Source organism: Lepisosteus platostomus, chromosome 8 (genome assembly GCF_059453375.1).
Source record: "Lepisosteus platostomus isolate fLepPlt1 chromosome 8, fLepPlt1.hap1, whole genome shotgun sequence".
Lineage (NCBI taxonomy): Eukaryota > Metazoa > Chordata > Actinopteri > Semionotiformes > Lepisosteidae > Lepisosteus > Lepisosteus platostomus.
In genome coordinates, this window is record NC_142618.1 from 17,767,106 (window position 1) to 17,979,562 (window position 212,457).

The window sequence follows — 212,457 nt, forward strand, 5'->3', positions numbered from 1 at the left end:
GCTCCAGGAGGGGCGATGGCATTGCGACACGGTCCCTACCTCGACGGTCCAGGTGTCGGCCGGGGATTTAGCGGCGCAGGTGTGTCGCTCGGAGGGAGCGGGCTGATTCTCTAACTGATCCCCTAAATTCAAGAGCAGTTCGCCTTCACGCCTTGATCATAGCCCCGGGGCAGCAGGGGGTATTCACAAGCAGCGCTCTCCTTTTTCCATCTCTGTCTCGCAAAGAAAACCAGTCCTGGGAAAGCACGCAGTTCCAACAGAAAAGTTTATTTTTTTCTTTTAAAGCGTTCCGACAATATAAATACTGCAGTAAAATAAATAACACTGTACAGAAATAAATATTATTAACACTGCTACAGGAAGGCACACGGAAAACCGCCTGGACTGGGGCACTGTCAACATTAGGAGCAGGGCTCTGACAATAGATATTTCACAACTATACACAGAGAGATCGAGGGGAAACCGCTGGTCTAATAGTGAGTCAGTGAGTTTGTATTGTACCCTGTGCCAGCTACTGCCCAGCTCTCAGTCAGTGAGTCAGTGTGTCTGTACTGTATTAACCCCTCTCTCTCAGTGCAGTGTTAATGTCCTGGAGTGTCCAGTCAGTGTGTCTGGACTGTATTAACCCCTCTCTCTCAGTGCAGTGTTAATGTCCTGTAGTGTCCAGTCAGTGTGTCTGTACTGTATTAACCCCTCTCTCTCAGTGCAGTGTTAATGTCCTGTAGTGTCCAGTCAGTGTGTCTGGACTGTATTAACCCCTCTCTCTCAGTGCAGTGTTAATGTCCTGTAGTGTCCAGTCAGTGTGTCTGGACTGTATTAACCCCTCTCTCTCAGTGCAGTGTTAATGTACTGGAGTGTCCAGTCAGTGTGTCTGTACTGTATTAACCCCTCTCTCTCAGTGCAGTGTTAATGTCCTGTAGTGTCCAGTCAGTGTGTCTGGACTGTATTAACCCCTCTCTCTCAGTGCAGTGTTAATGTACTGGAGTGTCCAGTCAGTGTGTCTGTACTGTATTAACCCCTCTCTCTCAGTGCAGTGTTAATGTCCTGTAGTGTCCAGTCAGTGTGTCTGGACTGTATTAACCCCTCTCTCTCAGTGCAGTGTTAATGTACTGTAGTGTCCAGTCAGTGTGTCTGTACTGTATTAACCCCTCTCTCTCAGTGCAGTGTTAATGTCCTGTAGTGTCCAGTCTCTCACGCTCTCAGTCTCTTCTTCAGCCGGTTGAAGTCCTTGGCTGACCTCCACAGCCAGCTCTGCAGCTCCCTCAGGACCCAGAAGCTCTCCACCTTGCGGGAGAAGTCATTGAGCCCGAGTGGTGGGGAGGCCAGCGGGGACGACAGCGGGGGTCCTGCGCGCAGAGAGAGGGGTCCCCCGGGGTCCAGGCGCTCCAGCCCAGACAGCACGGTGTGGCCCCCCCTCACCCCGAAGCCGTAGTAGAGGGGCAGCGGGGACAGCGGGGGGTGCAGGGTGGGGGCGTAGGGGTCCGGGGGCGAGGGGGGCAGGCTGCGGGGCCGGCGGCGGCCGTCCGAGAGGGGGGCAGTCTGCGCGCGGCCCTGCCGCAGATCCCCCTCCTCCTGCTGCGCTGGGACCCCCTCTCCCTGCCCGCCCGGAGCGAGCTCCCGCTTGACCTCTGACCTCTCCGGCCGCTGTGCGGGCGGGCGCCTGCTCCTCGCGCTCCCCTGGGGCTCGGCGGCCAGGCCCAGCGGCCTCCGTCTCGGCCACCACCCCTCCCCCTCGCCCAGCTCCCCCAGCAGGGCCGGGGCGCGGGACACGTTCTGGGGGGTCTGGTACAGGGGCGCGCCCCACATCCGGTCCGCGCTGAGCCCTCGCTCCCGCCTGCCCCCCCAGGCCAGCGGCCCCGCCCCCTCCTCGCTGTCACCCCCCTCCGGGTCCGGCGCCCCAGGGGCGGGGGGCTCGGTGGGGGGCAGAGGGTACCCCAGGGCCGTCAGGAGCCCCGAGATGCTGCCCAGCAGCCCGTCCAGGCCGGTGCAGAAATGCAGCAGGGACCTCTGCAGGTACGGACACACGGTGGACTGGGCCAGCTCCCGGACCGCACCCAGCAGCAGGCTGTAGGCCCGGTGGTTCTGCAGGAGCCGGGCCCGGTTCTCCAGCCCCTTCCACAGCTCGAAGCGGGTGGCGGCGCTGGGCAGGGCCAGAGCACTGGAGTTTGGGCGAGGGGGAGCGAAATCAGGGTCACTGAATGGAGGACCAAGGTAACTCAACTAGAAAACAGGGAGAGAAGAAGAGAGAGAGGAGAGTTAATACACTGACTGGACACTGACTGAACACTACAGGACATTAACACTGCACTGAGAGAGAGGGGTCAATACAGTCCAGACACACTGACTGGACACTACAGGACATTAACACTGCCCTGAGAGAGAGGGGTTAATACAGTCCAGACACACTGACTGGACACTCCAGTACATTAACACTGCACTGAGAGAGAGGGGTTAATACAGTCCAGACACACTGACTGGACACTACAGGACATTAACACTGCACTGAGAGAGAGGGGTTAATACAGTACAGACACACTGACTGGACACTACAGTGCATTAACACTGCACTGAGAGAGAGGGGTTAATACAGTCCAGACACACTGATTGACTGGTGAACATACAGGAAGGTACAGATGATAAGCTCCAGGTAGAGCAGTGTCACACAGAAACCCCGCCCTGTGTGGACAGGCAGAGGACAGTGCGAGAGTCGGCACATCAGACCGCCGCGCAGACTCACGTAGGTGTGCTTGATGTCTCTCAGCTGGTGCTCCAGGTACTTGGTCAGCTCGTACGTCCTCTCGATGGACGAGCGGTGCCCCGCGGAGCCCAGGGCGGAGACGTGCGCTGTGCTGACCGCGGCCGCCAGCAGCAGAGCCAGGGAGCCGTGCCGGGCTGGGAAGAGAGCCAGGGGCTGATTAGAACCGCGCTCCCCCTCCCGCCGCGCAGCGGCCTGCTCCAGGCCCGGAGGACTGCTGGGATAATGGAGTAAAAGCCTCACTTCTCTCCTGGCCATTACAGGTACTACCTGTCCCAGCGCTCCGTGGGATCCCTGTCGCTGTCATTATCCATTGTGGAGACGCAGGCGGAGCGCCGCGGTGTCGCATTAACACGCCGCGGCTGGTGCCTTCACACTGCCCTCATCTCTAGCTTTCTTCCCTGCCAGCGCCGTGTGACCGATTCAGGTTCAAGATCAAAGCTCTTTATTGTAATGAATGACAGTGTTTTCAAAGCAGGTACAATTAACGCACCATGTTCATGTCCTGGAGTGTCCATTCAGTGTGTCTGGACTGTATTAACCCCTCTCTCTCAGTGCAGTGTTAATGTCCTGTAGTGTCCAGTCAGTGTGTCTGGACTGTATTAACCCCTCTCTCTCAGTGCAGTGTTAATGTCCTGTAGTGTCCAGTCAGTGTGTCTGGACTGTATTAACCCCTCTCTCTCAGTGCAGTGTTAATGTCCTGTAGTGTCCAGTCAGTGTGTCTGTACTGTATTAACCCCTCTCTCTCAGTGCAGTGTTAATGTACTGTAGTGTCCAGTCAGTGTGTCTGGACTGTATTAACCCCTCTCTCTCAGTGCAGTGTTAATGTCCTGTAGTGTCCAGGCAGTGTGTTAATGCTGTACTGTTTTTAGTCCTGTTCTGTCTCCAAGTAAAACTCTGCCTACCTCATTGAATTGAGTTAATCACTGTGTTAAATATTTTGAGCCACACCCAGACACACTCTCTTTCATGACAGACTAATGGAAGACAGGTTGATGTGTAATTACTTGTCTGTAGCGTTATGTCTCTTTTAACAAGCGTGAAATATGACAATATCATTAGAGACTTTCTCTCACTTATATCATAACCCTGCTTTCAGCACTGCACCCTCTTTAATACTAATGTGCTACAGGGTCCGGTCAGTGTGTCTGGACTGTATTAACCCCTCTATCTCAGTGCAGTGTTAATGTCCTGTAGTGTCCAGTCAGTGTGTCTGGACTGTATTAACCCCTCTCTCTCAGTGCAGTGTTAATGTACTGTAGTGTCCAGTCAGTGTGTCTGGACTGTATTAACCCCTCTCTCTCAGTGCAGTGTTAATGTCCTGTAGTGTCCAGACAGTGTGTCTGTACTGTATTAACCCCTCTCTCTCAGTGCAGTGTTAATGTACTGTAGTGTCCAGTCAGTGTGTCTGGACTGTATTAACCCCTCTCTCTCAGTGCAGTGTTAATGTACTGGAGTGTCCAGTCAGTGTGTCTGGACTGTATTAACCCCTCTCTCTCAGTGCAGTGTTAATGTCCTGTAGTGTCCAGTCAGTGTGTCTGGACTGTATTGACCCCTCTCTCTCAGTGCAGTGTTAATGTCCTGTAGTGTCCAGTCAGTGTGTCTGGACTGTATTGACCCCTCTCTCTCAGTGCAGTGTTAATGTCCTGGAGTGTCCAGTCAGTGTGTCTGGACTGTATTAACCCCTCTCTCTCAGTGCAGTGTTAATGTCCTGTAGTGTCCAGTCAGTGTGTCTGGACTGTATTGACCCCTCTCTCTCAGTGCAGTGTTAATGTCCTGTAGTGTCCAGTCAGTGTGTCTGGACTGTATTGACCCCTCTCTCTCAGTGCAGTGTTAATGTCCTGTAGTGTCCAGTCAGTGTGTCTGTACTGTATTAACCCCTCTCTCTGTATTACAGCATTCTGTCACTCCACGGTTATTCAGTCATTGCATTGAGATTCCTCTGTGCTTCAGCACTTCACAGTATTTGTCTGTGCTCTGTGATCAGACATACTCATTTTAAAAGTTGCTGTTTCAGTTTTAACTGCTAGACAGGGAGTCCGTGCTTCAGTCTTGCACATTCAGTCTTGCTCATCCCGTTCTGACCTGTCCTGACTGATCTTTCTGACAAGGAAACATACTGGCTGAGAGCAGCTGATCATTTCTCTTCTTTAGACTCAGACTGGCCCTTAGGTGACCAGTCCTGTCCAGGACACACAGGCTGGCCAATAGCTGACCAGTCCCTATCCAGGACTAACAGACTAGCCAGTAGCAGACCAGTTTCTCTCCAGGTGACATGGAGTGGCTGATAGCTGAGGAGTTGCTCTAGTGGGGAGATGGTCTCACCCATAGCTGACCAGTCCCTCTTGTAGGTAAACGGACTGACCGATAGCCTACCAGTTGCTCTACAGGAGACATGGAGAGGTCGATAGCTGACCAACCCCTCTCCAGGTGACACAGACTGGCTGATAGTTGGCCAGCGGTTCTGCTGGGGAGATAGACTGACGCTGAGCTGACTAGTCCCCGTGACGAAGACATGGACTGACCTGTGGTTCCACCAGGGGACATTGAGTGCCCAATAGCACTCCTAGCATGATCCCCAGTATTTATTCACACGTGAAAGTGGGAAGAAAGGGACTTCACACCCAGAGTGTTGCACTTTTAGATGAGTCTGAAGCCTGCTGTCACCGCAGGCATGTCTGTGCCCAGGGGGCGCCGGCGAGCTGGCGGTGAGGCGCACTGTTAGAGGAGGAGTGGGCCAGCGCAGTGCAGCGCTAATGAGAACTGGAGTCAGAGACACACTGCTGGACAACAAACAGCTCTCCCTGCTGTATTCAATAAATTCTGCATTCCTGCACAGACTCTCTCTCTCTCTCACACACACACACACCTACACTCACAGATTCACACACACACTGACTCACACACCTACACACAAAGATTCACACACACAATGACTCACACACACACAGATTCACACACACACCTACACACACACTGGCTCACACACACACCTACAGTACACACTCACACACACACCTACACTCACAGATTCACACACACTGACTCTCTCACACACCCACACTCACAGATTCACACTTACACACACACTGACTCACACACACCTACACACACACTGACTCACACACACCTACACACACACTGACTCACACACAAACCTACACTCACAGATTCACACACACCTACACTGACTCACACACACATGTACACACACACTGACTCACACACATACCTACACTCACAGATTCACACACACACTGACTCACACACACACCCACAATCACAGATTCACGCACACACCTACACACACACTGACTCACACACACCTGCACACACAGATTCACATAGACACCTACACTCACACACAGATTCCCACACACTGATTCACACAGATTTACACACACTGATTTACACAGATTTACACACACACTGATTCACACAGAGTTACACACACTGATTCACACAGCTTTACACACACTAATTCACACAAATGTATAATTCACATAAACACACAGATTCGCACTCACACATTCATATACAGACTGATTCATATTCAGAAATGCACGTACTGATTAACACACAGACTCACACTCACACACTGATTTTCACAAGATCATGCACAATGACACATTCTCACACATGCTGACTCTCACAAAACAGAACGTCAGACACACAGCCAGACACCCACAGGCAAACAGACAGTCAGACAGACACAATCAGACAGAAACACAGGCAGTCAGACAGTCAGGCAGGCACACAAGCAGTCAGACAGACAGTCAGACTCACGGTCAGAAAGATATACAGTCAGACAGGCACACAGGCAGTTAGACAGACAGTCAGACACACAGTCAGAAAGATACACAGGCAGTCAGAGAGACACACAGGAAGTCAGTCAGACAGACACACAGGCAGTCAGACAGTCAGACACACAGGCAGTCAGAGTACACACAGGCAATCAGACAGGCACACAAACAGACAGACAGTCAGACACACAGACAGTCAGACAGGCACACAGGCAGTCAGTCTGACACACAGTTTGACAGACAGACAGCACAGAGAGTGAGAAGAAGGGAGAGGACAGCAGAGGAAGACTCTGAACTGAGACTTTGTTTATGCCTGTGACTGTGGATTCGACGACCTCTCGCTACCTCTCTCCTCTCTCAGGAACGGCTCTCGTGAAACACAGACACACAGCTCTCCAGATTTTAATTCAATCCAAGAAATGCTAAAAAAAACAAGAGCCCTCAATTCGTTCAATCTGTCGCTGCTTTTGAAAATGAACGAGGGATCGGAAAAAGAGCAGAGGGGAAGGAGAGCGATTGCCTGGCTGTGGGGCCGCGCTAATTTAGCAGAAATGTAAACAGCATGTGTAAGTGCTCAGACCGTGACCGACTGATTTTGTATCATCCCCTCTCTCTCCCCCACTCGCTCTCTCCTCCTCTCCCTCTCCCTCTCCCCCACTCGCTATCCCTCCCTCTCTCTCCTCTCTCTCCTCCTCTCCCTCTCTCCCCCACTCACTCCCTCACTCTCTCCTCCTATCCCTCTCACTCTCTACCTCACTCTCTCACTCCTCTCTCCTTCTCCTTCCTCTCTTCATCCCTCCTTTCCTCTTCCTCCTCTCTCCCTCCTCTCACCCCCTCTCTCGGCCCCAATATCCCACCCCATCACCCTCCTGTCTCCCCCTCTCTGCTTCCCTCTATCCCTCCTCTGAGCCCCTCTCTCCTTCCCTCTCTCCCTTCTCTCTCCTCTCTCTCGCTCCCCTCTCCTTCTTCCTCAGCCCCGCTCACCTGTCTCTCTCTCTCTGTCTGTCTCCCATGGGGTGTCTGACAGTCTGTCTCTCTCTTTCTGTTTCACATTAGAAGATACTTTATTGGCATGACTATTCAAAAAGGATTGCCAAGACCATTACAACATACAGCCATTGTACAGTCATACAGTACAAATACTGCAAACATTATAATTACAGAATAATCAGACTTAATACAGCTTGTAATCACAGCACTATCAATGTACTGGAGTGTCCAGTCAGTGTGTCTGGACTGTCTTAACCCCTCTCTCTCAGTGCAGTGTTAATGTCCTGTAGTGTCCAGTCAGTGTGTCTGGACTGTATTAACCCCTCTCTCTCAGTGCAGTGTTAATGTCCTGTAGTGTCCAGTCAGTGTGTCTGGACTGTATTAACCCCTCTCTCTCAGTGCAGTGTTAATGTACTGGAGTGTCCAGTCAGTGTGTCTGGACTGTATTAACCCCTCTCTCTCAGTGCAGTGTTAATGTCCTGTAGTGTCCAGTCAGTGTGTCTAGACTGTATTAACCCCTCTCTCTCAGTGCAGTGTTAATGTACTGCAGTGTCCAGTCAGTGTCTGTACTGTATTAACCCCTCTCTCTCAGTCCAGTGTTAATGTACTGTAGTGTCCAGTCAGTGTGTCTCTCTCTTAGTGCAGTGTTAATGTAATAAATAATAATTCTTATATAGCACTTTTCTGGACACTCCACTCAAAGAAATTTACAGGTAATGAGGACTCCCCTCCACCAACACCAGTGTGCAGCCCCACCTGGATGATGCACCAGTACGCTCACCACACACCAGCTCTCAGTGGGGAGGACAACAGAGTGATGAAGTGATGGGGATTATTAGGAGGCCATGATTGGTAAAGACCAGGGAGAAATATGACCAGGAGCCCTGGGTTACACCCCTACTCTTTACGAGAAACGCCCTGGGATTTTTAATGACCACAGAGAGTCAGGACCTCAGTTTTAAGTCTCATCCGAAGGACAGCACCTTTTTACAGTGTAGTGTCCCCGTCACTATACTGGGGCATTAGGACCCACACAGACCACAGGGTGAGCGCCCCCTACTGGTACCCTATCCAGGTAATGGCCAGGCTCACGTCTGCATATCTTCAGTGGGTTGCCTGTTGTGAGATCCAGGGTGATATAACTGCAGGCAACTGTACAAATGTTAAATGGTAAATGCTGGCAAATGTATCATACTTTTCCAGTCAGTGTGTCTGGACTGTATTAACCCCTCTCTCTCAGTGCAGTGTTAATGTCCTGTAGTGTCCAGTCAGTGTGTCTGGACTGTATTAACCCCTCTCTCTCAGTGCAGTGTTAATGTCCTGTAGTGTCCAGTCAGTGTGTACTATTTATACACACAAACTCAAATTCAAATTCAACAGCTTTTATTGGCATGACCAATTAATTATAGTGTTGCCAAAGCAATAACAATAAGAATACATTAACAAATATTTACAACAAATACAATCTAAAAAAATGGCACAAAATGAAGATGATGATGACTGGGATTTGAATTGTTATTTTACAGATGTTTCATGTCTAATCCTTGAATATTTATGTAGTTTAACTGGATAACACACTGGCTGACTGCATCACTGATTAACACACAGGCATCACTGACTAACACACTGCATCACTGACAGTCTTACAGACAGACTGATACACTATATCACTGAAACACTGTCTTACTGACAGACTGATACACTGTATCACTGACATGCTGTCTTACTGACAGACTGATACACTGCATCACTGACATGCTGTCTTACTGACAGACTGATACACTGTATCACTGACCTGCTGCATCACTGACAGACTGATACACTGTTTCACTGACCTGCTGCATCACTGACAGACTGATACACTGTATCACTGACCTGCTGCATCACTGACAGACTGATACACTGTATCACTGACACAGTCTTACTGACAGACTGATACACTGTATCACTGACCTGCTGCATTACTGACAGACTGATACACAGTATCACTGACACAGTCTTACTGACAGACTGATGCACTGTATCACTGACCTACTGCATCACTGACAGACTGATGCACTATATCACTGACCTGCTGCATCACTGACAGACTGATACACTGTATCACTGACCTGCTGCATCACTGACAGACTGATACACCATATCACTGACAGTCTTACTGACAGACTGATATACTGCATCACTGACAGACTGATACACTGTATCACTGACCTGCTGCATCATTGACAGACTGATACACTATCACTAACAGTCTTACTGACAGACTGATACACTGTATTGGCAACACATTATCTTATTGACAGACTGATACACTGTATCACTGACCTGCTGCATCACTGATAGACTGATACAATGTTTCACTGACACACAGCATCACTGACAGACTGATACTGTACACTGTTTACTGACAGACTGATTCACTGTATCACTGACCTACTGCATCACTGACAGACTGATACACTGCATCACTGACAGACTGACACACTGTATCACTGATCTGATGCATCACTGACAGACTGACAGACTGTATCACTGACCTGCTGCATCACTGACAGACTGACACACTGTATCACTGACCTGATGCATCACTGACAGACTGATACACTGTTTACTGACAGACTGACACACTGTATCACTGACCTGCTGCATCACTGATAGACTGATACAATGTTTCACTGACACACAGCATCACTGACAGACTGATACTGTACACTGTTTACTGACAGACTGATACACTGCATCACTGACAGACTGACACACTGTATCACTGATCTGATGCCTCACTGACTGACTGATACACTGTTTACTGACAGACTGACACACTGTATCACTGACCTGCTGCATCACTGACAGACTGACACACTGTTTACTGACAGACTGATACATGTGGAGTGACAGTGAGACACTCAGAAACTGACAGACTGTCACAGTGGCACGCTGACAGCATGACAGACGGACGGCATGGCACAATGTCAGACTGACATAGGAATTGGCAAGTTTTCCTTGAAAGAAATGCAGGACTGTCGGACTAAGTGGGTTCTCTGTCAATTCCCAAACACCAGACGAGAGCAGCACGCACGTTTTCTCACAGACACGCTACAGCGCGATTAACGACAGGAACTGGATGAAACACTTTCACTTGTTGCAGCGCTGTAACTATACGAGCACCTTTAACGAGTAACTCACCTCCAGAAATTCTCATCTCGCACTCCGTCGCAAACAGCGGCTTTTCGCAGGTCCGCCGGAGTTTTATTCTTATTACAGAATTCGAGAAAACTCGGGCCCGCTCGTGCCGCTGTCTCCGGGACGGGTCGCGCTGAGGTCCCGGTGCGGCGCGCGGGGGGTCGCGTGCGCTTGTTCCCGGTGAGGGGGGTGGGGGGGGGGGGGCTGGACAGCGGTGAGTGCGGCTCGCTCAGCCTCTCGCGCCTCCTCGCTCCGTCTCTCTCTGCCTCTCAGGACCCGAGAGTCGGACTTGATGAGTTCAACTGCGCTCCGCGCTTTATAATCTAACACACGGGGGAGAGAGGGAGGGAGAGGGAGAGGGAGGGAGAGGGGAGAAAGTTTTATTCCTCTCTCTCTCTTTCTCTGTCAGTGATTCAGTCTGTCAAATATCTTACAGATGGTTGACGCATTGAAACGAAAAACCGCATAATTCCGATGACGAGTAAGCACCCACCTCTCTCCCTCCCTCCCTCTTTCCCAATCCCTCTCTCTCCCTCTCCCTCTCCCTCGCTCCGTCTCGGCGGCGGGTCACCGGGTCGCTCCTGTGACCCACGGGAAACCCGGGCGGCTGGGCCATGCTGTCGGGCCGCTGGGCGGCTGCGGCAGAAGGTTCCCCAGCTCTGCGGGATGCTGCCGGCAGGTATTATTGGGGTAGACAGCCTCGTTACCAATTCAGTGGCAAAGCATTTTATCTCCAGTCGCAGTTTGCTATGGACTCCGTACAGACCAGTGTTTAAAACAAACAGATACGGCTGTTATCGCTATATGTGACTTTCATACTGGACAGGCGATGCGCTTCCTCCAAGAGCCGATAAAGTGCTCACTATCCGTGAAGCTCGACTCTCAACCCCCAGCGCTCGAGTGCCGGGACAGACCCCCGTCCCGGGACAGACCCGGCGCTGCGAGGCGTGTGCCGGAGGTCCGGCCGCTCCTCGCCGGCCGTTGGCCTGTGACCCTCGGCTGAGTCCTGGCTCGGAACAGCCACACGCACGGGCCCACACAGCTCCTGGTCGGGGCAGAAAGCGACACCGGCCTCCCCGAAGACTGAACACACACTGGAAGGGCAGACGGTGGGCGCCGACTGGGAAAGCCCAGATTCCGCCGAGTCTAAAACCAACAGCAGCGCTGTTTGCCCACCCCGGGCGCCGGCCGCCCCGCGGTACATGAGCGCCGGTCATCGGCAATGTGCGCGCGTGAGGCAGAGCGTGGCCCTCGAGCACTGGGGGCTTGAGCGCCCACACTGAGGGTGAGGAGTGGCGGGGGGGGGGGGTACCCCAGCTCGTGTCGGCCCTCAAGCGCGCGTGCCCGGCGGGGCGCAGAGCCCCTCGGACCAGAGCCCGCGGGAGAGCAGCAAGCGGCCCCCGCTGCGCGCTGTGGAAACATTTTCGGGAGAAACTGAGAGCAGGAGACCAGGACCAGGGCTGGAGACCCCCGGTCCAGGCCGGCAGGCGCGCGCACCTCTCGCGGCAGGGCTCCAGGTGAGGTGAGGCGGGGTGAGCGCGCTGTCCGCCAGCAGCGCTCGGGTCCAAACGCTCCGGTTCGGACCTGTGGCGCCCCGGTTCGCCTCGGTTACCTGCCAACGCCCTGCAGTTCGTGCCACTTCCTGCGAGGAATAGCCTGTCCACGAGCCGTGGGTCCCTGTCCACAGAGAGCGGAGCGCGGGGCTGCAGTCGTCAGGCTGGGCGACAAGGAGGCCCCCAGGAGCGCGCTGTCGGTCCCGGGCCAGCTGCTCATGTAGCCCCGCTCCCGGGCTGAAGCGGTCCAGGGACTCAGGGGCCAGTCCAGGACCCTGCTTTCAGCTCCGCCACTGCCTCAGCGTGTGTGTCTGTGTGTGTGTGTCTGCGTGTGTGTCTGTGTCAGTCTCTGTGTGTGTGTCCTTTGTGTGAGTGTGTCAGTGCAGGGGTGGGGCTGTGTGTGTCAGTGTGTCAGTGTGTGTGTGTGTGTGTCTGCGTGTGTGTCTGTCTGTGTTTGTGTGTGTCTGTGTCAGTCTCTGTGTGTATGTCCTTTATGTGAGTGTGTCAGTGCAGGGGTGGGGCTGTGTGTGTCAGTGTGTGTGTGTGTCCCTGACCTTGAACCTGACCCCTACCATGACCCTGACCCCCTACCCTCACAGTGACCCCCTACCCTCACAGTGACCCCGACCCCTACCTGACCCTAACAGTGACCCCGACCCTGCAGCCAGGGAGCCGCGGGCCGGGACCTGGCTGTGCTGGGTGCTCTGGAGACGCGTCCGCGGAGCTCTGGGGCTGACCGGCGGGGCTCCTGCGTGCACACTGTTCACACCAGGGTGAGACGGGGGGGTGGGCAGGCAGGTGAGTCTGAGGGATGAACGCGAGGAATGCTTTTGTCCTGGCTGTCCGTCAGACTCACTCCAGTGCAGCCACACACCGACACGCGCGCAGAGGGAAGGAGAGACGCGCGCGTGGACTCGCAGCGCGCCTCGGACTGCGGGAGGACCGAAAAAAAACGGTGTGGTGTCTCCCTCTGGTGGCCAGTAGCGGAAGGACAGGCTGAGTGACGGATTGTGGCCTCATCGACACGTTTTTATTAAATAAAATAATTTTATTAAAGGGCTCTCGAAGTCCGCTCGCCCAGGGCGTCAGTCCAGCCGGGTTTGTGGGTTTGATGAAGTAAGGCTTCTGACCGAACCGACAGAGTGTTGCTCTGGAGGAGTGGACTGGCAGAAGAATATAAAGTTTGCACATGAGAGGAGGCTGTTCGGTCCGTCCAGCGCTTTTGGTTGTTAGTAACTGCTTGATCTCAGGATCTCATCCAGATGTTTCTTGAAAGAAGCCTGGGTTTTTGCATCTACATCATGGTTAGTTAGTGTGCTGCACTCTTTCACCACCCTTTGTGTAAAGAAGTGCCTCCCGTTCTCAATTTTACATGCACTTGCAAATAGTGCACATCACATTGTGTCCTCTGAATACTTGTCTAAGGTTACCTTATAGTCTTCTGTTTTATAGACTAAAGAGACTCAGTTCCTTCAGCCTGTCAGTGTGGGACACTCCCTTCAGACTAAAGAGATTCAATTCCTTTAGCCTGTCAGTGTGGGACACTCCCTTCAAACTAAAGAGACTCAGCTCCTTCAGTCTGTCAGTGTGGGACACTCCCTTCAGACTGAAGAGATTCAGTTCCTTCAGCCTGTCAGCGTGGGACACTCTCTTCAGACTAGAGAGTGCTAGAAAGTAACCTGATTCACAAGAAAAGGTCTCAGCTGAAGGTCCAGGTGATATCTCAGAACTCAATTAAACACTAAAGGCTGGTTTCAGCTGATCCAAAGATCATAACTGAATGATCTGCAGATCATGAGCTCTGTGTATTTGTAGGAGGTCAATGTCACAGAGCCATGTGATTGCTAGAAAAAGAAGGTGCTTTGTCTCTGGAACAAAAGCAGCACAGATACTACTTTCAACAGCACAGCCGAGCACAAACGAATGTGGTGAGTTTCAGTGTTTGTAGGAGGGCAACTTCACAGAGCAGCAATGTCTTCTCTGTAAGGTGGTGACCAGTGCAGTCTACAACAATCTAAATGAGGCCATACTAGTGCGTTATACAATTTTAATACAACATTGATTTATATTCTACACTTTTCACTCTGTATCCCAGCATTTTGTTTGCCTTCAGTTCCTTCTCCACATCATCAAGAAGATGTAAATAAAGATGCAAATGATGTCTCCACATAAACACCTCAGTCTTTCTCACATGTAACCCCTTCTGTCTCAGTGTTTCTCATTTTATAATAAATAATGGCTTACTTATATAGCCCTTTTCTGGACACTCCACTCAAAGCTCTATACAGGTAATGGGGATCCCCTCCACCACCACCAGTGTGCAGCTCCACCTGGATGATGCGCCAGTCCATTCACCACACACCAGCTCTCAGTGGGGAGGAGGAGAGGGATGCAGGGGGTGCCCATTTGTGAAAGTTAATCTACATCCTTCAGTTGTAGTGTCTACAGTGCTTGCTACCCCTGTTACCTCTGAATTGCAGTGAATGTAGCGAACACACACGAGGTCTGCAGTAGTTTACTAACTACACCACTGTCCACAGTCACTACAAACGCCCCTTAGGTGACAGTGAAGGGTGCAATGATAGGTGCCATCATACAGAAAAATCAAGCAGCAAAGATTTTTTTCTGCTGAATCTCAGAGAAGCGATCTGATCGGAGAGTCTGTGCTGATCCTGGCCAAAGCTGCTCTGCTCAGGCATCAGCGGACGGAGGCGATGGGCAGACCCTGATTGTGGAGGCAGACAGGAGTAAATGATTATTCAGAGAGGGATACCCTGGGATGTTATGTCAGTCACGGACGTGGTGATCAGCTCTGTATTCTTCAGCAAATAAGGTGTCTGTGTGAACTGGGGTTTGTACACTGAGCACCAGGAGGAACTTCACACTCGGTGCTTGTAGGTGTGTAGAAGATGAAAGAGCCCAGAGCACTGTGGGATGTTGGCCGAAGTTTTTGCTCAATGGGTGGATGGTGAGAGGCAGCGGATCGCTGGAGAGACTGGCCGTCTCGGGGGCGAGGGAGCCGACGGGACACAGCTCAGACAGGATGAGGTGGTGTGACCTGTTATCGGAGAGCCAGGCCAGGCCAGGCCAGGCCAGGCCAGGCGTGATGTCTTTGTTCCAGCTCTCTCGCTCGCTCGCGGTCTCACCTGGCACGGCCAGAGCTCCGCCTGCAGTGACCGCAGGGCGCTACATCGATCCCGTCCTGGGACTCACCCGCTGCCCTGCCTGCAGGCTCATCCTGACGGGACACTGTTCTAGCAGGACAGGACAGCACCCAGTCCTTCCTGCAGGAGGAGAAACTCCGGGGCTGGTACACGAGGGTGGCAGAGATGCTGTACAGCTTGTTTTGCTTCTTATAGTGGCCACACACACTACCAGCCTTTCTGACTTTCATAACAGTGTCACACCCCCACAGTGAGAGTGACAGTGTATTAGACACACCCACAACTGGAGTGACACTGTATCAGATACACCCACAGTGGGAATGACACTGTATCAGACACACCCACAGTGGGAATGACAGTGTATTAGACACACCCACAGTGGAAATTACAGTGTATTAGACACACCCACAACTGGAGTGACACTGTATCAGATACACCCACAGTGGAAATGACAGTGTATTAGACACACCCACAGTGGGAATGACACTGTATCAGACACACCCACAACTGGAGTGACACTGTATCAAACACACCCACAGTGGGAATGACAGTGTATTAGACACACCCACAACTGGAGTGACACTGTATCAGACACACCCACAGTGGGAGTGACACTGTATCAGACATGCCCACAATGGGAGTGACACTGTATCAGACACACCCACAGTGGGAGTGACACTGTATCAGACACACCCACAATGGGAGTGACACTGTATCAGACACACCCACAATGGGAGTGACACTGTATCAGACACACCCACAATGGGAGTGACACTGTATCAGACACGCCCACCGCGATAAGTGTTTTTCCTTCTGCAGATCTAGTTGGTCCCAGTTGCACACTGCACACCTGAGTGAGAAAGACAGGGCCTGGTAAGTGTGTGGCAGTGATGCTGGGTCCTGGAGCCCCAGTGGAGGTCAGGGTGATGATCATCTGGGGCTCAGAGACCAGAGGAGAGTCAGGCTGCCCAGACCTGTCTTATCCAGAGATCAGGCACAGTCAATCTCCCAGCCCTCTCCCAGTGTGAAGCAGGAGCCCTGATTCCAGCAGAGACCCACCACTGCCCGACTGTGACTGCTGATGACAAAATAACCAGCAGAGAGAAGGTACCTGTCAGGCCTGTTTGATAGCCTGTCAGTGCACCTGCTGCAGAACGCCTGCAGTCGCCTGGCGGTAACCTCACGACATTGTTGCTGTTACAAGTAATACAAATATTTTGATATCTCTATCAACCAGAAGACGAAAAACTATAGACGAGAGCTGAAAAAACAAAAATCCTTTGTTTCCATCCCTTCAGACTCTTTGATACTGCATCTCTCGTGTTTCAGTCATGGACGCTCTGTGCTAATTAAACCTTAAGGGAACCGACCTAATTAGCGCAATTAAAAGAGCTAATTATGGAAAGAGCACTGGGAAACTCGCAGTGCCTGGAAACATCGACAGTATACGGAGACAGTGAGTCATCGGTCAATATCACAATTTCAAAACAGATGAACAGAAGATAATTGGTATTTCTTTAACTGGGGCAATTCTCCCTCTATCCCACTGGAATCGGACGAGTGTAGTTGGAATTTACTACCGTCTTGGCCCTGGTCTGTGTAACTGGCGGACACACGGCGATTAGACCATTTTTCTCAGGGCACGGCTCTGCAGTTGTTACAGAGAGACGTCGCTCCTCTGATTGATCCTGCCCCCTGAGCTCGGTCTGCTGTCCGATTGGCGGAGAATAGAAGAAATCTCCGCATTCCAATTCCCACTGCAATCCCGCCTTGTTCAGACGTCTCCTGAACACAATAGGTTAGTTCAACGTCACTCACAGCATGTCTGTGCGCTCTTTGGTGATTGGAGCTGTCCATCACCGCCTTTTTTTAATTAGGCGCTTGGATTGGCTGCGATGGCCAGAAGGGGTGAAGCTCCCCCCTTCCTGAGCTCAAGTAAAGAGTGGGAGGGGGGGACAATAACGGGTAGAGGTGGACCTTTATGTCAAAGTGGAAATCCGATTCGTTCGCTTCCGTGTCCGTCAGTTTTCCTGAGCTATGATTGGCTGTGACGCGCCCCCTCGAGGTCAGCAATGGCCTAGAAACAATTGGGCTCGAGCTGTCAGTGTACATAACGGCAGTCCGGGGATTAGTACTGTAGTGAAACCGCAAATAGAAAAACAAAGTCAGACATTTGACCAATTACTTAATTCATCTCGTCGCGTTTCGTTGTAGTTACTGACGCGATTAAGTGCACTTCGACAGGGTGTCATTGTTTTAGGAATAGCGTTATGTAAAATTTCGCCAAGCGTCGCAGAGGTAAAAGAATGAAAATCCCGTGTTAACGTCACGGTGCTTCATCAATACCGCGAGCCGCTCGGTGACGCCGGTGCTCTCGCTGCCGTCAGGACCGCGATTTCTAGCCGGACCGGTAAGTATACAGCACAGCAGTGATCGTGCCCGCGGTAGCGGTCCTGTCCTCCGGGAGGGCGGCCGCCACGGACCCGGAGCCCGGCGTTTCAGGCGAGCGGGCCGCGGCCGTCAGCCACCCGGCGGGCGGTCAGGTGGGCGCTGCCGGCCTGCGGCAGGAAGAGGAGGCTGAGGGCCAGAGAGAGTGTGCGGGGCCCCAGGATAGCCATATTGACCCCCTGTCCTCTCTCTCTCTCTCGGGGGGCCAGCGGGGAGGGTGGCGTCATCATGCCAGTGCCGGGGGGTCCGGCATTGCAGAGCAGTCACTGTCGCCCCCCGCCTTTCCAGGGTCTGTACGGCGAGTTACTGAAGACACGGTCACTGGTCACTGGTCACTGGTCACTGGTCACTGGTGCTGTGTAGAGCTCTCCCCTGACAGAGGACTGGGACTGAGCCAGCACAGGGCTAGGGAGAGCTGCACTGGTCACTGGTCACTGTTCAGTAGTTACTGGTGCCGTCTCTCTGCTTCAGGTGGGCCAGTGCAGCCGAGATGGGGTCAGCCCCAGGCTGCACTCCCTGGAGAGCCGTGTGTCCAGAGTGCACTGGCTCTGGGCTCCCAGTCCTGCGCAAGACTGTGGGGCTCAGGGAAGCAGGAGCAGCCACGTTCTTTGGCCTGACAGGGGTCTTCCCATGAACACTGGGGCCTGATGACCAGTGGGCAGCTCGCTGCCACAACCTGAGTTCTCTACTGTGCCAGGGAACTTCCTGGGTAGGATGATGGAGGCTGTAGAACAGGTGTTGATCAGGATGTGCCCTGTACCCCTTTAAAGAAGAGAATAGGGGCAGTGCTACCCATACTGATAGGGCTGCCATCTGTGATCTCGCCTTCTTCAGCAGGGACGCCAGGACAGCTGTGAGACAACAGGACTCCTTCTTTGCCATCACCATCATTTCATACCCATCAGTCCTGCTCAGAGGCATTGTGAGCTGGGGCCTACCCTGGCAGACAGTGTACAAGGTAGGATACACCCTGGACATGATCCACCACAGAGCGAGCACCCACACACTTACACACAGACCTACACACTCGCACACCCCTGCACACTTACACACAGACCTACACACTCACACTCGCACACCCCTGCACACTTACACACAGACCTACACACTCACACTCTCACACACACATTCACACTCACAAACCCCTGCACACTTACACACAGACCTACACACCCACATTCTCACACACACACGCTCACACTCACAAACCCCTGCACACTTCCACACAGACCTACACACCCACATTCTCACACACACACGCTCACACTCACAAACCCCTGCACACTTCCACACAGACCTACACACCCACATTCTCACACACACATGCTCACACTCACAAACCCCTGCACACTTACACACAGACCTACACACCCACATTCTCACACACACACGCTCACGCTCACAAACCCCTGCACACTTACACACAGGCTCACACACCCTTATACTCGCATTCACACTAACTTACACACCCACACTCTCGCACAAGCATGATCACACTTACACACAGATCCACACACTCACTTGCTCACACACACACACCCACAAACTCAGACACTCACACATTCACACGCACCATAAAGTCACGCACACACATTCACGCGACTCTCACACACTCATACGCATCACACACATCCACAGACTCGCACACTTTCACACACAGTCACACACTTTCACATGCATACATTCACACACTCGCACACATTCACACGCACCCACACACTCACACATGCACCCTCACATTCACCCAAACACTCTCACACATGCATACACACACCCACACACAACTGCACATTCCCATGCATCCACACACTCACACATATACCTGCACGCTCATCCAACCACACAAACGCATGCGCACCTGCACACACATAACAAGCACCCAGACATACACACCCGCCCACTTATAAACACCCACACATTCATACACACACACACACACACACCTGCATAGCCACACGTGCACTCAGAAACTCACACACACATACATACACCCACACTCGTACACGCACTCGTGCATGCAACCCCCCCACACTCACACATGCCCCAGAATACACACACATGTATTAAACCTCCTCTCTCTCACTACTGGTGTAGCGTCCCACTAGCCAGCAAGCGCCTGTGTCTGTATTTCAGGAGAGATGAACAATGCACATACGAAGACCGTGGAGGAGGTACTGTGCTATTTTGGAGTGAATGAGTCAACAGGCCTCAGCTGTGAGCAAGTCAAGAAGGCCAAAGAACAATGGGGCACCAACGGTAATCACACTCTGTAACAGCCCTCCGATTGTTTTTAGTGCTGAAATTGAAGAGGACCAGCTTGTTGTCCTAGTTATTATTATTAGTAGTGGCAGGTGGGGCCACTGGTGCAGGAGGGGGCTGTGTGTCTCCCAGGTGGGGCCACTGGTGCAGGAGGAGGCTGTGAGTCTCCCAGGTGGGGCCACTGGTGCAGGAGGGGGCTGTGTGTCTCCCAGGTGGGGCCACTGGTGCAGGAGGGGGCTGTGTGTCTCCCAGGTGGGGCCACTGGTGCAGGAGGGGGCTGTGTGTCTCCCAGGTGGGGCCACTGGTGCAGGAGAGGGCTGTGTGTCTCCCAGGTGGGGCCGCTGGTGCAGGAGGGGGCTGTGTGTCCCAGGTGGGGCTGCACTTCAGCAGGGGAGGGAATGGGTCTCCTACTGTATGTAGAGGGGATGAGCACCAATAAGAGGACAGATCTGTCCCTCACTGGCAGCACCGCCTGCCTGTAGGTGCCCAGGAGGGGGCGCTGTGTTGTCCACAGCTGAGAGATTGCTGTCGGATGAATCCCCTCCTACCCCCTGCAGCACTCATGTGTGCACTGACGCTGAGGGAATCCAGTCACAGTCAGATGGAGATACAGCCCGGACTCGAACCCACGACCACAGATCTCACCCGCCTTGGCTAGCTGAGTGACGCAGGAGGCCCAGTGCTTAAAGATTTGTCTCGGGATGCCAGCCACAGCTGTAGCAGTGTTGATAGCTCCTGGTTTTTGCCCCTGCTCTGTACGGCGCTGGGCTGCTAACACAGTCTTTCTGAGCTGACCTGTCTGTTTCCCTCTCTTTTCCTGCGGACCTGTGCCTCTGGAAACAAAGAGCTGCCTGCTGAAGAAGGTGAGAGATCTAACAGTCACTGTGGGGTGTAACGGGTACACTGTGGGTGTCCGGTCCAGTGTGTGCAGGAGGCCCAGGGGGATAGAGGAGACAGAGAAGGATGAGGTCACTCCATCTTTAGGAGATCTAGAGCCGAGGGCTTGCCGTCAGAGGCTAAACGGCAACATTTTCTGGTGCAGTGACTCTCCATCTGTGCTCAATTGTGGCTTATTGTTTACTAATTTACATTAAAAACATTCACAGTTTTCTCACAGTAAAGTGTTAATAAACTGCACTGTAGTGTCCAGTCAGTGTGTCTGGACTGTATTAACCCCTCTCTCTCAGAGCAGTGTTAATGTCCTGTAGTGTCCAGTCAGTGTGTCTGGACTGTATTAACCCCTCTCTCTCAGTGCAGTGTTAATGTCCTGTAGCGTCCAGTCAGTGTGTCTGGACTGTATTAACCCCTCTCTCTCAGTGCAGTGTTAATGTCCTGTAGTGTCCAGTCAGTGTGTCTGGACTGTATTAACCCCTCTCTCTCAGTGCAGTGTTAATGTCCTGTAGTGTCCAGTCAGTGTGTCTGGACTGTATTAACCCCTCTCTCTCAGTGCAGTGTTAATGTCCTGTCGTGTCCAGTCAGTGTGTCTGGACTGTATTAACCCCTCTCTCTCAGTGCAGTGTTAGTGTACTGTAGTAACCTCTCTCTCTTGTTCTCTTTATCAGTGAAGTCTCTATGGGAATTGGTGTTGGAGCAGTTTGAAGATCTCCTGGTCAGGATATTACTGCTGGCTGCCTGCATTTCCTTCGTAAGGTTCTTCTCTGTCTTTGTGTCTGTGTCTTGTGACATTCTCTTTGTATACGTCTTCTATATTTGTGCCTCTTCGTTTTCATGTATTGAGAACAGGTGTGTCAATACGTGAGTCTGCCAGTCTTGTCTGATTTTAACTCCTCTTTCTCTTGCAGGCGCTGGCCTGGTTTGAGGAAGGGGATGACACAATTACAGCTTTCGTCGAGCCTTTTGTCATTCTGCTAATCCTCATTGCAAATGCCATCGTGGGAGTATGGCAGGTACACGGACACAGAGCGAGACTGAGGGAGACAGGGGAGGGAGGGAGGGAGTGAAGGGAGGAAAGAGAGAGGGAGGCGGTGAGGGGAGGGTGGAGGAGGGGGGGAGGGGAGGGTGGAGGGTGGAGAGAGGGAGGTGGTGAGGGGAGGAGGGAGGGAGGGAGAGAGGGAGGCAGTGGGGGGAGAGGGGAGAAGGGAGAGAGGGAGGCAGTGAAGGGAAGATGGAGGGAGAGAGGGGAGGAGGGAGAGAGGGAGGCAGTGAAGGGAGGATGGAGGGAGAGCGGGGAGGGGGGAGGAGGGAGAGAGGGAGGCAGTGAAGGGAGGATGGAGGGAGAGCGGGGAGGGGGGAGGAGGGAGAGAGGGAGGCAGTGAAGGGAAGATGGAGGGAGAGAGGGGAGGAGGGAGAGAGGGAGGCGGTGAAGGGAAGATGGAGGGAGAGAGGGGAGGATGGAGAGAGGGAGGCGGTGAAGGGAAGATGGAGGGAGAGAGGGGAGGATGGAGAGAGGGAGGCAGTGAAGGGAGGATGGAGGGAGAGAGGGGAGGAGGGAGAGGGAGGCAGTGAAGGGAGGATGGAGGGAGAGAGGGGAGGATGGAGAGAGGGCGGCAGTGAAGGGAGGATGGAGGGAGAGAGGGGAGGAGGGAGAGAGGGAGGCAGTGAAGGGAGGATGGAGGGAGAGAGGGGAGGAGGGAGAGAGGGAGGCAGTGAAGGGAAGATGGAGGGAGAGAGGGGAGGGGGGAGGAGGGAGAGAGAGAGGCAGTGAAGGGAGGATGGAGGGAGAGAGGAGAGGATGGAGGGAGAGAGGGAGGCAGTGAAGGGAGGATGGAGGGAGAGAGGGGAGGGGGGAGGAGGGAGAGAGGGAGGCAGTGAAGGGAAGATGGAGGGAGAGAGGGGAGGGGGGAGGAGGGAGAGAGAGAGGCAGTGAAGGGAGGATGGAGGGAGAGAGGGGAGGATGGAGGGAGAGAGGGAGGCAGTGAAGGGAGGATGGAGGGAGAGAGGGGAGGGGGGAGGAGGGAGAGAGGGAGGCAGTGAAGGGAAGATGGAGGGAGAGAGGGGAGGGGGGAGGAGGGAGAGAGAGAGGCAGTGAAGGGAAGATGGAGGGAGAGAGGGGAGGAGGGAGAGAGAGAGGCAGTGAAGGGAAGATGGAGGGAGAGAGGGGAGGAGGGAGAGAGGGAGGCAGTGAAGGGAAGATGGAGGGAGAGAGGGGAGGGGGGAGGAGGGAGAGAGGGAGGCGGTGAAGGGAAGATGGAGGGAGAGAGGGGAGGGGGGAGGAGGGAGAGAGGGAGGCGGTGAAGGGAAGATGGAGGGAGAGAGGGGAGGGGGGAGGAGGGAGAGAGGGAGGCGGTGAAGGGAAGATGGAGGGAGAGAGGGGAGGGGGGAGGAGGGAGAGAGGGAGGCGGTGAAGGGAAGATGGAGGGAGAGAGGGGAGGAGGGAGAGAGGGAGGCGGTGAAGGGAAGATGGAGGGAGAGAGGGGAGGAGGGAGAGAGGGAGGCAGTGAAGGGAGGATGGAGGGAGAGCGGGGAGGGGGGAGGAGGGAGAGAGGGAGGCGGTGAGGGGAGGAGGAGAGGGTGCAGGATGGAAAGGGAGAGAGATTTAGTGTGAGCTCGGGCAAAGGAATGGGAGGGCCAGGCAGTAATTAAATGATCTCTGTGATAAAGTAGACTGCTGTGTCTCATGTTCATCTAATCCTGAGAGCCATCGTGTGCTGACGATGTATAATTCTGTGTTGTGCAGGAGTGCACTACAGAGAACTCCATTTTGTGCCAAGGGACTGATGTATTGTGTAATGTTGTGAACAGATTTGTACTCTATTGTGTGTTCCAGGAGCGCAATGCAGAAAATGCCATCTCTGCCCTTAAGGAGTATGAGCCGGAGATGGGAAAGGTTTACCGACAGGACAGGAAGAGTATCCAGAGGATTAAGGCTACCGACATTGTCCCTGGAGACATAGTGGAAGTGGCTGGTAATGAAACGGAGAGACATTAACACTCCACTGAGAAAGAGAGGTGTTAACACAGTACAGACACACTGACTGGACACTCCAGTACATTAACACTCCACTGAGAAAGAGAGGTGTTAACACAGTACAGACACACTGACTGGACACTCCAGTACATTAACACTGCACCAAGTGATTTTAATGCAGTACAGACACACTCAATGATTGGAGACTGCAGTTTATTTATTACCGTATATGATTGGGGTAAATGTTTTACGGATTGAGCATTTTTTTAAGGCGAGGTGAAGAATTGCAGTTGACAGTAAACAAGCACACTTACACAGGAGCTTCTGCATGGCTTGAGCTTCTGACTACTGATGCAAGAGAGACACGTTTTTGCTCTCTGTGAGCATCGGCTCATGAGAGACCTGTTCCCTTGTGTTCTTCTCCCCACACCTGTATGTGTGTTTAATTTCACGATTGCCATGGGATCTCAGTGCTGCAGTATTCAGAAATAGCTGGTGGCATAGTCACTTCTTGAGAAACCGCTGTTGTATACTGTTTCTACACTGGAACAGCCTGGGGCAGGAGTCAAACTGAGTAAGCACCGCTCTCTTCCTCTCTCTGACACCTCAGTGGGTGATAAGGTGCCGGCCGACATCCGCATCACCTCCATCAGATCCACCACACTGAGGGTGGACCAGTCCATCCTCACTGGGGAGTCCGTCTCTGTCATCAAACACACCGACCCTGTTCCTGACCCCAGGGCGGTCAACCAGGACAAGAAGAACATGCTCTTCTCTGTGAGTGTGTGTGTGTGAGCACTCCTGCCTGCCTGTCTGAGTGTGTGTGTGTGTGTGAGAGCACTCCTGCCTGCCTGTCTGAGTGTGTGTGTGTGTGTGAGAGCACTCCTGCCTGCCTGTCTGAGTGTGTGTGTGTGTGAGAGCACTCCTGCCTGCCTGTCTGAGTGTGTGTGTGTGTGAGAGCACTCCTGCCTGCCTGTCTGAGTGTGTGTGTGTGAGTGAGTGCTCCTGCCTGCCTGCCTGTCTGAGTGTGTGTGTGTGTGAGCCTGCCTGCCTGCCTGCCTGCCTGCCTGTCTGTGTGTGTGTGTGTGTGTGTGTGTGTGTGTGTGTGTGTGTGTGTGTGAGCACTCCTGCCTGCCTGCCTGTCTGAGTGTGTGTGAGCACTCCTGCCTGCCTGTCTGAGTGTGCGCGCGCACTCCTGCCTGTCTGAGTGTGTGTGTGTGCGCGCGCACTCCTGCCTGTCTGAGTGTGTGTGTGCGCGCGCACTCCTGCCTGTCTGAGTGTGTGTGTGCGCGCGCACTCCTGCCTGTCTGAGTGTGTGTGTGCGCGCGCACTCCTGCCTGTCTGAGTGTGTGTGTGCGCGCGCACTCCTGCCTGTCTGAGTGTGTGTGTGCGCGCGCACTCCTGCCTGTCTGAGTGTGTGTGTGCGCGCGCACTCCTGCCTGTCTGAGTGTGTGTGTGCGCGCGCACTCCTGCCTGTCTGAGTGTGTGTGTGCGCGCGCACTCCTGCCTGTCTGAGTGTGTGTGTGCGCGCGCACTCCTGCCTGTCTGAGTGTGTGTGCGCGCGCGCGCACTCCTGCCTGTCTGAGTGTGTGTGCGCGCGCGCGCACTCCTGCCTGTCTGAGTGTGTGTGCGCGCGCGCGCACTCCTGCCTGTCTGAGTGTGTGTGCGCGCGCGCGCACTCCTGCCTGTCTGAGTGTGTGTGCGCGCGCGCGCACTCCTGCCTGTCTGAGTGTGTGTGCGCGCGCGCGCACTCCTGCCTGTCTGAGTGTGTGTGCGCGCGCGCGCACTCCTGCCTGTCTGAGTGTGTGTGCGCGCGCGCGCACTCCTGCCTGTCTGAGTGTGTGTGCGCGCGCGCGCACTCCTGCCTGTCTGAGTGTGTGTGTGTGCGCGCGCGCGCACTCCTGCCTGTCTGAGTGTGTGTGTGTGCGCGCGCGCGCACTCCTGCCTGTCTGAGTGTGTGTGTGTGCGCGCGCGCGCACTCCTGCCTGTCTGAGTGTGTGTGTGTGCGCGCGCGCGCACTCCTGCCTGTCTGAGTGTGTGTGTGTGCGCGCGCGCGCACTCCTGCCTGTCTGAGTGTGTGTGTGTGTGCGCGCGCGCACTCCTGCCTGTCTGAGTGTGTGTGTGTGCGCGCACTCCTGCCTGTCTGAGTGAGTGTGTGTGCGTGCGCGCTCCTGCCTGCCTGTCTGAGTGTGTGTGTGCGTGTGCGCGCGCACTCCTGCCTGTCTGAGTGTGTGTGTGTCTGAATGTGTACGTACGTTATACTGTAAGAACACCTGATTGCATGTGCATGGCTGCCCTAGCGTCAATACATGTCTGTGTGTTCACATGTCTGACAGTTATGAGTGACTCTCTTGTATCAGTGATGAGTTGAGTATATTCTCCTTTTCTTCCCCCCTCCCCACCTCAGGGAACAAATATCTCTGCAGGGAAGGCGATTGGTATAGTAGTGGCCACGGGAGTCCATACGGAGATTGGGAAGATTCGGGATGAGATGGCCTCCACCGACCCTGAGAGAACACCACTGCAGCAGAAACTGGACCAGTTTGGAGAGCAGCTCTCGAAGGTCAGCCACCTCTCAAATTTAAACTCAGCCAACTTTATTGGCATCAGCAGTGAATTAACGTCTTGCCTAATTAGTAAGTAATTTCGAAGACTTTCACAGATATTTACGATCAATAAAACTTTCTTCTCGCATCTCTGTCTCTGCTTCTCCCTGCTGGCAGTGGGAGCACAGCCTGTTCTCTCTGGGCGGCCAGCTCTTTTTGTCTGACCTGTAGTGTACATACATACCGACCTCTTATCTCACTTCTTCTTTTATTAACTCTGTCTCTCAGGTGATCAGTGTGATCTGTGTGGCCGTGTGGGGGATCAATGTCGGTCACTTCAGTGATCCAGTCCATGGGGGATCGTGGTTCAGGGGAGCAGTGTACTACTTCAAGATTGCTGTGGCACTGGCTGTAGCTGCTATACCAGAGGGTACTGTACTGTATTATCTGTTTTCCTGTTATACATTCAAGCCACTCTCTGAGCTTCTGTACTGTGTTAACGCTCCCTCCCTGTAACTGCAGTCACCTGCAGTGTTAATGTCCTGTAGTGTCCAGTCAGTGTGTCTGGACTGTATTAACCCCTCTCTCTCAGTGCAGTGTTAATGTCCTGTAGTGTCCAGTCAGTGTGTCTGGACTGTATTAACCCCTCTCTCTCAGTGCAGTGTTAATGTCCTGTAGTGTCCAGTCAGTGTGTCTGGACTGTATTAACCCCTCTCTCTCAGTGCAGTGTTAATGTACTGGAGTGTCCAGTCAGTGTGTCTGGACTGTATTAACCCCTCTCTCTCAGTGCAGTGTTAATGTACTGGAGTGTCCAGTCAGTGTGTCTGGACTGTATTAACCCCTCTCTCTCAGTGCAGTGTTAATGTCCTGTAGTGTCCAGTCAGTGTGTCTGGACTGTATTAACCCCTCTCTCTCAGTGCAGTGTTAATGTCCTGGAGTGTCCAGTCAGTGTGTCTGGACTGTATTAACCCCTCTCTCTCAGTGCAGTGTTAATGTCCTGGACTGTCCAGTCTGTACTGTATTAACCTCTCTTTTCTCCAGGTCTCCCAGCAGTCATCACGACCTGTCTAGCTCTGGGTACTCGGCGAATGGCCCGGAAAAATGCCATTGTCAGGAGCTTGCCCTCTGTCGAAACCCTGGGCTGCACCTCTGTCATCTGCTCTGACAAGACTGGCACGCTGACCACCAACCAGATGTCCGTGTGCCGGGTAAGACCCAGCTGGTCCTCCCAGCTCGGCCCAGGGGGGCTCGGGTCCAGTCTTGGCCAAGGAGCCACATGGACTCGCTGGCTGCACCGTTTCGTTTCCTCGTCTGGACAGCGGGCGCAGGTCCAGCAAGTGCATGTGTGCTCTCATCCTTCATGCTGCTAACATACATCATTAACTGGGAGTAGGATCTGCTGGACGAGGTGAAATGCGGTGTAACCACTTGGAGTTTTCAGTTTTGTTTTTTTAAAATGTAACCTTTCCCATTGCATATGAAACTATTGTGCCTAATAACAAAACATGAAACCCCTATGTTTATGTCTTTTTACACATGTATGCAAAAAGGATGCAGAGTGAGGGTCAGGACTCAGATTTTAAGCCGTTTTTGAAATCTGCACAAGCTTGGTCATGCCAGGGCCCCCATCTGAACAGTAGACCCCAGCAGAGCTGTGTGAAATGGACAGGGATTGAGCACCTGTGTCTCACTGTGTCCCCAGCAGAGCTGTGTGAAATGACAGGGTGTGAGCACCTGTGTCTCACTGTGTCCCCAGCAGAGCTGTGTGAAATGGACAGGGAGTGAGCAGCTGTGTCTCACTGTGTCCCCAGCAGAGCTGTCTGAAATGACAGGGTGTGAGCACCTGTGTCTCACTGTGTCCCCAGCAGAGCTGTGTGAAATGGACAGGGTGTGAGCACCTGTGTCTCACTGTGTCCCCAGCAGAGCTGTGTGAAATGGACAGGGAGTGAGCGTCAGTCCCTGTGTCTCACTGTGTCCCCAGCCAAGCTACATGAAATGAACAGGTATTGGACAGTGGTGTTCTGTGAAATCTGTCCCCCTTGTACAGGCCTGTGATGAACTCTGACCCTTGGTATAGCTCTGTTCTGGCCTGTGACCCTCTGTATAAGCTAGTCATGGCCCCTGACCTCTGACCCTCAGTGTAGGACAAAGGTGTCTGTAGGATGGAAGTGTGGGGTGTTAATGTTTTGTTATGCGGCTCCTCCGGGACCCCTAACCCTTGTGCATGTGCGGTGTGGTTTTGGTAAGCGATGCTGTTTCTCTGTGCATAGATGTTTGTGGTGGAGAGTTTGGCGGGGCAGCACTGTACCCTGAGCGAGTTCACAGTGACTGGATCAACTTACGCACCTGAGGGAGAAGTGTGAGTCTCATTTTACTAATTACCTGCTTCTTTTACCTCTTTCCGATTAACCTGATTAACACTTTTACCATGGGCGGCCACAGCCTCTCAGCCTGTAAAGCAAGAGTGACTGACCGACGTGAGAAACCTCTTGCCTGACACTGCAGTGGGTTAGTGACACTGTCTCTGCTGACCCTCCCATTCCCTTCCTGCTAGGCTGAAGGACGGAGTTCCAGTGATGTGCTCCCAGTATGATGGACTGGTGGAATTGGCCTCCATCTGCTCTCTGTGCAACGACTCCTCTCTGTACTTCAATGAGGTAATAATCTCACTTCATAGCAAGGTCACAAACACACTGGTCACATATTGTGTTTATAGAATAACATAAATCAGTGTGTCTGGACTGTATTAACCCCTCTCTCTCAGTGCAGTGTTAATGTCCTGTAGTGTTCAGTCAGTGTGTCTGTACTGTATTAACCCCTCTCTCTCAGTGCAGTGTTAATGTACTGTAGTGTTCAGTCAGTGTGTCTGGACTGTATTAACCCCTCTCTGTCTCAGTGCAGTGTTAATGTACTGGAGTGTTCAGTCAGTGTCTGGACTGTATTAACCCCTCTCTGTCTCAGTGCAGTGTTAATGTACTGGAGTGTTCAGTCAGTGTGTCTGGACTGTATTAACCCCTCTCTGTCTCAGTGCAGTGTTAATGTCCTGTAGTGTCCAGTCAGTGTGTCTGGACTGTATTAACCCCTCTCTCTCAGTGCAGTGTTAATGTCCTGTAGTGTCCAGTCAGTGTGTCTGGACTGTATTAACCCCTCTCTCTCAGTGCAGTGTTAATGTCCTGTAGTGTCCAGTCAGTGTGTCTGGACTGTATTAACCCCTGTCTCTCTCCAGTCTAAGGGAGTGTTTGAGAAGGTGGGGGAGGCTACAGAGGCAGCACTGTGCTGTCTGGTGGAGAAGATGAATGTGTTCAACACTGACCTCAGTGGGCTGAGCCCACCCGAGAGAGCTACCGCCTGCAGCTCAGTGAGTACCTGTCTGTCTCTGGATTTCTCAGACGCTTTACTTGCATGACCATTCTGACATTCTTACACAGCTCCTTCTGCCCCTGTCTCTCTCCCACTCTCTTTATGTCTCTCTTCATCCTCTCTCACCATCTTGCTGTCTGTTCCTCCTCCTCTCCTCTCCCTGTGTCTGTCTGTCTCCCAGGTGATCAGACAGCTGATGAAGAAGGAGATGACCCTGGAGTTCTCCCGGGACAGGAAGTCCATGTCGGTCTTCTGCTCTCCCGTGAAGCCCACACACAGCACCTCAGGGGCCAAGATGTTTGTCAAGGTGAGCCGCCCGCTGTTCTTGATGGCAGTAAGGCGCTTTTCACACTCAATGGCATCTCGCAGCAGCTCCAAGATGACTGAACCTCCTTGAGGAGTGACTGCTGGCTTCAGTAACTGATCAACACGAATCATGTGATCATTTTAAATTGTACTAACTGCTTGGTTCATTAAGAGACGTTACATGAACAGTTCTTAAATGGCAAGTAATTTCCCATTAATTCAAGTCAGTAATTAGATTTACATGACCTGAAATAACACACGTTAATAACAGTAAAGAAAGATAAATGTGTAATACACATGTAAGTATTTTATATTAGCCAGTACAAATTAAAACAATCATGCAGTATAAAGGAGAAAAGGAACACAATTTAATGAAGAAGCTATGTTGTTGGATATTTGTGGATAGTGATGCATTCACTGAAAGAAGCTTATTCCAGTCTGCAGGGATGAGATCTGTGTCTGTGATTCTCTGGAGTGTGCACTGTCAGAGCCCCCTGACTCCAGTCTGCAGGGATGAGATCTGTGTCTGATTCTCTGGAGTGTGCACTGTCGGAGCCCCCTGACTCCAGTCTGCAGGGATGAGATCTGTGTCTGTGATCCTCTGGGGTGTGCACTGTCAGAGCCCCCTGACTCCAGTCTGCAGGGATGAGATCTGTCTGATCCTCTGGGGTGTGCACTGTCAGAGCCCCCTGACTCCAGTCTGCAGGGATGAGATCTGTCTGTGATCCTCTGGGGTGTGCACTGTCAGAGCCCCCTGACTCCAGTCTGCAGGGATGAGATCTGTGTCTGTGATCCTCTGGAGTGTGCACTGTCAGAGCCCCCTGACTCCAGTCTGCAGGGATGAGATCTGTGTCTGATCCTCTGGAGTGTGCACTGTCAGAGCCCCCTGACTCCAGTCTGCAGGGATGAGATCTGTGTCTGATCCTCTGGGGTGTGCACTGTCAGAGCCCCCTGACTCCAGTCTGCAGGGATGAGATCTGTGTCTGATTCTCTGGGGTGTGCACTGTCAGAGGTCTGTGTGTCCAGCACTGCCTGCACATCACAATTAGTCTCGAGCAGAGGAGAGATGCTCTCTCTGACAGTGCTTCAAAAACCCAGGTGCTCGGTAAATCGCAGCGATGGCTGTTAATGAGGCAAGCCTGGGGGACACGCGGCCAGTGGACACCGGTGATACTGCTTGTCCTATACTAACCCTCTCCCCCCCCCCCCATCAGGGAGCTCCGGAGGGGATACTGGAGCGCTGTAACTGGCTGAGGATCAACTCGCTGCGGGTGCCCCTCACACCTAGTCTCCGGGAGCAACTGCTGGGTGTAGTGAGGAGCTGGGGCTCAGGCCGGGACACCCTCCGCTGCCTCGCCATGGCGACCAGAGACAGCCCACTGCGAAGAGAGCAGCTCAGCTTGGAAGACACAACCAAGTTCTCACTATATGAGGTGAGGACAACTGATGCAGTCACCTCTTACCCACTGAGGGGCTGAGATGCTCCCTGAGCTGTGCTCAAGGTTACAGAAGAAGTGCCAGCATGACCAGGGTCGTTGATCGTGTCTCTCTCTGTCTCAGTCGGACCTGACGTTTGTGGGCTGCGTGGGCATGCTTGACCCCCCCAGGAAGGAGGTCGTGGGCGCCGTGCGGATGTGCCGCCAGGCGGGAATCCGGGTCATCATGATCACGGGCGACAATAAGGGCACAGCGCTGGCCATCTGCCGGAGAGTGGGTATCATCACGGCCGAGGAAGACATGGAGCGGGGGGACAGCGGAGGGCTGACCGGCCGCGAGTTTGACGAGCTGCCCCCCGCCATGCAGCGGGAGGCCTGCCGCACCGTGCGCTGCTTCGCCAGGGTGGAGCCGGCGCACAAGAGCCGCATCGTGGAGTACCTGCAGAGCCTGAGCGACATCACTGCCATGGTGAGCTGCCACAGAAACAGCATTATTCAACTCTCGCGTTAGCCTCAGTGAGCCTGTCTCTCTCAGTGCAGTGTTAATGTACTGGAGTGTCCAGTCAGTATGTCTGGACTGTATTAACCCCTCTATCTCAGTGCAGTGTTAATGTCCTGTAGTGTCCAGTCAGTGTGTCTGGACTGTATTAACCCCTCTCTCTCAGTGCAGTGTTAATGTACTGGAGTGTCCAGTCAGTATGTCTGGACTGTATTAACCCCTCTATCTCAGTGCAGTGTTAATGTCCTGTAGTGTCCAGTCAGTGTGTCTGGACTGTATTAACCCCTCTCTCTCAGTGCAGTGTTAATGTCCTGGAGTGTCCAGTCAGTGTGTCTGGACTGTATTAACCCCTCTCTCTCAGTGCAGTGTTAATGTACTGTAGTGTCCAGTCAGTGTGTCTGGACTGTATTAACCCCTCTCTCTCAGTGCAGTGTTAATGTCCTGTAGTGTCCAGTCAGTGTGTCTGGACTGTATTAACCCCTCTCTCTCAGTGCAGTGTTAATAATAATAATAATAATAATAATAATTGCTTACACTTATATAGCGCTTTTCTGGACACTCCACTCAAAGCGCTTTACAGGTAATGGGGACTCCCCTCCACCACCACCAATGTGCAGCCCCACCTGGATGATGCGACGGCAGCCATAGTGCGCCAGAACGCTCACCACACATCAGCTATCAGTGGGGAGGAGAGCAGAGTAATGTAGCCAATTCATAGAGGGGGATTATTAGGAGGCCATGATTAGTAAGGGCCAATTGGAAATTTGGCCAGGACACCGGGGTTACACCCCTACTCTTTTCGAGAAGCGCCCTGGGATTTTTAATGACCACAGAGAGTCAGGACCTCGGTTTTACGTCTCATCCGAAGGACGGATGTACTGTAGTGTCCAGTCAGTGTGTCTGGACTGTATTAACCCCTCTCTCTCAGACAGGGGATGGAGTGAATGATGCTCCTGCCCTGAAGAAAGCAGAAATTGGAATTGCAATGGGTTCAGGAACTGCAGTGGCTAAGTCTGCATCTGAGATGATCCTTGCTGATGACAACTTCTCCACCATCGTGGCTGCAGTGGAGGAGGGCAGGGCTATCTACAACAACATGAAGCAGTTCATTAGATACCTCATCTCCTCGAACATTGGAGAGGTTGTCTGGTGAGTTTATATACTTCTTTGTGTGTTGGAGAGGAGTAATCTGTGATACAGTCTGCTCACTCTGATGAAGACCAGACTCCTGGCAGCGGGGTGATACAGTCCGCTCACTCTGATGAAGACCAGACTCCTGGCAGCGGGGTGATACAGTCCGCTCACTCTGATGAAGACCAGGCTCCACACAGTGGGGTGACACTGTCTGCTCACTCTGATGAAGACCAGGCTCCACACAGTGGGGTGATACAGTCCGCTCATTCTGATGAAGACCAGGCTCCACACAGTGGGGTGACACTGTCTGCTCACTCTGATGAAGACCAGGCTCCACACAGTGGGGTGATACAGTCCGCTCACTCTGATGAAGACCAGGCTCCACACAGTGGGGTGATACAGTCCGCTCACTCTGATGAAGACCAGGCTCCACACAGTGGGGTGACACTGTCTCCTCACTCTGATGAAGACTAGACTCCTGATAGCGGGGTGACACTGTCTCCTCACTCTGATGAAGACCAGACTCCTGACAGCGGGGTGACACTGTCTGCTCACTCTGATGAAGACCAGGCTCCACACAGGGGGGTGACACTGTCTGTTCACTCTGATGAAGACCAGGCTCCACACAGTGGGGTGACACAGTCTCCTCACTCTGATGAAGACCAGGCTCCACACAGTGGGGTGATACAGTCTCCTCACTTTGATGAAGACCAGACTCCTCACTCTGATGAAGACCAGGCTCCACACAGTGGGGTGACACAGTCTCCTCACTCTGATGAAGACCAGGCTCCACACAGGGGGGTGACACTGTCTGCTCACTCTGATGAAGACCAGGCTCCACACAGGGGGGTGACACTGTCTGCTCACTCTGATGAAGACCAGGCTCCACACAGTGGGGTGATACAGACTCCTCACTCCGATGAAGACACTATGCCTGTTAATATGTAATCTAATTTTCCTCTTGGTTGACTATGTTGGAATTGGGTGTCTGGAAAACACTTATAATATATATCTATAATTATAAGAGTTATCCCATGGTCAGTTAATCACAGCCCTGTGTCTGTCTCTGCCTCTCAGTATCTTTCTCACTGCTGCACTGGGGATGCCCGAGGCTCTCATCCCAGTCCAGTTGCTGTGGGTGAACCTGGTTACAGATGGCTTTCCAGCCACTGCCCTCGGCTTCAACCCCCCGGACCTGGACATCATGATCAAGCCTCCCCGCTCGCCCAAGGAGCCCCTCATCTCAGGCTGGCTGTTCTTCCGATATCTCATCATCGGCTGTGAGTGTCTGTCCCTCTGTCCCCTTTTCTCATCTCAGGCTGGGGCTGGCTGTTCTTCAGACATCTCATCATAGGCTGCGAGTGTCTGTCTTTGCACACAAGTGCTGAGCCTAGAGTCCGTGTCTTTTCCCATCTTGTGTTTCTGTGGACTATTTATATATATCTCTCTCAGTATTACCTGAGGATGACTTGTGTTAAGGGGTGATACTAGGGTCTTCTTTTGCAGTGTTTCTCAACTGGTGTGCTACAGCACAATGGTAGGCCCTCAGAGGCTAACAGGTGTGTCCTCAGAGGTTACCAGGTGTTCCTTCAGGCAATAACAAGTGTGCCCTGAAACAGTACGGTGTCTTAAGATGTTGTTGGGTCTGTCCTCTGACAATAACAGTTGTGTCGCAGAAGTTTGGAAAAGTCACCCATGAGACAAACAAAATGTGAAGAATTGTTTATTTGTATTAGTGTTGTGGAGTGCTGCACGGTCACGACACTGGGGCTCCACTGCAAGACGCATGGGAATGGCATTCAGTTCCTCCAGCCTGATGGACCAGAGTACAGGAGCTCTGTGTGTCCCTGTCCTCAGTTCCTCCAGCCTGACAGACCAGAGGACAGGAGCTCTGTGTGTCCCTGTCCTCAGTTCCTCCAGCCTGACGGACCAGAGGACAGGAGCTCTGTGTGTCCCTGTCCTCAGTTCCTCCAGCCTGATGGACCAGAGTACAGGAACTCTGTGTGTCCCTGTCCTCAGTTCCTCCAGCCTGACGGACCAGAGGACAGGAGCTCTGTGTGTCCCTGTCCTCAGTTCCTCCAGCCTGACGGACCAGAGGACAGGAGCTCTGTGTGTCCCTGTCCTCAGTTCTTCCAGCCTGACAGACCAGAGGACAAGAGCTCTGTGTGTCCATGTCCTCAGTTCCTCCAGCCTGAGGGACATGAGAATCGAGCCCAGAGAAAAGGAGCTCTGTGAGTCTCGGTCCTCAGTTCATGACCAACAGAAATCAAACTGTTTGAGTAGCAGTGCACCATAGTGTCTGTATTTATGTATAGATGCTAGGGGGTGAAAAGCTTGAAAAACATGGGCATATAAGGGTCTTAAGTGATGTATTGGGATGTGTGTTACTGTGTCTGTTTCCTCTGTCCCTGGTGTGATGTACTTTCCTGTTTCTCCAGGTTATGTTGGTGCTGCCACAGTAGGAGCTGCTGCCTGGTGGTTTATGGCTGCTCATGATGGACCGAAAGTCAGCTTTTACCAGCTGGTGAGGACAAGACTGCATCTCTCAGTGCAGTCAGTGTGTCTGTACTGTGTTAACCCCTCTCTCTCAGTGCAGTGTTCATGTACTGGAGTGTCCAGGCAGTGTGTCTGACCCCCTCTCTCTCTCTGTCAGAGTCACTATCTGCAGTGCAGTGAGGAACACAAGGAGTTTGAAGGAGTGGACTGCTCAGTGTTTGAGTCTCCCTACCCGATGACGATGGCACTGTCGGTGCTAGTCACCATTGAAATGTGCAACGCCCTCAACAGGTATGAATTAAATCACAATGCAACAGCTTTGTTCATATGTACCTCTTGAGCAAGAGTGATGCTGATGGATCACAGAGATAATAGAGTTCTTAATCTACAATTGGCAAATATGGGATAGGAGACCTTTGAGGAAAACCTGGTTGATGATGATTCTGGTAGACAATTAGGCACCGATCTGTCCTCTGGACCATAATTTCCAATCCAATGACAGGGGACACTGTGCTATAGGCATCACTGTCCTTCGGATGTGATGTCAAATTAAAGGCGTGACTGCTTTCTCATTATGGACCCAGAACAGAACAGGCCAGAGTGCCTGACCACTGGTCATTACAGACCCAGGACACTGTCAGTGAGAGTAGGGGTGTTGACCCCAGTGTCCCGACTGCAGGTCATTACAGATCCAGGACACTGTCAGTAGTTTCCCCTGCTGGTATAGGAGGGGGCTGTGTGTCTCCCAGGTGGGGCCGCTGGTGCAGGAGGGGGCTGTGTGTCTCCCAGGTGGAGCTGCTGGTGCAGGAGGGGGCTGTGTGTCTCCCAGGTGGGGCCGCTGGTGCAGGAGGGGCTGTGTGTCTCCCAGGTGGGGCCGCTGGTGCAGGAGGGGCTGTGTGTCTCCCAGGTGGGGCCGCTGGTGCAGGAGGGGGCTGTGTGTCTCCCAGGTGGAGCTGCTGGTGCAGGAGGGGGCTGTGTGTCTCCCAGGTGGGGCCGCTGGTGCAGGAGGGGGCTGTGTGTCTCCCAGGTGGGGCCGCTGGTGCAGGAGGGGCTGTGTGTCTCCCAGGTGGGGCCGCTGGTGCAGGAGGGGGCTGTGTGTCTCCCAGGTGGAGCTGCTGGTGCAGGAGGGGGCTGTGTGTCTCCCAGGTGGGGCCGCTGGTGCAGGAGGGGGCTGTGTGTCTCCCAGGTGGGGCCGCTGGTGCAGGAGGGGGCTATGTGTCTCCCAGGTGGGGCCGCTGGTGCAGGAGGGGGCTGTGTGTCTCCCAGGTGGGGCCGCTGGTGCAGGAGGGGGCTGTGTGTCTCCCAGGTGGGGCTGCTGGTGCAGGAGGGGCTGTGTGTCTCCCAGGTGGGGTCACACATCAACAGGGCACTAAGTGGGTTTCCTCCTGTAGGTAGAGAGCTTTAGGGTTCCCTGGGATGAGGAGCTCTATGTAAGTGCACAGAATGAAGTAATCGCTTCATTTCTGTTTCTGATGCCCTGTCACTGATTAACATTGTTCTCTCACACAGTCTGTCAGAGAACCAGTCCCTGTTGAAGATGCCGCCCTGGTCAAACCCGTGGCTGGTGGGAGCAATCTGTCTGTCCATGGCTCTCCACTTCCTCATCCTCTACGTCGACCCGCTGCCGGTGAGCCTCTCCCTGTCTCCTCTGTCTGCAGTCAGAATGTCCTGTGTCCCCACGCTCGTAGGGACCCACGTTCCACCCCCGAGTCCCTGGGGGTGTCGGACTGGCAGGAGCGCCGTCCGGCTGAACGCACGAATTTCCAACGGGATTTGTGTGCTAACAGGCAGGACAGCTGTGCAGAGCCGTCGATCGAGTCGGACACAGCTGGGTGCACCCCTACCCACCCCAGCCACACAGAGCGCGGGCGCTCATTAACCTAGCTAATCCCTCGTACCAGCTGGAAACACTGGGGGTCAAGGCACTTCTAGACAGTCATTCATTTCCCTTGACTCTATCCATCTCTGACTGAGGACAGTATTGATCTCTAAGTGAGGACTGTCGAGAGTGCATATTAGTGCCCGTATCCATCTCCGTCTTCATACCTCTGTGCTCACATGTCTCCCTTTCCTTCTTTTGCGCTCGCAGATCATATTTCAGATCCACCCGCTGTCCTGGCCTCAGTGGGTGACGGTCCTCAAGATGTCTCTTCCTGTCATTCTGCTGGACGAGCTCCTCAAGTTCCTGGCCCGCAATTACATTGACCCGGGGCTGGAGCTCATCCCGAACGAGGAGGACGAGAACCAGAGGGAGGCAGGGGGGCAGTGGTGGGGGATGGCCACGCTAGCCCGTGCTCTGACAGGGGTGTCTTGGGTTTTTGTCCTGGTGTCCGCCCCACTCTTGTTGTGGATCTACAGCCTGGACTCTGACATCACCAATATCTTCTGGACATAGAGAGATTTGGGTGTGCAGAGAGACAGAGGAAGACAGGAAAAGCTAGAGGTAGAGTACACCAAGTTCATAGGGATGACAACTGTTAGTGTTGGTGCTGAAAACCCTGAGATAAACTGACTGGACACTACAGGACATTAACACAGTACTGAGAGAGAGGGGTTAATACAGACACACTGACTGGACACTACAGTACATTAACACTACACTGAGAGAGGGGTTAATACAGTCCAGACACACTGACTGGACACTACAGTACATTAACACTGCACTGAGAGAGAGGGCTTAATACAGTCCAGACACACTGACTGGACACTACAGGACATTAACACTACACTGAGAGAGGGCTTAATACAGTACAGACACACTGACTGGACACTACAGGACATTAACACTGCACTGAGAGAGAGGGGTTAATACAGTACAGTCATACTGACGGGACACTAGAGTACATTAACACTGCGCTGAGAGAGGGGTTCATACAGACACACTGACTGGACACTCCAGTACATTAACACTACACTGAGAGAGGGGTTAATACAGTAAAGACATACTGACTGGACACTACAGGACATTAACACTGCACTGAGAGAGAGGGCTTAATACAGTACAGACATTCTCTACCATCTCATCTCTCACTGTGCCTCCTGGGAAAATTGTCCCTAATGCAACTGTTTGCATGTTTGTGTCTGTGTTTCCTGCATCCCATCCAGGGTGTACCCTGCCTTGCACTCGTTACTTACCTCGATAGTCTCCTGCTCCCCTTTAACCCTGAATTGGATCAAGTGTTTAGAAAATGTACAGATGGGTGGATTCTCTTTCATCACCTTTCTCTCTCAGTGTCTCCTGTCCTGTTGTGTGTTTATTATTAAGTGATTCTCTGTTATCTCCTCTCTCTCACTGTGGCTCCTTTCCTGCGGTGTGTGTTTATTTCTGTGGGATTCTGTCATATCCTCCCACTGCAGGATTGGAAAGGGTTAGAAAGATAGATTAGCTACAATGAAATTGGATAAACGTCACCATCGATAAGTTATGTCTGTGCACTATATGCCACTTATTTATTATAAATTTGATTTTAGTTTTTTTTCTTGATTTTAAACACTGAATATATTTTATATTTCATTTTTTTCATTGCAAGAACACAAGCTTGATGTAAAATAATATCTTCATTGTTATTACTATTAATGGATAAGTATAAGGGAGGAGTAAATATAACCTCAAAATCAGGCTTTGAAAAAAGAGATCAGAAGACTCTAACCCAACTCACAATAACCATACTGACCCTGTTGCTGTCTCCGTGGGTCCATGTTAACACTGATCTACAGTCCCAGCTGAAGGACTGCGGATCTCAGGGACTGAACTGACCCAGTTACTGTCTCCGTGGGTCCATGTTAACACTGATCTACAGTCCCAGCTGAAGGACTGGGGCTCTCAGAGACTGAACTGACGCAGTTACTGTCTCCTTGGGTCCATATTTACACTGATCTACAGTCCCGACTGAAGGACTGGGGCTCTCAGAGACTGAATTGACTCAGTTACTGTCTCTGTGGGTCCATATTTACACTGATCTACAGTCCCGACTGAAGGACTGCGGATCTCAGGGACTGAACTGACCCAGTTACTGTCTCCGTGGGTCCATATTAACACTGATTGATAGTCCCAACTAAAAGACTGAGACTCTCGGAGACTAAATTGACCCAGTCACTGTCTCAGTGAATCAGATGAACACTAACCTACAGTCCCGACAGAGTCTCTCAGAGACTGAGCTGACCCAGTTACTGTCTTAGTGAGTCAGTTGAACACTGATCTAAAGTCCTGACGGAAGTTGTATAGGACACCTGGAGCACTGGAGCTACAGGGAACAGTGTGTGGGGCTGGAATCTCTTTTCTTTCTTGTCTTATATCATGTCCTCATGTCTTATAAATCTTTAGTTTTTCATTGAAACTGAGAAGCAAAAAATTCTTTTTCTTATTGTACAATGAAGGGAAGACAACTTTTGTAGCATTATTATTTTTTTCAAACGGATGAAATGTTACAAAAACTGAATACTATGACCTTTGGAAAGTAAGTCAAATAAAAAAGTTCATTATAAGTGTTTGAAGTATCTTTTTTTTAAGTTTTATTAGATATTGTAACTGTTAAATTATTAATCGATTACTAATTTTGTATTAGTGTTTGACTTTATGGAAGATATACACTATGTTTCTTTACATAGTTCTCTGATGTTTTAAGTAAACAGAAATCCATTCAGAGAAACTCGATTAATTAAGTCCCTCAGTTCAAAACATTTCTCAATGTTTCAATACAGTCCCAGTGCAGTAGAACAGTCCTGTTACAATAGGAGCTACAGTCCCAATACAGTAGAACAGTCCTGTTACAATAGGAGCTACAGTCCCAGTACAGTAGAACAGTCTGCTACAATAGGAGCTACAGTCCCAGTACAGTAGAACAGTCCAGTTACAATAGGAGCTACAGTCCCAGTGCAGTAGAACAGTCTGTTACAATAGGAGCTACAGTCCCAGTGCAGTAGAACAGTCTGTTACAATAGGAGCTACAGTCCCAGTACAGTAGAGCAGTCCTGTTACAATAGGAGCTACAGTCCCAGTGCAGTAGAACAGTCCTGTTACAACAGTGAAAGTACCTTGTCCAGGGTCTTTTTATTTCCAGGGGATCTGGGCGCTATATTGTTCCCAGCTTCCCAGTTTACAGGAGGAACAGAAGAAATGTTTAATGCAGTTCAATGTTTGGGAAACGTTCTTAAGGCCGCAGAGCATTTAAAACAGCCCTTCGCCCCGACGCTCAGAGACGTGGCCAGGGACCGTGCGCGACTGTGTCACTCCGCAGACCACCGTGCCCCCTGGGCTCGGAAACGGGGACTGTCGAGCTCGCAGGACAAGATCGAGAAAGAAAGCTGCCGTGTTAACTATCACTGTAGTGTTTCAGATGTGGATCAGGTTTACTTTCTCATTAACAGCGGGACAGATTCCACTTGGCTGTAACCTTTCAGCAGGTAGGTCAGGCCCGTTGCTGGTGTTCATGTCAGCTGGAGTGAGAGGTGTTGTAAGAGCGTTCAGCTACACTATTAATCCATCAGCTCAACACTGACAGCCAAACCATCACAAATGTGGTTTAATTAATTGTATTACCAGCGTTCACATCTGTGGGGGTTAAAATGTATTTGTATAGACCCTTTGTTTGCCTAGAGCCACCAACAGGTTCATCTGGCCCTGGCACAGTGTTGACTTTGTCGATGACTTCAACACTTCTGAACACTAGGCTCAGATCCCTCATAGTCTTGTCGGTTCCAGATTAAAGAGACTCAGCTGCTTCTCCCTATCAGTGTGGGACACTCCCTTCAGACTAAAGAGACTCAGTTTCTTCAGCCTGTCAGTTTGGGACACTCCCTTGAGACTAAAGAGACCCAGTTCCTTCAGTCTGTTAGTGTGGAACTTTAATATGAGAATGACCCTGAGTGCTCTTCCCTTGACTGTTTCTAGAGGCATCTCTATAACATGTTGACCAATATTCCATCTCTGCTCTTAATGTACATCAGATTTACTTGCAGCTTGTTACTGGCTTGGATAGTCCAATTTAGGTTTCAAAGGAACAAGTAAATGGTGAAAAGAAAAGAGATACGTTTTGGCTGTGGAACCTTCTTCAGGTGTGCCTGAAGACAGCTCCACAGCCGAAACATTGTGTCTTTTCTTTTCAATATGAAAAAATCATTTATTTCTTGCAGCCTACATTTGCTGATGCAGCTACCTACTTAAATTTAGGCTTCTCCTTTCAGAAAGCACTGACCTACAGGGTCCACTCAGTGATATCTGGGGTACTGTATTGAAATGATTCCATTTTATTCCATGTTTATTCCAAACATTAGTCCATTTTAAAACAATTGCCTGCTGGGAGATCCCTTTCTGGAAGTATTCTGAACTACAGTTTCAAAACATGGACAAACTTTTCTACAACCTAGACACAAAACTCATCCATGCTGGGAGAGAATTCCCAAGGCGTTTTAAAGTTTGGTCTTGCTCACAGTCTTTCAGTAACTTAATGCAGCAATATAAACAGAAGGAGATCACTGCAGACCAGGTGGTGCTCCTTGCTCTGTGTCATATCTGAAAATGTCCTGTCTGTGTTATTAAATAAAAGCATTATTTCTTCTACGGTTTCCTTTTCCTCTTCTGTTTTTGCACTTGGATCCATTTGGGACAATGGGAGCTGGATCTGAAAACACAGGCAGGGAAGGGGTCAGGGGTCAGGGGTCAGCTGTGTGCTTTCAGCCTATTTCTGAGAGCCAGGTCCCAGGCTTGTCTCCGAGAGTCTGCCTATGAGCTCGTCCTGCAAGCCTGTCTATCTGTTCATGAGTCTGTATGTACGTCTGTGAGTCTGTATGTCTTTGAAGCTGTCTGCAGGTTTGTGTGAGTCTCTGGTTATTTACAAGTCTATGTGTGTATTATTCTGTGTGCAAAGCGGCCTGTGAGGCCATTTATGTGAGTCTGTGGAACTTTTAGTCTATGGTGTTCTTTGACTCTGAGTCAATTTTTCCAGGATTTAGTATCAAACACTGCGTTTATAACTGAGATGTTTCATAAACAATTTAGACACATCACACCTAAAGCAACATATGCTGTTTTGTAAGAAAATTCCAACATTGTCAAAATCTCTCACCCCTTCTCCCTCCTTGACAGCAAAGCTGACTTCACTGGTGATCGTGATGTCTGAATGGGATTCATAATTTTCCTCTGAGAAAGAGAGAGGAGTTAACACAGTACAGACACACTGACTGGACACTCCAGGACATTAACACTGCACTGAGAGAGGGGTTAATACAGTACAGACACACTGACTGGACACTCCAGGACATTAACACTGCACTGAGAGAGAGGGGTTAATACAGTCCAGACACACTGACTGGACACCAGGGGTGTAGCCACGGTAGCCATTGATCTTAGGGCTACGCAATCAGTCCAAAGTAATTTAAGATGTTTCCGTTACACGATTTGCTTTTTAACGTTACGTGTTAGACTTTTTTCAATGTATGTGGTTTTCTATTGGTTCGCTGTATTGTTGACAGATGCGAATGTGCATTTTACAGTTCAAGTTGAACTAATCGCCTCTAATTACCCTGCAGTATTTATAAGCGAACGACGTTTACAGAGCTAAAATACATCCCAAGTATGTACTTGACGCTTTTGTTAGCAAACCATTCTTGCAATTAAAGGTACGATGAATTGGTTAGCGCTGTAGTGCGACTATACCAATTCAGTGTTAAGTCTTGTGGGAAGTTACGATTTTCCAAATTAGGTGTCTTTTGGCATCGAAAATAGAATACTAATTTCGTGGGCTTCATACAAGTTTAAAACCAAACCGGTCTCATTTGTTACTGTACAGTGCTACAGCCTTGTTTTTCCGGCGATCACGTGACCATGCACGGCGACTTTGACCTCCAGTGACCCCGTCTGCCGAGTTCAAGCGCTCTGTTACAGTTTCGCTCGTACCCTTAACATTTTAAAAGACAATCAATATCCATAAACATATCAGCCTCCTTAGATACTAAGACATGACGGATGCCGACAAGTTAACTATCTATGACATAAACCTGTGGTTGTAATGTATGTAAAATCACTGTGATTGTCAGATCTATGGTTTTTAGTTTCTAAGGCACGTTTTCCTTTCTTTCCCTACCGTGACACGCTGTTGCCAAACGCATAACTGTGCATACCATCGGGACAAGAGCTCCGCAGCATGTCATGATAGGGACCCCATGTACAGTATATCGCGGCAATGTATATCACAACTGGCGCCTTGTTTCCATGCCACCCTGGCACCGCTGTCGCAACAAAGATCTCATATCAGGATATGATATACCCAGATAAGACGTGTCGCAATGTCCTATCGCAACATATGGATTCCATGTCGTGACATGGGGGTGGGGCATTTTGTCGGGGTATTTCATATCGCGATATATGGGCTTCATGTCGTGACATGAGGGCGGGGCATTTTGTCGGGGTATTTCATATCGCGATATAGGGCTTCATGTCGTGACATGGGGGCGGGGCATTTTGTCGGCGTATTTCATATCGCGATATATGGGCTTCATGTCGCGACATAGGGGCGGGGCATTTTTTCGGGGTATTTCATATCGCGATATAGGGACTTCATGTCGCGACATGGGGGCGGGGCATTTTGTCGGGGTATTTCATATCGCGATATACGGGCTTCATGTCGTGACATGGGGGTGGGGCATTTTTGTTGGGGTATTTCATATCGCGATATAGGGACTTCGTGTCGCGACATGGGGGCGGGGCATTTTGTCGGGGTATTTCATATCGCGATAAACGGGCTTCATGTCGCGACATGGGGGAGGGGCATTTTTTCGGGGTATTTCATATCGCGATATATGGGATTCATGTCGCGACATGGGCGCGGGGGTGTCTGTTATATCGCGATATGTGGACTCAGTGTCGTGACATGGGGGTGGGGGCTTTTGTCAGGGTATGTCATATTGCGATATATGGACAGTGATGCGCCAGTCGCAGTGGGTATCGCGATGTGCTGGTGATGCGCGCACTCCTATCGTGACATGCTATCGGAGTCGTGAACGCGCTGTGGATGCCATGACATTCTTTGTCTGCTATTCAGTTTTGACCTCAGTGCCACTTCTCTTAGTTTGATCAGTAATTGGAAACCAATGCGTGTGTTACTGTATATCCAGCGTGCTCATACAGCACACACGGTACACACAGAACTTCCGCTGTGGCGCTTTACCCAATCAGAGTGTCGATTCTCACTCTTCACCCAAACTGTTCGGGGGTTTAGCCAATCACGGGTCTGAGAGCTGAGAGCTAGCTGCGCCAGGTGGATGGGCTTGTTTACTGTGTCAGTGAGAATCTAGTTTTAAAATGCTTTACTAATTTGCAAAATAACTACATCGGCTTATTTTTTAACGTCTTTTTAACGTTTTATTGATTCGCAATGTCCCGTGCTCTTCGAAATAAATACATTTTTATTTGCAATATAACTGTCTCCGCTGCTTTCTGTAATGAATACACGGTATTTGGACAATTTTAATCGTATATTTTAGGTAGGGGAAACACTTTCTGCTTTGTACTTGTCCAAAAATGAATAGAAATGTAAAGTCTATGATCGTTATATTATTATGCTCGTGCTTTCAATTTTGTTTTTTATTCTTAAATTATAGCGATCTTGAAACCAATACCTTAAAATGTGAATATGGTCTCTCGTGTTGTACCAGCGGTAATTTGGAAACTGGTGTCTCTTCACCAATGAAAGGAGTACACAAACTACAAAAGGAATAACTGCATTTTGTAATATAATGGATAAGAATCATTTACAAAGTTTTCAGTATTTGAAGGAGAGACATAATTTGGAGAATTCAGATTTTTATAGATATCTTCAAATGCGCCACTATTTATAAAGGAGATTATAAGGGGAGACTTAGATATTGTTAATGATGGGGTAGTGAAAATAGTAACAGAAGCCTACAAACCAGAATTAGGTGAAGGTATTATATCTAGATTATATAAAAGTTTCATGGAAAAGAAATCATATTCTACAGAGTATATAAAAGATAATGGGTGAAAGAAAGTGAAGTTCGAATTTCGAATGAAGAGTGGCTTAAAATTGTGAATTTCAATGGAGATGTACTAACTCGTTTATGGAGAGAGTTTTGCTGAAAAAACATTGTTCGATTTTTCATTACTCCGAGTCAGAAGGCGCACCATACGGAGGAAATCTCGAAGTGTTGGAGAGAGTGTGGAGACCAAGGTGATCATCGGCATATATTCTGGAACTGCCCTAAAATAAAGCTTTTCTGGAAGGAGTTACATGAGGCCCTGGAAACTATATTTGAAAGGAATGTACCCTTTACATTTGAGGCTTTATATTTCGGTAAACTGGATTTTGTTTGGAAGGGAAGTGACGAATATTTGTTTGGAATTCTTATATCAGCAGGGAAGAAAGCTGTAACAAGAAAGTGGCTTCTCACAGATCTACCAGCAATGAATGATTGGATTGAATTAATAAAGGAAATATATATAATGGACCATCCACCCCACAACAGTGGTCTTTTTGTTCTAAAGTTGCAGATTCAAGACTTTTTGAACTCGTGGCTCGACAGACGAGTCGAATCTTTACACGTCCCTTGGTGCGCGTGTTTATTTAAGAAGGAGACAGTGAGAAACTGCTCACTTCTTCAGGGTTTTAAAAAAGCAGACCGCTACGAAGCATTAAGACGTGCTTGTTAAAGCCTCTTGGTAAGAACATGCAACTGTTTGCTAGTGTTCGCTTTTTGAGACTACACCCGCAACTCTGGGTGTACGGTATGATTACGGTATGTGATATTCGTGACAAATTTAATTTTCCTGCTCACACAAACGCACAGAAGACACTGATATTAAATGCAAAATCTACCGCCGTACCCCCACCCGGGCACACAGAGGAACAAAGTTCAGAACTGTTACTCTCGCACCGGTAACAGACGCTTGAACTCGGCAGACGGGGTCACTGGAGGTCAAAGGCACCCGCATAGTCACGTGATCACCGGAAAAACAAGGCGCTATATCTCGGGAACGAAAGCAGCACCAACGGTACTTTCACCGGCACAAACGAATGAGGTGGGTTTCATCGTTTGTGCTGTCTGTAGGGGGGCCAACTTCACGAAGCTCAAGGGAAACCCTGCATGGTATTTTAAATACAATATTTCGGACGGATTTTGAATCTTGCGTTTTGCACTGTCTTCATTGCGTTTTGCAATAAAATATTAACTTCAGAGTAACTCGTAAAACTACTGAACAATCTTAAAGCAGGCATACGAAATCCTTAGAACTGTTACAAGCAACAAGTGAAAATGAGCTCTTGCAGTTTTCTTTAGCTTCCTTATATGCAAGACCTTTGCAAACTAGCTGTCATTTGAACGGGAATTTGCCGACTCTTCGACAGTGACGAGATTATCGCCATATTCAATTCCAAGCCCCGATGCCTGCGTCTGGTCTAGAAGACCGAAACCTCACAACAGAGGTAGGCACTGGTTGTTTTTGTGTGTGTGTCCGCAGTGGCACAATAGCGTGAGAGAGACAGTATGTATATACAGTATGAGTTTCCACTAATTCTGCTGTTTGATTATACACCTTGAGGATTGCATTGTAAATAGGAGGGGTGCCCCTATGCTAGCAGGACGGTCAGTTAGAGCCCAGCCACCCACTTTTGGAAAGCCACACCCAAAATCAATTCCTGGCTATGCCCCTGCTGGACACTACAGTACATTAACACTGCACTGAGAGAGAGGGGTTAATACAGTCCAGACACACTGACTGGACACTACAGGACATTAACACTGCACTGAGAGAGAGGGGTTAATACAGTACAGACACACTGACTGGACACTACAGTACATTAACACTGCACTGAGAGAGAGGGGTTAATACAGTCCAGACACACTGACTGGACACTACAGGACATTAACACTGCACTGAGAGAGAGGGGTTAATACAGTCCAAACCCACTGACTGGACACTACAGGACATTAACACTGCACCGAGAGAGAGGGGTTTATACAGTCCAGACACACTGACTGGACACTACAGGACATTAACACTGCACTGAGAGAGAGGGGTTAATACAGTCCAGACACACTGACTGGACACTACAGGACATTAACACTGCACTGAGAGAGAGGGGTTAATACAGTCCAGACACACTGACTGGACACTACAGTACATTAACACTGCACTGAGAGAGAGGGGTTAATACAGTCCAGACACACTGACTGGACACTACAGGACATTAACACTGCACTGAGAGAGAGGGGTTAATACAGTCCAGACACACTGACTGGACACTACAGGACATTAACACTGCACTGAGAGAGAGAGGGGTTAATACAGTCCAGACACACTGACTGGACACTACAGGACATTAACACTGCACTGAGAGAGAGGGGTTAATACAGTCCAGACACACCGACTGGACACTCCAGGACATTAACACTGCACTGAGAGAGAGGGGTTAATACAGTCCAGACACACTGACTGGACACTACAGGACATTAACACTGCACTGAGAGAGAGAGGGGTTAATACAGTACAGACACACTGACTGGACACTACAGGACATTAACACTGCACTGAGAGAGAGAGGGGTTAATACAGTACAGACACGCTTAATTCACAGGTATTTTACCTTCTTTGGAAGAATATCAGTGTGTCCAGCTCTAGCTGTGTCCTGCTGCAGTGTGGAAGAGGAGCTGGAGGTGTCAGTAGGAATGTGAGCCAGGAGCCGTGAACGACGGATTTTATACAATATCCCCTTCCTCCACTGTGTCATTTTATCCTCATCCTCTGACATTTCTTCATCTGATGTCTCTATCTCAAAAACTGGTGCTGGAAGACAAAGAGAGACACCCACTGAACAAATCATTACATTAACACTACTCTGACACACTAACACATGAAAACATCATCTCATATCCTGATATACTGACACCCTGTCTTATGCCCTCACCAACACCCAGACCAATACCTGACCAATATGCCGAACTACACCCTAACCAATACCCTCAACCAATACACTCACCCATACCCTGACCAATACACTCACCCATACCCTGACCAATACACTCACCCATACCCTGACCAATACACTCACCCATACCCTGACCAATACACTCACCCATACCCTGACCAATACACTCACCCATACCCTGATCAATACACTCAGATACCCTGACCAATACACTCACCCATACCCTGACCAATACACTCACCCATACCCTGACCAATACACTCACCCATACCCTGACCAATACACTCACCCATACCCTGACCAATACACTCACCGATACCCTGACCAATACACTCACCGATACCCTGACCAATACACTCACCCATACCCTGACCAATACACTCAGATACCCTGACCAATACACTCACCCATACCCTGATCAATACACTCACCGATACCCTGACCAATACACTCACCGATACCCTGACCAATACACTCACCGATACCCTGACCAATACACTCAGATACCCTGACCAATACACTCACCGATACCCTGACCAATACACTCACCCATACCCTGACCAATACACTCACCCATACCCTGATCAATACACTCACCCATACCCTGACCAATACACTCACCCATACCCTGACCAATACACTCACCCATACCCTGATCAATACACTCAGATACCCTGACCAATACACTCACCGATACCCTGACCAATACACTCAGATACCCTGACCAATACACTCACCCATACCCTGACCAATACACTCACCCATACCCTGACCAATACACTCACCCATACCCTGACCAATACACTCACCCATACCCTGACCAATACACTCACCCATACCCTGACCAATACACTCAGATACCCTGACCAATACACTCAGATACCCTGACCAATACACTCACCGATACCCTGACCAATACACTCACCCATACCCTGACCAATACACTCACCCATACCCTGACCAATACACTCACCCATACCCTGATCAATACACTCAGATACCCTGACCAATACACTCACCCATACCCTGACCAATACACTCACCCATACCCTGATCAATACACTCAGATACCCTGACCAATACACTCACCCATACCCTGACCAATACACTCACCGATATCTTGATCATACACTCACCGATACCCTGACCAATACACTCACCCATACCCTGATCAATACACTCAGATACCCTGACCAATACACTCACCCATACCCTGATCAATACACTCACCGATATCTTGATCATACACTCACCGATACCCTGATCAATACACTCAGATACCCTGACCAATACACTCACCCATACCCTGACCAATACACTCACCGATATCTTGATCATACACTCACCGATACCCTGATCAATACACTCACTGATACCCTGATCAATACACTCACCGATACCCTGACCAATACACTCACCCATACCCTGATCAATACACTCAGATACCCTGACCAATACACTCACCTATACCCTGACCAATACACTCACCCATACCCTGATCAATACACTCACCGATATCTTGATCATACACTCACCGATACCCTGATCAATACACACACAGATAGCCAGACTTTCCCCCTGACCAGCACTCTGACCACGGCCCCAGCCCGTACCCTGACTGACCGACACCCTGCCCAGCAGTGCTGTCTGGTACCTGTGGTGTCTCTGTACATCCAGTATGCGTCATCGTCCTTCTCTCTGAAACCGGCTGGACGGTGCGCTCTCCTTCGGTTCAGACGAGCCCTTTCCACCCAGGGACTGCTGTTCAGAACCTCCGCAGACTGCAGCAGAGAGAGCGCGGGGGTGAGAGAAGACATCAACATCCATTCACATTTAACCTCTGGAAACGTGGACCAAGATATTAGGGCAAATCAAATCAACGAGAGACATACAGTCATTAAGCTGAACTAGAATATAACAACACAAATTAAATAGAGGGGTTAATACAGTCCAGACACACTGACTGGACACTACAGGACATTAACACTGCACTGAGAGAGAGGGGTTAATACAGTCCAGACACACTGACTGGACACTACAGGACATTAACACTGCACTGAGAGAGAGGGGTTAATACAGTCCAGACACACTGACTGGACACTACAGGACATTAACACTGCACTGAGAGAGAGGGGTTAATACAGTTCAGACACACTGACTGGACACTACAGGACATTAACACTGCACTGAGAGAGAAGGGTTAATACAGTCCAGACACACTGACTGGACACTACAGGACATTAACACTGCACTGAGAGAGAGGGGTTAATACAGTCCAGACACACTGACTGGACACTACAGGACATTAACACTGCACTGAGAGAGAAGGGTTAATACAGTCCAGACACACTGACTGGACACTCCAGTACATTAACGCTGCACTGAGAGAGAGGGGTTAATAAAGTCCAGACACACTGACTGGACACTACAGGACATTAACGCTGCACTGAGAGAGAGGGGTTAATACAGTCCAGACACACTGACTGGACACTACAGGACATTAACGCTGCACTGAGAGAGAGGGGTTAATACAGTCCAGACACACTGACTGGACACTCCAGTACATTAACACTGCACTGAGAGAGAGGGGTTAATACAGTCCAGACAAACTGACTGGACACTACAGGACATTAACACTGCACTGAGAGAGAGAGAGGGGTTAATACAGTCCAGACACACTGACTGGACACTCCAGTACATTAACACTGCACTGAGAGAGAGGGGTTAATACAGTCCAGACACACTGAATGGACACTACAGGACATTAACACTGCACTGAGAGAGAGGGGTTAACAGCAGTGTTTAGGTGACCTGAATGCAGGAGAAGTCGAGGGGCTGCAGTTCCTCCTTGGGGATGTTGGACTGCTCAGTCTCTGTCGCCCAGTAGGCCTCCACTGGCTCACAGATACTCCTCTCCTGAAAGCTCTCCCCACTACTGGTGTTCAGAATGTCGCACTGCCCCTCTGGACGGTCCCGTGGACTGCTCATTATTAACACCTCATGCAACACACCGTCCTGAGATTGACTGCTCTCCAGGGCCTCAGGTCCAAACCCGGATACCCCAGTGGGGCAGCTTTGAGATCCCGAACAGAGCCTGGTGTTTTCAGATCCAGTAAAAATCTTAGCATGAAAGTCAAGGCCGGGGACAAGAGTTTCAAAACTGCTGCTGTCCCTGTAAAATATAATAAATAAGTGACTGAGACAGGGTTCTAGACTCTTATAGTCCTGTGAGTGTACTGACACAGTCCAGTCACAGGGCTCTAGACTCTTATAGTCCTGTGAGTGTACTGACACAGCCCAGTCACAGGCTCTAGACTCTTATAGTCCTGTGAGTGTACTGACACAGCCCAGTCACAGGCTCTAGACTCTTATAGTCCTGTGAGTGTACTGACACAGCCCAGTCACAGGCTCTAGACTCTTATAGTCCTGTGAGTGTACTGACACAGCCCAGTCACAGGCTCTAGACTCTTATAGTCCTGTGAGTGTACTGACACAGCCCAGTCACAGGGCTCTAGACTCTTATAGTCCTGTGAGTGTACTGACACAGCCCAGTCACAGGCTCTAGACTCTTATAGTCCTGTGAGTGTACTGACACAGCCCAGTCACAGGCTCTAGACTCTTATAGTCCTGTGAGTGTACTGACACAGCCCAGTCACAGGCTGTAGACTCTTACAGTCCTGTGGGTGTACTGACACAGCCCAGTCACAGGCTCTAGACTCTTACAGTCCTGTGGGTGTACTGACACAGCCCAGTCACAAGCTCTAGACTCTTACAGTCCTGTGAGTGTACTGACACAGTCCAGTCACAGGGCTCTAGACTCTTACAGTCCTGTGAGTGTACTGACACAGCCCAGTCACAGGCTCTAGACTCTTACAGCCCTGTGAGTGTACTGACACAGCCCAGTCACAGGCTCTAGACTCTTACAGTCCTGTGAGTGTACTGACACAGCCCAGTCACAGGCTCTAGACTCTTATAGACCTGTGAGTGTACTGACACAGCCCAGTCACAGGCTCTAGACTCTTATAGTCCTGTGAGTGTACTGACACAGCCCAGTCACGGGGCTCTAGACTCTTACAGTCCTGTGAGTGTACTGACACAGCCCAGTCACAGGCTCTAGACTCTTACAGCCCTGTGAGTGTACTGACACAGCCCAGTCACAGGCTCTAGACTCTTATAGACCTGTGAGTGTACTGACACAGCCCAGTCACAGGCTCTAGACTCTTACAGTCCTGTGAGTGTACTGACACAGCCCAGTCACAGCCTCTAGACTCTTACAGTCCTGTGAGTGTACTGACACAGCCCAGTCACAGGCTCTAGACTCTTATAGACCTGTGAGTGTACTGACACAGTCCACTCACAGGCTCTAGACTCTTACAGTCCTGTGAGTGTGCTGACACAGCCCAGTCACAGGCTCTAGACTCTTATAGACCTGTGAGTGTACTGACACAGCCCAGTCACAGGCTCTAGACTCTTACAGTCCTGTGAGTGTACTGACACAGCCCAGTCACAGGCTCTAGACTCTTATAGTCCTGTGAGTGTACTGACACAGCCCAGTCACAGGCTCTAGACTCTTATAGACCTGTGAGTGTACTGACACAGCCCAGTCACAGGGCTCTAGACTCTTACAGCCCTGTGAGTGTACTGACACAGCCCAGTCACAGGCTCTAGACTCTTACAGCCCTGTGAGTGTACTGACACAGCCCAGTCACAGGCTCTAGACTCTTACAGTCCTGTGAGTGTACTGACCCTTGAGAACGTGTTGTGATATTTCATTCTTGTGTGAAAAGAGAAAATAAATCTTACGTCATAGCAAGAGGCCAGGATTTTGCTTGACGGCAAAATACATTTCCTGCTTCTCGAGGGGATGTTTCAATATCAATTGTCTCTCTGTGCGAGCAAGATAAAAAAAATGGACAGGTGCCACAGAGTTGGTAAATCCTTCTTTCACATTGGGTCCACAGGAAGCTGAAAATGGTTTCATGACAGAGAAAATGAAAAATGCTGGCGACAGGGTTTGGAAACTGGTCCGGTTGCATTTCTGCAGGTGTAGTGCATGACTGACCTGACACTCCTTACCTGCTGTGTCCCAGGTCACCACCCCTCTGCCCCTCCTGTGTAGGCGGAGCCTGGACCCCTGTGCTGGCGCTCGGCTCCGCCTTCTTAGCCACGAGGTCATTGTGACTCTCTGCCCCGATTGGCAGAGGGAAGGTGTGTGGCATTTTCTCCAGCAGGGGGTGGAGCGTGCGACCAAGCTATCAAAGGAAATTGTTACACATTTATGATCTCAAAGACCAAATTGATGTTCAAATCTGATAACCTTCCATGGCACCTCATTGGTTTATTGTTACCTTGCTCAATTGCTAACAATTCAGTTTTGATCTATTTCCTGTCAACAACAAGGAGAAACAATTAGAAAGGCATGGATACAGAGTGCAGCTGGAGTTCTGCTCCTACAGGACTTGCTGATGCTGGAGCTTGACATGTGTCTCTGACATTTGCAGAAATCCAGCATTCCAGCCCCAGGCCCCTGGTGTAGTAATTAAATAAAGAGACTCAGTAATTAAACTGAATAGAACTTCCTAACGAGATGTCGTTTAGCCTGTATGAGCTTGGTCACTACATTACAGATAAGATGCTGCTGCTCTGGAATCAGAGTCTGTGCTCTCTTCATCCTGTCTGCACATCTAACTGCAGCCTCTGCTGTCTCTCTCTCAGGTGTACCTGTCTTAACTGCAGTATGTGCTGTCTCTCTCCTGGGTGTACCCGTCTGTCTACAGCCTGTGCTGTCTGTCTCTCAGGTGTACTTGTCTGTCTGCACTCTGTGCTGTCTCTCTCCCAGGTGTACCCATCTGTCTGCAGTCTGTGCTGTCTCTCAGTTGTACCTGTCTCTCAGGTGTACCTGTCTGTCTGCAGCCTGTGCTGTCTGTCTCTCAGGTGTACCTGTCTGTCTGCAGCCTGTGCTGTCTGTCTCTCAGGTGTACCTGTCTGTCTGCAGCCTGTGCTGTCTGTATCTCAGGTGTACCTGTCTGTCTACAGCCTGTGCTGTCTGTATCTCAGGTGTACTTGTCTGTCTACAGCCTGTGCTGCCTGTCTCTCTCCTGTCTCTGGGTGTCCAGTCTGAAATCTGGAGAGGGCCTGAAAGACAGATGCAGCAGGATGACACACACTCACACACACACTGTCCCCGTCTCTCACCTGTCTCTCTGGAGCGCTGGGAATGCCGGGATTCCCCTCCGCCGCCACCCCAGTCCTCTCCTCGCGGAGCGGAGCCACAGACAGCTGTCCCACCTGTTGCTGGCTGTCCCGCGGGCTCGTCCAGGACAGCTCTCTGAAGGACACTCGCAAGAGCATGGCCTGGACGACACTCAATGTGTCCGGTCTGGACATCCAGGCACAGAGACGCACTGACCCTGATCTCTCAGCTGCTCAACCCGTGTGGCCAGGACTGCATGACCACTGCTGACCCACACTCTCCCAGCCTCTGGTGAGTCTGTGACCTGTAAAATCTCTCTGCTCTCTACTTCCCTCTCTCTCTCGAAAGTCTAGTCTCCAAAAATGTTGTGGAACATCCTCCAGCAGTTTCACTCCCTCTGTCTCCTCCCTCTCCTGTGATCTTTCTAACTTAAAACAAAGCACCACCCCTCTCTCTCAGTGCAGTGTTAATGTCCTGTAGTGTCCAGTCAGTGTGTCTGGACTGTATTAACCCCTCTCTCTCAGTGCAGTGTTAATGTCCTGTAGTGTCCTGTCAGTGTGTCTGTACTGTATTAACCCCTCTCTCTCAGTGCAGTGTTAATGTACTGGAGTGTCTGTATTAATGCTGACTGTATTAATCTCACTCATCTCATCTGAATGATCACAGGTACTGCACCATCCTCTCGGTTCTCCTTGCCTTTTCCTCTGATCACAGGGCACAAAAAGAGATACTGGGTGGCACAGACAGACCTGGCTGCCCAGTGAGGACAGACTGAGTGACCACAGCCTGGTCATAGAAACTGGACACAGACAGACCTGACTATCCAGAGAAACAGTGATCAAATTTATTTAGGATTCATTTTTTCTTTTTTTTTTTCAATTAGGTCACATTTTTACCTGGTTTAAGACCTTCTGCAACTTGGGGGGAAGCCTGACTTACTGTATACTACCAGATTCTCACCACATGACGCCGAGAAAAGACAGTATCTCAGTAATATAACAATATCCCAATAAAGGAATACGTTCTTCGTTGTTTTGAGGATGAAGATGATTCCTCCTCCTCCTCCAGTCTTGCTCTGCTCACGCTTCTTCTTGTGGGCTTACATTAGGGAACAGTGTCACTCAGGGGACTGGTCTACACCGTACAGGACCACTGTGGACGCTATTCCTGTATTTCGTCTCGCCCTGCTGCCAGATCCTCCATCGTGCTCCAGCTACTGTACATGGAGAAATTACTGCTGTACAGTATTACAATACTAATACTATATAATAATATAGTAATACTAATACTGAAGTTACAGTATTACAATACTGCACTTCAATGCCATATAGTAAGTTATGTTATATAATGCCAATACGTGCGAACTCGCATAATTTGTATAGTTTGTTTTATCCTGAGATATCTGACTGGATTTCGTAATTAACTAATTAACTTCCACATTCAATTTGTCTGCGACGTCTTCCCTGGCTTTTGCAGTGGCTACAGTATCCAGTAGCTCCTCTTTGCTACAACAGATCTAATCCTACTAGTTTTCCATGAAGAGCAGTAATTCCAGTTCACCGATTTGCCTTCGTAAAAATTGAGAAGTCCTGCGGTCAGTTTCCGGATTAATTCAGTCTGGCTAATTTTGAGAAAATCCTGATTTAGTTAAACCTGCTTCGTGTAATAGTCCCCAGGTTTTTCACATCAGCCCTCCCTACTCATGTGACCATACAGCGCAGCTTCGACTTTCCTATTGCACGTGATCTTTTGGGCGGTGACGGAAGGCTGGCTTAGCCAATCAGTACTCCCGCTGTTTGGATCTCCCCCCCCCACTACAGCTCCGTGTCAACCAATTTCATTTGCGGACCTTAAGGAGTGACAGTTGCTTCATCCAATAGGAGGCTTCGAGGTTAAGCCCAATAGTAAGCGACGGATGACGGGAGCGCGTAATGGCGGAGTTTGAAGTGTGTGACGCTGTTTCGTCACACAAGAAGAAGGAGATTACACTGGAAAATAATTATCTTGTCAATGATGTGCAGCGCCAGTAACCTTGCGAGTGTTGTCTCTTCCTCAGTGAGTTAAAGTGTTTCTCCAGCTTGACAGGAGTACTGTGTCTGTGGGAGCAGCAGTATCGCATCTCCTTCATGTGTCCTAGAATATCTAAACAAGTTAACACTTGGAGCAAGCTTAAATATGTCAGTTTGCACCTAGCTTGGGAGGTTAGATGTGACTCCGATGATTTATTTCAATGTATCAGAACTCGAGTGAGGTGTGTGTGTTTCCTCTGATGCGGGCCAGCAGTCTGACAGGCGCTGCAGTAGTTACCGCTGAAACGGCAGTGAAGGCTTTTGAATCCCTCCTCTCATTTCTGTTTCTACATGCGGGGTGCCGTTGGTCGGAGGAAAACAGGAAGGCGGTGATAGTGACCTGCAGCCCCGTCCTGCGAGTGTTAGTCAGGGGATCTCAATCCTGTCCCATTCCCGAGACGCTGTGTTTACAGAAGGGCTCTCCAGTGTCCAGTGTCCCACTGCCAGGGCTCTGTGTCTACAGTAGGGCTCTCCAGTGTCCAGTGTCCCATTGCCAGGGCTCTGTGTCTACAGTAGGGCTCTCCAGTGTCCAGTGTCCCACTGCCAGGGCTCTGTGTCTACAGTAGGGCTCTCCAGTGTTCAGTGTCCCACTGCCAGGGCTCTGTATCTACAGAAGGGCTCTCCAGTGTCCAGTGTCCCACTGCCAGGGCTCTATGTCTACAGTAGGGCTCTCCAGTGTCCAGTGTCCCACTGCCAGGGCTCTATGTCTACAGTAGGGCTCTCCAGTGTCCAATGTCCCATTGCCAGGGCTCTGTGTCTACAATAGGGCTGTCCAGTGTCCCACTGCCAGGGCTCTGTGTCTACAGTAGGGCTCTCCAGTGTCCAGTGTCCCATTGCCAGGGCTCTGTGTCTACAGAAGGGCTCTCCAGTGTCCAGTGTCCCACTGCCAGGGCTCTGTGTCTACAGTAGGGCTCTCCAGTGTTCAGTGTCCCACTGCCAGGGCTCTGTGTCTACAGAAGGGCTCTCCAGTGTCCAGTGTCCAGTGTCCCACTGCCAGGGCTCTATGTCTACAGTAGGGCTCTCCAGTGTCCAGTGTCCAGTGTCCCATTGCCAGGGCTCTGTGTCTACAGTAGGGCTGTCCAGTGTCCCACTGCCAGGGCTCTGTGTCTACAGTAGGGCTCTCCAGTGTCCAGTGTCCCACTGCCAGGGCTCTGTGTCTACAGTAGGGCTGTCCAGTGTCCCACTGCCAGGGCTCTGTGTCTACAGTAGGGCTCTCCAGTGTCCAGTGTCCCACTGCCAGGGTTCTGTGTCTACAGTAGGGCTCTCCAGTGTCCAGTGTCCCACTGTCAGGGCTCTATGTCTACAGTAGGGCTGTCCAGTGTCCAGTGTCCCATTGCCAGGGCTCTGTGTCTACAGTAGGGCTGTCCAGTCTTGGGGGGCACACTCAGCTGTCCTCACTCTCTCTTGGCCTTCTTGTACAGGCGCTGGCAGAGTCTGGGTGAGGAATCGGAGCACAAACACGTTCGCTCAGGATGGACTGTATGATCACTGGGAGCAACGTGAAAGGTACTGCAGACAGATATTAATATTAATAATAATAATGTTGCTGTTGCTCTGTGATCCTGGGCACAGTTAATTACTCACTCCAAACCACTAACAAGTTTATAGGTAATAGTTTTTAACCTGTTTCTAATCACTGAAAGGGCTGGATAGGTTGAATCCTCTCGTTTATGACCTTTCTTATGTTCTTCTTGTCGTTATGTTTGTTGGTCTCATCAGTTATAGCCAAGTCAATTCACTCTCTGTCGAAGATTGGGGAGGAGCTCTACTTGGAACCACTGGAAGAAGGGGTGAGAAACTTACTGTATTATCCCCTCTCTCTCAGTGCAGTGTTAATGTCCTGTAGTGTCCAGTCAGTGTGTCTGGACTGTATTAACCCCTCTCTCTCAGTGCAGTGTTCATGTACTGGAGTGTCCAGTCAGTGTGTCTGGACTGTATTAACCCCTCTCTCTCAGTGCAGTGTTAATGTCCTGTAGTGTCCAGTCAGTGTGTCTGGACTGTATTAACCCCTCTCTCTCAGTGCAGTGTTAATGTCCTGTAGTGTCCAGTCAGTGTGTCTGGACTGTATTAACCCCTCTCTCTCAGTGCAGTGTTAATGTCCTGTAGTGTCCAGTCAGTGTGTCTGGACTGTATTAACCCCTCTCTCTCAGTGCAGTGTTAATGTCCTGTAGTGTCCAGTCAGTGTGTCTGGACTGTATTAACCCTTCTCTCTCAGTGCAGTGTTAATGTACTGGAGTGTCCAGTCAGTGTGTCTGGACTGTAGTACTTGAATCTTGCTCTCTAACTCTGTGTCTTTATTTCAGCTAGCGCTCAGGACAGTGAACTTGTCTCGTTCGGCCTACGCCTGTTTCCTTTTTGCTCCCCTGTTCTTCCAAAAATATGTCATCACAGCAAGCCCAGTTTTTCGATGTAAAATGGCCATAAAGGTATGAAACTGTGTTTTTTACTAGTGAATGATGTGCAGCAGTTGTCTTAATGTCTGTCTTTCTCTGGTCTCTGTCAGTTAGTCTGTCACTGTGTGTCAGTAGGTGCTGCAGTGTGTCGGTGTTTGATTCTCTCTGTCAGTTAGCTGTGTCATAGTCAGTCAATTCAGAGCACAAACTCAGCGACTCTGCCTCACCCACTGGACACACAGACTCAACAAAAACTGGACCAGACTCTACAAATATGACACACGCCGGCTGAATATCTGATTGGCGTAAGAGACAGCAAAGAGAAACAGACCCTGACTGTGCAGGCTCAGTGACTTCAGCTTGGACACAGACAGGCCTGACTGACCAGAGAGGACAGGCTCAGTGACCACGCCTGGCCATAGAAACTGGACACAGACAAACCCGACTGTCCAGAGAGGACAGGCTTAGTGACCACAGCCTGGCCATAGAAACTGGACACAGACAAACCTGACTGTCCAGAGAGGACAGGCTCAGAGACCACAGCCTTCCCATAGAACTGGACTTACTTCTGGGAAAACCACGACTCTGGTCTTGTCCAGGTTGACTCTCAGAGCCCAGATCTGACTGTGCGGCTCTAGAAGTACTGTCTGTAAACGTTTGTCATGGTTGTTTCTAAGTCTGTGTTATTGTGGTTGGATGTGTGGCAGTTGGCAAAGAAGCCAATCAGTGCACTCGATCAGTCCTTGGTTCCAGGTCTGGGGGAAACATCCGGCTGTCATGATGAGGTTGAGCAGGGCTTGTTGCAACTTCGAGCTGCTGTGTCTCAGCATCTCGTTGTTGACTCCATCTTGGCCACAGGCCTTTTGTGGTCTGAGGGCCTGGAGTTTGTCCAGTAGCTCCTGCTCATTGACTGGGGAGTCTAAGGGGTTTTGGTCGTCTTTCATAGCCAATTCCAATGTTTTCTTTTTTTGGAATATATTGTTTTTGTTTATAATGTTTCTGTGTTTGGGATCTGTTGGTAGAGAGATGTTCAAAACTAAAAAATGGCATTTTGACTTTCCTCTGGTTTTGATTCCTATGTATTATTCAGGTTTTCCCAGATACAGCTTTGATGTATTGACTTTTTGGTTTCTGAGTTGTCTTTGTGTGCGTTCTGTTTCTTCTTTAGGATGTATTGGTAGTGTTTTTCCATCTCGCAGTATCTGAGGTGCAGATCTGAGTTGTGTGGTTGTCTGTATTCTTGGTGTAATAGTTCTCACAGTGCTTTTCTGGTGTTTCTGCAGTCTATATCAACCCTTCTTCTTTTGCTTTGGTTGTTTGAGTGTGTTTTATACTGTGTTCTATTTCATTTTCATTTAAGGCAATTTTCTCAAATATATGATCTAAATCTTGTCTAGCCAAATTTGTGTCTGTTTTTTTGGTCTGATACAGAGTGTGTTGAAAGTAGTCAGTCACATCTCTCTGTGTCTCTGTGTCAGTCAGTGCAGGCAGTGTTCAAGTCCCTGTCCACTCTGGAGAAGACAGTGGAAAAGTGCAGAATCAACCTCAATTCCCGTCGCAACAGACTTACTTTCCAGCTGCACTGCAGACATGGTGAGTCTGCCTCTGCCTCTGCCTCTGCTTGGGCTGTGTTCTTCTCTTTCGGTCTTTCTCTCAGTCTGTCTCTGTGCTGTTGAATACCTTATAGTCTATGCTATTAAATTGACTGTCAGTTCGATGTTAAAATGTGCTGTAGTGTCCAGTCAGTGTGTCTGGACTGTATTAACCCCTCTCTCTCAGTGCAGTGTTAATGTACTGTAGTGTCCAGTCAGTGTGTCTGGACTGTATTAACCCCTCTCTCTCAGTGCAGTGTTAATGTACTGTAGTGTCCAGTCAGTGTGTCTGGACTGTGTTAACCCCTCTCTCTCAGTGCAGTGTTAATGTCCTGTAGTGTCCAGTCAGTGTGTCTGGACTGTATTAACCCCTCTCTCTCAGTGCAGTGTTAATGTACTGTAGTGTCCAGTCAGTGTGTCTGGACTGTGTTAACCCCTCTCTCTCAGTGCAGTGTTAATGTACTGGAGTGTCCAGTCAGTGTGTCTGGACTGTATTAACCCCTCTCTCTCAGTGCAGTGTTAATGTCCTGTAGTGTCCAGTCAGTGTGTCTGGACTGTATTATCCCCTCTCTTTCTCTTTCAGGGTTGATGAAGACCCACAACCTGTCATTCCAAGACAGCGAGAGTCTGCAGGCGGTGTTTGAGAAGGAGAACTGTGCCAACCATCTCCAAGCCCAGCCCAGGTCAGTCAGCTCCTCTCCCCTGCCTCTGTCTACTCTTTCTTTACCGGGTCACAGCACTCCCTTAAGATAAGATCACTTTATTAGCCATATACAATTTCTTGCATTAGGAATTTGTCTATTTGCATATCCCAGCTTGCTCTCCATGAAACACACAGGCACACAGACAGGGAGAGTGAAGTTTGGGGTCAGAGCGCAGGGTCAGCCATTTATACAGCGCCTCTGGAGCAGCTGGGCTTAAGGGCCTTGCTCAGGGGCCCAACGGAGTAGGATTCCTCTGCCGACTGTGGGATTTGAATTGACAACCACAGGCGCAGATCCTTAGCCACAGAGACACCGCACCGCCCTTGGAGAGACCTGACTCAGTGGCTCGCCCTTTCCTTTATTGGCGGTGTGGTTTAATGTCCTCTCCTGGGCAGCTCAGGCTCACTGACGGTGTGAGAGAGGAGGCCGCAGTGTGTGTGTGTGTGTGTGTGTGTGTGTGTGTGTGTGCTGTTCCCCGTGACGCCAGCAGCAGGCCTGTCTCTCCCTCAGGCTCCTGGTGGAGACGGTGGTCCACTTCCCGGCCTCGCTGGAGGAGGTGAGCGTGTCGGTCAGCGGGGAGGCCGTGCGCTTGCGAAACCATTTGGAGGAGGAGGCAGGTGAGAGCGGGGCAGGGCAGGGCCCTCCCTGTAGGGCGTCTGATGCATAGTGAGGGGCGAGACGCATGCCCACCGCCTAAACTCACCACTGGGGTCCCTGTCCTACCTGCGTTCTGGGGTACACAGCAGGGTGTCCTGGTCCTGGGGCCCCTGTGTCCCTTGGTGTTTGCTTCAGCCCAGTTCTGGTCTTATACACTCATCCCCACCTGTGTGTGTCCATCAGAAACTGGTCACTGTGGACTGTCTGATACACTCATCCCCACCTGTGTGTGTCCATCAGAAACTGGTCACTGTGGACTGTCTGATACACTCATCCCCACCTGTGTGTGTCCATCAGAAACTGGTCACTGTGGACTGTCTGATACACTCATCCCCACCTGTGTGTGTCCATCAGAAACTGGTCACTGTGGGAGAGTCTCACCCCCACCTGTAAGTGTTCACTCATAAAGAGCTGAGAGATAAGGTCAGTGAGGTGAGGAGAAGGTTTTAACAGTCGTGTGAAAACAATGTGTTACAGTGCTGGATACTTCTGAACCTCAGGACTGAGCAGAAACAGGTCATGAAAGCTCTGAACAAACCAGGGGAGCAGTTTCAGGTGTTAGTGATTGAACTGAGCTGAAACTCAAGCAGCAGAATGTTTAATACACAAGCCAGAGTACAGTACAGACACACTGACCCCCATGTTCTCTTCTCCTTGTTCCTGTGCGATAGTCCTGGCGAAGACCATGCTGACTGAGCTCTGTCTGAGCAAAGACGAGTTTGACTGCTTCAGCATCAAGCAACAAACGCAAATCACTTTCTGTCTCAAGGAACTAAGGGTGAGATAATACAGTACATTAACTGACTGGACACTACAGGACATTAACACTGCACTGAGAGAGAGGGGTTAATACAGTCCAGACACACTGACTGGACACTACAGGACATTAACACTGCACTGAGAGAGAGGGGCTCATACAGTCCAGACACACTGACTGGACACTACAGGACATTAACACTGCACTGAGAGAGAGGGGTTCATACAGTCCAGACACACTGACTGGACACTCCAGTACATTAACACTGCACTGAGAGAGAGGGGTTAATACAGTACAGAAACTGACTGGACACTACAGGACATTAACACTGCACTGAGAGAGAGTTTTGCTGTGTTCATTAATACCCTGGTGTGAGCTGGTGTTAATGCAGTGTGACCTTGTCTCTTCCAGGGTCTGCTGAGCTTTGCAGAGTCATCTGGACTGCCTGTGTCGGTGCACTTCGACCAGCCTGGAAGGTGTCTCCTCCTCACTCTCTCTCCTCTGCTCCCTGTCTCCCCTCTGCCTTCCCCCTGTCTTTCTCCGGAGTGCAGAATGTCGTGCGACAGACCGTGCTCGCGCTCTAGAGCAGTGGTTCTCAGCCCTGTTAGACCAAAGCACATCTGTGCAATCCAGATATGGCAACATTAACTCACTGGACAAGAGCATGAGAGAGGTGACACATGAGAGGAAGCCAGTCAGCTCATCAGGCCCTTCCGTAGCTCACTGACCCATTGAACTGTTTCTTGAAAGAAACCAAGGTACCCATTTAAAAAAGATAGCTATATCGTTTCATAATCCCTCCACCCATTGTGTAAAGATGTGTCTCCTGTTCTCAGTTTGAAATGCCCTGCCACATGGTTTCTGCTTGTGGTTCAGGTTTCACTGTTGATTCTGGAGCTCTGTTGGGTTGACTTTGTTGCAGTCTTGGAGGATTTTAGTTGTATCAGGTCCCCTTGTAATCTTCTCTGTTTATCAGCGAAGAGCTGTTTTGTTGTACCTCCTGCATACTATGAAGATCCCATTGAAAGTACAACTCCATTGGGATTCCCTGTGTACCCCCCCCAGGCCAGGGGAGTCCCTGTGTGATGCCACCCCCTGTGACAGAGGAGTCCCTGAGCAGCATACTCAGTTCTGTTCTGTTCATTCTGAGATGTTGATCACAGTAAACATCTTTATGAAGGACAGTGGTGATGAGATCTTTATTCCTGTGTGTTTTCCAGGCCTGTGGTGTTCAGCATCAGTGATCCAGTGTTGGAGGTGAACTTTGTCTTGGCCACTCTGTCTGATGAAGAGATGCCTCCCACCAGCTCCCACTGGTAACTGTGACAGCCTCTGAAACACTGCAGTGCAGTACAGCTCACCCCAATGTCCAGCCACTCCCTGTGATGCAGGGCCATAGCGTCTCACACAAGACCACTCTTGTTGACACCCTGGCACACCCTATGACACCCTGATACTCAGGTCTACAAAGTAATTACACTTTGCCAGTACTGTGTGCTGGTAAATGACACTCTACACTGAGCCCCACAGTACCCACAGCAGTGTGAGCAGTGACTGGAGGAGTGACACAGCTCTCACTGACAACACTGTGAGCCCCACAGTGCCCACAGCAGTGTGAGCAGTGACTGGAGGAGTGACACAGCTCTCGCTGACAACACTGTGAGTCCCACAGTGCCCACAGCAGTGTGAGCAGTGACTGGAGGAGAGACACAGCTCTCAGTGAAAACACTGTGAGCCCCACAGTGCCCACAGCAGTGTGAGCAGTGACTGGAGGAGAGACACAGCTCTCAGTGAAAACACTGAGCCCCACAGTGCCCACAGCAGTGTGAGCAGTGACTGGAGGAGAGACACAGCTCTCGCTGACAACACTGTGAGCCCCACAGTGCCCACAGCAGAGTGAGCAGTGACTGGAGGAGTGACACAGCTCTGGCTGACAACACTGTGAGCCCCACAGTGCCCACAGCAGAGTGAGCAGAGACTGGAGGAGAGACACAGCTCTCAGTGAAAACACTGAGCCCCACAGTGCCCACAGCAGTGTGAGCAGTGACTGGAGGAGTGACACAGCTCTCACTGACAACACTGTGAGCCCCACAGTACCCACAGCAGTGTGAGCAGCGAGCAGTGTCACTGGAGGAGAGACACAGCTCTCACTGACAACACTGTGAGCCCCACAGTGCCCACAGCAGAGTGAGCAGAGACTGGAGGAGAGACACAGCTCTCGCTGACAACAATGTCTCAGTAGCTACTGTTTCCTGGCTCTGGGACTCCTGCCAGTCATGCCCCCTCCAGCCTCTTCAGCACTGCTACTTCGGAAGCCTAGGATTTGAGAATGACCAGCCTATACTTATTGGTTACCTAAATGTTGATCGGTGAGTCTCTGTCTCCTCTCCCTCAGTTCCTCCCACCCCCCGCCTCCTCCTCAAGATGAGTTTTTCACAGACGAAATGGACTCCTACATGATTGCTATGGAGATGAGCGCCCTGGACGGGGACGTGGCAGGGCAGCAGCCGAACAGCTCCGGCGTCGGCCAGCAGAGGGACGTGTCCGATATGCCCGTCGGGGATAGAGAGAGTGACACTGACGTACCCAGTGATACAGAGGCACAGAGGGATTCAGGTGGCCCCCCCAATAAAAAGGTACTTTATTAATCTCTGACTACTGTAGTGTCAGTGTGTCTGGACTGTATTAACCCCTCTCTCTCAGTGCAGTGTTAATGTCCTGTAGTGTCCAGTCAGTGTGTCTGGACTGTATTAACCCCTCTCTCTCAGTGCAGTGTTAATGTACTGTAGTGTCCAGTCAGTGTGTCTGTACTGTATGAACCCCTCTCTCTCAGTGCAGTGTTAATGTCCTGTAGTGTCCAGTCAGTGTGTCTGGACTGTATTAACCCCTCTCTCTCAGTGCAGTGTTAATGTCCTGTAGTGTCCAGTCAGTGTGTCTGGACTGTATTAACCCCTCTCTCTCAGTGCAGTGTTAATGTCCTGTAGTGTCCAGTCAGTGTGTCTGGACTGTATTAACCCCTCTCTCTCAGTGCAGTGTTAATGTCCTGTAGTGTCCAGTCAGTGTGTCTGGACTGTATGAACCCCTCTCTCTCAGTGCAGTGTTAATGTCCTGTAGTGTCCAGTCAGTGTGTCTGGACTGTATTAACCCCTCTCTCTCAGTGCAGTGTTAATGTCCTGTAGTGTCCAGTCAGTGTGTCTGGACTGTATTAACCCCTCTCTCTCAGTGCAGTGTTAATGTCCTGTAGTGTCCAGTCAGTGTGTCTGGACTGTATTAACCCCTCTCTCTCAGTGCAGTGTTAATGTCCTGTAGTGTCCAGTCAGTGTGTCTACCCCTCTGTCTCAGTGCAGTGTTAATGTCCTGTAGTGTCCAGTCAGTGTGTCTGGACTGTATTAACCCCTCTCTCTCAGTGCAGTGTTAATGTCCTGTAGTGTCCAGTCAGTGTGTCTGGACTGTATTAACCCCTCTGTCTCAGTGCAGTGTTAATGTCCTGTAGTGTCCAGTCAGTGTGTCTACCCCTCTGTCTCAGTGCAGTGTTAATGTCCTGTAGTGTCCAGTCAGTGTGTCTGGACTGTATTAACCCCTCTCTCTCAGTGCAGTGTTAATGTCCTGTAGTGTCCAGTCAGTGTGTCTGGACTGTATTAACCCCTCTCTCTCAGTGCAGTGTTAATGTCCTGTAGTGTCCAGTCAGTGTGTCTGGACTGGTGGCTCTGTGGCTAAGGATCTGCGCCTGTGACCGGAAGGTTGCCGGTTCAAATCCCGCGGCCGGCAGAGGAATCCTACTCCGTTGGGCCCCTGAGCAAGGCCCTTAACCCCAACTGCTCCAGGGGCGCCGTACAATGGCAGACCCTGCGCTCTGACCCCAAGCTTCTCTCCCTGTCTCTGTGTCTGTGTCTCCCTGGAGAAAAAAAAAAAGCTGGGGTATGCGAAAAGATGCATTCCTAATGCAAGAAATTGTATAGGGCTAATAAAGAAACATTAACATTGTATTAACCCCTCTCTCTCAGTGCAGTGTTAATGTCCTGTAGTGTCCAGTCAGTGTGTCTACCCCTCTGTCTCAGTGCAGTGTTAATGTCCTGTAGTGTCCAGTCAGTGTGTCTGGACTGTATTAACCCCTCTCTCTCAGTGCAGTGTTAATGTCCTGTAGTGTCCAGTCAGTGTGTCTGTACTGTATTAACCCCTCTGTCTCAGTGCAGTGTTAATGTCCTGTAGTGTCCAGTCAGTGTGTCTACCCCTCTGTCTCAGTGCAGTGTTAATGTCCTGTAGTGTCCAGTCAGTGTGTCTGGACTGTATTAACCCCTCTCACTCAGTGCAGTGTTAATGTCCTGTAGTGTCCAGTCAGTGTGTCTGGACTGTATTAACCCCTCTCTCTCAGTGCAGTGTTAATGTCCTGTAGTGTCCAGTCAGTGTGTCTGGATTGTATTAACCCCTCTCTCTCAGTGCAGTGTTAATGTCCTGTAGTGTCCAGTCAGTGTGTCTGGACTGTATTAACCCCTCTCTCTCAGTGCAGTGTTAATGTCCTGTAGTGTCCAGTCAGTGTGTCTGGACTGTATTAACCCCTCTCTCTCAGTGCAGTGTTAATGTACAGGAGTGTCCAGTCACTGTGTCTGGACTGTATTATATTAACTCCTCTCTTTCTTTCAGTTTCGGTCTCTATTTTTTGGGTCAGTTCTGCCTGGTTCCTCCCAGGCAACCAATCAGACAGTAAGGAACCAGGACGTGCTGGCAAGTGACAGTGAGGATGAGGTCGGTCCAGAGTCACCCTGACAGCAAGGTAACAGCAGACCGTTCCTGCTATGTTCACTAGCTGTGCTTTGTTTCATGTTTAATGCACTGAAATCTACTGCATCAGCTGTCAGTAAATACAGTAAAAAAACAGCCAGGTGAAGGTCAGTCCAGGACTGCCAGTCAGTTTATAATCTCAGTTAATAACTAACCCAGCTCACAATAAAGTGAGTCCAGTCTAGTCTAGCGTCTGCCTCAGACTGCTCTGTCCGCATCAGTGCGAGTCTGATTATAATAATAATAATAATTGCTTACACTTATATAGCGCTTTTCTGGACACTCCACTCAAAGCGCTTTACAGGTAATGGGGACTCCCCTCCACCACCACCAATGTGCAGCATCCACCTGGATGATGCGACGGCAGCCATAGTGCGCCCGAACGCTCACCACACATCAGCTATCAGTGGGGAGGAGAGCAGAGAGTAATGAAGCCAATTCATAGATTATAATCTCAGTTATCAGCTAATCCGATCCACAGTGAAGTCAGTCCAGTCCGGAGAGGCTCAGTGTAAGGGTGAGCCTGATTCTAATCTCAGGTGACAGTCCACTTGAACCTGTTACTTCAGTTTCAGTTGTGAATTTTGACTTGTTGTCTTCGCACTGGAGGAGGCAGGAAGAGCTGTAGAGCCGCGTGTGATCTGTGACTTGTGTCTTGCTCAGTGCCGCACTCGTGAGGAGAGAGAATGGTCGCCCCAGGCACGAGCCGGGCTGGCACCCCCCCCCGTGAGACGGGGAGAAGGGTTCGACTCTGAGCTCGAAGAGAAGATAATTGGAAGCTGGTCTTAGGCAGAAGACGGAGCAAGAGACGAGAAAAATTGAAATTATGGTATTTTTTTATTTTGGAAGAATCTCGGATTTAAAAACTGCACTTGTATTTTGTTTTTGTAATGATCACGAGCAATATTTTATATTACAAAACTAAAACTGTTAAGAGACTTTGTTCTGTATTGTACAACTTCTTTACATTTTAATTTACATTTTCTCCGACACTCTGCTGTATGCCTGTCAAGGGAACACGGATGAAGTGTGGGTTTTTCCTGAGACTTTTGTAAACGTCTGCTGCTCCTGACGCTCTCTTTGCCACAGGTTGTCTTTATTTTACACTCTGCACTCGTGGTGCAGGATGAATAGCAAGAAAAGCAAGCAATAAACTTGAAATCAAAAGTAGGTATCAAAATAGGGGGCCGAGTTTCGCTTGGAAACCAAGTTGTCTGTCGTCTTGTTTCCTGGGGGGGGCATATTGTGGCTACACTTGCTGTGCACCTGAAAACTCTTCCCCCTGGTCTGCGGTTTCCTCCTCTCCCTCTCCCTGTCCCTCTCCAGCCTCTGCCTCTCCTTCTCCATCTCCTTCTCCCTCTTCTTCCGAGCTTTCTCCTCTTCCCTCTCTCGCCGTTCCCGCTCCCTCTTCCTCCTCCTCCTCTCCCTGGCGGTGAGCCCCTCTTCCTCAGCGGCTTCTCCTCCTGCCCCTCTTTCGTCTGCTCCATCCGTGACGCTGAAGTCCTGGATCACGATGGTGGGTATCGTGCTGGGGGTCTCCTTGCCCTTCGCCTTTTTCTTCTTGCTCTCCTCTCCCGCCGGCTCCCTGTCCTCCCTCGCTTCTTGCTCCATCTTCACCTCCTTCTGTCCTTTTGTTTTCTCGGACTTCAGTTTGCGAAAGATCCCAAACCGCTTCGGGGGTGGATTCACGGAATCTTTTGGGATCTCCTGGCTCCCCTTTCTGTCCTGATTCCTGTGCACCGGGGGGGAACGGGGAATGTTTTCTGTGTCCAAGGGATTTTCAGTTTTTAGTTTCTGCTGCTTGGGCACAACTGAATCGGTTATGATGGATCCACCTGGATGCGCTGGTGTTTTGCCAGTGGGATCTGATCGGACCTCGGGTAGAGCTGGGACCTTATCCACTGATCCTGCTGCAGTATCCAGGTCTGTTTTGGGAAGGGCTTCGTTTGTGCTTTCGGTCAGCTCCGTCTTGGACTCCTTAGTACAGACCCCTTCTGGAGCGAGGCTAGGGGGATCTGGTTCGTTTTGGGCGTGGGGTGGGGTGTGCGGAGTCGAGTTGTGATTTGAAGGAGTCGTATCTGGGAGATTTCCACACCCAGCAGCGGCTGTTCCAGTGGGATCTCCGGACGAGGCTCTGGAGGGATTTGACATTGATGACTCCGGTGCTCCGGCAGATGTGGATAGAGAGGAATTAGCTACTGGAAGGCTGGGATCAGATTGGACTGGATCTCTGCATTCACTTGCTTTGGGATCTCTGGGTTCTGACTGTTCCTGGGTTGTTGGTAGGGGGTTCACCTGTGAATGACAGCTAGGTTCAGGAAGAGTCAGATCTGTTTCAGGTGTCAGCACATCGGTTCCAACATCAGACTCTGATTGTGACTGTAGCCCTTCCTGCCCCTGGACACACAGGGACTCCTGTCCTGCCGCCTGCGTATTTGCTGTATCTCTTGACTGGTTTTCCTTTACAGACTGAAAATCAGCCTCTGATTCTGCTCCTGACATATCAGACTGCAGCCTCCCCTGAGTCTCTAGGTGTTCCCTAGGGCTTTCAGTCTCCAGGTTTTCCAGGTCAACCTGCACCCCAGTTCCGGGATCTGGAATGTCCGATTCCTCCTGGATTCCATCCGCGGTTCCAGGATGCGCGTCGGATTCCTGCTGGCTGGGGGCCGATCCGGTCGCCCCAGCGCTCTCACCCAGACTCGCGGTCGCTGCAGGACCTCGTACTGGCTGGCTGACGTGCACACACGACTTGTTCCTCGGATCAGGCCGAATTTCCCCCCTTCCGCTCTCCAGGCAGGAGGAAGATTTGCTCTTGCGCAGGTTCCCTTCCTCCTGCTCCAAACGGCTCGTGCCGACTAGTTCCCCCCTGTCCCCATCTTCGAGGAGATCTGTAACGGGCAGCGTTCCCGGGCGCCTGTGGCCGTGGTCTTCTGACGAAGGGGGTCTTGTCGTGTTGCTACTTGGAGTTGTGGCCTTTCTCAGGTCAGGAGTTGACTGGCTCAGCCCACGTCTGCACGTGTTTTGGAGAAGAGATGGGATGGTCAGAGTATCTGGATGAGGTGTCGGAGCAGCAGGCTGGCAGCTTGCTGTGTTCCCTTCTCCCTGTTCCAGGTGGGCGGTCTCACCAGGGAGCAGGACTTGTGCTTTCTGCTCTGTATTGGCGTCTGTCGTGCCCTCCCTGGAAGCAGCTGTGCCACTGTAGCAGTTTGGGGTGTCACCCTGGCCTCGACTGACACCATCGCACTGATCTGTAGCTGATGTGGTGTCGTCTGCATCGGTATAGCACTCGGAGGTGTGTCTGTCACCTGCATCTGCTACGTGTGCTTCTGTGTCCTCACTTACTTCAGAGTGGGGGTCTTTGGAAAAGTCGCCGTGATCATCTGCTCGTTGACCAGAATTGGTAGGAAACAGCCCCGGTCCCTCTGCTGAACTAGGTCCTACAGGGATCGGGCCAGGACCCTGCAATGTGCTGCCATGCTCTGCTCTGGTTTCAGTGCCATTTTCTAAAACGTTGCTGAGATCCGCAGCGGTCTCGCCCCGGTCAGCAGCAGGAGCCAACTGAGCCCGTTCCAGAGCTGGCCCCTCAGCGGGCGCTGGTGTATCCTGTGAAGTTGTCTGTTCCTCTGCCAGGCGGGACTGCTCAGCTGGTGCTTTGGTGTCAGCGGTGGTGCTCCGAGACGACGACTCTGCTGTTCCGCAGTGATGTTGGGGGCTGCCGTCTCCAGATTCATCCCGCTCTGCTTCACTGTGACCAGCCGTCACTTCGCAAGACTCTCCCGACAGTTCTCCGTGATCCCTGGTCACTGCAGTCGATCTCTCCAACACTGGACTGTGGCCAGTGCCGATTTCACTGGAGGGCTCTAACACCTCACTCTGATTTTCATTAATGTGGACCGGTTCCTCTGCTGATTTACTGTGAGGCTCGGTAAGCTCATTCATTCGAACCGGTTCCTCTGCTGTTTTACTGCGAGGCTCGGTAAGCTCATTCATTCGGACCAGTTCCTCTGCTGTTTTACTGTGAGGCTCAGTAAGCTCAGCTGGCTTCACGGCTGCGCCAGTGTGCTCTGCAGCAGCTCGGCTCAGTTCCCCAGAGGGGGTTGTGTGTGAGGGGACCTGGCTCTCGCACATCGTCAGTTCCTCTTTCTTCCCTTCCAGGTCTCTCTCGCTCAGCCCATTGCCCACACACACCGGTCTGCCAGGCCCCAGCGCTCCGCCTGTGTTGGGATTATGGCCCAGGTCCGTGTTCTCGGAATTCGATCCCGTGCGCGACAGCTCTGTCTGCGTCCGGCTGCCTTTGCGCTTCTTGTTGGGGACCGAGGAGTGCGAGGGAATAGTGAGGTTCCCCTGCTTCCTCTCCCTCCTCACCCTCTCCTCCTCCTCCCTCCTGACTTTTTCCCAGGCTGCTCTGTAACCGTGACATCGACCCCGGGGGTCAAAGGTTGACTGCGGTCGGTCAGCCCGCCAGCGCTCCAGCTCCTTCTCCGTCTCCTTCTCTACCTCCTTCACCGAGAGAGAGACTGCACACACCTGGAAAGAGAGGAGAAGAAGAAGAAGATCACTTTAGTGGCCATATACAATTTCCTTCATTAAGAATTTGTCTTTTCACATACCCCAGCTTGCTCTCCATGAGACACACAGACAGGGAGAGAGAAGCTTGGGGTCAGAGTGCAGGTTCAGCCACCCCCGGAGCAGTTGGGGTTAAGGGCCTTGCTCAGGGGCCTACCAGAGTCGGATTCCTCTGCCGGCCACGGGATTTGAACCAGCAACCTTCCAGCTACAGGCGCAGATCCTGAGCCACAGAGCCACTGCACCACACTGCCCCACCCTGAGACGGGTTCATACAGCACAACAATTCCTACAGCACGGTGACTAGTCCAGTGTTCAGTGCTATTCTTCCCAGCGGCTCACATCCCACAGTAGCCACGGGGGGAATGCAGCTCTTCCCAGAACAAACACAGTCCTCTCGGGGCTCCAACTGTTACACACTCGGGTCGGGTCGGGTCCAGTACCAGTTCGCCCCTCCTTCTATCAAGCCAGCTCCTCCCCTCATCATCCTGAGCGTCTATAAAAGATCTGAACTGCCCCGGGGAAGACGCGTCATCTGCGCCCAGGGGAGTGGTACACTCTCGCCTGTCTCGGCGTCTCTCGGTTCTTTCGAACGAAAGCCCTGATCCTGACTTCTGACCCCGAACGCCCGTCTCCCGGACTTGCAGTGACCCTGTTCAGCCTGGAACGTCCCCGTGGCTTATCCTCCTGCCAGGATAACCAGCCTCCTCCCTGCCCGATTCAGCTCCGTCTGCCTGCTTATTCTGAACTTCCTCTCTCCGCCTTTTCTTTCCCTCCGACAGGCTCCCGAACTCACGAGCGCCGGCAGTCGGGTGGCCTGCCTGTTGTACGACGCAGCTGTCAGCCCTAGCGATTCGGAATAAACTGCTTCACCTGGTGTACATACGCACGGCCCCACCTGGGCTGGACCCGGCAGCTGAAAGCTGTGTGGAAAAGGAGACCCATTTCGTCCACACGTTCACCCTTATCCTCTCACTCTGTCTTCCCGCCCACCTCTTCGATGAATGTGTCCTCCTGCAGGTTCTTGTCATTGATAGTGCGCAGTCGCTCCAGAGTCTCCATCTGTCCATCACACTCCTTCGTTTTCTCAGAGGACCCTAAAGCCATCCGCACCAGGACTACAGCCACCTTGAACAACACCTTCACTCCTGAGAGAGACAGGAATTAATAGAGTACATTAACACTGCACTGAGAGAGGGGTTAATACAGTCCAGACACACCGACTGGACACTACAGGACATTAACACTGCACTGAGAGAGAGGGGTTAATACAGTCCAGACACACCGACTGGACACTACAGGACATTAACACTGCACTGAGAGAGAGGGGTTAATACAGTCCAGACACACCGACTGGACACTACAGGACATTAACACTGCACTGAGAGAGAGGGGTTAATACAGTCCAGACACACTGACTGGACACTCCAGGACATTAACACTGCACTGAGAGAGAGGGGTTAATACAGTCCAGACACACTGACTGGACACTACAGGACATTAACACTGCACTGAGAGAGGGGTTAATACAGACACACTGACTGGACACTACAGGACATTAACACTGCACTGAGAGAGAGGGGTTAATACAGTCCAGACACACTGACTGGACACTACAGGACATTAACACTGCACTGAGAGAGAGGGGTTAATACAGTCCAGACACACTGACTGGACACTACAGGACATTAACACTGCACTGAGAGAGAGGGGTTAATACAGTACAGACACACTGACTGGACACTACAGGACATTAACACTGCACTGAGAGAGAGGGGTTAATACAGTCCAGACACTGTAGAGAGCCAGACTGAGCCCTGAGTGATGTCCCTGGCTGGGTGTTAACTGTAATCCGACCAGGTTGCTGTGATGGCTGGGGGCCGGAGAGAGGCGAGAGGGGGAGGCGCACTGACCCTCGGAGAAGAAGATGTCCCACACCCTGAGCAGCGTGTTGAAGGGCAGGTTGCGGGTGTACAGGCACATGAACCAGTCGGTCAGGTACATCAGTGGCTCCACCCCGTGTTTGCGCAGGTGTTTGTCAGCCACGGGACACGCCCTCCGCAGCACGCTGGAGAACAGCCGCGAGTCAAACAGCACCCCCTCCTGCAGAGACAGGGGAATACCTGTGTCTCCACCACCTTACCGGTTTTCTCAGTTGCTTACACGCAGGTCCTGAAAGCTTGTCCACATTTTCCAAACAGTGAATACAAACCCCACAACAGTAGCGTGGTTTGGGAAACACTCGATCATTTTAATTGTGTTCACACAAAATGTTAATGCCAGACACAATGAATGTGCAAACCAGTGTATGCAGATCTCTGGAGTTGACACGCAAACCAATCTAGTGAGACGTGTGAAACAAGAGGAATTCATTAGTTTTACAGCTGAAAATAACCCATCCCATGTGTGTGCATCCTTACCTGAACCGTGAACCAACTACGAGAGAGACGTGAACAGCTGATCATCTGTGTCTCTTTCTTTTACACTTTAATATGAAATTTGGTTTTCATTTAGTTGGATCACTCTTTGGATTTACAGATGCAGCCACTCAGAATGCTTGAGGTGTAATGTGGTGAGTCACAAAAAGCATGCTGTGGTACACTGAATGGTAATGCCCAACACCTCAGTTTTTCAAGTAATCCGATGCAGGGCTGCAGTACTCTGTGAAACTGCCAGGTGGCGCAGTGAATCTTTAATGTGTCACAGCTGCATGTGGCTGTCACACAATTCTTAATAATAATAATAATAATAATTGCTTACACTTATATAGCGCTTTTCTGGACAATCCACTCAAAGCGCTTTACAGGTAATGGGGACTCCCTTCCACCACCACCAATGTGCAGCATCCACCTGGATGATGCGACGGCAGCCATAGTGCGCCAGAACGCTCACCACACATCAGCTATCAGTGGGGAGGAGAGCAGAGTAATGTAGCCAATTCATAGATGGAGATTATTAGGAGGCCATGATGTGTAAAGGCCAGGGGGAAATTTGGCCAGGACACGGGGGTTACACCCCTACTCTTTTCGAGAAACGCCCTGGGATTTTTACTGACCACAGAGAGTCAGAACCTCGGTTTTACGTCTCATCCGAAAGACGGCGCCTGTTTACAGTATGTGTCCCCGTCACTATACTGGGGCATTAGGAGCCAATTGGACCACAGGGTGAGCACCCCCTTTTGGCCCCACTAACACCTCTTCCAGCAGCAACTTTAGTTTTTCCCAGGAGGTCTCCCATCCAGGTACTGACCAGGCTCACACCTGCTTAGCTTCAGTGGGCTGCCAGTTTTTTAATAATAAAATTAAATGTGTATTTACCCATTAGTGCTTTCCTGCACTACTCATACTATACAGAAACAGTTACTGTACACACATTCTTGTTTTTTAAACCCAATACAGTATACAGATTTATTAATAACTGTGTATGAACAGTAACTTACAAAAAACGTTAAAATTTAAGGTTTTGACTGTAAAATATATTATGCACAGTGGGTGTAAAAACATTTCATATTTATGAACAAACACTTAAAAAAACACATAAAAGTGGCCAGTAGCACTGGATATAAATAGCAGCAAATAAGTCAGCAATGTAAAGGGTTTTCTTTAAGGAAACCACATTTTTGCCACAACAATGTGGCAGTAATTGTGAGAACATATTTTTGATTTATAATAAGATGTTTTCAGTGTGTTTTTCTATAATTTTGTGGACGTTTTTATTGTAGCACTGATTACAATATGACATTGTTTCCCTTTCTGTATGGGAATTGGTTTCATTTTACTGACTGAAAACTGAGAGGACCCTGGTGCTGATATACTGTCAGTGTGTTATATTGTGTGTGGGAAATGTCCTTATTCACAACAACACTAGTGATCTACTGTAGTTAGAGCTTCAGTGAGCTGAACAAAAGGAACAAGCACTCTGGCTCATATTGATGTTGATACTCAGTATTGTGTCGGGAGCTGTTTAAACACTGAGAGAGAGCTTCCACTTACCCACACTGTTGTACTGGCTGGTAGATTTGGTAGATGTGTTATTTTACTAACAGATATAGAGTGTGGGAATGCATGTTCACTGTTTTAACATTGCCAATTCTGTTTCAAGAACTGTATTTAAGCAATTGAGAAAAACTACAGGGCATTAACACTGCACTGAGAGAGAGGGGTTAATACAGTCCAGACACACTGACTGGACACTACAGGACATTAACACTGCACTGAAAGAGAGGGGTTAATACAGTACAGACACACTGACTGGACACTACAGGAGATTAACACTGCACTGAGAGAGAGGGGTTAATACAGTCCAGACACACTGACTGGACACTACAGGACATTAACACTGCACTGAGAGAGAGGGGTTAATACAGTACAGACACACTGACTGGACACTACAGAACATTAACACTGCACTGAGAGAGAGGGGTTAATACAGTACAGACACATTGAGTAGACTGAGAGTGTGAGTAAAAAAATTGAGCATCAAACTAATAGTGAAGCACTATTTGTATTGGCAGACTCTTACCAGCAGGGGGCTGTAATATCCAGGCAGGTATTGTTCACTGATCTGAACCAGACACCAGAACGCCTCCTGTTCATACAGATGGACTGAGAGTGAATATCTGTTTTTCTTCCAACAGGATGGCTGACTGATATGCAGTCTGACACCCACTCACACATATGGACAGGAGGACTAACACTTTAGGAAACATTCTTAAAAACATAGATTTTAAACCAAGGAATGTTGTGTTAAAATTGAATTGAGTCGCTTTAGTCTGAAGGCAGTGTCTGACACTGACAGGCTGGAGGAACTAAGTCTCTTTAGTCTGAAGGCAGTGTCCCACACTAACAGACTGAAGGCACTTAGTCTCTTTAGTCTGAAGGGAGTGTCCCATACTGACAGGCTGAAGGAACTAAGTCTCTTCAGTCTTGAACAGAGAAGATTACAAAGGGACCTAATATACGTATATAAATTCCTCAAAGCCAATCCACGGGACTTTTTCTGTTGACAGAGCAAAACAAAGTAGACAACATAAGTGAGAACAGGAGGCACTTCTGTACGCACAGGATTGTGGGAGTGTGGAGAAACCTGCCCAGCCCAACAAGCTTGATGGACTCAACAGCCTCCTCATCTGTAACTGTTGTAATGTTCTTATCAGGACTGGCAGGCTCATGCAGACAAACAGCCAGACTGGCACATACTCAGACATTCACTCAGAGTGGCAAAGACAGACACAGCAATTACCTCGGCTGGCATGTTCATAAGTAGCACAGCAGCCACGGGTCCTTGTCCCTGACAGTAGCCCTCCTCAGGCCTGAACTGAGTGTAGGCCTTCAGGACCCGGAAGAGGCCCTGTTGACTGCCCGATTAAAAATATGTCATCAAAAAGAACTGCAGTAATACCAATACACAACGGAATAATACAGTAAGGCTACAGCAGCTAGTAAAGCTATTAATACAGTAGTCATACTGCTTCAAGTAGTAGATTTCATAATACAGTAAAAATCATACTGCAGGAAGTAAAGCTAATAATATAAAGTAATAGTAGCAAGAGTGACTCACCCGTGACCATCTCTGGAGAGAAACATCTCATGAAAAGGAAATTGACGATCTATATCCCTCTCAATCACATCAACCCAACTCTGTAAGGCTTCAGAGGAGTCCAGCATCTGAGAGAGAAAGACGATAATACAGTACAGACAGTGACTGAACACTACAGCACATTAACACTGCACTGAGAGAGAGGGGTTAATACAGTACAGACACACTGACTGGACACTACAGGACATTAACACTGCACTGAGAGAGAGGGGTTTATACAGTCCAGACACACTGACTGGACACTACAGTACATTAACACTGCACTGAGAGAGAGGGGTTTATACAGTCCAGACACACTGACTGGACACTACAGTACATTAACACTGCACTGAGAGAGAGGGGTTAATACAGTACAGACACGCTGACTGGACACTACAGGACATTAACACTGCTCTGAGAGAGAGGGGTTAATACAGTCCAGACACACTGACTGGACACTACAGGACATTAACACTGCTCTGAGAGAGAGGGGTTAATACAGTCCAGACACACTGACTGGACACTACAGGACATTAACACTGCTCTGAGAGAGAGGGGTTAATACAGTCCAGACACGCTGACTGGACACTACAGGACATTAACACTGCTCTGAGAGAGAGGGGTTAATACAGTCCAGACACACTGACTGGACACTACAGGACATTAACACTGCTCTGAGAGAGAGGGGTTAATACAGTCCAGACACGCTGACTGGACACTACAGGACATTAACACTGCTCTGAGAGAGAGGGGTTAATACAGTCCAGACACACTGACTGGACACTACAGGACATTAACACTGCTCTGAGAGAGAGGGGTTAATACAGTCCAGACACACTGACTGGACACTACAGAACATTAACACTGCACTGAGAGAGAGGGGTTAATACAGTCCAGACACACTGACTGGACACTACAGGACATTAACACTGCACTGAGAGAGAGGGGTGAATACAGTCCAGAAACACTGACTGGACACTCCAGTACATTAACACTGCACTGAGAGAGAGGGGTTAATACAGTACAGACACACTGACTGGACACTACAGGACATTAACACTGCACTGAGAGAGAGGGGTTAATACAGTCCAGACACACTGACTGGACACTTCAGTACATTAACACTGCACTGAGAGAGAGGGGTTAATACACTCCAGACACACTGACTGGACACTACAGGACATTAACACTGCACTGAGAGAGAGGGGTTAATACAGTACAGACACACTGACTGACAGGACTCTGGTAGCTGGGACTACCTGGACATACAGTATACCTCGTATATTTTGTTATATGTGCTCATCTTTGCAGTGGCAGCACAGAGGAGTGGCCAACATCTGGCCCTAAGGGATGGTGGGATACCTTTCCGGCACTGACTTTTGACCTACAAAACATCAGACAGATGAGTTACAGAGTGATACTGCACACACAGTGCAGGAATTAATTACTGCTGTAAACTACATTAAGGCACTGTGTAGTACACATGGTACATGCCCCATCTGATATCTTCACTTTAACAAGTAATGAACTGTTACACTAAACAAGAAAAGGTAGTATGTTACATACTATGTTACACACTTGTATAGGTACACATCATATACACAGTGCACACACACTACACAAAACTGTATAGGTAATATTACACACACGGTACACACACCTGTAGGTACAGACTAGACACATACACAGTACATACACAGTACACAAACACTACACAAAACAGTATAAGTAATTCTACACACACAGTGCACAAACCTGCACAGGTACACACTATACGCATCTTTCCAGATACATAGTATACACACCTATATAAGTGCACACTACAAACACTACACAGACACAGTACACAGGTAGACACTACAAAACACAGTACACACAGCTGTACAGGCACACACTACACTGAATACACACACCTGTACAGGTACACAGTATACACTCACAGAACGCACACCTGTAGGTACAGACTATACACATACACAGTACACACAGAGTACACAAACACTACACACACAGTAAACATACCTCCACAGATAAAATACACATCTGTACAGATACATAGTATACACCCACACAATACACACACAGTATACACACCTGTACAAGTGCACACTACAAACACTACACAGCTGAACAGGTAGACACTACAGACACACACCTGGACAGGTACACACTATACACTCACAGTACACACACCTGGACAGGTACACACTATACACTCACAGTACACACACCTGGACAGGTGTATACTATACACTCACAGTATACACACCTGTACAGGTAAACACTATACACACACAGTACACATATCTGGAAAGGTGCACACCACACACACAGTACACACACCTGTGCAGGTACACACTATACACACAGTATACACACCTGGACAGGTACACATTACACACACAGTACACACACCTGGACAGGTACACACTATACAAACCTGGACACTAACACATTACACACACAGTACACACACCTGGACAGGTACACACTACACACACAGTACACACACCTGGACAGTTGCACACTACACACACACAGTATACACACCTGGACAAGTGCACACTACACAAACCTGGACACTAACACATTACACACACACAGTACACACACCTGGACAGGTAAATACTACACACACAGTATACACACCTGTACAGGTAAACACTATACACACACAGTACACACATCTGGAAAGGTGCACACCACACACACAGTACACACACCTGTGCAGGTACACACTATACACACAGTATACACACCTGGACAAGTGCACACAACACAAACCTGGACACTAACACATTACACACACAGTATACACACCTGGACAGGTAAACACTACACACACAGCACACACACCTGGACAGGTACACACTACACACACATTGCACAGACAGTCCACAGTCAAGATCACTAGTGCTCAGTGGCTGGGCTGGACCTTGCTGCTTTTCTTCAGTAGGAAGCGGTCCCAGTGGCTGATGATCTCCAGCCATTTGACCTCTCTCTGACGGATGACCTCAGGAGGCGGCCCTTCACAGCTGACAGAGAGAAAGTCATCGGCTCGTTAACACACTCTCGTTCTGGTGCCAAAAAAGACGGAGCATGGTCCTGAACAACAGGTACACACAATACAAACACTGGTGAAGTCCATGTGTCCGAAGTTGAAACAGGACAGAAATCCAGTGATGTGTGTGGGAAGGAGCACTGCTGCCTCACAGCTCCTGGGCCCTTCTGTGTGGAGCCTGCATGTTCTGCCTGTGTCCACTCTGGACACGAGTGCCCCAGGCTGCTCTCGCTGCTCTCCAGGGTCATGCTGGCTGGGTTAATGAATCCTTGTGCCCTGAGTATGCCGAGCCAGGCTGGACTGGTCCTGGGTCACCATGGCCATCTAAGGTAAAGTGACGGATGGCTGGAACGAGCTCGAGGACGCGGTGCCGTCCCATCTCCCTCCTCAATGTTGATGTCAAGATCTGATCTGAGAAGTCAGCACAGGCTCTTTCTCTAACTGGCCTCATCAAAAACACAAATCTTTACCCTGAGGACCTTTAATATCTCTTCCTTGTCTTCTCACCACCCTGACATTCCTATCAATTCGGGCTCCATCGGACCACTTTTACCCTAATTGCTCCAGTGGGGGAACCGACAGGTTTTGTGTCCAGTTCCCTGCTGGAAGCACGGCTGTTACCCCACTGGCTCCAGCTCATCCAACTGGATAATGGGGGACCAGCAGTGTGCGGCAGCCGGAGACTGAAAGAGGACTGCAGATACTGCTGGACTGTCACCCTAGAGGATAAGACTTGGGGAGGAGCCCTGGTCAGAGGGAGCCGGGGGCAGTGGGTGTGTCCCTGTGCCTCCTTCAGAACAGTTGGTGGGAGTGTGGAACAAGCTGCCCAGCCTTGTTATAGCAACTGACACCCTGGCTTCTTTCAAGACACAGCTGGACGAGATCCTCCAGTTAGGACTGGATCCACTGCTTTACATAGAGGGTGTTTTTTTACACAGAGGGTGGTGGGAGTGTGGAACAAGCCGCCCAGCAATGTCCTTTTCTCGAGAAACAGCTGGGTCAGCTACTAAGACTCAATCAGGGTGTGCCGAACGGCTTCTCGTGTGTGAGCCATCTCGTGCTTTTCTGGCCTGGCGGCAGTGTGGCCAGTGGAAGCCCACTCTGTTCTTCAAAAAGCTGGTTCCCAGTTATAGTGCCCATCCCGCACAGGGTACAAATTCTCCAGAGGAATGGCCATTGGTGAACTGAAAGAACATGCAAACTCCACACAGACAGACACCCCAGTCCAGAATCCAGCCCAGCACCCCAAAAGCTGTGGAGCTGGGAGATATCAGTGCTAATTAATCTGCAACACCCTCACCCAGTGGATTTTACTCACTCCACGGTGGTGTCCGTGTTTTAACCTTCCCAAAGCTTGACCCTTCAAGACCACACAAGAGACAAGTTCTGCCCCTTTTAAATCCGATTTCCCCCCTTCCTCTTCAGATCCGGTCTCTGCTCTCCTGCTGCCGGGCTGTGCCAATTCTGTCATGATGAGCGCAACCCCCCCCCGCCCCCCAGAACCCCCTTATCTTCTCCGACAGCCTTGTTCCAATAAGCCGGCTCCTCACATTTTTCCATCCTCTGCGGGGAACAGAGGGATTTTTCCACTCGGAGGGATTTTGGGCTCTGCTCAGCTGACATCTGGAACACGGTAATGCTCGACGCCCAACCCCCCCCCCCCGACGCGACACCATCTGGATTGAATCTTCCCTTCTGCGTCCCCCCCCGGCCCCTCTGCTTCTCACGTCCTCGGCATCTGGACGCAATTTGGACGTCTTTGCAGGCTCCAGTCGTCTTCCCTGGTGCCGCTCAGCTCGGCTCCGCGGCCGGCGTCCCTGTACTCCTGAGACCTGGCTATGGATGACAGCTCTGCGGCGCTCGGATCAGCTCTCCGATCAGGAAGAAAAGTTCAGCCTGGTGTCTTCCATTACCCACGATCCCTGGGACTGCGAGCGCAGTGGGGCGCCTCTTTCCCCCAGACTGCATCCCGATGCCCCGATGATTCCATGTTGTATTAGATTTTCTAATTAGGACATGTAAACATGAGAACGATTACACACGAGAGGGGGTCATTCCGCCCATCCAGCCCGGCTGGACGTTAGAGGCTTGTTGCCGGGGGGGGGATCGGAGGTGGTGGGGGTGTGGAACAAGCTGCCCAGCCATGTGGTTGGAGCTGACTCTCTGTTTGCTTTCAAGAAACAGCTGGATGAAATCCTCCGGTTTGGACAGGAGGTGCTTCTTTACACAAAGGGTGGTGGGGGTGTGGAACAAGCTGCCCAGCCATGTGGTTGGAGCTGATTCTCTGCTTTCAAGAAACAGCTGGGTGAAATCCTCTGGTTGGGACAGGAGGTGCTTCTTTACACAAAGGGTGGTGGGGGTGTGGAAAACGCTACCCTGCCACGGGTAGTTTGTTTGACTAAATAGTTGGATGAGATTCATCCATTTTCTACCAGCTTTATCCAGAACAGGGTCAGAGGAGAGCCACAGGGCACACGCACACACCAGGGCCAATTTCCCCAGAGTCCAATTGATCTAACCAGCACGTCCTGGGACAGTGGGAGGAAACCAGAGCACCCGGAGGAAACCCGCAAGAAAACGGGGAGACCGCACCAACTCCACACAGTCAGCACCCCAGTCAACCCTGACCTCCAGCGCTGTGAGGCAGCAATTTTAAACACCCCGCCACTGTGCCCCCCGTCCTGGCATCAGTTAACGACGACACATGCTGGATGGGCCGAAAGGCCTCTTGTCGTGATGCTCCTCTGATCGTGCAGTGAGCATCTCTGCTGCCAGCTCCGCTGCGAGGAGGACAGGCGCTGCGCCGGGGGCCACAACTTGATAAACAGGAAACAGGAAAACCGCACACTGACGAGGTACAGCCATCTCCACGGCGACCGCACAGGAAGCGCCTCGAGAGCGAGGAAGAGGCAGACGTGCAGAGAGAGAGAGAGAGACCCGGAGTTCAGTACCAACGGGGACGACACTACCGACACTCACTCTGAAGAAAGTCCGGTTCCCAGGATGAAGCCAAACCTGTCTGTCTCTCGGGCTGGCACCCCAGTGCTGAGCTGAGAAATGGCATCAGAACCGGAGCCAGAGTCACAGTCTGGATCTGTCGGGGCCGAAACGTTCTCCATCGCACCCCCTGACAGAGAGAGAGGGGTTAATACACTACAGACACACTGACTGGACACTACAAGACATTAACACTGCACTGAGAGAGAGGGGTCAATACAGTCCAGACACACTGACTGGACACTCCAGTACATTAACACTGCACTGAGAGAGAGGGGTTAATACAGTACAGACACACTGACTGGACACTATAGGACATTAACACTGCACTGAGAGAGAGGGGTTAATACAGTCCAGACACACTTACTGGACACTCCAGTACATTAACACTGCACTGAGAGAGAGGGGTTAATACAGTCCAGACACACTGACTGGACACTACAGTAAATGACTGCACTGAGATAGAGGTGATGAGTTTTATTTAGATACTTTTTATCAATAGCTAAATGTTATTACAAACAACCAACAACAACAAGTCTCTGTGGCCTGAAACTGTGGACTCATGGAATTGGCTCTCATACCATTGTGTGCTGGGCTACAGAACTGTCATATATGGTTTGGAAGAAGACACCCGCTGGAAGAGGCTGTGAGCCCCTGAGACACATTTAGAGACAGGGAGTGTGGGAGTCTGTAACACACTGGAATCCACAGAGAAGAGCCTTTAAAAATGTGCACAGGAGGCACAAAAGGCTGTGGGAGTGTGGAATAAGCTGCCCAGCCCTGATGTTGAAGCCAATACCCTGACTTCTTTTAACAGACAACTGGATGAGGTCCTGGAATCCATTAACTACTAACTACTTCATGGGCTAGACGGGCTAATCTCTTTTAATATAATCACAGAAACTGATAAAAGAAAATGGAACAGGACATTTGGAGGCAATAACAGAAAAGGGACACCCTGCTGTGTATGAAATCCTGGGGCTAATTGATCCAAGGTTCTCATCTGTCCGTTTCTTGAAAGAATGCAGGGTATTTTCTTCAACAACATGCCTGGGCAGCTCGTTCCACACCCCCACCGTGCTTTGTGTAAAGAAGCACCTCCTGAGCTCATATTGAAATACCTTTCCAAAGGGATTTGTGCTCTAGTGTGCGAAGCACCCTGAACTACAGTTCTTGCAGGCCTGCACGTTTACACAGTGACTAGAGACCATACCGCTCTCGGGGCAGACGGGTTTGCGTTAGTTCTCCCAGAGAGGGCTTTGAAAGAGAGTTTACTCATCCGGACAACACCGACACGAGCCTCTGTCACGTCGCGTTTTCTGTGACGCACCGGGGAGCAGGCTGCAGCGGGCCCCTGTGTGACGTCACCACGTGATCCGGAAACCGCAGGAAGCGTGTGAGCTGTGAACGTTACTGGTAAAACGGCACCTTCTTTCGAGGAGCGGCTGGGCTGTGCCTGCCATCAGGCCAGTTAACCGTCACGGATTAAAGCTCTTCCTTACTAACCGTCACCGTGGTCTTTTAACGCTGCCCAACTTCACAGAGGCCGCACCCACCGGCAAAACGTAAAAATAGGGGGGTTGGGTCCTTTTAAAGAGTCCGAGCCCGTCTGTAAGATGTCGCCCTGTCTGTAGGCGTTAACGTCCTGTTTTGGGGCTTTAAACTTTGACATCCTCACACCTCCCTCCTCTTCCTGGCCGACGAAAGCCGCTGCAGGACGAGCAGCGGGCGACAGGCCGGAGAGCGCGGACGATCCGTTACTGTTTGAATGACTTACTCGGGCGAATTGACTCACGAGTCCCCTGACGCTTCGTCTCGGTCGATTCACCGTCCTGTCTCAGTTTTCCGAATCGAGTACCGAGCCAAGCGAGTCAACACTGGACATGATTCGGTCCCGACCATTGAACTCGGAGGACACTGCGAGTCGAAGGCCAGGGTGTTGATATTAAGCAATCCTACATCGTCAAACTCAACACGCATAGCGCTCGTATTAATAATGCTTGAGGAGCTGGGGGCAGCTCACGAATCCCGCATTTGTTGGTAATTTCGGATGGCTGTATTGATTCGATTTTCCCCCCAAATTAAGGATTATATCAGATTAAATGATAATGATAAAGACATCTATTAAATGAGGACTACATCATTTCCATTATGTTTTAAATGTGGAAGAATGTGCTGTTTTATGGGATTATTAATCTGCTGTTAAATAGTTGATGTCAAAAGAATTAGCTCAAAACCTTGATATAATGAGTGGACTTTGGTGATATTTTCACTTAACGTTTTGCTTCCTTTTACCCCGCAAAAGACAAGTCTGTGAAAAACATTTCTCATTTTATCTGTCTGTATGTGAGATTTCCGCTAGAAGTTTCACAAACTACGTAACTTTCCACGTGGAAGATGGTAAACTACCAAGCCTGTCAATTTCATACACTTATTTTCCATTTAGCTTTGTAGAAGACTCATTTCAGTAATAATTTCATGTTTCTGTTGTGTATTCAGTACTGCTAGGTCCTTTGCTGGCTCAAACTCAATTCAGTGAGGCTGAGTCGTTCTCTGGTTCAGACTCAATATAGTGCCATCTATGGGATGGCTTCACTGCGGAAATGTTGCGTTTCTTATCTTCGCTTTTCAGCATGGAATAAACCTCTACCTGTTCCTTTGCAGCCTACGCATGCTGACGCAGCTCCCTGCTTGTACTACTTCAATTTAATGATGCTGAGTTGTTCAGCAGCTCAGACTCAATTCTGTGACATTGAATCGTTCGCTGGCTCAGACTCGATTCAGTGGCTCTGAGTTGTTTGCCAGCTCAGACTCGATTCAGTGACGCTGAGTTGTTTGCTGGCTCAGACTTGATGCAGTAACGCTGAACCTTTTGCTGTCTTGATTCAGTGATGCCGAGTCGTTCTCCGGCTCAGATGCGATTCAGTGATACTGAGTTGTTCACTGGCTCAGACTCAGTTCTGTGGAGCTGAGTCGTTTGCTGGTTCAGACTCGATTTGGTGGCACTATAATGTGAAATACCCACTGGAAAATCGCCAGTGTAGCTCCCCTCTAATATCCCGGCTCTGCTAGGAAAAACACCTCAGTGTTTGAGAGGACTATCAGGCATTCTGGAGAATGTGTCTATGGACAAACGGTGTTCCAGAAGACTCCCACTGCAGATGTATGTGCTGTTTGCTTTGTGATGGTTGAGCTTGTGTGGGAGGGACAGAGGGTTGTTTTGGCAGTGGTGGTGTGATGTGGTAGGAGGTCATCATTGCTTTAGTATCATTGCCTTATAATTTCTTTGCAATGTGCTATCTTTACCACAGTTTGAGACTGACCTCCCTCCATCTCTGCAGCAACACAACCACAATTAAAAAGCCCGTAGCCTGGCAAAAGCTCAGCACTCTCCCTCGTTGGGCAAGTGTCATACACCTTCCAACAGCACAGCTCTCAGGGGTCTGCTGACCTCCTCCCACCAGCACATGACGCCGAGAGGCAGGGGTCCACAGTTTATTAAAATAGTACTCATGACAGTACCTTCCAGTCCTGTGTGATAATATTAATAGTGTTAGCAGTACTAACGACAGTTCCCTCCAGTCCTGTGTGATAATATTAATAGAGTTAGCAGTACTAACGACAGTTCCCTCCAGTCCTGTGTGATAATATTAATAGAGTTAGCAGTACTAACGACAGTTCCCTCCAGTCCTGTGTGATAATATTAATAGTGTTAGCAGCACTAACGACAGTACTCTCCAGTCCTGTAGGTTGGATTAATAGTGTTAGCAGCACTAATGACAGTACCCTCCGATAATATTAATAGTGTTAGCAGCACTAACGACAGTACCTTCCAGTCCTGTGTGATAATATTAATAGAGTTAGTAGCACTAACGACAGTACCCTCCAGTCCTGTAGGTTGGATTAATAGTGTTAGCAGCACTAATGACAGTACCCTCCGATAATATTAATAGTGTTAGCAGCACTAACGACAGTACCCTCACGTCCTGTGTGATAATATTAATAGAGTTAGTAGCACTAACGACAGTACTCTCCAGTCTTGTATGATAATATTATAGTGTTAGCGGCACTAACGACAGTACTCTCCAGTCTTGTGCAATAATGTTAATAGTGTTAGCAGCACTAACAACAGTACCCTCCAGTCCTGTAGGTTGGATGAATAGTGTTAGCAGCACTAATGACAGTACCCTCCGATAATATTATTAGTGCTAGCAGCACTAATGACAGTACCCTCCAGTCCTGTGTGATAATATTTATAGTGCTAGCAGCACTAATGACAGTACCCTCTAGTCCTGTAGGTTGGATTAATAGTGTTAGCAGCACTAATGACAGTACCCTCCGATAATATTAATAGTGCTAGCAGCACTAATGACAGTACCCTCTGATAATATTAATAGTGCTAGCAGCACTAATGACAGTACCCTCCAGTCCTGTGTGATAATATTTATAGTGCTAGCAGCACTAATGACAGTACCCTCCAGTCTTGTATGATAATATTATAGTGTTAGCGGCACTAACGACAGTACTCTCCAGTCTTGTGCAATAATGTTAATAGTGTTAGCAGCACTAACAACAGTACCCTCCAGTCCTGTAGGTTGGATGAATAGTGTTAGCAGCACTAATGACAGTACCCTCCGATAATATTATTAGTGCTAGCAGCACTAATGACAGTACCCTCCAGTCCTGTGTGATAATATTTATAGTGTTAGCAGCACTAATGACAGTACCCTCCGATAATATTAATAGTGCTAGCAGCACTAATGACAGTACCCTCTGATAATATTAATAGTGCTAGCAGCACTAATGACAGTACCCTCCAGTCCTGTGTGATAATATTAATAGAGTTAGTAAGTTAGTAGCACTAACGACAGTACCCTACAGTCCTGTGTGATAATATTTATAGTGTTAATAGCACTAACGACAGTACTCTCCAGTCTTGTGCGATAATGTTAATAGTGTTAGCAGCACTAACGACAGTACCCTCCAGTCCTGTGTGATAATATTAATAGAGTTAGTAGCACTAACGACAGTACCCTCCAGTCCTGTGTGATAATATTTATAGTGTTAATAGCACTAACGACAGTACTCTCCAGTCTTGTGCGATAATGTTAATAGTGTTAGCAGCACTAACGACAGTACCCTCCAGTCCTGTGTGATAATATTAATAGAGTTAGCAGCACTAACGACAGTTCCCTCCAGTCCTGTAGGTTGGATTAATAGTGTTAGCAGCACTAATGACAATACCCTCTGATAATATTAATAGTGCTAGCAGCACCAATGACAGTACCCTCCTGTCCTGTGTGATAATATTAATAGTGTTAGCAGCACTAATGACAATACCCTCTGATAATATTAATAGTGTTAGCAGCACTAACGACAGTACCCTCCAGTCCTGTGTGATAATATTAATAGAGTTAGTAGCACTAACGACAGTACCCTCCAGTCCTGTGTGATAATATTTATAGTGTTAGCAGCACTAACGACAGTACCCTCCAGTCCTGTATGATAATATTATTGTGTTAGCGGCACTAACGACAGTACTCTCCCGTCTTGTGCAATAATGTTAATAGTGTTAGAAGCGCTAACGACAGTACCCTCCAGTCCTGTGTGATATTAATAGTGTTAGCAGCACTAACGACAGTACCCTCCAGTCCTGTGCGATAACGTGAATAGCGTTAGCAGTACCTTCTCTTGAGGTGTGTGTCTTCAGACAGGATGAAGAGGATGATGAAGGAGAGCAGGAAGATGACGGTGATGGTCAGTGTCAAGAGCAGCCCCAGCAGCCCCTGCAGCAGCAGCAGTTTCAGCAGTAGCATGTGTGAGTCCGGCTCATGACCAGCCCTGTCCAGCTTGAGGGGCGCAGAGCTCGGGGGTAGCGAGCGAGAGGCTCTGTGACAGAGGTGTGGAGATGCTCTGAGCTCTGCGCCACACTTCCGCTGTGAGAACGAGACTGGGAGTGTTCTGTGTGTGTGTGCAAATGGTTGTATTCCTGTCTCTGTGTGTGTGTCTGCACCACAGTTTGTGCATGTGTTTGTCTGTGCGCCTCAGTTTGTGCATGTGTGTGTGTTGCTCTGTGTGTTTGTGCCTCAGTTTGTGTGTGTGTTTGTATGTGTGTGTTGCTCTGTGTGTGTGCGCCTCAGTTTGTGTGTGTGTTGCTCTGTGTGTTTGTGCCTCAGTTTGTGTGTGTGTTTGTATGTGTGTGCGTGCCTCAATTTGTGTGTGTTTGTATGTGTGTGTTGCTCAATTTGAGGGGGTGCCTCAGTATGGGTATGTGTTTGTCTGTGTGTGCTCCTCAGTTTGGGTGTGTGTGGCTCAGTTTATGCGTGTGGATGGCAGTGTTCCTGTGTGTGTCCTAAGATTGTGTGTACATATGGCAATTTTCTTGTGCTGCATGTGGCAGTGCACCTGTGTGTGTGTGTGTGTGTGTGTGTGTGTGTGTGTTTCTCAGCAGGAGTGTCAAGATGTGGGTGTCCATGAGTGTGCATGTCTGACATCCGTCTATGAGCGTCTGGTGTCAGAGTGTGTGTGTGTAGCTTTATCGCATTTCCTCACATGAAAACAGCATCCTGCTGAGCAGAGGAACGAAACTCAGTAATACAGTTTCACCTCGTTCTGAGGAGGTAGAAGGTTGTGTATCAGACTGACAGAGGAAGACTTTGGAAGTCACTGGTGTTCTTGGTGCCGTCAGTCAGTTATCTTAGTAAACCAAGACAAAGCTGAGGTGATACAGAGAGGTGATTGTAAAACTACAAATCATGAATTATTACAGATGTGCCATTTACATGTGAGATATTTTTTTAATAAATTAAAAAATCTGAAAACATTAATCGTTCAAAAAGTAAGTTAAACAATTATAAATGTGCATTGCATATTAATTATTGATAAAGGCCTGATACATTTTTCATTAAGGAAACATCCATTTGTACCCATTGATGCAGCCATGCCTTTTCCTGTAGTTTGGAGCCCTTTATTTAGTCCACACACAAAGGGGACACATTCTTAAAGACAGCACTTAACACCACATGGAGCTGCAACAGCTCAGTCATGGCAGTATTCCTCTGGTACACAAGAAATACTAGTACTTTCTAGAGACCCCTTTGCACACTGATGCTACAGCCTTTGGTTGAAAACTGGATATCTTAGCACCATCTAGTGTGCACTGTAGGTACTAGAGCCTTTTGGTGATGTGAGCACCCTCTGGTGCACACTGGAGATATTAGCACAATGTGACTTCAGTGCTCTCTGGTGCACAGTGGAGATGCCCGCACCTTGATTTCAGTGCTCTCTGGTGATATTAACATCTTATTTTAGTGCTGTTTGCTATGGCAAAACATTCATTGATAGCTCATGTCAAAGTTCTGAGTACAGGTTTTCCAAAATGAATTTTGCAAGCCAAGCCCCTTCAGCATGATATATATATATAAATGCACATGAGAGCAGCACGCTTAACGGCACATTTATGGGTAGGGACTGTGTACGTAAAGGGAATGTGATCACCAAAGTTGGCAGAAATCCGCAGGGCTCTGGCAGTCTGAGTTCCAGCTCTCACGGGACAGTCCTGCAGAATCCACACATTCAAACGAACAAGAACGAGAAGGAGACCAGAATCTGGAATCGAGCAGGTTTTATTTTATTTTTTTTTATAAGAACGGCCGTGTTCGGTCCTGGAGGGGGAGAGGGCTGCCAGCTCCCAGGGGGGTCAGCGCCGCGATGTGAGAAAGGACTGCCGCTGCGGAGAGGAGGGCTTTTCAAGCGCAGGGCCTGTCTGCACGAGCCTGTGTGTCTGTCTGCGCTCGTGGCACTGCACGGTGCCACAGCACCTGTGTGAGAGTGTGTACCTGCCAACTGGCCTGTCAAGAGATGAACGCCTGCGATGCAGGCTTGTCGGTTTATACACCTGTCGGGTGTGTGCATCATGCAGCGGATCGACCTGCCTACCTGCAGACAAAGTCAACCAGTGTGTGGGCTACTACCTCTGTCTGTGCCAGTCAGTCAGTGTGTGTGTCAGGCAGGCAGGCAGGCAGGCAGGCACTGCGTTTGAATGTGTCTCACTGGACCTATCTGTACAGGTAGTCTGCTTGTATATTGGCAGCAATCTCTGCCTCCCACTTGTCCCCATTGTTCAACAGTTTCTCCTTGTTATAAAGCAACTCTTCATGGGTCTCTGTGGAGAACTCAAAATTAGGACCCTGGCAGAGAGAGAAAGGGGTACTGGATTAATACATCATAAAGTTGACTGAACACTACAGTACATTAACACTGCGCTGAAAGAAGTTAATTAAAATGACAAAATTTACAGACCTCTACAATAGCATCAACAGGACAGGCCTCCTGACAGAAGCCACAGTAGATGCACTTGGTCATGTCAATGTCATATCGAGTCGTTCTCCTGCTGCCATCTGCACGAGGCTCTGCTTCTATGGTGATTGCCTGAAAGAGGGGGGGGGTTAATACAGTCCAGACACACTGACTGGACACTACAGGACATTAACACTGCACTGAGAGAGAGGGGTTAATACAGTCCAGACACACTGACTGGACACTACAGGACATTAACACTGCACTGAGAGAGAGAGGGGTTAATACAGTACAGACACACTGACTGGACACTCCAGGACATTAACACTGCACTGAGAGAGAGGGGTTAATACAGTCCAGACACACTGACTGGACACTCCAGGACATTAACACTGCACTGAGAGAGAGGGGTTAATACAGTCCAGACACACTGACTGGACACTACAGTACATTAACACTGCACTGAGAGAGAGGGGTTAATACAGTCCAGACACACTGACTGGACACTACAGTACATTAACACTGCACTGAGAGAGAGGGGTTAATACAGTCCAGACACACTGACTGGACACTACAGTACATTAACACTGCACTGAGAGAGAGGGGTAAATACAGTACAGACACACTGACTGGACACTCCAGTACATTAACGCTGCACTGAGAGAGAGGGGTTAATACAGTCCAGACACACTGACTGGACACTACAGTACATTAACGCTGCACTGAGAGAGAGGGGTTAATACAGTACAAGATTAACACATTGATTGACTACACACTATGGACAGTACCTGGGCTGGACAGATGGCCTCACATAGTTTGCAGGCAATGCAGCGTTCCTCTCCTGAGGGGTACCGGCGCAAGGCGTGCTCACCACGGAACCTTGGGCTGAGTGGACCCTTCTCAAATGGGTAATTTATAGTGGCTGGCTCCCGGAACAAGTAACTGAGAGTCATTGCTAACCCTAAGACAGAAACAGAGGTTAATACAGCACAGACACACTGACTGGACACTCCAGTACATTAACACTGCACTGAGAGAGAGGGGTTAATACAGTCCAGACACACTGACTGGACACTACAGGACATTAACACTGCACTGAGAGAGAGGGGTTAATACAGTACAGACACACTGACTGGACACTCCAGGACATTAACACTGCACTGAGAGAGAGGGGTTAATACAGTACAGACACACTGACTGGACACTACAGGACATTAACACTGCACTGAGAGAGAGGGGTTAATACAGTACAGACACACTGACTGGACACTACAGGACATTAACACTGCACTGAGAGAGAGGGGTTAATACAGTCCAGACACACTGACTGGACACTACAGGACATTAACACTGCACTGAGAGGGAAAGTGGGGCTCTCACCTCTAAAGAGCTCTGTCCACAACAAGGTCTGAGCAGCTTTGTCTGTGATTGACTTCATGTCTGTGGGCAGCTCCTGAGCGTTGACATACTCTAGAGAGACAAATGTGCAAGCACTCACATTCCGATCTCAAGAGTGACGGACATGGATATCGACAAGCTTATATACTGTACACACAGCCAATGAAGTACAGGTACAGAGCTCAGGAAATAAGACTTAGAAGACTTAGGAAGGGTACTCACTGTATCCCTCTCTGTGAACAGACAGGCTGAAGGGACGCACCAGCATGGGACAGACAGACACCCTGCCTAAATAAGGGAAAAACAATAACAGTAAACTTACAAGAAAATAATAACAGACAAACCTACCAATCAAGTGCATACACCTGTCCACTTGTGACCTGTCCACCTGTGAGTTTACCTGTCCGTCTCTCTATCGGTGGACCTGTCCACCTGTGAGTTTACCTGTCTGTCGGACCTGTCTCGTTATCGATCACTGCCTCTCCGTCAGTCTGTTGAGAGGAGTGTGAGTCAGTCTTACCTGCCCGAGAGGCTGAGTACAGCACACGCAGAGCTGCAGACATCATGTCTAGAACAGAAACAGGAGACCCCATCAACAACTCAGCCTCTCTGTACTATACCGGCCCACATTCACACACACACAGCCTCTCTGTACTATACCGACACACATTCACACACAGCCTCTCTGTACTATACCGACACTCTGTACTATACCGGCACACACTCACACACAGCCTCTCTGTACTATACCGACACACACTCACACACAGCCTCTCTGTACTATACCGACACACACTCACACACAGCCTCTCTGTACTATACCGGCACACAATCACACACACAGCCTCTCTGTACTATACCGGCACACAATCACACACACAGCCTCTCTGTACTATACCGGCACACACTCACACACAGCCTCTCTGTACTATACCGACACAATCACACACACAGCCTCTCTGTACTATACCGGCACACAATCACACACACAGTCTCTCTGTACTATACCGGCACACAATCACACACAGCCTCTCTGTACTATACCGGCACACAATCACACACACAGCCTCTCTGTACTATACCGGCACACACTCACACACAGCCTCTCTGTACTATACCGGCACACACTCACACACAGCCTCTCTGTACTATACCGGCACACACTCACACACAGCCTCTCTGTACTATACCGGCACACACTCACACACGGTTGCCTTGCTGATCATAATTCATATTTCGGATAGAGATATCAGTAGAAAACCCGATAGAATGAACTTTCAGAAAACTAAAAGCTGAAAGCAGTGACAGGCAGAACATTGACATTGCTGCAGAGCACTCAAGGACTGTTCAATGACTCACAGCGCATCTGCCGGTTATGTCACTAAAAACACCGAGCTGCGGTATTTTCCAAAGCCGTTTCCTGAGCTCTTCGGCATGCATAAGTCGCATCATTTTTTTGTCAAGGAGATTCAAACGGTCAGATTTGAGTGTTAAAAGGTATTTAATTGCAAAAGCGTCAACACAAAGTCACCAACCTGTCGCTATTTGGCCTCCTCAACCAGAACAGCGGACATTACCGGAAGTTCTCGCCAGAACGGAAGAAGTAATTGGACAGGGCGATGGCGGCCGTCGGCGGTCTCCGCCATTTTGGGTGTGTCAAAATGCCGACGTAAGGTAGAATACATTTTCTTTGGAGAATCATTCCCACTGTATTAGCTTACGTAGTTCGAAAAAGGACTAAAGTGAGTCTGGTGAATGCCTGCTGTTGAAAAGAAACGTAAGACTCAATCTTGAGTCAAAACAACTTTTTGTTACAGAATTGTTATAGAAAGGCACATTTATTTTGTTGCACTTTTTGTCTTCATAACATCATGAAACAGGTTAAAAATTAGAGGAGGCCATTATTCCTATCCATTGAGCCATTTTTTCTATTTAATTTAGGTTATTGGCTTCAACAATGTAATTGGACAGTTTGTTCCACACTCCCTCAACCCTTAGTGTAAAGAACCACTTGTTGTTTCTTGAAAGAAGTCAGGGTATCGGTTTCAACAACATGGCTCGGCCACTTGTTTCACACCCCCACCACCCCCTGTGTAAAGAAGAGACTGTGTGTTTTAGGGTCCCATCATAGTCTTCTCTATTCAATACTGAAGATAATCAATTCCTTCAGACTGTCAGAGTAGAACATTCCTTCAATCCACAGAACGTCACTACTCGTCTCTGAGCTGATCCCCAGAAGCAGTGCCTCTCCTACACTGTGGTGAACACAATTGCCACAGGAACCTTGGACCTGGGTTCTGTTGCTCACCATCACAGTAATTATTACCCCTGCACTTTCCAGGGACGAAAGGTGACTGCAGGCAATAGCAGACACTGACTGCTGTTTGTTAGCAACTAAGCTAATGAAATGAACATTTTGCTGATTATGAAATCCCAAAGCATTCACCTCGTACATTTCTTTATTAGTACCTCAGAGATCAGTTCCCCCTCTATCTCAGTGTCTGTATTAACCCTTCTGTCTCAGTGCAGTGTTAATGTACTGTAGTGTCCAGTCAGTTGTCTGTACTGTATTAACCCCTCTCTCTCAGTGCAGTGTTAATGTCCTGTAGTGTCCAGTCAGTGTGTCTGGACTGTATTAACCCCTCTCTCTCAGTGCAGTGTTAATGTCCTGTAGTGTCCAGTCAGTGTGTCTGGACTGTATTAACCCCTCTCTCTCAGTGCAGTGTTAATGTACTGTAGTGTCCAGTCAGTGTGTCTGGACTGTATTAACCCCTCTCTCTCAGTGCAGTGTTAATGTCCTGTAGTGTCCAGTCAGTGTCTGTACTGTTTTAACACACACAGTGAAATACTGGAATTCTGATTGGGGCAGATAGTGAGGAGATGGTCTTTGAAGTGTGAATCCAGAATTCTGTGTAACTCAGTGTAATTAACACTTGATTATTACCTGAGAATGACGCATGAGTGACGTTTCCTGGCACGTCAGCCCCTGTGGTTAAATCTCGGCTAACGAAGCAGGAGTGTTTTAATTAAAGTGTGCAGAGGCGTTCGGAGGGCTGCTATGCTGGAGTGAATTGTGACAGGAAGATCCTGGATGCAGAATCTGTAAGATATTATTTCTGTTGTTATATCCAGTGTTGGGAGAACTGTGAGCGGCCTTGTAGTAATATCATCACTAAAAGTGGTACATGCTGCTGAAGCAGGAGTAATTTACTCAGCTGAGTATCAGCAATAGTAATAATACTAGTTTTTATTTATAAAGCTCCTTTCCAAACCCAAGGGCACTGTACATAGTGATAAAGAAAAAGACAACAAACAGTCAAATGAAAAAAATAAAGAAGAACATACAGTTTCATACAGACAGGATTTAAGGCAATCAGACAGGCCCTAGGTGAGATGGGGTTTGAGTCTGGATTTGAAGAGTCAGAGCAGAGAATTTGTCTGCGCTGTAGAACTGCATTCTACTGTATTACACTGGAGCAGCGACAGAAAAGGCAGGGTCAGAAGTCCAAGATTTAATCTCGGGAGCAGTGATCAAGGATCAGACTCAACTGGACAGAGCCTATGGCAGGGAGTGCAAACATGGAGAAATTCGGAGATGTATGATACAGCCAGATCATTCAGAGCTGCATAAGTCAGTAACAGGATCTTCTGTTGAATACGTGACTTTATAGGCAACCAATGTAGAGACGTGAGTGTAGTAGTGAAATGCTGCCAGGGTCTGGTTTGAGTTGGTAGTCTAGCTGCAGTTTTGGACATGTTGCAGTTTGTTGAGAAGAGTGTTAGGAGTAAAGAATTGGAGTTGATATTATAGATGCGTGAATCGGGCAGTCAGCATCAGACACTGATAGAAATCGCCTAATGCGGGCCATATTTCTAATGTGAAAGGAAGATGTCTTTATTAGATTTTTCACATGAGGCTCAAAGGTCAGGAGAGGATCAAGTGAGACTCCCAGATTCTGGACTAGGGCTGTTGCCTGCGTGGAGAAGCCTTCCGCCATTACTGTGAAGCTCTCCGGCTTTTCCAGCTGACATTTGCTGCCCACCAGTAAAATTGGTTTTGTCACTATTTCGCTTCAGGGAATTTGAACGTCCACCAGAGTTTGATGTTACAGGGAGGAGAGTTAAGTGACGGAGGGAGTGGATCAGAGGGGGGAGAAGTATTCATGTCAATCTGAGCATCACACGCTTAACAGTGAAACTGAAGACTATGTTTGTGTATCATCTGACCGAGAGGAAGCTTATCAATCTATTATCTACTAACAGTCAGAAGGGCTTCATGGCTTGAGGAGGGTTTACTCTTGTTTGTGGCCTTACCTATGTTCACAACAAAACTCCTCTGTGATTCGTTTCTTGTTGGTGTTGTTGTGTAGTTTTGGTAAAGCCTTTGTATGGAATACTGTATAGAGCTGTGGTCAGGATGCTGAGACAAGGGCATCTGAGTCTGAAAGAAATGTCATATCAGCTCAGCTTTCAGGTACTCAGTAAAACTAGTCTTTACAGACCCAGGACACTTGTCAGTAAGAGTAGGGGTGTTGACCCCAGAGTCCTGAGTGCTGATCATTACAGACCCAGGACACTGTCCGTGAGAGTAGGGGTGTTGACCCCAGAGTCCTGAGTGCTGATCATTACAGACCCAGGACACTGTCAGTGAGAGTAGGGGTGTTGACCCCAGAGTCCTGAGTGCTGATCATTACAGACCCAGGACACTGTCAGTGAGAGTAGGGGTGTTGACCCCAGTGTCCTGACTGCTGGTCATTACAGACCCAGGACACTGTCAGTGAGAGTAGGGGTGTTGACCCCAGTGTCCTGACTGCTGGTCATTACAGACCCAGGACACTGTCAGTGAGAGTAGGGGTGTTGACCCCAGTGTCCTGACTGCTGGTCATTACAGACCCAGGACACTGTCAGTGAGAGTAGGGGTGTTGACCCCAGTGTCCTGACTGCTGGCCATGATAGATGTGTAGGTGCCACTGAACTTGAATTGGGCTCTGTTTCAGGTCTGTTTCTGTGTGTCAGCCCATGTGTCTCTCTCTGACAGGACGTCTATTCATCTCTGCGTCTGTTTGACATTCAGTCTCTCCCTCCATCATGCCTCATGATTTCCTGTCCTCTCGCTGCCAGGTGAGGGGGATGTCCTGCCCTACTGTTGTCAATCAATCAGCCAATGTGTCAGGCTCAGCAGGGTTCGGAGTTCAAAGGTCAGTGCTAGCAGCCGCTCTCAGTGTGGAGATAATCCTGGGGGTGACTGGGAACGCTCTGGTCATTATCACAAAAATTAAGGTACTTATATTTAATATCTGGTAATATGTCTCTCAGTGCAGTGTTGATGTACTGTAGTGTCCAGTCACTGTGTCTGTACTGTATTAACCCCTCTCTCTCAGTGCAGTGTTAATGTACTGGAGTGTACAGTCAGTGTGTCTGTACTGTATTAACCCCTCTCTCTCAGTGCAGTGTTAATGTCCTGTAGTGTCCAGTCAGTGTGTCTGGACTGTATTAACCCCTCTCTCTCAGTGCAGTGTTAATGTACTGTAGTGTCCAGTCAGTGTGTCTGTATTAACCCCTCTCTCTCTTGTAGTGCTGGCGTCAGCGTGTTTTTCTCAGCCCCATTCCCCTCGTCAATCTGACTGTGTCGGACCTTGGTTGCTCACTCCTAATCATCCCGGCATCCCTACTGGCTGTCCTCTCAGGAGGTCAGGGGTCCCCCTGGTGTGAGGTGGTCAGCCTGCTCAAGTTTGCGTTCATCACCTCCTCTCTGGGCAGCCTAGGTACGCCCCTTGCCTCGCGTCCACTGTGACTGTGGAGCAGCTGTAAGGCCTGAATCATCAGCAGTGACCAACAGTATCCATCTGGTTAGAGCGGTGCTAAACCACATCCAGCCGGGACTGTCCAGAACCGGGACTGATTGTGGTACAACTGACCCAGGCATTTGTGTCTCAGTCTCCCTGTTGCCAATTGTTTATAACCAATCTAAGGAACGCGTGCTGTACAGTGCATCGCCTGCATGCGCAGTGTGCAGCTCACAGAAATAAGAGTAACCATGGGACCTGTTCTGTCTTCCAGCCATCCTCTCGGTTCAGAGGTATGTGGGCGTGGCCTCCGCAGGAAGTTGGAAGACAGTTGCCATAGTGGGTGGTTGCATCACTTCCTGGATGACCGGGATCATATTTGGCAGTGTGCCGGTGGTGTTCCAGTGGATCAGGTGACTGACCCTGACTGTGTGTGTTCTCTTCTCCTTGTCCATGGAGCCTCATCTTGCACCTGGTAGATACCTCCACACTCTGACATTAATTAATGTCACTTGCAGAAATGAGAGACAGTGCGCTGCTAGTCTTCACGAGAAGGAAAGACTGTGTGTGTTAGAGAGTGGAGTGTGGAGCAGGGCTCAGGACTTGTGACTGGAAGGTTACTGTGGGTTGGAATCCCAGGTGAGACGCAGACGAGAGTGTCCTGTCTTGAGCCCATTGCTTGCCAGGACAGGCCGTGTCTCTCCTGTGACTCTGAACCGGATGGATTGATAGTAAAAGAAGTAAATAGAAAACCTTCTAAACATGGAAGAAAAAACATCCCGACTTATTATGATATGATAGTACTTTACTGTCTGTTTTCTCAGACATTTCTTTTGCATCCAGGCAGCTATGTTTTATACACACAGAAAATTACAAAAAACACACAAACAGTACAAATTAACATTGCATTAAAAATAAATATGGCATTACATAAAGGACATCAGCCCATACAAAGTCATTACACGCACTCCTCCAGTACTCCACACAGATTACTCCCTCACAGTCTCCCTGAGCCCCTGTAACTGCACATCACCACCTAGCTCTTTTGCACGTAGTCCACTGCCTGCACTTGCCCATGAACCTTTGCTCCTTTATAATGAACTCATTTGTTGAGTAGTTTTGTTGAATGTGGGATAAATGGATTCCTCTAGCACATCTGTTTGAAGGCATCGATTGGTGTGCTTCATGCAGAACAGAGATAGTAACAGCCAGTCTCCACACACCCTTGCCGTAAGCAGTGTGAACGCTCTGCTCCAGTCGCTGTCCCGCCATCTTAGTACACATCCTCAAGAGTCGAGACATCTCGGCCTTCTGTGTCACAGACTGTTACACCAGCTGGTCTGTCTATACTGCAGGGCACTGTGCACAACAGAACTGAAAATCACGGACATAATTCGACTACTGGCACCAAAAACCTGTAACCTGTGAGGAAAGGAGATCCGCTGTTGTACTTTATTACAAGCAAAGGCAACATGCGCCTTCCCAAACAGATTAACATCTATGTGTATTCCAAGAGATTCCCAGGATGTAACTTGCTTAATGGACTCATCGTTAATCAGGACTGGAGACGGATATTCATCTTGTTCAAGGCCAAAGACAATTTCTTCTGTTATTCTGGTATTTAAAATGAAGGCAACCCAGTCACACCATGTAAACTGTCTGCTATCACCATCCTTCACCCCAGAGAGGGCAGTGGACTGAGCAGGAAGTTTGATAAGGAATTGGCTTGGATAGCTGGCTGCACAATCACAGTCCCACAGTGAGCGCAGACCAGTGGTGAACTCACACACCCCTGGGGCACTCCATTGTTGGTTATCACCTCAGAGGAAAACAGATGATAATAATAATAATAATAATAATAATTGCTTACACTTATATAGCGCTTTTCTGGACAGTCCATTCAAAGCGCTTTACAGGTAATGGGGACTCCCCTCCACCACCACCAATGTGCAGCCCCACCTGGATGATGCGACGGCAGCCATAGTGCGCCAGAACGCTAATTAGCGTTCTGCTAATGATCACCCGTTACCCTGGAGGAAGGCCATCTTAGCTAAAGCAAAGTCAAGGAACAGGAGCCTAGATGCTTTGGAATAAGACGAGTGCAGGTAACTACAGCGTCTTCTGTGATTGGTCCTGGTTTATAAGCAAACTGATATGGATCAGGTTTCCCACTGACGAGCTCCTCTCCAGAGATTTCACCAAGGCTGACGCAAGAGCAGCCGGCCTGAGCTCTCGGTGTTCTCTTGGGCAGCTGCTCTCAGGCAGGGGTGTCATTCGGGAGGTTCTCCGGACTGCAGGAAGATGTCTGCAGACATCTGGAAAAGGACTGCCCGTCTGCTGTGTGTCTCTCGTGAACTGACCCCTGTGTGTCCCAGGTACGACCCGGCAGAGATGCTCTGTGCGGTGTTCTGGGAGGACAACTACTCAGACATGCTGCTCTACATCCTGTGTGCCTTCTCCATCACCGTCTTCCTCCCTCTCCTCCTCATCCTTGCCTGCACTCTGCTGACCTCTTCTGGCCGGGGCTGGAATTGCAACAGGTGAGACTCCGCTCACAATCATGAGATGAATAATTATAATTAATTAATTATAAGGTAGACTAAGGAGACTGGTTCTGTGTGAACCTGTGTGTTGGTATCTCAGGGAGATCTGTGTGTTTGTTTAAAAAGCATACAAATATTTATGTTCTCTTCTGTAACCGAGAGTCAATTTTTGTATCTCTTTGTCCCTGCAGTAAGAATGATGGAGATGATTTGTCCTCTGTAACTCCTCTCCTCCTGGTTACCTACTGCTTGTGCTACACTCCATTCACTGTGGCTGAGGTGATAAACCTGCTAAAAGTAGTCCACTACAGACACAGAGAAAGAGGGGTTAATACAGTACAGACACACTGACTGGACACTCCAGTACATTAACACTGCACTGAGAGAGAGGGGTTAATACAGTCCAGACACACTGACTGGACACTACAGAACATTAACACTGCACTGAGAGAGAGGGTTTAATACAGTCCAGACACACTGACTGGACACTACAGTACATTAACACTGCACTGAGAGAGAGGGGTTAATACAGTCCAGACACACTGACTGGACACTACAGGACATTAACACTGCACTGAGAGAGAGGGGTTAATACAGTCCAGACACACTGACTGGACACTACAGTACACTAACAATGCACTGAGAGAGAGGAGTTAATACAGTACAGAAAGGGCCATCTCATTCTGTAGGTAGTGTAGAGAAAGTTTCAATTTGCTCAGTGTGATCCTAACAGTCAGTGTCTGTTCTGTGCTCCTTTCAGATGATACTGTTGGGGAATCTGGACTTTTCTCCTGCCCCTGAGTGGCTGCGGACTCTGTCATCAGTCATTGCTTACCTGGATTGTGGACTCAACCCAATGATCTACTGCATCAATGCAGAGTTTCGAGGGGCTGTTCTGAGTCTACTGCAGGTCAAGAGAAAGACTTCAACTGATCCTGAATTAATGTCTGTTAACCAGCTTGAAACCTGAAGTCACGGGGTCACACCTCCCACAGCACAGAGCCACTATACCACAACTCCCACAGCACAGAGCTACTAAACCACACCTCTTACAGCACAGAGCTACTATACCACTCCTCCCACAGCACAGAGCTACTATACCACACCTCTTACAGCACAGAGCTACTATACCACTCCTCCCACAGCACAGAGCTACTATACCACAACTCCCACAGCACAGAGCTACTATACCACAACTCCCACAGCACAGAGCCACTATACCACACCTCTTACAGCACAGAGCCACTACACCACACCTCCCACAGCACAGAGCTACTATACCACTCCTCCCACAGCACAGAGCCACTATACCACTCCTCCCACAGCACAGAGCCACTATACCACTCCTCCCACAGCACACAGCCACTATACCACACCTCCCACAGCACAGAGCTACTATACCACACCTCCCACAGCCCAGAGCTACTATACCACTCCTTCCACCCCACAGGGTCACTATACCACACCTCCCTTAGCACAGAGCTACTACACCACTCCTCCCACAGCACAAAGCCACTATCCCACACCTCCCACAGCACAGACTACTATGCCACTCCTTCCACAGCTGTGCCTTGGTCACTCCAGTTGCTCAGAAGAAGCTAGAGAAACTGAGCAGCACGATTCTCTTCACATCTGCTCCAGTGGATGGATCATATAAGATGCACTCTTGCTGTTCCTTTAGAATGATGTAGCTGTCTTTGCTTCCGATCTCTTGTTCAGACATTACTCTTGAGAATAAAGAAAGATGATTTTGTCATCCTTATTTTGACATTCTCACTTTTCTTGCCTGCCCATGTTCCAGTGGATTTACCAATAATCCATTTTCTTTGATAATCTACACTAGCTGTAATCTTTTAGAGTAGTGAATTGTACTGTAACTCCACAGAGGACAGAGGCTGTCTCTTCCTTGCAGTAGTGCTCTGTGTATCTTTCTGCAGAACAGAAACAGTCACTGGAGTCATGAAGGTACACTCGGTGTTTAAGAGAGGCAGGGTGGTTTTGGGGGTTCAGTGTGCTGTTGGGGTGTTAAAGAGAGGGGAGCAGTGTGGGTTCGGTGTGCCATCGGGGTGTTAAAGAGAGGGGAGCAGGTCTGTGGGGTTCGGTGTGTTGTCAGGGTGTTAAAAGAGAGGGGAGCAGTGTGGGGTTCAGTGTGTTGTCGGGGTGTTAAAGAGAGGGGAGCAGTGTGGGGTTTGGTGTGCCGTCGGGGTGTTAAAGAGAGGGGAGCAGTGTGGGGTTCAGTGTGTTGTCGGGGTGTTAAAGAGAGGGGAGCAGTGTGGGGTTCAGTGTGCCGTCGGGGTGTTAAAGAGAGGGGAGCAGGTCTGTGGGGTTCAGTGTGCTGTGCCTGCTCTATAAAACACTACACTCCATTATATTATATTGTGATTCACACAAGATGCTCTTCCAGCCTGAGGACTGAATTAAACAATGAACTAGTCACATGTTCTGAGCCATACACAGGTGAAGTTTTTCTTAAGGTCTTTTCCAGCTGATTATACAGGATGTGCAGTTACCAACAAGACACCCCAGAGCCTGGTTCCAAGCATTACCATTACACAGCTAATTAAATAATGAACCCAGCTGCCGTCCTGGGAATGTAGCTGAACACCAGGGGGCTCGAGCACCAGAGGACAGCAGGCTTGGTTGCCAAGCGGTGGAAAGCGACGGCTTCTTTAATGTGATTCCATGACAGCGCTGGAGAGCGGGGAAACAAAAAGTCAGGGGTACCCAGCTCTAATCCTGGGGTCTCCTGTGTCCTCCGGTTTTCACTCCCAGCCCCGTTAGTGAGACTGCAGTTTTTTCCGTTCAAGGCGAGTTTTAGAGTTTGCTTTCAGCTGAAGAAACAGGGCGCCTTAAGCCTGGTCCTGGAGGGTCGGCGTGTCCGCAGGTTCTCTAGGTCTTTTCAAAGCAGCAGCAGGGGAAGAGCTGGCAGGAGCTGTTGAACCAGTCCAGTCAGCTATGTCAAAACAATAACAAGGAACGGGCTTCTAATTGGCATCACCCCTGTGCCAAATATTGAGTGCTATTCTTATCCAGTAGCAGTCCAAAAAAAAGCAAAGCTGACACCAATTTTGAACGAAAAAAATAGCATGTTTAACGGAGACCAGCATGACGCACACACTGCCGTCACACTTCCGGATACAGACGGCTCACCAACATCACATGACGAGGGAACCCCCTCCCTTCCCCGCCGCTCACCTATTCACGCTCCGACCGAGGGGGGCGGGGCTGGAGCTGGTCGAAGCCTTCGCGGGCGCCGCCATTTGCTCTTTCCCTCTTTCGTCCAGGCACCTCAGGAGGAGCGCCGGGTAAGTGCGGCTTGCCTCTGGCTTATGGGCGACTTTTTAAAACAATGGCTACCCTGCTCAGGCAAAACGGCCATAGCTGTGATTTCTTTCCTGCGTGGAGCCGCAAGCGAGCCGTGGTGGGGTGGGTGAGCTCCATGGTGCTGGGTGGTGGTAGGGGGGGGACGCGTGTGTAGTGCCGAGGGGCGATGGAGTTCGTGTTTGTATCGGGGAGCGGAGCCAGGCGGTCCAGATATAGCCGCAGCGCTTCGGCGTGCACTTTCTGGGCGTGCTGTGGCCAAAAATGTCTGGGACTGGGTGGGGGAGGTGTTGTAATGAGCGAGGTGCCGTAGTTCTGTGTTTCCGGGGTTTCTCCGGGACAGAGGCACTAACTCCGGAGACACTCTGCCCCCCCATCCTCCTCCTACTCCTCCTCATCATCTTCCTCCTCAAATAACCCGGAGCGCACCTCCAGTCAGCCGCCATCGTGACCCGGCATGACCGGTCCATGTCCCCCATCCTCAACGGCGCGACCCCACACTTGTCCAGTAGTCATCGCCAGACAAGGGTAGCCCGACGAGTGACTCGGACCCGTGTTTGTAGCTAACTGCTGTACCTTAGGTCGGATAATTCTGTTTCATTTGGGAGCTGACATTTTAAAGATTGACTGCCCGCTGCTCTAAGCCCTGCATCGTTAGTACTTGTAAGCGAATACACGCAATATACTGCGTTTTCCTCCCTGACCGCCTTCAGTAATACCGGAGTGAGTAACACTGGCGCAGATGAGTCGTTCTTGTGCACTTGACTGAACTGACACTAATGGACTGTCGTGCGCATTCGTGTCTGTTCATTACTGGGCTCTCTTATATATTAATGTTTTTCACAGTTCTTTCAATGTGCCTGATTGTTAGTGTGTCTGGACTGTATTAACCCCTCTCTCTCAGTGCACTGTTAATGTACTGTAGTGTCCAGTCAGTGTGTCTGGACTGTATTAACCCCTCTCTCTCAGTGCAGTGTTAATGTCCTGTAGTGTCCAGTCAGTGTGTCTGGACTGTATTAACCCCTCTCTCTCAGTGCAGTGTTAATGTACTGGAGTGTCCAGTCAGTGTGTCTGGACTGTATTAACCCCTCTCTCTCAGTGCAGTGTTAATGTCCTGTAGTGTCCAGTCAGTGTGTCTGGACTGTATTAACCCCTCTCTCTCAGTGCAGTGTTAATGTCCTGTAGTGTCCAGTCAGTGTGTCTGGACTGTATGAACCCCTCTCTCTCAGTGCACTGTTAATGTACTGGAGTGTCCAGTCAGTGTGTCTGGACTGTATTAACCCCTCTCTCTCAGTGCAGTGTTAATGTCCTGTAGTGTCCAGTCAGTGTGTCTGGACTGTATTAACCCCTCTCTCTCAGTGCAGTGTTAATGTCCTGTAGTGTCCAGTCAGTGTGTCTGGACTGTATGAACCCCTCTCTCTCAGTGCAGTGTTAATGTCCTGTAGTGTCCAGTCAGTGTGTCTGGACTGTATTAACCCCTCTCTCTCAGTGCAGTGTTAATGTCCTGTAGTGTCCAGTCAGTGTGTTTGGACTGTATTAACCCCTCTCTCTCAGTGCAGTGTTAATGTCCTGTAGTGTCCAGTCAGTGTGTCTGGACTGTATTAACCCCTCTCTCTCAGTGCAGTGTTAATGTCCTGTAGTGTCCAGTCAGTGTGTCTGGACTGTATTAACCCCTCTCTCTCAGTGCAGTGTTAATGTCCTGTAGTGTCCAGTCAGTGTGTCTGGACTGTATGAACCCCTCTCTCTCAGTGCAGTGTTAATGTACTGTAGTGTCCAGTCAGTGTGTCTGGACTGTATGAACCCCTCTCTCTCAGTGCAGTGTTAATGTCCTGTAGTGTCCAGTCAGTGTGTCTGGACTGTATTAACCCCTCTCTCTGTGCAGTGTTAATGTACTGTAGTGTCCAGTCAGTGTGTCTGGACTGTATGAACCCCTCTCTCTCTGTGCAGTGTTAATGTCCTGTAGTGTCCAGTCAGTGTGTCTGGACTGTATTAACCCCTCTTTCTCTTTCTCTCAGTACTGTGTCTTGCTGTCCAGTCAGTCATGGCCGAAGGAGAACCTCAGGTCCAGTTCAAGGTGAGTGCGCTCTCTCTGGTGTTCAGTCTGATCACCTGCAGGCTCATGTACTGTATACAGAGGACACAGGGTGTATACAGAGGCCTGTGACAGACTTTGGCCTGGGTTTGTAGTGTAGGATGTGGCTGAACCCTCATGTCTTCCACCTGCCATCCTGCGGAGCAGGTCTGCTGGGCAGGGGGCGGTGTGTGTCCTACAGGAGGGGACCCACCTGGCTGAGCAGCGCTCTGTCCTTGGTGCACAGTGGGAGTGGCAGTGTGCTTGTGCCACTCGTCCAGCTGTGGTCTGATCCTGCAGCAGGAGCCCCTGGAGCATCTCGCTCCCTCCCCTCCAGTTCAGAGTCAAAGGGCTTGGCTGGCCTGACCAAGGAGTTACAGTGTGGCCTAAACACAAACCGTCAACACGGCGCTTACAACAACCAGTACAGTCATTCCGAGGAGCTGAGCTTTTACAATTAATATTTTCTTTCCCCTTCTCTCTCTCTCTCTCACCCCCCTCAGCTGGTGTTGGTAGGAGATGGAGGAACAGGAAAGACCACATTTGTGAAGAGACACCTGACAGGAGAGTTTGAGAAGAAATATGTCGGTAATCCCTGACGTGTTGCTAATGTCCTGTAGTGTCCAGTCAGTGTGTCTGGACTGTATTAACCCCTCTCTCTCAGTGCAGTGTTAATGTCCTGTAGTGTCCAGTCAGTGTGTCTGTACTGTATTAACCCCTCTCTCTCAGTGCAGTGTTAATGTACTGGAGTGTCCAGTCAGTGTGTCTGGACTGTATTAACCCCTCTCTCTCAGCCCAGTGTTAATGTCCTGTAGTGTCCAGTCAGTGTGTCTGGACTGTATTAACCCGTCTCTCTCAGCCCAGTGTTAATGTCCTGTAGTGTCCAGTCAGTGTGTCTGGACTGTATTAACCCCTCTCTCTCAGTGCAGTGTTAATGTCCTGTAGTGTCCAGTTAGTGTGTCTGGACTGTATTAACCCCTCTCTCTCAGTGCAGTGTTAATGTCCTGTAGTGTCCAGTCAGTGTGTCTGGACTGTATTAACCCGTCTCTCTCAGCCCAGTGTTAATGTCCTGTAGTGTCCAGTCAGTTTGTCTGGACTGTATTAACCCCTCTCTCTCAGCCCAGTGTTAATGTCCTGTAGTGTCCAGTCAGTGTGTCTGGACTGTATTAACCCCTCTCTCTCAGTGCAGTGTTAATGTCCTGTAGTGTCCAGTTAGTGTGTCTGGACTGTATTAACCCCTCTCTCTCAGTGCAGTGTTAATGTACTGTAGTGTCCAGTCAGCGTGTCTGGACTGTATTAACCCCTCTCTCTCAGTGCAGTGTTAATGTACTGTAGTGTCCAGTCAGTGTGTCTGGACTGTATTAACCCCTCTCTCTCAGTGCAGTGTTAATGTACTGTAGTGTCCAGTCAGTGTGTCTGGACTGTATTAACCCCTCTCTCTCAGTGCAGTGTTAATGTACTGTAGTGTCCAGTCAGTGTGTCTGGACTGTATTAACCCCTCTCTCTCAGTGCAGTGTTAATGTCCTGTAGTGTCCAGTCAGCTTGTCTGGACTGTATTGACCCCTCTCTCTCAGTGCAGTGTTAATGTCCTGTAGTGTCCAGTCAGCTTGTCTGGACTGTATTGACCCCTCTCTCTCAGTGCAGTGTTAATGTCCTGTAGTGTCCAGTCAGCTTGTCTGGACTGTATTGACCCCTCTCTCTCAGTGCAGTGTTAATGTCCTGTAGTGTCCAGTCAGTGTGTCTGGACTGTATTAACCCCTCTCTGTCTGTCTCTTTCTCTCAGCCACCCTGGGTGTTGAGGTTCACCCCCTGGTCTTCCACACTAACAGGGGTGCCATCAAATTTAATGTATGGGACACAGCGGGCCAGGAGAAGTTCGGTGGCCTCAGAGACGGCTACTATATCCAAGGTACCTTGTCTGTCCACCTCTGGCCTTTATTCCAGTTTTAACCCACCTACACTGAAGTCTTATTGAGGGTCTGTTGGGTGTCATGCTCCCTTCTGTACAATGTGAGTCTGTGGATTGTGATGCTAGTAACTGCAGTGCACCATGACTTGCATATGTCTCAGTGCTACTGTAAAGCATGTTTGGGCAGAGCTCTTTCTCTCTGCGGTTATAATGTACTGTAGTGTCCAGTCTCTCTGTACTCTCTCTCTCGCAGCTCAGTGTGCCATCATCATGTTTGACGTGACCTCTCGGGTGACCTATAAGAACGTCCCTAACTGGCACCGGGACCTGGTGCGTGTGTGTGAGAACATCCCCATCGTGCTGTGCGGTAATAAGGTGGACATCAAGGACAGGAAGGTCAAGGCCAAGAGCATTGTTTTCCACCGCAAGAAGAACCTGCAGGTAACCCTGACTGGGCAGTCTGTCCGCTCTGGCCACTGTCCATCCAGTCCAAGAATCTCATCCAGCGGCTACTGAAGGATACCAGGATATCCGCTTCGGCAGCTCGATCCACACTCCCACCACCCTTAGTGTAAAGAAGTGCCTCCAGTTCCCGGTTCTAACTGCAAATCCATGCGGTTTCCACTTGTGTCCTGTGGTTAGTGCTCCAGTGTTGACCGTGAAGGAGTACGCAGGCTTGACTTCTTTTCGAGTAACATCAGCGGGAGGGGATGCAATTCAACAGAGGCCCCCCTTTCAGTCGTGCGGCATGTGAGGGCTGAGCCCGTGAAAGCCCTCAGTGGACCGGAGACTGCAGGGAGAGGAGTCTGGGCTCGGCACACCTCTTCAGCACAACCCCACACCGTGACGCCCTTTACATCCCAAACTCTAATTGACACCCAGGGGCAAATGTGGCATTCCTCATGCTTCAGTAGTAACCTAATAATGAACTAATTCCCATCATGTCTCTATGTGCAACCATTAGAGGCCTTATCAGCTGTCTAGGGCGGGTCAGCTGTCACTGCAGTCCTAAGTACAGCACTCCGGTCCGAAGAAGAGCCAGCCAGTGTGACCCCCATACTGAGCCACGTAGCTCCCTGAGTAGCAGGACTGGGCTGCCAAGTGCTGTATTAACCCTAGAGAGCAATGCTCAGATCAGGGACTGAACCACGGCTTCAAAACGGCTGTATGAACCCCCACATCCCCCTCTCTCTTTCAGTACTATGACATCTCTGCAAAGAGTAACTACAATTTCGAGAAGCCCTTCCTCTGGCTGGCCCGGAAGCTGATCGGTGACCCCAATCTGGAGTTTGTTGCCATGCCAGCTCTGGCCCCCCCTGAGGTCTCGATGGACCCCTCTCTGGCGGCGCAGTACGAGCACGACCTCAAGGTACAGGCTGGACCAGCAACTCTACTGTGTCTCTCCTCCAGTCTCTGCTCACTCTGCTGTAGGTACTGTGGGGCTCACAGTGTTGTCAGCGAGAGCTGTGTCTCTCCTCCAGTCTCTGCTCACTCTGCTGTGGGTACTGTGGAGCTCACAGTGTTGTCAGCGAGAGCTGTGTCTCTCCTCCAGTCTCTGCTCACTCTGCTGTGGGCACTGTGGGGCTCACAGTGTTGTCAGTGAGAGCTGCGTCACTCCTCCAGTGACACTGCTCGCTGCTCACTCTGCTGTGGGCACTGTGGAGCTCACAGTGTTGTCAGCGAGAGCTGTGTCTCTCCTCCAGTCTCTGCTCACTCTGCTGTGGACACTGTGGGACTCAGCTCTCAGGTTAGTGTCAGATGTCACCCACTGTGTTCCCCCTGATAGCTGGGCTTCTTTTCAGTTGGTGTGTGATGCCAGACTGCGAGCTCAGCACTGCTATGTGGACCAATACAGCCTTTCCAGAGCTAGTGATGGCCAGGAGTCCAGGCAGCCATGTTGGGCAGGTGTTTGCTGACATGCACACTGTGGTCAGATTTAAGTCACCCCCTACTTCTCCCACTTAGGGACTTAATTCCCAAAACAAGGCTCAGTCTGTCGGTGATGGTTCCAGCTGTGGAACGAGTTTGATCTATAGGTGCCCGTGTTTGAGAAAAGAGATTTTTAGTCAGTCTTTCCTAAGGACAGAACCTTATTTCCCGAGTCATTATGAGCCTAGTCATGTTGTCCTTTTGCTGTCGCGGGCCACAGGCCGTTCGGTTGGGGAAAGGCGGTACGAACCCCGGAATGAACCCTCTGGTACGCCAGAGCCCTGGGTATGGGAATCGGAAATCCAGCTCCCGTTGCTCAGCAGTTTGATCCGTTCCGAGTTTTAATGCTGACACCTGCTGGCTTTTGTACACACTGCATTGGTGAAATAGGGCAATGGAATAATATTTCCTGTTAAAGCAGAATAGCTCATTTTAATGCGAGATACCCATCAGTGCTTAACTTGACGTGCAGTACAACATGATGCAGTTATGCGCTGGGTCCACTAGGTGTCAGCACTTGTTCACTGTGAGCTGCAGTTTTCCCACTGTGCATGCAGAGCGCTGGGGCACTCTTTCTCACTGGACTGTGACACGTGTTTATTGTATCCTCTTAGGTGGCATCGGAAACAGCACTACCAGATGAGGAGGATGACCTCTAACCTGTGACCTTTGACCTCTCCAGAGGAAGCAGGAGATGTCTGGGAGTCACAGTGCTCTGGCTGCACTATAACCTTTACTGTAAAACCCAGTCTCAGATTATTTTGATTTTTTTTTTTTACTTTTTTCATCTTGAAGAATGCAAGTTTGTTGAGAGAGTGCAGACAAGCAGTATGGTACAGGACAAACAGTGCTGTACAGCCAATACAGTAAAGACAAATACTTCACAGGCTGTCGTGCTGGCAGCAGATTGCACACGGAGGAAGAGTGTGGATGCTGGGAGATACCGAAAAATGTTTAAAATATGGATGCACTTATTTGAAAAAAGTTTGAATAAAAACTGTCTAAATTTAAGTTCTTGAATGTTTCCTGGTTTCTTCTGTCTAGTTAGATGAGTGTGGGTGAGTTAGATATCTAAAAATGTGATTTCCTGTTGCTGTTGGAGGTCCCCCTTCCCAAGACTAGTGGTCCTGGAGGATCAGTAAGTGGTTCTGTATCCTCTGGACTGTGATGCCCACGCCAGTGTCCTATTATGGTGACCAGAGATACTGTGTTGTGGGCTGCTGTTCTTCACTTTAATGTTAGATTGACTGGTCATTACAGACCCAGGACACTGTCAGTAAGAGTAGGGGTGATAACTGTTCTTGAACTGAGTGTCTTGGTCAGTGTGTGTATCTTTATAGACTTGAGAAACTGTTGTAACATGATCTGTGAAGGAAGTGGTGAAGTCAAGAGCAACATTTTGATCTCTGAGTGAGATAGAGGCTGTTGTGAAAACTAAAAACTTCACCTACTAAAAACCTACCAAGCTGTCTCCAACCTGAACATTTTACAACAGTTTTCTGACTACTATTCTGATTCCACGCAATGATTGGTCTCCATATCTCTACAGATCACAGTATTAATATGTACCATATAGTCCAAAATAACCCTCTAACTATCCTCCAGACACACTGGACACTACAGTATGTTAATACGGTACAGACACTGGACACTTCAGTACATTTACACTGCACTGAGAGAGAGGGGTTAATACAGTACAGACACACTGACTGGACACTACAGGACATTAACACTGCACTGAGAGAGAGGGGTTTATACAGTACAGACACACCAACTGGACACTACAGTACATTAACACTTCACTGAAAGAGAGGGGTTAATACAGTACAGACACACTGACTGGACACTACAGGACATTAACACTACACTGAGAGAGAGGGGTTAATACAGTACAGACACACCAACTGGACACTACAGTACATTAACACTGCACTGAGAGAGAGGGGTTAATACAGTACAGACACACTGACTGGACACTACAGGACATTAACACTGCACTGAGAGAGAGGGGTTAATACAGTACAGACACACTGACTGGACACTACAGGACATTAACACTACACTGAGTGAGAGGGGTTAATACAGTACAGACACACCAACTGGACACTACAGTACATTAACACTGCACTGAGAGAGAGGGGTTAATACAGTACAGACACACTGACTGGACACTACAGGACATTAACACTGCACTGAGAGAGAGGGGTTAATACAGTACAGACACACTGACTGGACACTACAGGACATTAACACTGCACTGAGAGAGAGGGGTTGATACAGTCCATTAACACTGCACTGAGCGTCGCGGTCCCTTTAAGATGCAGGCAGGTCGGCTCCCTCCAGGTATTAAACGGGTCCGGGTGTGGTGGCGTAAACAGGAATTAAAAGGTTCAGCTCCACGGACTGGGCATGTGCGGACGGCACAGCGCTTCTCTACATGACCGCAGAGAGAGAGGGAGGAGGGGGAGATTAAGCGCAGGGAGCCCAACTGCTGGTTTAATCCCCTCTGAGCCGATAGACTCAGAGGACCGGGGCCACCGACAGCGGAGAACCTCCATATTGCAGAGCCGTAACGTTTAAACCCAGTGAAACATCACGACTCGCAAAAATAAATCAGGAGAAAAAAAACCACGAACTGAGGAGGAAAGTTCGAACGATCTTCCTGGGAAGAAGAAAGTTCTGAAAACTCCTGTCCTGTCTGGACTTAGTGCTCAAAATATTATAAATAACGGTTTTACTGTTTTTGGTCAGTCGGTAAGGAGAATTTTTCAACTTTAAAGATGAAAGACCGCCTGGACCAGCTCAAAGCGGTGAGTATAATTCCCTGTTTTTCAGTCTTTTCAAATTCACTGAGCTTTGTGTGCTGTATAATGAATCACACTGTTCCTACGGCAGTAACAACAGTTCTTATGTAATATTGATGTTCGACTGCATTGGAGTGACAGTGGATTTAATTTTAGATGATTAAACTGAGGGTTTCAAATATATGGATTGTCTCTTGAGAAATGTTAAACATCCAGCTTTTGTGTGTTTTATTGTTTATTTAAACAATCCAGATCCAGAGCCTGTCGGCGTATCCTCATCGGTATAACCGGTTTCACGTTAATCGATACTGGGTATCGGTCTCCTCAGAAACAAACAAGCGAGAGAGGGGATAACGCAGCGGGCCGTCCTTTGGGGTGCAGAAAAGCGTTTTTATTTATTAATCTTATTTTTATATACATCGGCGCAGTGCAGACGATTATCACGGCTGTCGTGTCGTGTTCCGGGGTTTGGGACGGAGATGCTCAGTTGCTCAGCCTGTTTCTGGCGTGCCGGTGTGTTGAATTCCGAGTCTGCCGAGCCCCGGTGACACCTGTACGTCTGCGCCTGTCAGCTGGCCGGGAGACGGGGGAGGAGGAGGGGCGAAGGACCGATTAAGGAAGGACACAAGGCGGTCTGCAGTCGCTGGTGCTCAAGGACACTCTGATAGCTGCTGGTCTCTCGGCGCTCCCGCTCACACCCGGCCGGGCAACAGGCTGCGCGGCTCCCCGCACCCCGAGTCTCGGCCCCCCGCCCCCACTCCCTGTCTCCGGGCCGCCCCCGGCGCCGTTGCCCCATCTCGCTGCTTCTCCGCCGCTCTCTCGCCTCTCCCAGCCCCGCAGGTGCGCCTGTATGTAAAGCAACGCGCCGCCGCTTCCATACTGAACCCGCTGAGGGGTGTCGCGCTGGAACCGGCCGGTCTGCCTGGTGGGAGGAGTGTACTGGCTCACACACACACACACGTAGTATCTGGCCCCCACGACGGGCGGAGAGGCAGACAGGAACGCGCCGGGGTCTGAGTGCTCTTCTGTTACAGCCCCCCTACTGCAACGGGATTATCCTGCTGTACTTGCGAAAGTCCACTTTGCAGCTGATCTTTGTCCATCTGGTCCGTTTGGTAGCCAGCAGTTTATTGATCGCAGGATTGTGTCCAGCTGTGTCTTGAAAAAAGTCGGGGTATCGCCTTCAACAACAGGCCTGGGCAGCTTGTTCCACACTCCCACCACCCTTTGTGTACAGAAGAGCCTCAGGTTCTTAGTCCTAGATGCTCTTCCACATACTGCTGTTTCTGCCGGAGTCCTCGGGCTGGTGCTTCACTGTTCATTCCGAAGGGGTCTGCTGGGTTCAGTTTGTCAGAGTCGTGGAGGATTTTGAAGACTAAAGAGATCCAGTTCCTTCAGCCTGCCAGTGTAGGACTTTCCTTCCACCCACAGCATGTCTCTGGTTGTCCTTCTCTAGTCTGGTTCCGGAGCCGCGGTGTCTTCTCATTAACAGAACCAGAATAGAACAATATTCTAAATGTGGTCGTACTTCCTAACAAGTTACACAGTTTGAACACAACACCCCTTGACTACGGATGTGGAGAACTTCACAATACTTAGTCTTTAGCTGTGTATCATAACTCTTCGTTTGTCTTTTTAACTGCTTCCTCACACTATTCAGAAGAATATTCACACCACAGCCTGTTTCACAAGTAGCCACTTCTAGCTGAGTGGTTCCCATTTTGTGTTTGTATTTTGTTGTTATAGATGCATGTAACTCTTTATCTGTAAATCCTACTTCCTTTGTAGCTACTACAGGGTTTGCAAGCCCTCTGATACATCTGATATACTATCTGTAAACATAAATAGTTGACTAAATATGCAGTTGTGTGCAAAACTCTGTTCACCCCCTGGTGAAGTCGTATGTTTTAGTGAATCCCTAAGTGAAAAGAAATTGACACGACCTCTGCGTGGTGCACACTTGAACATGATATATTTCTGCACAATTAGTATCTATTTACAGTTTTGTAGATTTTTCTAATAAAATAATATGGCGAATATGGCACGTGCACACATTTGGGCATCCTGTCTGTCCTTTGTAACATCCTGATTGGCCGAAATCACAGCTTTCAAACGTTTCCCGCTGCCAGAGAACAGTTTTTCTGTTCGAGCTTGTGGGGTTTCTCCCCTCTCTTCCTTGCCGAACGCTCCCAGGTCAGAAATACAGTAGTGTACAGTGGTATTTCTGAGCTGGGAGAGTGTTCCTGAACCCACTGCATGACTGAGATCCCCGCACAGATTTTAAAAACGATTCCAGTGTGGGGACTATGAAGGTCATTCCGAAAGCTTAATCTTTCGTTCCCGTAAGAACTCCGCGGCTGATTTTGAGGTATGTGTCCTGCCGAAATATCCTCTTCTCAACCTCACTTTCCTCGCTGCCTCTGGGACATGAGCTTCTAGGATCTGTTGGCACTGAGCTGGGTCCATTCTTCTTCCACTTGTTCACTACTTCCTCTGCCCAGCTTAACGGCGGGCAAGGGGCTCTTTTCTCCAAAATCTTCACCTGTTTTTCTCCAAACGTTTCTTCTGCGCGTTGCGGCCAAAAAACCCAATTACCATTTTGACAGGCCGCAGCACTTTGTTCCAAAAGGTTACTGGTTTGTCAGGGTTTTGTTTTGCATACTTGAGACGTTGCCTTTCGTGATGAGGCTGTGGGAAGGTTTTTTTCTTCTTCTGTGCAAGCCACGCCGGTCTGTGGACCGGCTAGACCTTCCTGCCGGTCCTCTGCGGTGCTCTGTGGCTTCTGCCGGGCAGATCTGCCCAGTTTTCAAGCACATCTAGTGATCTGGGTCTTTCAGGTCTCCTGCCTCGACTGCAGTGGTTCCCTTTAACTTCCGTTCCTGAAAGGTGGGAAGGGTCTGCAGGATGCGTTTAGAGACTTTTCACAGCCCTCCCCCCCCCTCCGTTCTGGATAGACGGTCGGGTCGGGGGTCCGGATCCGGTCCCTGGTGGTCTCCCACGTGCGGGACTAAAGAGCCCACGCCCCCCCTGTCCTGTGTGCTGGGCCTCTCTCGTGGTTCTGATCCGAGGCTGCATGCGGGGTCGAAATCGAGCTCCCGCCAGCCGGGCGAGTCTCGGGAACAGCGCCAGACGCGGTTTGTCCGCTCCTCCGATGCCGCCCTGCCGGAGACCGGAGATTTGCATGCGCAAATTTGCCCAAACGATCAAAAGCCTCATCTGGCGAGATAACCCTGGTGGTTTTGTCCCGTCGGTCACGTCGCGGAGAGAGAGAGAGAGAGAGCGGTGCTTTCAGTGGGACCTTCACAGGATGTACGCATTAGGACACCGATTGCTGTGGGAACTGAAAGTTGACCAGAGAACTGTGATGAGACCCACTACGAGTGTTCGGAATCCTCAAAGGCTTTGACAGTGAACAGTGAAACAGGAATCGCGGGACACCGGTGGAAACCACCTGGAAGGTCTTCTAAAAATGGGAACGGGCGTCATTTGATTGTTGTTGAAGCCGGTACCCTGGTTTCTGTCAAGACACAGCTGGATGAGTTCCTGCAGTCAGGACTGGAGGCACCTCTTTACACAGAGGGCGGTGGGAGTGTGGAACAAGCTGCCCAGCCATGTTGTTAGAGCCGATACCCTGAATTCTTTCAAAAAACGGATAGATCAGATCACTTTATTGGCCATATACAATTTCTTGTATTAGGGATTTGTGTTTTCGCATTCCCCAGCTTGCTCTCCATGAGACACACAGACAGGGAGAGAAGACTTGGGGTCAGAGCACAGGGTCAGTCATTTATACGGTGTCCCTGGAGCAGCTGGGGTTAAGGGCCTTGCTCATGGGCCCAACAGAGTAGGATTCCACTGACGGTCGCGGGATACAAACTGGCAACCATCTAGCCACAGGCACAGATCCTTAGCCACAGAGCCACATGAGATACTCAGATCAATTAACTACTGATTATGAAAAATGCTGGTTAGGAGGAGGCCATTTGGCCCATTTCTGATGTTAATTATGTTCTTAATAAAATACCTGTCAATTGATTTCTTGGGAATTGTTAAATTTTGCTTAAAGAAAATTGATTCAAAGTGAAAGGATTGAGTAATGTGCATACTGTACAGGGCTTGCTGGATGTGATTGGTCATGCCTGCATCCCTCCACTTAAGCTGAGTGTGATTGGTCATGCTTGCGCCTCTGCACTGGAGATGAGTGTGACTGGTCATGCCTGCGTCCCTGCACTGGAGCTGAGTGTGATTGGTCATACCTGGGCCACTGCACTGGAGCTGTGTGTGATTGGTCATGCCTGCGCTCCTGCACTGGAGCTGTGTGTGATTGGTCATGCCTGCGCTCCTGCACTGGAGCTGAGTGTGACTGGTCATGCCTGCGCTACGGCACTGGAGCTGAGTGTGATTGGTCATGCCTGCGCTGCTTCTGCACTGGAGCTGATTGTGATTGGTCATGCCTGTGCTGCTGCACTGGAGCTGAGTGTGATTGGTCATACCTGGGCCACTGCACTGGAGCTGTGTGTGACTGGTCATGCATGCGCCCCTGCACTCGAGCTGAGTGTGATTGGTCATACCTGGGGCACTGCACTGGAGATGAGTGTGACTGGTAATGCCTGTGCCCCTGCACTGGAGCTGTGTGAGATTGGTCATGCCTGTGCCCCTGCTCTGGACTACACAAACCGAGTCACGGGGCTCTAGACTCTTATAGCCCTGTGAGTGTACTGACACAGCCCAGTCACAGGCTCTAGACTCTTACAGTCCTGTGAGTGTACTGACACAGCCCAGTCACAGGCTCTAGACTCTTACAGTCCTGTGAGTGTATTGACACAGCCCAGTCACAGGCTCTAGACTCTTACAGTCCTGTGAGTGTACTGACACAGCCCACTCACAGGCTCTAGACTCTTACAGTCCTGTGAGTGTACTGACACAGCCCAGTCACGGGCTCTAGACTCTTATAGTCCTGTGAGTGTACTGACACAGCCCAGTCACGGGCTCTAGACTCTTACAGTCCTGTGAGTGTACTGACACAGCCCAGTCACGGGCTCTAGACTCTTACAGTCCTGTGAGTGTACTGACACAGCCCAGTCACAGGCTCTAGACTCTTACAGTCCTGTGAGTGTACTGACACAGTCCAGTCACGGGCTCTAGACTCTTATAGTCCTGTGAGTGTACTGACACAGCCCAGTCACGGGCTCTAGACTCTTACAGTCCTGTGAGTGTACTGACACAGCCCAGTCACGGGCTCTAGACTCTTACAGTCCTGTGAGTGTACTGACACAGCCCAGTCACAGGCTCTAGACTCTTACAGTCCTGTGAGTGTACTGACACAGCCCAGTCACAGGCTCTAGACTCTTACAGTCCTGTGAGTGTACTGACACAGCCCAGTCACGGGCTCTAGACTCTTATAGTCCTGTGAGTGTACTGACACAGCCCAGTCACAGGGCTCTAGACTCTTATAGTCCTGTGAGTGTACTGACACAGCCCAGTCACAGGCTCTAGACTCTTATAGTCCTGTGAGTGTACTGACACAGCCCAGTCACAGGCTCTAGACTCTTACAGTCCTGTGAGTGTACTGACAGCCCAGTCAGAGGTTTTTTAAATGTGTTTTTAGCTGATTCTCAGCCTAGTCAGGCTGTTTCTTGCCATCCCCCAGAGCCCCCGTCAGAGTAGTGAGATATCCGCACTTTGCTCTAACCCTGCTCTGAAACCACGGGACTCCTGTTACAGCCGCTCGGCTTGCTGACACGCACTGACGGCAGGCGCAGAGTGCGATCACAAGGCGCAGCTAACGAGGTTGAATAATTAGCCAGGGTGAGACCTGTGCTGGAGTCGGAGGAGCTCAGAGCCGATATGGCTGCACTTCTGCAGAGCGGTGGCTCTGTGGCTCAGGATCTGTGCCTGTGACTGGAAGGTTGCCGGTTCAAATCCCGCGGCCGGCAGAGGAATCCTACTCCGTTGGTCCCCTGAGCAAGGCCCTTAACCCCAACTGCTCCAGGGGCGCCGTACAATGGCTGACCCTGTGCTCCGACCCCAAGCTTCTCTCCCTGTCTGTGTGTCTGTGTCTCATGGAGAAAAGCTGGGGTATGCGAAAAGACAAATTCCGAATGCAAGAAATTGTATAGGGCAAATAAAGCAACATTAACATTACACACAGGACAGCAGGTCCGCCCCGCCTGCACTTCTCACCTCCGGCCACTGGGGGCAGTGCAGTGCACTCCGATGACCGCTTGCTGAAGGCATTCAGCCTTCCCGCTTGTTCCGATTTATATGACAAAATCTGATCAGCAAATTCTGCCAGATTTGCTTGTGGGCTTCCGACAGCCAGGGACTTGTGAACGTGGTGGGGTCTTTGTATCCCGTGCCTGATTTAGCTACATAACGTGGGAACAGGGACTTTGGCTGATTGCCCAAGGTTATCCCAGCTCAGCTGTCTACGCTGTCTGGTTTTGTACTGTGTACGGCAACAGACTGTTCCTAACCCATCATCAGAATGTTTTTATGTGTGGTTGCCGTATGCAGTTTTATGCTCTTTGATGCTCTGAAGTTCTTGAAGTTGGGGGTGAGAAGCTCTGGCTTGATGTACCAGAGCGCCTGTCTGTCTGAGAAGGCGCCCCGGCTGGTGTCTTGATCGAGCCGTCCTGGGAGTCGCATGGCCCCCGAATCCGCCCCGCTTTAACACCAGCGGGACGTGTGAGGAATATCGGGGTGCCGGAGCGCACAGCACCCACAGAGCTCCTACCCCGAGGCTCTCTCAGTCATCGTTGACTCTGGCTTCTCCAGGTTTCGTTTGCCACAACCCCAGACTCGGTTGTCTCGGGAGGAGGGGGAGGTAGAGATGTGTCGCTGTGAGCCTGGTGTAACCCCATACTCACTGCAGTACTTCCTGTCTCTGGGTGAGCTGATATTCCACCCTCTTTTCATATATCAGCGAATACAGGCTCAGGAGAACGGACTGTTTCATTGCTCAGTGCTTTATTAACGTCATCATGTGTGATGACACCCGTTGCTCTATCTGTGTCTGGAGCGGATCAGACTGCTGCAGGAGAAGGCTGCCCCGAGTAACGCTGTCTGTGTTCATGTGTCTCCTGCAGACGTGTGACACGGATGACGTGGACGAGGTGGAGATCTCTGTCGACAATGCAGCTTTCATGGATGAGTTCTTCACTCAGGTGAGAGCGGGCCACCGTCCCATCGCTGTCTGGACTGAGGGGTGCCGTTGTCTCTGATGCTCAAACCCCGTTGGGCGGGTCTGCTCCAGTGTCCCTCCCCCTGGGGGCCGGGTCTGCTCCAGTGCCCCTCCCCCTGGGGGCCGGGTCTGCTCCAGTGTCCCTCCCCCTGGGGGGCGGGTCTGCTCCAGTGTCCCTCCCCCTGGGGGGCCGGGTCTGCTCCAGTGCCCCTCCCCCTGGGGGCCGGGTCTGCTCCAGTGCCCCTCCCCCTGGGGGGCCGGGTCTGCTCCAGTGCCCCTCCCCCTGGGGGGCCGGGTCTGCTCCAGTGTCCCTCCCCCTGGGGGGCCGGGTCTGCTCCAGTGTCCCTCCCCCTGGGGGCCGGGTCTGCTCCAGTGCCCCTCCCCCTGGGGGCCGGGTCTGCTCCAGTGCCCCTCCCCCTGGGGGCCGGGTCTGCTCCAGTGCCCCTCCCCCTGGGGGGCCGGGTCTGCTCCGGTGTCCCTCCCCCTGGGGGGCCGGGTCTGCTCCAGTGTCCCTCCCCCTGGGGGCCGGGTCTGCTCCAGTGTCCCTCCCCCTGGGGGCCGGGTCTGCTCCAGTGTCCCCCCCCCCCCTGGGGGGCGGGTCTGCTCCGGTGTCCCTCCCCCTGGGGGGCCGGGTCTGCTCCAGTGTCCCTCCCCCTGGGGGCCGGGTCTGCTCCAGTGTCCCTCCCCCTGGGGGCCGGGTCTGCTCCAGTGTCCCTCCCCCTGGGGGGGCCGGGTCTGCTCCAGTGTCCCTCCCCCTGGGGGGCGGGTCTGCTCCAGTGTCACACCCATTGTGGTGGATGTGCTACAGTGGAGCAAGGGTGTTTGTGTTACCTGATCCCTAGAGCCGCCGCCTGGTCAAAAGAAGCTGGGACAGTGTGATCATTGCGTTGAGAGGCTGAGCACAGGGGTAACAGTGCAGGATGGCCCTCTCCCTCCTTGAACTCCCAGTGTACCCCCTGGGGTGTGGTCAGACTGCGTCAGCCGGAGCTAATGAAGATGGCAAAGAGATCCGAGCGTCGCGTTTGGAGAGGCGCGTCCAGTGTCTGTGCTCAGAGTGCTGTGTGCCATCTGTTCCAGATCGAGGAGATTCGTTCCAGCATCGACAAGATAGATGAGAATGTGGCCGAAGTGAAGAAGCTGTACTCCGTCATCCTGTCCGCACCCACTACAGACCAGAGTGCGTCCTGCTCTCTACTGGATACATCTGTCTCTCTGTCTCTGGTCCCCTGCTCCCTTCTCTCGCTGACACTGACCCTAGGCACGCCCCTGTCACTGTCACTGAGCACGCCCCTCTCACTGTCACTGTCACTGAGCACGCCCCTCTCACTGTCACTGACCCTGGGCACGACCCTCTCACTAACACTGACCCTGGGCACGACCCTCTCACTAACACTGACCCTGGGCACGACCCTCTCACTAACACTGACCCTGGGCACGCCCCTCTCACTAACACTGACCCTGGGCACGACCCTCTCACTAACACTGACCCTGGGCACGACCCTCTCACTGTCACTGACCCTGGGCACGACCCTCTCACTAACACTGACCCTGGGCACGTCCCTCTCACTAACACTGACCCTGGGCACGACCCTCTCACTAACACTGACCCTGGGCACGACCCTCTCACTGTCACTGACCCTGGGCACGCCCCTCTCACTGTTACTGTCACTGACCCTGGGCACGCCCCTCTCACTGTTACTGTCACTGACCCTGGGCACGCCCCTCTCACTGTTACTGTCACTGACCCTGGGCATGCCCCTCTCACTGTTACTGTCACTGACCCTGGGCACGCCCCTCTCGCTGTCACTGTCAATGGGCACGCCCCTCTCACTGACACTGTCACTGGGCACTCCCCTCTCGTTCACACTGTCCCTGGGCACATGAGGATTTAACACCCTTTCTTCTGTTCTTTTTATTGCAGAAACCAAAGATGACTTGGAAACTCTGACCAATGACATCAAGAAGATGGCAAACAGTGTTCGCAACAAACTAAAAAGTTAGTATTTCAGACTTGGAAATAAGATGACTTACACTGCCACACTGATGGGCACTCACAGGACTGTAAGAGTCTAGAGCCTGTGACTGGGCTGTGTCAGTACACTCACAGGACTGTAAGAGTCTAGAGCCTGTGACTGGGCTGTGTCAGTACACTCACAGGACTGTAAGAGTCTAGAGCCTGTGACTGGGCTGTGTCAGTACACCCACAGGACTGTAGGAGTCTAGAGCCTGTGACTGGGCTGTGTCAGTACACTCACAGGACTATAAGAGTCTAGAGCCTGTGACTGGGCTGTGTCAGTACACTCACAGGACTGTAAGAGTCTAGAGCCTGTGACTGGGCTGTGTCAGTACACTCACAGGACTATAAGAGTCTAGAGCCTGTGACTGGGCTGTGTCAGTACACTCACAGGACTGTAAGAGTCTAGAGCCTGTGACTGGGCTGTGTCAGTACACTCACAGGACTATAAGAGTCTAGAGCCTGTGACTGGGCTGTGTCAGTACACTCACAGGACTATAAGAGTCTAGAGCCTGTGACTGGGCTGTGTCAGTACACTCACAGGACTGTAAGAGTCTAGAGCCTGTGACTGGGCTGTGTCAGTACACTCACAGGTCTATGAGAGTCTAGAGCCTGTGACTGGACTGTGTCAGTACACTCACAGGTCTATGAGAGTCTAGAGCCTGTGACTGGGCTGTGTCAGTACACTCACAGGACTGTAAGAGTCTAGAGCCTGTGACTGGGCTGTGTCAGTACACTCACAGGACTATAAGAGTCTAGAGCCTGTGACTGGGCTGTGTCAGTACACTCACAGGTCTATAAGAGTCTAGAGCCTGTGACTGGACTGTGTCAGTACACTCACAGGTCTATAAGAGTCTAGAGCCTGTGACTGGACTGTGTCAGTACACTCACAGGACTGTAAGAGTCTAGAGCCTGTGACTGGGCTGTGTCAGTACACTCACAGGACTATAAGAGTCTAGAGCCTGTGACTGGGCTGTGTCAGTACACTCACAGGACTGTAAGAGTCTAGAGCCTGTGACTGGGCTGTGTCAGTACACTCACAGGTCTATAAGAGTCTAGAGCCTGTGACTGGACTGTGTCAGTACACTCACAGGACTGTAAGAGTCTAGAGCCTGTGACTGGGCTGTGTCAGTACACTCACAGGACTATAAGAGTCTAGAGCCTGTGACTGGGCTGTGTCAGTACACCCACAGGACTGTAAGAGTCTAGAGCTTGTGACTGGGCTGTGTCAGTACACTCACAGGACTATAAGAGTCTAGAGCCTGTGACTGGGCTGTGTCAGTACACTCACAGGACTGTAAGAGTCTAGAGCCTGTGACTGGGCTGTGTCAGTACACTCACAGGACTATAAGAGTCTAGAGCCTGTGACTGGGCTGTGTCAGTACACTCACAGGACTATAAGAGTCTAGAGCTTGTGACTGGGCTGTGTCAGTACACTCACAGGACTGTAAGAGTCTAGAGCCTGTGACTGGGCTGTGTCAGTACACTCACAGGACTGTAAGAGTCTAGAGCCTGTGACTGGGCTGTGACAGTACACTCACAGGACTGTAAGAGTCTAGAGCCTGTGACTGGGCTGTGTCAGTACACTCACAGGTCTATAAGAGTCTAGAACCTGTGACTGACTACTACTTTTGCACACAAGGGAGGGCATAGAATATGTAATGAATTATCGAATTTTTGCCTATTTTTCGTTTTAACCAGGTATTGAACGGAACATAGAGCAGGATGAGGAACGGTCTTCTGCAGACCTGCGGATACGGAAATCTCAGGTATAATATAACAGATCAATCACTGTTAATCTCTCTCTCAGTGCAGTGTTAATGTCCTGGAGTGTCCAGTCAGTGTGTCTGGACTGTATTAACCCCTCTCTCTCAGTGCAGTGTTAATGTACTGTAGTGTCCAGTCAGTGTGTCTGGACTGTATTAACCCCTCTCTCTCAGTGCAGTGTTAATGTACTGTAGTGTCCAGTCAGTGTGTCTGGACTGTATTAACCCCTCTCTCTCAGTGTAGTGTTAATGTACTGGAGTGTCCAGTCAGTGTGTCTGGACTGTATTAACCCCTCTCTCTCAGTGCAGTGTTAATGTCCTGTAGTGTCCAGTCAGTGTGTCTGGACTGTATTAACTATTTTGTCTTTCTCTTCCACCAGCACTCGGTCCTCTCCAGGAAGTTTGTAGAGGTCATGACAAAGTACAATGAAGCACAGGTGGATTTCAGGGAGAGGAGTAAAGGACGTATCCAAAGACAGCTGGAGATCAGTGAGTTTGTGCCTCACCCTCTCGTGTCCACCACATGTACCATGTGTCACCTGTGTGTCTCTACATATCTCTGTGCTGTATCTCGTGTCTCTTTGTGTCTCTGTGCTGTACCACATGTGTCTCTCTGTGTCTCTGTGCTGTATCTCGTGTCTCTTTGTGTCTCTGTGCTGTACCACATGTGTCTCTCTGTGTCTGTGTCTCTGTGTGTTTCTTTGTGTCTCTGTTCTGCATCTCGTGTCTCTCTGTGTCTCTGTGTGTTTCTTTGTGTCTCTGTTCTGCATCTCGTGTCTCTCTGTGTCTCTGTGTGTTTCTTTGTGTCTCTGTTCTGTATCTCGTGTCTCTCTGTGTCTCTCTGTGTCTCTGTGCTGTACCACATGTGTCTCTCTGTGTCTCTCTGTGTCTCTCTGTGTCTCTCTGTGTCTCTGTGTGTTTCTTTGTGTCTCTGTTCTGCATCTCGTGTCTCTCTGTGTCTCTGTGTGTTTCTTTGTGTCTCTGTTCTGCATCTCGTGTCTCTCTGTGTCTCTGTGTGTTTCTTTGTGTCTCTGTTCTGTATCTCGTGTCTCTCTGTGTCTCTCTGTGTCTCTGTGTGTTTCTTTGTGTCTCTGTTCTGTATCTCGTGTCTCTCTGTGTCTCTGTGCTGTACCACATGTGTCTCTCTGTGTCTCTCTGTGTCTCTCTGTGTCTCTGTGTGTTTCTTTGTGTCTCTGTTCTGTATCTCGTGTCTCTCTGTGTCTTTGTGCTGTACCACATGTGTCTCTCTGTGTCTCTCTGTGTCTCTGTGTGTCTCTGTGCTGTATCTCGTGTCTCTCTGTGTCTCTGTGCTGTACCACATGTGTCTCTCTGTGTCTCTGTATGTCTCTGTGTGTCTCTGTGCTGCTGCTTAGCTTATTCGCTATCTCTCTCCCCTCCAGCTGGTAAGAACACGACAGATGAGGAGCTGGAGGAAATGCTGGAGAGTGGGAACCCAGCTATCTTCACTGCAGGGGTAATGTGTCCCTCTGCCTGGCGCTCTCTCGGAGCGGTGTCTGGACTGCAGTGTGCTAACACTCTCCTGCCTCTGTCCAGATCATAGACTCCAGCATCTCAAAGCAGGCCCTCAGTGAGATCGAGTCCCGGCACAAGGACATCGTGAGACTGGAGAGCAGCATCAAAGAGCTGCACGACATGTTTGTGGACATTGCAATGCTGGTGGAGAACCAGGTACGGTCTGTCTGTGTCTCTGCTGTTGCAGTACTGGGTACCTGTCTGTGTGTCGTCCTCTGTCTGTGTCTCTGCTGTTGCAGTACTGGGTACCTGTCTGTGTGTCGTCCTCTGTCTGTGTCTCTCCTGTTGCAGTACAAGGGTCCCTGTCTGTGCGTCATCCTCTGTCTGTGTCTCTGCTGTTGCAGTACTGGGTACCTGTCTGTGTCTCTCTGTTGTTGGATTGGCATGGGATAATGTGTTTCTTTACTGTATGTCTCGAAGTAGCTTTTCATCTACGTCCATATAGACCTCATTGTAAAGAATTATTTTAACCAGTGTTTTCCTTCACTTGTTAAATGCTTTCTGGGGAAAGTTAGGATTAAGGTAAGGATCCGTGTTCTTCTGCATGTCAGTACCTGTGTATGGGAAGTGTCTGTCGGTCTGTGTGCGTGTTAGTGCACTAATGGAGTAAGAAAGACCGTAGAACATGTCTGGCATAAGTCCGTGGAGGCAGTGAGACAAGTTTGTGTCAGTCCTGCGTAGCTGTGTGTCTGACAGAGTATTTCTGCTTTTCTTTCAGGGAGAGATAGTTGATAATATAGAAGCCCAAGTGTCTAAGACAGTGGATCATATCGCAGTGGCAAAAACTGAGACCAAGAAAGCTGTAAAATACCAGAGCCGATCACGGAAGGTACTGTACTCACCCTGTACAGTGTGACAGCGTACTGAACACAGCACCACACTATACAGCATACGCACACACACCGGACTCACTGTCCCCGAGTGTGACACACTATACAGCACACACACTGGACTCACTGTAAGTGTGACACACTGTTCAGCACACACACACACACACACTGGACTCACTGTAAGTGTGACACACTGTTCAGCGCGCACACACACACACACTGGACTCACTGTCCCTAAGTGTGACACACTGTACAATGTGCAAATACACACACACACACACACACACACACACACACACACACACACACACAGGACTCACTCTCCCCAAGTGTGACACACTGTACAATGTGCAAATACACACACACACTGGACTTACAGTACCTAAGTGTGACACACTGTACAATGCGCAAACACACACACACACACACACACACACTGGACTCACTGTCCCCGAGTGTGACACACTTTCTTTTTTCACTGTCTTTCCTTCCATCCTTCTGTCGCCCCCCTCGGTCTCTCTCTCTTTGTCCTGTCTCTGTCTCTGTCCGATCCTGTCCCACCTGTCCTGGACGGCACCGACTCTCTTCCTCTCTTCCTGTCCGGTTTCCCCCTCTCTCTTCCTGTCTCCCCCCGCCCCCCCCCGCCCCCGTCAGGGCGGCATGATCGACAGGATCGAGAGTAACATGGACCAGTCAGTGGGCTTCGTCGAGCGCGCCGTCGCCGACACTAAGAAAGCCGTCAAGTTTCAGAGCGAGGCTCGCCGGGTGAGTCGCGTCACAGTACCCCCCTGGACCCCGGAATACCTACCCCCCGCCACCCCAAATGCCTTGGTCCCCACATTCCCTGCGCCTGCTTCCTCTGAGCGACGGATGGCTCGGGTCGAGACTGTGATGCAGGGCCACGTGCCAACCGGCGAAATGTTCCGGGTTCGACTGAGGCATCGAGAGACTGGCACTGTGTAATTGGAGTCCCTGCGCGGCTCGAACGCAAACATGGGGAAAAGGGGGAGCAAGCCTAGTTCTGTGGTACCCCAAACCACTGCAGTTGGTCTCGCCTGCTCCTGGTGTCACCCCGCTCCTGAACCCTGCCCCCGAGCCTGCCTGCCTGCGTGGAGCTGGGGTTCCAGGCTTTTCCCTGACTTTCCCTTCCTGGACATCCCAGGCCAGTCTCGCACCCGTGTCGGGCTGTGAGCCCATCCCTCCTCACCCCTCAACCCTCAACCCTCACTCACCCTCACCCTCACATTTGTCCTCAGATTCACCCTCACCCTTGACCTTCCTGTTCTGCCACACTATGGTGGCAGCAGACGCGGCACCTCCTCCTCTCCCGCCCGCTCTCAGCTGCGTCACCACAGGGTGGCGCTGTTCGGCTGTAAAAAGCATCTTGGACGTCGTGGAACGTAAAGCCATTGAAACACCAACTGTGTGACAACTGTGCTGTCTTGTGTTGCATGCCTTGAATTCTCCCAGAAAACCCCCCAAAACACACCAGAAGTGACCTCAGACCCCCTTCCCCCCAGAGAAAAGATTCCTGCCACATAAAACTGCGCCTCTTGGCTCAAGACCTCCAGACGGCCTGACCCGCTGTGTCCCAGCACCAGGACACCGCCAGCACCCCTCCCGCTGTCCCTCTGTCTGCTGCTCCTTTTCTCTGAACTGGTTCTCCTCAAACGTCAGCCTGTCCTCTCCCTGCAGCCCTGCCTTGCTGTGTCCATGTGAGTTACACACAGGAGTGACTGTGTGCGCAGTGTGTGCGTCAGCATGTGTGCGGCAGTGTGTGGATCTTCAGTTAATACTAAAACCACAGCCCTCTGTATGCAGGCCCGCTCTGCCTTGGGGCCCAGACCTGCGCAGTCGCAGGGGCCCGCTCTGCCTTGGGGCCCGGACCTGCGCAGCCGCAGGGGCCCGCTCTGCCTTGGGGCCCGGACCTGCTCAGCCGCAGGGGCCCGCTCTGCCTTGGGGCCCGGACCTGCGCAGCCGCAGGGGCCCGCTCTGCCTTGGGGCCCGGACCTGCGCAGCCGCAGGGGCCCGCTCTGCCTTGGGGCCCGGACCTGCGCAGCCGCAGGGGCCCGCTCTGCCTTGGGGCCCGGACCTGCGGCTGCCTTGGGGCCCGGACCTGCGCAGTCGCAGGGGCCCGCTCTGCCTTGGGGCCCGGACCTGCGCAGTCGCAGGGGCCCGCTCTGCCTTGGGGCCCGGACCTGCGCAGTCGCACTGCGCGTAGTGGTCACACAGGCCTGTGAGGCTCCACACTACAGCAGAGAAGCCAGCAGGCAGCTGCATCTCCTGCAAAGCAGCCAGACACCCACAGATCCTTTCCCCCAGGAAAGGGAGAAAGAGATCTCTGTCATATTATAGTAACAGTACTGGAATATTAGAAGCTCCCTGATCAGCGCTGTGTCTCTGGCTGTCCTCCTCAGAAAGTGGTGATTATAGTGGCAATAGCCCTGGTGTGTCTGGCAGTCCTTGCGCTCATCATCGGACTGTCGGTGGGACTCACTCGCAAATGAGACTTCAGTCTGTGAGTAAAGACGCTGAGCACTGTTACACTGGGGCAGCTGAGAGAGAGGAGTTAATACAGTACAGACGCACTGACTGGACATGAATTAAAACACTAGTCTACAATCTCTGTGCTGTGCCTGTTGTCTCCTCTCTCACGGTCTCTCCTCGGCTGGAACAGGGTGACTGGGTGTGTGGTTTCAAGCTGGTGTCAAGCTGGGGACGTACCTGGTGAGAGGGCTCTGTGTGGTTTAATGGGTGTCTTCCTGGTCTCTGCTTCTCATTGGGATCTTGTTTGGAGTTTGGATTGGTGGTGATGGAGAAGTCTGAGGAACAGCAGGCTGGAGCATGCTGCAAAAGCATTGTTAACGCCTTGTTAGTACAGTGTAGTATAGCTCAGTGAAATTGGGGTGAAATCACAGTACAGTACAGTAAAGCCCAGTGAGATTGGGGTGAAATCACAAAGCACAGTGCACTAGTGCCCAGTGAGATTGAGGTGACATCTCAGTGCAGTGCACTAGTGTCCAGTGAGATTGGGGTGCAATCACAGTACAGTGCACTAGTGCCCAGTGAGATTGGGGTGCAATCACAGTACAGTGCACTAGTGCCCAGTGAGATTGGGGTGCAATCACAGTACAGTGCACTAGTGCCAAGAGAGATTGGGGTGAAATCTCAGTGCAGTAAAGCGCAGTGAGATTGGGGTGAAATCACAGTACAGTGCAGTAGAGCCCAGTGAGACTGGGGTGAAATCACAGTACAATGCAGTAGAGCCCAGTGAGATTGGGGTGAAATCACAGTACAGTGCACTATTCCCCAGTGAGATTGGGGTGAAATCTCAGTGCAGTGCACTAGTGCCCAGTGAGATTAGGGTGAAATCACAGTACAGTGTAGTTCAGGTGGGTAGCTGCGTCAGCATGCGTAGGCTGCAAGGAAACAAGTAATAAGTTTATTCCATGCTGAAAAGAGAAGAGAGAAAACGCAATGTTGACACCTGAAGAAGGCTTCACAGCCAAAACGTTGCGTTTTCTCTCTTCTCTTTTCGGCATGGAATAAACCTATTACTTGATCCTTTGTAGTACTAACAGTCTCTGTTCAGAGGTACCGGTCAGTTTTCGGGCTGCACTCATGAGACAGACTGCAGGTCTCAGTCGAAGTGCTTCTTTCTTCTGCAGATGATCAGTTTGGCCTCTTTGCTGCAACACACCCAGAAACATGTGTCTTCCCTGCACCCGACACCGGGCAGGCGCTGTCTGCGCTCTGGGGGCTGCAGACCCTCAGTGACCCAGCCCTCGTTACGTAATTACTGATTGACTGATATTGTGTCTCTTTCCTCCCCAGAAAGTCATCATTCTAAGTGTGGTCTGCACAGTCCTAGTTTTGGTCATCCTGGCAATTGTTCTGGGAACAACCATTAAGTGACAAGAAGGCTGAAACCTTGCATCCTACAAATCCTTCCTATCATCCCTTGTTCCTAACCTCCCTGTTCCCTGTGCAACTGTTGGCCTTCCTGACCCCGGCGCCCACCAATCAGACGAAGACAACTGGGTGGGAACTTCCTGTTTTCTGTCGTGGCTCCTCCCATTCTGTGGAGCTCCGCCCATGCACTCCTGAGATGGACACGCCCACTGAGGAGAGCGAGAGGGAGATGGACAGACAGAGCCAGACCATGGAGACAGACAGTGTGAAGGCTCTCTCTTCCTCGCTCTCACTCATCCTGCTGCTCGCCACGTCTTGCCACACTAAGTCAGCCGGGCAGGGCCTCCTGGGCTTGTCTCCATCCTGCTCGTCCCTCTGATGACGTTTGCTCCCGTCTACCAGTTGAGGACCTGTGCCCACTCACCCTTTCTGCCTCACGTCCTGTCTGACTTGGCCAGTCCCCTTCTGCAGAGTGAGCCCCTTCCCTCCTCTTTCTCCTGCTCTGAGGTTTCCCTGTATCCACTTCCCAATCCGGGCCTGGGGCTGAGCCAATCAGAATGCCCCCGACTGTGCCCCACTCACTTCACCAGATTCTACCACTGAGACCGCGCTGATTATCACAGAGGGGAGAGCATGTGACTTTCAGATTTGATTTGACAGTAATTTTTTGTTATTGTTCTCAATCTTTAAACATTTTAACTGAAGGAATAAAGAGATTTTATATTTTGTGTTTTATGCAGTTGGGGTTCAGTGGGTAATTTCTCTCAGTCTGTCTCTGTTCCTCTCTTCCTCCCTCTCCTGTTAATCCTTCTCTTCCTCCTCCTCCTCCTCAGTCCGTCCTCCATTCCTCCCCCTACCTCCTCCCTCACCAGGATCATGCGACAAGGCTGCATGGCAGGGTCACATGACAGGTTCCTGGGTCAGGGTCATGTGACTAGGCCCTACAGCCAGAGCACTTGTCAAGGTCATGCGCCAAGGTCATGTCAGGGTCATGTGCCATCATGCTCATGGGGCACACCTGTTCTGTGTGCGCTGGCGTGGCAGAGATCACAGATGGCACTCGCTCTCCCCAGCCCCGCAGACTGGTCTCTTCCATCAGTCCAGTGGCCAGCTGCCAGAGGCCCAGAGGTCTTTAACCTCACCTGCATCCAGCGCTGCTCCCCAGTTAAAGACTCTATCACGCCGTTAAAAACATGAGGCCCAGGCGCCATGGTGCTCAGCATCTCTGCTGCTGGGAGGGGTCTCCTCAGTCTCCAGTGCCCTGTGAGCAAGTCTCCCTGCTCACCTGCTTCAGCCCTGCAGCCTCCTGACTGCAGCTCTGTTTTCACACCTTGTTGGGCGAGGAGTCTTGGAGACTTTACTATTACCACCGCTACTGTGTTTGAGATTGCCGGCACACAGGAGCGGTTACAGACGAGGGGAGGCCATTCAGCCCCACCTGCGTGGCTGCGACAGTAGCGAGTAGTTAGCAGAGGGGGGCCATGGTGCTGTGGTAGTCAGCATCGCTGCCTCACAGCTCTGGATCCCTGGGATCAATTCCCAACACATGCTGGTAGGTGAATTGGATTCTGGGAAAACTGGCCCTGGCGTGAGTGTGTGCATGTCTGTGTCTGTCTGTGCCCTGCGATGGGCTGGCGTCCCGTCCAGGGTGTGCCCTGCCGTGTGTCTGTTGCATGCTGGGATAGGCTCCGGACCCCTGCAACCTTGTATTGGATAAAGCAGTTGGAAACAGCTGGTTAGTTCGTTTTAACTGGTGTTTAGCTGGTGTCCCCTTGAGGTAGCTGACCCTTGAGCTGCTGTGGTGGTCTGTCCAGCTGTAAGAACGGGGGCACTTGTCGGCCGCTCTGGATAAACACGTTCCCCCTACCAGTTCGTCACAGGTTGAAATATAACGTTTTGAGAAAGCACAGATGGTTGAAATGGACCCGCTGGCACATGCCTGCTCCCGGGAGGCTGTGTGGGAAAGATGAGTATCCTCAGAGTCTTTGGTCCAGACCTGGCGAGTAGATCTGCTGAAAGCACCAGCCTTCCAGATGGCCGGGGAGCCAGCAGCTTTGACACCAGACGGGCTGCTTTCGCCTGAAGGGCTGGAGGGGGCCTCAGCCTGTCCCACCTCCAGTCTGCTCACTGACTTCAGCCTGCAGGCTCCCTTTGGCCGCGCTGTGGCGGAGCAGGTTGATGTTAGTTGGGCCATCGCCCCCTGGTGGCTGTACTGTAGTGTTGCGTCCTACCTTGTGAAAAGTGGCCTCCTGTGCTGTTTCCATCTCTCTATTTCTCCTGTCGTTTTTTTTCTTTTCTGGCTCCCACCTGCAGAAGAAGATCATGATCATGGTCTGCTGTCTCATCCTGGCCATCATCCTGGCCTCCACACTGGGCAGCATGTTCACATAGACAGGTGAGTGTCCACAGGGGACAGTATTAGACCAGCAGCTAGTTCACAGCTCAGCAGGTGTGACCCTGGTCCGTACCTGGATGGGAGACTCCTGGGAAAGCTGAGGTTGCTGCTGGAAGAGGTGTTAGCGGGACCAGTAGGGGGCGCTGACCTGGCAGTCTTTCTGGGTCCTAATGCCCCAGTATACTGATGGGGGAAAAAAAGGCATCGTTCTTCAGATGAGACGTAGAACCGAGGCTGTGAGTGTACATTGAGTGGAGTGTCCAGAAAAGTGCTAAATAAATGTAAGGAATTATTATTAATTATTACACAATTTGTTAACACAGACAGGTGATGTGAGAATCAATATGTAAGAGTCTTGTGAGACAGTTGAGCTGTCAAAGGCATGGGTTAGTTTCAGGATGTTAACCTGTGTGACAAATCACCAGGGCATTTCCAAGGTAAAAGCTTAACTGGCATTACACTTGCCGATATCCTGTTCCTCCAAGCTCAGACTGAATTAATTTGCAGCTGACCTGTGCCCCAAGAGTGAGCTCTCTTCATTTTCTCAGCCTCGGAGTGGGTACCCTGTCATTAGTTTTTAATCTGTTAAATTATGTATCATGTGTTAACTCCCCTCATCTCTGTGTTAGAAAAATAGATTGTGCAATTACTAAAAAGTAAGAAAGTAAGAATGAGGTAACTTTTACTCCATCTGAATTAGTTGTTGCAATTTGTTGTCATTATAGCAGTGATCTCAAGGGGTCAATTTTTTAAAAATAATAAATAACTGGGATATGTTACCCCGGCTTCAGATCCACACCTTTCTGATTTGCAACCTGTGGGGAATTCCCCTACACCAAAGGGCCAGGCCTCCTATCACTGGAGAATTGAGCATTACCAAGGGCTCTTGTGAGTGATGTCATTTCCTGTGACAGTAACTGTCTCTGTGCTGGAAGAGTCATATGACAAAAAAAACCCCACCAGAGTGTCAGAGTGTCCTCCTTGTCATTAGGATTAGGAAGCTGTTGGCTGATCCTGTTGGTGACTGTTCTGGTCTAGCAGCAGGGTCTCCTGGGAGATGTTGTTCATTTTTTGCAGCTGCCACGTCCACATGCGTTTGTAGCCTGAGGATGGCGATGATGATGATGAAGATTGAAGTGGCGGTGGTGTCTGTCACTCTAACTCCCGGCTGTTGCTGTTTTACAGGGGTACAGAGAGGCCTCTGGGCTCCAGGGGGCACTGCGCTGGCCCATCGCTAGGAATCGTCCTGACTGTTCGTCTGTCTGTCTGTTTGGCTGTAGACAGCACTGGGTCTCCCCATCTCTCTCTGCCTCCAGGTCCCCCTCTCTCCGGGTCTGTCCCAGTCCACAAGGGGGCTCAGAGGAGAGAGAGGAGTGAGGATGATGGCACACATCTTGCAACATAGTACTACTACTGCCATTGATAATAATAATTATTATAATAATAAAAATAATAATAAAGTCGGGTTCCAGCAGGGCTCCTAGTGCTGGTCCTGCTGAGCCAACTGTCACCTGAGATCACCTTTTAACCACCGCATTACATGAGACTTAGAAACTCACAGAGTAGAAAGGAACTGTAAATGTGAGAATGAAGCAGGTGATTTATCCAGGCCAGAATGAAAAGCAGGAGGTGTGTGGGCCTACAGAAGCAGGAGTGGGGACCCCTGGGCAAGATCAGTGATTCTCAGTCCTGGTCCGGGATCTAAGTCTTAATCACAGTTTGATTTCTTTCATTTTTTAATTCGTGGCCTGTTTCTTAAAATTGCATTTAGCTCTGAATACATGAGAAGAGGCACCTGTCGTCCTCACTGTGGGCGTGTCTCACACCGTGTCCCTCCCATTGTAGGCGTATCCAATACAGTGTCACCCCCACTGTGGGCGTGTCTGATATGATGTCACTCCCAGTGTGGGCGTGTCTGATACAGTGCCATTCCCACTGTGGGCGTGTCTGATACAGTGTCACTCCTATGAGGGAACAGGTAAAGATTTATTCCATGCTGAAAGGAAAAGAAAAGCCGTTCAATATTTTGGCTGTGGATCCTTTTTCCTTCTTCTTCACACCTGAGAAAGGCTCCACGGCTGACATGGTCCTTCTTAAATTGACTTAACGTTGACTGCATGAACTTCAGATTGCAAAAGCTGCTGGAAATAATCCAACAATCAGATCAGTTCCTGGCGGCTGTTATCCCTGGTGATTTCGGGGCACAGCTGGCATGAAACTAGCAGAGGCAGGGGTCCCCAGAACCACCACTGATCTCTTGTGCAGAGAGTGAGATACAGCGCCCCCTGCTGTCTAACCCACAGAATGCGGCTCATCAGTATTTGTGTGCAGGTGAAGTGATCGTTACTGGTTGTAGCACGGTGGTGGTGATCTTCAGTTTCCCCTCTGTGCCTGGACAGAGAGAGGGGGGGTTCCCGCTGGCCATCATCCGGATTCGGGACTGGCGCAGTCTGTCGGCGTTGTTGTAGTTGTTTCTCTGTGTGTCCGTGTTTGAATATCGAGTTGTTGCTGGTTCTGGGTTTATTGACTTACTGAATCCTCTCGGTCTGTGTGTGTCCTTCTGGTGAACCTGCCCATGAGGCAGCTGCTGGCTGTCTCCCTTTCCCTCTCTCATCCGCTCTCTCTCCACTCCTCTTCCCTCTCACAGTCTCCAGCCCTCCCTCTCACACAACCCTGCTGTGATGTAACAGTTTTTTATCAAGCATCATTAAACCCTGTGGACAAAGACACTGGCTCTCCGTGTGTGATTGTGAGACAGATCAAGACCAGTTACAGATGTGAGGAGCCCATCCAGCCCGTTCGCTAGTCAGTAGTGTGTTGAGCTGAGGATCATCCAGCTGTTTCTTGAAAGAAACCAGGGTATCGGCTTCAATATCAGGGTTGGGCAGTTTGTTCCACACTCCCACCGCTCTTGGTGTAAAGAGCTTCCTGCCCTGACTGGAGGATCTCATCCAGCTGTTTCTTGAAAGAAACCACGGTATAGGCTTCTGCAACATGGCTGGGTAGCTTGTTCCACACTCCCACCACTCTTTGTGTAAAGACGGGCCTCCTGTTCTCGTTTGTAACTGCTCTTCCAGAAAGTTTTCACCCGTGTCCTCTGGTTGGCGTCTCACTGTTAGAAGTGTCCAGGGTGTGAAAGTGCCAATTCAAGAGTCTTTTTCGAGGGGCCGAAGAGCAGGTCAGCGGGGTGGCGTGGAGTGTAGCGCCTCTGCTCTTCAGCTCGCGGGTCCTGGGTTCGACTCCACGCGGGGGTGTTCGCAGACGATGTGGCGTCCTGATGGGCTCCCCCTGCAGGCCAGTCCAGAGCCAGGCTGGGTTCACTGGAGCGGCATGACTGCGTGCTCGCATTCTCACGCCAGCTGGAAGGCAGTTCCTGCTCACGCTGGCTCTTGGACTGGTGTCCTGTGCCACAGCCAGAGGAGACTACATCATTAAACCCTCCGTTTCCAGAAATAAACTGCGTGAATCAGCCCGCCTGTGTGGGTGATGTCTCAATGTGCAGCAAAAGCACCAGAGCAACCACCAGACTCTGGGGTGGGAGCTGAAGGGAGGCAGGACTGACAGGCAGCCTAACCAATCACAGGGTATACAAAATACAGGAAGTAAACAGTGGGGTTATGGGAAATGTAGTTCACCTGTGAGCACTAACCCTGCAAGTCCTATAGACAAGTACCAGTCAGTTCTCTGGTTCAAGCCTCTTTATTGATATGTCTATATTATACTCTGCTGTGTGTGTCTGTACTATACTGTCTGTGCTATACTGCCCTGTGTTTCAGCACTGTGTCTTTCTTTACTGTCTCTACAAACTGCCCCATGTGAGTCCTTCCTATACTGCCCTGTGCTTCATTACTGTCTATACTATACTGTATATGTTTATACTACTGTATATTGGCTATACCATACTGTCTATACTGTACCGTTTATATTATACTGCGCTGTGTGTGTCTATACTATATTACCTATGCTTCACTGAGCTGTGTGTGTGTTTATTATACTGTACCATGTGTCGGTACTCTCTGTATTTGTCTTAGCCTCCTATGCCTATGAGGATGTTGTGCTGTACTATGCGCCTATACTTTGACGTGTCGTATTCTCTCGTTGTATTTTGCAAGGTAACATTATCTTGATAGCTATTTTGAGATAATGCACAGAGAACACACAGACACTCTTTATGACCACTTTCTCTTTCCGTCCTCCTGGCTGTGACGTTATGTTGACAGACTTCGCTAGCCAATCGGCGCCTGCGATCCCGCTTGACAGCCAATCATCGGCCGCGCCCTGCATTTAAACTCCCGATAAAGGCTCGCGAGGGGGCGTGTTTTCCCGCTAACGGGCGGATAGCACTCCTGAGCTGCCCAATCGCAGGGCGCTGGAATTCTTTTTTTATTTTTTTTCACGTCAACCAATCGCATCCCCCAAAGACGCGCTTTGCCACGATCTGATTGGTCAGCAAAGGGACTGGAGAGGAGGCTCGCAGTTAAATTCCAGATTAGAAACTGCTGAGAGCTCCCGCTGATTGGTTCGCTCAGTGACCCCGTTTTTGTGACCGACGCCAACTTCTGACCAATGTAAACGCCTTCTCTCCTTAATCCGGGCGCCCATTGGCCGGCTGCCGTCTTCTGACCCCACGTGGGGAGCGGCTCAACTTTTTGGCAGGTCTGCCCAATCACATTCGGCCATTTCCTTTCAGGATTGGCGTCTGTGACGGCCAATCGACGCCTAGCCGGCTCCCCTTTTTCGTTCTCCTATTGGCCCGAGAAGGGGGAGGAGGTGGGTCTTCCTAGGAAGCCAGTGGTGTGTGTGTGTTTTGTGACGAGTTGAAAATGGCGGAGAGGTAGAGAGAGCACACTAACTTTATCGCTTAATAACGCCAAAAATAATACCTAATACCCGCAAAATACACCAGTAGGGTGTGAAAGTGTGCAGGTGGACTCGTAGCGCTGCCCGGGAGGTTCCTGCCGCGGCTGCAGGGCGGACGCGGACCTCCAGTTCGCCGAGCTGAAGGGCGCAAAGTTGGTCGGAATCGCTGCCGAGGAAATTTAAACTTGGACTCCGTGTCCGCCGAGCCCTTCGCTCGTAGCGGCTGCCAGAGCCGACAGCCGCCCGGAGACCGGCTGCCGACACCGGGAAGCGGGAGAGCGGCGCTCCGGCACCGAGCAGGAGAGGGGAGCCGCTCTCTCCCTGTCCCTTTTCGGGAGGAGGAGATCCGTGGGGCTCCGTCAGGCAGAAGTCAAGTCTGTTTTCCCGACATTTAAATCTTCGTGCGGATGTTAGTTCGTTTTCTCTGCTGTGCCTGATCGCGGCTTGGCCCCCTCTCTCTTTCCCGGGGTCTGTCCGCTGTGATAAAGCTGCCCTCGGTTTCCCGAAGCCACAGAGCCGTTTGAAAATAATTCGAAAAGCGACGTTGTTTCTCTCGGACGTGTTTTTGTTCGTTTGTTTTTGGTGCTGTACTGGATGGTCGGGAATTAAGTGGAAACACAAAACAAAACCGCATCAATAAGTGAAGAGGGGAATAAGGAAGCAAAGAGGTGATTAACTCCTCAAACTGAACCCCTGCAAAAGCCGCATCCCGAGAGTGAGCCGGCATGGACGAGTCCAGACCGAGGTACAGCAAGCGCCTGGTAAGTCACAGCACGCCCCGGGAGCGCCCCTCTCTGGGCTGGGAGTCTTGGGGTACCTGCTGCCTTGAACCTCCATGAGCGCCCCTCTCTGGGCTGGGAGTCTTGGGGTACCAACTGTCTTGAACCTCCAATAGCGCAACTCTCTTGGCTGGGAGTCTTGGGGTACCTGCTGCCTTGAGCCTCCAAGAGTGCCCCTCTCTGCGCTGGGAGTCATGGGGTACCTGCTGCCTTGAGCCTCCATGAGCGCCCCTCTCTGGGCTGGGAGTCTTGGGGTACCTGCTGCCTTGAGCCTCCAAGAGCGCCCCTCTCTGGGCTGGGAGTCTTGGGGTACCAGCTGCTTTGAACCCCCAGGAGCACCAATCTTTCCTCTTCAGTGCAGTTTTTGATGTTTTTTCCACAGACATTGGGTCCTGCTTGGTGTTTATGTAAGCGGTGCAGTTTCTAACCCAGGGGTCCCCACATGTGCTGCACTCTGTAATTGTCTTATTACCATCAGGGCTTCTTCTTGTCAACAGCAGGGGCACCTATTCTGCAGGGAGGTGCAGTTGTTGATAATTTCATCATAGTAGAAGGAGCAGAGTTTGTCAGTTGTGCAGGTCTGATGGTAACATGAACATCAGTACTGCTCTGGGGTGCGTGTTACCTGGCTGCAGGAAACGGCTGAGTTACATCAGGAGCCTGTGCAGGTGTGCTGTGTGGTGTGGGGGGATGTTGGGGCGAGGGGGTGCTGTCTGGTGTGGGGTACGTGGGGGTGCTGTCTGGTGTGGGGTACGTGGGGGTGCTGTCTGGTGTGGGGTACGTGGGGGTGCTGTCTGGTGTGAGGGGATGTTGTGGCGCGGGGGTGCTGTCTGGTGTGGGGGGATGTTGGGGCGCGGGGGTGCTGTCTGGTGTGAGGGGATGTTGGGGCGCGGGGGTGCTGTCTGGTGTGGGGGGATGTTGGGGCGCGGGGGTGCTGGCTGGTGTGGGGGGATGTTGGGGCGCGGGGGTGCTGGCTGGTGTGGGGTACGTGGGGGTGCTGTCTGGTGTGGGGGGTACGTGGGGGTGCTGTCTGGTGTGGGGGGCGCGGGGGTGCTGTCTGGTGTGGGGTACGTGGGGGTGCTGTCTGGTGTGGGGTACGTGGGGGTGCTGTCTGGTGTGGGGGGACGGCGGGGTGCGACAGATGTGGTTAGGTGGTCAGCTGGAAGTGGCTGTGTCCTGCACTCTGCTGCTGCTAGACTGATGGTGAGAGTGAGTATCTGTGGTCGGGATGGCGTTCCCAGTTCCCCTTGCTGTTCCGGTGGGTGAGAGGAAGTGCCTGCGTGTGGCCCTCAGGTGTCCAGTGCTTAGTGCTGTCTTATACACAGAACTCTCTGGGTATAGGCATCACTCTGTTGAAATGGGTACACAGAACATCAACAAGAAAAGACAGATTTCTCATAAATAATTCCATAATCTGGAAGCACAAGTCTCACATTGAATCACACTTATAAGTGCTCCTGTCAGTCAGCTCCAAGAAGCGTGAATATCAGAAACGTTCTGCTCTTTGGAAGTGTAGGGGGAGCCTCCGGAGCTATGTAGAAGTCCTCAAGGTTGCCTGTTGTAGTGGCATTGGTTAAGGGCAGACTGTTGGCAAATGGTAATCAAGATCCACAAGTCTCTCTTTCCTCTGGAGTGTCCTTTTTTTAGACTCTTAAGGCTGCCAGGATAGTGGCTGTTCTGTCAGATAGAGGATATTAGTGTGTCCCCTCGCCACAGGCTGAGAGGCAGGTTGTTCAGGAGTTCATGGCTGGGCTGCATGGAAAGGGTCTCTTTTGAGTCTGAATTGTGGAAATAGGCAACTCAAATTTGCCAGACTGCAGTGTAGACCGGACCGGAGCAGCACTGACAGGACACGAGCTACAGGAGCGTGTGGTCAGTGTAGACTGGACCAGAGCAGCACTGACCGGACACGAGCTACAGGAGCGTGTGGTCAGTGTGACTGGACCGGAGCAGCACTGACAGGACACGAGCTACAGGAGCGTGTGGTCAGTGTAGACTGGACCAGAGCAGCACTGACCGGACACGAGCTACAGGAGCGTGTGGTCAGTGTAGACTGGACCAGAGCAGCACTGACAGGACACGAGCTACAGGAGCGTGTGGTCAGTGTGACTGGACCAGAGCAGCACTGACCGGACACGAGCTACAGGAGCGTGTGGTCAGTGTAGACTGGACCGGAGCAGCACTGACCAGACACGAGCTACAGGAGCGTGTGGTCAGTGTAGACTGGACCGGAGCAGCACTAACAGGACAGGGAGCCTCCGGGAGCGCCCCTCTCTGGGCTCACTGTCTTGGGGTACCAGCTGTCTTGAACCCGCAAGAGCGCCCCTCTCTAGGTTTGCAGTCTTGGGGTACCAGCTGCCGTGAACCCCCAGGAGCGCCCCCTCTCTGGGCTGGGAGTCTTGGGGTACCAGCTGCTTTGAGCCCCTGAGAGTGCCCCTCTCTGGGCTGGGACGTGGGGGTGCTGTCTGGTGTGGGGGGATGTTGGGGCGCGGGGGTGCTGTCTGGTGTGGGGTACGTGGGGGTGCTGTCTGGTGTGGGGTACGTGGGGGTACTGTCTGGTGTGGGGGGATGTTGGGGCATGGGGGTGCTGTCTGGTGTGGGGGGAGTCTTGGGGTACCAGCTGCTTTTAGCCCCTGATAGCGTCCCTCTCTGGGCTGGGAGTCTTGGGGTACCAGCTGCTTTGAACCCCCAGGAGCACCAATATTTCCTCTTCAGTGCAGTTTTTGATGTTTTTTCCACAGACATTGGGTCCTGCTTGGTGTTTATGTAAGCGGTGCAGTTTCTAACCCAGGGGTCCCCACATGTGCTGCACTCTGTAATTGTCTTATTACCATCAGGGCTTCTTCCTGTCAACAGCAGGGGCACCTATTCTGCAGGGAGGTGCAGTTGTTGATAATTTCATCATAGTAGAAGGAGCAGAGTTTGTCAGTTGTGCAGGTCTGATGGTAACATGAACATCAGTACTGCTCTGGGGTGCGTGTTACCTGGCTGCAGGAAACGGCTGAGTTACATCAGGAGCCTGTGCAGGTGTGCTGTGTGGTGTGGAGGGACGGCGGGGGATGGGGGTGCTGTCTGGTGTGGGGGGATGGTGTGGCGCGGGGGTGCTGTCCGTTGTGGGGCTGCAGGTATAGTGGCTGTTCAGTCAGGCAGAGGATATCAGTGTGTCTTCTCACCACAGGCTGAGAGGCAGTTTGTTCAGGAGTTCATGGCTGGGCTGCATGGAAAGGGTCTCTTTTGAAAGTGAATTGCAGAAAGAGGTGACTCAAATTTGCCAGACTGCAGTGTAGACCGGACCAGAGCAGCACTGACGGGACACGAGCTACAGGAGCGTTTGGTCAGTGTAGACCGGACCAGAGCAGCACTGACGGGACACGAGCTACAGGAGCGTTTGGTCAGTGTGACTGGACCGGAGCAGCACTGACAGGACACGAGCTACAGGAGCGTTTGGTCAGTGTGACTGGACCGGAGCAGCACTGACAGGACACGAGCTTCAGGAGCGTGTGGTCAGTGTGACTGGACCGGAGCAGCACTGACGGGACACGAGCTACAGGAGCGTTTGGTCAGTGTAGACTGGACCGGAGCAGCACTGACGGGACACGAGCTACAGGAGCGTGTGGTCAGTGTAGACTGGACCGGAGCAGCACTGACGGGACACGAGCTACAGTAGCGTGTGGTCAGTGTGACTGGACCAGAGCAGCACTGACGGGACACGAGCTACAGGAGCGTTTGGTCAGTGTGACTGGACCGGAGCAGCACTGACAGGACACGAGCTACAGGAGCGTTTGGTCAGTGTGACTGGACCGGAGCAGCACTGACGGGACACGAGCTACAGGAGCGTTTGGTCAGTGTAGACTGGACCGGAGCAGCACTGACGGGACACGAGCTACAGGAGCGTGTGGTCAGTGTAGACTGGACCGGAGCAGCACTGACGGGACACGAGCTACAGTAGCGTGTGGTCAGTGTGACTGGACCAGAGCAGCACTGACAGGACACGAGCTACAGGAGCATGTGGTCAGTGTAGACTGGACCGGAGCAGCACTGACAGGACACGAGCTACAGGAGCGTGTGGTCAGTGTGACTGGACCGGAGCAGCACTGACAGGACACGAGCTACAGGAGCGTGTGGTCAGTGTGACTGGACCGGAGCAGCACTGACAGTACACGAGCTTCAGGAGCGTGTGGTCAGTGTGACTGGACCGGAGCAGCACTGACAGGACACGAGCTTCAGGAGCGTGTGGTCAGTGTGACTGGACCGGAGCAGCACTGACGGGACACGAGCTACAGGAGCGTGTGGTCAGTGTAGACTGGACCGGAGCAGCACTGACGGGACACGAGCTACAGGAGCGTGTGGTCAGTGTGACTGGACCGGAGCAGCACTGACAGGACACGAGCTACAGGAGCGTGTGGTCAGTGTAGACTGGACCGGAGCAGCACTGACGGGACACGAGCTACAGGAGCGTGTGGTCAGTGTGACTGGACCGGAGCAGCACTGACAGGACACGAGCTTCAGGAGCGTGTGGTCAGTGTGACTGGACCGGAGCAGCACTGACAGGACACGAGCTACAGGAGCGTGTGGTCAGTGTAGACTGGACCGGAGCAGCACTGACGGGACACGAGCTACAGGAGCGTGTGGTCAGTGTAGACTGGACCGGACCAGCACTGACGGGACACGAGCTACAGGAGCGTGTGGTCAGTGTAGACTGGACCGGAGCAGCACTGACAGGACACGAGCTACAGGAGCGTGTGGTCGATGTAGACTGGGTACCGTTTCCTGTCCCACCCTGGTTCTGAAGGAATCTGGAGGTGCTGTAGGTTGCGCTCTTCTGCTTGACTACTAGTGTGACACCAGGAATGAATGGAGGACGGACTCGGGTCAGCAGATGGACTCTCCTGCTGCCTGTGGGTTCCCCCCCCCCCGTCCCAGCGAGGTGTTTGTGCAGCTTGGCCATGTGCTTGGGTCAGCGCTACTGCAGGTAGCAGGGCACCCCTGGACTGAGAGAGAGAAGGAGGATGGGGGGGGAGGGGGTACCCCTGAACTGAGAGAGCAGGATGTGGGTGGGGGTTGGAGTTGGGATCCAGGGGCTGGCAATGGAGGGATTATCCCTTTTTAATCTGTTGTACCCCGCTGGGGAGATAAACAGTCATCCGTCCCTCTTCCCCATCCCCCTCTTCCGGCTCGCAGCACAAGACAGAGGCAGCCGGAGAGAGGCGGGGAAATGCCTTCTCTCCCCGAGTGGACTAGCACCTCCTCGGAACAGGTCCGGATTGTCTTCAAACCCGTAAGGATGGGGCTCCCCGTGCAGCGTGGTCGGGGAGAGTCTGGTCACCTGTGGGAGTCTGGGCCTATTCAGAGCCATCCTGTGTGCTGAAGCTGGCGAAGCCCTGGGAGTATTACAGCATCTCTGAGTGGTCGCTTTGTGCCAGCCGCCCAGTAAATTATACCCGCTCTGTCTTCTGCATGCGTCTGTGGGAACCAAAATGAGTGTGTGATTTCATTCGGATCTAGGTTTGTGCCAGTGTTGCCCATGGAGATTTGGTGCCGATGATGGGCGGGATGTGGTAATTGGTAATTCAACGTTTTTAACAATTCTCTTCCAAGCGTTCCGGCACGCGCAGGCGTTACCAAGACGACGGGATTTCAGATGACGAGATAGAAGGCAAGAGAACCTTTGACCTGGAAGACAAGCTCATGAGCGACAGATACAATGCCAACCTGGTCAAGCACATGGAGGGCAAAGGTCAGTGTGCGCGGCTCTCGGGAAGCACTCGGACAGGCGGCGGGGATAGGCTTGCCCGGGGCCAGGGCAGTGTGTCACAGGGGGCCAGGGCGATCAGTTCGGGAAGACAGACGGGTGGAGAAAGCGACAGGGCTGGTCAAGCTAGAGAGCAGCAGTGTGCTCAGTGCTCTCACCCCTCTCTTCCCTCTCTCTCTGCCAGACTTCACCTTTGAGTACATCCAGAGGGAGGGGCTGCGGGATCCCATCATCTTCGAGAAGCCGGAAGGGCTGGGAATCAAGTACGCCCTCCCACTTGCCCCATCCCGTCTCTGCCGCCCTCGCTCGCCTCTCCCACTGCATCTGGCTTCCTGTCCACCCCTTCCTCTGCTTCTCTGCCACCTTCTTCCCCTGTCGGCCCTCCTTCCTCTTTCTCTCTTCCTGCCAGCAGCAGCGAGTCTGTGCTCATCTCCTTTCCGTCTGCTGTCAGCGTGCTGCCTAGTGCTGCATTTACCGCAGTGACCAGGCGCTGTGCTGTAACACCTGCTCTCTCCCTCTCTCTGTCAGGATGCCTGATCCGGATTTCAGTGTGAATGACGTCAAAATGTTTGTTGGTAAGACGCTCTAGTTCTTCAGATCTTTTCTTGAAACTTTGTCATCGTCAGCATGACAGTTGCAGTGTTAATGTCCTGTAGTGTCCAGTCAGTGTGTCTGGACTGTATTAACCCCTCTCTCTCAGTGCAGTGTTAATGTCCTGTAGTGTCCAGTCAGTGTGTCTGGACTGTATTAACCCCTCTCTCTCAGTGCAGTGTTAATGTCCTGTAGTGTCCAGTCAGTGTGTCTGGACTGTATGAACCCCTCTCTCTCAGTGCAGTGTTAATGTCCTGTAGTGTCCAGTCAGTGTGTCTGTACTGTATTAACCCCTCTCTCTCAGTGCAGTGTTAATGTCCTGTAGTGTCCAGTCAGTGTGTCTGTACTGTATTAACCCCTCTCTCTCAGTGCAGTGTTAATGTCCTGTAGTGTCCAGTCAGTGTGTCTGTACTGTATTAACCCCTCTCTCTCAGTGCAGTGTTAATGTCCTGTAGTGTCCAGTCAGTGTGTCTGTACTGTATTAACCCCTCTCTCTCTCTCAGGCAGTAGGCGGATGGTAGATGTGATGGATGTGAACACACAGAAGGGTATAGAGATGTCCATGGCCCAGTGGCGAAGGTACTACGAGACACCGCCAAGCCAGAGGGAGAAGCTTTACAATGTCATCAGTCTAGAGTTCAGCCACACCAAGCTGGAGAACCTGGTCAAGAGGCCTGCCTCTGTGAGTCTCTGTGTCCTAATATTTGTGTGGTCGTGCTCTTTCAAACACCGACATGCAAAGTACCATCAATTCAGTGCCCACATTTGACAGTGTTACCCTCATTTATATTCCTGGAGGATGATCTTTGTTTTGCCTTTGTATGTTATCGCCCATAAACACACATGAAGACAGGTTTTCTGTGTTTATAATTCTCAATCTCAGTCAAAAGCCCTGGCAGTAAAGGTACAGCGTGTGGTTACCTCTCACTTGTATTGTGTGTTGTGCTCATATCGTCAGTGGCTAGGCCTGCATTAGTGCAGTGTTGTTCATGCCTGGTATGCTTAACAGTGTACCATTAATACTGCTGGTCAGTGTCGTAGATGTAGTGTGCCAGTACCCCTGTGTAACATTATTTCACTGTTTGGTATAGTGTAGTGCTACCCCTGTGGAGCTGTACTTCAGTGTGGGCTATAGTGTAGTGGGGTGTAGTGTAGTGTTACCCCTGTGGAGCTGTACGTCAGTGTGGGCTATAGTGTAGTGGGGTGTAGTGTAGTGTTACCCCTGTGGAGCTGTACGTCAGTGTGGGCTATAGTGTAGTGGGGTGTAGTGTAGTGTTACCCCTGTGGAGCAATACTTCAGAGGGGGCTATAGTGTAGTGGGGTGTAGTGTAGTGTTACCCCTGTGGGGCAATACTTCAGTGTGGGCTATAGTGTAGTGGGGTGTAGTGTAGGGTTACCCCTGTGGGGCAATACTTCAGCGTGGGGTATAGTGTAGTGGGGTGTAGTGTAGGGTTACTCCTGTGGAGCAGTACTTCAGCGTGGGCTATAGTGTAGTGGGGTATAGTGTAGGGTTACCCCTGTGGGGCAATACTTCAGAGGGGGCTATAGTGTAGTGGGGTGTAGTGTAGTGTTACCCCTGTGGAGCAATACTTCAGAGGGGGCTATAGTGTAGTGGGGTATAGTGTAGTGTTACCCCTGTGGAGCAATACTTCAGAGGGGGCTATAGTGTAGTGGGGTATAGTGTAGTGTTACCCCTGTGGAGCAATACTTCAGAGGGGGCTATAGTGTAGTGGGGTGTAGTGTAGTGTTACCCCTGTGGGGCAGTACTTCAGAGGGGGCTACAGTGTAGGGGCTACACTATAGTGTAGTGTTACCCCTGTGGAGCAGTACTTCAGCGTGGGGTGCAGTGTAGTGCTACCCCTGTGTGGAAAGTTAATAGTGCTTGTCCCTGAGGCTGACTCTGCACTCATCATCTCTTGTTAATTCTCTCTCCCCTCTTCAACCCCTCCAGGTTGATGTGATTGACTGGGTTGATAACATGTGGCCTCGCCATCTGAAGGAGAGACAGAGAGACTCCACTAATGCCATTATAGAGATGCAGTACCCCAAAGTACAGAAGTAAGTGTGTGCAGTTTGACCCTGTTTCTGTATACCACTTTTGCAGAACCTTCACTATCTGCAGTGGCTAAACTGTTGCAACACTCCACTTTGGTAATACTCTTGTCGTTCAGAAAACCACCATGATGAGACCTTTGGTCATATAGCACCTCTCAGTACATTAGTCAGAATTACGCTGGGTGTGTAGATCAAGTCAGAAAGAGGCAGTAGTGTTAAGGAGTGGTGAACGCTGTAGTGTCCAGTCAGTGTGTCTGTACTGTATTCACCCCTTTCTTGCTCACAGGTACTGTTTGATGAGTGTCCAGGGCTGTTACACTGATTTCCACATCGATTTCGGAGGCACCTCTGTCTGGTACCACATACTAAGGGGAGGAAAGGTAATTCAGCTGGTTTCCTGTCATTTTCAACTGCCGGTATGGTAGGTCATGATGGCTTAATGGGAAATGGAGTAACTGAATCTCAAGAGAAGACACAAATGGAACAGATATAAAAACCATGTGGCTCTGAAGGAAGGAAGATTGCAAAAAATGGAACTCCTTTCCATTATTCTCTCTTTCAGTGCAGTGTTAATGTCCTGTAGTGTCAGTCAGTGTGTCTGTACTGTATTGACCCCTCTCTCTCAGTGCAGTGTTAATGTACTGGAGTGTCCAGTCAGTGTGTCTGGACTGTATTAACCCCTCTCTCTCAGTGCAGTGTTAATGTACTGGAGTGTCCAGTCAGTGTGTCTGAACTGTATGAATCCCTCTCTCTCAGTGCAGTGATAGTGGTTAATAAGATATAGACAATGATCGGACATGTCTTGTTTATATGTGCTTTGGTTTATTGACTAGCACCCATTTTGAACTTTGCTTGAGAAACTGACGCAGCACTTGTGATCTGCTCAAAGCATCTCTTTTGTAACTGTTTTTTTTTAGTGGAGCTCCAGAATTTTAAATTGGATTAACAAATAGCAGTTTAAAGGGGTACTGTTTGATATTAGGAATTAAAAGAACACAATTAATTAACAAATATTGCTTTAGCTCTTTGATACCAGCTCCTTGTACAAATCAAGCCTGTTGGCTTTCACTTACCGTCTACGAAGACATATTGCTCCACTTGTCTTGAACCCCAAGTTGCTATTCTTTAATAGAATTGAAAGGCCCTTTCTGCTGTGTTCAGGGACAATTACTGAGAGACCATCGGTGGTTCAGTAAATGAGCTTGCTCCACAGTTTGGACAAGGGGTTTGCAGGATTTCTGCCCGATTCGTTTTTTTTTTTGCTTTGGGTTTTGTGTGGAGTTTGGAGGGGGGGGGTTTGTGTCCTCGAGTTTTGGGCTTCACGCCCCTGTCAGAGTGGGTCTGTGACGTCATGAAGCCGGGGCACCGTGATTGGACAGAGGGAGAGAACCTCAGCAGCGAGCACTGTGCGCCAGACTGGTACAGTCACACCAGCGCCTCGGCCATAATCTCGGCCATCGATCCCCATGCTCCTGTCAGATTGGGCTGTGACATCAAGCGTGATTGGACAGAGGGAGAGAACTTCAGCAGCGAGCTGATGGCTGTGGCTGCAGCTGCCATGCAGGCTGAACCGATATACTTGGTGGGCTGAATATGGCCTGCGGGCCATGTACTTAATATGATCTAAAGTATTAACCCCCCCCTTTTGCCCCTTTAGGTGTTTTGGCTGATACCCCCCACTGCTCAGAATCTGGAGCTGTACGAGAACTGGGTCCTGTCCGGCAAACAAGGCGACATCTTCCTCGGGGACAAGGCCAGCGACTGCCAGAGGATCGAGCTGAAGCAGGGCTACACCTTCATGATCCCCTCGGGTAAGGGCAGCGCTGAGGTCAGACTCTGGAGGGTGCTGATCTTGAGTGTTCCCCTCAGGAAGTAGCTCTCCGCTGTGTGCCCACACCTGCTGCCAGAGGCTCACGGGGGAGACGGTAGGCTGGGGTCCCCTCCAACCTGACCAGAGCCTCGCCCGGTGCTCAGCAGTGCCCTTCTGTTTCTTCTCTTGGTGGGACTGTCCGGATCCCGAGCGACAGGAGACCTCAGTGGAGATGGTTGCGGGCGGACCTCCGTGGCCCGGGCGGTGCTTGCCTGAGCCTGTCAGCTGCTTATTTAATAATTGCTTACACTTATATAGCGCTTTTCTGGACACTCCACTCAAAGCGCTTTACAGGTAATGGGGATCCCCTCCACCACCACCAATGTGCAGCCCCACCTGGATGATGCGACGGCAGCCATAGTGCGCCAGAACGCTCCCCACACACCAGCTATCAGTGGGGAGGAGAGCAGAGTAATGTAGCCAATTCACAGAGGGGGGATTATTAGAAGGCCATGATTGGTAAGGGCCAGCAGCCATATCACCCTGCAACTCACAACTGGCAATCCACTGAAGCTAAGCAGGTGTGAGCCTGGTCAGTACCTGGATGGGAGACCTCCTGGGAAAAACTAAGGTTGCTGCTGGAAGAGGTGTTAGTGGGGCCAGCAGGGGGCGCTCACCCTGCGGTCCATGTGGGTCCTAATGCCCCAGTAAACAGGCTTTTAGGAACATGACTGCGTTCCTGAACCGGTGGCACGTCACCACGAGTGTGCTGGGCGCTCGTTAGCCAGGGTTTGTTCGGCTTCAGAAGAAACGCGGCTGCTGCTGCAGAGCCGCCGTTGGAGAAGCGCGACTCGCGGCCCTCGTTCTCCCGGCGCGGCACCGGACCTGCTGCTGCAGTTGGGGATCGTATATCTCGAGCATCTTTTTTTACAACACAGGGCGCCCGTGGCCGCATCATCTTCCCAAATAAGACTGGAAAAGAAATCCTCTCGGGGTCTGTAGCGCACGTGTTTCCATCCCATCATGCTTTGCGTCGGAAAAGGTCGCGATGGTAACCTAGGAGACCGCCTCTTCATTTTTTTTCCCCCCCTGCGATTTTGGCAAGAAGACATCTAAACATTTGTTCAGCTTTTGCTAAAAAAAATAAAAAATTGCGTGAACTTCTGAACCAAGGACAGCTGCCCCGAGGGATGTTCGGGCTCCCCTGCAGCTTACAGCGCGACTGCTGCGTCTTGTGCGAGACTGCTGCTGGTACTTTCCCTTTCGAGTCTGACGCACAGACCCTGGGTCCTCGTGCCCTTTGAGCGAGGGAGCTGTAAAAACACACCTTTCTTACAGCAGGTGTGCTTTTTCTGCAGAGCTGTCCAGCCAGGTTCTTTGGCTCTTCCTCTGCTGTTTGGTTTGGATGCGAGTGTTACTGTGCGGAGTCCCCAGTGGCTTTAGAAGAGCTCGTGATGTCCTCGGGCAGGTCTCTCGAGGGAGCGGCCGCAGAGGTGGTCAGCGTGGGGCTGTGGTCTCTGTCCAACATGCTCAGTGAAGGCTGCGATCAGTGGAATGAAAATCACGCTGCAGTAACAGGGGCGAGTGCACTCCCTGGTCCTGGGTGCATGTTAAAAAAAAAAAAGGCAATATTAAACTTCAGACGTTGCTCTGTCCAGCTTCTCTCTGGGTAACTGCGAGCTTGAATTATCTTCCTCCTGGCAATTGACCCTCAGAATTGCTCAGGCCTCTGGGAAATATGGCAGGCTTCTCCAGTGTCCTCCATGAGCTGGGAAGTTTTAACGCCCCCCTCTCTCTCTCTGTGTTGCTTTGTTGCAGGCTGGATCCACGCCGTCTACACCCCAGTGGACACTCTGGTGTTTGGGGGGAACTTCCTGCACAGCTTCAACATTCCCATGCAGCTCCACATCTATAGCATTGAGGACAGGACCAGAGTGAGTCTCCACTCGGTCACACTGCTGTGGCTGTGCTTGTGCCATACGGCTTGAATGAAAGAGAATGGCCTGACTCTTCTGCCTGTGTCCATCTCGCTGTAGGTACCTACGAAGTTTCGCTACCCTTTCTACTATGAGATGTGCTGGTATGTGCTGGAGAGATACCTGTACAGCCTCACCAAGACCTCCTACCTCACTCCTGAGTTTCAGAGGCTGTCGCTAGGCATTGGTGAGTCTCTCAACAGTGTTAATGTCCTGTAGTGTCCAGTCAGTGTGTCTGGACTGTATTAACCCCTCTCTCTCAGTGCAGTGTTAATGTCCTGTAGTGTCCAGTCAGTGTGTCTGGACTGTATTAACCCCTCTCTCTCAATGCAGTGTTAATGTACTGGAGTGTCCAGTCAGTGTGTCTGGACTGTATTAACCCCTCTCTCTCAATGCAGTGTTAATGTACTGGAGTGTCCAGTCAGTGTATCTGGACTGTATTAACCCCTCTCTCTCTTGTTAAGGTTTGAAACCTGATCCTTCCTCCTCGACTGAGGCCAAACCCATTAATGGCCATGCCCTGAAAGAAGAGGACGACTCCCCTATTGCCTCCCCAGTTGGCCCTGATGGGAGAATTCACCTGACACCCTTTGAAATGGAGGGGCTATGGAACCTGTTGGGCAAGCTGGAGTCCCTTCCCTCCCACAAGAAGTGTGTGCCAGCTGGCATTCACAACGCCCCTGCTCTGCTGCATGACATCAAGGCTAGTAACTACACCTGTCTCTGTGTTATATGTAACCGTTATTGAAATGATAGTGTAGACTGACTGTCTTCTTTGTCATCGCAGGTCCTGCTGCAAGAACATGCTAATGATGACCCCAAACTAGCTTATAGTGGAGTTCCCATAGTACAGTGGCCAAAGAGAGTGAGTTACACATCTAATACTGATGCTGGAATCTGTGCTATCCAGTCAGTGTGTCTGGACTGTATTAACCCCTCTCTCTCAGTGCAGTGTTAATGTCCTGTAGTGTCCAGTCAGTGTGTCTGGACTGTATTAACCCCTCTCTCTCAGTGCAGTGTTAATGTCCTGTAGTGTCCAGTCAGTGTGTCTGGACTGTATTAACCCCTCTCTCTCAGTGCAGTGTTAATGTACTGGAGTGTCCAGTCAGTGTGTCTGGACTGTATTAACCCCTCTCTCTCAGTGCAGTGTTAATGTCCTGTAGTGTCCAGTCAGTGTGTCTGGACTGTATTAACCCCTGACATGCTCTCCATCATCAGTGTTCTCCGATGGGAATGAAAGAGGCCAAGTGTCAGTAGTAATCCTTAATCCTTATTTTCCCAGCCCTCCTGGTACCAGCCGTGCCCTCCTCCTCCACTGCCAGTGGGGCGTCCACGATTGTACCCCTCGTGTCCTGCGCCGTCCCGGCCGCCCCGCCCCGCCTCTGTGTCGGCTCTGCGCAGGCGCCGGGTGCGCTGCAAGCGCTGTGCCGCCTGTCTGCGCCAGGAGTGCGGCGTCTGCAACTTCTGCCGAGACATGAAGAAATTCGGGGGCCCCGGGCGTCTGAAACAGACCTGCGTGCTCCGCCAGTGTCTCGCTGTGAGTACAGAGAGGGGGCGCAGTGGGTGATGTGAAGGTCTGTGTGTGGAGCTGCCGCGTGTGTCTGCTCATGTGACATGTATGTGTTCGTTTCCGGCGCTGTCCAGCCCACTTCTGTGTCGCCGGGGTCGTGATGTCTAGTCCTCTGCTTTGGAGATGGACGGCAAAGCAGGCTCTCTTAGTAGTCTCAGCTGTACTATTTCCGAAAATGAATGCTGTCTGGAAACTGTTAATTGTGCTATAACAGCGCAACTATTATTTAATTACATTTCCTGACCCAGCCAGTTTTTGAGATTTTGGACAGTTGTTCTGACTGAATAACACCTGTGTGCGTTTCCGCCTGTCAGTGCCAGAACGTGCTGCTCGACGCTCTCCGTCAGCGGTGATCCCCGATGGGATGGAAAGAGGCCAGATGTCAATTTTGTGACTTTTGGGGGTAGTTGGTGATGGAGTGAGTGTGAGGGGACATCATCAGTGTTAAACACCCGGAAAGTCGCTTCTCGAGTTCCGCAACGCTCCGCTTGAGCAATTCTAACTTTGCACAACCAGAGGTCCATGAAAACGGTTTGCAGACTTTAAGGCCTAGCATACAGGAGTGAGAACGACTTACAGCTGCGTAGTGCCCTAACCCCTCTCCTTCGTCCTTCACCCCTTGGTCTTAACCCCTTAAATAAATTCAGCTAGTGATTGCAACAGCAGTTATTTAATCCTTGGGTAGTTTTACTGCAGAACACGGTGTTTTAGATTGGCACTGTGCTCCTCCTCTCACCCCAGTCTCCGTCAGCACACGGCACTGTTGATGGGTGCAGGGGTCGAGCGAAAAGGACTCTCAGAGCTGTTTCCAGACCCCCGAGTCGAGGGGGTCTTTCTCCAGAACTGCACGCTCTGCCCGAGGGCGAATGAGCCTCCCCACCCGTCTCTCTTCGGAAGCCGATTTAAAATCACGCGTCTTCCGGTCAGCGCTGCCCGACTCGCACCCAGAGGCGCCGCTGCCCTTCTGCCCTGGTGTTCTTTCTGCACGTGTACTGCTGATTAACTGACTCAAGATATCTCGACACGACAGGCACTTTTGTGTCACTACTGAGGTGGTGAAATGCCTGGAGTTTGTCTCCTGTGACACCGAGAATCCGCTTTTTCGACAAACTGAGCTGCAGGCCAGGTTTAGCACCCGGTGCTTGTTCGTGAGGGTTTGACATGCCTCTACTTTTCTGGGATAAGCAGTATTTTTAAAATAGACATCACTACCAGCAGACTTCTTGTCATTAATTTTTATAGAAGCATCATCTCCGATGACATTTTTTTGACAAATGAGGACCTGAATTATCTTGGGTTTCCATGTGTTTGATAATGTGAAAAACATTAGTGTTACAGGCGAAGTATAACACACACTCACACTGCACACATCAGACTGTGTGTGCCTGATGAATGCAGTGTGAATATTCTAATTTCTCCCCACAAAGATTAATACTTACCACATGACTGTATTTGTAACGTTTGAAGCATATGTGGACTCTAAATCTCACACCTGGCCGTGCGTGCGTGCGTGCGTGCGTGCGTGCGTGCGTGCGTGCGTTGTTACTGTCTCAAACCTTGTGGGTGTGTGTGGATGCTGTTAATGTCTCTTCATCTCTCTGTCTCTCAGCCTGGCCTGCCCCTGTCAGCAGTGTGTGAGGTGTGTGGGGAGGGCTCTCAGGACCCCAGTGAGACTCCAGTTTTCTCTCTCACCCTAATGGAGTGCACGGCCTGTGGGCAGATTGCACATCCCGACTGTATCAAGGTAACTGAAAGCTTTTTGCACACTCAATAGCTGCACACACAGTAACACTGTATCCTCTCACTGCACACAGGTATGATTGAGCCCTGACTGTGTACACTGCACACGCAGTAACACTGTATCCTGTCACTGCACACACATACAGATTGAGCTCCAGACTGCATACACTGCACATGCAGTAACACGGTATCCTCTCACTGCAAACACATACAGATTGAGCTCCTGACTGCATACACTGCACACGCAGAAACACTGTATCCTCTGACTGCAAACACATACAGATTGAGCTCCTGACTGCATACACTGCACACGCAGAAACACTGTATCCTCTGACTGCAAACACATACAGATTGAGCTCCTGACTGCATACACTGCACACGCAGAAACACTGTATCCTCTGACTGCAAACACATACAGATTGAGCTCCTGACTGCATACACTGCACACGCAGTAACACTGTATCCTCTCATTGCACATGCAGTTGAAGTCACCATATCTGTGCATGTGTGTTCAATAACGATGTACTTGTGCCATAAAGTAGGGAACAAGATTTCTTTCCTTATTTTTCCACTTCAAATGTTGAACCTAAACGCTTGGGGAGTTGAAGTTATCACTGTGTCTGTGCCTAATTATTAGCACAGTGTTCATCAATCCTGCATTGCTACCCAGGAAAACATACTTTATGTTTTTACCTGGGATTTCATTGCAATCGTGATAAAGAAATAATCCCTGCACGGTGTTGAACACATCAAGAGGAGATTTGGACACAAGCCATCTTACAAAGGAGAAGAATTAAACATTAAACAAGCCAGCTTATTGGCTCAGATACAGTTCTAGACTCTCACAACCTTTTATGTAAAAATCATTTTAATATGGCTAGTGTAGTCCTGTGATTCCATACTTCAATATTTATCTGTACATGCAAGCTTTCCTTCTACACTACTCCAACAACTCAACCTCCCTCTCTTCAGGTGTCAGGAGAGGGTGTGGTGAACAAGGACCTGCCAAGCTGCTGGGAGTGTCCCAAGTGTACTCTGGCCAAAGACACGCAGACTGAGGTAAGGCAGCTCCCTGGAACGCTCTCTCAGTGACTGTATCTGTACTGTATTAACCCCTCTCTCTCAGTGCAGTGTTAATGTCCTGTAGTGTCCAGTCAGTGTGTCTGGACTGTATTAACCCCTCTCTCTCAGTGCAGTGTTAATGTCCTGTAGTGTCCAGTCAGTGTGTCTGGACTGTATTAACCCCTCTCTCTCAGTGCAGTGTTAATGTCCTGTAGTGTCCAGTCAGTGTGTCTGGACTGTATTAACCCCTCTCTCTCAGTGCAGTGTTAATGTCCTGTAGTGTCCAGTCAGTGTGTCTGGACTGTGTTGACCCCTCTCTCTCAGTGCAGTGTTCATGTCCTGTAGTGTCCAGTCAGTGTGTCTGGACTGTGTTGACCCCTCTCTCTCACTCTCTCTCTCTCAGTCCTCAGTCAGTGATGAAGGGGATGAGGACAGTGTGGCGTCAGCAGGCTCTCTCTCTCCAGCGGCCCCCCCATCCGAGAAGCGCTCCCTGAGGGAGGGAGTGGGTGGTGGAGGGGGCGGGGAGGGGGATGAGGGAGGGGGGTATAGGTCCAGCAAACATGCTGGTAAACCCCCTCTCCCACTGTCAGCTCTGCCCTTGTCCCGGCGTCAACCATCCTCCTCCCTCAGCCAGCGTCCTCGCAGAATAGCGCCCCCTCCCTCCCACAGGCTGCTACTGCAGCAGCAACAGCAGCAACAGCGGAGGAGAGCCGGGGCTCTGGGGTTCAATCTGAGAAAGAGGGTACGTCACTGTCACCACTGGCACTGTAGCGCTGATGTGAATACAGCTGTGGAGGACGCACTGTGGAAGAAGTACAGCACTCTTACTCGTTACTACAGTCCACTTAATTAAAATAGATTATCGCTTTTATGTGTATCTGTTGCTTTTCTATTGCTCTTTTATAGCTGGATTGGGCTGTTCTGCTATCTGAATGACATCTGTTTTTTTTTCCCTAACAGATAAAAATGGAGCGTGACAAGATCTTAAACTCTGTGAGTATAGTAGAAAATTATTCAAATGCCTGTGATGGCTGAGAGTTCTCCTTGCGTCATTGTGCCTTTGCTTGGTCCTTCCCAATGCCAGGAGTAATGCAACTCATGCGGCATCTTCAGAGAATTAGACTGAGGGTCCTCCCTGCTCCCCATGGAACGCCCTTCCCGCTGAGCCGAGCCTGGTACCGAGGAGCTGGAAGGGTGTTTCCTGGGAGCTGGAAGGACTGCTTCCTCGTGCTCTCCTCTGTGTGTGCGTGAACTAGTTTGAAGTAGCAGAAGTCAGAAAAGCGTCTTAAGGGGGAACGAAGGCCGCTGCTGTGGTTGGTCGGCCTTTTTATAGCGCTGTGCTGGGGAAATCCGTCTCCTCCCCCTTGAACCAAAAGTGGTGCTGACAGAAATCTGGGTTGTCCTTGAGCTCATTTAGACAGCCGGTTGTTTTTTATCTTTCTCAGACGATGGTGTCCAGTCTTTGCTGTAATCTAACCCCTCTCCTGTGCTCTCTCTCTTTCTCTCTCTCTCCAGAAGAGGAAGGCGTCCTCCTCCTTTTCCTCAGACTCCAGAGCCAAGCTCTTCCGGCAGCAGAGGCGCGGAGATGGCGAGACCGACGCCGCGTCCCCCGACGACGAGGACGACGAGTGCGAGTTTCCCGGGGCAGAGGTGGAGGACGGGCCGCAGACGCGCGCCGGCTGCTCCTCCACGACCTCCTCCTCCTCCCGCCTGCGCTCTTCCTCCCGGCTGTCCCCGGCGCTCGCCGCCTCCGACACCCGGCACAGGGGGACCGGCAGGCGGGGCACCTGGGGACGCCCTCCCAAATTGGGCCGACTCTCCTCTCTAGTCTCCCGGCGCAACAGCGGAAGAGGGGGTTTGAAAAGGGAGGGCGAGAGGCAGGAGGAGAGCCAGCGGGGGGCGCGCTTCCGCCGCCGGCAGCAGTGCAAGGCCCGGCGGACAGACGACGGCCTCTCGGAGGGCGAGCGCGACCGCCTCGGGGGCGTCTCGTCGCACGGCAAGGAGAACAGGCCGCACAAGTCCAGCAGAGACCCTTCCAATGACGAAGACCGCGAGGAGGAAGAGATGGAAGGGGTGGAGGAGGATGACGAGGGGGAGGACGGAGAGGCCCACTCGGACTCGGAGCCCGACCCGCCCGTGCTGCTGGTGTCGGATCTGAGCGACGACCCCCTGCTGAACGGCTCCTACCTCACCGTCACTCTCCAGCGCCCCACACGCTCCAAAAGGGACCCTGGCTCCATCGTCCCCAAGCTGGAGGCCGTCTCCCCCAAAACAGGGACACAACTCAACCAGGGGTACATCCAAAGGAAGTCCCTACACAGGCCAAAGTCGAGGGCTGGACTGATGGCGTCTGAAAATCCCGACCCCTACTCCGAAAGGAGGTCTTCATCGTCCCGCGCTTCCCGAAACTTTTCCAGTAACTCCCCCCTTGCTCAGCCATCCCTCTCCACACCCAGGCACTCGGAGCTTGGGGTGTCGGAGGCCCGAGTTGTGGTCTGCAGGCTGGACGGAGGGAGGGAGCGAGGGGACAGTCGCCCCGACTGCGTCGCTGGCTCCAGCCACCCCTCATTCAATCACCACGGTCACCAGCAGACTTCTTCCCAGCTCTCTCACACCCTCTCCGCGGCGCTCGCAGGATCGAGCATCGGGGGCTCCGCTTCCTCTTCGCCCCCTCCCACGCTCTCCTCATCCTCGTCGTTCCTCATGGCGCAGGACGGGGGCAGCGAGCCGGGGTGTGAGAAGGAGGTGTGGGTGTCGGTGTTCCGCTACCTGACCCGGGCTGAGTTGTGCGTCTGCATGACTGTGTGCAAGAGCTGGTACAAATGGTGAGTCGCAGGCAAGGGGGGTTTAGGCAGAGGGTTGTTGGGCACAACAGGGCGGGGCAGGTCTGGCTGGGACAGAGCATCACCGTCTAATGGGTGGAGCTTTGCAGTGTACGATTGGTGGGAGGTTCAGTGTATAATGGGTGGAGCATGACTGGGTGGGTGAGGATTCTGTGTATAATGGGTGGGGCTTGACTGGGTGGGTGGAGATTCTGTGTATAATGGGTGGGGCCTGACTGGGTGGGTGGAGATTCAGTGTATAATGGGTGGGGCTTGACTGGGTGGGTGGAGATTCAGTGTATAATGGGTGGGGCTTGACTGGGTGGGTGGAGATTCAGTGTATAATGGGTGGAGCTTTGCAGTGCATGATGGGCGGGGCATGGCGTGGTGGCTCTGCTGTGTATGATGGGCAGAGCGTGGCTGGGTGCGATTGGGCTAGGCTGGGCTGGCTGGATGCCTGTCCAGGTGATGGTGTTTGTGAATTCCTGTAGCTGGGTGGGGGATTGTAGTGCTTTGTGTTTCCTCCGGTTCTCTTTTGCCTGGTGTGTCTAGCACTCTTGGAGAGTGCGCAATGTGCTGTTGACTTTACATCTGCCATATTGAGCCAGCTTGCTGTAGTACTGAAGGAGCAGCACTTTCACTGTGTTCTCTTGTGTCGTAATTGATTAAGAAAGAGTGAGGTGTGGGCTCGGTGTGTCATCTTGGGCTGTGGGCTTGGTGTGCTGACTTGCGCAGTTTCCCCATAAATACTGGGGAGAGAAAAGATTTTAGCTCTTTTATGTTTCTCTGCACCTGGTGATCTAGTAGCTCTCAGGTATCTTATTTTCTTGTTTTTGGGATAAGGGTTGCCAAGGAGAGGAGGCAATTTGGCCTGTCCAGCCTGTTTGGGTGTTAGTAGCTATTTGAGGATCTTATCCAGTTGTTTCTTGAGTGAAGCTAGAACAACATGGCTGGGCTGCTTGTTCCACACACCCACAACGCTTTTTGTGGAGACATGCCTCCTGCTCTCAGCTTTAAGTGCTCTTCCCTGCAGTTTGCACTTGATGGAAAGGCTGCTGTGACTCCATTAAGAGCTGTAGTGCTGTGCCCTGACCCAGTGTTGTGCTGTTAATCCAGGACCTGTGACAAGCGCTTATGGACACGAATCGACTTGAGCCGCTGTCGGTCAGTCAGCCCCCAGGCTCTGTCCGGCATCATCAAGCGCCAGCCCATCATCCTGGACCTCAGCTGGACCAGCATTTCCAAAAAACAGCTTACCTGGCTCATCAACAGGCTTCCAGGTAACCTCGCCATCTCTGCCTCATCCAGTCTGTTAGCCCACTCTCTCAGTGCAGTGTTAATGTACTGGAGTGTCCAGTCAGTGTGTCTGTACTGTATTAACCCCTCTGTCTCAGTGCAGTGTTAATGTCCTGTAGTGTCCAGTCAGTGTGTCTGCACTGTATTAACCCCTCTGTCTCAGTGCAGTGTTAATGTACTAGAGTGTCCAGTCAGTGTGTCTGGACTGTATTAACCCCTCTCTCTCAGTGCAGTGTTAATGTCCTGTAGTGTCCAGTCAGTGTGTCTGGACTGTATGAACCCCTCTCTCTCAGTGCAGTGTTAATGTACTGGAGTGTCCAGTCAGTGTGTCTGGACTGTATTAACCCCTCTCTCTCAGTGCAGTGTTAATGTCCTGTAGTGTCCAGTCAGTGTGTCTGGACTGTATTAACCCCTCTCTCTCAGTGCAGTGTTAATGTCCTGTAGTGTCCAGTCAGTGTGTCTGGACTGTATTAACCCCTCTCTCTCTCAGTGCAGTGTTAATGTACTGTAGTGTCCAGTCAGTGTGTCTGGACTGTATTAACTTCCTTCTCTCTTTGCCAAGGGCTAAAGGATCTGATGCTGTCTGGCTGCTCATGGTCGTCAGTGTCAGCTCTTAGCACACCCAGCTGTCCCCTCCTCAGGACTCTGGACCTGCGCTGGGCTGAGGGGGTCAGAGATACTCAGATCAGGGACCTCATCATCCCCCCAGGTACTTTCACCCGGCAGCCGCCATCACTTTGATTCATCCAGCGTCAAGAGCTGCTCATGGCTCTAGGCCTCGGTAACAAGTAGCCCCAAGGGGCGCACAGGCACTGTGTTCAGCTCTTATTCTGTGAGCCAGTAGCTGCCTGTGAGCATGTCGGGGATTTCGGGAGGTTCAGTGTCCAGGTGTGGTATTTAGGTTGCCTCCAGGTGCTGGTGTTTTGGACTTGAGTCCTGTATTTCTGTCACACACAGAGTTTGCCACTGCACATCTGTGTGTGACTGAAGCAGGTACATTGGCAGCCTGCTTTTGTGGATTGATGCTGAACCTCCTCGTGCAGGGCAGTCAGAGCATATGACTATCGTTCACCAAAACCGCAGAGAATCGGGACGTCCTGGCATGAAAGTATTTGGTTTCTGTGGTAAAGACAAACCTAGTCTTCAGCTTATGACCTCTTGTGAAGCACACACACACACACACACACACACACACACACACACACAGTAATATACTCGCACCCTCTCACACTCTAGCATGTCTGCTATACCGCGATAGCTGGTTTGGAAAACAGTGTTTTACAAAATCATGTTCTAGAAACCATTGGTTCAATGGGGTTTGAGCGTTCAGATTCACAATAACAAAGGTTTTTTTTTTTCCATAGTAATTGGTCATATTAGTTTGAATACATTGTGTTTTTGTAATTGCAAAATCAAATGGGGGAAAAAAGTAAGGCATAGTGTGCATCAGTATTTCCATCACTAAGGATGAGAAATTCTGCAGTGGAGGAGGGTGAGAACATTTTTTTAACAATACAAACCACTATCATTTTTTACTTCCCCTAAGAACATTGGATAAATGTATAAATAAAATGTGTTCAGCACTCCCCACAAGCAGACGTGATGGAGGTTTGAGAGGAGTAGTGTGAACTATACCATGCTTCTCTCGTATAGCTGTATGACAGCAGCTCAGCGCAGATGCGCTGTGATGTGTCTGCAGGCTGGACGGAGGCTGACGCCAGCGCGCAAGAGAACCGCCAGCATCCCATGAGCCTGTCGCTGAGTCGAGGCTGCTGCACAGCAGTTTTTGCTCCACTAGTCCCAGTATACTCAAGTCACGTTACAGCCAGCATGCAAAACGCATTCCCCAATAAATCGAGTTGCTCAATTCATGTTATGGGAACCTGCGTTATAATAGAAATGACTGTATTCACGTCCATAGCTACACGTCCATACTCGCGTGCACCGCTACGCACCTACACAGCGTACTTTTTTTTTATTTTGTATTGTTTTTGTCGTTTTCGCTGTCGTCTACATAATGTTGTGCTCTCTCATTGTCTTGTTTTCTCTTACTTATCCTGTCCATTAAGTGGAGCTGGAGACATGGTTTATATTACAACTTGAACCCATGGAAATCGGTCCTATTTGGTCTCGGGTCTCAGCTGTTGCTGCATGCTCAGACGTTCTCTAACCTGTTTCTCTGCATGGCAGTGTTTTCTTTTGCTGGATGGAGTTAAGCTCTTCAAACCTATGCCTTATCCCTGTGTTTGCAGGCTGTGACAATCACAGTAAGCTAAGGAACATGGTGTCTTTCCGGCTATCTGGTCTAGAAGTGAGCGATGCCACACTGAGGCTCATTATTAGACACATGCCCCTGTTGTCCCGGCTGGATCTGTCACACTGTCGCCTCATCACTGACCAGTCCGTCAATCTGCTGACCGCTGTGGGGTCTTCTACCAGGAACACCCTCACTGAGATCAACCTGGGAGGTGGGCTGAATGTTTGTCACTCTGTCAGTTTGTTCTTCTGTCCTTGTTGCCTAGCCTTGTTGTTCTGTACGTCTGTTACATGTCTCTCAGTGCAGTGTTAATGTACTGGAGTGTCCAGTCAGTGTGTCTGGACTGTATTAACCCCTCTCTCTCAGTGCAGTGTTAATGTACTGTAGTGTCCAGTCAGTGTGTCTGGACTGTATTAACCCCTCTCTCTCAGTGCAGTGTTAATGTACTGGAGTGTCCAGTCAGTGTGTCTGGACTGTATTAACCCCTCTCTCTCAGTGCAGTGTTAATGTCCTGTAGTGTCCAGTCAGTGTGTCTGGACTGTATTAACCCCTCTCTCTCAGTGCAGTGTTAATGTACTGGAGTGTCCAGTCAGTGTGTCTGGACTGTATGAACCCCTCTCTCTCAGTGCAGTGTTAATGTACTGGAGTGTCCAGTCAGTGTGTCTGGACTGTATTAACCCCTCTCTTTCTTTCTCTTTTTCAGGCTGTAACAAGCTCACGGATGACTGTCTGGTCTTCTTGAAGCGGGTGTCTTGTCTATCTCTTCTGGATCTGCGGGGTTGTAAGGGAATCAGCCGAAGAGCCTGCGAGGCCTTTATCTCCGAACTGTCTGTCAACGCACTGTACTGTCTTTCTGAGGACAAGCTTATACAGAGGATCTCATAGAGAGAGACTATGCTGTACGGACAAAGAGAACTATCAGAGGATAAACTAATACAAAGGCTTGTTTTGTGTGAGAGAGACTGGTGTGCCGAGGGGAAGAGTGTGTTGTACAAGGTGATGCTGAGGGTGTCGGAGCGAGGGAGAGACTGCCCTGCACAGGGGGGAATGACTACTGTGAAAGAGACTACTGTCGGTGCGAGGACAAGCTGATACAGGGTGTTAGATTGGCAGAGGGGGTGTCATACAGTCCCAGACAGACTGTGGAGGGGTTAGGAAAATTAGTGAGGGTGGGGTGCTGGTGTTTTACAGACCGCTCAGAAATGCACAACCTCTCGATCAGTTCCAATATTAAGAGGAAGTGAACTAATTGTGTTCCAGTTAGACGCGTTGTAAGAAAACCAAATCCAGGAAACTCCACAGGGGAAGAAGCGAGTCTGTACACGTGCTACCCAAGACATCTCTTTGTCCGAGTCAGTCCTCTGGGAGCTGTGAAGAACAGGCCACTACATGGGAGATCACGGAGGCCGTGGTGCCCACACAGCTCCCTGGGCCTCGCCTTCGCTGCCTCCACCCAGGCCGTTGTGGCACACACCGGTGACGAGCCGCCCCCAGCGGGGCAGAGACCAGCAGGCCCCCTCCGAGCCGGCCAGACCCGCTTCCCGCGGGGCCTCTGCCCGATCGGAGCCCGTCCTGGCGTTCCTCCGACCCGTTCCCCGGGCGACGTGCCCTGCCGCAGGTCGCAGACCTCCCGGAGAGAATCCCGAGAGCCCAGTGGCCACGCCCTGACGCCAGCGGACACAACAAGCGGCCCCCGTGCCCGATCCTTCAGGGCGAGTGGTAACCTGCGCTGCAGCAGGGCTGGCCATTGCAGGACTATTGGAAACACAAATATTGATGGTGCTGTAAATGTCTTAATCTTTCTCTCTCTCCTGCTGGCTCCCCGTCTCCCACTCTCTCCTCCCCCATCTCTCTCTCTTCTGTTTTCAAAAAGGAATATAAATGATGTTCAGATTTTTTTTCCCCCTCTTTTCACTGTTTAATGACTGACAGATCTTGTAGCATTATAATTATTTTCAGAAACTTTCTTTATTTTTTTGTTTTCTTTTCCAAAAAGAAAAAAAAATGCATCAAAATAAAAGCTTTGCATTTGATAAGGATGTGGTTTCAACAAGTTCGTTAAAAAAACAGGGTTTTTTTTTCTGTGATGCTGTCGGGGAGAGAGGAATGAGTGGGCAGAAAACCGTTCAAGTCATCCACGCATATCCTGGAGAAACTAGGTGCCGTCGTTGTTTAATCTGTAGTGAGAAAAATGTGGGCCCAATCAACCATCTGATTGACAGATTACAAGGCCAGTGTGGAGTCCTGCGGTCAAGTGCAGAGTTCAGAATTCACCATCGCTTGATGGGCCAGAAGTCTGGTCTAATCAAGGCTAGCCTGTCTTGTCCACAGCTTTTAAATGACCGTTCCTGTCGTCAGATCTGTACAGGCACCAGTGGAAGGAACACACTAATTCGGAGGTTTCCAGCCCTAATCCTGGTGAGCTCCATTTGGGTTAGTTTTATAAGACCCTCAATTGCCCCCTTTCTATAAAGACTGCAGATGTGTACCTTAAGCAAGTAATTTATTGCATTTAGTGAACTCTGGTCCTCAGGGGTTTAACGATGTTCAGATGATTTGTTCCAAGCGATGGCTGAATAACATAATTTTAATTAAATTCATGATTATTGTTCCGTGTCTTTGTAAATTGATGGTTTCCGGGTCATTTCTAAAACTTTCTAAACTGAACTATGGGAACAGGGTTGGAGATTGGTTTTCTGAATTCTTAATTATAGTCCTTTAGACTATACATTTAAAATGCTTTAACTTATTTTGTTTCTGGTAATTTATGTCGAATTGAGCTAACAAGCATGCCGTTTTTTTAAAAAAAACATTCTTAAAGCAGAACTCAAATTTTCACAATTATTAGCGACAGAACTGGTATATTTGTAACAATGTAAATACTTTAACTTTTGCAGACATGGACCTGCGCTTTACTGAACGACCCTAGCGGCTCACTTTCTCCGTTTCAAATGAAATAAATAATAAACCGATAAATAAATAATATATTGTCTCCGTGCACATCGCACTCGGATCTCCTTGCACTCCGTTAACCTGGAAGTTAAGTACGTTTGCTGACAGGTCCACACAAAAGCGACAGAAATGCACGTCTTAAACTCCAATTTCGTTTCAAGACACTGAAGACGTGCGTGTCGGAAAATGGACTGTGTTACGCAGGGATTTCGTTTTCTGTTTTAACTTCACGAAAGCCGATCAAGGCCCGGTTTGGGAGCGAGCACGGATCCTGGCGCTGACCGACTGAGAGAGAGAGCCGTGATCCCGCATTGTCAGCATCCCCCTCCCGGCGCGGCGCGTCACTTGAGAGACCTGGATGTGAAATGTGAAGTAGGCCGCAGTATAGAGCTCAGTCGCAGTGACAGTCCGGCAATACGTAGACCGCTTCTGAAGAGCGAAATGGTCAGGAATGAGATAAATAACATCTACTGAGAAATGTAATATTTGATACCATCTGAATCTTGGCAGTGGGAATGGTGAAGAGACGCCGGCTGAATAAGCCGTTTCAGTTCAGTCAATACCGTTGCCGCAGTGTCATTTGAAATATTTTAATTAAATGTTATTTATTTTTTATTTATTTGTCTTCCAGATTATTTATTGTAACTTATTTAAAAAACGCCCGTAGCTGACAGAGAAAACTGTATAAATAGGAAAAGAGAAATATATTATAATTTGATTTTCTTTCTCGTGTAAATGATGTCTGAAGCCGATTGATAATTTCAGCAGTATTATTAGGACATTCTTCATGTAAAAATGGACAAGGAGACGTATCCGCTACATTATTTCGTTTGGTATAACCAGTACATAGAACTGGACCGAGAACTGCAGAAGAACAAGGTATGTATTTATTATTATTAGTAGTAGTAGTGGTAGTAATTTATTATTCTAAAGTAGTATTTACTTGTGTGCTGTTTCCATGTTCTTATTATTAGTAGTAACATTTGCAATGAATACTATTGGCTGCTGCTTCTTCCAATTCAAGAACCTGATGTTCTTCAGCAGTGTTCAGCTGAATTGGTATCTGACGATCTTCAGCAGTGTTCAGTTGGACAAGTATCTGATGTTCTTTAGTAGTGTTCAGGTGCACAGGTACCTCATGTTTTTCAGCAGTGTTCAGGTGAACAGATATCTAATGTTCTTCAACAGTGTTCAGGTGGACAGGTACCTGATGTTCTTCAGCAATGTTCAGGTGGATAGATATCTGATGTTCTTCAGCAGTGTTCAGCTGGAGAGGTAGCTTTATTCAGCAGTATTCAGGTGTCTGATAGTCTTCACCAGTATGCAGGTGGACAGGTGACTGATGTTTTTCAGCAGTGTTCAGCTGGAGAGGTACCTATAATTCGGCACTGTTCAGGTGGACAAGTGTCAACAGTGTTCAGGCGAAGAGGTATCTGATGTTCTTCAGCAGTGTTCGGGTAGGGGTATCTAATGTTCTTCAGCAGTGTTCAGGTCTCTGATGGTCTTCAGCAGTGTGCAGGTGGACAGGTGACTGATGTTTTTCAGCAGTGTTCAGCTGGAGAGGTACCTATAATTCGGCAGTGTTCAGGTGGACAAGTGTCAGCAGTGTTCAGGCGAAGAGGTATCTGATGTTCTTCAGCAGTGTTCAGGTCTCTGATGGTCTTCACCAGTATGCAGGTGGACAGGTGACTGATGTTTTTCAGCAGTGTTCAGCTGGAGAGGTACCTATAATTCGGCAGTGTTCAGGTGGACAAGTGTCAGCAGTGTCAGACGAAGAGGTATCTGATGTTCTTCAGCAGTGTTCGGGTAGGGGTATCTGATGTTCTTCAGCAGTGTTCAGGTCTCTGATGGTCTTCAGCAGTGTGCAGGTGGACAGGTGACTGATGTTTTTCAGCAGTGTTCAGCTGGAGAGGTACCTATTCTTCGGCAGTGTTTAGGTGGACAAGTATCAGCAGTGTTTGGGCGAAGAGGTATATGATGTTCTTCAGCAGTGTTCAGGTAGAGGTGTCTGATGGTCTTCAGCAGTGTGCAGGTACACAAGTGACTGATGTTTTTCAGCAGTGTTCAGCTGGAGAGGTATCTGATGTTCTTCAGCAGTGTTCAGGTCTCTGATGGTCTTCAGCACTGTGCAGGTAGACAGGTGACTGATGTTTTTCAGCAGTATTGATCTGTTCTACAGTGTGAGCTTTGTATTTGTGTGCAGTAGCAGTATTGATAGTTATACTGAGCTATCCGTGATATGGTTTTGTATTCATGTGTGTCTGTATTAATAAACAGATGCAGTATCTGTGAAACTTGCTTTGTTCACGGTTCTTATTCATGATAGATGTACCTGCAGAGTGCACCACAGAACACTTTGCTCTTTACACTGTATGTCTGTTGGCATATTTCCACACTGTACACTGGTACAGTTGTGTCTGATGGTATGTGTTTCACTGTCTTTTACAGCATGACAAGGAGGCAGTGGACCCTCGTGGACGGACACCACTGCAGCTGGCTGTTAGCCTAGGACACCTGGAGAGCACCCGAGTGCTACTGAGACACAAGGCAGATCCCACACAGCACACTGCACAGGGCTGGACTGGTAAGACACACTGGCCACACACTGCACAGGGCTGGACTGGTAAGACACACTGGCCACACACTGCACAGGGCTGGACTGGTGAGACACACTGACCACTCACTGCACAGGGCTGGACTGGTGAGACACACTGACCACACACTGCACAGGGCTGGACTGGTGAGACACACTGACCACTCACTGCACAGGGCTGGACTGGTGAGACACACTGACCACACACTGCACAGGGCTGGACTGGTGAGACACACTGGCCACACACTGCACAGGGCTGGACTGGTGAGACACACTGGCCACACACTGCACAGGGCTGGACTGGTGAGACACACTGACCACACACAGCACAGGGCTGGACTGGTGAGACACACTGACCACACACAGCACAGCTCTGGACTGGCGAGATACACTGACCAGGGGTGGACAGGGCTGGACTGGTGAGACACACTGCACAGGGCTGGACTGGTGAGACACACTGACCACACACAGCACAGGGCTGGACTGGTGAGACACACTGACCACACACAGCACAGCTCTGGACTGGTGAGACACACTGACCACACACTGCACAGGGCTGGACTGGTGAGACACACTGACCACACACTGCACAGGGCTGGACTGATGAGACACACTGGCCACACACTGCACAGGGCTGGACTGGTGAGCCACACTGACCACACACAGCACAGCTCTGGACTGGCGAGATACACTGACCAGGGGTGGACAGGGCTGGACTGGTGAGACACACTGCACAGGGCTGGACTGGTGAGACACACTGACCACACACAGCACAGGGCTGGACTGGTGAGACACACTGACCACACACAGCACAGCTCTGGACTGGTGAGACACACTGACCACACACTGCACAGGGCTGGACTGGTGAGACACACTGACCACACACTGCACAGGGCTGGACTGATGAGACACACTGGCCACACACTGCACAGGGCTGGACTGGTGAGCCACACTGACCACACACAGCACAGCTCTGGACTGGCGAGATACACTGACCAGGGGTGGACAGGGCTGGACTGGTGAGACACACTGCACAGGACTGGACTGGTGAGACACACTGACCACACACAGCACAGGGCTGGACTGGTGAGCCACACTGACCACACACAGCACAGCTCTGGACTGGTGAGACACACTGACCACACACTACACAGGGCTGGACTGATGAGACACACTGGCCACACACTGCACAGGGCTGGACTGGTGAGACATGAAAGATGTCGGATGTAAGTAAGCGTCGTATGTGGTCAGTGTTACAGGAGGCGGTTAGTACTGGAGACCCTGAGCTGGTCCAGCTGGTTCTGCAGTACAGAGACAACAAGAGAGCCACAGAGAGACTGGCTGGCATCCCAGAGCTGTTGAGCAAACTGCGCAAGGTCAGGGGAAATACACTGCACTGGAACACACTGCACACATCACTGCACTGGAACACACTGCACACATCACTGCACTGCAACACACTGTACACAACACTGTGCAAGGTCAGGGGAAATACACTGCACTGGAACACACTGCACACATCACTGCACTGGAACACACTGCACACATCACTGCAGTGGAACACACTGTACACAACACTGCACAAGGTCAGGGGAAATACACTGCACTGGAACACACTGTACACAACACTGCACTGGAACACACTGCACACAACACTGCACAAGGTCAGGGGAAATACACTGCACTGGAACACACTGCACACAACACTGCACTGGAACACACTGTACACAACACTGCACAAGGTCAGGGGAAATACACTGCACACTACACTGCACACAACACTGTGCAAGGTCATGGGGAGATCCACAGCACTGGAACACACTGCACACAACACAGCACTGTAGCCCACTGCACACAACACTGTGCAAGGTCAGGGGAAATACACTGCACTGGAACACACTGCACACATCACTGCACTGGAACACACTGCACACATCACTGCAGTGGAACACACTGTACACAACACTGCACAAGGTCAGGGGAAATACACTGCACTGGAACACACTGTACACAACACTGCACTGGAACACACTGCACACAACACTGCACAAGGTCAGGGGAAATACACTGCACTGGAACACACTGCACACAACACTGCACTGGAACACACTGTACACAACACTGCGCAAGGTCAGGGGAAATACACTGCACACAACACTGTGCAAGGTCATGGGGAGATCCACAGCACTGGAACACACTGCACACAACACAGCACTGTAGCCCACTGCACACAACACTGTGCAAGGTCAGGGGAAATACACTGCACTATAAAACACCTCACAGAACTGCACAGTAACACACTGCACTGTAATACACTGCAGACTAACACTAACGTGAACAGTTGCATACTTTTTTGCGTTGTTCTGAGCACACTTGTAGTACTGCCATTTTGAACAGGACTTAATTACTCTGTTGTGTGCTCTGTGTCCTTACAGTGTGCTGTATTTGTGGTTGCAGGCACGTGACTTCTACGTAGAGATGAAATGGGAGTTCACAAGCTGGGGTGAGACGCCGTGCTCTGTCTTCATCCAATCTGTGTGTCCAAACTGTATTAACCCCTCTCTCTCAGTGCAGTGTTAATGTCCTGTAGTGTCCAGTCAGTGTGTCTGGACTGTATTAACCCCTCTCTCTCAGTGCAGTGTTAATGTACTGGAGTGTCCAGTCAGTGTGTCTGTACTGTATTAACCCCTCTCTCTCAGTGCAGTGTTAATGTCCTGTAATGTCCAGTCAGTGTGTCTGTACTGTATTAACCCCTCTCTCTCAGCCCAGTGTTAATGTCCTGTAGTGTCCAGTCAGTGTGTCTGGTCTGTATTAACCCCTCTCTCTCAGTGCAGTGTTAATGTACTGGAGTGTCCAGTCAGTGTGTCTGGACTGTATTAACCCCTCTCTCTCAGTGCAGTGTTAATGTACTGTAGTGTCCAGTCAGTGTGTCTGTACTGTATTAACCCCTCTCTCTCATAGTACCTCTGGTGTCCAAGGTGTGTCCCAGTGATGTGTATCGGGTGTGGAAAAGTGGCTCCAGCCTGCGAGTGGACACCACCCTGCTGGGCTTTGAGCACATGACCTGGCTGAAGGGGCGACGCAGCTACATCTTCAAGGGAGGAGGTGAACAGCTTTCGTCTCAGCTCTGCTGATGATGTTGATGCTCTGTGATGATGCCTGATTATAAGGAAATTAACAGAACTGGCTTCAATGGCCTTATTGCTCCTTGTTTTTTAACCTCTCTCTCTCAGTGCAGTGTTAATGTCCTGCAGTGTCCAGTCAGTGTGTCTGGACTGTATTAACCCCTCTCTCTCAGTGCAGTGTTAATGTCCTGCAGTGTCCAGTCAGTGTGTCTGGACTGTATTAACCCCTCTCTCTCAGTGCAGTGTTAATGTACTGGAGTGTCCAGTCAGTGTGTCTGGACTGTATTAATCCCTCTCTCTCACTGCAGTGTTAATGTACTGTAGTGTCCAGTCAGTGTGTCTGGACTGTATTAACCCCTCTCTCTCAGTGCAGTGTTAATGTCCTGCAGTGTCCAGTCAGTGTGTCTGGACTGTATTAACCCCTCTCTCTCAGTGCAGTGTTAATGTACTGTAGTGTCCAGTCAGTGTGTCTGGACTGTATTAACCCCTCTCTCTCAGTGCAGTGTTAATGCCCTGTAGTGTCCAGTCAGTGTGTCTGTACTGTATTAACCCCTCTCTCTCAGTGCAGTGTTAATGTACTGTAGTGTCCAGTCAGGGTGTCTGTACTGTATTAACCCCTCTCTCTGAGTGCAGTGTTAATGTACTGGAGTGTCCAGCCAGTGTGTCTGGACTGTATTAACCCCTCTCTCTCAGTGCAGTGTTAATGTACTGTAGTGTCCAGTCAGTGTGTCTGGACTGTATTAACCCCTCTCTCTCAGTGCAGTGTTAATGTCCTGCAGTGTCCAGTCAGTGTGTCTGGACTGTATTAACCCCTCTCTCTCAGTGCAGTGTTAATGTACTGTAGTGTCCAGTCAGTGTGTCTGGACTGTATTAACCCCTCTCTCTCAGTGCAGTGTTAATGCCCTGTAGTGTCCAGTGTGTCTGGACTGTATTAACCCCTCTCTCTCTTGCTCAGAGGGAGGAGCAGTAGTAATGGAGGTTGACCATGAGAAGCAGGTGGTCTACACAGAGTCTCTTTCCCTTCCTTTGCGGGATCCTGAGTCTCTTTTGGCGGCCATGATGCCCACTGAAGACAGTGTTGCCCACAGGCTGACTTCTCCTATCGTGTCCACTCATCTGAATACGAAGAACATCTCCTTTGAGAGGTACAGAGAGAGAGAGATACCGGACAGATCAGAGCCAGTGGGAGTCGGGCAGTGAGATGACAGAGAGACAGACAGGAAGAGAGGATCAGAGCCAGTGGGAGTCGGGCAGTGAGATGACAGAGAGACAGACAGGAAGAGAGGATCAGAGCCAGTGGGAGTCGGGCAGTGAGATGACAGAGAGACAGACAGGAAGAGAGGATCAGAGCCAGTGGGAGTCGGGCAGTGAGATGACAGAGAGACAGACAGGAATTTCAGATGCAAGTTGAGACGAGACAGACCAGGATAGAGACGGTAGGTGTGACATCTGCACGTGTGTGTTTGTGTTGTTATGCAGGAACAAGTCTGGGATCTGGGGCTGGCGATCAGAGAAGACTGAGATGATCAGTGGATATGAGGCGAAGGTCAGTCCATCTCTGTCTGTCAGTCTGTGTTCCTCTTTAAACTCCATCCAGAAGTGGAAGAGCTAACTGTTTCAGCTTTCTTGACTCTGTCTGTTTCCATTTAAAGGTTTACAGTGCCAGCAATGTGGAGCTCGTGACCCGAACGCGAACAGAACATCTCTCGGACCAGGACAAGTCCAGGAGCAGAGGTACCAGAACCCCCAGACCCGCCTGGCTACACCAGCGCATGAAATAAACACATCGTCATCGTCGTCATCACATTCTCTATACAGAGAGATTAGAGGCACAGAGAAACACAGTGCTGTGTGGGTAACTGTACTGTTTCAGCTCCTCTCTCTCTCTTTCCAGGCTCTAAGACTCCTCTCCAGTCCTTCCTGGGAATTGCTGAGCAGCACGTCTCTCATAGTGGGGTCAGTTCTTATAATAAAACTTTGAAAAGCAAGGATAGGGGGACGCGTCTTTACACAAAGGGTGGTGGGAGTGTAGAACAAGTTGCCCAGTCAAGTTGTCGAAGCTGTTACCCTGGCTTCTTTTAAGAAACAGCTGGACGAAGACTTTGGATCAATTAGCCACTGTCTTGGAAATGATAGTCTCTACTGTCTGCCGATTGCCCTCCTCTTGTTTGTCACCTGTCTCGTGACTTTACTGGACGGTCCGCTGCCCTGCTCGGCGCTGTTCTGTCTCAGCCGTGACCAGGGTGTTGAGGGTGCTGAGGACACTGGGAAGTGGCACTGAGTCTCGCTGACATTCCTGCCTCCCCACAGAGCCAGGTGTCCCAGTGTGCCAGCCCCACCAACCCCAGTGCCCTGACTGCGGAGGAGTACTTCAACCCTGACCTCTCGCTGACCCGCAGAGACATCGGCAGGCCTGTGGAGCTCAGCAGCAAAGTGCAGAAGTACTGTACTGTATTTGTGTGAGAGTGTCAGGGGTATTGTACTGTACTGTGTGTGAGAGTGTCAGGGGTACTGTACTGTGTGTGAGAGTGTCAGGGGTACTGTACTGAACTGTGTGTTTGAGTGTCAGAGGTACTGTACTGTACTGTGTGTGAGAGTGTCAGAGGTACTGTACCATACTGTGTGAGAGAGTGTCAGGGGTACTGTACTGTACTGTGTCTGAGAATGTCAGGGGTACTGTACTGTACTGTGTCTGAGAGAGTGTCATGGGTACTGCACTGTGTGTGAGAGTGTCAGAGGTACTGTACCGTACTCTGTGTGAGAGTGTCAGGGGTACTGTACTGAACTGCGTGTGAGAGAGTGTCAGGGGTACTGTACTGTGTGTGATGGTGTCAGAGGTACTGTACCGTACTGTGTGTGAGAGTGTCAGAGGTACTGTACCGTACTGTGTGAGAGAGTGTCAGGGGTACTGTACTGAACTGTATGTGAGAGAGTGTCAGAGGTACTGTACTGTACTGTGTGTGAGAGTGTCAGTGGAGCTCAGCAGCAAGGTGTAGAGGTACTGACTGGCTCAGTAATGCCTTGTCATTGGTGTCCTCTCTGCTATTTAACCCTGTCCTTCTGTTTCAGGTTCAAGGCGACGCTGTGGTTAAGTGAGTCTCACCCCCTGTCTCTAGTGGAGCAGGTGTCCCCCATTATTGACCTGATGGCAATCTCCAACGCCCACTTTGCCAAGCTGAGAGACTTCATTACTCTTAGACTGCCACCTGGCTTCCCCGTCAAGATCGGTGAGAGAAACTGTGGGAGAGAGTGGGGGGAGACAGGGAGAGTGAGGAAGTAGGAGGAGATTGTGAGAAAGTGGAAGGGGACGTGTGATAGAGTGGGAGGGGACTGAGTGGGTGGGGACAGCTTGAGAGTTAGAGGAGACTGAAAAAGTGGGAGGGAACAGGGTGTGAGTTAGAGGTGTTTAAAAGAGAGAGAGTGGGAGGGGACTGAGGGAGTGGGGTGACCCCGTGAGAGAGTGGGGTGACCCCGTGAGAGAGTGGGAGGAGACTGAGGGTGTGGGGGGACACAGAGAGAGAGACTAGATCAGGGAGAATAAGGTGGAGAATGAGGCTTTGCTTAGTACAGGTTGACTGTGAGAGATCACTGTACTGAAAAGGGAAGCACAGTCCCTGTCCCCTCATTAGAAAACACTTCCAGCACATACAGCTGGTTTCCTCTGGTCCGCAGCTTTCCTTTCAGTATTTGACAGTGGCACACACCATGTACCATGGACATCAGGGCACTGGGAAACATGACTGGTTATCATAGCAGAAGGAAGGGAAACGGCCCCAGAATGAATGTGTCCCCGAACCCTCCTGCCAGTCCTGCCCCGGTCGTGTCCAGCCCAGCTGACAGCGGACCGGGCCACACTGTGACCGCAGGACGGGTCTCCCACCTGACGTTCTCACTGGTGACCCTAACCCTCTCCCACTCTCTCTCTCTCTCTCTCGCAGAGATCCCGCTGTTCCACGTCCTCAACGCGCGGGTGACCTTCAGTAACCTCTGCGGCTGCGACGAGCCCGTCAGCTCCGTCACTGTCTGCCCCCCGCCACCAGAGGGCGCAGCTGAGACAGGTACTGGTCCAGGGGGGAAGTCGTCACTCTTTCAGCAGGCGCTCACAGGGCACAGACGCCGACCACGGCCAGATTCGGACTTCCACCCTCCCAGGGCAGAGCGGCCCTCTGTGCTGCCCTTGTTAGCTTCCTGTTTGAAGAGCCGCCCAGCAGCTGCAGAAGCTGACTTCAGCGGTGGACGCTGTCCTGGGATTCAGGCATCCTGACTGAGCTGTGTCATTGTTCTGCAGGGGAAGCTCGGCCACTTGAGCATTTGTAAGCAAATTATTAAGCAAATTGTGTTGCCACAATGTCGTTATGTGTCAAATAAGAAAATGAGTAAGGTCACAAACAGGAGGAGGCCATTCTTTGATAGTTTGCAGCGAATTGATCCCAGAATCTCATCCAGCGGTGTCGTGAGAGAAGCTAGGGTACCGGCTTCAGCACCATGGCTGGGCAGCTTGTTCCACACTCCCTCTACTCTTTGTGTAAAGAAGACCCTCCTGTCCTGACTGGAGGATTTCTGTCAGCTGTGTGGTGAGAGAAGCCAGGGAACCAGCTTCAGCACCATGGCTGGGCAGCTTGTTCCACACTCCCTCTACTCTTTGTGTAAAGAAGACCCTCCTGTCCTGACTGGAGGATTTCTGTCAGCTGTGTGGTGAGAGAAGCCAGGGAACCAGCTTCAGCAACATGGCTGGGCAGCTTGTTCCAGACGCCTCACAGAGTCTGGACTTAAACTGGTAGGCAGAAGGAGAAAGGAAAGGGGCTCCTGAAGCTGCTGGGACTGGGGTTCCCCTCGAGGCGACACCAGGGGGGACGATGGGCGATCATGAGGCTCGTGTGAGACGCTGTGTTTCAGGCGCACGTGTGTGAGCAGGGGGAGCAGCAGGAGCAGGGAAGCCGGCGCAGCGAGGACGATTCACTGTAGTGTGAAATGACGGGACACAGCGGGCTGGGCTCTCCACAGCCTGCTGGCCCCTGGGAGGGCTGGCTTCACCTCGCTGCCTCGATTCAGAACCCCCACTGGGCACGTCATGTGACACCAGCATGTGACCATGTCACGTGACGCACGGCAGAGCCCTCCAGGGATTCCACTGTTGATATCATGTTGCAGATCATACGTGTTGGGCAGCAGTGTGGAGCACTGGTCAGAGCCCCGGACCTGTTACTGAAAGGCTGTGGGTTTAAATCCCAGGTGAAATAATACAATTGAGCGAGGTAGATCACTTGAATAGTTCCAAGAAAATACTCAGGTATTTAAATATGTGCAGATGTAAATAGACGTATCATAGATTTCCCGTCTTGATCTGCTCTCTTTCACTCAGGTGGTACCCCCCCACCCCTCTGCTGTGAGGTGGATCCTTCCGTGTTTGAGCCTCCCGCAGAGTACGCCACACTTGGTACTGGCCGCAGTGAGCCAATGAGAGACGAGGATGACAACCTCTTGCAGTTTGCCATTCAGCAGAGCCTGTTGGATGCTGGAACGGAAAGTGACCAGGTGAGGGCAGCAGTTAGACACTGGTAATACTTCCACTTCCACTTTTACAGATATCCATGTATTGATTCAGCCCTGAACTGGGAATGACCAACTGGGCACAAAACGCAGACACAAGTATTTCCAGTATCCAGTCCAGACCAGGGTGCCCTCTGAGTGGAGTTCGCATGTGAATTTTTTCCAGGGCTCTGGTTTTCTCCCATCTGGGATGTCCCATCCAAGGACTACTGTCTGGGTAAATTGGTTTCCTTCAGTGGTCCCTGTATGTGTGTGTGAGCTGTGGTGGACAGAAGCCCAGTCCAGGGAGTAGCCCTGCCTTGTGCCCTACCCTTCCGGTACAGGCTCCAGGTCTGAGCCTCTCTCTGTTAATGGGAGCACACACCACTGTCAGTGTTGATCAACAGTGCAGGTCACAAATGAAATGAAGGAGGTGGGCCTGTTTGGTCATAAGTATGGTTTCCAGGATCTCATCCAGCTGTGTCTTGAGAGAGGCCAAAGTATCAGTTTCAACAACATGTCTGGGCAGCATGTTCCACACTCCCACCACCCTCTGTGTAAAGAAGTGTCTCCTATCCTGACTAGAGGATCCCCTCTGACTGCGTCTTGGATTTAGTCAGGGTATCAGCTTCAACAACATGTCTGGGCAGCTTGTTCACACTCCCACCCCCCTCTGTGCAAAGAAGGGCCTCAGGTTCCCAGTTTCACATGCACATCCAGGGAAAAGGTACTGATCCCAGCAATGAGACTCTTTCTCTCTCCCCAGGTGACTATATGGGAAGCCCTGACGAACAGTCGCCCTGTGTCCCACACTCCCCTGTACGAAGAGGACACCCAGCTGGAGAGGTGAGGCCCTCTCACACAGAGCTCTTCTTCCAGCCCTTTATCAAGCAGGCATTTACATCTTTATGGAAATACGACTCTGTTTAAACTCCGATTTGAATGTTTAGTCGCGTTTTATCTCCTTCTCCTGTTGAGGCTCAAACGCTTCACTGGCAAGACAAGTCTTACGTGTTCAGACAGTGCTGGCTGATGGCCTGTGGGCCTGCCTCGCTATCCTGGTCCTGTTCTGTCGACTCACTGTCCCAGGGCTTCCAGAACCAGCAAACCAGAAGCCGACAGCATAGTGGCTCAGTGTCCAATCTCAGTGTAACAGGGATCAGAATCAGAACCATTGTCACAGATGGACAGGACAGTCTCAGACCAGTCCCAGTGCAGTCACAGTACTATTAATGTACTGTAGTGTCCAGTCAGTGTGTCTGGACTGTATTAACCCCTCTCTCTCAGTGCAGTGTTAATGTACTGGAGTGTCCAGTCAGTGTGTCTGTACTGTATTAACCCCTCTCTCTCAGTGCAGTGTTAATGTCCTGTAGTGTCCAGTCAGTGTGTCTGGACTGTATTAACCCCTCTCTCTCAGTGCAGTGTTAATGTCCTGTAGTGTCCAGTCAGTGTGTCTGGACTGTATTAACACCTCTCTCAGTGCAGTGTTAATGTACTGGAGTGTCCAGTCGGTGTGTCTGGACTGTATTAACCCCTCTCTCTCAGTGCAGTGTTAATGTACTGGAGTGTCCAGTCGGTGTGTCTGGACTGTATTAACCCCTCTCTCTCTGTTTCAGGGCTATACAGGAGTCTCTCTCCCTCTCTTTGGCTGGAGGTCAGGGTGGAGAGAGTGGGACCTGCATGCAGACCTCAACAGTGACAGGAAAGGAGTCGCAGGTGGAAGAGGAGGAGTCAATACATCTGACTCCTCCCCCAATTCTCTCCCTTTCCCCCTCTCAAGTCCGTTCGCCACCCTCCTACAGCTCACTGGATGACCCCAACTACGCCCAGAGAATGCCTGGGGCCTTCGCCGTGGCAACCAGCTTTGACGAGCAGCTTCGCATTGCCATGGAGCTGTCTTGCCTGGAGCAGGAAGAGCAGGACAGGAAGAGGCTGGAGGAAGAGGAGGAGCTGGAGAGGATACTGCAGCTGTCACTCACGGAGAAGTAGAGCTTCCTGTTACCTTGGATTCACTGCAGCTGCTTCTGTTCTTAACAAAATACTTTAATGTCTCTGGTTTGTAACTGTAACTGCAACTGCTCTGTTCCTCATGTTCTCTCCTCTCTCTCTGTGACAGCAGAGTCCCTCAGTAATACACACCACAGACAGGCGACGCAGTGAGAGAGAGGAGATCACAGAATCTCTCAGTAACGACAAGACAGGAGACACAGTGAGAAAGAGGAAATAACAGAATACCTCAGTAATAATCACATACAACAAGACACGAGACACAATGAGAGAGAGGAGATAACAGAATTCCTCAGTGATAAACACACACAAAAACACACACAACAGGACAGGAGACACAGTGAGACAGAGAGGTCACAGAGAATCCCTCAGTAATAGTCACACACAACAGGACAGGAGACACAGTGAAAGAGAGAGGAGATAACAGAGAATCCCTCAGTAATAGTCACACACAACAGGACAGGAGGCACAGTCAGAGGTAAGAGACACTCCAACTGGATGAAATGAAAGAAAATACTTCGGGATGAGACTTCTGGGGCGTTGTGCTATGAAGCTGAGTCAATTCCACACCTGTTGGCTGCGCAGTGATGGAGGCGACAGACCATTCAGGACCACAAGCCAAGATTCACGACAGACAGGACTTTCTTGTTCGCTGTTTGTAAAACACCCTTCTGATGCTGAAACATGAAAAGCATCTGGATTTTGTGATGTTTGAAGAATCCTGGCCTGGTGTCCCACCAGTCACCCCAAACCTGACCATCACAGAGTTAATCTATCCCGGATCTCATCCAGCTGTGTCTTGAAAGAAACCATTGTAATTGGCTTCAACACCATGGCTGTGCAACTTGTTCCACACTCCCGCCACCCTTTGTGTAAAGAAGAGCCTTCTGTCGTGACGGAGGATGCCACTGCACTGAGAGAGAGGGGTTAATACAGTCCAGACACACTGACTGGACACTACAGGACATTAACACTGCACTGAGAGAGAGGGGTTAATACAGTACAGACACACTGACTGGACACTCCAGTACATTAACACTGCACTGAGAGAGAGGGGTTAATACAGTACAGACACACTGAACACTACAGGACATTAACACCGCACTGAGAGAGAGGGGTTAATACAGTCCAGACACACTGACTGGACACTACAGGACATTAACACTGCACTGAGAGAGAGGGGTTAATACAGTACAGACACACTGACTGGACACTACAGGACATTAACACTGCACTGAGAAAGTTTTTTTTATTGTTTTAGAAACCTTTTTTTCTTTGAAGTTGTTTGAGATACTGTACAGTATACTTGAGCAAGAATGATCCCTAGACTTTGAACCTAAATGAATTTTAATTTAATGCTATAACATGATGTAATGATATAAGGAGTCTTACAGCAAAAATAACTTAAGATGATAAAGATGAAGGAAACGAGTGAGAACATAGTGTTGAAGTGACACGTATTAATAAAAGATTACTAAAATGTGTTTGCTGATGCTCAGTGTGTGTGCTGTGTATGTCCATATCTCCTCTGAGGTCTGTTTTACATGACGTCTGTCCTCTGACTTGCAGTGTCCACTCGCCAGTCCTGAGTGACCGGTCACAGTGAGACACTGTGTCTCCAGTGTGTCAGTGCAGTGGTCAGACTGTCCACACACACCAGCCCTCAGTGACCAGTCACAGTGAGACACTGTCCCTCCAGTGTGTCTCAGTGCTGTGCTCAGACTGTCCACCCACACCAGCCCTCAGTGACCAGTCACAGTGAGACACTGGTCTGTCCCTCCAGTGTGTGTCAGTGCTGTGGTCAGACTGCGTCCACACACACCAGCCCTGACACTGGTGATATAATAAAAAACACTGTAGCAGCACAGCGTCGCTTCGGAAAGGAGGTCCTGCTCTCGTTTCAATGATTCTCCTGCGCGGACGTTAGCGCCACCCGGTGGTGGGTTTTCCACACTGCAGCGGGACCCTGTGACTCCTAGGGGCTGGCGGGGAGTGCCATGGCTTTCACCTGTCCAGTCTCGAGTGACCTGACGGGCCCGACGCAAGGCACTAGCGTGTCAGAGGGTGCCGAAGTCGGTACAGTAGTGTCGTGAGGTTACCGCCAGGCGACTGCAGGCTTTCTGCAGCAGGTGCACTGACAGGCTATCAAACAGGCCTGACAGGTACCTTCTCTCTGCTGGTTATTTTGTCATCAGCAGTCACAGTCGGGCAGTGGTGGGTCTCTGCTGGAATCAGGGCTCCTGCTTCACACTGGGAGAGGGCTGGGAGATTGACTGTGCCTGATCTCTGGATAAGACACGTCTGGGCAGCCTGACTCTCCTCTGGTCTCTGAGCCCCAGATGATCATCACCCTGACCTCCACTGGGGCTCCAGGACCCAGCATCACTGCCACACACTTACCAGGCCCTGTCTTTCTCACTCAGGTGTGCAGTGTGCAACTGGGACCAACTAGATCTGCAGAAGGAAAAACACTGATCGCTGTGGGCGTGTCAAATACACTGTCATTCCCACTGTGGGTGTGTTTGATACAGTGTCACTCCCACTGTGGGTGTGTCTAATACACTATCATTCCCACTGTGGGCGTGTCTGATACAGTGTCACTCCCATTACGGGCGTGTCTGATACAGTGTCACTCCCACTGTGGGTGTGTCTAATAGAATACCATTCCAGCTGTGGGCGTGTCTGATACACTGTCATTCCCACTGTGGGTGTGTCTGATTACAGTGTCACTCCAGTTGTGGGTGTGTCTAATACACTGTCATTTCCACTGTGGGTGTGTCTGATACAGTGCCACCCCCACTGTGGGCGTGTCGGATATACTGTCTCTCCCACTGTGGGCGTGTCTGATATAGTGGCTGTGCCGTATACCATGTCATTCCCACGTGTTTCTGTTCATCACCAACTGATCAACTAGTAGGAATTGTTTATCTTAACAATGGCCAGCAAACTGAGGAGGGTGTATTTTCTGAAGTTCAGTATGTATTATATTGTCAAGTGTGACACGGGCTATCAACATAACCTAATTTCTAACTTCACCTCACAGATATGTTTAGAATTAGTCAATGGACAGTCTCTGAACATCTCAGTGACCGTGGCCTAATCCTGCCCTTGAGGTGCTCACAATGACCAATAATCCAGGTGATTTAATCTTTCTTTGAGGTGCTCATAATGACCAATTATCCTGTTGATTTAATCTTTTCCTTGAGGCGCTCACAATGACCAATAATCCAGGTGATTTAATCTTTTCCTTGAGGTGCTCACAATGACCAATAATCCAGGTGATTTAATCGTTTCCTTGAGGTGCTCATACTGATCAATTATCCAGGTGGCCTGGGAGTTGTACTCATTTTGAGCTTCTGGTAGATGATTAAGACAGCTTCTTTGGGATGGCACTGACAGAAGGTAGGCCCTAAGAGGCTACAGATAGGGGACAGAGAGAATCAGATCAGAAGAGGGAAAGCAGGAGGAGAAACAGGAGCTCCTTCTGCAGCAGAACTCCAGTTCAGGGGATGTGGGTACTGAGGAGACTGACTCTGGGTTTTCTAAAGGGACTCTTGGCTTATAGTTGAGGAAATATTGATTTTCTGTTTGTTGTGTCCACCAAAGAAATTATTCCCTGGTCAAGAGATGCAGTGTTTGGGAGAAAGAGAAACGTTTGACATCTCTATATCAGGTGTACAGGAGTGATTGAGTCCTGTGAGGGTCTTTTAGTTTTTTTTCCTCTACAGTGTTTGTGTCTCAATTTCAGGGTTCAGTTCCGTTTCCTGGTTCTGTCGAATATGGGCTCTGGGCTTCACAGGATCCAATAGAGGGACCGACACTCCCTTCTGCCCTTAACAGCGGTAAGTGTCGTACGTTTTTCAGTTTTCTCCCTGTACTGGTAATCAAGTGCCTGTAAGAGGTACTGTTCAGTACTCCCAGACTTTAAGGGCTGTATGACTCTTACTTTTTAAAGCGAACTGCGGTTAGCATCTAATTTTCTGTTTATAATGTGAATTAATAAATAGTTCACTACTCCATGAATTATACCCACAGTCTTGTAACAGTCTTCTGTAGATTGTCAGTCACGCTGTTCGTCAGTCTCACTTGCTGTCTCTCTGAAGACCAACGAAGACCAGACAGGTCACAAACGAGAGGTCATTCAGCCCATCTAGCTTGCTTGGTTGTCAGTAGACTTCAGCTGTGTCTAGAGAGACATCAGGGTATTCGTTTCAACAACGTGGCTGGGCAGCTTGTTCCACCCCCCCACCCTTTGTGTAAAGAAGTGCCTCCTGTAATGACTAGAGGTTTCTCTTCCAGCTGGGTCCTCAGAGAAGCCACATTGCCATGGCTGGACTGCTTGTTCCACACTCCCACAACCCTTTGTGTAAAGAAAGGTTTCCCCCCTATTCTCAGTTTTGCAAGCTCTCCTACATAGTTTCCACCTGTGTCCTCTGATTTATTTTCTGAAGACGCCTGCTGGGTTGACATTGTCAGTGACCCTGGGATATTTGGATCAGGCCCCCTTGTAGTTTTCCATGTAGTTGTCTGTCCTGTTGTGGCTGTAAGCGCTTGTGTCTGTTTGCACATCTTTCCCTGCCTGTCCGCTGTCCCCGGTGGGGTGTGGCCACTGAGCCAGATCTGTACTATCTCCAGGAAACAGAGTGTCCTCTGCAGGAGCAGGCTGCCTCTTCCAGCACGGCTCCCACACACAGCAGATAAAGCTCCTCGCTGAGACCCTGCGCTCCAGGCTTCCAGAGGGACAGGCTAGGTCACACTGTGTGCAGTAGACACTGTCCAGAGAGAGAGAGACAGGCTAGGTCACACTGCGTGCAGTAGACTCTGTCCAGAGAGAGAGAGACAGGCTAGGTCACACTGTGTGCAGTAGACTCTGTCCAGAGAGAGAGAGACAGGCTAGGTCACACTGTGTGCAGTAGACTCTGTCCAGAGAGAGAGAGACAGGCTAGGTCACACTGTGTGCAGTAGACTCTGTCCAGAGAGAGAGAGACAGGCTAGGTCACACTGTGTGCAGTAGACTGTCCAGAGAGAGAGAGACAGGCTGTGGATATTGATGTTACACTGTGTGCAGTAGACTCTGTCCAGAAAGAGAGAGACAGGCTAGGTCACACTGTGTGCAGTAGACTCTGTCCAGAGAGAGAGAGACAGGCTGTGGATATTAATGTTACACTGTGTGCAGTAGACACTGTTCAGAGAGAGAGAGAGACAGGCTGTGGATATTAATGTTACACTGTGTGCAGTAGACACTGTTCAGAGAGAGAGAGAGACAGGCTGTGGATATTGATGTTACACTGTGTGCAGTAGACACTGTTCTGAGAGAGAGACAGGCTAGGTCACACTGTGTGCAGTAGACTTTGTCCAGAGAGAGAGAGAGAGAGAGACAGGCTAGGTCACACTGTGTGCAGTAGACTTTGTCCAGAGAGAGAGAGACAGGCTAGGTCAAACTGTGTGCAGTAGACTCTTTCCAGAGAGAGAGACAGGCTGTGGATATTAATGTTACACTGTGTGCAGTAGACACTGTTCAGAGAGAGAGATAGAGACAGGCTGTGGATCTTGATGTCACACTCTGTGCAGTAGACACTGTTCTGAGAGAGAGACAGGCTTTGGATATTGATGTCACACTGTGTGGAGTAGACACTGTCCAGAGAGAGACAGGCTGTGGATATTGATGTCACACTGTGTGCAGTAGACACTAACCACAGAGAGAGAGAAAGGCTGTGGATATTGATGTCACACTGTGTCCAGTAGACACTGTCCAGAGAGAGAGATAGGCTAGGTCACACTAATGTTACACTGTGTCCAGTAGACACTGTCCAGAGAGAGACAAGTTGAGACAGTTGATTTTTGAGGAGTACTGAGGCGCGTTATTGATTGTATTGTAACACACATCACTGTATTATCGCACCCGTGGCCCAAGGAGATGTAGCCGATACACATACAGGTACAGACAAACCAGCCGAATTCCAGCAGCTGCGCCTTTAAGGGGCAGTGGAATCCGCCTCTGCCAAATAAGGGCATGTTTACTTTTTCTCGGCCGAGTTTATTTCTTCCTGGTTTTCGCAACGTCGAACAGAGGGACAGACCCTCCCCTTTAACGCGCTCTCACACATACATTGCTCGATTTCGGGTGTCAGGCTGGCAGAGGGGGTGTCGCGACGAGGACGGTAGAGGGCAGAGGGTAGAGGGTAGAGAGGGGAGGCGGGGGATCACAGATCCCGGGGAGTCGGTGCACTGGGGAACGCGACGGCGGAGTCTCTTTCGCGGCGTCTCAGGCTCCGTCTGCACTTCCTTAATTTGCAGCTGGAGGGAGAGTTTCGTGCGCCTTAGAGCGACCGAGTCCTGCGCAAGCTGCCCACGGAGGCGACCTGAGCCTGCGCTCGCGGCGAGTGGGACCGTGGGTGGCCGGTCGTGTGCTCGGTCCCCGGACCCGCAAGCTGCGTGTGCGGGTGTTGGTCCAGACGCGCCGCGCTGCGGTTTTCCTAGTGCCAGAGGAGTTTTGAAACTGCAAGTTTACTGAAGGCTGCTGGGACTCTGAAACACGGTGACCGGCGGTGCGCTCTAGGTACGCCTGGGAGTAGTTTCTCCGGTGTGTTAGTGTGTTCTGCGTGTCGCTGTGTCAGTCAGTTCATCTGTGTGTCAGCCAGTGTTATCTTTGTGCCAGTCAGTTTATCTGTGTGTCCGTCAGGAAGTGTGCCAGTGAGTTTATCTGTCTGCCGGTGTGATGGTGAGTGTGTTAATCAGTGTGTCTCTCATTCATTGTGACAGTTTATCTGTGTGTCGGTGTGATGGTGAGTGTGTTAATCGGTGTGTCTCTCATTCAGTGTGACAGTTTATCTGTGTGTCGGTGTGATGGTGAGTGTGTTAATCAGTGTGTCTCTCAGTCAGTGTGACAGTTTATCTGTGTGTCAGTGTGATACTGAGTGTCAGTCAGTCAGTGTGGCGGTTTATCTGTGTGTCCGTGTGACACTCAAGTGTGGCAGTGTGACAGTCAGAGTATCAGTGTATCACTTTATCATTGTTACAGTGTGTCGATCATGCAGTTTGTAAACATGTCGGTTAGTCAGTGTGCCAGGATATTGGTCAGTGGGACAGGATATTGGTTAGCGTTTTGGTCAGTCAGTGTGCCTGGGTATCAGTCAGTGTGCTGGGGTATCAGTAAGTGTGCCGGGGTATCAGTCGGTGTGCCAGTGTGTGAGTCAGCATGTCAGTCTGTCAGAGTGCTGGGGTATCAGTCAGTGTGCTGGGGTATCAGTCAGTGTGCCGGGGTATCAGTCGGTGTGCCAGTGTGTGAGTCAGCATGTCAGTCTGTCAGAGTGCTGGGGTATCAGTCAGTGTGCTGGGGTATCAGTCGGTGTGCCAGGGTGTGAGTCAGCATGTCAGTCTGTCAGTGTGCTGGGGTATCAGTCAGTGTGCTGGGGTATCAGTCAGCATGTCAGTCCGCCAGTGTGCTGGGGTATCAGTCAGAGTGCTGGGGTATCAGTCAGCATGTCAGTCTGTCAGTGTGCTGGGGTATCAGTCTGAGTGCTGGGGTATCAGTCAGCATGTCAGTCTGTCAGTGTGTTGGGGTATCAGTCAGTGTGCTGGGGTATCAGTCAGCATGTCAGTCCGCCAGTGTGCTGGGGTATCAGTCAGTGTGCCAGGGTGTGAGTCAGCATGTCAGTCTGTCAGTGTGCTGGGGTATCAGTCAGCATGTCAGTTCGTCAGTGTGCTGGGGTATCAGTCAGAGTGCTGGGGTATCAGTCAGCATGTCAGTCTGTCAGAGTGCTGGGGTATCAGTCGGTGTGCCAGGGTGTGAGTCAGCATGTCAGTCTGTCAGTGTGCTGGGGTATCAGTCAGTGTGCTGGGGTATCAGTCAGCATGTCAGTCTGTCAGTGTGCTGGGGTATCAGTCAGTGTGCCAGGGTGTGAGTCAGCATGTCAGTCTGTCAGTGTGCTGGGGTATCAGTCAGTATGTCAGTCCGCCAGTGTGCTGGGGTATCAGTCAGTGTGACAGGATATCCGTCAGTGTGCCAGACTGTTGGTCAGCATGTTGGTCAGGGTCCCAGAGTATTGGTCAGTGTGTTGGTCTGTCAGTGTGCCAGACTGTTGGTCAGTGTGTCAGGGTCCCAGAGTATTGGTCAGTGTGTTGGTCGGTCAGTGTGCCAGACTGTTGGTCAGTGTGTTGGTCGGTCAGTGTGCCAGACTGTCGGTCAGTGTGTTGGTCGGTCAGTGTGCCAGACTGTCGGTCAGTGTGTTGGTCAGTCAGTGTGCCAGACTGTCGGTCAGTGTGTTGGTCGGTCAGTGTGCCAGAGTATTAGTCAGTGTCTTGGTCGGTCAGTGTGCTAGACTGTTGGTCAGTGTGTCAGGGTCAGGATGCCTGAGTATTAGTCAGTGTGTTGGTCGGTCAGTGTGCCAGGCTGTTGGTCAGTGTGCCAGGCTATCGGTCAGTGTGTTGGTCTGTCAGTGTGCCAGACTGTTGGTCAGTGTGTCAGGATGCCAGAGTATTAGTCAGTGTGTTGGTCTGTCAGTGTGCCAGACTGTTGGTCAGTGTGTCAGGGTCCCAGAGTATTGGTCAGTGTGTTGGTCGGTCAGTGTGCCAGACTGTCGGTCAGTGTGTTGGTCCATCAGTGTGCTAGACTGTCGGTCAGTGTGTTGGTCCATCAGTGTGCCAGGCTGTTGGTCAGTGTGTTGGTCCATCAGTGTGCCAGACTGTTGGTCAGTGTGTCAGGGTACCAGAGTATTAGTCAGTGTGTTGGTCGGTCAGTGTGCCAGACTGTTGGTCAGTGTGTTGGTCCATCAGTGTGCCAGGCTGTTGGTCAGTGTGTTGGTCCATCAGTGTGCCAGGCTGTCGGTCAGTGTGTTGGTCCATCAGTGTGCCAGACTGTCGGTCAGTGTGTTGGTCGGTCAGTGTTCCAGGCTGTTGGTCAGTGTGTTGGTCGGTCAGTGTGCCAGGCTGTTGGTCAGTGTGTTGGTCCATCAGTGTGCCAGGCTGTTGGTCAGTGTGTTGGTCGGTCAGTGTGCCAGGCTGTCGGTCAGTGTGTTGGTCGGTCAGTGTGCCAGACTGTCGGTCAGTGTGTTGGTCGGTCAGTGTGCCAGGCTGTTGGTCAGTGTGTTGGTCGGTCAGTGTGCCAGACTGTTGGTCAGTGTGTTGGTCGGTCAGTGTGCCAGACTGTCGGTCAGTGTGTTGGTCAGTCAGTGTTCCAGGCTGTTGGTCAGTGTGTTGGTCGGTCAGTGTTCCAGGCTGTTGGTCAGTGTGTTGGTCCGTCAGTGTGCCAGACTGTCGGTCAGTGTGTTGGTCGGTCAGTGTGCCAGGCTGTTGGTCAGTGTGTTGGTCGGTCAGTGTTCCAGGCTATCGGTCTCTGTGTGGGGGTCAGGGTGCCAGTTGTGTAGCTCAGTGAACCTGAGAGCAGGCAGGGTTGGTATCACAGTGTCATGCCCAGGTTCCTGTTTGTGAGAGACTGTGTAAACTGACATTGTGAATGATGGGGTGTCAAGTGTAGATTGTGAGGCTGCGAATGACGGAGTGTTGGTGTAGATTGTGATGTTGTGAATGACGGGTTGTTGGTGTGAGTTGAAGGGCTGTCAGTGTAGATTGTGACATTGTGAATGATAGGGTGTTGGTGTAGATTGTGACGTTGTGAATGATGGGGTGTTAGTGTGAGTTGATGGGCTGTCAGTGTAGATTGTGACGTTGTGAGTGATGGGGTGTTGGTGTGAGTTGTGATGTTGTGAATGACGGGGTGTTGGTGTGAGTTGATGGGCTGTCAGTGTAGATTGTGACGTTGTGAGTGATGGGGTGTTGGTGTGAGTTGTGATGTTGTGAATGACGGGGTGTTGTGTGAGTTGTGATGTTGTGAATGACGGGGTGTTGGTGTGAGTTGATGGGCTGTCAGTCTAGATTGTGACGTTGTGAATGATGGTGTTGGTGTGAGTTGATGGGCTGTCAGTGTAGATTGTGACATTGTGAATGATGGGGTGTTGGTGTAGATTGTGACGTTGTGAATGATGGGGTGTTGGTGTGAGTTGTGATGTGAGTGATGGGGTGTTGGTGTAGATTGTGACGTTGTGAATGACGGGGTGTTGGTGTGAGTTGTGATGTGAATGATGGGGTGTTGGTGTAGATTGTGACGTTGTGAATGACGGGGTGTTGGTGTGAGTTGTGATGTGAATGATGGGGTGTTGGTGTAGATTGTGACGTTGTGAATGACGGGGTGTTGGTGTGAGTTGTGATGTGAATGATGGGGTGTTGGTGTAGATTGTGACGTTGTGAATGACGGGGTGTTGGTGTGAGTTGTGATGTGAATGATGGGGTGTTGGTGTAGATTGTGACGTTGTGAATGACGGGGTGTTGGTGTGAGTTGATGGGCTGTCAGTCTAGATTGTGACGTTGTGAGTGATGGGGTGTTGGTGTGAGTTGATGGTCTGTCAGTGTAGATTGAGACGTTGTGAATGACGGGGTGTTGGTGTGAGTTGATGGGCTGTCAGTGTAGATTGTGATGTTGTGAATGACGGGGTGTTGGTGTGAGTTGATGGGCTGTCAGTGTAGATTGCGATGTTGTGAATGACGGGGTGTTGGTGTGAGTTGATGGGCTTTCAGTGTAGATTGTGACGTTTTGAATGACGGGGTGTTGGTGTGAGTTGATGGGCTGTCAGTGTAGATTGCGATGTTGTGAATGACGGGGTGTTGGTGTGAGTTGATGGGCTGTCAGTGTAGATTGTGATGTTGTGAATGACGGGGTCTTGGTGTGAATTGTGACGCTGTGAATGATTTGCATTGGCAGCGCCGTCTCCGCGGGATGGCTCTGCTGACCTTGCACAGGTCTCCATCAGCAAACACAGCCAGCGGCCCCACTGCCAAGGTCAGTGACTCCTCCTCCTCAGCCTTCCTCCCTCCCCTCCTCCAGCATCTTCTGCTCCTGCCAGTTCCTCTTTCCCCTCTCCTCTTCCTCTTCCTCTTCCTCGTCTTGGGCGGGGACTGTGCTGATCTCCCTGAGTCTTGCTGCTCCTGTGAGCTGCTGCGCCTGACAGCATCTCTTCTGCAAGTGTTTGCAACATAAACCACAGGCAGCAGCACTCAGAGCACTACGGTAGTTGCATAAGCACATGTTGCATTAGCTCTAGTAGTTGCGGTGAGTTACACTGGTTATAGTAGCAGAAGTGCTAATTGCACCGGTGGCAGTGGTACATCTGCTTTATTAATTTCAATTTCAGTGCAGTGTTAATGTACTGTAGTGTCCAGTCAGTGTGTCTGGACTGTATTAACCCCTCTCTCTCAGTGCAGTGTTAATGTCCTGTAGTGTCCAGTCAGTGTGTCTGGACTGTATTAACCCCTCTCTCTCAGTGCAGTGTTAATGTCCTGGAGTGTCCAGTCAGTGTGTCTGTACTGTATTAACCCCTCTCTCTCAGTGCAGTGTTAATGTCCTGTAGTGTCCAGTCAGTGTGTCTGGACTGTATTAACCCCCTCTCTCTCAGTGCAGTGTTAATTTCCTGTAGTGTCCAGTCAGTGTGTCTGGACTGTATTAACCCCTCTCTCTCAGTGCAGTGTTAATGTCCTGTAGTGTCCAGTGTGTCTGGACTGTATTAACCCCTCTCTCTCAGTGCAGTGTTAAGGTCCTGTACTTTATCTGTCTTTCTCCTGTTCCTCAGTAGTGGTGCTCTGTATCTCTTCTATCTCCTCCTGTGTGTCTGTGCCTCCAGGATGCTGCAGTATTAAGGTGTCTCAGCAGGCTCTCTCCCAGTCTGCTGTGTCTCAACATGTCAGTCGTGTTTCAGGTAGCGTGCTGGTGTCAGGTTTCCCTCAGTCATTAACCCTTCGCTGCCTCACAGGGCAGGAGACCGGCCCGGCCCGGTTCAGCTCTGCCTCTCTCGGTTCTGATCAGTGCTGTCGATTTCTTGTAGGGCGAGCGGATTCCCCGACGAGGTAGACTCCAGAAGAGGTAACAGCTGCTCTTTCTCGGTCAGGTCGTCTTCGGCGTTACGAGGGTAGAGAGGCGCGTGCCTGACCGCGGGGAGGGGGTTGTGCAGACCCGGCCCTGTAGTGGACGGTCCACTCCACTGCCTCACTGTGTGAGGGAGCAGCAGGGCATCAGTCTGTTGTAGCTGGACGGTCCAGCCACTGACCCCCTGCTGCTCACACCTACTGTGCTCTCAGTGACCAGTTGGTATGAGAATCACATTTTACACAGCGCCTTTCACCCCAGAACTCTTCACACACTGGGGGGACACACCTCCTGCCCACTAAGATGAAGCCCCACCTGGGAGACACACAGCCCCCTCCTGCACCAGCGGCCCCACCTGGGAGACACACAGCCCCCTCCTGCACCAGCAGCTCCACCTGGGAGACACACAGCCCCCTCCTGCACCAGCGGCCCCACCTGGGAGACACACAGCCCCCTCCTGCACCAGCGGCCCCACCTGGGAGACACACAGCCCCCTCCTGCACCAGCGGCCCCACCTGGGAGACACACAGTCCCCTCCTGCACCAGCAGCTCCACTGCACACAGATCAGGGGAAGGAGGGAGAAACTGCTGCACCAAGTGGAATAAGGGGGAACTTCAGGGACGACAGATTGGGTGTGATTGACCCAGGAGACTGGGGATACATTACTCCCCAGGTCAGCTGTGGCGGATGTCGTTGATCAGGGTGGTCATGTAAGTGAGCTGTTGTATTTTTGTTTCCGTGTAGCGTATCGATGGGCTTTGTTCTTTCAGGGAGAGCTTTGCTCTGGTTAAGGGGGCGGTCCTTCTCCTTGATGAAGGGGAGGAGCCAGATGATGAAATCACCCGTTTATCCAGGCCCTGCCCCACAGGCGGGCGCTCTGGCGCTCAGCAGCGACACCTGGAGGCCATGATTGCGCTACTGCGGCCAGAGGACAAACTGAAACTGGTGAGACTCTGACTCCCTCACACAGTTTCTTTCAACCCTCTGTCTTATACTCATAATAGGCTGCAACTTCCTGACAACATATTGAAGCTGATCTTTTTACTCTCCTGCTGCCGTGTTAATGTACTGGAGTGTCCAGTCAGTGTGTCTGGACTGTATTAACCCCTCTCTCTCAGTGCAGTGTTAATGTCCTGTAGTGTCCAGTCAGTGTGTCTGGACTGTATTAACCCCTCTCTCTCAGTGCAGTGTTAATGTACTGTAGTGTCCAGTCAGTGTGTCTGGACTGTATTAACCCCTCTCTCTCAGTGCAGTGTTAATGTCCTGTAGTATCCAGTCAGTGTGTTTGGACTGTATTAACCCCTCTCTCTCTCTCAGGCTGTACAGTTGGAGTCAGTCAGTCCAGTCCGTGTAAGGTATCTCTTGGTTGTTTCTACTCTCTCCCGAAAATGTGAGAACCTCCTTTTGGGAATGGACTTCCTCAAGACTGATAGGTACCAACAGTACTGTTTTGTGTCAGTGCTGTCCTGCACACTTCTCTGTATGTTGTCCTACGTTTGTCTCTGTCCCTCTTTGCTGTCCTGAGTGTGTTTCTCTGTGTTTGTGCTGTCTGTGCTGTCTGTGCTGTCTGTGCTGTCTGTGCTGTCTGTGCGTCTGTGCTGTCTGTGCTGTCTGTGCGTCTGTGCTGTCTGTGCTGTCTGTGCTGTCTGTGCGTCTGTGCTGTCTGTGCTGTCTGTGCTGTCTGTGCTGTCTGTGCTGTCTGTGCGTCTGTGCGTCTGTGCGTCTGTGCGTCTGTGCGTCTGTGCTGTCTGTGCTGTCTGTGCTGTCTGTGCGTCTGTGCTGTCTGTGCTGTCTGTGCTGTCTGTGCTGTCTGTGCTGTCTGTGCTGTCTGTGCGTCTGTGCGTCTGTGCGTCTGTGCTGTCTGTGCGTCTGTGCGTCTGTGCGTCTGTGCTGTCTGTGCGTCTGTGCGTCTGTCTGTGTGACAGCAGTGTCTTTCTCCCTCAGTGATGACTGCACTATCGGTCTTGTCCTGCCGATCTGGAGCGACACGCAGGTGTATCTGGATGGAGACGGGTAAGATGGCTCTTGTCCCACAGGGACATTATTCTAACCAAATACTCAGTGTAATTTAAATTCTCCTGGCAGTTTATCTGATAACTTTAATGAATAGTGACGTCTTCTGGGCCTATTCAAAATAGTCTGCCCCAGAGCAAACATAACTTTCTGTTAAAACTGGAGAATTCTATCAGACTCTCATTGCACAGCAGTCTGATCTACTGCAGTTTTTACAACATTGTCAATCCGATTCCCAGTGCACACCAGTCCGATCTAGTCCAGGATTTACAGCACTGTCAATCAGATTCCCAGTGCACAGCAGTCCGATCCAGTCCAGGATTTACAACATTGTCAATCCGATTCCCAGTGCACAGCATTGCAGTCCAGTCCAGGTTTTACAGGGTTGTTGGCCACACTCCCAGTGTACAGCATTGGAATCCAGTCCAGGTTTTACATTCACTGTCACAGGTTTCTGGAGCAGAGTCAGCACCGTGTGTGTGTTGAAGAAAATGCATTCTGAGAGTCGCTCAGGTTTCAGATTGGAATTTCAGATCAGGTATTTCTGCGTAAACTGAAACAACAACAAGAACAGTGAAGGACAACAACTTCCTTTCCTCTCTCTTCTGCTCTCTCAGCGGCTTCAGTGTGGTGTCAGCAGAAGAGACCAGGATCTTCAAACCCGTGTCAATACAGACCATGTGGTGAGTTAATGTGTCTATCTCTCAGTCGATACTGTCCATACTGTCTCTCAGGCAATACTGTCCATACTGTCTGTGTGTTTCTCAGTCTCTCTGTCCATATTGTCTGTCTGTTTCTCAGTCTCTCTGTCCATACTGTCTGTCTCTCTATCCATACTGTCTCTCTCAGTCTCTCTGTCCATACTGTCTGTCTCTCTGTCCATACTGTCTGTCTCAGTCTCTCTGTCCATACTGTCTCTCTCAGTCTCTCAGTCCAAACTGTCTCTCAGTCTCTCTATCTCTCAGTCCATCCTGTCTGTCTATTTATCTGTCCAGTCTGAGCATCTGTGTTTGTCTGTACCTTGAGTCTGCTTGTCTGTGCTGTATGTCTCTGTGTGTCCAGCTCTCTGTGTCTGTGTCTCTGTTTCACTGCCGGACTGCCTGAGCTCTGCCTCTGTTCCTGTGCAGTGTCGGTCTCTCTCCTTCAGTCTCCTCCTCACTCCCGAGGCACGTTGTCTGTCGCAGGTCCGTCCTCCAGGCTCTGCACCGCTGCTGTGAGAGTGCAGTGATCGGCTCTGTCATTCCGGGCTCCGGGCTGGACTGGGCCCAGCACTACAGGATGCGGCTCGGCTCGGACAGGCACTGCATCCACGAGTGGAACGCCATGACCGATCTGGAGTCTGTGCGCCGGGACTACTGCCGAGAGGGAGACAGGTCAGTGGGGGCAGACAGGTCAAGAATGGGTACAAATACATGGATTGCCATGCTCCGTCCGTGAAACACTGCTACTCGAAGGTTCTAGTTTAATAATAATAAGTACTAGCATAATGATAAATAATCCTAACATTATATAGCGCTTTTCTGGACACTCCACTCAAAGCTCTTTACAGGTAATGGGGATCCTCTCCACCACCACCTGGATGATGCACCAGTACGCTCACCACACACCAGCTCTCAGTGGGGAGGAGAGCAGAGTGATGAAGTGATGGGGATTATTAGGAGGCCATGATTGGTAAAGACCAGGAAGAAATATGACCAGGAGCCCTGGGTTACACCCCTATTCTTTACGAGAAACGCCCTGGGATTTTTAATGACCACAGAGAGTCAGGACCTCTGTTTTATCTCTCATCCGAACGATGGCGCCTTTTTACAGTAAAGTGTCCCCGTCACCATACTGGGGCATTAGGACCCACATGGACCGCAGGGTGAGCGCCCCCTGCTGGCCCCACTAACACCTCTTCCAGCAGCAGCCTTACTACTCCCAGGAGTCTCCATCCAGGTACTGACCAGGCTCACACCTGCTGAGCTCCAGTGGGTTACCAGATGGGAGCTGCAGTGTGATATGGCTGCTGGTGTTAATGGTGTAGTGTCCAGTCAGTGTGTCTGGACTGTATTAACCCCTCTCTCTCTCTCAGTGCAGTGTTAATGTCCTGTAGTGTCCAGTCAGTGTGTCTGGACTGTATTAACCCCTCTCTCTCAGTGCAGTGTTAATGTACTGTAGTGTCCAGTCAGTGTGTCTGGACTGTATTAACCCCTCTCTCTCAGTGTAGTGTTAATGTACTGTAGTGTCCAGTCAGTGTGTCTGGACTGTATTAACCCCTCTCTCTCTCTCAGTGCAGTGTTAATGTCCTGTAGTGTCCAGTCAGTGTGTCTGGACTGTATTAACCCCTCTCTCTCAGTGCAGTGTTAATGTACTGTAGTGTCCAGTCAGTGTGTCTGGACTGTATTAACCCCTCTCTCTCAGTGCAGTGTTAATGTACTGTAGTGTCCAGTCAGTGTGTCTGGACTGTATTAACCCCTCTCTCTCTCTCAGTGCAGTGTTAATGTACTGGAGTGTCCAGTCAGTGTCTGTACTGATGGTAGAGAATGCTTATATTCTAGACAGATGATGCAGTCTGTGTCTGTACTGTATTAATGATGGTGTTGTATTCTAGAGCAATGATGGAGAGGAGGATTAAGTCTCAGCTCAGAGAGATCATGTGGAAAGAGGACCTGGAGAACATCACTTCCAAACAGGTCTGTCAGAGATTCACCTGCCTCTGGGGTGTCTCTTTGTCAGAGACTCACCTGCCTCTGCTGGAGTGTCTGTCTCTCTGTCAGAGACTCACCTGCCTCTGATTTAGACTTAGATACAAATTCAAAAGTGGTCAAACACCTGACAGATGACATTTAATACAGACAAGTGTAAATTCAATTCAAAATACTTTATTCATCCCCGGGGGGGGGGGGGCAATTTAAGATGTACTTGCAGGCTGAAAGGACTGAATAACTTATCAACTTGTCACTTTCCTTTTAAACTTGATGAATACCAGATTGATTCTCAAGGGAAGTATGATTATTGCCATCGCTCTTGTAATTGTTACTATAGTGATCAACTAGTACCTGTGTGTGATGATGGCAGGAGCTCATTAGTTTTCTGAACTACAATTCCCATAATGCATAACAGCACCTCAGACACTGATGTCCACTCCGTGAGCACCCCAGTGTCTCCTGGGAGTTGTATTTGTGTATGTTCAGACTGGCTGCTGTGCCTTTGTGATGGAGGGTGTGCACTCTCTCACTCGGTTGTTGTGATTGTGATCGCAGGTGCGCTGTGCCCTGGAGCAGTGCCTTGGTGTGGACATGAAGGACTACAAGGAGTTCATCGATAATGAGATGATGGTCACCATGGCTCAGATGGACAAGCCTTCCAGGATCTTCGACTATCTGTACCTGGTGAGAATCACAGGGCCTCAGGGGCATCTCTTATCCTCGCCCTGGGGCGTCTCCCTTATCCTCGCCCTGGGGCGTCTCCCTTATCCTCGCCCTGGGGCGTCTCCCTTATCCTCGCCCTGGGGCGTCTCCCTTATCCTCACCCTGGGGCGTCTCTTATCCTCACACTGGGGTGTCTCTCTCATCCTCACACTGGGGCTGTCAGGGGCGTCTCTTATCCTCACACTGGGGTGTCTCCCTCATCCTCACACTGGGGCTGTCAGGGGCGTCTCCCTCATCCTCGCCCTGGGGCGTCTCTTATCCTCACCCTGGGGCGTCTCTTATCCTCACCCTGGGGCGTTTCCCTCATCCTCACACTGGGGCTGTCAGGGGCGTCTCTTATCCTCACCCTGGGGTGTCTCCCTCATCCTCACACTGGGGCTGTCAGGGGCGTCTCGTAAGCTTGTAAGCCGTCACACACTCACTCTGGGGTTTAAGAGAGGAAAGAGGGTGTGTTTCTGTAAAAGTCTGATTTTGACATCATCTTATTGTTACAGGGGTCAGAATGGAATGCGGCCAATTTTGAAGAGCTACAGAAAAACGGGTAAAGATCAATCAAAGCCCGACACTTCACACATCGCCGTGCAGCTCTGGAATGATGGACAGTGACAGTGTGTTAGTAACAGTGTGCATTGTGCATTGATAGTTGTGTACTGTGTGTTGACAGTGTGGGATACATACTGAACGTAACAAGAGAAATAGACAACTTCTTTCCAGAGACATTCACCTACCTCAACATCCGAGTGTATGATGTAGAGACCACAGACCTCCTGTCTCACTGGAACAACACCTACCAGTTCATCCACAGAGCTAGGTAGAGTACTGACATGTATTCTAATGTACTGTAGTATTAACGCCTCTCTCTCTCAGTTCAGTGTTAATGTACTGTAGTGTCCAGTCAGTGTGTCTGTACTGTATTAACCCCTCTCTCTCAGTGCAGTGTTAATGTCCTGTAGTGTCCAGTCAGTGTGTCTGGACTGTATTAACCCCTCTCTCTCGGTGCAGTGTTAATGTCCTGTAGTGTCCAGTCAGTGTGTCTGGACTGTATTAACCCCTCTCTCTCGGTGCAGTGTTAATGTCCTGTAGTGTCCAGTCAGTGTGTCTGGACTGTATTAACCCCTCTCTCTCAGTGCAGTGTTAATGTCCTGTAGTGTCCAGTTAGTGTGTCTGGACTGTATTAACCCCTCTCTCTCAGTGCAGTGTTATATACCGATCTCTCTATCAGGGTCGCGGGCAGCAGGGTTCTGGTTCACTGTAAGATGGGGGTGAGCCGTTCAGCCTCCACAGTGGTGGCATTTGTGATGAAGGAGTATGGCTGGTCACTCGAGGACACCCTGGGCCACATCCGAGAGAGGAGGCCCATCGTCCAGCCCAACGCAGGCTTCCTCAAGCAGTTGGCCACCTACAGTGGGATTCTGCAGGCCAGGTGAGCTGTGTTTGTAGCATGACTTTCTGCTTCGTTAGATACTCTCTTTTAAAATGTCTCGGATATTTAAAGAATCTGCTGTGCAATATCTTGAGTCACTGTTTACTTGTGTGCTAAGTATCGTGTTTGTATACTGTATCATCAGATGCACAGCCCTTGAAGTACAGATGTAGCCATTCAAAATGCGCTGTAAAAGCCTATACCGTTGGGTTCGGGCTGCAGTCGGCCGCGGTATGTGATTTGCAGACCAAAGATGATCCCCAGGTGGCACTTCTGGAGCATTAGTTGTTAGTGAGACGATTGCTTCATTTTATCTCTCTACTGTGCGTGATTAAATTCGCTTAATATGGAATTTTACAGCTAAAGGGAAATTTTGGTAGCTGGGCATAAAAACAACAGGAGCACAAAGTCTCTGAACGTCATATCGTCATGTACGATATTTATGTAGGAATATAAAGATACGATGCCTGCTGTACTGTATGGCCTCACAATGCGGCCTGTCCCAGTTTCCTGTCTGTGAATCTGCACTGTGTCAGTGCCTCTGTTGCCCCGTTTCTCCCCTCAGCAAGCAGCGCCACAGCGCCCTCTGGAGGAGGAAGTCTCGGGAGATGAGAGGGCTCCCCCTGCAGGGCGGGGAAGGCAGCGACTCCGAGAGCGAAGAGGAGGGGGAGGTGGAGAAGGACAGAGAGAGTGAGGGGGAGGGGGAGTTGGAGGAGGAGAAGGGCCCGGAGAACGAGGGAGACGGCGAGGTAAGGGCAGCCCGATCGCCGTGTGGCTCGTCTGCGTGTCCTTGAGTTGAGACGGGGGGTCTCGTGACAACCCTGCCCTTTCCTCAACCCCACTGTGTAACTCTCGGTAACCGTTCTGGGGCATTTTTTGGAATTTCTTATTTCAAATTGCCCTCATCCATTTTGCCTCCATGCGGCCGTCCCATCATGCCCTCCGACACCCATCTGCGCGGAAGCGCGACACAGAGTGGGTCCGTTCTATTGCGGCCTGCTTATTCGCCTGGACTTTACTGGGTTTGTGACCACTCTGTCTCCGGCCGCGAGGTCAGACGAAGTGGGAACAGGGCGAGAAATGTCACGTCATGCCATGTGCTCATGGGATAATGGGACTTGTGGGAGTTAATGAGTCCCCCATTGAGACAGTAACGAACAGACAAGCTGTGATGAGGGCCACTATTGCTGGCGACTGGTGGTGTTATAAGAGTGGCGTTTGCCGTCTAGAAGGTTTTGTTATATACAGAGCCCATATACAGCTATACTTTTACAACGCTAAAGTACCAGAGGAGCCGCAGTTTCCCACAATCCCCTGTGTTTTATATTACCCAACCTTGGAGCCTTTAGAGAACATTTGGCTGGAGTATTGCTATCCCAGGATCCTCGATCTCTGCAACATTTGTTCGCTCAGTTTGAAATACAGCACTGTATTTCAGAGTTCTTCCACATTTGTGAAGATTTAATAATAATTAATTGCTTACACTTATATAGTGCTTTTCTGGACACTCCACTCAAAGCGCTGTACAGGTAATGGAGACTCTCCTCCACCACCACCAGTGTGCAACCCCACCTTAGATGATGCGACGGCAGCCATAGTGCGCCAGAACGCTCCCCACACACCAGCTATGAGGGGGGGGGAGAGCAGAGTGATGAAGCCAGTTCGTAGATGGGATTATTAGGAAGCCATGATTGGTAAGGGCCAATGGGAAATTTGGCCTGGGGTTACACCCCTACTCTTTTCGAGCACACAGGAGCTCTGTGTGTCTCTGTCCTCAGTTCCTCCAGTCTGAGGGACATGCGAATCAGGAACAGAGTACAGGAGCTCTGTGTGTCCCTGTCCTCACTTCCACCAGCCTGACAGACCAGAGGACAGGAGCTCTGTGTGTCCCTGTCCTCAGTTCCTCCAGCCTGACGGACCAGAGGACAGGAGCTCTGTGTGTCCCTGTCCTCAGTTCCTCCAGCCTGACAGACCAGAGGACAGGAGCTCTGTGTGTCCCTGTCCTCATTTCCCAGTTGTCAAATTGTGTGACGATGAGGTAGCAGTAGGCATAGGGCTACGGGGTTTGGCTCGGGCATCGCTGGGTGAAATGTCTATCAACTCCTCTCTCTTCCATTCACTCTCCTCCCTGTCTCTGTCATGATGCACTCAGGGATTGAGCCTGTTCTGTCTTGTGGCCTCTGTTCCAGGTGTTCACTGACATCGCCACTCAGAGCGAACCACCTCAGGACTCCAGCGATCCTGTCTCAGGGGACACTGGTGGACCCTACAACTACCTCTCTCCCAATATCACTGTGGAGGAGCCTGAGATACAGGGAAGAGAGGTGAGTGTGTCCGGACTGTATTAACCCCTCTCTCTCAGTGCAGTGTTAATGTACTGTAGTGTCCAGTCAGTGTGCCTGGACTGTATTAACCCCTCTCTCTCAGTGCAGTGTTCATGTACTGTAGTGTCCAGTCAGTGTGTCTGGACTGTATTAACCCCTCTCTCTCAGTGCAGTGTTAATGTACTGTAGTGTCCAGTCAGTGTGTCTGGACTGTATTAACCCCTCTCTTTCAGTCTGCAGTGCTGAGTCCGACTGTGCCGAGCCCTAGTCGCAGTGGGAGAATGAACCTGCTCTCCCTCATGCAGTCCATCAGTGTGCTGGATGAAGAGCAAGAGGAGAAAGAAGAGACAGAGAACAGAGAGGTCAGTGGACTCCATTTCCTGTCTGCTTGTATGCCTGCCTGTGTCTGTTTCCCATTGTGTTTGTCAGTTTTCTCTGGCAGTGAGTGTGTCTTTGTTTCTGGCAGTGGGTGTGTCTTTGTTTCTAGCAGTGTGTGCGACATATCAAACTCTCAGTTCTTGTCGTCTGTGTGTTTTGGCAGTCTGTCTAACTGTGTGTAGTATTTAAAGTCAAGCTTATCGATCCTAGAACCAGTGCGAGTGGCTTAACCGGGGTCATCAGAACATTGTGTTGCAGTTCATTGATTCAAAATTTCCACCTGGATTATTGTTAACTTTGTCAGTCTAAATACATTTTGGTTTTGACATTCTTTTCTCAAGCTCAGTGTGACCCGGGTTGTGTGTGATAATGTCTGTGCAGATAGCTCTCCATCAGCGCCGGTCTCCAGCGGCGAGGAGGCGGTCCCGGGCAGACAGTGCGAGGAGGCGGGTCTTGGTACAGCAGAGACATGTGGACGTGTCACCCGAGCCCCGCAGCCAATTGGAGCACAGCACAGCAGGGGAGGGGCAAAGAGGAGAGGAGCCGCATTTCTCAACCTTGAATACTGAAGAGACGGAGGGAGAGGCAGAGAGCAAGAGTGGGGCAGGGACAGAGCGTGAGACTAGGGGAGAGGCAGAGGGGTCGTCAGAGAGTGAGACAAGAGGAAAGGCAGTGGGCAGGACAGAGGGTGAGACAGGTGGAGGTACTGCAGAGGAGGAACAGAGGGATAGAGAGTGAAAGGGGTGGTGGAGGGGCTGAGGGGGGGGCATATAGGGAGGGAGAGGGGCAGGGGGAGGGGCTGAGGGAGAGAGAGAGGCAGGGATAAGGGTTGAGAGAGAGGGGGAGGGGCTTGGGGAGGAGCTGAGGGGGAGTAGGAGGAGCTGAGGGAGAGTGGGAGGGAGGGGGGCAGAGGGAGGAGCTGAGGGAGAGATTAAAGGATTGAGAGAGGGGAGGGGCTGGGGGAGGGGCTGGGGACAGAGGGAGGAGCTGAGGGGGCAGGGGGAGGAGCTGAGGGGGCAGGGGGAGGAGCTGAGGGAGAGAGAGGGGGAGGGGGAGGGAAGGGCGGAGAGGAAGGAGAGTAGATAGATGTAGGGAGGAAGAGAGGAATGGGAACTGGAGTGGAAGAGAGGAGACAGGAGAGGGGGTGGAAGGAAGGGAGACTAAGGTCCTGAGTAATGGCCCAAGAGCTCCTCTCTCAAGTGGGAATGCTTATGTACAGTCAGTGTTCACTCTCTAATGAGAATACTATGCAATGTTCACTTTTTTAAATTTTAAAGTATTTTTTAATTCTACTTTGGTATTTGGGAGAATACTTTATTTCATTTCGGAGGTGATGGAGTTGAAATCGTCTTCTTTTCCAGTTATTATTACTGTATAACTATGGCCTTTGACTCCCGTGTTTGTCCTCACTGGCCAGTGAGTTTAAGTGTTTAATCCAGACACTGGGACTGTGCTCGTATCTGAATCGGTTTACTCCAGACACTGGGACTGTTCATGCCTGTATTAATGTATTCAGTGCTTTTTGGACATTGACCACCATATGACAGCAACTAACCAGCCTTTCTCTGATAAAGCACTGGACAGTGACTGACCGGCCTGTGTCTGATACAGCACTGGACAGTGACTGTCTATATCCTGTCACTGATACAGCACTGGGCAGTGACTGAGCGGCCTGCCTGCGATACAGCACTGGACAGTGACTGGGCGGCCTGCCTGCGATACAGCACTGGACAGTGACTGGGCGGCCTGTCTGCGATACAGCACTGGGCGCAGAGCTGAAGGGCCCTGTCTATACTGCACTGTATTGTTCCACATGCTGTATTAATGCTTTTTCAATGAAGATATTGTATGCTGTATGTACACTCTGTTTATACTGTAACTGTGAAATTATAAAGTTACTTTTTAAAATCTTATTGTTGGACAGTTTTCAAGAGCTTGCTGGTTGGTTATATAGTGTCTTTCATCCGTCCCTGTCAGAGCAGTCTGTGCAGATTTGTTGCAGTCTGGTCATGATTGTTGGGTTATTCTGAAGCACTGGTACAAGCAGGTCTGTACTGCGTGTTCGAGTGACTGAGCGATTGGTACCTCACACACGACAGGCAGAAAACACTCTGCATCTGCACACTCTTATTTCTCTCTTTTTTTCTCTGAAACTTGTTTCCCTGACTCTTATTTTCTCTAACACTTATTTTTCTGACTCTCTAGTTTCTCTGACTCTTTTGTTTTCTCAGACTCTCGATTCTCTGACTCCCTTATTTCCCTGACACTCTATATCTCTGACTCGCGTGTTTCTCTGACATTCCCAGGCAATCAGCAGGCCTCTGGAGCACCAGATACTTCAGGAGGGTTTCAGCATCTAGATGTTGTTTACTGGGGGTTTGTGCATCTTGTAAGATTGTGTCGTGGGTGTGTTATCGCACGTGCAGAGGGGGCTGGGAGCACACTCCCAAGAACAGCAGTGCCCAAGGGAGGGCGCTATATTGGACCAGTGAGAGCAGCGGTTTGGGTCCCTTGTCTGAGGCAGTGGTTCGATCCCCCTCCCCTTCTCTTCTGGTTTGCAGTTGACCTCTCGAGACCCCCCACTGAGGACAGTGGATCACTAGATGGTCAATCACGTTTTCAGTCCTTCTTGAGGACTTTGCATTAAGAGGGACTTCAGCATTAAGAAATGCACCTTCTTAAGTTGTTAAGATTAGTTGATCAGCAGCGAAACACCAACCAGAGGGCAAAACAGAAACTAAAGAAGGTGCGTTTAAAACTGGGATCGGGAGATACCTCTTTACACAAAGGGTGGTGGGAGTGTGGAACAAGCTGCCCAGCCACGTGGTTGAGGCCGATACCCTGGCTTCTTTCAAGAGACGGCTGGATGAGATCCTAGGATCGGTTACCTGCGAACTACTGATCAGGACAGATGGGTTGCCCGTGAACTCCTCGTGTCTGGGACCCGTCTCATGGTCTTACAGCAGCCTGTAAAGGTCAAACACAAGCTACAGAGCTGATCAGCCCTGTTGAACTATCTCAGTCAGCTGAGTCTCCTTGCTGCATTGAACTTTCTGGTTTAATAATAATAATTAATAATTATAATTGCTTACACTTATATAGCGCTTTTCTGGACACTCCACTCAAAGCACTTGACAGGTAATGGGGACTCCCCTCCACCACCACCAGTGTACAGCCCCACCTGCATGATGTGACGGCAGCCATAGTCCGCCAGAACGCTCACCACACATCAGCTATCAGTGGGGAGGAGAGCAGGGTGCTGAAGCCAATTCATAGATGGGCATTAGTAGGAGGCCATGATTGGTAAGGGCCAGGAGGAAATTTGGCCAGGACCCCAGGGTTACACCCCTACTCTTTTCGAGAGACGCCGTTGGATTTTTAATGACCAGAGAGAGTCCAGACCTCAGTTTTACCTCTCATCCGAAGGACGGCACCTGTTTACAGTGTAGTGTCCCCATCACTATACTAGGCCATTAGGACCCACATGGACCACAGGGTGAGCACCCCCTGCTGGCCCCACTAACACCTCTTCCAGCAGCAACCTTAGTTTTTCCCAGGAGTCTCCCATCCAGGTACTGACCAGATTCACACCTGCTGAGCTCCAGTGGGTTACCAGTTGTAAGTTGCAGGGTGATATGGCTGCTGGCTGTTGGTTTCGATCTTCTTCATCAACTTGTGCCTCCCCCCAGTCACAGGGCCCCAGTCCCAGGCCTGTAGAGAGGAGACAGGGTGCACCCTGCACCCCGATATGGGCTGGGGGTAACCTGCTCGGTCTGGGCCAGGCTGGGGCAAGCGCACCTCCTGTATGTTTTCAGCACTTTGGGTACAGCTGGACCTTCCTGTGCTGTTTTTTATTTTTAAGCTGCATCCTCTGCAGCCGTTCCTGCTCTATTGGCCAGTGTCTGTACAGTGTAGTGTGGTATAGTATCGTTCCTCACTGCAATGACGTCGGGCACAAGGTTCAGTGATCAAAGGGGGGGGGGGGGTGTAGCACACATCAATGGCCACTAGGGGACAGGCTCTACCTATGTACAAAGCTTACAAATGCATTCAGCCCACCCAACGCCCGTGGTTGCTAGAAGGTAATCTGATCATCTCATCCAGCTGTTTCTTGAAAGAAACTAGGGTGTCAGCTTCAGCGACTGGGCAGCTTGCTCCACACTCCTACCACCCTCTGTGTAAAGATGTGCCTTCTAGTCACACAATAGAACAGTGGACAGTGAGAGAGAGGAGAGAAAAAGGAACAGGAACTAATGTAAGAGCCTTAACTTTTACCAAGAAAGCTTACACACAGTGTGCTTCTGGGTTTAAGCTAGTCAACGCCCAGTTGGTCAAACTAGCAGTGTGCACTCCAGACGCACCTGCACGCAACAGGTAATTCACCGCCTTCACTGCAAAATAATTGTTCACGGACAGGAATTCGAACCTATTACACCGAGCACACAAAACCACATCAGAAGCTTGTGTGGTTTAATTAAAAATAAGAGGGCAAACTGCACAATTTGAAATTTTGTATTTTTAAAAAATTCGTATTTTCAGACCATTTCTAAATGAGGGAGGTGGGTGGGGGGATCTCTACGGTCCGCGGGCGGTGAAAAGTTAGACTGTACACCGCGGGTAAAAATGAAATGACGTTAACTCACTTCAATTATACACACGTTCATATATCCATTTGCACCCCGCAAGCTCCTGATAAGCAACACTTGAGGTTCCGATAGCATACCCGCAAAACACAACCATATTTTACTTCTAAATCAGTTAGTGTTGTTCATAAAGAAATCAGACGCACACTGAAGGATAAGATAAGTTTTTTTGTTTGTTTATTTGTACCTATCCGTGTGGAACTGAGCGCTCCGCCTACGTCTTCATTCTTCCCGTGTAGTTGTTTATCTGTAAGCGTCTTCGTTCATCGCTGTGCGTCCTGGCCAGTCTGGCTTCCGGGTATGGTGGCCTCAGGGGTCCAAACCTCTTCCGGGATAGGATATACCATTATTGCGATTGACTGGTTCCACACGTTTAACTTTTTATTGTGGATTTGAAATACAAATTTAGTTTATATAAGTTTATATAACAGCTATTTACAGACTTGAGGATGCCTGCTTCAGGTGGAAACGGTTGCTACTGAAGAGCCCGAGTCACGTCAGGGGAAAAAAATCCTCTATGGCTCCTATGGGCCACCAAGAGCAAGTTCAGAGCGCATGATTGCCAACTGTAATTAAATTACAAAAATGGAATTGATGCTTCACTAAATAAGCCAACAATAAATAAACCTCAAATCACCTCTTTCCGGTCTGCTTATAATTTGAAAGCATGTTTTGGCGTCCTCTAGTGGTCGCTACAGTCCTTGTCCAGTCATAGGGTTACACTGCAGCCCCCCTCTTCAACACACTCACACTGTTAAACTCCAGCTCTATTAGACCCACTCACAGTCTTACACTGCAGTCCTCTTAAAACATACTCAGTGAAAATCCCAAACTCTTTTTACAACTTACAACTAGCTTCACACAATCAGGACGTAGACAGATAGATACTTTATTGATCCCGTGAGGGAATCAACTTACAGGGCCTCCTCACCCCCTATCCTATCTGATAAACACGCCTCTGTCCCAGAGATCCTTTCGTGGCCCGTGTGCTTCACTTTTACATAGTGACATTTCACAGTTTGACATATGGCACCAAGTTATCAGGCGACAAGAGAACATCGGATGTTTTCGTAAACCCCCTTCATTTTTCTGTGGATTAATACTATTCATTGTGTAAATACACATACTTCAGGTGACATCTTTGCCATTTTCTCCTGGGGAAGATACAGACTTACAGCGATCACATAGGTGCTTGAGCTCTGTCAGCAAAAGTCACTTCGCTGCCAAAGAACGCGTGTTTTGTCAAACAGAGCCCTCAAACTCGACACACTGTGAGTCGTCCTTTTATTGTAAACCAACACGCAGAGGTTAATCCCCGTTTCAGCCGTGTTGGCTCTTCTGGTGTGAGGAGGAAGGAGCGGTCTTTCTGCGTGACTGAAATCATCTCCTTCTGGTGTTAGCCGGTGCGACACAGTGGGATTTCTGCTTTTTCACCGGCGGTGGATCGACACCTCTGGCCGGGTAGAGAAAACTGTCGTGTAATCACGGAGATGCGTTCTCTTAACCCGCAAGAAATAATGAAAATTGAGAGAATAGAGGTTTTACAAGAGAATAAAATGGCTGTCCACCTCTTTTCAGCTGGTGCCGTGGTTCTGAGGCAAAGTCGGGGAGATCGCGTGAGAATGTGATATAGGGTTGCTAATTAGGACCCAGGTGGTGCTGATATACATTCTCAAGCGAAACTGGTTAGAGATAGAGAGGGCAGCCAGAAGGCCATCTCGTGGTGTATACTGGGAAATCCCTTCCCTGTCACACAGGGAAAATCACTCCAATGTGTTTTAGATCTTTATGTGCAAGCACTCAGTGGCATATGAAAGCTCTGGTCTTGACCAAAGCAGCACTGTCTCCTCACTGCTCCTTCAACATGTGAAAACACCCCAGTCTGAAGCAGAGATACCAGTGAAACCCTCAGACACCTCCACACCACACTCACCCAGCCTCATGCAGACTGTTAATTCTCACCCCTCTTCTCAATTTCACACTTCATCACCCCTGCTCTCTATATCTCTCTCTTTACAACGTTTTGAAAAATGTGACATTGTTTTTATTAGTGAGTCCAGGCCCAGGTATGGATGTGATGCTCATGGTGAAAGAAGACAGCGCAGGTCTGAAGCACCACGCTCACTTGTCTGCTGGTGTCTACCAGTGACTTAGAGGGGTTTCTTCCTAGAGTTATTCACGTTGTTTTAAGCACCTGGAGTTGTTTCCCACTAATGACGACACGAGGACATGTTGTTTGAGAAGGCCCGAAGCCGGTCTTCTGGGACAGGGGTGTTTTAAGAGTGTGGCGCAGTGGTCAGGACTCTGGACTCCAGACTCCAGGCTGTAGCGAGGAGACCATGTATGCAAATCCTCATTGCTCATCCCTGCTCAAGTGTCTTCACTCAGATTGCTGTAGTGAGATGATTTCTAGAAAGATGTCAGCTGCCAACATATTTACTCCATGTAAAATTACAGATCTGCAAATTCTAGACTCCCTCATCTCCCTCGCAGTGTCTCAAATATTTTGTCTCCTCTACCCAGCGGAAACTTGCAATTGAATTTCTGTTCTTGCTTGTAAATGTAATCATGAAACAGCCAGGGATAAATTCGTGCCATGCAAATGCTTCTTTTCTTTAAGCTTTAGTTTCATTTGATTTCATCGGGAGCTAACTTCACTTGCTCTACAGCCTTTTGTGTCCCGCAGTAGGGCTGGAGCTACAGACAGGGCTCGGTCCGCTCTGACATGTAAACTGGCTCCAGCTGACCTTTGTAATGAATATTTACAGTGTCCTGATGTCGGCAGGTTTAATTTGTCCGGGGTAGAATCCTTCCTTTTTATCTCGATTACTCTCTGTGTTGCGTTTCGTTATGATTTCTCTTTGTGGTCTGCGTCTCAGTTACTGCAACACTGCAGTAAAAGCTCTGCAGAGAACGCCCCTCTAAACAATGGGACCTCTTTAGTGTGTTTTCACTTAAACCACCTACTGTCGCTTCGCTAAGCCCTGGTCTTGTTACTCGACTGTGGTACAGTGTGTAACCGGGCCCGTTCTGTACTCTAACTGCATTTCGGCATTTGATTCTGAAAGGCTTTATGGTTTACTTCATTTAAGGTTGTACATCCTCTGCTGCAGAGGGGGCATAGGGGGCTGTTTTCTGATAAATTTTCCTGCCCAGGCCTGCGGCACGACCACCTCCCAGTTCTGCAGCTGCTGCAGGAAACTGCTGCCACACTCTGTGCTGCTGTGCTGTATAGGCAGCGCTCCAGCGAAATTAATTTAGACACCGCACACATACAGTGAGCTCTGCTCATGCTGCCGTGTCAAAGCAAAGTTACAGGAGTAGCTTGATTTGAATTCTACCACTATTTAAGTTTGTAAAGGAAAGGGACAAGTATGAAGTCACAATACGCTTTAGCAAAGTCATCATGGTTAGCGGAGTGGTTTTGAACACTGTGCCTTTTACGTGAACAAAGGAGTTTTGAGCTTAGTGAAGTTGGGTGATTCTGTCTTACAGGGTTCACATTAAAGGGCATGACAGTGGTACAGTGACCAGCATTGTCAAACTGGAGCCTCGGGTTCAATTCCAGACCGGGGTGCTGTCTGTGTGGAGTTTGTATGTTCTTCTTGTGGTTTTTTTTTTGTGGGGTGCTCAAGATTTCTCCCGCAATCCAAAAACATATTGTTATAATTGGCTTCCGGGAAAATTGGCCCTGGTGTGAGCGTGTGCGCACGTCTGTGTGTGTGTTTGTCTGTGATGGACTGCTGTCCTGTCCAGGGCGCATCCCGCCTGGCGTCTGTTGCTTGCTGGGATAGAAGGAGTTAGAAAATGGCTGGACTGTTCAATTCAAAGTCTTCATATCTTAATGGGCTCATTCTTGTATGTTCTTTTCATCGATGAGTTAAAAGACAATACGCATATGCATGACAATACTATTATTTCAATATTTGCCTTAAAGCTTATATTCATCTAGAGCAATTCAAATTAAACTTTAAGATGCAGCTTGTTGTCTACATTACCTGTGGTCTGGCCAACAGAAACCTGCTTTCTGCTGCTTTCTGATGTTGCCCAGTAAACAGACTGCGGTTCAACCTGGAGATAAAGTGAAGTAGTGCCCAGGAAAGTCAAATTAAAGGAAAAGAGATTTCTTCAGTTCTCTCTCTTTTTGCTTTGTCTTGCTCATCCTGGGTGAATAGTTGTGTAACTGCATCACACAAAGTTTTTATCAGTCTCAGGAGGTCAGCACGGCTGGGCCTGTTCAGTACTGGGATGGGAGATCCCTGAGGAAAACTAGATTACTGCTGTGAGTGGTACTGACTGGTACTGAGGGACCTATAGGTGGCACTCTTCTGTCTGGACTAAATTTCCATAGATAGAAGATTTAGAAGATTCCATCCTTTGGAAGAGTCAATCATACATTAACTGTTATGATTATTTCTCAGACTGTACAGTCTGATACAGTGAGAGCAGATACACTCGTCCCTGAGACACTGGACTGTGAGACTCACAGTGTTTCAATCACACAGCTGTACAGTCTGACACAGTGAGAACAGATACACTCGTCCCTGAGACACTGGACTGTGAGACTGACAGTGTTTCTATCACAGACTGTACAGTCTGACACAGTGAGAACAGATACACTCGTTCCTGAGACACTGGACTGTGAGACTGACAGTGTTTCAATCACACGACTGTACAGTCTGACACAGTGAGAACAGATACACTCGTCCCTGAGACACTGGACTGTGAGACTGACAGTGTTTCAATCACACAGCTGTACAGTCTGACACAGTGAGAACAGATCCACTCGTCCCTGAGACACTGGACTGTGAGACTCACAGTGTTTCTATCACAGACTGTACAGTCTGACACAGTGAGAGCAGATACACTCGTCTCTGAGACACCTGGACTGCGTGACTCACACAGTGTTTCCTGCTACCCATCTGTGTAACTGATAATCTTTAAAAATCATCAACATTTCCGCTTAAAAGGTGTTTTGTTGTCGGCAACTAGGAGTTGCACTTCTGCTTTTTATTTTTATCTCTCACCATTTGCTACCCTTTTGCACTTTTGAGTTTAATTTGTTCTCATACCTTGAGAACAGTACAGGTTGTTCTCTTCATGTACATAAACGTGGGTATTGTCCTGCTCAGAATAATTCCTGAAAGTTTTGAAGTGTTCAGTTATATTGACTGTTAGGGTTTTGCCTGTTTAACATTGAATGCTGTTAATGATTTTATTACTGCTGCCTATTGTTGATGATATTATTTTAGTCAGACCATATTTAGAAGATTGTGTACAATTATGGTCACCACATCGCAGAAAAGATATTGCTTGTCTTGAATCCGTCCAGAGAAGAGGATCAGGTTTGGGGTCTGGGGTTTAATGAAACATACTGACAGGTTGGAGAAAGTGAACAGAGAAGCCTAAAGTCTAAGAAGATACAAGTCTTCGCAATCCTGAAATCCTGAACACCAACCACAGGACACAGGTGGAAAGTGCAGAATGTGAAAGTACATGTCAAACAGAACAGGAGGCACCTTTTACACAAAGAGCTGTGGGAGGGTGAAACAAGCTGCCCAGACCGGTTACGTTGCCTGAGCCGATACCCTGGTTTCTTTCATGAACCGGCTGGACAATCTTTGGATCAATTAAAAACTAACGAGGCGTATGGGCCATAATGATTTCCTCCTGTTTGTGAGCTTTGTGTTCTGGACTCCGTATGCTTCAGGTTGAACATATCAGCTGTGTGTTTCCAGAGGATGATCCATACACTGACTTTAACATGCAAGCACCACTCCCCAGTGAGACTGTCATTAACGAGTTTTACTTGTAAATTTCATTCATGGGATATTAACGGGCTTATAAATGGCTCCTTGACCCCAGCACTGAGGTACAGTAGGTATTGTGCTCCACGGGTCCTGCTGAATTTGGAGTGGAAGCAGTACAGTTCTGTATCTCTGCTGCACTAGTGGCTGGTACACTGGACCAAGATGACCATCGTTTACCATGGTGACAGTTTATAAGAGTAATAAATCGGGGTACGGGGGACAGGGGAGGAACAGTGAAAACATAGTTAAATAATTCAAGTGGGAAATGTCTGCACGTGGAACCGTTATCCCCTGTTGCAAGCAAGTCAGACAGGTCCTGTGAGGATTCAGCTGCAGAGTCAGACATCCGTTTGTGTGTTGGTGCTGTAGCAGCCTTCAAACAGCCCTTTCATCCCCAGTCATGGCCTTGGCACTATTCTCCTTGCAGACTCAGAATCTCAACACCATCCCCTACAGCCATCAAGATCTCAACACCATCCAGCAGAACAGCCATGAACTCAACACCGACCTCCAGAACTGTCATGAACGCAACGCCGACCCCCAGAATTGTCATGAACTTAACGCAAAACTTTAAAACCATTGGGAACTCAACACCGACCCTCAGAACCGTCATGAACTGAACACTGTCCCCCTGAATGGTCATGAACTCAACGCTGTCCCCCTGAATGGTCATGAACTCAACACCGCCCCCCTGAACTCTCAAGATCTCAACACTGTCCCCCCTGGACAATCATGAACTCAACACTGTACCCCCTGAACAGTTAGGAGCTCAACACCATCCCCCTGAATGGTCATGAACTCAATACTGTTCCCCTGAACAGGGAAAGATGTGAAGCTTTGTAATATGTAGGATAAAGCAATAAAATGGAACCAAATAGAATTTTCTAACTGTCAAACATGAAACCTGGCATGTTTCACACTGACTGTATGGGCAAGGAGAAGGTTTATATAAACTCGCAAGCACTTTGTTAACCAGTGGTTATTTTGTGAGCTCATAGAACTGACACTGGCTCCTTTTACCAACCACTTCTGCGTTACAGCCTAAAAACAGCCTCTGCAGGCTGGGCTGACTGTCCTCCCAGTGGTAGCATTGCCCTGTTACTGACCATTACTTACTCACACAGCTGGTGCTGCTAGTAATGGTTTTAGCTGGGGAAATTCAGTGGAGTGTTGCACCGTATTAGATCACTGCTCTCTCCTGCTGCCAGAACTCTACATCCTCTTACAAAAATAGCAGAACTGAGACCTTAAGTTTCTAGCCGGAAATATTCAGTTTCCTAAATGAGTCGTGTTTGAGGGTTAGCTGATGAGGGGGCCTAATAAAACATGCCCGAGGGCAACGGACATGGAGACAGACTTTGGTAGTTTTACTTCCTTTTCATTTTGTCTACATCAGTTCAAGACGTTTTCTGTGTACGAGCTGACTCTCAAACAGGGGAACAGCCCGTGCTCAAAGTGCACACGGTGGTCTTGTGCTGAAAAACGAGCTCGTCCGCGCGTCTCACAGCTTTGCCTCAGCAGCGCTACGAAATAGCAGAGAGGACACTATCAGAAAACCAGGGCGATCTCCAGAGGCGTAGTCCATAGAACAATCCCAGGTCCGAAAGCCGAAGGTACTGTAGACAAGCCGGTGCACAAGCACAAAACCAGGAGTGGAGCTGTCAGCTGTGAGTCGAAACCAGAACGAGAACCAAAGTACCAAAACCAGGAGACGTAGTTGGAGAACAAACCACGGTCAGGAAGCCAAAAACCAAGTAGTCAGTCGTGGTGAAAATGGAAACAGCTCTAGCCAGGAAGAACCCTCATACTGAGCCCAGGGGAGAGTGTGAAGGACTGGGGTAAATGGGCAAATTGGGAGCCGTGCTGGAATGCGAGGTGGAATGACGTGTCCTCTGGGGACAGGATCAGTTCTGAAAGAGGATTGGCGGACTGATCCTGCATTTATCCTGCATTTCCACAGGCCTCTTCATTACTCAATAGAGCCCTT

At 50.4% G+C, this 212,457-nt stretch overlaps 13 protein-coding genes and 1 long non-coding RNA gene across 26 annotated transcripts; 10 read left to right on the forward strand and 4 right to left on the reverse strand.

Moving 5' to 3' along the window:
* Nucleotides 1-251: 251 nt before the first annotated feature.
* Nucleotides 252-11,126, reverse strand: clcf1 (cardiotrophin-like cytokine factor 1). 2 transcript variants are annotated; one of them, XM_088644327.1, is made up of 3 exons: nucleotides 10,735-11,126; nucleotides 2,738-2,892; nucleotides 252-2,220 (listed from the first exon to the last, which is right to left on the reverse strand). In XM_088644327.1, the coding sequence occupies exons 1-3, from the start codon at nucleotides 10,748-10,750 to the stop codon at nucleotides 1,192-1,194; spliced, it is 1,200 nt and encodes a 399-aa protein (XP_088500453.1). In that variant the 5' UTR covers nucleotides 10,751-11,126; the 3' UTR covers nucleotides 252-1,191. The 2 variants fall into 2 exon arrangements, with proteins under 2 accessions (XP_088500453.1, XP_088500452.1); XM_088644326.1 differs by lacking the exon at nucleotides 10,735-11,126 and having other exon boundaries at nucleotides 2,738-3,734.
* A 6,385-nt stretch (nucleotides 11,127-17,511) lies between these two features.
* Nucleotides 17,512-40,285, forward strand: LOC148656951 (sarcoplasmic/endoplasmic reticulum calcium ATPase 2). 2 transcript variants are annotated; one of them, XR_015941047.1, is made up of 24 exons: nucleotides 17,512-17,858; nucleotides 18,731-18,854; nucleotides 20,030-20,152; nucleotides 21,001-21,018; nucleotides 21,718-21,800; nucleotides 21,958-22,062; nucleotides 23,883-24,021; nucleotides 24,634-24,800; nucleotides 26,431-26,586; nucleotides 26,858-26,999; nucleotides 27,611-27,777; nucleotides 28,840-28,928; nucleotides 29,124-29,226; nucleotides 29,796-29,927; nucleotides 30,111-30,236; nucleotides 31,450-31,668; nucleotides 31,796-32,140; nucleotides 33,099-33,319; nucleotides 34,382-34,584; nucleotides 35,743-35,828; nucleotides 35,958-36,091; nucleotides 37,310-37,427; nucleotides 37,890-38,411; nucleotides 38,603-40,285. XR_015941047.1 is itself a non-coding variant. In XM_088644288.1 (23 exons), the coding sequence occupies exons 3-23, from the start codon at nucleotides 20,035-20,037 to the stop codon at nucleotides 38,193-38,195; spliced, it is 3,177 nt and encodes a 1,058-aa protein (XP_088500414.1). In that variant the 5' UTR covers nucleotides 17,512-17,858; nucleotides 18,731-18,854; nucleotides 20,030-20,034; the 3' UTR covers nucleotides 38,196-40,285. The 2 variants fall into 2 exon arrangements, 1 of the variants encoding a protein (XP_088500414.1); XM_088644288.1 differs by having other exon boundaries at nucleotides 37,890-40,285.
* Nucleotides 36,099-36,935, forward strand: LOC148656952 (uncharacterized). The gene is made up of 2 exons (XR_015941063.1): nucleotides 36,099-36,629; nucleotides 36,708-36,935. It is a non-coding gene; the product is annotated as an uncharacterized LOC148656952 (long non-coding RNA).
* Nucleotides 40,286-42,030: 1,745 nt separating the features above from the next.
* On the reverse strand, nucleotides 42,031-55,551 carry LOC148656953 (uncharacterized). 3 transcript variants are annotated; one of them, XM_088644316.1, is made up of 8 exons: nucleotides 54,934-55,551; nucleotides 53,815-53,990; nucleotides 53,542-53,703; nucleotides 51,550-51,910; nucleotides 50,393-50,519; nucleotides 48,397-48,596; nucleotides 42,865-42,938; nucleotides 42,031-42,420 (listed from the first exon to the last, which is right to left on the reverse strand). In XM_088644316.1, exons 1-8 carry the CDS (start codon nucleotides 55,123-55,125, stop codon nucleotides 42,357-42,359), a joined length of 1,356 nt encoding a protein of 451 aa, XP_088500442.1. In that variant the 5' UTR covers nucleotides 55,126-55,551; the 3' UTR covers nucleotides 42,031-42,356. The 3 variants fall into 3 exon arrangements, with proteins under 3 accessions (XP_088500442.1, XP_088500443.1, XP_088500444.1); XM_088644317.1 differs by having other exon boundaries at nucleotides 53,542-53,625; nucleotides 54,934-55,549; XM_088644318.1 differs by lacking the exon at nucleotides 53,542-53,703 and having other exon boundaries at nucleotides 54,934-55,543.
* Nucleotides 55,552-56,822: 1,271 nt separating this feature from the next.
* On the forward strand, nucleotides 56,823-68,821 carry rad9a (RAD9 checkpoint clamp component A). Its single transcript, XM_088644330.1, has 13 exons — nucleotides 56,823-56,986; nucleotides 58,422-58,506; nucleotides 58,720-58,790; nucleotides 59,304-59,426; nucleotides 60,872-60,986; nucleotides 61,569-61,668; nucleotides 62,200-62,306; nucleotides 63,018-63,124; nucleotides 63,515-63,579; nucleotides 64,324-64,419; nucleotides 65,499-65,739; nucleotides 67,745-67,874; nucleotides 68,546-68,821. The coding sequence occupies exons 2-12, from the start codon at nucleotides 58,473-58,475 to the stop codon at nucleotides 67,865-67,867; spliced, it is 1,182 nt and encodes a 393-aa protein (XP_088500456.1). The 5' UTR covers nucleotides 56,823-56,986; nucleotides 58,422-58,472; the 3' UTR covers nucleotides 67,868-67,874; nucleotides 68,546-68,821.
* On the reverse strand, nucleotides 68,701-89,910 carry tbc1d10c (TBC1 domain family, member 10C). The gene is made up of 10 exons (XM_088644271.1): nucleotides 89,769-89,910; nucleotides 84,066-84,213; nucleotides 80,961-81,060; nucleotides 79,302-79,409; nucleotides 78,008-78,114; nucleotides 77,690-77,804; nucleotides 76,970-77,035; nucleotides 74,362-74,551; nucleotides 73,442-73,596; nucleotides 68,701-72,409 (listed from the first exon to the last, which is right to left on the reverse strand). The coding sequence occupies exons 2-10, from the start codon at nucleotides 84,203-84,205 to the stop codon at nucleotides 69,044-69,046; spliced, it is 4,347 nt and encodes a 1,448-aa protein (XP_088500397.1). The 5' UTR covers nucleotides 84,206-84,213; nucleotides 89,769-89,910; the 3' UTR covers nucleotides 68,701-69,043.
* LOC148656956 (visual pigment-like receptor peropsin) lies at nucleotides 89,783-103,870 on the forward strand. 2 transcript variants are annotated; one of them, XM_088644352.1, is made up of 7 exons: nucleotides 89,783-89,901; nucleotides 98,901-99,059; nucleotides 99,355-99,544; nucleotides 99,840-99,978; nucleotides 101,941-102,105; nucleotides 102,300-102,387; nucleotides 102,869-103,870. In XM_088644352.1, the coding sequence occupies exons 2-7, from the start codon at nucleotides 98,910-98,912 to the stop codon at nucleotides 103,076-103,078; spliced, it is 942 nt and encodes a 313-aa protein (XP_088500478.1). In that variant the 5' UTR covers nucleotides 89,783-89,901; nucleotides 98,901-98,909; the 3' UTR covers nucleotides 103,079-103,870. The 2 variants fall into 2 exon arrangements, with proteins under 2 accessions (XP_088500478.1, XP_088500477.1); XM_088644351.1 differs by having other exon boundaries at nucleotides 89,789-89,901; nucleotides 98,901-98,977.
* ndufs8a (NADH:ubiquinone oxidoreductase core subunit S8a) lies at nucleotides 91,693-95,418 on the reverse strand. Its single transcript, XM_088644376.1, has 7 exons — nucleotides 95,315-95,418; nucleotides 94,300-94,347; nucleotides 94,002-94,067; nucleotides 93,762-93,851; nucleotides 93,170-93,342; nucleotides 92,385-92,513; nucleotides 91,693-92,272 (listed from the first exon to the last, which is right to left on the reverse strand). The coding sequence occupies exons 2-7, from the start codon at nucleotides 94,343-94,345 to the stop codon at nucleotides 92,141-92,143; spliced, it is 636 nt and encodes a 211-aa protein (XP_088500502.1). The 5' UTR covers nucleotides 94,346-94,347; nucleotides 95,315-95,418; the 3' UTR covers nucleotides 91,693-92,140.
* Nucleotides 103,871-105,301: 1,431 nt separating the features above from the next.
* On the forward strand, nucleotides 105,302-112,349 carry ran (RAN, member RAS oncogene family). Its single transcript, XM_088644375.1, has 7 exons — nucleotides 105,302-105,413; nucleotides 107,445-107,503; nucleotides 108,004-108,088; nucleotides 109,284-109,409; nucleotides 109,663-109,850; nucleotides 110,608-110,778; nucleotides 111,953-112,349. Exons 2-7 carry the CDS (start codon nucleotides 107,471-107,473, stop codon nucleotides 111,995-111,997), a joined length of 648 nt encoding a protein of 215 aa, XP_088500501.1. The 5' UTR covers nucleotides 105,302-105,413; nucleotides 107,445-107,470; the 3' UTR covers nucleotides 111,998-112,349.
* Nucleotides 112,350-113,711: 1,362 nt separating this feature from the next.
* LOC148656959 (syntaxin-3-like) lies at nucleotides 113,712-136,502 on the forward strand. Of its 6 annotated transcripts, XM_088644346.1 has the most exons (12): nucleotides 113,712-114,148; nucleotides 121,231-121,308; nucleotides 122,403-122,502; nucleotides 123,247-123,321; nucleotides 125,041-125,108; nucleotides 125,486-125,594; nucleotides 126,506-126,579; nucleotides 126,660-126,794; nucleotides 127,357-127,467; nucleotides 128,123-128,233; nucleotides 133,694-133,775; nucleotides 134,961-136,502. In XM_088644346.1, exons 1-11 carry the CDS (start codon nucleotides 114,119-114,121, stop codon nucleotides 133,769-133,771), a joined length of 969 nt encoding a protein of 322 aa, XP_088500472.1. In that variant the 5' UTR covers nucleotides 113,712-114,118; the 3' UTR covers nucleotides 133,772-133,775; nucleotides 134,961-136,502. The 6 variants fall into 6 exon arrangements, with proteins under 6 accessions (XP_088500472.1, XP_088500476.1, XP_088500471.1 ...); XM_088644350.1 differs by lacking the exon at nucleotides 127,357-127,467; XM_088644345.1 differs by lacking the exons at nucleotides 133,694-133,775; nucleotides 134,961-136,502 and adding an exon at nucleotides 131,303-132,119.
* A 2,059-nt stretch (nucleotides 136,503-138,561) lies between these two features.
* On the forward strand, nucleotides 138,562-164,381 carry LOC148656960 (lysine-specific demethylase 2A-like). 3 transcript variants are annotated; one of them, XM_088644274.1, is made up of 22 exons: nucleotides 138,562-139,396; nucleotides 145,013-145,151; nucleotides 145,351-145,429; nucleotides 145,695-145,741; nucleotides 146,261-146,439; nucleotides 147,709-147,815; nucleotides 148,099-148,192; nucleotides 149,470-149,623; nucleotides 151,441-151,556; nucleotides 151,659-151,785; nucleotides 152,063-152,301; nucleotides 152,386-152,463; nucleotides 152,881-153,135; nucleotides 154,778-154,912; nucleotides 155,881-155,967; nucleotides 156,374-156,712; nucleotides 156,931-156,963; nucleotides 157,486-158,795; nucleotides 159,909-160,072; nucleotides 160,651-160,797; nucleotides 162,341-162,556; nucleotides 163,049-164,381. In XM_088644274.1, exons 1-22 carry the CDS (start codon nucleotides 139,361-139,363, stop codon nucleotides 163,228-163,230), a joined length of 4,263 nt encoding a protein of 1,420 aa, XP_088500400.1. In that variant the 5' UTR covers nucleotides 138,562-139,360; the 3' UTR covers nucleotides 163,231-164,381. The 3 variants fall into 3 exon arrangements, with proteins under 3 accessions (XP_088500400.1, XP_088500401.1, XP_088500402.1); XM_088644275.1 differs by lacking the exon at nucleotides 145,695-145,741; XM_088644276.1 differs by lacking the exons at nucleotides 138,562-139,396; nucleotides 145,013-145,151 and having other exon boundaries at nucleotides 145,349-145,429; nucleotides 146,265-146,439.
* Nucleotides 164,382-166,034: 1,653 nt separating this feature from the next.
* ankrd13d (ankyrin repeat domain 13D) lies at nucleotides 166,035-180,035 on the forward strand. The gene is made up of 15 exons (XM_088644304.1): nucleotides 166,035-166,176; nucleotides 167,746-167,881; nucleotides 169,142-169,266; nucleotides 170,348-170,393; nucleotides 170,852-170,995; nucleotides 171,971-172,160; nucleotides 172,495-172,561; nucleotides 172,668-172,749; nucleotides 172,910-172,971; nucleotides 173,326-173,456; nucleotides 174,085-174,242; nucleotides 174,954-175,073; nucleotides 176,378-176,550; nucleotides 177,311-177,390; nucleotides 178,161-180,035. The coding sequence occupies exons 1-15, from the start codon at nucleotides 166,093-166,095 to the stop codon at nucleotides 178,531-178,533; spliced, it is 1,971 nt and encodes a 656-aa protein (XP_088500430.1). The 5' UTR covers nucleotides 166,035-166,092; the 3' UTR covers nucleotides 178,534-180,035.
* Nucleotides 180,036-184,597: 4,562 nt separating this feature from the next.
* LOC148656962 (protein phosphatase Slingshot homolog 3) lies at nucleotides 184,598-201,930 on the forward strand. The gene is made up of 17 exons (XM_088644295.1): nucleotides 184,598-185,110; nucleotides 189,308-189,385; nucleotides 190,425-190,462; nucleotides 191,237-191,411; nucleotides 191,784-191,899; nucleotides 192,411-192,479; nucleotides 193,097-193,162; nucleotides 193,664-193,852; nucleotides 195,073-195,154; nucleotides 195,725-195,853; nucleotides 196,387-196,433; nucleotides 196,557-196,703; nucleotides 197,115-197,315; nucleotides 197,881-198,064; nucleotides 199,505-199,639; nucleotides 199,873-200,001; nucleotides 200,399-201,930. The coding sequence occupies exons 2-17, from the start codon at nucleotides 189,323-189,325 to the stop codon at nucleotides 200,753-200,755; spliced, it is 2,127 nt and encodes a 708-aa protein (XP_088500421.1). The 5' UTR covers nucleotides 184,598-185,110; nucleotides 189,308-189,322; the 3' UTR covers nucleotides 200,756-201,930.
* On the forward strand, nucleotides 185,117-189,301 carry LOC148656963 (uncharacterized). The gene is made up of 2 exons (XM_088644315.1): nucleotides 185,117-188,939; nucleotides 189,017-189,301. The coding sequence occupies exon 1, from the start codon at nucleotides 186,574-186,576 to the stop codon at nucleotides 187,978-187,980; it is 1,407 nt and encodes a 468-aa protein (XP_088500441.1). The 5' UTR covers nucleotides 185,117-186,573; the 3' UTR covers nucleotides 187,981-188,939; nucleotides 189,017-189,301.
* Nucleotides 201,931-212,457: the final 10,527 nt, after the last annotated feature.

Excerpts from the sequence above, each read along its gene's own strand:
- ankrd13d (XM_088644304.1), top strand. The coding sequence starts at position 166,093 with ATGGACAAGGAGACGTATCCGCTACATTATTTCGTTTGGTATAACCAG. Across the intron at positions 166,177-167,745 it reads GAGAACTGCAGAAGAACAAG|CATGACAAGGAGGCAGTGGA; the intron begins GTATGTATTTAT and ends TGTCTTTTACAG. Across the intron at positions 172,750-172,909 it reads GGACAAGTCCAGGAGCAGAG|GCTCTAAGACTCCTCTCCAG; the intron begins GTACCAGAACCC and ends CTCTCTTTCCAG.
- tbc1d10c (XM_088644271.1), bottom strand. The coding sequence starts at position 84,205 with ATGGAGAACGTTTCGGCCCCGACAGATCCAGACTGTGACTCTGGCTCC. Across the intron at positions 77,036-77,689 it reads TTATGAACATGCCAGCCGAG|GAGGCGTTCTGGTGTCTGGT; the intron begins GTAATTGCTGTG and ends CTGTATGAACAG. Across the intron at positions 74,552-76,969 it reads GATATTACAGCCCCCTGCTG|GAGGGGGTGCTGTTTGACTC; the intron begins GTAAGAGTCTGC and ends CTGTCTCTGCAG.
- ndufs8a (XM_088644376.1), bottom strand. The coding sequence starts at position 94,345 with ATGATGTCTGCAGCTCTGCGTGTGCTGTACTCAGCCTCTCGGGCAG. Across the intron at positions 93,852-94,001 it reads TGTTCACAGAGAGGGATACA|AGTATGTCAACGCTCAGGAG; the intron begins GTGAGTACCCTT and ends TTGTCTCTCTAG. Across the intron at positions 92,514-93,169 it reads AGGCCATCTGTCCAGCCCAG|GCAATCACCATAGAAGCAGA; the intron begins GTACTGTCCATA and ends CCCCTCTTTCAG.
- LOC148656956 (XM_088644351.1), top strand. The coding sequence starts at position 89,799 with ATGAAGAGGATGATGAAGGAGAGCAGGAAGATGACGGTGATGGTCAGT. Across the intron at positions 99,545-99,839 it reads CTCCTCTCTGGGCAGCCTAG|CCATCCTCTCGGTTCAGAGG; the intron begins GTACGCCCCTTG and ends TCTGTCTTCCAG. Across the intron at positions 102,106-102,299 it reads CGGGGCTGGAATTGCAACAG|TAAGAATGATGGAGATGATT; the intron begins GTGAGACTCCGC and ends TTGTCCCTGCAG.
- LOC148656962 (XM_088644295.1), top strand. The coding sequence starts at position 189,323 with ATGGCTCTGCTGACCTTGCACAGGTCTCCATCAGCAAACACAGCCAGC. Across the intron at positions 190,463-191,236 it reads CGAGGTAGACTCCAGAAGAG|GGAGAGCTTTGCTCTGGTTA; the intron begins GTAACAGCTGCT and ends TTGTTCTTTCAG. Across the intron at positions 195,854-196,386 it reads TCTTCGACTATCTGTACCTG|GGGTCAGAATGGAATGCGGC; the intron begins GTGAGAATCACA and ends TTATTGTTACAG.
- ran (XM_088644375.1), top strand. The coding sequence starts at position 107,471 with ATGGCCGAAGGAGAACCTCAGGTCCAGTTCAAG. Across the intron at positions 107,504-108,003 it reads AACCTCAGGTCCAGTTCAAG|CTGGTGTTGGTAGGAGATGG; the intron begins GTGAGTGCGCTC and ends CACCCCCCTCAG. Across the intron at positions 109,851-110,607 it reads ACCGCAAGAAGAACCTGCAG|TACTATGACATCTCTGCAAA; the intron begins GTAACCCTGACT and ends TCTCTCTTTCAG.
- rad9a (XM_088644330.1), top strand. The coding sequence starts at position 58,473 with ATGGACTGTATGATCACTGGGAGCAACGTGAAAG. Across the intron at positions 59,427-60,871 it reads GATGTAAAATGGCCATAAAG|TCAGTGCAGGCAGTGTTCAA; the intron begins GTATGAAACTGT and ends TCTCTGTGTCAG. Across the intron at positions 63,580-64,323 it reads CACTTCGACCAGCCTGGAAG|GCCTGTGGTGTTCAGCATCA; the intron begins GTGTCTCCTCCT and ends TGTGTTTTCCAG.
- clcf1 (XM_088644326.1), bottom strand. The coding sequence starts at position 3,013 with ATGGCCAGGAGAGAAGTGAGGCTTTTACTCCATTATCCCAGCAGTCCT. Across the intron at positions 2,221-2,737 it reads GAGACATCAAGCACACCTAC|TTGAGTTACCTTGGTCCTCC; the intron begins GTGAGTCTGCGC and ends CCTGTTTTCTAG.
- LOC148656951 (XM_088644288.1), top strand. The coding sequence starts at position 20,035 with ATGAACAATGCACATACGAAGACCGTGGAGGAGGTACTGTGCTATTTT. Across the intron at positions 22,063-23,882 it reads CCATCGTGGGAGTATGGCAG|GAGCGCAATGCAGAAAATGC; the intron begins GTACACGGACAC and ends TGTGTGTTCCAG. Across the intron at positions 31,669-31,795 it reads CCAAGTTCTCACTATATGAG|TCGGACCTGACGTTTGTGGG; the intron begins GTGAGGACAACT and ends TCTCTGTCTCAG.
- LOC148656960 (XM_088644274.1), top strand. The coding sequence starts at position 139,361 with ATGGACGAGTCCAGACCGAGGTACAGCAAGCGCCTG. Across the intron at positions 152,464-152,880 it reads TAGTACAGTGGCCAAAGAGA|CCCTCCTGGTACCAGCCGTG; the intron begins GTGAGTTACACA and ends TTATTTTCCCAG. Across the intron at positions 156,713-156,930 it reads GGTTCAATCTGAGAAAGAGG|ATAAAAATGGAGCGTGACAA; the intron begins GTACGTCACTGT and ends TTTCCCTAACAG.
- LOC148656959 (XM_088644345.1), top strand. The coding sequence starts at position 114,119 with ATGAAAGACCGCCTGGACCAGCTCAAAGCG. Across the intron at positions 121,309-122,402 it reads TGGATGAGTTCTTCACTCAG|ATCGAGGAGATTCGTTCCAG; the intron begins GTGAGAGCGGGC and ends CATCTGTTCCAG. Across the intron at positions 125,595-126,505 it reads CCAAAGACAGCTGGAGATCA|CTGGTAAGAACACGACAGAT; the intron begins GTGAGTTTGTGC and ends TCTCCCCTCCAG.
- LOC148656953 (XM_088644316.1), bottom strand. The coding sequence starts at position 55,125 with ATGTCCAGACCGGACACATTGAGTGTCGTCCAGGCCATGCTCTTGCGA. Across the intron at positions 53,704-53,814 it reads GGTGACCTGGGACACAGCAG|CTTCCTGTGGACCCAATGTG; the intron begins GTAAGGAGTGTC and ends AACCATTTTCAG. Across the intron at positions 42,421-42,864 it reads CTGTCAAGGAGGGAGAAGGG|ATCCAGCTCCCATTGTCCCA; the intron begins GTGAGAGATTTT and ends CTGTGTTTTCAG.
- LOC148656963 (XM_088644315.1), top strand. The coding sequence starts at position 186,574 with ATGTTGGTCAGGGTCCCAGAGTATTGGTCAGTGTGTTGGTCTGTCAGT.